At 39.4% G+C, this 220,191-nt stretch overlaps 5 protein-coding genes, 1 long non-coding RNA gene and 3 pseudogenes across 10 annotated transcripts; 2 read left to right on the top strand and 7 right to left on the bottom strand.

The window, feature by feature from the left end:
• Nucleotides 1-609: 609 nt before the first annotated feature.
• Nucleotides 610-7,321, bottom strand: MFSD4B (major facilitator superfamily domain containing 4B). Its single transcript, XM_033102885.1, is given in 6 exon segments — nucleotides 610-1,238; nucleotides 1,240-1,444; nucleotides 1,446-2,448; nucleotides 3,692-3,808; nucleotides 5,163-5,331; nucleotides 6,917-7,321. Coding segments are annotated over 6 exon segments (1,719 nt in total). The 5' UTR covers nucleotides 7,088-7,321; the 3' UTR covers nucleotides 610-1,184.
• A 114-nt stretch (nucleotides 7,322-7,435) lies between these two features.
• LOC117020420 (uncharacterized) lies at nucleotides 7,436-61,383 on the top strand. Of its 3 annotated transcripts, XR_004422696.1 has the most exons (6): nucleotides 7,436-7,571; nucleotides 20,291-20,368; nucleotides 54,398-54,487; nucleotides 55,084-55,211; nucleotides 58,494-58,669; nucleotides 61,261-61,383. It is a non-coding gene; the product is annotated as an uncharacterized LOC117020420 (long non-coding RNA). The 3 variants fall into 3 exon arrangements; XR_004422695.1 differs by lacking the exons at nucleotides 54,398-54,487; nucleotides 55,084-55,211; nucleotides 58,494-58,669; nucleotides 61,261-61,383 and adding exons at nucleotides 28,515-28,649; nucleotides 29,059-31,104; XR_004422697.1 differs by lacking the exons at nucleotides 54,398-54,487; nucleotides 55,084-55,211; nucleotides 58,494-58,669; nucleotides 61,261-61,383 and adding an exon at nucleotides 29,059-31,104.
• Nucleotides 20,662-126,324, bottom strand: SLC16A10 (solute carrier family 16 member 10). Of its 2 annotated transcripts, XR_004422694.1 has the most exons (7): nucleotides 125,704-126,040; nucleotides 65,634-65,778; nucleotides 61,596-62,058; nucleotides 39,894-40,037; nucleotides 31,111-31,339; nucleotides 28,355-28,844; nucleotides 20,662-28,198 (listed from the first exon to the last, which is right to left on the bottom strand). XR_004422694.1 is itself a non-coding variant. In XM_033102889.1 (6 exons), the coding sequence occupies exons 1-6, from the start codon at nucleotides 126,038-126,040 to the stop codon at nucleotides 28,567-28,569; spliced, it is 1,596 nt and encodes a 531-aa protein (XP_032958780.1). In that variant the 5' UTR covers nucleotides 126,041-126,324; the 3' UTR covers nucleotides 20,662-28,566. The 2 variants fall into 2 exon arrangements, 1 of the variants encoding a protein (XP_032958780.1); XM_033102889.1 differs by having other exon boundaries at nucleotides 20,662-28,844; nucleotides 125,704-126,324.
• Nucleotides 126,325-136,998: 10,674 nt separating this feature from the next.
• LOC117020367 (60S ribosomal protein L30-like) lies at nucleotides 136,999-138,561 on the top strand (annotated as a pseudogene).
• Nucleotides 138,562-160,570: 22,009 nt separating this feature from the next.
• On the bottom strand, nucleotides 160,571-195,377 carry RPF2 (ribosome production factor 2 homolog). Its single transcript, XM_033102541.1, has 10 exons — nucleotides 195,277-195,377; nucleotides 192,631-192,763; nucleotides 189,923-189,960; nucleotides 187,165-187,204; nucleotides 184,358-184,439; nucleotides 183,647-183,723; nucleotides 180,221-180,320; nucleotides 172,272-172,374; nucleotides 164,461-164,605; nucleotides 160,571-163,669 (listed from the first exon to the last, which is right to left on the bottom strand). Exons 1-10 carry the CDS (start codon nucleotides 195,297-195,299, stop codon nucleotides 163,490-163,492), a joined length of 921 nt encoding a protein of 306 aa, XP_032958432.1. The 5' UTR covers nucleotides 195,300-195,377; the 3' UTR covers nucleotides 160,571-163,489.
• Nucleotides 168,696-169,163, bottom strand: LOC117018263 (proteasome maturation protein-like; annotated as a pseudogene).
• Nucleotides 176,074-177,114, bottom strand: LOC117020217 (POU domain, class 5, transcription factor 1-like; annotated as a pseudogene).
• Nucleotides 195,378-206,810: 11,433 nt separating the features above from the next.
• On the bottom strand, nucleotides 206,811-215,898 carry GTF3C6 (general transcription factor IIIC subunit 6). Of its 2 annotated transcripts, none has more exons than XM_033103512.1 (6): nucleotides 215,665-215,898; nucleotides 215,218-215,298; nucleotides 213,391-213,454; nucleotides 213,249-213,293; nucleotides 211,105-211,218; nucleotides 206,811-207,177 (listed from the first exon to the last, which is right to left on the bottom strand). In XM_033103512.1, the coding sequence occupies exons 1-6, from the start codon at nucleotides 215,722-215,724 to the stop codon at nucleotides 206,876-206,878; spliced, it is 666 nt and encodes a 221-aa protein (XP_032959403.1). In that variant the 5' UTR covers nucleotides 215,725-215,898; the 3' UTR covers nucleotides 206,811-206,875. The 2 variants fall into 2 exon arrangements, with proteins under 2 accessions (XP_032959403.1, XP_032959402.1); XM_033103511.1 differs by having other exon boundaries at nucleotides 215,668-215,830.
• Nucleotides 215,899-217,941: 2,043 nt separating this feature from the next.
• LOC117015836 (monocarboxylate transporter 1-like) lies at nucleotides 217,942-219,791 on the bottom strand. Its single transcript, XM_033094619.1, is given in 2 exon segments — nucleotides 217,942-219,235; nucleotides 219,238-219,791. Coding segments are annotated over 2 exon segments (1,500 nt in total). The 5' UTR covers nucleotides 219,743-219,791; the 3' UTR covers nucleotides 217,942-218,240.
• Nucleotides 219,792-220,191: the final 400 nt, after the last annotated feature.

The raw sequence follows: 220,191 nt of genomic DNA, 5'->3' as shown, positions 1-220,191 counted from the left end.
TGTGCAGAATGCTAGATTTTCCAGTGTGGATTTCCAAATTTTGCCTTGTTCCTATTACCACCCTGACCTCCCTGAGCTGCATCTTCTACCCCTTAGAATCTCTGTTCTAGCAAGCTTCCCAGCTGCTAAATACTGCTACTGCCTAAATTCCAACAACCTGAGGAAACGTAATAAATGAAACAGAGGTAATCTCCAAGTTCTGGCTAAGAGAAAATACAGTATAAAAAGAGCAAGAAGAATAGGCTTTTTACTGTTAATTTCTCCAGTAGCCCTGTCCTAAACTGTTAGATAATTATTACGAACCAATATCGTGGCAGGTATATGGGGTGAATGGGCCGTGCTCAACAAAGGTACTGTATTTCACTTAAGAAAAAATACAGGCAAATTTCTGGATATTACATAAGAGAAAGCAGATCTACTGCAATCAGGTAGAAATTAGATGTTATTCAGCACAAAACCTGGTAAGGAAAAGTGGAGAAAATCTGTCATCAGTGCTAGTCATTTACCAAAGGCTAGTACACACCAGCTTTGCCATACTCAGAGGGCGCACCCTTTGTGATCCCTGACTCCTAGGCCACCAAGCCACTTTCTGATCATTACTTTGGCTTCCTAAATTCAGTGACTGAGTGCAGGGCCAGGGGGCTAGCAAGCGTCAGTCGAGGCATGAGCCAGGTCTCTAGGGCCCTGTTCTGTGCCCTCTTCACAGAAATCCGAAAACAAATGAGACATTAACATCCTTTGGACCAATGCCATAGACAGGGTAAAGCAATTTATAAAAATGTATCTATTTTCAAAAATGTTCTTTTATGAAATGACTCTCATCAACTTCCCTGGTAGAATACTGATGACTGATCATTGTTCAGCTAATGGAGTCAACTAGATGGTTTCATTCTATTAAGACAGTACCCAACTTCTCAAGAACAAACGCCTTCTTTGCATGCTGACACGGGGAGACCGTAAATTGTTACCTAATCTGCCACGTGCCAAACACGAGCATGACAACCAGATCCTGCTGTATGAGACTGCTGGTTCTTTATGAAAGACTCTGGGAATTACAGAACGTTTCAAAACTCTTTAGCATTTGCTATTCTCTGACCTAGAAATTTTGATCTCCAAAGCATGCTGAAAATCTGCTAATGCTCTCCTGACTGGCCTCTTTAGAACTGGCGATTATTTCAAGGAGGTCAGTGAATAATCCACCTTCTCTTGTTAGTCCCTTTTGTCCTGGTTTCTTGCAAGGTGATTCACAGGGGGCTTGCCAGTATTAACTGGAGAGGACTCAAACAGTAACGTATTTGAGTGGAATTGGTTGGAGACTTCTGCTGTGAGCTCCATCAAAATATTTCTAGATATCTCTATTACAGAATTCCTCATTGTATCATTCATTTCAATCACTTCAAAATCCATTTCATTCCATTTTTCTGCATCTTCTTCTTCATTCTCCCTCATAGTCATTTAGCCCAGAGCCAGAGAGCAAAGCTTTCTGGTCTTCACTTTTTCTGTGTTCTTTTTGCTGATGACCAAGAGGTGAGGTGGCTAATTTATACATCACAGGAAATAAAACAGCAGTGGCTACTGCTGCCCCCAAAGAGGTGTACAAAACCACAGGTAAGTCAGGATATTTTCCTTGAAGAATTCCAACGACTGCAGGAATAGCCATTTCTCCCAGGGCAGCACCGACTACAAAAAATGCTGCAGCTTTCCCATGGATGGTCGTGTACTGCTCAATCCAAGAAATGCCACTGGGAAACGTGGTTGCCATGGAGGCCCCGTACACTGACGTTGCTGCCCACAGACAAGTTGGGCTCTTATTGAAAAGCACCAGAAGTAAAGATGACGCCACGCTGGCAATGTTGCTCAACACAATCATGGTTCCAGGTTGTAAACATGTAGCAAAAAAGATTGCCAGGCCTCTGACGGCTGCAAAGGTCCCCCAGAAGATGGAGTTCAACCCAGCCGCTTCACTTTCGGTCATGCCGGCATGGGTGATTGCAAATGAGAAAATGTAAGAGCCGTATGTTACCTCAGCTCCAACATAAAAAAAAAAGAACAGAAAAAGGAGACAAAGAAGGGCATTGTGATATTTAGCTCTTCGAGACCTCCGAGCAGATGATTTTGCTTTTTCCCGCCTTGAGCCTTTCTTTAAGAACAGAGCCAAAAGAAAGATAGAAACTACAAACATATAAATACCGATAACAGCATAGGCCCACAGTAAATTCATATTGTCAGGGACTCCAAATAGAGATTCTGAGTCAGCTTCAGATGACTGGTTGAGGGCAGAATGGTTCAATTCAGCCTCTGTGTGGTTTTCAGCAGACACCGCTGTGCCCAATGCCAATTTAGCCAGCAGTGGAGCCAAAAAGGCGCCCAAGGCAAAACTGAAGTGTAAGGCCTGCATATGTGGGGCTCCTTTGTCCCCCCAAAGAGCCAAGATTAAGACGTTACCACCTACCAACGAAAGATGGGGAAAGTTATTTAATCATAGTAACTTAGAAAAAAAGTGTATTACTATCTGAAAGATGAGTCTGTTTTACATGGCACAAGGATGATAATATTCTAAATTATCAAATGTTGCAATTAAGTCAATTCTATGACTAAGGAACCCACCAGATAACTCTAAGCATTGTAACATCAAATACTCACAAATGGAATTCTACAAGCTAGTAAATCACTACCTCCTCAAGCCAGGAACATTCATGCAAGGTGTTTTATAATACAGTTCTAATACCAGGCTGGGGGTGAGGGGTATTTATATATTTATTTATAAATATTTTAAATATGTATTACCATCAGATAGTGGCCAAAGTACCAAATCTTTCTGTACTTGCAATTGGTAGCCACTTGAGGAAAATTATGTATGTATACAGCAGATGCAAAACACATGTTCAGGAATCTGCACACTACAAGATTCTGCTACACTCATTACAGGAACCAAGGATATGTCTAGCTCTACACTTATACTATCTATACACCTGCAAGGTGAAGGGCAAGAAGCATCAAGGCTTGGGTTTTCTTTCTTTCTTTTTAACACATTTGCAGATAAGCATACAATTTTACCTTGTAATTTCACAACCAAACTAAGCGTAAATTATAAAATATTTCCCCAACCTATCAAATAATAGTAGAGCAGGGAAGAGGGGAACAAGGCTGGATTTAGGGGTGAACAAATGTCATGTACGTTACTTAGAAGGTTTTAAAAGATATCAAGATACATGGACAGGATGCCCTACAGGAGGGCAGGAACTTTTGAAAGAAAAGGAAGATAACATACAGCACAGGTTTCTCTTAGCTCAAAAGGCAGAGTGCTTCTATGATTCCTCAGCCAAATAACGGTTCCAAACTTCGTTTAACCTATTAACTCATCAATTCTTCCCATACGATAAAGTTTTACCCTGAAACGAAAGCCCACTCACCTGCACCGTAATTACCCACATGGGGGGTGGGCCCTTCCCTGTTTGGATACTATAAATCAACAATCTCTCCTAGAACAAAATTCTTTAAATTCATTCTGTAGCTACTCAACAACAGGTACCCTACTTGACAAAGAGTAGTTGCCAGAAGGGTGGTTCTGACGGGGTGACCCCATAACCAACGCAGTAGGTCAGTGTCTGCGAGTGACAATATCACCTGCTCTACTTTTTTCTGGTAGAAAGTCCCTACTCCCAGAGATGACACTGAAAGGCTCACTAACCTGTGTCCATAATGCCAATTGAAACACCAAAGACAGCCATCATGACAGTTAATAACACTGCTGTCTTACAAAATGGAACAAGATGAAGACCAATCGTGGTAGCCAACAATGACACCCCTGAGAAGAAAGGTGAAAGTCAGCCGTAAGAAACAGTATTCCAACGTCATACAAACTCCCCCAAAATGCACAACAGGGCAAATTAAAACTGAGTAATAATCAGTAAATGAGAGATTCATCTTCTACAAATGGTTATTTCACTTAAAAGCTTTTATAATCTTTATGGACTATAAAAGTTATTCTAATATGAATACATTTATAGCACTGCTAAGAATCAAACTATAAATTATATCACAAGGCAAAGTTTTATAGCAAAACAGACAGCTCAAAAATTATTTATTTAAATGTTTCATATTTAAGAACCTGAAGAGATTTTAGATATGAGGTAAAAAGATAAAAATAAATAAAATGCAATTACTATAGTAGTTTGTAGTACAAATGTATTAAATAAGTTAGTTTGGGGAATAAGGAGGGAAATGAAAGGAATATATTCTTTCAACCCACTTTGGAAATCAGAGGATTGTTTATGCATTCATCAACAATAGTAAATTGTTCTCCTTACTTCCAAAGCAGTTTTATCACATTCATCCAAACTTTCTTTAAACATGTCAATTTACTTTACAATTTCAAGGGTGAGGTACAAAGGTCTGGGTCATCACTGACACGGGGCAGCAAGGACAAACATTTAGCCTACATCATTTTAACACCCCCACCCTTCATTTTCAGTTCAGGCTTTGGCTTAGGCGGGTTCGAGTTTATTTTGACCTATGGTGACCCCAGATCTGCCCTAAACTCTGACAAGCAGAGCTCTTTGGACAATTAGTATGTGATTCAGGGGTGGTGCCTAAGTTACAGTGACAGTCAGGAAGGCTAAGGATCGCTAGCACACTTTAGGGTTAATCTAAATTTCCAGAGCGCCCCAACACAGATTCCCTGTAACTGCCAAGATAAAAGCAGGCACTAGGGAAACCTGAGTTCCATTTAGGACACCCAACATTACCCAGCTAAGCTGTCAACCCTTCTGCTAGCTAGTACATTTCATATTTAAAAACAAATTATAGGGCCGGCCAGGTGGCTCAGGCGGTTAGAGCTCCATGCTCCTAACTCCGAAGGCTGCCGGTTGGATTCCCACATGGGCCAGTGGGCTCTCAAACACAAGGTTGCCAGTTGGATTCCTCAAGTCCCGCAAGGGATGGTGGGCTGTGCCCCCTGCAACTAGAAATGGCAACTGAACCTGGAGCTGAGCTGCGGCCTCCACAACTAAGACTGAAAGGACAACAACTTGACTTGGAAAAAAAGGCCTGGAAGTACACACTGTTCCCCAATAAAACTCCTGTTCCCCTTCCCCAATTAAAAACAAAACATTATAAATTCCTTAAAAGTCATAAAGAAGGTAAAAGTAGTGTTTACTTACCCAAAAGTAGAAAATGGTTCATATAGTCAAAAAGAACTCCACCAATCACAGAGCCACTCAAATATCCAAAGGAACGGCCCACGAAAATCAGAGAAAGACTGCTGATATTGCGGTTCACATTTGTTGCCAAATCTTGAAACGTGGGTCCCAGTATAGCGACACTCAATCCCTAAAATTTTAAAAGACAAAAGGTTTTATTTATTAATAGTCATTAAAATAATGTCTATCTATGTGGTAGCTTTTTTCACTATTACAAATAGGACTCCAATGTAACATAGGGATTACTTTAAGTTCCACAGTCAGGAAAAATTCACGATGACAATGTGTTCTGGTGTGCCACCTCCTACTGTTCTAGTTTTAACAACTCAATATTTTAAAAAGTTTTCTGTTGGTGTTTTGCTACAATTGTTTCCTTTTTGAACAATACTGTAAAAGATTATTTTCTATTAACAGTAACATGAAACATTAAAATAATTTTTGATTGTTTTGTGTATTTTGAAATACACCGCATTCACAAATAACACAAGAATTTAGATGTTAAACATTTTATCAAAAGTATTTCTGGATGCACGTGGGGTACTTCCTCTGAATTACACATATAAAACATACAAGAGATAAACAATGTAAAAGTTTCTAAATCTATGTTTTTCTTCAAAGACCCCAAGCCCTCAGGAGTACAGTATGTAAGGCTTTCTTAGAAAATATTACACACACGTATATGCAGTGACTTTAAAAATAAAATTCTACTCCAAGACAATGTAGCGTCAGCAAGAATTAAAGAGTTACAGCTGGTTTTCAGAGGAAATCCGTTGGACACTTAAAAAATATTTCTAATTGGTCTACATTTCAAGAGTAATTGATTCTAATTGCACTGCTTTGCTCTAAACGCTTGGGTGCGCCCCACGCCCAAGCTAGGGCACAGGTGCGGAGCAAGCACCGTGGAAGGAAGGCTGAGCCTGCCTTCAAAATACTTAACAGGACCTGGCACACACTGTCAGGGTTCACCAAGCATCTGCAATAATTTTTCTTTTTTCAAATAAAAAATATTCTAAGAATCAGTTGTAGCTCAGACAAATACTCCAAATGCCCGGCCGTGACTCTCCTCAGAGGACTCACTCCCTACTCCCCAGCTTCTCAATAGTCAAGTGACGAGGCAGAGGTTTCCAGACATAAGGGAATCGCAAGGAGGGCAAAGGTTTGGCAAAAGGAGCTTGGAGCCTTCCAGTTTGCTCTAAGAAAAACACTGAAGGATGTGAAGGTTTGTTTTACATAGGACTGTGGGCAGAATAAGAGATATATTATTCCTGGCTCTACAACCTAACCTGTGTCATCCAGAAAAGTCACTTTCCCTCTCTGGCTCTATTTCCCTATCTGCAAAAATACGGGGTTGGATGAATTTGGTGAGACGAGGACGAGGAAATCCCAGAAAAGCAACTTTGGGTAAATAATTTGGGGATAGGCAATGGCGGCTACAGATCTGACAACACCTTTTGCATCACCCCACTCACGGAGGAGAGGTAGGGAGGTTTGCTGGAGCTGGGAAATATATTAGGAAAATCAATTTCGCACGTGACAATAACCCTCCAAGATTCGAATTGTGCCCATTTCCCAGATTACGAAACTGAGGCTCAGTCGGATTAACGCGCCCCAGATCACACAGTTTGCAACTGGGGGAGGCGAGACTTGCACTGTTCTTTCTCTACAGGACGCCTGCTCACGCCCCGGCCTGGGAGGGCTCCAGCCCCGGTTCTCACCAGCCCCAGAAAGGATGCACACAGGATCACGGTGATGAAACTGCGCAGCCGATTCCCAGCCCCGCCGCGCCGCCCGCAGCCCGCCACCGCCTCCGGCTCATTCCCTGCCGGGGCATCGGCCTGGAGGAGCCGCTGTCCGGCAGCCGGAGCCCCGGCCCCACGGAGTTCCATTTCCAACTCCAGCTAGGCGGCTCGGGAGAAGCGGTCTTGCTGCCGCCCGGCTTCGCAACTGAGCCTCCGTAACTCCGAGCCGAGTCCCGGCTGCGCTACTCCTGCGGACCTGGCCGTCCCGGCTGGCGCCACCTCCCCGGGGGCGGCCCGTAGTGAAGGCCGGGAAGTCGAACTTTGGGAAACGCCAGGTTATTGCAGGTTGCGGACTCGCGGCCTCCTGCGCGCACGGCGCCTGCGCAGGTCACGTGGAGGAAATATGGTCTCTTGCCCACCAAGGCCTCGCCACAAACCGGAAGTTGATGTGGTTGCCTAGGAGACTGGCCGTCGCGCTCGGACCTCTGCTTCACACACAGCTGAGCCCTCGGAGGCCGGCGGGCTGGCGCCCCGTGGCGGAGCGAGCTGAAGCTGCAGCCTGGGATCCGACGAATCGCTAGGTGAGCTGCGGCCGAACCGTTAGGAGGAAATACGGGCCGAGAATTGCAAGGTATGGCTTCGCGTCCGCTCCCCGGGCCTTTGGGGAAGCAAAGGGAGTGCCTTCGACAACTTTCTGAAATTCCTTCCTTCACTCTTTCGAGATCTGTCGTCTGTCGATCTGTCGTTTATCTGTCACGTAACATTTGTTGAACCTCACATGTAAGCTCTCACGTGTATTATCTCATTTATTCGTCATAACAGCACTGTGAATTCTATGTTATCCTCGTTTTACAGATAAGAGGATTAAGTCATAGAGAATAAGTAGCAATTTGTCCAAGGTCAGGCAGCAGATCAGTGGCTGTACATGAACACTGTAACAGTAACTCACGGAAAAAAATCTGGAACCAAAGCTGCGGTTTCAAACACACTCGCTTCCTAACCCCTGCATTTAATTCCATTGTTGTAGGGAAGTGGAGCAGGGCATCGATTTGCAGAATTCCTGAGTCAAGTTACGCCAGCCGAGAAGGAAAGGCCTTCTTTATCCAACTCCAGCTTTTTGTTTCCTTTTTCTCTGGGACCAAACAGACCACAGCTTCAAAATGTATAAATAGTTGTCTTTATCGTCTATCTGAAATGTTCTTTTCCATCTGATTCTCTGTCGTCCATTGAGGCTTCCAGATTATAAGCCTGCGTCTCATTATCATTTCCTTTGCCCCATCTCTCTAGCCCCCTCCACAACCCTTTCACAATTTACCTGAGAAAGTAGGATGCTGTGATTTAAGGGACTCTGTTTTAGATTTCAGAGTCAGGAAAGGTCTCTTTGAGAAAAGTTCGATGTGGTTAAAACAAAAGGTACATAATATGAAAGGGAATGGAAGATGATATGGAAGAGGCAGGTTAGATCCAAATTGCACAGGTTAGATCCAAATTGCACAGGTTAGATCCAAATTGCACAGGTTAGATCCAAATTGCCATTACCATGGCGTTTGGACTTGAGCAACACATTTCCACTGGCACACGTAGATTTAATAAAGTCAGAAATGTTTTGTGGGAATTCAAGCTTCACAGTATTTCACCTTTACCACCTAACACTGAACTCATCTTTTTCCTCAATAAATCTGCTGTTACTCTGATATTCCGTGCTGGTACCACCATCCCCGCAGCCATCTCTGTAAGGAATCTGAGGTCCTGCCTTGATGTTCCCTTCTTTCTCTCTTCTTAGTTTATCACCAAGTCCTGCCAATCTTATTTCCATAGATACTTCTAAACTCAGGCCTCGAATCTATACTATTATCACAGCCTATTTTTTAAAACTTCCACCCTTAAGTGTCTAACCGAAATGCAAATCTACTGCATAAAACTTTTCAGCTCCTTGACAATAAAATCTGCTAACGTCATCTGCTGCTTCCCACCTCTCTAGCTTCATCTCTTGTTATCCCTATCTCATTATTTACATTGTAACATTAAAATTGCAATTAGATCTTTACACTCCACATGTTATTGCTCACTTCTTCACCTTTGATCATATTGTCGCCTGTTAAAAATGCCTCCTTTCTCTCTTACCTGCCGTGGCAGAGACTGCTAGCTACTCATCAAAATCCATTTTCTCTTTCTTCCTAAGTGATTGTTATAACCCCATGCATGACTGCCCCACTCCAAGCTGAATTTGCAATTAGGGCTGTCAACAGAATGTGAGCAGAAAGGCCTGGGACCTTATGACACTGGCAGTTCTTCCTCTGCCATCTTACAGCTTCCTCAGCTGGAACCTGGACATGGCTGTGACAGAATTTCAACCAAATGGATGATAACAAAGCACTAGGATGCTGCAGACCCATAATATGGAAGGAGCCGGGGTCTGTAAATAATGTGTGGAGTGGAGCTGCCCTACCTATCATCCTGGAATGCTCCCCTCTGAAAAAAATCTGTTTGGTAAAGCACTGAATGTTTGTTACAGTAGCTTCGTCTCCCCTGATCACCTGCCTGTCTTTCAAAAATCATACCTAATTTAAAGAATTGAAGACAATAATAGTCTTTTATGTGTCCTTAAGTCGTTACATTTTCTGTTGCTCTTCCTTCTTTCCTGAACATGTAGGTTTCCCTTTGGGATCCTTCCCCTTCGTCATAAAGAACTTTCTTCAGCATTTCTTTGTGGGCAGGTCTGCTGACCACCACTTTCCAAGTTTTCCTTCATTTGAGAAGGTCGTTATTTCACCTGAAAATATTTTCACTGGATAACACAGGCTTCTGAGTTCACAGTACTTTTGTTTCAGCACTTACAGATGTTGTTTCAGTGTCTTCTGGCTATCCGGGACCGCGGTCATTCAAGTCACGGCTCTTCTCTGTGTAATGTTTCATCTTTCTCTAGCTGCTTTCAGGGTTTTCTTCATCTTTGGCTTACAGCAGTTTAATTTTAAAGTTTCTGTATCTAGGCATGGTGTTCTTTGAATTTGCTGTTTTAAGTTCACCAAGCTTCTGGGATCCATAAATATTAATACATGTCTTTCACCAAATTTGGGAAGTTTTTGGCCTTTTCAAAATTACTTTTCAAATGATTCTTCTGCCTCAATGTCTTTCTCCTGTCTTTCCGGACTCTAAGGACATATATGTTAGACCTTTTGATATTGTTGCAGAAGTCCATGATGCTCATGGACTTCTATTTTTTTCCAATCTCTTCCCCCCTCTGCTCTTCAGTTTGGATAATTTGTTGCTTTATCTGTCTTCAACAAGTTCACTGGCTCTTTCAGTTGTCATGTCCATTTTGCTATTGCACCTATCCAGTGAATTTTTTTACTTCAGATATTGTACCTGTCAGTTTGAAATTTCTACTTGGTTCATTTTCAGTTTCTGTTTCTCTGCTGAAAAGGTCTACCTTTACATCTCAAATGTGTTTAACTTTACCTCCTGGAATATACAGTAACTAAAGTCTTCATCGGAAAAGTACAACATCAGCATTATCTCAGGGTTAGTATTTGTTGTCTTTTCCAATGGGATTTGGTCACATTTTCCTGGTTCGTTGTATGATAGGTAATTTTCTGTTCTATCTTGAACATTGTGACAGTTACGTTGTGCAGACCCCGGATCCTGTTAAAATCTTTCTCTGGAGAATGTATGTTTTTTAAAGCAGGCAATCAGCCTGGTTAAGCTCACACTGCAAGTTTTCTATCGCCTTCTGCGGGTGAGGGTTGCAATCTCAGTTCAGTTTTTAAAGCCTGTGTATGCTGCTCTGGGTCTGTCCTGAACATGTACCACTCACGGGTTAAGCTGAGACTTGGCCCACGGGTTGACTCTTAAACCTTTGCTAGGCTGCTTTGGGTCTGTTGCACACAAGTGCAACCCAGGAGTGAACCCAAGACTTGTGTGGTTCATATACAAAATTAGGGATCACCTTCTTTAACTCTCACCTCTTCCTCCTCCTGCCACATTCACTTTCCAACTCACAAAAGCTCCTTTTCTCAGTTCCTTGGATCAGAAAGATATAACCTTGCCACCAAACTGTTCCCAAAGGGGGCCTCTCCTCCGGACGAAACCATAACAATAAAAAAAGGAAAAAAGCCAGGAAACTTATCCCCTTGCAGCTTTCTTTTCTGAGTTTTTACCTCCCTTCCCAAGCTTTATTTACTTTTCAGAGTCCTCAGATAGTTGCTAATTGTATTTTGTCATGAATTTTAGTTGTAACCAGTAGGAGAGAAGGGCTAGTGTAGGCTTACCATGCAAAACTGAACCAGAATTATTCCTATTTTTTGAGAATCAGCTTAAGTGTTACTTCTCTAGGAAGCGTTTTCCAGCCCTTTTCTCATTCTTGGAGCTGTTTTAGTTTCCCTCCTTTGTGCATAATTCTAATAGTCCACTTACTACTTCATACAGAATTTTCTTATTTATGTGACATCTTCCCTACGATATTGAGAGTGCCGGATGGGAAGGTACTGTGTCTTATTTATCCTTTAGCACAGTCCCTGGCACACAATGTGTCTTCAGTAAATGTTTATTGAATGTAATAGACTTTCTCTGACCATCCTAACCTAAAAATCTGAATTCCTATGTAGTTATGTTACTCCTAAATTTTCTCACACATTCTAGTTTATATTATAATTATTTTTGCACTTATGTTTAGTTCCCTAGTAGATTGTAAGCTCAATGAGATGGAAATGATAGGTCTTATGTTTTTGTCATCCCTGTAGCATTATATTACTAAACTAATAAATATTATTTAACTGAATTTTGAGTTTCCATAAACATTTTAAAATTAAATGTTTTAATTCACACGATTAAACTTCAAAAAAATCTTTTCTAAATGGAAAGGTCAACTTTCTAATTCTCCCCACTTCACTCCTGAAAGCAGCAGGATATTTCTTCTAATTGCCTCCAGAGGTCACTCACCACCTTCTAAAAACGGGGGCCGGTTGATTAAAACAGGGCATTATTTCATGCAGGCTTCTCTTTAGGCCATTAGTGAGGATAATTTTTTTTCGTGAGGCAATCTAGGAGAAATAAAAATGTTGATGGGCCATTTTTTAAATTGAAAATAAATATAGCTTTATTGATTACTGTTACCCGTCCATGTGCCCAATGCTTCAAAAGGACAAAACGTCACAGCTTGAAGTAAGGCAAGGTTTATTGATTGAGAAAGCGCCAACCGAGAAGATGGGAACTCCAGTCATACCTCAAGTCCATCCTAAGAAAGAACAGAGTTCAGGCTTCTTTTATGTCAAGGGGAGGGGAAATAAAAGAGGCACAAGGTGACTGGCCACTGCAGACATCTGGGTGCCAGCAGGGGTCTGAGGAAGATGGTGCAGTTGATGTGAATCCAGGTAGCAGGTTCCTGCAAATCTTTGATAAACAATACATACTTCCCTTATCTTCTCAAGCCTCGGGCAGAATTCCTCTAATGATTAGCATGTCTGCAAGAATAAGCAGAAGCTATTAGCCTGAAGGCCATGGGAACAAAGATGGATTCAGAGAGGCTGAGCATTTCACTCTGTTACATTAGCTTGAAAAATGGATATTTTACAACCTATATGACAATCTCAAAAAGAAAGTATCTGGATCTTAGTCGCTTAAATGGTAATATCTTGGCATATTTGTGAAATGGCAACAAGGAAGCAGATTTTTCATCCTTTAATTTGAAATTTTACTTTGGGTGAGAGTGAGAAGTTAGATGGTCCATGCTTGGTGACTGCACGTCACTGTTAGGTAAGGAGGACGATCCCTCCAGAGAATAAAAATGAAATAGGTCCTATCAGATGATGTCGAATGCTTAAAGTACATCATGAAGAAACTATGTATCATAACTATTTTTATCAGTATATTAAACGGTCATTCTTTAACCTCATTGCTAAAAGCCCAGTCTGTTAAAACCAACTCACAAAGATTTGATTTCAGTAAGAATACTTTTATGTTTGTGCTACGTACTTTGAAAAGTTAGAACTAATATTGAAAGAATCTAACATCAGTGTCTGTTTGATGAAATTTTTTATCTTATTAAAAAAATTACTGATTTTTAAATAAAAGTTTCTTTTTAAAAACAGTAAAATTAGAATTTCCTTTAACTGTATTCATTGTAACATTGAAGACTACAGGACTCTGAATCTACCATCATACTGGTCTCCTATTGCTGTACTGATCAATAAAATCTTTGTTGTGCTGTGCCATTATTAGCCAAAATCAGCTTATCAAGAGCATAGAAACAAAGCCACCAAAAGTGAGAGCTTGGCTAGTGTCGGCCCTGCAGAGAACAAAAATAGACTAGCATTTCTTAAAGTACTAAGTGCTTCAGAAGCAATTAGAGTCATCTGCATAAAAAAGGAAACCACTTTAGGTGCTCTGTAAGCAAGATGATCTTCCTCCAGTTGTACTTAGATAGCCACTTATCCAGAGCTGGAGACTGCTTTGCCCTGGAACTACGGAAAAGCTGGAAGTTACAGATGGCTTTTAGCCATTCTTCCTTGATCACTGCCATCTATTACTACACTTAATACTATGTGCTTGGAGAATGTCCAAAACCTTTGCAGAAATCCCCATAACGACAAGCACTGTTGTGTTGCTAAACTAGGAACAAGCAGGAGTGGCAGTATTTCTTTTTAAGTAAGCCTACCTTGATTTAGTTTTTAGTTATTAAATACCTAGTATGTGCCAGGCATTGTTCTAATACTGAAAAAAAACCCTTCTCTCATGGACAAGACAAAGAACAAACTCATTTGTAGTATGTCAGATAATGAAATGTACAGAAATAGAGAGCAGAATAAAGGGAATCGAGTGATGGAAGGGGGTTGAGTTCAGGGAGTGTTGGGGAAAGCTCCTGTGACTGACATCTGAACAGGACCCTCACTGACGTGAGGGAACCATTCAGGCAGGAAGAGCATTCCAGAGAGAACAGCACGTGTAAGAATCTGATCAGGAGCGAGCTTGGTGTATTGGAGAAATAAAAAAGACGAGAGCAGCTGGAGCAGCATGAATGAAGGGAAAGTTGGTAGAAAATGAGGACCAGGAGCGAACAGGGTCCCTGATTGTGGAGGCCTTATGTTAAAGACTTTCTGGATATGTCAGAATAATACACTAGAGAGGGGGCAGGATTAGAGAGCAGAGAGAACAGAGATCTAATTAGGTTATTTGATTAGGCCAGATTTGTATAGGAGGTGAGAATGATCAGATTTGGGAAATATGGTGAAGATAAAAACAATACTATTTATTGATGGACTGAGTATATAAGAGAAAGAATATAAAAAATGACTTCAGGGATTTTGACCAATATCACAGAAAAACCAGAGCTGGACAGTAGTTAAAGCCGTCCACAGATTTTACTCAGGAACTATTGCAATAGGGGAAAAGAGACCTCCGTGGCCGGCAGCCAGCGTGAGTGGCCGGCAGCGTGCGAGAGCTGCTGTGAGCGCCTGTGAGTGGCTGACCCATGTCTGGTGACCGACTGCCTCAGCCGGGGAGCGCAAGGCTCATAGTAGCAGCATGGGCCAGGCAGCTGTGTCCTACACGGGAGGCGGAAGAAGAGGGTGGGGAACAGAGACCTCAGCATAGAATGGGCTCCATTTTGAATACAACAAGGAAAAGTGGGAATTTATAGCCAAGGGCAGGGGCAGGCAGTGGCTAGAAAATTATGTTTTTAAATTTTTTTTTCCCCTTCTTCTGTCTCGCCCCACCCCCAATTCCAGTTCAAGCCATTGTTTCTCAGTCTAGTTGTGTAGGACACAGCTCCCTGGCCCATGCTGGTATTCTGAGCCTTGCGCTCCCCCCCCCCCACCCTGGCTGAGGCAGTCGGGTGCCAGTCATGGGTCGGCTGCTCACAACCGCTCTCGCCGGCTGCCGGCCGCTCACGCTGGCCACTGGCCGCTCAGGGCAGCACACAGTAGCCCACGGCAGCCTGTGGCAGCTCATGCCAACCTCCGGCTGCTCACTGCAGCCCAGCTCCTAGGAGAGCTGTTGTTCACAATCTTAGTTGTAGAGGGCGCAGCTCACTGGCCCATGTGGGAATCGAACCAGAGACTTCGGTGTTAGAAGCATGGCGCTCCAACCACCTGAGCCACCCAGAAAATTAGTAAGAGGAGATATCAGAAATAAGGGGGGATTCTGGCTAAACCAACCTAACAGGATTCTTGCTGAAGGCAGACCAGGGTGATCAGACATTACCAGAGGGATAATGGAGGAGAGGAACCCAATCAGATTCAAGTGTGACCAGATATTGAGGGTGGGGAATTCTGGGTAAATCAACCTAGCGAGATTCTTGCTAAAATTGGGCAATACAAAGATGGACATGAAAGTCCAAAGGTCAAGGCCTTGTTGGGAAGAGGATTCAGAAGATCCTGACTAAAGTTTGGTCAGAGAGAGATTATTTGTCTCCTAAACAACTGGTTTAGTGGTCCTATTTATTTAGATGGAAAAGGAAGGAGCATGAATTCTCCAGGGAAATTAAAGGAAATCAAGAATTCAAGTTGAACGTGTTAAGATTATGATATTTTTAAATTCTTTTAAATTCTTTTCAAATACAGTTGACATTCAATATTATATAGTTTCAGGTGTACAGCATAGTGGTTAGATATTTATATAACTTATGAAGTGATCCCCCAACAAGTCTAGTATCCATCTGGCACCATATATAGTCATTAAAACATTATTGACCATACGAGGTCTGACAATTAAGTTTGAGAACTCATCCTAGAAAAAGTGCTACATACCTCATTGCTGAATATCACTATGGTCACCTTCGAAGTACTCCTCTTGGGAAACTATGCACTGATGCCAGCGCTTAGTCCACCCTTCAAAGCAATTTTGGAACTCTTTTTCTGGAGTGGGCATCAGAGCTGTCATTGTATTACCCTTGATGTCATCAAAACGTCTTCCTTTCAATATTTCCTTTATCTTCAGGTAAAGAAAGAAGTCATTGGGGGCCAGATCAGGTGAGTAGGGAGGATGTTCTAATACAGTTATTGGTTTACTGGCTAAAAACTCCCTCACGGACAGTGCCATGTGAGCTGGTGCACTGTTGTGCTGCAAGAGCCATGACTTCTTGGCAAAAAGTTCAGGTCGGTTTCGTCTAACTTTTTCACGCAGCCTTTTTAGCACTTCCAAATAGTAAACTTGGTTAGCTGTTTGTCCATTTGGTACAAATTCATAATGAATAATCCCTTTGATATCAAAAAAGGTTAGCAACATCGTTTTGACTCTTGATTTGGACTGATGGAACTTTTTTGGTCATGGAGAATTAGCTGACTTCCAAAGTGCACTTTGACACTTTGTTTCAGGGTCATATTGGTTTTCATCACCATGTTTCATCACCAGTGATAACACAGTCCAAAAGTTCTTGGCAAACTTAAACTCTCCTTTGCTTTTGTTCACTGGTGAGCTCCTTCAGGACCACTTTTGCACACACCTTTCTCATGCCAAGATTTTCAGTTAAGATTTTCCTAACTGTTTCTTTTCAATGTTTACTTGGTCTGCTATGCTTCTCACAGTCAGCCAACGATTCAACAAATTTTTGCAATGCTTTCTCCTTACTGGCCGCCCTGACCTCTCTTCATCTGAGGGGAGGCATTCTCTCCCCTCAGAAAAATGTTTAATCCATTTGTACACTGCCATTTTCTTCATGGCATTATCCCCATAAATTTTGACTAACATGCCCCTGATTTCACTTCCACTGTTGCCAAATTTAAGAAGAAATTTAATGTTTGTTTGTTGCTCTAATTCAAGCTCAGACATTCTCATGACAGCACACAAAAACACGCAACAACAATAATGAACGCCACTCAGTAAGACATCGCCACCTGTCGACACACACACAGCTGTGAGACACTGATATACCAAGGGGATGAAACCTTACCGAGCTGTTTGTACAGTGCTGCCAGTGCAAGGGCACGGGGGCACGTTCTAGTTTGCTTCATAATAAAAGTTCATATAGGATAAGAAATTCAGAGGTATTCCCTTTGTTCCCAAGCTTGAAAGCTTTTTACTACTAACAACAGTAAAAGTCACAATGAATACAATATGTGACGATATTTACAGGTATTAAGTGAAAAAGCATGTTGCAGAATAGTATGTGTAGCATTCCCTCACTTTTACAAAGATATAGTCTTAAGGGATACATTTGTAATGATAAAGGCAATTATCTCTGGATGATGGGATTATGGTTGCTTTTTATTTCTTTGTGGTTAATGTCTCAAGACAAGCTTTTCTATCTTTGTAAAATTAGAAGATGTAGGATTTCCAATAGTGTCCCCTGTAGCTTCATGATACTAGCATTATATTTTAGATTTAAAATACATACAGGGGCTTCTCTTTAGCCAAATATCTGTCATTTGATCCCCTGCTGTTACAAGGTTGAACGTGGAGGTGTATACTCATTGCTAGTGGAGTGTTGATGCTTCTAGGCCCTCAGTGGACAGAGCTAGGAAATATATGTATGAACACACCTACAAATATATGTATGTATATTCACACCACATTTTCCAATTCAGTCCATCACCATAGTGTTTATTTTAGCTTTACACCTTCCATATATGTACCTCCCTAATCCAATAGTGGAAACTTGTTTCCCATTATCTTCAGTATAGTTCTCTGTTCAAGCCCCATGTATGGAATCAATCTCCTGACTCTGTGACCCTCTCCTCAGCCCTGGAGCAGCCATGCGAGCCACGTGCACCCCAGTCCTGATCTTGCTACTGGACTCGCTCCAGCTGCACTGGCTAATTAAGTTCCCTAGAGAAGTGTTCCCCAGATAGAGAAAGTCCATATTGCTAATGCTGACAAGTTTGGAAACCATTCACTTAGTCAACAAATAATTATTGACCACCTACTCTATGTCAGGCACTTTTCTAAGTGTTGGAGATAAAACGATAGAAAAAAAGCTTACTCTTGTGAACTTATAGTTTGGTGAGGAAGCCAGACAGTAAACAAGATAAATGAAATATATCATATGCCAGTGATAACTGCTAGCTAAGGAGAAAAAAATTAAGGTGGGAAGGGGGATATGAAGCATTAACAGGATTAAATTTTAAACGGTTAGGGAAGGCGTCACAGAGAAAGCGGCTTTTGAGTAAAGCCCTAAAGGATGGACCAGAGCAATCCCGGTGGAGAGCTGGGGAAGAGTAGCCTGGGAAAGGACAGCCATGCCAGGATGACATGAAAGAAGGCAGAGTGGGTCAGGAAGAGAGTAGGCGGTACAGCCAGAGACGCAACAGGTGCCAGGACGTGTGAAGTTGGCTGGTCACAACAAGGACTTTTCTTTTGGGGGAGGCTGGCAGAGGGGGGCACAGGAAGATTCTGAGCAGAGGACTGATCTCATCTGACACATTTTGACAGGATCCTGCTGGCTGTTCTGTAGAGAATAGATGGAGGGGAAGAAGGGCAGAGAACAAAGAGCTCCGGATAGCTTGGCTAGGGGGTGGGGGGAGTGGGGAGAGATCCTGATATAATTTGGAAGCAGGGCCAGCAGGATTTGCGGGCAGACTGGAAGTGGCTGTGAGAGAAGAAGAGGAGTTAAGGGTAACTCCAAGGTTTGGGATCCGTACAGCCAGAAAGATGAAGTCGCCATTAACTGACATGAGGAGAGCTGCAAAAGATACCCATTTAGGAGGGACTGTCGGGAGGTCAGTTTTAGGTGTGTTAAGCTGAGAGATTGTTTTTAGTCATCCAGTTAGAGGTGTTAGATACAGGGGTCTGGCGTTTAAGGGAGAGGAACGTGCTCTGTCAGCATCTAGGATGTAATTCAAGTCATGAGATAGGATGAGATCACATAGGGAGTGAGTGCAGATGACTACAGAAGGGGTTCAAAAATTCAGCCATGATGTACCCCCAATAGTTAAAGGTTAGGAGATGGGCAGGACCTCAGCAAAGCAAACGGAGAGGCAGCGGCTTGAAAGACTGGAGGAAAATCAGGCCGGTGTGTGGGGAGCCGGACTCAGAAATCAGGAACTGACTCGCTGTCCCCAGTGCTGGTCATTCACCTGAGGACTGAAGGAGGACGGGCATTAGCAATGTGGGGTCAGTGGTGACCTGGAGAAGGACAGTCAGTGGAGCGGACTCGAGAGAGAATGGGAGCAGATAAAATGGGAGAGAGTAAGTAGAAATTGAAGATTTTTTTTTTTCTTTTTCAAATGGATGGAAGGAAATGAGGCAGTAGCTGCAAGGGACATGTGGTTTAAAAGAGGCCTTCCTCCCCCTCCTCGTCCCCCCCCCCCCACTGCCTCTCAAAATGGGAGAAGTGATAGCACGTGTAGATGCTGATAGGAATGATCCAATAGAGAGGGGGAGATTGATGACGCGAGAGAAGACAGTGAGGAAGCTGGAAGCGTTGAACTGGGGAGCGGGGAGGTGACGCAGGAGCAACTGGTGAGCGGAATAGTCAGAGAGCTGCTTCGAGTTTTGCAGATCACAGAGTTAAGGGTTAGGGAACAAAGTAAAGACTGAAGAGACCTGATCAATGAAGACAGACTGGGGATTGGGAGGGAATGGAGGCGTCAATGGGAGGTGATCGCCACGTTGCGGAGCAAACGCAGTGGAAGTGACGAGCAGGGAATAAAGCGATAGGAAGCTGTGCGGAGAGAGAGGGATGTTAGTATCTCAGATTTCAAAGATGAAGCCATTTCCAGAGATGACAAGGTTCCAAGTGTCGCTGTTCAGTGTGAGTGGAAAGAAAGTTGCTCCACATGGACCCAAAGCCATTTGCTGGAGTAACTAACTGATGCATATGTGGGAGTGACCAGGGAGGTAAAGGGTGGGAGAGCTGTAGGGGGGGGGGGGAGCGTGCGAGGCCGCGGGCCCAGCTGGGGAGGTAGTGAGCCTCCTGTCCCTGGGAGGAGTCAAGAGGGCACTGGCGACACTGGAGTTGAGGATCTAAAAGAAGAACTCTTGCATTTAAAGTTTTAGGTTCCTCTGTAGGACACTATAAAGAGAGAACTTTAAACCCTAAAAGTCTGATACTTATGATAATTGAGTTATGCCTCTAGAAAAATTAGGTTTTCTGATTAGAATTCTTCTAATTTTTTCCATAAAAATTACTTTTTCAGGAGAATGAATTTTGTCTTGCTCGTGATGAGTAACAATTTGTCAGATCCTTTCTTTCCTGGTTTTTTCAAAAGCCCTCCAGTGGCCTGTACATTCAGGCACCCACGTGCCGGCATGTAAATAATTATTGGATTAAACGATATGTGACGAATTCTTGAGTTTAATATAAAAAAAATCTCTTTAGCACCCTTTAACATCAATAATGATTTGCTCTGTAGTCGGGGCTCATCAAATAATAAACATCCTCCGACTGTAATAATAATGCATTGTTTTTTACAATTCCAGCCTGGTTCTTGATCATCTCCTGAAATTGTCAATGAGTAGGTCACCGAGTACCTGCTGAATTTAAGAAGTATAATCAGTGTAAGTAAAAGAAACAGTAATGTAAGTCAACTACAATAACAACAAAAAGAGTGTCAAATAGAAATAGATTTTGGACTATCCAGTGCTTGTGGATCATTTCTATCCCTGTTCTTTGTTTCAGAAAGATATTAATGCATAGCAGTACCCAAACACACTTGGAGTACATACATGCCGCTTAGAAAGCACACAGCTTATTTCTTTTACTCAACACAGACTGTTTTCCTTAACTTTAGTAACTTTTTCTTCCCTTCTTCTCCCCAGGAATTCTATAAATACAATCACAAAGCCATATAGAAATTTGCTAAAATGCTTTTATTGTATTTACTGAGAATATCACATTGTTTCACATAAAATGATCTTATCCTCCCAATGATTACAAAGCTCTTTTGGGTGTCTCTATTAAATTTCACATTATAAAAATCAATTATAAATTATACCCTTTAAAAAGAAACATAAAAATTTTTAAAGGCACATACTAAAATACTGCATACTGATCAAATCCAGCATAATCATTTCACATGGAGATCTAGATTTTAAACAACTCCTGTGCCAAAAATGGCATCCTGGGGAGGTAGAGAAGCAGCGTTACACGGCTGTGGGCAGCATGCTCTTGGAATAATTTGGTTTTCATGTCCAAGGTAAAGCATGTTTTTCTAACTTTGAAAATATGCAAAATAATTTAAATACTACTTTTCAGATAAACATTAAAATAAGTTGGCATGAAAAAGGTCATATTATACTAGGAGCTACTTAAAATACCCAAACTCTCTCTTAATAATACTGCAGGGTTCAGTCTGTGATAGTTGTAACGCTCAGGCTAAAATAAACGGTAGGAGAACAAACTGACAGAAGGCAAATTTATCAAGCATTGTGCAATGCCTGTCCAATCTTACATTTCTCAAACCACACTATAGTAACAGTTACGTCAGAAGTTATTCTTAAAGGGATATTTAATCTCACCCTACTGTAACTTCTGATTGACAAGCCCCCCATTCTCCTTCCCACGTTAACCATGTTAACAGTAGAAAAGAATTATCAATCAGTTAACAGAGAATCCAGGAGTAGATTCTGAATGTATGGTCTGATAGCGTGTATCATTTTCCTAACATATATTTACAAAATCATCAGAAAATAGAGTTAAGGCAAAGTCTATAAAGACAGCAGGGTTAAATAAAAGCGTGTGGTCCCCACTTCATCTGAATCCTACTTACAGGTACATGGGGACTCAGAAACCCACGTGGAATTTTGGGTGGAATTTCAGGTGAGTGTCATACAGCCACAACCACGAAGCTGGGAGCCCTCCATAAATCACAGGTCTGAGATTGGCCGAAACTGACCTAGACACAGTCCTTACTAATTTAAATCTTTCTGTTAAATCTGAAAGATAAATGATGATATTTTCAGTGTGAATTTTTTTTTTAAAGTACGTAACTGATTATCCAGGTTTTAAAATCGATGACTCCCAGAACTCCAATTTCAGCCTGAAAAATAGTTTACAATTTCTGCTTAAATAAACACAACAGAAAGTAATTTGTGCATGTATAACTATATAGTAAAATATATATAATTTTTTGTCACATACCCTCAGACTTACAGAATACTTGGAATAGCTAACTTCGTGCTAGAAACATTGACCAGGGACTTTTTCTTTACAGTTTACCTTAGGGGCTGTGTTTATCATGAAGTTTTCATTTGGTGATTATATTCTTGTGAGTTGTATACTCTAAAGCCTTATACATTAACAAAAATTACATACCTCTAAGTAATATTTGAACTCAATAATTGCTTTGTATGTGAGGTTTTCCCCCTTACATACATATACAAAATGCAACATACATAACACCCCTGGGTCTATACGTTTCCTATTGGGTTATATATACTTAAAAGAAAAAAATAATTTTGAAGGGAACATGAAATTTAGCACCAATCTTGATCTAATCTTTCTTTGGTAGGAAAAAAGGCACCAAATACACAGTCTGCTCGTTCAGAGCCTCGGGTCAAAATACAGCACCTTGATAACAAGCCCTCCATCCCTGAATTAATATTCCAGTATAGGCTGAATTATAAAAGACACATTTACCCATTACTTTCTAGCATATTAGAACATACTATAAAAGACTACATTTAGGGAAGATCACAGTAGAAAAGGTTTGTGTTTATACACATTTAAAATATTTTTAAAGTCCACTCTTCTGATAACTAAAAAGTATTATCTGGTAAAGAATAAAAGTCATACATATCAGAGTCTCCAAAATAATATCACGTATGAAATTTGATTTCTAAATGTTATTTTATATAGATAGTTCCTATCCCTTACATGCTTAGTGACATTCAACTCCAAAATACTCTTCTTACAGCACTCATATTGAAAGGCTAAAAATAGCTTTACAGATTGGACACTTGTGGGTTGACTCCTATACTGTTGCTACACTCAACAACAGCATTTTCAAAAACTCCAGGGAGACAGAAAACTCATTACCACTAGGAAAGGGGAGCCTCTTCCAGGACTTCCACGTGTAAGCTGTAAGGTTAGGGCACAAACATACCATCTCTTGTCAGTGGTCCTCCATCTTCTTGCCAAAGAAAACAAATGAAAACAAGACCTCATTGTCAAGCTGCCAGTATAATTTGAAAAGCCACTGGTAAAGCATTTTAGTAAGTGTTCATTTTTGTGCATGGATTATAAATTCAGTTTTTTTTTTCCTTTTTTGAGATTATCCACAGGGCACATTAGTTAATATTTCTCTTTTGTTCTTTTATATCCATTTACCAGAACAAAGCACTTAAGCACTTCTACTGATATTCTGACCCCTTAATAACTTGCCCTCCCTCGCCTTTTAATCCCCAAAGCGCCATTAGCTTCCTTCTGATTAGACAAGAGGTGATTAAGCAAGGCTTTTAGTTGGACACTGAAAGCTGAGGTAGGTGGACTGTTATGATCAAGTACTTAGAAAGGTTTCATTTCATTCCCAATGTCCTTCCAACATACCAGTAAAACATTGAAGTCTATTGTGTCCTAAATGAGGTAGCCTCCTATGTCATATCTGTCAAGAAAATAGTACCATGGGGGATTTCTGTGAATGTACAAAGGTCAAGATTATCCATGTTGACTATTTAAAAATTGATAATTTTTTAAAAGGACAAACTAAGTAATATATGTCCCAAATTGCAAGGTTTCCTTGAGTGATTCAAGATGTGGCAATGATTTGTTTCATGGTTCTTTATTGTTTCAGAAATCATCTGATAAAGTCCACGTTTAGGATAGTTCAACAATTGTGATTCTAAGTTAAATGCAGGTTTCATTTAACTAAATGTTACAGGCATTTGGCCCTTTATTCTTGAGAATTGTAACCTATCACTGTATCATATCGATAAAACAAAGCACTAGCCTCTGCCCACAAATAAAGGATAAACATGGCTGTGGCTGTGAGCTGATAATGAGCCCAGGAGCTGTCTGACGCTGCTCCCGCCTCGTGGTTCCCTGAACTGTTCTCAGACTTCTCTCTGGAGGGTCTTTTTATTTCCCTTACACTAAATCATCAACAAAAGTCAGCGAGTATAATCTGAGCAGCATTCATGACTGTCAGTAAAGTAGCACGCCTTCCTTCTGTAGTGTGTTCTCCTTCCACTTCACCATGATGAATGGCTAATTGGTTTGTGTTTTGATTATAAGGCAAAAAGTTTGTGTTTTTAAGAGTTAAACTCTTATCGATGATGCATTTTTCTATACGCCAAGACACCACATGTCTTTCAAATTAAAAAATAACATAGATGCAAGAAGAAAGTAATAAAGTTTAACTTCCTCCTACTTTTGACACATTGGAAAAAAGCAACACACAATACTGAAATTGCTCCTTATGGTTTATGCCAGCAACGATGACGTTTTCAGTGTTCAAAATTTCCTAAAGAGTTTAAATAAGTTTTACATATTTATTTAAATTGTTTCCATATATAAAAATTGGAGCTAATTAGCTTACCCTTTCCACTTGTACCTCTAGACCAGGGGTGTCTAAACTTTTTTCAACGGTTTTCACCCAGGGCCATATGCGGTAAAATACACAAACAGCCGGGCCACTCACTCGAGGTGAAGTACGTATCGCCTCACCTGGTTTATTTAAGTAAACTAAATATATTTTTGGAATTTGCTGTGGACCAATCAACAATGGATTGCGGGCCGCAGTTGGCCCGCGGGCCGCAGTTTGGACACCCCTGATCTAGACTCATCATGAAGTGTGACCCAGCCTAAGGACGGTTCTTAGGAGGTACATCCGAGAGGCGCACTACATTCCAGGCCATCCTCCATGACGTGCTCTCAGGACTAAAATTTGGCGAAACTTTAAAGGAATAGGAAAATCAAGGTAAAAAAATTATGCTCCGAAAATAATTATGCCAAGATCTTGACAGTTTTTTCTCTCAAAGCATTTACCTCAAAACATTTAAATAAAGTTTTATATGTTAGCACAAGAGATCCAATTACATGAAACTTAGGACTTCCCCTCCAAATTTTTAGCATATAATTAAAAGAACTTTTTCAATACAGACCATTAGAACTCTAAACTGAAGGCTGAGAACAAGCCATTCTCCAAGATACACAAAAGTGGATGGGGTTCCATCCTCTGAAACTATAGTGACCAGTACGCAGTGCAGCTGGACAGCCCTTAGAACTAAGCGAGGATGTTAATTGGACTCTCCAGCAGATTTTTGAAGGGTAGGGGTAATTAAAGAGAAAAAGAATGGTAAGGATAAAGATAATATGAAAAGAGTAAATATACATGTTTACTTTCCAACTAAGTGTACATTTACTTTAAAAGTATAAGAAGCAGTTGAAGCTAATAGCATTAAAGGTGTCTCCATACTTGGGCAGAGCCCATGTGATCATCTGCAAATATGTATAAACAGATCATGGATTATGAAACGTAAATGAGGTCGTTTCTATTTATGAATAGAATTGGAAATAATGCAATCACTATGCAATTTCCAGAGGAAATTACAAGTCTTGTAGTAGGGCTATAGACTAAGCATTGCAACTGTGATAAAAGAGATTTATACATTTTGAATAAAGCATCAGTAACCTGGGTGGTTTATTACTGAAATGGATGGATCCCAATAATAACCACTGCAGTGAAATGAACCAAAGTGTTTCTGGAAGCCCACTGAGCATCAGTTACAAGTGTATCTGATCCAGAGTTTCTAGAAGGAGGAATACTAATTATTCCCTTCTTATGTTATTCTTGGCCTCGGATGCCACAACCTTTTGAATGTGAGAATTTGCTGAGTTTTATCAGAATTAGGATAATGAAACAGAATACAGAGTTCCGACCCTATTCTTTTCCTCGCAATAAAGTATCCGGATTAAACAAACAAAATTTAGGCCCATCAGATCACTTTATGGCAAAGTAACACTCTGTTCAGAAATTGAAGAGGATTTACTTTGAGGAAAAGAAAATATTTTATTGGTCTGTAATATTTCTTGGTCTGCAACACATCTTGATGATGGATATTAGTATTTTTCATTTTCTTAGTTTGTAGACCTTTTAGAACTTTAGACTTATAGAACTTTTGTATCAAACATATTACTAAATATGCGTTTGTGGAACTTAACATTGTACCTTTTATAGTTTTTCTTTTTAATTTTATATTACAGCACAGTATTCTTCATAAGAGTCTCCTACAATGGAGCTTTTTTGATGTTATAGATCCTATTTGATTCATTCCATTGGACTGAAAACTACATATTTGCAATATATTGTGTAATATTATGAGATCTAAGTTTTATTATAAATACTTAAGTCATGTTGCTCTTTTAATATGGAAACTCACAAAGCAAGATCAAATCTTCGAGTTTCAGATTATTACCTTTTCCCCCCTAAAATCGACCAAATTTTGAAAGGGAAGACACTTTGGAGGTCTTTACAGAGTGAGCATTCTATTTCAGAATTATTCGTTCTGTAAAATTGGTGGTGGGGGTAGTCTTAGGAGTCTGCTAAAACTGTAAAAAAAAATGTTATAATGGCAGGTTTGATGATTAGTCTTAGTTGTATGTTTTTGCTGATCTCAAAAGCACTGATCATAACCAGGAAATAATGTTTTTTATAACTGGGCAAGAATAAATGAAGAACCTAATAATGTATTACATTATCATTTCTAAGTCATTTTCTAAAAGTTTAAAATAAGAACATGAAAGGGCAGTGTGGTCAAATGTAGGGGGTGTTTTGTTTTATTTTGTTTATTGACCCTTCCAAAAAAACAAATTACCTAAGTCTCCTCAGTATGAAATATGGAAGTATTGGAAGTAGTAAGTTGCAACTGTGTGTATGACATAGTAAATTGCTGAATGTCTTCACAATCAAAATTATTTAAATCCTATTAAAAATAGATTCCACATTTAGTGTTCCCACTTTGAACTTTCAAGGTTGCAGATAAGGAAGCTGATACTGAAAGGAAAAGTTACGGGGTTTTCTAGCTGTTTAACAGCCTCACTTCCCTCCAGTCCCCTGCGAGCCCCCTAGCAGCTATAAATACATATGCTTTCCAGGTATCTCCATCCTTAGCTAGAGACAAGGAATGGACGGACTTTGCCTTTCGGAAACAACAGAAGCTGAAAAGTAAAGTAGGGAGATAACACACTAACTTTCTCTCCTTACAGAGAATTTAGAAACAGATGGATCTTGGAGGTGCTTTAGAAAATGACATTTTCCCCAGGTGGACAAGATACATTTGAAATATTTAAGATTTAAATATACTTCCCATCCCTATTTAAGATTTAAATATATTTAAGATTTAAATATACTTCGCATGTTGTTAACTATTTAAGACCTAAATAAGAAACAAAAATGTACTAAAGTATAATTTCAGGGATGAGGAAAGTGTTCCTATGTTTTGTACACGAGTATGGGTCTTTGATTTTAATTTTAGGTATTTGAAACTCTAATGGTTTTCTTACAATTGTCTTTGTATACACAGAAAAAATACTGGGAATGTTATGGGGGCACACTAGTATAAAAACATATGAATGCAATTTTCTGCCAGAAGGTTTTGGAAATGTAGGAGTTGTTTCTCTTTGTAAATATTTTTAGCCTTTCTAGACCCAGTAATTTCATAAACCAATTCGAGCAACTGTTTCTATCAGAAATAGATATTATTATCACAAACAAAAATTTTTCCCCACCGTTTATGCCTGAAACTACAACTTGATACAAGCTCAATAAGACTAGTTTGAATACCAGGTCCCAGCGCTAACAAATTCAGTAGTTAGAAAAATTGTATGTTAAAATTGCTAGGATATCTTTCTTTCATTCTATTTTACTTTATTGTTAGAATTTGGCTACTTGAGCAAAATGCACTGCAAACCCAAAAGGAACACACGTAAATGGAAGAAATGCCTGATTTTTGAACTGCTCTGCTCTTACGAACAGGATCCTTCTCATCTCATGTATTCATGCTGAATACATTGTTATCGTCTGCTCCAAGAAGGGCCCTGACACTAGAGCAAGTGCCAACAACTGTATTTCATAGCTTATTTAACAGCAAGCAAGCAACTTGAACATAAACTTGAGGTTTAGCTGGATTTCACATTATCTAGAATCGAGACTTAAATTTTATAACAAGTTTCCAAATAGCAGAAGATATTAAAATAGAGATACCAGAATTAAAAACAAGCACGTGAGACAACAAACAATATTTCCAGTCCTAACCAAATTGCAAACCTTTCAGTACAGCTTGAGGTATTTTTAAATATTTGTAGAAGCTGAGTAGCATTCACAGTTTCCAAAGGTACTTTTTACTGAAATACCCTGTTTCCACGAAAATAAGACCTGGCTGGACAATCAGCTCTAATGCGTCTTTTGGAGAAAAAATTAATATAATACCTGGTCTTATTTTACTATAAGACCCGATCTTATATAAGATCGGGTCTTATACTAATTTTTGCTCCAAAAGACCCATTAGAGCTGATTGTCCAGCTAGGTTTTATTTTCTGGAAAACACGGTAGCTTCAAATTCTCACAATATTTGACTTTCAGACATGTTTTCATGTACCAGTTTCTGCCCTCAGACTCATGGAAATATCAGACAGCTATTAAGTGGCAGAAAATGGTTCTTGTGTAATAAGAGTTCTATTTCCCAATTATTGTGCTATTGTTTTTAGGATGTGATTAAAAAAATAAGAAATTTGTAATTCATATAAAAGGAAAATTTGCTTAAACTTCTGAAAGCAAGTCCAGTCTGGTGGAGGTGTGTTGGACATTAAAAGAAGACTCAGATTCTTTCTTAAAGATTTCAGGTGAGTTTGACAGCAAAGAGTTCTGGTTCTCCAGCATTTTCTCTGTTTTTTCTCCTCCAGTGGTTTTATTGACCTCTCTTTGCTTCTTACTATGGATCCATGGGATGAAACAAAGGACAGCACCTCCAATAAGGGGAGGGACTCCGGCGAGGTAGAATGACACATCGTAGGAGCCCAGCTTTTCACGAAGTAACCCTGGGAAGGGAAAGAACTGTCACCAAGAGAGAACAAGTGTGGCTCTTAGGGGTCTCAAATCAGTCACAGTGATGACCTAGTCCCAATCTGGTAACTTCATAGCGCTAGTTCAAACATCTCAGACTATAAGACATTTTTTAGGAAATGTGTCTAAAATACAAACCTTTTCTGATACGAGGAAGGAAAAGCTCTCATTTCTTTAATCTTGTCACAGACTACAGGCCGCTGGATTTTTATACCAAGATATTACCTGGAGAAAATACTTGCAGCCAAGCTCTGGCTTCCTCAAAACCCTTCAGGAGCCATCTGGGGTATCCCGACACATAGAGGTAGACAGACCACCAAGCTGAAGCTTCTCATGTCTACATTCAAAATGTCTACATTCTCAAAATGTCTACATTTCAAAGCTTTCTTGGGTATATTTTTAATAAAATAATGTGAAACTATTTAAAATCATAATTCAAAATCATGAAACATTGTAACTCTTAAATTAGGAAGAAAACGGTTGTTAAATACATTTTGGAAAGATACTAATGTTTGTCAGCACACGAGAGGAAAATACGAGCATCTGCGTGGCACCCTAATAGATCTCGGGCTCTGCTTCTGGACCCGTTATTTGGAGTACTCCTTATATCTAATTTCTCTAACAAAATCCAAATTTTCATAGTTACCGTAGTGTTTTTAAACTTTTGTAACTTTTCCTGTACAACCTCAGTGATCTGAGCTGTCCTGGGAGCAGGCCGTGCTGAACATGTGACTGTCGAGGATTTGTCCAGTTAAGTACCAGTACGTTAAAGAAGGGCACAGTTGTTCTGGATAGAAACCTGCAGTACACAGTGTACCTAAGGAGGTGGTTTTCCTTCCCGCTGGACCAGAATGTCCCACATTTCATTGTCATGAGCACTAATTACTGGGGTTTAGCTGCAGCGCCCTCAGACCTGCTGCCTCAGCAGGGGCCTTCTGCAGCCAGTGGCTGTGTGGTTCTCCCTGCTTTGCAAGTTTCCCGTTACCTCCTTTATTCTTAGTCTGTTATCAGGTACTTCTAGTGGCAAGTACCACTTCTACTAAAGTGCTGCTCATAATCTATTGTAGACTTGGAAACCCTTGAAACTACGCTTGTGAGGTGTAAAAATAGTGTGACTAGTGGGAGAGGGGAAGGGCTGGAGGGCTCTCCTACAAGGAGACTGTGACCTTCAGAACTGAAATTGTATTTGGTCTGTGCAGTAATGACTCTGCTTGCTTGATTCATGACTAGGTTCCCAACTGGCAGAGTTGCCAGATGTGTGTGGTTCTGGGTCTGAGAATGAATTAAGCTGAATGTTCACTGACACAGATAACAGTGCACACTTTTAAATTTTATCATAATTTTATCAAATCTTCTTATAATAAGGCACACTGGCACCCAAGTAATACTGAACATGAGACATCTTTCTACTATCGTTCAGAAGATTTCTAAGGGTGAAATTCACACAACATAGAATTAACCATTTTAGTGGCATTTAGTCCTCGTTATGCAACCACCACCTCTATCTAGTTCCAAAATATTTTCATCATACCAGAAGGAAACTCCATACCCATTAAGTAGGTACCCCTTAATCACCCTTCCCTCCAGCCCCTGGCAACCACCACTCTACTGCCCATCTCTATGGATTTACCTATTCTGGATATTTCACATAAATGGCGTCATGCAACATGTGACACTTTGTATTTCGCTTCTTAGTGTAATGTTCATCCACCTGGTAGCATGTCTCAGTAAGTACTGCATTCCTTTTTATGGCTGAATCATATTCCATTGTATGGATAGACCACATTTTGTTTATTCATCTGCTAATAGACATTTGGGTTGTTCCAATAAATGTTATTTTTCATTAATTATTTCTCAGGGGAATATGATCTCTTACACAAAGCACACATATTCTGAAATCTTTCAGAATCTTCATCTCTTTTTAAAAAGACACAGTGTTCCCATTCCTCACACTAAGTGAAATTGAGGAATTGTGAAAGCTTAAGGCCCAGAAGCTTACTGTTCCACATTTTATTAAGTGTTTTAGATATCAATAAGGATAAGAGAGACTCCTCAGCCAACTTTTTCAACATGGCCATCTACAGCTGGTCTTATCAACAGAAATATTACAGATAAGGTCCACTCAAAAACAAAAGTCCCGTCACCAATAAATTGTAACATATTTACACACAAGTAAGACTTAGGACCTGTAGTAGAAAATACTCTGACTTAATATAATTACTGGAGAATCACTACATTTACCTGCAATGGGTGGGCCCACAGTCATGGGTACAGACATGAGTCCGAGCAGAAATCCAATTGCTTGGGAGACATCCTGGGCACCGACTAACTCAAAGGCAATGGGGGCCATAATGGAAATGAAGCATCCATCGAAGAGGCCCATGATGAGACAGACGGCGATGAGGGCCCCAAAGACGCTGCACAGGGGAATCATCATGGACATCACACCGATGAAGATGAAGGAAAGCACCTAGGACAGACACCACCACGTCAGCGCTGCTGTCAGGAGTGAGCCGTGCGCTCCTGAGCAACTTTCGTCGGGCGTTTTAGTAGTTAATGGTTAGTCGCCTCCCAGGTCAGGTCAGCTTGATTTTATACACATAATCCGCTTCCATAATCATCTCCCCTGAGTTCCCCTAGCACTTTTTCAATATTTCCAGTAAGGGACAGGAAGAAAGTCACTACTTTTATATACTTACTTTCCCTTCCAGCCTGTAAGCTCTCTGAGGTCAGACTCTGTACGAGTCACCTTTGGACTAGATATTTATAAGGTTTAAGGATCTTGTACCTGGCCAGTGCTCAATAAATATGAGTTCTTTGAATATGAGCTCAAATTCATTCATCAAATATTTGATTTTTAAAATTTTACCTTTGAAATTAGACTTTATTGGTATGAGTCCTTTGCAACTTGAAAATACGCCAACAGGATCAGATCTTCACATGGTAGAGTTTCCAATTTGGGGAATGTGGTGAAGTTTTAGATATTTAAATAATCAATTTAGAATGTGATACCTGCTAATATTCCAGACTTGATGAGCATATTCAGACCAAGTGAGAGAGATTAAAATAAGTAACTATGATTTGATACGTGTTATATAAATATGTACTGAATTCTGGTTCTTCACATTCCAATTATATTTTGACTCTGTCATAGGAAATATATGATGCATAAAATATAATGAAAACAGTAAACATAGTCTATAATAACACCCTAAGAACTAATTTAGGTAATCCAATTTTATTCATAGTGTAAATCAGTGTGATTATTATCGTCAAGGAGTATTTTCAAACATTATGTCTTCTGGTGACACAGTGCAGATATGCCTGACTTAAGTACCCCAGAGTTAAGGCTGAGAAATATTCTGAGACACCGAACACTCTCCTTTTAGTGTTAGAGTAGTAGATAGGATCAAACGCCTGGTTTGCCTGCCATTTGGTAGCTACTGTGCTGCGTGAATAAGACCTGGTTCCCACTCGTGGGTTGTGGGGAGACGAACATGTGAACACGTATACATGAAGTGTTCTAGATGTTACCATAGTCGTATATTCAAAGTGTGGTGGGTACAAAAGAAGCAGCAGACAGTTCAACAACTTTTTTAGGCAAAGAAGTAATAAACACTGGACAATTCATTAATCAGCAGAATGTCTTAAAAAGCATCCGGTTTTTTTAAAAGTATAATGGCAACTTGCATTTCTTTTCCGTTTATTAAATGCCAGGCATTGTTCTAAGCTGTCGAAGTGATCCCCATGCCAACTTTCAGAGGTGGGTACTGATGGTACCCCCGTTGTACAGAGGATGGTGATACTGGGGAGGTTTGGTAACGTGCCCGAAGCACAGAGGGAGCAGCCTGGTCGGTGGGCTGTGTGCGCCGTCGCAGGGAGCTGACGGGACTGTTCCCAGAGGGACCTCCAGAGCCGGGCGATGGGCAGGAAGGGGGGGACCATGTCCAGCGGCCGTGCTGATCACCGTTCATGTGTCCTGTCTGCCCATGTCCCGCCAGGCACGGCTGTGGCCCACCGAGCTTGGTGACATGCGTCAGGGCAGCCCATCACCTTAACGTGCACCCGGTCCCCTGAGGAGCCCCTGAAGAGGCAGCGTGTGCGTGGAGATCCAGGAAGGGCCGTTTCACCGGCTCCCCAGCTGACTGGAACACAGTCATAGTCAAAAACATGCTCTTGAAAAAGGTTTCACACTCCAGGTTAGGTCTCTTTTTCACACCATCAGACCATATAGCTGAGTATATTTTCCTTCATTACTAACATATTGGTTTATGGTAGAAATGATAATTAGTTTAAGACTGAGTTGGCTATTTGAAAAATAAGGCTGGCACCTCACATCCTCTAAAGAACACAATCTCCCCATTCTCTTGATTTTAAAATTTTCTACTTAAATATCTTTTTCCCCAAGCCAACTCAACTTCCAAGAAAGCACAAGCGTAATTTCTTGGTGGTGGGTAATTATTGGGTTTGCAGCCTGGTAGTTTGGAAAGAACCTCAAAGGGACCAGGTTCTAGCTCTCTGTAACCCCGGGCAACTAACAAGACTTCCTGAGGCTTTCCATCCATGTCAAAAGAGATCTAAAGATAAAGCAAAATGTACAAAGTGGTTTGAAATTAACAAGTAAAGGTTTAAGGAGTTATGGTTTTTATTGAAAAACTAACCAGGAAAACACTAATATTCTCAATTATAGATACCTTTTTAACTCCACCTACAAACATAAAAGGAGGTAAATATGGAGAGTCATTTGACTCTTAGAAACATAACTATCACCACACACTCCAGAGAATCCAGAATAAGTTTTCAGGACACTATGGGGCCAGATTCAATGGGCTTAGTTAGGAAAGCCACAGACCAAACATTCCCAAACACATACTGTAATTACACTAGGTTAGCTTTCAGAAATAGATTTTCTTCTTTGAATGTGCGTCTTATTCTTTTACTATTTTGTTTTCTTCCAAGATAACAGAACCAGAATGAACTGTTGAAAGCCTAGCATACTATTTGGCACAAAGTAACTTTTGCTCAATGAAAAAATGGTTTTTTGGGCTAATTTACGTAGCATGATAACCAGGCACTTCACTTTTAGTAGTTATCCTCATTTTTCTGTCCACTTTTGGCCCCTTCAAATTTTTGTTCTTTGGTCAGTGTTGTACGAAATCATCCACTTAAGAGTTTCAAATGCATTACTATGTATTTTGAGCATATTTCCTCTCAATACTTAACCTGACTGCAAGTTCTCCTTTTCTCATTTCAAACTAGATTAATTTATATTTTCTCTCTTTTTCCATAATTTGACAATCATTGTTAGTTTTTCTTTATTAAATTTTAATAACAATTGTCAAATTTAAATTGTTATTTCAAAGTAAAATTTCTCAGTTTTTCTTTAAGAATTGAGTACATAGAAATTTACACATTTACTCTTTAGCATTTCTCAGCAAATAACTAGCTGTTTCGACCTTATTTGTAGCTACAGCTGTGAGAAACGATGCTCTTTCCCAGCAGGTGTCACTCCCCAAAACGGAGCTCCATTGGGGGGGGAGCAGGCCAGCTGGTGGACACACCTCGTCCTCACACTCAGCGAGACATGAGCCACAGGGAGCACATGCCGAGGTTTAGCAAACCCCTCGCTCGTAGGGGAGGTTCAGGACGTCATCACTTCCCAGGACAAATACTGATCCATACATCAAATATTGATTCATCTGTAGCTACTGGGCCCCAAAGTTTGAAAGGAAAATAAATGTAGTATTACATGCAATCTTTTTTTCTTTCTTCAAACCTAGTTAGATTTAAGTAAGGGATTCAAAGGTCTCTGATTCTCTTCTGGGCTCCGGCACTGACATTTAATAAGGCATTGACAGTTGAGATGGCTTTCTTGCTTTTGTTTTCTTAAACTCATGCAAGGAAATATCTTCTGTCATAATATTACAGGCTCTAGAATAACCCCCTGCTTCAGTTAGTTTATGTACCTAAGAACAAATTTTTTTTCTTTTGCTGTTACCTTTCCCATTTCAATCACAAAGAGAGCATTCTTGGAGAAATGTCCGTTTAACTTTTGCTCAGGAATCCAAGTATAGTTCAAAAGGAAAAATGAGCTGCACCTGAATAAGCAGAAGGCCTTTTCGGAGGCAGACACACAATTGCCTACAGTTAAGAGTCAAGTGTTCCTCCTGTAAATGTATTCAATATAAAGTTTCCAGACTTTCGAGTCTCTGGCTGGGAACCCAGGGCAGAAAGCAGTTGGCAGCAGAGCTCTGCCAGTCCGTCGCAAACTGAAGGGGAGTGTCCGGCCACAGCCAAGTGGCTGGCTGCTTCTGTTCCACTTTCTCAACAGCACATGAATACCGCCGTTTCTGCCTGAGGGAGGCACGGGCCCCAGTGCCCTGGCCGAGGTGACAACAGGGGCCCCATGGTCCTACTCCTTATGCATGGTGGGGAACTGCTCAGTGCTTGGATACTGTTTTGGAAATAGCTTACGTTGATAAAGCATAGACTCTTATCCCGAGGTGTCTTTAGGAAAATGTAAAATGGAACGGAAAACTGGGCAACACTGATCAGTTCATTCTACCTCAGTCAGAAGAGGAAGTTGACACAAGAAGATGGATATGAAAGCGGTGAACTTTGCTTCACTACTAAAGTAACTCATGAATACCTTCTTTACAAAGTTCGAACCTTTTAAAAGTACATACAGTGATATATAGAAATCTCCCTTCAACCCCTCCCGGCCCTCAACCCACGCCCACTTTCCATTGAGTGGAATAACCACTCAATGATTTGGTTTGTGTCCTCCTACACCCTTCCTATGCACACACACAGCTTGTTTGGGTCTGTCTGCTTTACACAGATGGATATGATGTCCATGCTTCAATATGCCCACGTCACACAGAAATAGGACATAATGGGAAAGTGATCTAAATCCAAAATTTTTGATTCTTTCATCACGGAGTTACAACTTCCAGACCTTTGAAACACTCACACTTCTGGAACAGTTACATATTAAACACACAATCTGTTGTAATGTAATTGTGAGTAGAAAGACAGGCCTGTGAAGAAAGATGGGAAGAAGATACCAGGACACAGACTTTCCTCTCCCACTAAAGTACATATTCTAGGAACCTGTGCAAAGATTTTCTTTACATTATTATTCTGTATAATGAAGTTCAGCCATCTCTTCCCTCAGCATTTAAAATTGTTGGGCTGAAAATACCTGGAACCCAGGACCTTTATGGGAGTTTAAATTCAGAACTCTTTAGCAAAAGTGGGAGATACACTCCTAAACTCTTTGTTACCTACGAGCAAAGTCTTTAGTTCAGGATAACCAAGGTCTCCTTTCTTGAGACCAGTTCCAAATCAGGATCTGCTTCAGTATTTAATAGAATATTAAAACATAATAAAGCAAGGACTTATCAATCATCTACTCTGGACCGACACTTGATGTAAGCTGTCATCATGAATTCTTATCATAGCCCTCTGCCAATTCTGCAGACAAATCGGTGGCAGGACTGGTGTGAACTCATGACTTACTTTTCAGAGCCTGTGCTTTTCCACTCTGCAGCCTCCCAAACCCAGGATGCCCATGACCAGAAATCAGACCGTGTGGGAGGTTGTGAAGTGTATTCTGTGCCCGGCTGCTGCTCAGAGCTGGCTGCAGGGGGACACAGAGGGAAGGAACTGTCATAGCCCCATAAGGCTGGGATATAACAGACGAAAGCGGAGAGCAGGTATGTCCCGGAACACACCCCAACGAAGGGCAGGGAAGGGAGGGAGGCAGCAGGAGCATCCAGCCCTTAGAGGCTGGGCCAGAGGCAGACAGCCAGGGACGGAGAGCCGGAGAGAGAAAGAGGAATGAGTGAACAGGCAGAGCTGGAGTTGGTCATGGCAGAGAATGAAAAACCACACCAGACATTTGGAGTTGGCATGGAGGCCAGGAAAAAGGAACAGAGCAGGGAGCTGTGCAAAGGGGCAGGTCCAGTAGCCTGCGTGGGCCAGCCGTGCACTGGCCCCGGTGCCACTGCGTGTTGACAAGCTGGAGCCCGTGGCTGGCTCAGGACACACTGAAGGCCTGCCTTCTCCTTCACGGGTCTCTCTGAGATGCAGTCATGTCACCTGTAACTCCGCATGTACTACTGGGTGTCACAGACACTGCACCACATGTGGATAAAGGAAAACAGACCTAAAAGATGACCTAAGAGGTTGTGACGAACCTTCCATCCAACATGAAATTACTTTTAACTCACTGCTGTGTAACTGCAGACCAAACATGGGACGAGTTAGGAAAGTCTGTCTTGTCTTTTGTAAATTACATGTACTATGTATTAAAATGTGCCACCCAAAATGTAAATGACCTGATTGCCCAATGTCGTGGGGAAATTTTCAAAAGCTGTTTTGGAGTAAAATGTTGATGAATGAAATATGCCATGACTTCATCCATTGTGGCACCTTCGTCTGGACCCCCAGCATGTCTCACCTGGACCGCTGTGCTAATCTGCTGACTGTTCTTCCTCCCCTCTTGCTTCCCTCCCAGTAATCCCTTGGCCACACACAGGGCAACCACAGTGACTTTAAAATGTAAAATCAGACCATGTTATTCTCCAACAAAGACCTACTACATTTAAAGTAAAATCTCTTCACCTTGGCCTGCCAGGCCCTGGATAGTCTGGCCCCTCCTAACTTTCCCACCTCTTTCCGTGCCACTCCCCCTGTCTTCTTGAGCTCCCAACAGGCCCAGCTTTTTCCAGCCTCGAGTCTTGCTCCGGGGACTCAGCGACCATGTCTGTCTGGTTTGTGTCACCCCACCAGGGTCTAGGCATGTACTTGGGTCTCAGTAAAAGCACTCAGAATTTTTTGAAGGAATGAAAGGAAGCTGGAAAGTCTGTAAGGCAACAAGTGTCCGTTAGAGGGCTCCCTTGACACTTGGGAAAAAGACCAAATGGTCTGCTAAATGTGTGACGATATCCACAGGCATTAATAAAAGGGGGGATGATCGTAGTACAATAAATGCTTTAAATTGAAGTAGCACGCTCCAGCTATGTGCACTCCTCCTAGCTGTACGCCCAGACTCCCTGTAGCTGTCTACCTGGACACACACACACACACACACACACACACACACACACAGAGGGAGCCTCTCCGTCCCTCAGCGTTTGCGTCTGTGTGGGGAAACAATGCCCTCAAAGTGCTGGCGCAAGCATTAAAGGAGACATGGCTCGTAGAGCACTATTCTCGGCATGTGGAAGAGCTCAGTGTACGGTGGTAGTTACTACTGCACATCAATCAACGGAAGTTACTTTGTGTGTTCTGTGCCGTTGAGTCAGCTCCGACCGCTGACAACCTGTGACTAGTGACGTCCGCAGTGTCCTGTCCTCGCAGCCCTGCTCAGCTCCCGTAGGCTCATACCCGTGGCTTCCTTTATGGAGTCAATCCACCTCATATTTAGTCTTCCTCTTTTCCTGCCACCTTCTGTTTTCCCCAGCATTGTCGTCTTTCCCAAAGAACCCTGCCTTCCCATGATGTCCCCGAAGTAGGACGGCTTCAGTTCTGTCGTTTTTGCCCCATCCAGCCCAGGAACGCCAGTCCCTCAGGTCTCTTTCCCAGGTCTCTCAGGAACTCCAAACTCAACCTGGCTTTCCCACAAGCACCACAAACTTAGTGTGGCAAAAATGAGCTCATCATCCTCCTCCAATTTACTGACTTACTGATCTTAATAAAACAGCAAAACCATCTGCTCTGTTATCCGAGCCGTAAATCTCACGCCCAGGTTGGGTCACTCCACCGACCTCCCATTCTGCGTATCCGTTTTACTCCTTGTCTGATGCCAGCATCTCTGCCTTGCTTCTTCCTGCCCAGAGTACTCTAACAGGCTCTGACGGGTCCCTCTGTCTCCACTTTTGTTTTTAAATAACAGTTTTATCGAGATGTAAATTCACATACCATACAACTCACCCATTTAAAATAGACAATTCAGTGGGTTTCAGGTCATTAACAGGGTTGTACAACTATCACTACTGTCTAATTTCAGAATATTTGTATCACCCCAAAAAGAAACCCCATACCCGTTCCCTCCCCCCTCCACTCCTGGAAACCACTAACCTACTTTCTGCCTCTGTGGAGGTTCCCAATCTGGACACCTCACAGAAATGGAACCTTCAATAGGTGGCCTTTTGGGGCTGTTACAACTCTTACCCCTTCTCCCCCTCATTCCACCCTTCATAGTTACTGGGTTAAACTTGATAAAATACAACCCATGTCAGAGTACTCCCTTACTTAAAATCCTGCAATGGCACCTAGTAGATTCCAGGATAGAGTTCCTCCTCTTTCGTGTTTATAAAGGCTCTTCCCAACCTGGATCCTGCCTATCCCCTCAGCCAATCAATCTGTTCTCTCTGTATTCCATTCAAACATTCAGTTTCCTGGACGTAACATACTATGTCACACCTCCACCCCTCTGCCCAGGTCTTCTCTGCTTGGAACACCTGCCTCTGTCTTCCGATCTATCTAACTACTACTCACTTCTTACCACTCTGCCAGCCCAGGTGGCCAGCTCAGATCCTCACTAGTGATTCAGATGCTTGGCGCCTATGTTGCCATGGCAACCATCTAACATACCCATTATGCCACTGTTTCCACACTTATCTCCCAGGAGACCATCAGCTACTGACTGTGGGTACAGACCATATTTCATCTGAGTTCCACAGATGTCGCAAAGGTACGTGACTATGAGAGCTATGTTTTGGCTGAAACCAAAACATTCTTCTTAGAAAAAGCAATAGGCAAAAAAACATTTCGGTTTGGTGGAGTTCCATGACGAAACAAAGAAGATTGTTGTTTGTAGCGCCAACTTTTCATGTTGGAAACCCAAAACTCACAACTGATCTTGCCCTTGAAAAACTGCGTGCAGAAGTTAGGTTCTAGAAAATACTTCTCACTTTCACAGAAGAATTTAAGCAAATACATACATACGCATATAAGGAGCCATTAGACCATAAGAATAACTTTGCTGGGGGCGGGGGGAAGGCTGAAAGACGTACCTGAAGGTAAACCTTCTTCACGCCAGGCACGTAGTCTGCAATCCGCCCAAAGAGCAGCCGTCCGACCCCTGAAGTGATGCCAATGCACATGAGAAGCACCTCTTTATTGTTTTCGTCTTGAAACCTCTCATTCACGTGTTTCATCTGGAGGCCAAAGAGAAAGGAGCCACACTGAATATGGTAGGAAAACTTGACAAGGTCTGAGGCTGTGGACGAATGCCTTTCGGTCTCTACAATGGTATGGGCTCCCATCCCCTTCCAAATGCAGCTGTTTATAAAATGTGCTCTGTGAGAACATATGAAGAAAAGTTAACAGGATTTAGCTTATATGAAAGAAAGAGGAAGTTTTACAAGACGTCCTCTTTTTTTTTTTTTTTAAATAAAGGGCTCCCCACACACACTTAATATGTTGACATCAAGCCATTAACTAACGAAAGAGCACAGAATGTGAACCCACCACACAACCACGCTCTCTCCAGGTAACCCAAGGGTCCAGCATGTTATCTCCTCCCCGGAGAGGCGGTTTAAGGAGCCACTCTGGAGTTCCTTCTAGAAGGGCCTGAACCAAACGGACACCCCTGAATTAAGTTGTACTGGGGCTTCCAGGATAAAAGCATAGTTTCTCTACCTGTGAATTTGCCTATTTGTATGATGTCAGAAGAGATAACGATACAAAGTCAGGTTAACATAGTAGTTAAAAGAAAAGCCTCTGAGGGACTGCTTGGGTTCAAGTCCTGGTTCCATCCCTTAGTGGCCTATGACCCTGGGGCAGTTCTGAACTTCTAGGGCCTCAGTTTCCTTGTTGGTAAACGGAGGTAGCAATAGTATTAGGTTGGTGCAGGTTTAAAAGGTTAAAAATAATTGCAAAAACCACAATTACTTTTGCAGCAAACTAATACTTCAAGAGGGTAGTTGTGAGGATTAAATATCTGTATACAGAACTTAGAAGAGAGTGCCCGACACACAGTTAATAATGGTCAGATACTAATTTTAGCCTATTAATCTTTAAGGGGCCTTTTCCTCCAGTTTACAGCCTACTTAGGACAATGACTGCAAACCCACAACCTGACAGTGTTTAAGAAGGCAGTGTGACCAGGCAGCGTGACCAGGCAGCTGTTATGCTGGGTGACACAGCACGCAGCTCAGCAGCCGTCGTCTAATACAAGCTTTGTTCCCACAGTCCGGGTTTCGGTTTGCCACCCTTTCTTAACACGTCCATGTTCTCAGTGATCGCCTCCCTGGGATCATTGATCGTCTCATGGCAAGAACTAGCACGTCTACTCTCCTCCTGCTTTCTCTGAAATCACTAAAATGTTCGAACAAACATAAAAGTTGTTTCAAGCAATCAGACCTCACTGTCCCCTGCACCAAACACTGGCCTGAATTCTGGAAGACTGCAAAGCAGATTTCCCAGTGAGCTCAAAGGCCCAGATGGTTCCCACGTAGCACGTTGCGGACGACACCTAATAAGACACATCCATTTTGCCTTTGAAACCCCACCTGGTTATGCCAGCACCATCACATCTGTCTCTCCCCTTTCAAAACTGGTTAACGGTTCTCCTTCACTTCTGTATTTTCACACTGGTCCAGAATAATCCTCCTAAATATGGCTTTAATCTCATCAATCCCTTATTCACCAGTTGCCCACTGCCTACATTTCCACCCCTTAGTTTGGTATTAAAAACCCTCCTCAATCTGTAACCAGTCTACCTTTGTACCTTTATTACCTGCTGATCCTTGACCCGGAAGTACAAAACTCAAATGCCTACAGGACTCAGGCAAATAGCATTACAGGAGGAAAACAGGCTATTGGAGAGGAGGAGCATACAGTTCAGTTGATTATCACCATATAGGACCACCAGTGTTGCCAAATCCACCTCCCGGCCCCCTTTTATTTTAAAGAGAAGTCAGAAATCTGGATTGTGTGAAGATGTTGGCACCTAACTTACATTTAGAGCACTGCATGATCCAGCCTCATCCATGCAAGCCAAACAATCCATGTCTGCACACTGCATTAGGGCCAGCTTTGAGCTCAGCCCTAATCCCGTCTGGCCCAGCACAATGGGTTCATCCAGTGTCTGAAACATTCTCACCTCTCCGCATTTCTGCTGCCTCTTCTACCTTCTTTGACTTTCTAAATCCTACCCATTCTTTAAGACTCTGCTTAAATCCCACCTTTTCTATAAAGCTGCCCTTGGTTACCTTAGCCTTACACCCCCTTGTTGTTACGGCCTAAAGTTTTCGTGGGCATCTTAAGCACTGAGTGCTCCCACGCAGCCTGTGCAGCTTCTAACTCTACACGTACTCGTGAGTAACTTCCATGTCAGACGGGACATGCCCCATGTGAACTTGTCTCCCTCCACACCTTGCCCTCCCTCCATGGCATTTAACACTACTACTGGCCCAACTAACCCCAGGTAGAAACCTGATAACCATCCTAGATCATTCCCTCCCTCTCTCCAGATCCAACAGTCACCACCCAATCCTGATGCTTCTTACCTCCTAATCTCTCTCGGACACGCTTCCCTTGGTCCACTTTCCCCACAGTGTTTTAGTTCAGGTCCTTACTGCTCCTCGCCTGGACCACCAGGACAGCCTTCTAACATGCTTCCTGCTTGAGCCCCCACTCCTAAATCTCTAACCCATATTCCCTGAGACTATCAGATTAAGTTCAAAATTAAAAATAACATTTCTCTGCCTAAGATCCTCTTGTGGCTGTCATAGACTTCCGGGTAAAGCTCGAACTCCTGGTTTGACAGATCAAGCCTTCCTGCTTTGTGCTGCAGCCTCACCTCCAACTGCCTCCTTATAGTCACCATGTTAACATTCTGTTGTCCAATATGGTAGCTACGAGCTACATGTGGGCTACTGAGCACGTAATAGGGCTACTGAGCACGTAACAGGGCTACTTCGAATTGAGATGTGTTATAAGTGTAAAACACACAGAAAATATAGAAAACTTAGTAAAAAAAAAACCCACAAAAGATCTCATTAATAATTTTTAAATACTGACACCATATTGGAACAACATTTTAAGCTACATTGGTTAAATAAAATATATTAGGAAGCAAATTTCATTTTGTTTATTTTTACTTTTTAAAATATGGCTATTAAAAACTTTTTAGTTCCATATGTGGTTTGCATTATATTTATTGAACAGTACTGGTCCAAGAAATATACTTGTGGCTGCAAAGATAAGCCAGCTGTCGATAAAGGTGACCTCAAAACTGGCTCCTACCTGCAGGCCCTTATCACTCTCCATCAAGTGAGATTAGATAAAGGAGGAGATGGATTCCAGATCAATTTTGAAGAAAATGAATAACCTGATCTAAGGCAGGTGGGATATAATTATGTGTACTCATGAGCTTTATTTCGAATTTGAATCCAGACTCTAATTTATTTAACCCACTCCAGGAAGCACCCAAAGGTCTATTAACACTTTAAGAAACCATCTTTAGTATTCAAAAAAGACTGAATTTATGAGTCATTCTTCTGATGAAACTAAGAACACCTGCCTGCCAAACAGCTGTTATCCTTTATTAGTGGGTTGTTGTTGGTTTTTTTTCCCCTGCTCTACTTTATAATCCTTAAAAAGAATACGGTGAAATGTTTTGAGTCTTTTGAAAAAAGGTACATTTGGTAAATTCAAATTATGCTTAAGTGGAAACTTAGTTCTTCAAATATAAGAAGCACTATTTCATTGACTTTTTTTTTCATTGACTTTTGTTATTGTTGTCATTGTTTAAATAAAGCAAGAGCTTCAGCTTCTAATACTCCAACCTCAACTTCAGCCAAAATCTGCAAAGTCTAAGTTTCTTTGGTCATTAAGTAAGGGAACCTGGAGATGCTGGATCTCTGGGTCCTAGAGGTCTTTCCTCCTGGAGGTCGTAGTACTTGGGAGATCACCAGGGCCTCCAATGGTTGCTGCCAACTATTTTACAAATCCCTGACCATCTCTCATCCTCTGGAGACTGGCATGTACTTTAGTTTAGCAAAAGCGTGAATATTGAGTAAATCTCGTATTTGGAAGAGGTTCCTCTCTCTTCACTAGAGCCCAGAGGTAGACCCCTTTTGAGAGTTTGGAGGCAGCAGCCTAAGAAAGCGAAAGCGATTGTCTCATTAAATTAGCCTCAGCCCTGGCTTCTCCAGTCTCCACCTCTCCCCTACAGGGGAGCCACAGTGCCAGCCATTTGGAGACATCGGATAATGTTCTTCCACTGAGAATCCAGGCAAAGTCTTCTAGCTCTCAGTCAACCATGAAGAAAGTTAAATGGGTGGCCATAGTAGAAAGCCAGCTCCAATAAAGCTGACATAAGTATGTCGGAAACTCAAGTTTCTTTTCTCCTTAGCAAATGGTTTCACAGTAGAAGAATGCCTAAGAGATGGGAACCCCAAATCACTTTATTTATAGAAGTCCTTGAAACCCAGTGGTGGTACACACCTGCAAAGCAAGGAGGTCACTGGTCAAAAAGCCCAATCATTCCCTACAACATTGTTTTCTAAGATAATGTTATTTGGTCATGCGTAATAGTTTTTTGCTTAATGTCCTTTATGTAATGCTTATGTAACTTATTACATTAAAAATGATTGTTTACAATCTTTGGTGCACACGAGTCAAACCACAGGCACACCTTGCGGATATTGTAGGCTCAGTCCCAGACCACTGCAATAAAGCAAGTGGAAATCTCTGCTGGTGGAGGGTCTTGCCTTTGGTTTGTAAAAAACGCAATTGTGAAGTGCCAGAAAGTGAGGTGTTCTTGCATATTTTTGTGGTAAACAGTAGTTCAAGAAGAAGGGGAACTATAGGAGACTTAAACCAAAGATAACTTTATTTCTGACAGTGCACTTGAAGTAACAGCCTGACTGACTCAAGCAGCAAGTGCCAACAAAGGCAGTATTTTAGGGACGCTAGGAAGGCAGGGCAAAAACAGGCCCAACAGAGCACTGCAGGCTATGGAGCTAATGGAACTACAATTGCATTTGCAGAACAGAGGGGAAAAAAGTCAGCCATATTTATCATCTATTGTTGTTGCAGTTACTATGCCCTCTGGGAGACAAACAGATTCCAGACGCACACACAGTCCTCAGCTGCTCTTGTCTATGGTGATTGTGATTCCCTGGTCCCATGCCCTTCTCTTCACATAGGTGTCATCAAACTGAAAAGAGGACAACAGGTAGCCCGTGCACTCTTTCAGTCACTAGGGGAATAAACTCCTATGGCCACAGCAGGGGACCTGTATCTTTTACGTTTGCATGGCACATCCAAAAACAGGGTAATAAATGGTACACAATATTTGCAGTGGTTTTGGAATTCAGAATGATTTCTGCAGCTTCTTACTTTCTCACAGGGATACTGGGTTCCGAGCACTTCAGAGATTAGCAGCTTCAGCTAGTTGCCTCTCATTTGTTTGCAGTTTAATTTCTAAGAATATATCCATTCAACATTTAAAATGCTATTCCATAACTCTAAAAGAGCATTCTGCCTAAATATGCTCTTTAAAAGGTAAACTCAAGGGAAAGGGCCTGGCCCCTTTAAAAATCAGATGTACATTTGAAAGGGAGTAGAAAGCCTGTTAGATTTGGTTAATGAATAATCGCAGGATTGGTTGCAAATCAAAACTTTACAGCACCCTTTGACTTCAAAGTAAGATGAACAAATCTTCTGAATGGAATGAAGGTTTGGTTTGTTTTCTTTCTTTTTTAAACAACTGTGTTTTCTCTATCTCTGTGGTTGCTAAGAAAAGGAAGTAAATTTTAAAAAGTGGGGAATTCCCTTACGAAGTTTTACATGAGCACCGTACACCAGCAAGCCCGGTGAGGTGATCAAAAGTAGAAGAAAACTACATCGATTTGGGTACAAACAATTAAGCCCTTTACATCAAATAATATTAAATGGGACCTTATGTCCATGAAGATGTTGATTAGGTCAGCCTTAAAATGTCGTTTTCGCTTGTCAAATTTGATCAACTGTGCTCTGAGAATAAAACAGCTATAAGATATGCTTGAAGTGCAAACAAAATTTTTTTGCCGGCCAGCATTTTTAAGGATGAACATCTTCAGGCAGCTCAATGTCTATTTACTAATAAGATATTTCCGTTGTGAGTAAATTCGTGGTACAAGTACCTACTGCTTCCTCAGCAGCTGACGAAATGGAGAGCAGACCTTTGGCCTAACAGGACTCTAGGAAAGGAAGTAGGGGTAGTTGGTTCTGTTTGTGTTTTTAAATGGCCAGTCTTTCCATTTCATTCAGATGGGTGTCCGTGGTGTGTAATCATACATGGCACTGGTGAGACACATACAAGTCAGGACTGAGAAAAAAGAGGAAAGTTTCCAGAGTAAAGATTATTTAACAGCCACCAAGGGGAAGAAAAAGAAGAGTTCAGAAGGAAGAAAGATGGCTGATGGTTCAAAGAATGTTCTAATTTTGAAAACATTTTCTAACTCTAAAAATTCCATAAAGCCTTTACTTTTCCTTTTTTAAAAAACAATTTTCCTTAGATTAAAACAAAACAAAATAGTCCATCCTTGACATAGCATTATTTAAATCAGGCCAAGATTTGGCAAAATGTTCTAGAGTCGTTATCAATGAAAACCAATTTGGATTTAGATGCCAGTTCAAATAATCCTGAATTTTAGAAGATAAGATGGACTTCATCTTAAAACAGAAAATAACTCACTAGGATTTATAGGTAACTTGAAATTATTTAGTGACCTTGACAATAATTTCTGTGTCACAAATTATGAAAAACTATACTAATCCTTCCTGAACAATGAAAGGTGTTTAATCTGTTGGTTTGTTTAAATTTTATTTTATTACACCTAAATCCAAATTTGATTCTGAAAAGTTTCTTTCTTGGAGTCTCATTTTTGGCACACCAGAGTCACCACTCTGTCCCCCTTGATTCCTGGCTAGTTTAGCTGAACACAATGGAATACGAATTCCTCAGGGTCTGTCTTGTCTGTGGAGTTAGACCGCGTCCGCTCTGGTCCAGACGGCTACCGTGGCCTCAGCCGTCGTCCACAGCCTGCCTGCATAACTGATTCAATCTTCAGCAGAGCATTTGCAGGATACACAGTGGTTGCCAAGGCTTTTGCAGATATGATCAACGCTCTTATGAGGCATCATGTGTTTCCATGTTTGCTTTTTTTTAAAGGATATGCTGTGTTAAACTTCCTCCTGGATTTATCTGGTGATAAAGTCACCTATTGGCTAAATGTGCATGCAAATAAATAGGTAGGCATGAGCTATAGCATCTCTAATCAATAGATAAATTGCATGAATTTAGAAAAGTAGTCCAAAATGACAAATGCACCCAACAACAGGCTAGTTCAACTAAGCTTAAATTTTAGAAATTTAAGATAAACTTCATCTTAAAATAGGAAGGGATAATCTCAGAAAGTATTATTTAAAGATTTGGTGTAACTCGATTTCTTTACTTATTTAATGGCTCTGGCTAGAATGTCACTATGCCAGATATTTTTTAAATGCTCAAAATTGGTTCTATTTCTTCTTGAACAATGAAAGATGTGTAGAGTGGTAGCTTATCGAAATTTTAATGTATTTACCTTAAGGTTGATCTGATTTCTGAAAGAAGCAGAGAAATGGAGCATTCGTTCTTATTCAGCTTCTTAATTTTGCCCTTAATTGTAAAGCGAAGAAAGACTGATCCTTTTATAAAAATTCTGTCTTCTAACCTCTCCTCACTAAGACCACTGGACCTGTGACGTTGACTAGAGAACTCCTTTACGGAAGTCTCCCACCCCTTCTCCTGCAGTCTTGGGAAGGCATACAGTGTTGAGTCTTTCTATTAATGTTGAGTTATCTAACTGCTGACTCTCCCTAGTGTCACATCAAATTCAAAACTATGTTTGTTGGATAGAAAACTACAGATTGTTAGGATTAGGCCTAGATATCAATTTTCCTTACACTATGGTCATTTCCGCACACTTCTGAGATTGTCTACCCCAATCTTTCACCCCTTCTCAAGAATAAGATTATTTTGGAGTCCAAGGGTGGGAGGATGTGATTAACATTATTTTAAACATGTTCAGTTCTGTCTTGTGATTTTCACAGTGTTTAGTAAGAAAAAGACTATTACCCCTATAGGAGGATTTAAAAAAAAAAAAAAAGTGGAGGTGCTGAGTGGTCTGAATGAAGGCAACTGCCACAGCACAGAACACTTTTGTAGACTGAGAGTTGGAAGGCCCAAGCATCGTAGGAGAAAAAATGTCTTTGGAGCCAAATTATGAGCTCTACTCCTTACTGATTCTAATATCTTGGCGATCAGTTTCCTGACCTTAGATACTGCACATTGGTTCACAATGTGGGCAGTACCATCCCCCTGGGGTGTTTCGGAAATTAGTGGAGGCTCTTTTTATCTTTCTTACATAGTTGTGGCCAAGAATTACCTTTAAAATTTTTTTATTTTAATAAAATTTATATCACATAACATTTACCATTTTAACCATTTTGAAGTGTACTGTTCAGCGACATAAGTACATTTACGTTCTTACGTGCAACCATCACCACCATCCATCTCCAGAACTTTTTCATTTTCTCAAACTTAACCTCTGCACCGATTAAACAATAACTCCCAGTTTTCTCCCTTCCCCAAGCCCCTGGCAACCCCCATTCTACTTTCTGTCTCTATGCGTCCGACTACTTTAGGTACCTCATCTAAGTGGAATCATACACTGTCTGGCTTAGTTCACTTAGCATCTCTTCAAGGTCCATCCACATTGTAGCATGTTTCCCAAGCATTACCTTTTAAAATACATATTTGATTCGAAAATCACTTCTTTTAATTCTCCTTTATGTTACAGGTGGGGCAATATTGTTTTTTCTTTTTCAAGAATTATGTGTATACGTAGGTTTTATGATCTAGGAATTTTATTTCAGGAGAGAAAAGGAGGCCCCTGGGTCTGCCACACTGCTCTCAATACATGACAGGGCTGCAGAGCTTAGAAAGCTCCTCACAAGAAAGAGGTGGGCCAGGGACACTAGGACTGGCCCATCTCAACCCCAGGATTCAGAGCAGCCCTGGAACCAAAGAGCAGGAGGAGCAAGGAGACACCTGGCAGACAATTATGACCAGTCGTTGATTAGCTCCTGAGGCATCAGAAACTTGTGAAAGAAAACCACGTGTCCACAGAAGCAGAGATATAGTTCATTAAGTAGGGACAGGAACACTTGGTTTACGTTGTGGCTATTATAATGTTTTATAAATTCAGTAACCAATATATGGCAGCATTTTAAATTCCACAGATGTGTATGTGGGTCAAGAGGGGCAGGGCATGTGTCAGCCTAGTTGCTAGGCTGTGGGTACCCTCACCCATCCCATTCTTCCGGAAGCAGCTGGGAGAAGGTACAAGGCAAAAGGCTGAGTATGTGCCAGTGTAGATCAGCATACTTTTATTTCTATTATTTAAGCTGCTTTAAACCACACCCTGTCACTAACTATGTGTGTGACCAGAGAAAGTCTCTACACCAACTCCTTTGCTGGTAAGATGGAGATAAAGCTGTTCTCGCTTTCAGAGGTTATACCGGGGGTGCCAAAAAAAGTATACAAGTGGACACTTAGGTCCACGTTGCTCAAGCAGTAGTTCGCCATAATCAGAAGTGTCTGGACGCTGATCGTAACCACTTTGAGCACCTCTTGTATTTGCAGAAGTCAAATGTTACTTATATTCATCTTTTGTTATCGGTATATATTGAGTATTACAATTTTAATACAGTTTTCCTTTCTTAAAATGTGTATACATTTCTTTGGCACCCTCTGTATATTAAAGATCAAAGAAAGAAAGACCTTAAAGAAGACAAAGTGCTATTAGAATGGAAAGTAGTCATCAGCAGGAAAATTAGTAGACCTCATACTTCAGCAATTCAACCAAGCTATAAGCTCAGCCTGAAAATGGTCAAAACTATCTGAGTGTCTGGCACATGCTAGAGGCTGGGGGTGGAGCGACGAGGAGGGGCTCTGTCCCTCCCCTCGCGAAGCATCCAGTCTGCCTTACCTGTTTCTTCTTTACCATTGCCTGAGGTGCTAAAACACTTCCAACATAAAACTCCCCAGTGTGTTTTGTAGGTAAATCCACAGTTTTCACCAGCCTTTCCCATACTTATATTATTATATTGAATACAGTGTAAGGGCCCAACAAAAACACACTACTGCTACTTTTCAAAGTAAGTTAAAATTAGATATTTTTAAATGTTGGTGGATTTCTTTCTCCCCTGCAAATTTTAAATCTTGTAGTGGTTTGGGGCCTACATTCTAGGGATCATTTTCATGCCTGAATAAACCATGCATCATTTTTTTAAAAACTGTTGAATTATCTATAAGTACTTATTTTCGGCTAATTAAATATAATTTGAAACACGTGACAAACTTACTCTGCCTTACGGAAAGCAGCAGCGCTGTTTTAGTTTAATTATTTGTAAATGATTAGTTTTCTAGATTTCTTATGCATTAATTATGTCCTGTCCTTCTATCAATTTCTATTATAGTATATTACAATTTGGAGGGGAAAAAAATCAGGGGGAAAAAAAACTAGCCGGTTTTTGATGAAAGTATTCTGTAGATATTTAATTTCACCATTAATGAGTCACAAGTGGCCAGAGAAGTTAAGATCCTTATTCGTGTAAAGTAGGAGAATGCTGGTGAATACTGCCTGCAGCACAAAACTGATAAATGGACAAATTTTCACTAACCTGAGTAGTCAAATTGCAGCAGATGTTGAGATCTGCAGGGAAATAAATGCAAGGTTAGAAAAGCAAGAAAAGCATGGGCACCACTGGAAAAAATCTGAAAACAGTGGGGCTAAAGCGAAGCAGAGAGGATGTCTAATCATTCACGTAATAACCACAGAGAACTGAGAGACAGCAGTGTTATTAGAACATCTAAGTAGCGAATAAAGTATCTGAAGAAAAAGCAATGCTTGGGGTCCTATGGAAGAATTTTTAATTTTCAACATGCAAATTTTAATACAATACAACAGGTGAAAAATAAATTGGATAAAAAATTCATCAACTGTTGGCTGGTCTTAAAGATAGAAACTAAAGACATTCTACATCATAGGCTTCCCAAGGGTGATAGGAAACTGTCTTCCAAATATCAAATACTGTTCTTCACCCATATAATGCATACAATGCTCTGTCACCCCCTCAAACAGGTTGTCCCTGAGTCCCCAAATTGAAGTTACCTCCCACCATCAACTCCTATCTCATTTATTTTCTTCAAAGAAAAGGTCACTATTTGAAAACTACCTTATTTATGTGTTTACTTATTTACTGAGCTCTGTGAAAACAGAGACTACATCTGTTCTCACCACTGTGTCCCCACACCAGGAATGCTAGTGAATATTTGTTGAGTGAATGCTTGAATCTGTTCAACTGAATTGTAATCAGAGGAAGTCACATGCAAGAAAAAACAGGGACAGAATGCAATAACCCACTCTAATTCTATTCTGATAACACCCTGCCACTTACTGTGCAACCCTGAACAAAATGACACCTCTCTGATCCTCTAGGTTCTTATCTATTAGTGGGAGAACAGTATGAATCAGTACTGCTTTCCTCAGAAAAGGCTGCTGTGAGAGTTGAATCAGAAAATGTGTATGTAAATGCCTTCATATCCTTTTTTGAAGTTAGTTGGGAAGAGAATGAATGGATGAAATGAATGAATGGACGAAACACTTCCAGACCACATAACAACAACAAAAAGAAATGTATGATGTAGGAGTTGTGCATGGGCATATTATCAGCACACAGTGAATCTCAATGGATAAATTCTGATTATCTAAATTAATACACTATACAAAGAAATACCCACGTGTCAAAGAAATTTTTATAAGCCTACTTTTGAAAGAAAAATAGAAAAACAACAGTTATTTTCCTAGGAAAACCTTGGTGAAAAAGCAATATGATTACTTTTTATTGTGTAAAGTACAGCAGGGCCCGCTGTCTGCGGTTTCACTTCCTGTGGTTTCAATTACCCGCCGTAAACCGTGGTCCAAAAATATTAAATAGAAAATTTCAGAAAAAAAGAATTCATAAGTTTTAACTTGCATGCCGTTCCCTGTAGTGTGATGAACTCTCACACCATCCTGCTTGGGATGTGAATCATCGCTTTGTCCAACGTATCTGTTAGGTAGAAGTTAAGAAAATGTAGAAGGAGGAAGGGCGGAAGGGGGTCCATGGTGCCTACAGAAAAAGCTCACAAATAGCTTTGATTAACTGCCTCCAGCCCCATATCTGTTTTTACAACAACAGATGACAAGAGGTGGTCTGGAGCAAGGTAAGGATACGAGTCCACAGATCTCCAACCTTCCTAGGAGGTCATGCCCTCCCATGGAAAAGCATGCACCACCTTTTCCTGCCAAATCAATATGTAACTTACTCACCCCAACCAGCAAACTATAAGTCCTGAGGACAAGGGGCCTAGGTCTCTCACTGTCTCTCTCTAGCTCTCTCTTTCTGCCTCCCTCCCTCCTTGGTTCACTAATACCAGAGGCCTATGCCTCTCTCTCTCCCCACCTTGGCTAGGCCCATTCTCTTCCGAGAATCACTGCGTGGGCAAGAAGAACAGAGATTCCCATAACATATCCACACGGTATATGGTACCCTCTGGATTAGTCACTCAGTAGCCATCTCAGTTATCAGATGAACGGTCATGGTATCACAGAGCTTGCGTTCAAGTAACCACTATTTTATCAATATTTAATAATGGCGCCAAAGTGCAAGAGTAGTGCTGCTGGCAATTTGAATATGCTAATGAGAAGTCACAAAGTGCTTCCTTATTTAAGTGAAATAGTGAAAGTTCTCAAGTTAGGAAAAGATATATTGTAGACAAAAAAAGGGGAGGGGGGATTCTACAGAAAGTAACCTCACAGAGTGATCTGATCATAAATTCCTAACTGGGCAGGTCAGGTGGATAGTCATGCCCCAGGCATATAACTTTAGTAAAAGGTCTATCTTTGTCTTAAGCCATTGTTTCTGTGCATCCAGGTTAACATACCTTTGAAATAAGCCCTAACCACGCTCAAGAAAGCACATAATCTCTTAATTATCCTGTACTAGTCTAATCCCTGCCTTGCTTTCTCCCACCTTCATTTAATCTTCCGCATGTTTCCTCCCTCATTTCAAATGCATAAAAGAAATTATAAAGCTGTCATCCTCACACCATTAAAGATCTTGCTTCCTGTCAATTTTTGTCAGTTTGGGCTCAAATAAACTCTTGTAAAAATTCTCTACAAGTTTGGGCATTTCTTACATAGATGATATGCTGAGGTTGCTAAGATCTGCTAAAACCAAATCTTCTCTGAAACAGTGAAGAAAAAAGAAATTCATGCTAGTCTGCTGAGAGAGAGACCACATTCCTATAACTTTTATTACAGCATATTGTTATAATTGTTCTATTTTATTATTAGTTATCATTAGCCTCTTACTGTGTCTAATGTACAAATTAAACTTTATCATAAGTATCTATGTATAGGAAAAAACATAGTATATATAGCGTTTGGTATTTTATCTGGTTTCATGCATCCACTGGGGGTTTCAGAATGCACCCCTACATTATAATGGGGGGACTACTGTACCAAAACATTATGTATAGCTAATAAATATCAAAGTAACAATCAACATAAACATAATTAGAATAATAAGACAAACCCAAGAATAAAAAATAAAAAGAAGGAAAGATGGGAGGGACAAAATGAAACTGTTAGTCCCTAGTATTTAGCCTCTAGTGGTTAGCCTCCAGGCTAAAAACTAAAAATTGTTAACTCTGCCTCTTTAATCTGGTTGTAGTGCTAAGAAGACTGAGGTAGGGCAGCTCTTCAGATGATTCAGCTCCACTATAAATCAGTTTTTAAATGTTTCCAACTCTGCACCCATCGTTCCTAAGGCTGGGGACATGTAACGGGTCCCAAGGCTTTTCTTCTGTCACAACCTTACAGTGAACAGAGAGATAAGCAGCGGGAGAGGTCATCTCAGTGGCTCAGTCCTGGCCCAATATACAACAACGTCTGGTTCACAGGGATTCCCTATGAGCCCTGCATTCTCAGGCCTCTGCCACATAACAACCTTGACCCTGAGCTCCAAATATATCCACAAAAGAAAAGACAACAAAGCCAGTACAACTGCTCCTGGCAACTTTGAAGAACTGGACTTTGTAAAAGTGACAGAGCAACCAAGCTCCCGATTGGAAAATAAACACTATGAGGGTTATGTTTATGAGGAAACAACTTCATTCCTCTAATACCTAATTCTGTTTCTACTATGTACACATTTGCATTTAGGGTACAACAAGCTTGCATTTATTTCCCATGGATATTCTTGGATTTTATACCCAGTTCTGCCACTTTTATAACTATGTGACTTTTGGCAAGCAACCTAAGCTTTCTGTGCCTTAGTTCCTTTACCAGTCTTTAAAAAAAAAAAGAAATGCAACCGAATGACCTGTACAATCCTTTTCAACTCCTAAAATACTGTTATACCTTTTTTTCAGGCATTTAAATATTTTATTCAAAAGTCACACTCTTAAGAAGACCCAGGCTCAAGCCCAGGCAGACACCAGTTACCAGTCTTGCAACTCCTAGTGGGTACTCTTACCTCCCAGTTAAAAAAAAAGAAACAACAGGCCAAAATGGAGTCACTTCTGCAAGCAAGTCACCAAACCAAAACTAACTGCCTCTCCCAATTTTAAACCTATCAGCCTGAAATCTCCTGATCAACACTAGTGAGGTAATCTGCCTGATAAGAACACTACCCCTGCCTTCCCCTAAGGGAGAGTGTCCTTGCCTGAAATTATTTATTTATTTATTTATTTATTTAAACTTTTATTGGGAAATACTGAGGAACAGTGTGTTTTTCCAGGACCCATCAGCTCCAAGTCAAATTGTCGTTTTCAATCTAGTTGTGGAGGGCGCAGCTCACTGGCCCATGTGGGAATCGAACTGGCAATCTTAGTGTTATGAGCAACACGCTCTAACCACAGAGCCAACTGACCGCCCCAAGAATCCACTCTTTTAACTTCTCAGTCCCACCCTCTTTCTGCCTATAAAAACTTTCCATTTTGTACAACTCATGGAGCACCCTTCTAGTTGCTGGATGGGATGCTGCACAATTCACAAACCACTTAATAAAGCCAAACTGACCTTCTAATTTAGTCAGTTGAAGTTTGTTCTTTACCAGGTTTGGTGACAGCATCTGAACCAAAGGGAACTTCTGACGGCAGAGAGACAATGAGAAACACAGGTGCCGCACCCGCCAACCCCATTTTGAGTGCGCTGTCTTTCTGGCTATTTCCGCTCAGGCTGTCGGTAAGTCCCTTTCATTTTCACTCTTCTCCACGTGAGTTAAGCTCCCAATCTAAATGGTCCTTTACAGGGCAGGTCAGATTGAGCTAGGAGACTATTCTACCTAGAGCCAACCGAGCTAGTTCTGCCTGGAGTCAGTTGTGTTGGCAGATGATTCTACCCAGAGCCAAGGCTCTAGCCTTCAGACGAAGGAAATTAGGATGTTTTAGTTACGAAGAGTTATGAGGAATGAAGATGCATTTTTGTTACGGGCCATGAGAATCAGTTTTTGTCTAAACTAGAATTTCCGGGTATGAAGGACAAACTAAATGTATACAAAGAGTTGAAGAGAAAAAGAGAATTTTACCTTACGTAATTAAGCTAGCTGAAAATTGAATTGTTCTAAGCATTTTTCAAATTAAGCTTTAATATCAATGGTGTACTTATGTAAAACCAAAACTTAATTTTCTTTCATCTGCTAAAGGTTTTTCTTTTTGATTAATCTGCCAAGAAAGCAAAATTCTGTGTTTTATCAAAAGAATTTTTGGTATTTTATACTGTCTAAATCAAGTGTTTGATTACTTAAGAAAACTGAATCTTCTCAATAGTAAGAGATAACCTTCAGTATTTGCCTTTAAAATCTTTTCGTCTCTTTGGTCAAATAAATAATTAAATATTGTTTCATACTAATCTGTGATCCTTACTTATTTAGTCAAGTGTCCCAATCTTTTGGTATTTTCGACAAACCTCCCAAAATCAAATTCTAAAAGAAGTCTTTTTGGACCTCAAACTAACTTTGAGATTTCCCAGAGGGCCCCTGAGAGAACAGAAGGGACACTTGAAAGGCAACATAAACTTTGCTCTAGGTCCACTGTGGCTTATAAGAGGCAGCAGCATTCTGTCACTGAGGTGAGCCGATGACGAACAGCAGACTCTTTCATAGAAAGAACATGAGACTTAGAATGAGGGACCTGAGTTCAAATCCCAGCTCTGGGCATAACTCATTGAGTGACCTTGAACAAGTGTAGCTTAGCTCTAAATATGTAGTTATTTATTATACTCATCCTTGTGATGGTTACGTAAGATTCTGTGAAAATGCTTGACACATAATAGCGTCTTGACAACTGTTACCTGAATCTCCCTCTGAGGAAGCCACAAAGATGAAAGCATATATGCTATTCCTATTTGCCCGTCTCAGGGTCCTGAGCTCCGGGCTTGAGGCAATATTCCTGCTTTGGCCACAACAGAGGTGCCCTGGCTGGTGAGGTCTAACAGCTATAGTCCATCACTGACCCATGAGATAATTTGACGTAATCAAAGCTATAAAATATCTCGAGGCCCTCCACGCCCCACTTACTGGCTTGTCTGCCTCAAAATTTCATTTCCAATTTAAAAATACAAGTAAGTTGTTCCCCGATTACAACTGGACTTATGTCCACTTAATTGCCCTGTCAGCAGGCAAATGATTGTCTTTAATCACAGCATCAGGCCAATCATATCCTCCGAGCAGGTCAAAGTTTCTTTTGAGAACAGGCAATTACTATCTGCCATAAAACTGATACCACACACTTACATCCTGTCATCTTATCATGAAGATTTTTAAAAACAAGCCAATAAACACTTATCCTGCAGATTTCAACACATGAGTCAGTCATCTTGTCTTTGAAGAACTACGTGGGTTTAAAGCTTAAACACTAAAACTGCCCAACTATCGTTATGGTATAGAGTCAAAGAATACAGGTACTAAATAGCTGTTTTCAAAGGTTAGTGGTGGAGAGATGTGAAGCAATTCAAGCTGAATCATCACCCTCTTTCAGGATGGTGCATTTCGTACCACTAAGAAAAGTGACATCACACTGTCACGGCCCTGTAGTCGGCGCTCTACCAAAGCCCCTTAGGCTGCGGCTCCTGCCTCCTCATCTTATTACACACACCACCAACGGCCCTTAAAGGTTTTCAGTTGCTACACAGTAGGGCAGACACCCATTGCTTAGCTGTCCTTATTAACAGGGATGGGCCCCAAGAATTATTTTTCTCTCCTTCCATATACTTATAATAATGACAGGCACACAAATTTCTTCTGTTTATCAGGTTATGATTTCAACGTATGCATATGAAGCTGTGGTTCAACGCAAAACACATCAATTCTTTCCTCCATCAACAGATAGGCATTCGTGTTATTTAATGATTCTGAGGTTTGCTGAATTGAAGCTTATTTTTTAAGTGTTTAATGACTGAATATCAATGTGTACTATAAGTACAAAATGTGAAAGAAAAATCATGGCATCAAAGCAGAGAATTTTTAAGATTCAGATGGTGAGAAAATAAATCACTTTTGTGAAACCACCAGTGGAATGAGTAGATAAAGAAGATCCAGGGGCAAGCCGTAGGAGAGACACACTGATATTCAGGGGTCAGGGTGAAAAAGAAGGAACCAGCAAAGAAAGAGTGAGGGAGAGAAGTAGGAGGAAAACTAAGAGAATGTTAAACTTTTGGAAGCGAACGAAGAAAAACTGGATAAAGAGGAGCCATAAAAAACCCAGAAAACAAAACAAAACTCTCAGGGAAAAGGGGCAACTCAAAAAACGGAAGCAGCTGCTACTAGAAATGGTTATTTAGAAAGTTAGGTCTCACCTACATTGATCTGTAAGGCCTATACCCTCACAGTAGAGAATATAAGTGAGTGGGCCTAAAAGGGATCATTTGGCAGCTTCCAAGAGGCACTGTGTTTCTTCATTTTTAGAAGTCAACTACTAAAAGATAACACCTCCAACCCTGCTTTGACAGCAAGACTGCCTGCCATAAAGTATCCAGATTCTCTCAAATCATCCTGTCTGGTCTGATAACCAAGGAAAGATCTTAGAATTTTTAACATAACCACAAGAGCACTTCGTTTCAAATCTTTAAAGACCTACATGGATAAATCAGTTCCCTAGTTGATTAAGAATCTGGTTTTAACACCAAATCTCATGTGAAGGCCCAATTCCAATCCTGTGAAGCTTTTACTACCCACTTTTCCAAATGGATATCATCTTCCTCCTTTGACACTATAGCACCCCTCCCGCCCCGCCACATACACACACACAACTGCTCAGTCAGCAATCACGTTGTCTTAAAAGACTCATATCTTTCTACCAGAACTGGATGGATGCTTTATATATGTTTTCTCTGAGCCTTACTACTTTACAAAACTGGGTTTATCCCTATTTTATGGATGAAGAAACCAATGCTCAGAGAGGTTACCCAAGGTGGTGTGACGAGTGAGGGACACAACCAGGATTGAAACCCAGATCTGTCTTGCTTCAGAGCCTCTCCCTCTGCCCACTGTGCAACACCGCCTGGGGCGCAGAAGTCCCACACTGCCAGGCACCGTCTCCGTGGGTCCCAGGCCAGGTACCAAGTCTCTCAGGGCCTCAGCGTCGTCATCCATGACATGGGGACAACACATCACAAGTACTGCACCATTGGGAAGATTAAAGAAGGTAATGTACATAAAAGTCCTTTATAAACCATAACAATTGTTATTTCATTACTACATTTTCTGCCCCTTCACGGCAGGTTCTTACACCTTACGTGGCCTTTGCCCTTCAACACCCAGTGAGGGGTCTAATGTGGACTGAACATCATCTACTCGTCTTTGGAAAGATCTGAGACACCGTTTCCCCCTCTACGGAGGGAAGTGGAGCCCCAGGCCATGAAACTTGGATTAGGTACCCCTAATCCAAGCCTTAAATTACAACCCAGGGACAACGTCAGTGCACCCATCACATACAAGATTTAAACAGCCTGCATGGCATTTAAATGGGTGTTTCCTCTCCAGTGTGGCTTTCAGCGCCGTAACAGCTCCACAGATTAAATCCCAAGTGAAAAATATCAACACCTTCTGTAAGAAGACATTCCTAGAAAGAGGGAGAGCAGCAAAAGGCCCAGGTGAGCCGAGTTAACAGAGACCTTGGTCTGTGTACGAGCTGATTTACAGCCTTCTGCTGACAACAGTGTAACCCTCACTCATCACTACTACGAACGTGGTGAAGACCCATAACATATTTATTACATTTCTTCAGGCATACTCATCTCCCTTCCCCCCACAAGATGGGCATATCTGATGGTATGTCCAGGGAAGAGGCCCGATATACCCCAGAATAAGGCTACTAGATTTGCTACCAGGCAAGCACAGTGGAAGGGAACCAACCCCTGCTCTGCCGTTACGTGATTCCTGGGAAGTCACTTAACATCTTCGTCTATGATGGGTCTGGTTTCCAGTCTGTAAAAACGTAGGCTAGCAGTACTGATTTTGCCTACTTCACAGATTTATTGTGAAGGTCAAATGAAATATGTTAAATTAATTTACAAATTATAAATATATTACCAGCAATAATTAGATAATTACCTACCACTTGTCCTCTGGTAAATGTCTGGTATTTGCAAAGCTGAGATACTGATTTCTCTGGGTGTGTTCACTTTATAGCACCAAAGAGAATTTTCCCCCCCTTCGTCCACCCCCCACCCCCACTCAGGTTCAGGCCGTTGTTTCTCAGTCTAGTCGTGTAGGACACAGCAGCTCCCTGATCCATGCTGGGATTATGAGCCTTGCGTTCCCCCTGGCTGAGGCAGTCGGTTGCCAGTCGTCGCTCACAGGAGCTCATGGTAGCTCTCGCTGGCTGGCGGCCACTCACGCTGACCACCGGCCGCTCCTGGCAGCACACGATAGCCCACCGCAGCACAGCAGCACACAGCAGCGCGCCGCAGCTCACGCCAACCTCCGGCTGCTCACGCAGCCCAGCTCCAGGGAGAGCTGTTGTTCACAATCTTAGCTGTAGAGGGCGCAGCTCACTGGCTCCTGTGGGAATCGAACCGGTGACCTCGGCGGCGTTTAGGAGCACGGCGCTCTTTCAACCACCTGAGCCATCGGGCCAGCCCACCAGAGAGAATTTTTTTAAAAATCTACTCTTTTTGAGAAGAACACAACAAATGTTATCTTAACTACCGAAGCTACGGAAGAGGTAGTTGGTAAAGGTGATCCTTCCTATAGTCCAACAAAAAATAGCTTCCAATATGCCTTCCTACAAAGTGTGAAAATGGACTATTAGATCAAGATGTAGCCACATACTGCATATGTGACGGGTCACACACTAGGTAATTTTACCTAGTACCTCATTCTCTGCAAAATGCCAAGTGGATCAGAGTGTTAAACCCCAGCCCTTCTCTCCTTATCTCCCCATTGATCATGCCAGATGTTTCCTCAACACCTCTGGCAAAAAGAGAATAAGGAGAATTGAGAAATCAAGATTATTCTTAGATCCAGGACATGCTTACCATCTCTCTTCTTGACCTAATTCCTTTCTGAACTGCGCACTGGAACCCACAGTGTTCATGCAGTTTACTAGCTGACTGCTTGAGCCCAGCAATTCTTTAAACTGCATTACGAAATTTCACCAAAACTTTTAACTAAAGAAAAATTGCCCAAACAGCCAAAAATAGACTAAAAGCTAGAAAAGGTCCAGGTTCAGACACATAGTACACATACAAAAGAAAAAGTTATCCTAGCATCATTTTTGTTTATCAACTATCTTGAACTATACATACATTTCCAGCCACAATAATAATAAAAAAGGAAGAAACATGATAAGCACTATTGAGCAAATTTTGCCAGGGGCAAATACTTTAGGCACTACTTATTCTTGATTCAGTATAAAGAGGCTGAAATTTGCCTTTGAAGCAAAGGTAAACAATATAAATTGCTTGAGCACTTGAAATCCTCTTTTCCTATAAAACCCTTACACTTTCCCCTCGTTTGGAACTTGCGAACATTTCTCTGAACAGAATTCCCATTTTCCCCGAAGTATCCCATAAGTGGACGCAATGCTTCTTTTGTGTCAAGGCCACTGACTTTTACTACTTACCTAACTTCTGCACCCTTTTGTTGAAAAAGAGTTTACTGATATTGGTAAAATCATTGAGCCATCTTTGTCCCTGAAGATTTATAAGTCACTTGAAGTAGCAGTAACCTATCAAGTCTCTTGTACTGATGCCATTTGTTCCTTTGATTAAAAGTTGCTTTCTGTTTGTTTAGGTTTGGTGATTTTTAAAACACAAAAGCACACCCGTGAAACATATCCTCTGTTTAAGGATCAGATGGATGTGCTGACCTTGTGCTAAGAGGCCGTGAACTTCAAGAGTCCTAAATGGCAACGAGCATAATGTGTTTTTTTTTTTTTTTGAGTTGTAAAAGAGAATAGTTTATTAAAAGTAAAGGATTACAGCTCCTGAGCAGGAGGGGGTTCCCGAATGGGATGCCCCGAGCATAATGTTTAAGGCCAACTTCAACCTCCTCTATTTTGCTCTTCTAAGTTTTCCTGTATGAAATAATAATATCTGTTAGCAGCAAAGAAAAGAAAGCACACTCACCAAGTGAACATAAGGCACAAAGTATCCAAATAGCGCAAGTGGTATTCCAACTGCCCACACTGCATAAGCTGTCACTTTGAAGATGGCAAAATTGAAAATTTTTTTTGGAGGACTGATTTTTCTCCTGGAAAAGAGGGAGAATTTGTCGCCTCCTTTGGTTCCACTCTCTTTATCTTTGGCCCCGGTAGCAAGAGGTCGGTAAGTAAAGCCGGCCAGGAAGAGAACAAACATGAAGATGCAGAGGACCCTCAGTGTGTAGAAAAGGCCCACGCTGTCAGTCAGAACCCTTAAAAGGAAAGGGAGCAGAATTGTGAACACGCTGCTGCCGGCGGTGACAATGCCATTCACCAGGCCGAGGCGCTTCTTGAAGTAGTGTCCCAAAATGACCAGCGAAGGCTGGTAGGCGAAGGAGCAGCCACAGGCGAATATGATCCCATAGGTGAGATACAGGGGTTCGATGGAACTGTGTGAAGATGAAAAAGAGGGAAAGAAATTTCATTATTTTTATCATGTGCTTGGCAGAATAAAACCTTGGCATAAAAGTGGGTTTTAGTGAATCAGTCTGTTTTCTACAAATGAAATTTAACCAAAAGCAGAGGTGAAAACCTTAATAAACCAAAAATGTAGCATTAAAAATAATTTAATCTGAATGGATAATAAAAATGCCTCAACTATGTGAAAAATGGCCGTTGCGGTCATCCGTGATTTTTTCCTCCTCGTCTTTCCGTGGATTTCATGAACCACGCGGCACTGGGTGAGAACTGGTGTGCGCCCCCCAGCTCACACAGGACAATGCGAGGAAGGGCCTCAGTAAAAGAGACAGTGATTAAACTAACAAACAAAAGACTTAGTCTCAAGAAAAGGTTTTTAAAAATGATAATTTTCTAAGAAAACTCATAATTTTATGGAGTTTCCCCAGGAATATACTAAGCAATCTACTCAAAGAAATGTCTGCATTTTATATTTTCTCCCCAAGGTTCTGTCAAGAATATTCACACAGAAGAGAGCTGTGTCTCATTTTGGCAGCTTGAGGGCTGCAGACCAACCCTTGCCCTGTACTGCCGTGTTCCCAGAGTTGGGCAAGATAACAAGAAATCATATTTCTGATTGCATAACAACTAAATGAAGTAGGTTCATCAGTGATCCCCGTTTGTACACTTTATGGCCATGTGTATCTCAATAATAAAGGATTAAGAATTTTATAGTTTAACCATATAATCACACATCTCTTATGAAAGTAAAGGATCATATCATTACATTCTTTAAAATAAGGTAAGGAGCAAAAGAAAACTGAAAGCTTTTTCTTTTGAAATGTGCAATTCAAGAGGCTATTTATCAAGGAGTAAAGTCAAATTATTTATTAGAAGCTAAGATAGACAAAGTTGGTTAATAATTAAATTTTGGACAATCACACTAGTCTAGCAATATGCTGAGGTAATCACAAGGAACTGTAGAATCTGATAAAATTAATGCATGTTTGCAACCCTCTCTCACGGGCCCTTCCTCCTCTATTACTCCCCTGCTACAGCTCGGTCTTTCAGTCAAGCTCAAGAGTCACTGCCAAGCTTTCCCAGATTAACTTTAGCTCACTCTGATTACCTTTTACTGAATCTCCACTCTATTCAATAAACATATTTAGCAGCTACGGTGTTCCAGGTACTTGGTGGAAAAAATATCAAAAATATTCTCATATCTGCTTAGTGAAACAAGACATAGACCCCACATGATATAGGACAATCTGTAAATAATACTTCATTTATTTGCATCAGTTTGTCCACATAAGTAGTGTTCCAGATAACTGCAGCTTACTTCTTAAGGTACTAATTTATTTTTATCTAACAGTTTTAAAGGCGAAATCTAAATCTATTATACATTTCTCTGCCTTCTTCAAAGTGTGTATTTAAAGTAGTATTGACACTGATTTCCATACAGTTACACCCCAGTACTGTTAAGCTGTCATTTGGAAAACCAGGGAGCCGCGGATATAAATTGGAAATGTTCTTCTGCATACCATTTTAAATGCCAAGTGCTGGGTAAGATTAAAGTACATAAGCTTCGTGACAGCATTTTCATTGCTGCTGAGCATTTTTCACTTCTGAAGTTTCACCTCAGTAACAGGTAGTTCACATTGTTGGAAGTTTGACAACAGAATTAAGTGCAGTGCAAATCAGCAAGTAAATCAATAACATACCAGTCACGTGTGCAGCAAGGACAGTGACGTGACCTGGGGCTGCCAGAGAAGGCTTTCCTACAGATGCAGAACTCGGCTTTAGGGAAAGTGGGTCCATTGTTTAACACTTGGAACTTACACTACCTTTCCCCCCTTGCTCCTATATATTGCTTTGAATGTTTGGTAGCTTTTGATCAATAAGTTAAATAGTGAAACTGAATAGAAAATATGAAAACATTAAAAGTAGTAAGGTAAATATGGCTTCAAGACATTTTGTTTCCGTTAAGGGAGAAGAGAGAGAGAGCTAGATCACAATGTAAAATATATTTCATAATTTTTATTTTTCAATGGTAAAAAAAAGTTTGAAAAACACTGTTTGCAATAAGTAGGTTTGTATATGTGTTTTGTCTACCAGACTTGGTAGTAAGTTCCATGGGTTTTCTACCTCTTGATCCTCCACCAAAGCCTGAGTGTTAATCCATTCAGCAAGTGCTGGGGCCACAGGTACTGACCATGGGTACCTGGAGGCTTCCAAGCCAAAGCAGGTGTCTAACGAGGCGGTAATAGCACAACGTTGTGTTACTGCTAAAAAAGAACTAAAAGTAAATGACCTAAGCAGAATCTTATTTCAAACAAAATTGTTTTTAGTTTCTTAAAAAAAAAAAAACAACTTTAAAAGAAAAACATCATAAAGACATTTTAAAGATGGCATATATATTTTCTATCAAGAAATAAAAATAATTGTTTAGAATCCAAGTAAAACGTCTAAGTCAGGTGAAACAAAGGCTCACTGTAGAATGGAGGAAGGGGTGTAGGTGGGAGGGGGTGGGGGTAAAATGAGTAAACCAAGAATCCTGTTGATTAAATCGCAAATATTTAAAAGTAATCAGGGCAGGAAGCGTAAATTTGGTTTTTTTCCCTAATGACTTCAATAATGCTTTTCAACTAGTGCATGAAGATAGGGAAGGAAAAGAGGCAGGAAATGAAGATAAACCACTAAAATAGAGACACAGGATGGAAATCGCTTAAGAGGTTTTCTTGTTAATCGCCTCCTGTTAACCAGAGATACATATTAAACCAGTGTTTCTCTAACGGGATTATTCTGACAATGCAAGGAGATTACTAGGAGAATTGGAGCTTCACACAGAAATGTGCCCATCAGCTCTTTGCAGTTAGTTCCTCGTCAATGCACTCCATCTTTTAACAGACACGGGGAAAGTGTATTGATATGAAGTTTTCTTTTAAGCTGCATTTGACCATTTTATTTTGCCACAATCTTTTAAAATTTTAGCATGTTCTTTAAAAAAAAATACACACAGGAACTCTCTACCTGAGTTGAAATAAATAGCAAAGTTTTGATCTCATTAATAAAAATATTTCATATGGAGCCTACGAACAACTGCTTCAGCCACTATTGTACTCTTTGGGTCTCAGACTGAGCTGACCTTAAACTCATGCCGTTGCTTTAGACAACTGACTTATAACTTGAGTTCTTTAAGGATGTTTATGTGAATAGAAAAAAACAAAAGGAGAAACATTTTTCTTGGCTCTGGGGAACATATATATCCTGCCTGATGTCTACCTCTTAGACTGCAGGTGAAAGCATTCGATTTCTCAAGTTCTGATAAACTGCTGTAGACAAAAATGTATGAGTCGGATGGCCTACAGCTTCAGCAATGAAAAGGAAGATTTTTTCCTTAAAGAATTAATTGGTTTTACTGAACAATTCATGAATCGGGCAGCATCCCATCTTGCAAATAGAGGGGAGTTCCCAAGGATTTTTTTCTTTTAAACAGCCATTTCTGAAAGAAAAACTTTCAGGCATCTAACAGTTCTTGAAAAACAACATAAAGAAACCAACTCCTTACCTCACAAAAGAACTGGACATGAGTCCAATGAATCCAACAGCAGCTCCCACAACAGCTGTTTTCCGACAACCAAATAGGTCCGTGAAGACGCTGACTATTGGGCAGCAAAAGAAAATCATCCCCATGGAGAGAGAACCTACCCATGCTGTAAAGAGAAAAAGGGGGACATTACGACATGGTAAATTATATTTGTACTGATTCCGTAAGACATAATACCTATTTAGGAAGATATTAATGCAGAAAGGGTATTACCGGACTGATGAATGGGGGAAAGTTGGAATAAATTAGTAACAAAACTGAATTATAGCTCAAAGGATTGGCCAATACTAATTATAATTAGTATAGCATTTATTGGTGTTTAATCGAGTTCTTGAAAAGTTTGTTCTTAAATAAATCAGACATTCTTCTATGCAAACACTATTAATGTCAAGCCTGATTTCTATGGTTTTAAGCAACTTCTAATCCATGGGGGAAAATTCATTTTAAAAAAATAATGAGATACAGTTAAGAATGCACGCCTAGCTGGTCAAACTGCAAAGAAATTATGACCACTGAAATCAGGATAGTAGTTAACCACTGCAGGGAGGAAAGAGAAGTATAACCGTTTGGACCCAGTGGTTAAGTACTAAACATTTGCCTGGAGTCTGGGCTTAGTTCTTTGGCTAAGGGAATCAAGCCATACACAGGTAGACTATTTGGTGACCTGGATAATAGTTAGTACCGGGTATTCACTTTATTTATAAAACCATACATACGTGTTACCTTCTTTTCTGAAAGTATCTTATCTTTGACAATAAAAAAATTAAGAATCATGTCATAATTTTCTGTCCTGATTCTGTAAAAACCAAAACAAAAGAAAGCCAAAAGAGACAGAAACAAATACTGAGTACAAATTATCACAATTTTGTGCCAAAGAAATGAGTGATCTCATAGGATATCAAGTCTATAAATTCTTCTTAAAAAGTATAAAATAATGGAGCCAAAGGGGACATGGGCTATAAAACAGATTTGGGTCCAAATCCCCCAACTCTGTAACTATAATACATTCATGGGCAAGTCACGTCCCCTGTTTTCTTATCTCAAAAGCAAGCCAAACACATACCTTTCCAGAATCATTACGGATTAGATAAAATGTATCTAAACCTCAGTATCTAGCACAGAAGCGCTTAATAATTTAGAATTTTAACAACAACAACAAATTGTCTTATAAAATGAAATAGGTGTTCTACAGAGCTCCATCAAACTCTGAAAGTCTAGTATGTTCCTCTATTTCCTCAGCAAAAGGAACTAAGTCCAGACCCTCTTCAATGATCACTTAACAACAAGGTCCAAAAGAAACTTGACCACACTGACAATTTCATTTATTTCTTTGCCTTCTTACATTTTGAGTTATTTTTTAAAACTATGTATATTTTAATCAGCCATATTTCTATTTCCTTGCTTCCCTTACCAGAAAGCAGGGAGACTGTTATCTTGAAACAAAACTCAACGAAGAGACTATACAACTAATGCAATCCTGACTCAGGTGTTAGTAAGGGGATTCAGAAGTGGGCAGTGGAGACGCATGGCCCAGGCAGGTTAGCACGGCCTCTGCCCCACAGGTGCAGAGCTGTTCAGTACGGCACTGCTTGAGAAGAACTTCTTAGTCTGCTATCCCATAGAAAGACAACACCAATTTATAATTTAATCTCATTCGAAAATGACTTTAGTCATCTCTCATGTTTCTGAAACAATCTAAACAACCTAGGCAGACTAGAAGAGTAACATCCTAACATCTATTTTGGACAAAATAGATGTTACTTTTGGATAAAATAGATGTTTACTTAATTGTACTTTTGCAATTAAGTAAAATGCCAACACTAAATCAGAGACCACATTAAGAAACCCAAGAGCATATACCTACAATATATTGCATGTAAAGATCATATAAGTCAAGGCACTTTGAAGAATAAAAGCAATTCTTTATGCGTTTAGAGTTTGATCTGCTATACCAAATATGAACATTTTTATAGATTTCTATGTGCACTGAACAAGCACAAACTGCAGGATATAACCAAACACACCTTTATTTTTGTCTCTACTATCCTCTTTCAATGTACGCGGGGGACGGAGATGCTCCCCTGCCACTGGGCGACCACTCAGCAGGCCCACATGATTTCCAGCCGGTGTTAAACAACAGGCCTACGGTAATGTCAGGTAACAAACCAACTTTCACCTGGCAATCAAAGCTTTTTTCCCCAACCCTAGCGGGGAGAAGATCAGCTTTGTCTCTTTTCCAGGAACTTCTCTTCCCCTCCCTAGCTGTCATTCTCTCCAAAGTGGGCATACAAGAGAGGTACGCTGGGAGAAGGAAGGCAAGGAGATTCTGACTAAAGTGGTCCTGCCAAAAAGACTGTCTGATGATATTTGAAGCTCTTTTTTCTCAGATGCACTTTTGTGGTTTCCTCAGAGTTCCTTCCAGCTGTAGCTCCACTGACATGGATCATTCATTCTCCTCCTGGCTTTCAGGCTATCACTTAAAAGACTTGCTGTTGGAGCCTCATTGCCCTTCTAGACGCTTTATTTGGGCAGGAGTCAAAGAGCTCCAGGCTGCCCCTCTTCCCCACTAGGCCTGCCGCCGACCTGCAGGAAACACTCATCTTTCCTTTGCTCTGACAAACACTGGAGTGGAGGCAAATTCCAACACAGCCACCTCTTGGATAGCTCTTGCCGTAGGAGCAGTTAGCCAGCCACAGTTCTCTCCTTGTTGGATTTCTCAGGGGATTCCGACCCCGATCCTCTGTACCCCCTAAATGAAGAAAAGTCTTTAAAGCTCCTCTTACTAGATAGCAAGTGAAAAAGTATGCATCCCCACTTCTCCCACAGGGTGTGAGGAAGTCACAGCATAATTTTCTGAAGGAACCCTCACAAAATATCCATCTTATGGGTTTTAGAGCTTCTAACTGGTTCTTGAAAATGAAATACCTCACTTTTGAATTTCACAGTATCGTACCTTACTGCCTTAGCTAAAATCCCAGTAGTGTATTCTGTTACAATAATAATTAACAATAGATGAAGTTAGGCCTATCTTCTGATCAAATTCAAGAAGAAATTAATTCCTGAATGAATAACTATTTGCCATTGTAAACTCATAAAACTTCTGGTTTTTATAAAGTTTTAACCTGGTATCTGAAAGAATCCAAGGCCTTATGGGTTATGATATATACCATAAAAATAAAATAGACTGTTGTTCTCTTCCAAGTATCACTGTGATTACTAACAATAAAAATTCAACATTGAATTTTTGAAATTCAGCTGTTGAAATGTTAATATATTTTTGTACACCAATGATCTCATTTAATCCTCAAAACTCTGTTAAGTAGTGCTTTTAGTTTTTTTTCTTGTTGTTTTTTGTTTTTTCAAGGGGAACAGTAGTGGGCAAGGAGAACAGGATTTTATTGGGGAACATAAAGTCCTGTGATTTCCCCAGGACCCATCAGCTCCAAGTCAAGTTGTTGTCCTTTCCATCTTAATTGTGCAGGCACAGCTCAGCTCCAAGTCCAGTCTCCATTTTCAAGCTAGTTGCAGAGGGCACAGGCCACCATCCCATGCGGGAATTGAACCGGCAGCCTTGTTGTTGAGAGCTCACGCTCTAACCAACTGAGCCATCCATCCGCCCCAGTAGTGCTTTTATTAAGTTCATTTAACAATTGAGAAATTAAAGTACATAGTCACTATAACCAGCAGGGTAAAATTTTTATTTAAAAAATACAAACTAGCCCTGGCCCCTCTATGTAATTCAACCAAATAGCTACACGGGGTTTCCTAAAATTGTTACAGAAACAAATATTTTTCAATGGAAGAGGTGCTATTTAAATTATGGAATAACATTCTCTCACTTCTTATTAAAAGTGCCAATTATGTTCTAAGCACTATCCTAGGCTATTGAGATTCTCTACCTTCCAAATTTTCACTCTAGTAACATATATGCAAATAGAAGTCCAACCAGAACACCATATAGAATGCGCCAAATACCTTAAGAGTTACCAATGTGAAAAAACATACAATAAAGAAAGGCTTTTAGGATGTGCTCGTCGACCCTACTTGAATATATGCATGGGTTGATGTTATACAGAGAGACATCCAGTAAAGCCAGGTTGGGAAATCTTTTTTTAAAAAATACCAGGAAGCATTCCAATTTCCCCATCCAGATCCTCTGTTTCCTGCTCCACACTGAGAACAAATCCTGACCTCTCAGCGTATGGACAAAGGAGAAGGCAAATCACTCTAAGGAAGTGGTTACACTTAATGTCTAAGTAGATTTTCCTACATATTAAGCAAAAATAAAAATGTTGTCATTATGTAGATGTAAATGAATGGAAGGGCAAAGTGTTTACCATTGAAAACATCCAAAAGGAAAATTTACTGTAGTGAGTTTAGGCTGATAAAAATTCTTTTGCTCTTTTTTGGTAGATCCAACCCCCATTTCCACTTGATCTTGGCCTCTTTCAAGACATCTTTGCTCTGTAATAACCTAACATTGGTCTAATAGCCTCAAATGAAATGAAACAACACTATACAAAACTGAGATTTTAGTGAAAAGTATTATTTAACAAAGACCCAATGACTCTTGGCATGGAACTGTCTGGCAACTACACAAAAAATTCAGGAATGAGTAGATTGTACTTGACCATTTTATTGCCATCCTAAAGATTATTTGGTAATATTTCACTTAGGAGTGGTTTTAAAATGATTTGCTATCAACTACTGTTAATGGTATCAAATGATATCAACTTCTCTTAATGGCCAAGCAAGCCCTCCTGCAGATAGCAATTATAACATGTGTGCAAGGCAGAAATTATTTAAACACACTGGAAAATGTCTAAAAACAGACAGAAGTTGGAGGAGAGTTTACTTTTGAAAAACTGAAACTGGAAGAAATAAAAATTGCAAGTTTGTGGGCTTTCTTGAGGATCAAAAACCTATGCACGTGCTGGGTAGACTAGACAGGGGCCAGATGAAAGAAAAGCAGCAGCTAAAGAAAAGCCACCGTCAGAAGCTGTAAGAACTGGGCAGAGAGATCAGCTGCTGTCCACCCCAGAGAGACAGAGTTTGCTATTTGAGCCCAGGCAAGCTAGCTGCCTATTAGGAACAAAAGATTAATAATCCTCAGAAGAACAAAACTGAATCAGAGTTACTTCAAAATATAATCTACAAAGTCCAAGTTTCAACCTAAAATTATTAGAATTGCAAAGAATAGGTAATCAATATTAATTCACTCTGAGTGGGCTCAGACGTTGAATTTAGCAACGACTTCAAAATGGCTATTATAAATATGTTGGAAGTATTAAAGGATAACATTTTCAAAGAATTAAATGTAAAATGTGGTCTTATTGAGTAAACAGATAGGGAATCTCAACAGTGAAATGGAAACTCTAGGGATGAAAAGAACAATAACTGAAAAATATATTTCATAGACTCACTAGCAGATTGGAGATAAATGATAAGAAAGAATCTGGGAACATGAAGACAGAAATGACCCAATGCAAAGAACAGAGAGAAACATAATATTAAACAAAAACGAACGGTCTCAGAGATCTGTGGGACAGAAATCAAGAGGCTCAACATAAGCATAGCTGAAGTCCTAGAAGAAGGGAGAAAGATAAAGGAGCAGAAAAAGCTATAGGAAGAAATAATCCCTTCGCCCGAATAACAAACTTTGTACAAAGCATTAACCTACAGATCTAAGAAGCTCAAAGAACCTCAGGAAGTATAAACCCTAAGCAAACTAGTCCTAAGCATATCATACTTAAACTTCTAAATGCCAAAGATAAAGAGAAACTTTGAAAGCATCCAGAGAAACCTGACATATTATATCCCGGGAGAACAATGATACCATTATCAGTCGGCCTCTCATAAGAAATTATGGAGAATATTGGAACTGTCAAAGTGCTGAAAGAGAGAAAACTGTCCTATATCTAGCTAACCTAGCCTGCAAAAAATGAGGGCAAAATAAAGATATTTTCAGATAATAAAAATGGAGAGAATTTGTCACTAGGAGATTTCCACTACAAGAAATGTTAAAGTTCTTAAGACTGAAGGGAAATGATACCAGCTGATAACTTGGGTCCAGAAGGACTGAAATACACACACACACACACACACACACACACACATGCTTTTTCCTCATTTCTTTACAAGATATATGACTGTTTAAAGCAAAAATTATACCATTGTATATAGATGTTTTATACATTCATACACGGGGGATGCCAAAAATAGTATACAAATGTATACAATGTTTACAAATGTCTACAACTGTACACAAAAATGTACACAAATGTATACAATGTTGATACATTGGTCAACATTGCTCAAGCAGTAGTTTGCCATAATCAGAAGCGTCTGGACGCTGATGGTAACCACTTTGAGCACCTCTTGTAATTGCAGAAGTCAAACGTGACTTGTATTCATCTTTTGTTATCGGTATATATTATTACAATTTTAATAGTTTTTTCCTTTCTTAAAATATGTATACATTTTGGGTGTACCACACACACACACGCACATGAATGAATAACAGCAGCACTGAGGATGGAGGCAAATGAAAATATACTGTCTTAGTGTTCCTACATTTTACCTGAAGCAATTCCATATTAACTTAAAATACATTGGGATAGCTTAACGATGCTTTTGTAATTCCAGGAAAGAACTAAAAAATAATGCAAAGAGATATAGCTAAAAAGCCAAAAAAGAAATGAAAATTGATTACTAAATATATTATTTGATTAATGCAAAAGAAGGCAGAAGAAAAGGAACAGAAAAACAAAAGTCAGGTGAGACAAATAGAAAATAGCAAATTGTCAGACCTAAATATGACCATATCAGTAATTAAATTAAACAAAAAAGACTAAAGACTCCAATCAAATGGCAGAGGTTGTATGACTGGACAAAAACTCAAGAAATAGATGCACTTTAAATACAAATACATAAATAAGTAGGGGAAAAAAAGGTAAAAATATATGCCATGTAAATAATAACCCTAGGGAGGCTGCAGTAGTTATACTAATATTAGACAAAATAGACTTCAAGACAAGAAGTATTACTAGAAACAAAGAGGAATGCTTCATAATGATAAAAGTATCAATGCATCAGAAAGATATAACAATGATAAATTTATATACATTTAATAAAAGAGCTTCAGAAACATAGGAAGCAACAAAATTTGATTCCTACCTTACCATATTAAAAAATTACCTCAAAAGGGATCATAAAACTTAAATGTGAAACAGAAAACTAGAAAACTTCTAGAGGAAAGTATTGGAGAAAATTTTTTGACGTTGGGTTAGGCAAAGATTTCTTAGATACAACATCAAAAACACAGTCCACACAAGAAAAAAAATGATAAGCTAAACTTCATCAAAACTAACAACTTCTCTTTGAAAGACACTGTTAAGAGAATGAAAAGACAATCCACAAATTGGGAGGAAAAATTGGCAAATTATATACCTAAAAAGAACTTTTATCCAGATTATGTAAAGAATTCTTGAAACTCAATAAAAACCAAGCAACCCAATTTAAAAAAAAAAGGGGGGGGGGCAAAAGTCACTCCACAAAAAAGATATACAAATGGAAAATATACATATGAAAAGATGTTCAACATCATTAGTCATAAAGGAAACATGAATTAAAATAACAATAAGGGCCAGCTCGGTGGCTCAGGCAGTTAGAGCTCCATGCTCCTAACTCCGAAGGCTGCTGGTTCGATTCCCACATGGGCCAGTGGGCTCTCAACCACAAGGTTGCCAGTTCAATTCCTCAAGTCCTGCAAGGGATGGTGGGCTGTGCCCCCTGCAACTAGAAAATGGCAACTAGACCTGGAAGCTGAGCTGCGCCCTCCACAACTAAGACTGAAAGGACAACAACTTGAAGCTGAACGGCACCCTCCACAACTAAGATTGAAAGGACAACAACTTGACTTGGAAAAACGGCCTGGAAGTACACACTGTTCCCCAATAAAGTCCTGTTCCCCTTACCCGATAAAAAAATCTAAAAAAAAACAAATAATAATAACAATAAAAAACCACCCATACCTATTAGAATGGCTAACATGAAAAGTACTTATCATGGGGCGGCCAGATGGCTCATATGGTTAGAGCGTGAGCTCTGAACAACAGCGTGGCTGGTTCGATTCCCACATGGGCCAGTGAGGTGTGCCCTCTACAACTAGAGTGAAACAACAACTTGACTTGGAGCTGATGGGTCCTGGAAAAACACACTGTTCCCCAATATTCCCCAATAAAAAATTTTAAAAAAAAGTACTTAATCATACCATACAGCGCTAATCATACCTAGCGCTGGTAAGAGGATGTAGAGAAACGGGATCTGTCATACACTCGCCCTGGGAATATAAAATTGTACAACAATGGGCCAGTGAGCTGCGCCCTCCACAACTAGATTGAAAAAAAACAACAACAACTTGACCTGGAGCTGAGCTGTGGCCCCACAACTAGATTGAAAACAACGACTTGACATGGAGCTGATCGTCCTGGAAAAACACACTGCTCCCCAATAAAAATTTAAAAAATAATAATAAAATAAAATAAAATACAATAAAATTGTACAACCACATTGGAAAACACTTCAGGAATTCTTTTAAAAATTCCTACCATACCTTTACCATATGACTCAGCCTAGGTATTTCCACTCCTAGGTATTTACCTAAGAAAAACAAGAGTATGTGTCCATACAAAATCTTTTATATAGCCATTTATAGCTGCTTTATTGCTAGTCAAAAACTGGAAAGAATCCAAACATCCAGAAGTAAGTGACTGCATAAACAAATTTTCATGTATTCATACCATGGAATACTACCCAGCAATAAACAGCAGTGAATTACTGATAAATACAACAAGGATAAAAACCAAAAAAAAAAAAAAAATCACGCTCAGTGAAAGAAGCCAGACCACAAAGGAGTACATAAAGTATGATTCCATTTATATAAAATTTTAAAAAATACGAATTAATCTATAGTGACAGAAAGCATATCAGTGTTTACCTGGGGATGGGGGAGGGAGTGTTGGTTGAGCTGGAAAAAGGGATTACCAAGGGGCACAAAGAAACTTTTGAAGGTGATGGATATGTTCATTATCTTAACTATAGTAGTGGTTTCATTGATGTATATACATATGACAAAACTCATCAAATCACATGCCTTAATCATACAGTTTATTATATGCCAATTACACCTCAATAATGCTGGTTAAAAAAAAAATGAACCTAGATGGAAGATTTCAACAACAAAAACAACAACAAAAATAGATGTCATTAGAAAAACAAACACACCAAACCAAACTGACAGAACTAATGGGAGAACTAGACAAATCCACAATCATAGTTATATATTTCAGCACATCTCTCTCAGTAATTAATAGAACCAGAAGACCAAAAAAAAATCAGTAAAATTTACAAGTCTGAATGACACTATCAACCATCTTAACCTAACTGACATATTAGAGAACTCTATATCCAACGATTGCAGAAAACTTTGCTCTGCCAGCGAAATCATTCATCACTGAGGAGGGTGGGATGGGGACAGATGGAAGAGAGAACATGTCTGCAATGCCTCCTAACCCACGGGAAGGACCCACACAGAACTGTCTTAGATCATCAAGCAACGCTGTGAGGTACACTATCTTCATTTTAAAGATGGCAGATAAAACATTAGAGATGTCAAGCAACTTGCCAAGGTTATGCAACTGTAGTGGGATTCAAACTAAACATTCCAGGTGCAAACAGGGATAAGAAGGCATGCCCGAGAGTCCTTTATTAACAGCCAGGCACCGCACTTGATGTTGAAACAAAGCCGTACCTCCCTGGAGAAGCTCACAATCCAGCTAAATTAAGACAAAATCCAGACCTCAAGATGACACAGTGAATTCAAACTTCCATGCATCATCCGCTGTTCCAAATACAAAGTAACAATACAGTTCAAGAATTTAAAAAAAAAAAAAAAACACAACAAAGACCTGGTCATCAGCTAAGAGTAGCTGCAAAAAGGGATGGGCTAGGCTGGGCCTACCTTCTAGGGTCCAGGGCTGGAAGCACGCACTGGCGATTGTAAAGAGGACTAAAAGTGCTGCCCATGGGCCAGAAAAGGAGATGAACCCATTCACCGAGGCCAGAGCTGGAACAGCTCCACACCTTGTGACAGGAGGCTGGAGGAGTGTGAGTTGGAGGGAACTCAATGATTTCTACACAGATTAAAGATTTAGAACGCTACAAGCGTCTAGGAGAGGAGGGAGACCCTCTGGCTGGGTCTGAGGTTTTCAGTGTTACTACAAGCACAGAACTTAAAAAGACCTGGTTCTAAATGGAGAATTCAAGGAGTCACGTGGAAGAAAGTGCAAACCTTTAGGTAGGGAGGGTGAGGAATCCTTCCAACAAACAAAGCAATATACCTCCCACTCAGACTGATCCTGTAAAGTCAAATTCTAAAAAACTGAAGCCAATCCAATGCTAAGAATGACAACCAACAAAAAAATTACCAATTAGCAAACAGTCACTCCAGAAGAAATTAATTCTATAGAGCAGTCTGACCACCACTCCAAAATCAGTATGCTTAGAACTTTCAAAGAAATAAAGATCAATTTTTATTTTAAAAAAAATTATGAAATAAGCAAAAATAAAACAAGGGCAAATACATAAAAAAAGAGTATTCATCAGAAAGTCTGGTTATGAAAAAATAGTCACTGAAATAAATAAATTCAATAGATGAAAAAAACTGTATTCTAGATTACAGATTACAAAGGTAAATACCAAAAAAAAAAGTCAGGATTTTAAAATAAAGGAGAATATCCTGACCTCATGATAGAAAGGTTTTTCAAGACATAAGCACAAACCATGAAGGAAAATATGGATGAGATGTGACCTCATTAAAATGTATAACTTCTATGCAACAGAAGACCCTAGAATCAAAGCAAAAATAGATGAGCCACAGAATGGAAGATCATTACAGCAGTGCATACAACTAGTAAATTAGCATCTAGCATTTATAAAGATAGCCTAAAAATCAATCAGGAAAAGACAACCCAAAAGTTCCAAGATGGCAGATAAGGGGGGAAAAATAAAAAAGATAACCCAACAGAAAAATGGGCGAAAGAGTTGAGAGAAAATATACAAAGAGAAAACCCCAACATGGATGGATCTTGAGATTATAATGCTAAGCGAAATAAGTCAGACTGAAAAAGCAGAGAACCATATGATTTCACTGATATGTGGGATATAAACCAAAAACAACAAAAGAACAAGACAAACAAATGAAGAAACAAAAACTCATAGAAACAAAAACAATAGTTTAGTGGTTACCAGAGGGTAAGGGGGGAGGGGATTGGGAGATGAGGGTAAGGGGGATCAAATATATGGTGATGGAAGGAGAACTGACTCTGGGTGGTGAGCACACAATGGGATTTATAGATGATGTGATACAGAATTGTACACCTGAAATCTATGTAACTTTACTAACAATTGTCACCCCAATAAACTTTAACTAAAAAAAAAAAAAACCCAATGGCCAATTGACTTTTACAAAGATGCTCATTAGTAATCAGAAAAATGCAAATTGAAAAGAATAAATTATCATAATTTGCCAAAAATTAAGAAATCTGACCATATCAACTTTCAGTAAAACTATGGGGAAATGGATACTCTTATGCATACCCACATACCCACATAAATGGAAATAATCATTGCAAACAGCAATTTGGTAACATCTAGCAAAGCCAAAGATGTGCATACCCCACATTCTAGCACTTCCACTTCCGGGTATGTGCTCCAGAAAAACGTCACACAAGGAGACAGAAATAAGAATGTTCACTGAAGCACTGTTTGTAACAGTAGAAAACTGGCAACACCGCAAATGCCTATCAGCACTAGAAGAAATAAACGCTGGTATTACACACAATGGGATACAGGTTCACACATATGTAGTGATAGTAGAAAACATGATGGGAATAATAAAAGCCATTCAGGATAGTTATTACCTCTGGGAAGGCATGAAGATTAGAAACGAGAAAGGTACAGCAAGACTACAACTGAGTTTGTAATGTTTTACACCTTTTAAAAAGGAGAAAATCTTAGAATCCGAGTAGAACCGAGTAGTGGGCATATAGAACATGCATTTGTTATATTATTGATAGGATCTCATGATGCTTGCCGATGAGAAAGGCAGCTGTTTTGGCTACAAGTTCCCAGGAGCTGGCAGGTAGGATCACAGTGCTGACACTCGATAGGGCAGAGGTCCGCCTTAAGCTACAGGTAGTGTGAGGTTCCATTCCGTGGTTTCACGGACACCGGCTGCCTGGCTAACTGGTATCTACAGTTCTCGGAAACCTCACTCTCAGATAAAAACACCCAAGTCTTATCTCAACAATCAGATCAAAACTGGAGACCCCTCGGCTTTGTTTTAGAATAGTGTTAGATTTACAGAAAAACTGTGATGACAATGCAGACTAGTACCCACGTGCTCCAATCCAGCTTCCCCTAACGTATTGGCATCTTACATCAGTGCCGTACATTGGTCATAACTAATGAACCTATATTGATACATTATTCAATCTATACTGAAGTCCATACTTGATTCAGATTTCATTAGTTTTTACCTAATGCCCTTTTTCTGTTCTAGAATCCCATCCAGGACACCACATTACATTTAGTCATTATGTCCCCTCAGGTTCCTCTTGACTGTGACAGTTTGTCCCTCTTAGCTGACAGAGCTAGGCAATACATACACGCACACAAAGCCATGTATATACACATATCTATCAATATTTTCTATATGTAAGCATCCATATCCATATTACACTAAACAGGAATTCATACTGATGTCTTCATCTCTAATCCATTATCACAAGAGTCATTCTAGCCTTCTCCCTTGCTCGTCTGTAACCTTCCATTCCTACAGTGAAAACTCTGAGAATCTCCTACTCTACACCTCAGAAAATCACACAAGTTAAAGGAGAAATGAACTTACGCTTTGAGAGGCAGTCACGTCTCCAAATAACCATATTTTTCTGTTTTGTTCATAATATCAAGACCTATAAAGAACTTCAAAGTGATGCTAAGATCACCCAGATACAAAGTGAATTAAAGCTTCACTCTCCAATACTTTCCAGGTCATAGCACACATAGAAAAGGATAACTCTGGAACAGCCCACTGATGTGAAATGGACAAGTTTGCTCATGGCCGGAGGCCATGACTCACTCAGACTTGAGCCTCAGGAGAGATGATGGGCTCAGCGCTGACGCTCAGCTGTCACCACTCACCTCACTTGGGAGGCACTGAGCTGAAGGAACGTGGCTCTAACGACTACAGAGATTTCTGGAATTGTGTATCCTATGCTACACCTAAAACATGAAAAGTAACATACTGTCTGAGATTAAAAACAATCCCAATACATTATACCCATATCAACTGCCAGGGTTCACCTTTCATGTACAGCTCTCAGGTATTCAAAGTAGTATACATTTGGTCTTGAGTTTGGGGGATTTTTTTTTTTTTTTTTTTTGACTCCTAACTTAGATTCACAGCTCTGGCCTGTAATGCAAAGCTCCTCACTCATTTATTAAAGCTCACATAAGAATAATGAATATTTTTTCTTTTTTTATTTTAAACTTTTATTTATTTAAGTGTATTTTTCCAGGACCCATCAGCTCCAAGTCAAGTAGTTGTTTCAATCTACCGTTTTTCCCCAAAAATAAGACCTAGCCGGACCATCAGCTTTAATGCGTCTTTTGGAGCAAAAATTAATATAAAACCGGGTCTTATTTTAATACAGGACCCGGTCTTATATAACATAATATAAATAATATATTATAATGTAATATAATATAATACCAGGTATAATATAACATAATATAATGCCAGGTATAATATAATATAATACCAGGTCTTATATTTATTTTGGTTCCAAAAGACGCATTAGAGCTGATGGCACGACTAGGTCTTCCTTTCAGGGCAACACGGTAGTTGTGGAGGGCACAACTCACAGCGGCCCATGTGGGGATCAAACCAGCAACCTTGTTGTTAAGAACACCGTGCTCCAACCAACTAACAGGCCGCCCCAACATTTTCTAACCTTACAACTGTTCAAAGTAGAAGATAAAATCCTCCAGTCCATGTCCATAAGGCAGTGTGTTGTGTGGCTAAATGTGAGTCCTGATTAGGCTTCTTAGTTTCCATGACAGGATGACAACCTGACAGTCTGCTAGCTTGATCTTGAAAAGAGGTGAATGCAGTGTAATTCAACAATAAAATACCCACAATACAGGTCCTAAGCACCTGGGCAGTTCTTACTGAAAGCCCTGTTGAAAGCAATGATATTTAAAGAAGACGGGGAAACGGTGCAGTACACGCTCCACGTTACCCTTGGAGGAGGCCTGACCTGGAACTGTGCACTTGGGCCAGATCTCATTGGCCCCTGGTAGAACTGCTTTCAGAGCTGGCTCTTGATGTCACAGCCTTAGCTTTCATCAGGAGACCTTTAGAAGAGGATGAAGAGGATCAAATATATGGTGACGAGAGGAGAATTGACTTTGGGTGGTGAACACACAATGCAACATGTAAATAATGTATTATAGAATTGTACGCTTGAAACTTATAATTCTACTAACCAATGTCACCCCAATACATTTAAAAAACAAAAAAGGAGACACTTAGAGAAACTCCCTGATAGAATTCCTTTTACTCAGAGCAAGCATCTTGTCTTTGTAAGGAGAGAGGAAAACTAACATTTATTGAACACCTACCATGTGGCAGACAATATGTGGGACACTTTATATAAACCACTTCATTCAATCTTCACAGCAACCCCAGGAGACAGACAATATCCCTACGTTATAGTAGCTGAAGTAGCCAAAGCGCAGCTACTAAGTAATTTGCCAGAGGGTACCCAGTTATTAAAGTGGAAGCCTTTAGATTTATACTCTGTACTTTCTGGTCCAAAGCTCTGCTCTGTCCATTCCTTCACCGCTTGTAAACAACAATACTGCCTTTATAACTTCTTGTCAGTGCACCTGAGCTGGGGAACCATTTAAAGCTCGGAGGACAAGTCAGTGACCCTTTCAATAGGATGATAAGGACCCAGTCAAGCTCTTAAAATGCCTTTTCTATGGAACAACATGTCAGAACCCAAGCTCTTCTAAAAATGTTCTACCATACTGGCCCTCAGAGTTCTCCCCCTCCTCTGAACTTCTGTAGTACTTATTGTTGATGCCACCTGTTGTCACTGACCCAAGGTTCTTTATCCTGTGTGTTGTCTTTACACACACACACACACACACACCCAAGTCTAAATTTCTAAAATGTCACCACCATATCTTATATCTGCTTTTTCCCCTTCTATCTTCATATCATAGTAAAAACTCAAAAAGTAGCAAGTAAATGAATGAATGGAAACATTCTATCCTTGGAAGAGAAATTACTGCTGGATACATAATATCAGGTCTTCTCCCTTCCTCAAAGAGGGCGGGATCCAAATCCACCTCCTGTGACCACAGTAAATGTTCCTCCCCTACTCTGGCAACATGCTTTCTGAGAAGCCAGAAAGGAGTTCCTGCACATAAAACCAAAACTACTTACAGCATGGTATTAACCATTTCTGTACTGCTTTACTTCTCCCACAATGAAAGAGCCCTGATTCATTAGGTTTTCCTTGAATTTCACAGTATAGCCTTGTTCTGCCCTAAGTTTCACAGAACTAAGTCCAATGTAACAATGAAGGAATTTTTTAAAAGTTAACTCTAATAAAAATGTTGAATAGAATATAGCTAACGAAGGTGAGGACCAAGATCTGAAAGAAAACATAAGTTCTGTTTATCAAATGTGTATGTGACACATTTTTGCATTCAACAAATATTTGTTAAATGCCTATACTGTATGTGCCGTTACTATTCTAAGTGCTGAGGAGACAGCAGCAAACAAAGACAGGAATTCCTGCCCTCGTGGAGCTGTCATCCTACTGGGGGAACAACAAAAAAAAAAATCTAGAAAAAACAGTTGATATGCCAGTTGGCAAAATCAGGACTCAAAAACCATATAAAGAGGGGCAGCTGGTTAGCTCAGTTGGTTAGAGTGTGAGCTCTTAACAACAAGATTGCTAGTTCGATCCCCACATGGGCCAGTGAGCTGCGCCCTCCACAGCTAGATTGGAATAACTACTTGACTTGGAGCTGATGGGTCCTGGAAAAACACACTTAAATAAATAAAAGTTAAAAAAAAGTCTTAAATATATATATATATATATATATATATATATATATATATATAGTTATATAGTTATATAGTTATATAGTTATATATAGTTATATATGTATAGTTTTATATATAGATATATATATATATATATATATATATATATATATATGAAGAGAAGACTGAAAGCAGCAAAATCAAATTTAATGGAGAAAAAATATGGCATCTTACACACAGAGTCCAGGAAATTAAACGGACAAATATAAATGGGAAGAGGACATACAGCTTTATTCATGCAATAACTACGTATTGAATCATAGACTCCTCTGGGCACTGGGGATCCCAAGAAGCTCAGAATCAAGAGAGACAAACCACCTGAAACTAATAAATAAAAATAAATTTTTAGAAAAGGAGAGGCAGACTTACAAGAACAGAACAGTGTACAGGGTGGTGACTGACCAAGGTGTGAACTGTGTACTATGGGACTGACCACTCGAGAGCGGTACCCACCTCAGACGTGGGAGGGAAGGAGCTGTCACTCTTCCCTCTGGGTCACTCCCAAACTGTCTTGAAGGACAAACAGTCCTTAATCAGGCAAGGACAGGGGAAAGGCAAGGCAGGAACATTCCATGTAGAGGACACCGCACGTATGAAATTAACGCCTGTAAGTGGCTGTCTAAAGGGTGTAGCCAGAATCACAACATAGCCTTCTCTGTCATTCTCAGCAATACAGACTTTAACCTTTAGACGGTAAAGAGTCATCATTGGGTTTTAGCCTGGGAAGTACATGATCAGATGGTATTTTAGAAATTTCAATCTGCCAACAGTTTGGAGAGTGGACTCTTCATGGGGGCGACTGCTAGGGAGGCAGTTGGAAGGCTTCGCTACAGCTGACAAATGACAATGATCTAAACTCAGAAGTAGTATAATACTCCTTTTTGTATTATGCTACAAAAGTAGTATAATACTCCTAATCTGTAACCCAAGAAACAGATTAGAGAGATACAAATAATGAAAGCAACACCATTTGTGATTCATTAGCTATGTAAAGATGAAGGGAAAGGAAATAAGGTTGACTCTCAAAAGATAGAAGCAGGTGACAAAGTGGAGGAGAGGCAGAGGCAGAGTCTAGGAATAAAGAAATGACTGGGTCTGGGGAGTGGGGAAAGGGAAAGACGATGAGTTTGTTTGAAAATACCAGCAACTTACTCAATATGCCTAAAAGTGAGGCAAGTTTATTTTTCCAAAATTATTCCTCAGGGAAGAAGGAGCTGCTTGATATTAATTTCTCTTTCAGAAGTTTCCATATCATGGGGTATTGTCTCAATGTCTATATTTTGAACAAATCATTTTGGGGAAAGACAAATAACTACCTTGACTATTGCTGGGTTTAGATGCTACTAGAGGTAACCAGATGGATGAAATTGGTTAAAAAGTAGCAAAGAAATTTAACACAATTTATAATTTTCCTGGGAGCACGCCTCACACAGGCATGGTTGGATGTTAGAAATTTCAAAAAACAGCACAGTGAGTAAGCAGTTGTTTTGTGGAGATCACAAATAGGCACCCACAGGACAAAAACATCTGTGCTAATACTGTGCGAGTAGAGACTTGTCACAGCGAAGCTTCCTCATTCCCTGGCCTCTTGTTTCCATTCAGGGACTTCCCAGTGGAGACAACTCAAGGCCTGTCAGTGACTGCTCCTGGGGGAAGATGACTATCTGCTTGGTGCCTCTGATAGAAGGAACTGAGCATGTCAGGCGGCCCCTTCTGGGCTTCTCTCCCCCTTAGTGGTGGCCTGTGCTCAGAAGGTCCAAATTCTGATCATCCATGTATACATATGCAAGGCAAAGCCTGCAGGAGAGATTACAGTAACCAGCTCACCTGTGACTGCCACACCAGCTCATCCTTTAAAATGCAGAGGGAGGCATTAGATGGCCATAGATCACAGTGACATTGTTAATGACAATAGCTGGAATTTATTTAAAACTCACTAAATGCCAGAAACTATAGATGCTTCATATATATTAAGTCATTTGATACCCACATAATTCTATGAGGTAGGTTATTCTGGAGGCAACTGAGGCACTGAGAGGAAAAACTTGCTCAAAATCACACAAATCTAGTGAGCGGGTGGTGAGGCTGGAATTTGAGCCCGGAGCCCTCTCTCTTCGCCGCTATGCTATATACTGCCTGGGAAGCGATTTAACCAAATATTGTAATACAGCCTATATTAAGAGGACGAGAAAAGGGGTAATATAAAAGAGTTCAATCTTCATCTTTCATTGAAGGAAGGCTGCAGGTAAGTTTAAAAATTCAAAATATAGCCATGTAAGCATTTTGTTTAGAAACTTAAAGATAACCAGCAGCAGCCGCTTTAAGAGTTGAAAGCAGCTGCGTTTGGAGCAGGGTGCCCAAGGTGGGAGGGGAGCGGGACAGGGGGAGGCTCCCTTTGGTTACAAGCCTTACAGAAATCTGACCTCTTACACTCAACACATACATAACTTGGATAATCATAAAAACTAATTATAGAAAGAAAATTGATACCCACTTTGTAAGAATGAATCAGGCATATGCCCGGTCCCTGCTTTTAAAAACCATATGACACCATAATGATAAAATAACTTACTGAAACTACGCAGCAAAGAGCCTAAGCTGCAAATGACACCACCGGAACAGGAGAGTCACGATGGTGGTGTGGCCGGGCTCAAGATCGGAGAAGTCTGACCCAAATTCCTAGGAATAGATTGAATCTGTGGGTCAGATAGCAAAGTTAGAGGTAAGATTCCCAAGCCCAGTCAAAACACAGCTTCTCCCGATTTCGGGCGATGGGGGAAACGGGATAATAAAAAACAGTCTTATGCTTCTAACTAGTTTTGTCTAAGCTGGAAACCAGCTCAATTACTAACCTGCCAGAACATTCAACCCTTGAAAGCATAGACAACTATCCTTCCTTTAACAATGAGAATACTTACACCGCGAAGGGGAAATGGAAGACTAAAGTAATTGGTGCAAAGCAAACTAGAGAAGAAGGGTAGGGCCGTGAGAGGTGGCTTTGCCACCTGCATCAGTTCTGCCAAGGAAGGTAAACATCAGGCCAGCACAGGCAGAGGAAGACAAGTACTTCAGAAACATCCTTTGTGAGATTTTGGAGAACTTAAAAGTGATTTAAATCATAAAGCTTTATCTTACTATTTCACACTTAAGAGCAGCACGTGTTGTTTTAAAAAGTAAAAAGGAGTATTATACTTCACGGAGCTCAGAGTACTAAAGATCATTCTAGACAGCTACAATATCCCCACTCCCTTCAAGAGGGAATAAAGAACTGTCTATTCCATTTAACTCCATTTGAAGGGGTATATATCTAGGTACAAGTAATTCAGGTAGGTCTCGGACAAACTCCAAGGGGAAAATTCCAGTTAATCTCAAACGGCCACCCTTCGGTAACCCAACACAGAACTTTGTTCTACATATTTCCTGTAGAGTTCTGTGCTAAGTAACATTAAGCGCTTGCTATGTGCCAGCCACTGTTTTGGTGCATTATATGCATTACTCGTTTAATCTTTAAACTACCCTGATTGAAATACTCTTACTAGCCTTCTACAGAGGAGCAAACTGAGGCACAGAACGGTAAAACAACATGCCCAAGGCCATAAGGCTACGGGGGGGGGAGGTGGGGGGGAGCCCAGACAGTCTGGAGGCCATGTTCTTCTCCACCACACGTACCAGGAGCAGCCCACCCCTGTGAACGGCCACAGCAAACCTCTGCAGACACTCTGGGCCTCCTCCTCCTAAAACAATCCCATACAAACAAGTCCTGATATTCTAAGGAAGCATCACAGATAAGTTTCAACCGAACAGGTAGATTCCTGTCTCCATGAATCAAATACCTCCTTGCCCCGTCCTAAGTACCAACTAAACAAAGATGCCCTCATCACAGCATTCCTAGCCACAAGTAATTGTGCCAGGGAGTTACTGACTATTGGATAGCAGAAAATTAAGAGACAACATTTAAACTGCCAAGATAAGTCATCAGTGGCACATACAGGCTGGGTTGCAAGCCAAGCGTCTCACATTTCTCCCCAACAGTGGATACTGGATCTAGATCAGCTTTTATGTAAGAGAACTTATTAAAATGAGTTGATGACGTTGAGAAGGAAAAAAAAAAACTAGCTTAAAAGAAAGGATACGAAACCAGCCATCTTTTGCTCTGTTCTACTATGTTCCAGAAATCTTGATCTTGTTGCCATGGCATGAAAGGAAAGATTTATCTTAGCCAAATCAAAATTATGTCTGCCATTCTGTTTGATCTCAAATAACAGGTATTTATTGAGAGTCTAACAGTAAAAAGACTGACGATCAGGGGGCGTCCTTTCCTAGAGGGGGGTGTGAGGTGCCAGCAGCGCCCCCTTAGAGCCCCACGGCGGGACCGCTGTAGATCACAGACGCACACTGTCATACACATCTTATAAAAGAACACACTGGATGCTTAGCGCAGACACAGACTGGTAACTCAGAACACTTGTTTTTGTTCAGGCCTCAGAGAAGTCCATCTCCACATCTGCTGTCCTACATCCTAAAAACAAAAGGGGATCTCATCTAAAGGCCAGGAAGCTATGGCTATGCCACTGCCCAAGTCAGAGACTGGCACCGAAGAGGACCTGACTGCGTGCAAAGGACACGAGCAGCGGAAGCACTTAGGAAAGAGAAAAACAAATGAACTCAGTAAGTCCTTCCTCTACGAGAGCATGGCTGCTATGGATTCTTGCGTAATGAAGTTTCACTTCAAGTAGTGCTGAGGATTCATCTTCTTGCTTTTCTTCCTGTTCCAATTCCTGGTGCTGGTGGCACTCACTAAGGGGCATTGTATCCCCAGCCACGGTACAGGGAGAGAAACATCTGGCAGTACTAAACGATTCATGTTACTCTTAAATACATACATATGTTGGTGGACCCAATATGAGTGAAACATGACACTGGTTGATTATATTGCAAATTAATAGACACTGAATGCTGGGATGGTTTTGATTTTATAAAGACTTTATTAAACCTCACAAATAAATTCAGCTATAAATACTTTGTATTTAAAAATTAAAATTCTTGATTTGTATTCTGTATTTTGCCTTTTGATATTTTTTCTCATGTAACTATTTTAATGACATCTAATCCATATACCATACCATTTCACCTTTAAAAAAAACAAGTCAGTGGTTTTCAGTATATTCACAAAGTTGTGCAGCCATCATCATTATCTAATTACAGAATATTTTCTTCACCCCAAAAAGAAACCCTGTACCCATTAGCAGTCACCCCTATTCCTTCCCTGCCCAACCCCCGTTACTGGCAACCACTAATCTACTTCTGTCTTTTGTACATTTTACATAATGCTTCCATTTTGTGTTCAGTTTCTTTCACTTAGTATAACGTTTTCAAAGTTCATCCAAGTTGTACCTTGGACATATGAGTAAGTCTTCCTTTTTGTGGCTGAGTAGTAGTCCCTTTATGGATATCCACATTTTGTTCATCCATTCATTCACTGATAGACATTTAGGTTGTTTTCATTTTTCAGTTATGAATAATGCTACTATAAATGTTTGTGTACAAGGCTCTGCGTGCACATCTCTTTTCAATTCTTTTGGGTAGAATTGCTGTGTCATATGGTAACTTTTTGAGGAACTACCAGACTGTTTTCCAAAGTGGCTACACCATTTAAAAATTCCCACCAGTAAAGTAGGAAGGTTCTAATTTTTCCACATCCTTGCCAATATTTGTTATTGTTCATCCTTTATTATAGCTATTCTAGTGGCAGTGAAATGGTATTTCATTGTGATATCTATTTGTATGTCCCTAATGACTCATGATTATTGAGCATTTTTTCAGATGCTCATTGGACATTTGTTTATCTTTTTTGGAGAAGAGTCTATTCAAATCCTTTGCCCATTTTTAAATTGTGTTACTTGTCTTTTTATTGTTGAGTTGCTTCTTTATATATTCTGGATACTAGTCCTTTAAGATATATGATTTGCATAAAATTTCCTCCCATTCTGTAGGTTCTCTTTCCATTTCTTTGATGGTGTCCTTTGAAACACAAACGTTTTTAATTTTGATGAAGCTCTTTTGTGCTTGTGCATCTGCTGTCGTATTTAAGAAACGAATGCCTAATCCAAGGTCATGAAGATTAATGCCCATGTTTTCTTCTGAAAGTTTTAGAGTTTTAGCTCTTATAGTTAAGTCTTTGATCCATTTTGAGTTAATTTTTGTATACGGTGTGAGACAAATGTCCGACTTCATTCTTCTTCATGTGGCTATCCAGTTGTCCCAACACCATTAGTTTAAAAGACTATTCTTTCCTCCATTGAATTGTCTTGGCTTGCTTTTCTATCTTAATAATTTTTAATATTTAGAAAAAAATAACGTTTAAAAAATAAAATTTTCATTCATTTTTTGCAGTTTTACAGACATAACTGTTATGCATAAACTGTACATAAAGTGCTCAAAGAGACACTTTGACAAGTGTATACATTTGTGCAACCATGGCCACAATCAAGATAATGAACACTTCTATCACTCCAAAAGTTTCCTCATTATAATTCCTCTCTCCTGTGCCTCCCATATAACTAACGATTCATTTTCTGTCACTACAGATTACTTTGCATTTGCTAGACTTTTATACAAATGAAATCATACAATATGCAGTTTTTTACTTTTACATTTAAATCTTTATTGACAATTATTCAAATATGGTAGTTCGAATACAATTACATCATTTTTAAATCCTTAAATCATTACTGTGACTAGCCCATGTTGCTAGTACACCAAAATATCTAGATTATAATAACAGAGTGGTTTTGCTGAAATAAAGGTAAATCATTTTATAGAATAATTACATAGTAATTTATGAATGTCTTTATTTCACTTTATTATTTATCCAAACATCACAGGCCTATCAAAAGAATACTAAGATATGTGAAATAGTAATTTAGTCATCTTTGATAGTTTGCTAATCTTTAATTATTTAAAACCATAACTTTACATATTTCCTTATTTTGTTGCTATGAAGGTTTATTTGTCCAAGTAGAGAGCATATTTTAACAGTTTTTAGACATAAGGTATGTAGGACTCCATTTGTATTAGGTTGGTGCAAAAGTAACCGCATTTTCTGCAATTTGTTTTAACCTTTTAAACCATAATGACTTTTGCACCAACCTAACACTTCAGAAGCAGGCTGGGTTGCAAGTGTTGTGTTTCTTCATAAGGGTATTCATAATAGCCCTTCAAAGGATACAGGCATGTTTTTGCACTTTTCTGTACATAGGTTACATTTCACAGTAAAAGAAGGAGGAAAGGAAAAGGAAAAAGCACCTAGCACCTCAGGTCACAATATGTAACCCTGATGGACACTAAAATTGGTATAAAGTATGGGTGAAGTAGAGTCAATATACTCACTTTGTTTATATATGAATTCAGCTTTTGGAGGGCTGGAATCGAGCCATGCAACTCTGAAGGATTCACCTCCCTGAGGCGATCAGGGCCCTTCTATAAATCTCAAAGCCAGTACTGTCAGAAGAGCTGGGAAGGAATCACGGGAAAAGAACATCCAAACAGCACCCCGGCAGACAGCTACACACAGGCGCAAGAGTTTTCCACATACAAATGTCATTTAATCCTTGCAGCTCTGCCAGAGAGGGAATACTGTAACTCCATTTCACTGGGAGGAAACCTGAAGCTCGCAAAGATTAAGTAACTCTCCAAAAGGCCACAGAGCTAGTTAGTAGAGAGCTGGCTCAAGGCCAGCTCACCGAAGATTCATTCACCAAATATACCAAATTCATCGATTTATCAACAGTGGAAGAAAGATCTAGGAATTGGAAAGACAAACGAACCATCACGATGCACAAGACCACCAGGCTAGGGGTTCAAAGACCAGACTCTAGCCCCAGCTCCCTGACCTTACACACCTCCCTGCCATCCTGAGGATCCCATTTATTTCTTCCTTCCAACTTGTACTAAGTAATACAACTTTTCTGAATTCTCCAAGTTTACCCTCTATAATGTTTACCACGTGCCAGACATAGTTCTGTTTTACAAACATGAACTCATTTAATCCTCATAACAACCTGTGAGGAGGGCATTACTAGTCTCCCCCTTTTTACTTAAGGAAACCAAGGCACGGAGAGATTAAGTAACTTGCCCAAGATGACACACCTATTAAGTAACCCAGCCAGACAGTTTAAATCGTGCTCTTCCCTACTATACACTGCTGCCTGTCTATTAAAAAACAGATTCTCCTCATGGGTAAAGGGTACTCCAGCATCCTGGTGTGTCCCATCAGCAGCAAAGTGGGCAGGTGGAAGCATGGATGACGACTGAACGGAATCCAAATCTGGGGCCCAGGGAGGGACGCAGGGAGGAGGTGCGCTCTCAGAAACAGGTACCTGGCAAACAGCAGCCGTACGTACCCGTGGCCTCTCTGCCGGGTGGGGCTGCAGCATCCCTGCGAGCAGATGTAACATTTGCACACACAACAGGATGTCCGGAGCTGAGAGCGTCACAATGGTCACTCAACTGGAGCACACCGAAATAGGTAGAGGCCACCAATAAAAATAACAGCTTGGGTAAAAATGCTCACTTCCATGTACTATTTATATGTAAACACAAAGGAAATGGCCACATGTCAGTGAACAGATTCACTGAAGACTGTCACGAAAACAAGTTTCCGTAGTAGAGAAGAAAGCTTTTATGTGAATTTAACAGGAAGACCTGCTCACCCGGAAATATCACTGTGCTGGTATTTTATTGAGAATACATTCCCCCGATGCGTGTGTGTGTGTGTGTGTGTGTGTGTGTGTGCGTGTATTGATTCATATTCCAGTACCAACAGCTGTCACATTTTTGTTATGATGAAAGTAAGGGGGCAAAGTCTTACAGCACACACAAAAAAGTGTTTTAGAGCAAACTACATATTTTGATATAATGATGTGTCTCATAATTAAATATTCCAGTTCACAATTCAAATGCAGGCTTTCTTAATTTAAAGTGTGATGGCCTGAACTTAACATAAAATCTGATTTTGGAATTCTAGTTTGTGTAAATTATTTTCCCAGGGATTTGCTGTGTAAGATGACCTCAATCAGATCAAATCCAATGTGCCAAAGCCAAAGCCCCGCCCCCCCAAAAAAAAGAATACATTGAATTTTGCTTATTTTATAAAGGAGAAAAGAAGAAGAAATTGTCTATCAACTGTTTTAGGCCTTCTCCAAACAGGTATAACAGGATTTCTACTTTGTCCCATTGCCTTTCACTCAAGTTACCTCTAGTCACACCCAGAGACACAAGAGGAAAAGAGCAATTGGGATGGGGGAGCTGTCAGTAAAGATCCTGAATGTGAGATTCCATCCTCAGGCTGTTTGAAGTTAAATCACAGAGGTCTTTCAGTGCCATGTGACTAGTCTATCCTTACACAAATTTGAAACTTAAAAACCACTTTGAATTAAACTCACCTTAAATACAGAATAACAAGTTTATCACTAAAATAGTATTTGTCAAGTACTTTGTTCTTCCACTCTGATAAAACTGGTTTTATAACCAGTAGGTAACTATTAAAATCACTGAAAAAAGCAAACTATTGATAATTCTGACAAACAATGACGTACTGCCGATTCACTAAAGCTTCCCCCTCAATTGAAGTACCATATCAGGTAGGGAATGTTTTTCCTCTTTTGCAATGCTGAACTCAAGCAGCTTGTTAGTTTCACATCAGTTCCAAATCACTATATTTTTCCATTTCCCTCCTGACTTTCTTGGAAGCCTGACAGAATGCATGGAAAGATGAAGGCTTTCCAAGGTTCAAACACACAGCTGCTCCTTCCAAGGTCAGATCCAAAACTGATGTGGCTGTCCTGGTAGACATCACCGCCAATCGATTATTAATGCCTTGTAGCCTTTTCATAGTCCAATATTTTCCATTTCACTGGAGACTTACCGTTTAAAACCTATTTTCACATAATGTTAAATGAAAAATTAATAAATACTCTAAAAGTATGCACAAATTGTACACAAATAAACACAAGAACTAGAAGTGAATGTGAAAAAATAAAACAGTTAATGTAGTGGGTAAAGTTTTTCTTGATTTATAAATAATAATAATTATTATTATTATTAATATTGTATTGTTCGTACAACAAAATACTACTAAAGAGGTAATAATCAATCTGTCATGAGTAAGCCTCTTTCTATAAGGGACAACACATCTTCATTCTTTCCTCAACAAATAGCCTCCCTTAATGTATTTCACTTAATGGTATACAAGTGGAACTCTCCAGAACGCAAAGGTTTATAGCATGGTGCTACGCAATTAACTTCCATGTTTCTCCTTAAAACCAACTGGTATTGTCTCAATCCGCTAGTCTACTTTCCCCAGTAAAAGAGTACTACAACTCCTCCCCCTTCTTATCAGACCATAAATAACAAAGAAGTAACTGTGAAATACATTAGTGTGAAAAAACAATTAAGAGCATAGTCTGGAGTCTAGAGTAAAGCATTGGTTTGAGCCCTGGCTTCTCTGACCAGCTCTGGGACCATAAGAAGATTGATTAACATCTGTGTGCCTCATTTTCCTCCTCAGTAAAATAGGAGGGATAGTAGCACCTACCTCAGAAGGCTTAAGGATTAGTAAAATAATGTAAAAGAGCTTGTAACCACCCTGTTCCCCGAAAATAGCAATCAGCTCTAATGAGTCTTTTGGAGCAAAAATTAATATAAGACCCGGTCTTATTTTACTATAATATAAGACCATGTCTTTAATATAACATAATATAATACAATATAATATAATACATAATACCGGGTATAATATAATATAAGACCCAGTCTTATATAATATTATATACTCTAAGACCGGGTCTTATATAATGTAATATAAAACTGGGTCTTATATTAATTTTTGCTCCAAAAGACGCATTAGAGCTGATTGTCCGGCTAGGTCTTATTTTCGGGGAAACACAGTAGGTCTCCGTAAGTACTCAATAAATGTTAGCTACTATAACAATTACATATAATTATTATAATGGTAATTGATTAACATTAAACTGACTGGATGATTCAAAGAAACGGACTTCCAAGGGACTGGAACCCTGTTCGGAGTTGAAAACACAAGGGTTTCACTGCCCCTTTTGTCCTCGGTGGAGAAGAGAAAAGCTGCTAATAAAGTCTCAGGTGACAGAGCCCAGGTGGCAGCATGTGGGGTTGCACTGCCTGGATTCACAGTGAGCCTGGGAGAGACAGGACCCAGCCCACGCAGGCTCCCTCACGCCACCTTAAGGAACCACAGCTTAAAGAGCATCCCTTATCTCTGCACTAAAGGACCTTGCTTTCTCCCTTCTCTCCTACTCACTAATCTCCATTTTGTGTACAGTGTTCAGAAATAGCCTCTTTATCCTTTCCCCCCACTCTGCCTCCACCCACCATGCCCTTTAGAATATTAGAGAAACAGATCGTCAACAGAACACAAGAACTGTAACGTGGCGGAGATGACTGCTGTGAGTGGACGTGACAAATGACATCCATTAGCAGGTTAGGAGTACACCAGCAGGAAGCCTGCAAAGCAGTAAGTGCTCGTCTGCCGTGCACTGGTTTTATGAGGCCGAAGCCTCTAAATGACAGGAAGAAAAGAATGTTTCACCTGTACCTTTGTTTCCTTCACTGCACCTGGCCTCGTGCATGCCCAGAGTGGGACCTATCCCTACCCTCCTCAACACCCCACACGTAGAAGAAACCCAAGCTCTTCACCCTGGCCTACAAACCCTAAACAATCTGGTCTCTCCACCTCTCCACACTGGACCGTGTCTTCCGGTTCTGAGGCACCCTTATGCTGCCTCTCAGCCTTGGTACTTCTGTTTTCCTCCTCCTGGAAAGGGATTCCCTCGGATCTTCATATTGGTCATGTCCACTCGAGTCTCAGATAAAATGCCACTTTTTCCAACAGGACTTCCCACACTAAGAATCCCCTTTGCAAGCACTGTCCCGTTTTACTTTCTTCCAAGTCCTGTCACTCCATGAGATTCTCATTGACTCATTTACCATTTCTACCACTAACATGTCAATTCTATTAGAGTAAGGACCCTGTCTGTCTAGTTCACCATCACGTCCATGGGCCAATTCCAGTGACTAGCACGTAGCAGGGGCTCTCCATTTTCCTTGAGTTAAATGAGTAGCAACCTCCGGAGATGGTAATGCTACCGCTATGTACTGATTGCCTACTATATGTCACCACTGTTCTAAACACTTTCTACTCATTATCTCATTTAAACCATCCAGCAATCTCACAAGGTACCCCATTTTACAGATTAGAATACCAAGGCTTAGACAGATTAACTTGCTGTAAGGTTCCTCAGGTAGTAACTGGCAGAGCCAGGATTCTGGTCTGATTCATACAAAAATATATAAGAATATAAACCACGGGGCTATACTATTTCCAACTCAGATTTCTTCATTTGTAATATGATAATAAGTGTGTCATTTTACTTGACGTTCAAGTTTCTTATGAAGACCAAATATATAAAAACAGATCAAAAACTATAAAGTGCTATGCAGATCTATTACAATATCCTAAGATAGTTGCGGACGGCCTAACATGAATCTAACTAGATCAAAAAGAAATGCAATAAGCAATAAAATTCTTTAATCTAACACTTCATTCCTGGCACAGCTGTCATTACTAGTGTAAATATGACACTCCTACACATATTTCAATGGAAGTCAATCCATATTTTACCCACTTACCCTTCAGTAGCAACTACATAAGTAAGAAGTATGGGAAGAAGGATAAGTGTCAAAAAGAGGACCTACAAAAACCAAGAAAATACTCCTGTGAAGTTAGCTTCAACTTCATAACTAAACATCAGTACACTGGCTGCTCACTCAACATGGAAAAAATGAGATAATAACCAATCTGCAACACTGTTTTGAATAGTCTTAACTACCTCTTATTCTAGGACTTTCAGATAATTCCCACTAAAATAGTAAGTGGTTTTCAACTATAAATCTAAAAATCAGGCATTATTGATGCTGACATGTATGACGAATATTACATACATATAAGCATACACAATAAAATATGCATCTGCCCGTGTCGGAATAAAGCCACTACCAATTTGAGGACTCATTGCCATGCCTGCTTCGCTAGGAATTTATATTGTAAATCAGAATACAACAGTATTCAGGGCAGAGCAGTGGACGTAACGTGGAGTTTGAAGTCCAAAGATCTAGGTTTGCGTCCTAGGTTCTCCCGGTACCTCCTGTTTGATCTAATTAATCTGAGCCTCAGCTTCCTCATCCGTACAGTGAGGAGAATAACAGTAATGATTATACCCATCCTACTGTTGGTTGAGTTAGGATTAAGGGTGCTATTTATGTAAAATACACCAAAAAGTATAAAGCAGTAAACAGACTTTACATTTTTCATACAGCAATTGACAGCAATTCTAACAATACATATATACACAAGTATACATATAAACTTTTACTGATATTCAGGGTTGAAGACAATTGTTAAGAAATACTATTGAACCATAGAGCTATCCAAGAAATTACACTCCCTTATTCAGACCATCTAGAAAAACTTAACAGAGGCAAAGGGATTTCAAGGGCAATTTGCTGAGACATGGAGAGAGTAGATTTTTGGTGAACTCACCAAGTCAAAATATTTTATTAAAATATTTTAAATTTTATTAGTAAGATTAATTTAAACCCTGAGTTAATCTTTATTTTTATTTCTAAATTCCTCAGCTAGATCTAAATAGATTGTGAAATCTGCAGAGACTTATTTTACTCCAGAGATCTTCCTGCTTGTTTTTCAACAGTTTTAATCTTAACATCTCACTGGAAATGTGTCCTGGCTTTCTTAAAGAGGCCTTTCCAGAAATTTCACAGGAGGTAAGTGATAACCTCTCCATGCCCATACACATCCTTTCTTAAAACACACTACCATTTCTACAAAGGTTGACCCCAAACTACTCCCATTAGCCCTGGAGTTGAACTAATAAATTTTCTGTAAGTTAATAACCCTGCTTTTAAGGGTGATAATGTGAGCTTTAGTGGGGTTAGTTCTACAAGCAGGAAGATCTCTGGAGTAAAATAAGTCTCTGCAGATTTCACAATCTATTTAGATCTAGCTGAGGAATTTAGAAATAAAAATAAAGATTAACTCAGGGTTTAAATTAATCTTACTAATAAAATTTAAAATATTTTAATAAAATATTTTCTAATTGTATTTTCTCTTCCCAGTATAGCAGAAGGCTGATGCCATTTAGCCATCAGCACAGCACGTGCGATTCAAAGTCCCACTAATTAACAGTGAGGAAAATTTGTGTAATGAACTGAACTTGAACTCTGACAGTTATTAATGGATAAAATTGCAGAGGTAGGAAAAACAAATAGTTGATAAACACTTCATAAATATTTGCTTTTCCTACAGAAAGTCCGTAAAGAACATTTTCTACTTCATATTTTCAGAGATTTATTTTTACATCACAACTAAAGATCATACTAAAAAATTATTACTCCCTACTATTCCTAATCAATAACCTAAGCCAGAATAAAGTTGTAGGGATTCAATGAAGGAAAAGCACTCTATTGGGGAAAATAAGAAACTTAAAAAAAAATTTTTTTTTCAAACTGTAAGTACAAAAGTCCATTTCTCAGCCATCAACCAACCCCAAATAATTAGGTTTGGAATACGCAGATTAAAGTGTCTAACTTAAGAAGACTTGAAAGCATAAGATCCTTTGTATTTCTACAGCCGATCCTGTCACCCTAAGTTCACTTACTTTGTGGCAACTAAAAAGCCCACTGCTAATCAATCAAGAACCCATCCCTCTTATGACATAGGATGAAATAAATCATCCTAGATTTAGAGCAGGGTTCTCTTACGACCTCCAAGTGTTTGTGTGGCTCTTACTGTGGCCTCCCAACATGGCCTGGAGTGGATCACTGGAGCCTGTGGCCCTTTCTCACCTCTGACTGGTTAACTTCCTTGCTTCTACTGACCCCCAGCTCTGGGACTTCATGGAGATTTAAAAAAGAAAAAAGGGCGGGGGGCAGGGTTCAAGCCAGTGTCTCCCTGATAACATAATGCAAACTCTACTGCTCTTTTTCTGATGAATATTGGCACCTGTTTCAAGACGGCATTTAGGTGAGAAAGGACCCCTTGAGCTGAGTGTCACAGAAGTTAGTAAGCAAGAGAACAGACTCAAATCTATCACCCCAGGGGAACCATCTCTGACAAAAGGCTCGGACTCAGACTCCTTTAGACCTAATTCAGAATATTTAGGAACTTTTCCTGGTTATTAATAAGTCTATTGGAACAAAACAGAAGCAAAGTCACCATCACCTCCTGGCTCTGGGGCTCAAACAGTGAACGAAATAACAGGAAGCAGGAAGTCTCTGCCAGAGGAAGGAGGCTAATGTCAGACACAGATCCTTCTCCAGAGAGAACCACAGTCTCAGAGCTACACTAACACCTACCTGAGCATGGACATGAATTGCACAAGTCAATACATAATTGATCCAGTAAGCAACAAGAGGCTGGAAGGGAAAGGCTTTGTTTACGCTGTCGTAATCTGCAGAGACTTCCTCACAAGCGTTACAACATCCTGGGCCTTTACTTTTGGGATTATCAGGCACAGTTGCTCATGAGAGAATTACATGTGACGGGAAACAAGAGGCGGTACGGAGAAGAAATAAAAATCGTAAAACAATGTTGCTGTGGAACCAGGACAGATTCGATGATGATAGGTGGGAGGAACGAGCTAGAGTCTGAAGAAGCACCTGATGATAAAAACCTACGTGGTGAGAGCTTCCGGCTCATACCAGGCTCCCGGAGCACACTCATCTTTTCAGAAGGAAAGTTAATATGCAACACGTGAGTGAAAGGCAAGTGTAAAAATAGTATACCATGAACAGGCGAGGCAGTGTTTGCTTTCCAAATGGAATGGGTCTCAGTAAGGATGAGCCAGTAACAAACAGCAGTGCCTAGTGACCACGCAGAGCACTCCTCTCCCAGGAGATGGATGACAGGCTCCACTCATGCAGAACAGCCTAAAACAGAGCCCAGCAGTTCTCTCTGGGGAAGCAGGAAGCAGGCACTATGCTGAGTGTGATAAGACCTTGATAAGAGCTGGGTAACAAGAGCCCTTACCTAACTAAACCAGGTGCTGAGTCTACATGGAAGAGCTGCAGCTGAAAGACTCTCAGTTGTACCCTGGAAACTTTAAAGAGCACAGTGAGATAAAAGGCCAAGGCCAAGTCTCTCTTGCCCGGAAAATCAGTGACCCCGTCCAGCCAGAATCTGTACTCCTTTCTGACAGTCAGCATACTGGGGTCCATCTTTACAATCCCAAAGCATCCCCTTCTTTGTCCACGCAGCTGAGGTGGGTTTCGAGGGAGTGCTGAGATCAGACTAGACCAAAGCCACGGGGCGGAGTCAGGTCCAGGTGCGGGATGCTGTGTCAGTGAGTGGAATGAATGAATGAAGGGCCCTATCTCTCTAAGCTGGGGACTCACAAGCAACAATAAGGGCAAGCCATGGTCAAAAGGTCAGACACCAGGAAGCTGACAGACACAGGGACAGAAAAGACACTCAGGTGGGAGCAAAAATCATTCCTGGCATTACATGCTCACATAAAAATCACATGCTTAGTGTAATAAAGATGTGTCCTGGCGAAGGTACCCTATACAGTGGGAATATAGTATATTCAGTGGGATTACTCTTCTAACCAAAACGCTTTAAAGGTCTACTTTCGCACACGTCAGATTTTATGCATGTTTGTTTGATCCAATTATGAAGAGAGATTTCTTTCTGTTTGAAATAAATCAGCAGAGGCCACTGACACTATGAGTCACAGTTAAAAAAGGTTTAATTATTAGCATGAACTTGACCGTTACCTTTATACTGTGCAATGCTAGTTTTAAATGCCAATATAAGAGCATTTAATTCCTATGCGGAATCACCTAAATTACCCAATTTGTACTTCATAGCTCATCCCCTGAGGTACCTGAAGCCAGCCAGAGGAGACAAATTCATGCCAGACCCAGGAAGGTTGGAAGGAGGAACAGAGGGCGTCCCCTGCAGGTAGCCGACCCAGTGGGGCACTCCTTTGGACACAGGACACTCCTGAGAAAAGCGCAGATTCTCAGGGGCGGGGTGGGGGTGGGGTTCTCCTGCACGTCTGTGTTCAGGCCTGATGGCTGCTGGGTTTTCCCTTCTCACCACCCACTAGGCCAAGCTTGTGGGGAAGCAGAGCCAGCCATCTCCATGCCCGCTGGCTGGCCATCGCACTCTATAGCAAACGAGGAACACTCTCAGGTCTTGAAACTTCTACACCTAGACACAGCAGGCCCCTGGATTGAGGGTGAGCTAGAGGCTGACCTACCGGACATGCCAGCATCGTGCTGCCCGACTGGAACGGCCTCGGCTGTCACGACTCCCCACAACACTGCAAGACTTAGACACCTGACCCCAACCCTCCCTCACTAAGCCTGCACCTACATCCCAACAGGAGTGAAGGGGGACAGCGACACTGGCCTCCTCCTCCCCAACATGACCCCATGGCCACCTCGGTGCTGGGCAGCAGTGGACGTGAGGCAGGGCCTGGGGAGGGACACAGGCAGCATTGCAGGTGAGCCGCGGCCCCAAACTCCAAGCACAGGCTCCAAGGTCCCATGGGACTTCACTTACACAAGATCAAATACCAAATCATTAAGGATTTCAAGATTCTGAAAGCAAGGAACTAAACCAAGCATGAGCTCCTTCTGAGCACAGAGCCCTGCGTGACTGCACAGGAGCTGGCCCTACCTGGTTCTCTGCTGCAACATGAAAATCAAAGGAAAAGGGTTAGTCTGTAGCTTTCCACAAAGTTTCCTTAAACTATGTTTACATGGAAATAGATGAATAACAGTTTCTCTGAAAACTACGCTCCTCCAAATATGGTGAAATCTTGATGATGCTGGTGCCGTAAACTAAATTAATCCAGGTCTACAGGGTAACCAGGGTGTCTCAACCCCCGACATGGGGGGGAAGGATGTGCGTCATATTTTACAGGTAATGTTATTTGACCCTGTGGCTCATTTAAACTGGACTTTTAAAAAGCCAATTGTATTATATACTCTAAGATCACTTGGCAATAAATATGCCAAATATACGCTGAATGAATGAATGAACAACAGAAAGATTTGATAAAACACTTTGTATTTTTTTTCCATTAGGGAAATAAAATTCCTACTTGTCTCATTTCCACATACACACACAATACACTTTATTTCAGACCTGTTCAGTTAATACCACAAGTTCTGAAGACTAAAAATAACCCCGACGCCCTAAAACAGATACTATCAAATCAATTCTTTTTAAAAAAATCTCACATTGATCACTCTATAGTGATTGGGACAACCCTAATATCTTGTTCAAATGCTAATAATCAGCACTGAGACATGGTGTTCATCCTCTTTTTTAAAAGGCTGTCAAATAATCCACAGTATCTATTGGCTCACAGCATAAAGTCATCGAGACCCACGCTTAAAGTGGTCCACGGACAGGGATCGGTCTGTGAACTATTTATTGCCAGTTCACACAATAACCAAAGAAACTGAGGGTTTCAAAATGTTTTATAGCGATTTCAAAGGGTAATTTTATGTCTGATAAATCTAACAATGTGTAATACAAATCCAAAATCATCATGTCTGGTTTTTCTTTTTTAGTAATTCTGGACTGGAGATATGCATACAACACTAGATTCCAACTAGCATTTTACTTCCATTTAAGGTATAAAATATATTGTGTAGAAACTCTTAACTACAGAAAAGCATATTTTGAAAATGCAAAGGCTGCCAAAGTTATTTCGCCCTAAATTAGTCCATAAACTAAATTAAATCTCTAAAAGAGTGACATGTAAGAAAACTGCCATTTATCAACTGTAACCTCTGATTCAGGGGCCCATTTTTGTGTACTTATGTATTATTTTAAAATAATATTGATAAACACTTTTCACCCTGGGTATATGCCTATGATTATACGTAGACTCAGAGGAAATGACTTGATTATTTTTCCGAGATTTTGAGAAAGTATTGCACAAAAAAAAAGGAGAAGGGGGGGGAAAAAAAGCTTGGTGAAACCCAAACTAGGGATGTTGGAAGAACAACGTCAGCATGCTTCTCTGAATACCAGTATGATTCAGCAATGTGAATATATGTATAAATCACCTTGTATTGAAATATATAGGCATTACAGTTATGAGCACAATTTTTTATACATCTAAGTATTTTAAGTTAATTTCTATGATGGATGTCCCCATTAATATTACTTAATGGCTTAAACTAACTTCATATTTAAAAACTGCAGCTGATCAGCTCTAAAAGGAATTCCCTTTTCATAGAAATTATGAGTTTGGATGCATGAAATATTGAAGGAACACATCCAAAATAATAAAAATAAAGACCATAAATCATACCAATACATGGTTTCCAAACCAATAAGGTTACAGTGTTCTCCTGCAGTGTTGTTGAGTTTCCAAACTTCCAAGTCCTAGGTAGGGCCTGGGTATGATCAAGTTTCAGACATTAAATGTATTCACTGTAACTGTTCTGTTTTGTTTGTTTTTCCTTTGAGAGCCAGAGATAACAGCCCTGGCACAGTGGAGATAGTAGCAATTATCTAAGTCCAAGATAAATGTGTCCTGTTTTATTTGGTTTATTCACCCTTTTATACCGAGAGGTGAAAACCTGCCTCTTCCTTCCTTATATTGCTCTGCTGATACCCTATACACATTTGTGGATTTGATTATGAAATCTAAATTATAACACAAAATATTCACAATTCATTCTGCCAGTACATCATGGTTTTAAAATGCCCCAAATGCAAACAAACACCATAAACAAGGACAAAAAGCAAATGACAAACTGGGGGAAATATTTGCAACTCATATCACTGACGAATGGTTGAGTTTCTCAATAAATTAGTAATTTCTACAAATCAATTTTTTAAAAGCTAACATTTCAGTACAAAAATAGACAAAGCATATAACAGATGGCTCACAAAAAGAAAATACAAACAAGTAACTCTTCAACCTTACCCATAATAAGAGAAATTCGAGTTATAATTAAATATCATTCTTCTTCTAACAGATATTGTCAAAAAGTGTTAACATACTGTGTTGGTGTAGTTGAGGGTAAATCGCACATTCTCGTATACTACTCTTAGGAATGTAAAGCAAACCACCTCTATGGAGAAAATATGGTAATTTTTAATTAAAATTAGAAACATAGACCAAAAAGGACACTTTGGGGTCAAATAACAAAGTTGGAATATGGATAGTATATATTAGAGAAATGTATCCATGTTCAATTCATTGAAGTTGATAACTTAACTGCGGTTATATAAGAGAATATCCTTATTTTCAAGAAATACACATTGAAGCATTTGGGGGAAAGAGCCGTAAAACATGTATACTCAATTTATTCTTAAATGGTTCAGAAAATTTTTTTTCTCAAATATATATGTGTATATGCATACACACAAACACAACACAAGAGCAAGCATGTATAACAAAGCAAATGGAGTAAAATGTTAACAAGTGGTGGTAAAGAATTTACAGGTGTTCTTTATCCTATTCTTATTCTTGCAACTTTATTTCTAAACAAAAAGTTTTTGAAATTGAAAAAATGCACGTGCCCTTTGACTCAGAATTTTCACTTGCAGGGAACGTAGCTACAAATTTACCAACATATGTTAATAAGTTCTATGTATAAAAATTCATTATAACATTGTTTGTAAAAACACACCATTTTTGCCAAGGACAGATAACCCGCTCAGTCCCCTTTATCTCAGCTTCACTGAACCACATGTGGCTTCAGAGTCTAGGCCAAGTCCCACCCCTGTTTTTTTTCAGCATGATGCCCTCCAGTAACTGCCTGCTGTTGGTCCCATCCTGTTTGGATTATTCTCATTCCTTGACTTTGTCTTCCTGGGACCCTGCAGTAGCTTCCGAACAGGGATGAGGACATTTCCTTAGTCAGATCTAAACCAGCTGCTCTGGTTGTGTGGGTGAGGAGAGGAAAGTAAAATTGGGCGCTGATCTCACAGCTTCCTTCGTAGTGGCTCCTTGTCAGCAAACACTGTCTGAGATCCATCATTCATCAGTGGGTGCCAGATAGGACTGAATGAATGAACAGAAAGAGGTTTGTTTAAAGCTACCACAACTTTCATGAAATTTATTGACCAGGTTGTACTTTGTCTTTTACCATTTGCATCAGTTTTTTCCCATTGTAAGTACATTTTCTAAAATTAAAGTTTATTGTCAATAAGAAGCCCTATTGGGCCAATGTAAACAACAAAGTTTGTATTTAAATATTTTACTTGGAGGTAGCAATATGCATTTATTTTATTATTTACATTTCTTCAATTACATTGCATATTTTTCATGTTTATTAAATTTCTGTTTTGAATTGTCTGTTCATGTCTTTTACCTATTTCTGTTGTAGGAAGGTAGTCTTTATAAAAACTATAATTTAGGATGATAATGACATCAAGTCCAACATTCTGTCCTTCTTGAAAAAGTAGCCCCTAAAATGTCAATAATTTGGCTCGGCTCTCCTTTTCCTTCCTTCTCTCCTTTCAGTACAATAGAAAGGGCTAGATTTGGAGTACTAAGTCACAGATTCATTACCTGAGTCTCTACCATGTTTCCCCGAAAATAAGACCTAGCCAGACCATCAGCTCTAATTCGGCTTTTGGAGCAAAAATTAATATAAGACCCGGTCTTACATTATATAAGACCTGATATAATATATTATAATATGTTATATTATATTATATTATATTATACCCAGTCTTATCGGGTCTTATATTAATTTTTGCTCCAAAAGATGCATTAGAGCTGATGGTCCGGCTAGGTCTTATTTTCGGGGAAACACGGTAGGACTTACCCATACGTGAAGTGAAGGAGCTGGATTAATTGGTCAGCAAGGGCCTAGAGGTCTAAAATTCTTTCAGTTTACTAGTCTTTTTCTATTTTCTTCCCAACCATCACCAGGCCCATTCTACCTATGACAGCAAGATGATTTAACTATGAGTTAATTATGGGACTTTTTATTTGATAGCTATAAATCAGTGGTGATGTGAAAATCAAAAAGAAATATGGAGAAATGACTGATCCCATGTCCTCAAAAGATCTGGTTTCTATATACAGTAGTCCCCCTATCCGCAGAGGATACACTCCAAGACCTCCAGTGGATGCCTGAAATCACAGATAATACTGAACCCTACATATACTATGTTTTTTCCCTATATATACATAATTCAGGTAGTTTAATTTATGAATTAGGCACCATAAGAGATTAACAATAACTAATAAAACAGAATAATTATAACAATATGCTGTAATAAGTTATGTGAACATGGTCTCTCTCAGAACATCTTATTGTGCTCAGCCTGTACTGTACTCACCCTTCTTATGATGATGTGAGATGATACCATGCCTGCATGATGAGATGAAGTCAGTGAAAGACGTAAGCATTGTAATGTAGTGTTAAGCTACTATATGGGTTACTTGAACACAGTACTGCAATACCCCGACAGTCATCTGATAACCAAGATGGCTAAGTGACCAACGGGCGGGTAGCATATCCAGCAAGGCTATGCTGGACAAAGGGATGATTCAGGTCCCAGGCGGGACAGAACGAGGTGGCATGAGATGTCATCCTGCTAATCAAAACAGTGCACAATTTAAAACCTATGTGTTGTTTATTTCCAGAGTTTTTCTTCAATATTTTTCGACCATAGTTGACTGGAGGTAACTAAAACCATAAAAAGAGAAATCAACGATGGGGGGGACATCTGAAATAATAAAACTAGTTAAGATTCTACCGTCTCAGGGTCAGACTTTGGCTCCATTGAGGATGTTAATGACATTATTGCAAAAAAATAGCTTCAAAGCAAATAACCAAATATTGAGTAAAGCAGATACAGTCCAAAAATTTGGTTTATTTGGTAGTGCAAAAGAATAAGCCAGTCACGGTGGCTTTGATCCTCCCACTTTTTTTTTACCAATCCTCTTCAATATTTTGATTTCCACACAACTGCATGAGGCCAACTTTCCTCTAAAACATAAAATTACATAATCAATATGTGCATTGCTAAAGCAATCCTCTTTTGAAATGTTTTAGTTTTATCTTCAAAAGGGCCACTACTTTTAGTTTTCTAATATCCCCCATCCTACCATCTGCCATTTTCTTAATGAGGAATTCCAGTTTTTCTTTAAAGGATCTGGCTCCCAAAAAAAGTAAATACAAAATTTTTTTACAAATGGTGAGGGAAGAAATTCACTCAAAATTCTACCATTCCAATATAACTTTTTTTGTTGTTTTTCCATATTTCCTTCATCTTTATTTACACTCATGACTCTTTCTTTACTCATAGTCATGTGGTACGTCCTGCTCTTTTCACCATCAAACATTTTCCACGGTGCTACATAGGAATAGTTACCATTTACAGTTGTAATATAATCCCTATGTTCCCATTCTGTATTGGAAGGCATTTAAATTCCCTCCAAAGCTTTACTTTCTTATAGTAATGGTACAGTGAGGATCTTCATGCATATAATTTTGTTGTTGTTATGAGTCATTAGGCAAGATCCTAGGGAGTGATACGCTAGGTCAAATGGCGTGGCTATATTTGGCATTTTTACATACATTTTGCCAACTTATTTTTTAATCTTACCTTACGTACTATAAAACACCAAGTGTGATACTAAAATAATATTATGGGATACGAAAAATATTCCTTTTTCATGGATACAGAAATTGAAAGGTCTCTAAAAGTAGTGCGATAAAACAAATACCCCTTTCAGTCTCTCGATTCCTCATTGCTTGAGGCAATAACAAGCAAACATTCTACTACAGTACTTTTATCTGGTGGTACGAGGGCCAAGCTGAAACACTCTTGAGGTTTCAGTGAAAGGGTGGGAAAAAAAAGAGTTTGTAAGATTCATGACCCTACTTTAAAAGTGTCTATCAGCTTTCTAGGCATGATAGTACTTATTTTTGTTCAACTTGCACAATAATTATTTTTCTCAAGATCTGGCTCCTCTCTAGACACCATATGACTCTTAGTCATGAATGAATGAATGAATGAGTCAAGAATGAATAAGGGAGCAGCCAGAAAAATGGCTTCAAAGAAACATAATAGAAACATTTTCTTACTACTTAGTTACTTACTTCTTACTATTAACAGCAAGAAATAATGCCAGCCAATCCTATTCATTCTGTGACCATCTTGATCTCAAATACTTTCTCCTCTTATCATTACTAATACATAATACATCTTTTATTTCATACACAAAAATGGAGACTTAGAAAGCACCCCGCCTTCCAACAACAAAAAACCACTCCTATGGTATGATGGGCATAAGAAAAAGTCTGAAAGAACACAAAATCAAATACTACTAGAAAATAAAATAGGCTTTTGCAACTTACTTTTTATGTAGCTTTTAAACATATACTTTTCATTATGAAATATTTACAGCATATAGAAAATTATAGGAACTCACCAACGAGCTTTCTCTAATCTTAAGCTTTTGCAATAGTTGCTTCAAATTTTTAAAAGTAAATTATAGGGCCGGCCCGGTGGCTCAGGCGGTTGGAGCTCCATGCTCCTAACTCCGAAGGCTGCTGGTTCGATTCCCACATGGGCCAGTGGGCTCTCAACCACAAGGTTGCCTGTTCAACTCCTCGACTCCCACAAGGGATGGTGGGCTCCGCCCCCTGCAACTAAGATTGAACACGGCACCTTGAGCTGAGCTGCCGCTGAGCTCCCGGATGGCTCAGTTGGTTGGAGCGCGTCCTCTCAACCACAAGGTTGCTGGTTCAACTCCACTAACAACGGGACCTGGAGCTGAGCTGCGCCCTCCACAACTAAGACTGAAAGGACAACAACTTGACTTGGAAAAAAGTCCTGGAAGTACACTGTTCCCCAATAAAGTCCGCCCCCTGCAACTAAGATTGAACACGGCACCTTGAGCTGAGCTGCCGCTGAGCTCCCGGATGGCTCAGTTGGTTGGAGCGCGTCCTCTCAACCACAAGGTTGCTGGTTCAACTCCACTAACAACGGGACCTGGAGCTGAGCTGCGCCCTCCACAACTAAGACTGAAAGGACAACAACTTGACTTGGAAAAAAGTCCTGGAAGTACACTGTTCCCCAATAAAGTCCTGTACCCCTTCCCCAATAAAATCTTAAAAAAAAAAAAAAAAAAGTAAATTATAGAGTTGAGGCCCTTGCATGGCCCTGTCCTCTATTTCCCTCTCTCCTTTCATAGAGATAAACCACATTTCTATCATGTTTTTATATTTTTGTTATATAAGTGTGTTTCAATACAATATATTTACCTTATGTTTTCAATTCTAGATCATATTTTCTTCACACGGTAACATCTCTAAAATTGGGATGCACCTTACAATCCATAATAAAGCATTATATCACAATTTAATCAGCAGGTTTTCCCCCTTTCTCAGTGTATATTAACATAATGGTGTATCTCAGCATCATAGTATTTTAGATTCCATGAAATGTGGTAGTACTGTTTTACACAGTTTTTTTCAATGAAATGCACATTGTATCATATTAGACATTCAACTTTGTATTTTCACTCCATACTAGCTTTCTTGAGATTTACCGATATTGTTACCTAGATGCAACATCTTTAAAAGTCTTCACCACCATTACACACCACAGGATGAGTAGTCACGTAGGTAAGGAGGAAGTCCTATGCTTACTAGTGGGAATGGTAACCGTTATGTTCAAATGTGTGCACGTGGCTAAAATAAAGAGAAGGAGTAACAAGCAAAATGGAAAAAAAGGAAGGAAAGCAGAGAAACGAAAGATGCCGCTAGCTTGATTTGTGAGTAGCTGGGGACAGCAGACATCTGAATAACTAGACCTGATAACGCAGGGATACAAACGATGGCTGGAGGAACTGTTTCCTGGAAATCCGTGCTGTTGCTACTCCAGAGCCCAGCCAGAGACGCAGCACAACGTGCTTATGTCAGCCAAGGAGGCACGCGGACCCCAGATCCTGCCTTTACGCAGCCAACTCCTCTCACTCACTCAAAGTGGGCCAAAGCCCAGCATCACGATAGGGCAGACCACAGTGTGAGAGAGCCTCTCTCTCAGTGTGAGAGAGCCAAAGCAACCGCATTCCCACAACCAAGACTGCAGCCGCGGTCTGTTTCCTCTGATTCAGCTTCTCCCTGCCGCTCCACCTCACCTCGTCTCTCCACTCCCGTCTCCCTGCTCATTTCTATTCCTCTTTCTATTACTTTAGTTGAGGAAGTCATTCCAAAGACCTAGGTCCACCATCTGTTCTCTCTCCTACACACACACACACACACACACACACACACACACACACTCACCATACGTAGTAGCCTCCCCCACTATTAGATTTTGCTGATGGTACATAAGAAAATTTCCATTACTGGTTCCTAAAACCAAACTCCAGTTTCAGCTAAGGAGAGTTAAAAAGGGCAAGAAAATGATATAACTATACAGCTCCTGATTGCATTTTCTTTTTTCTTTCTATACGATCCAAAAATACCTTGCTGGAAGCAGATTTTTTTTTTTAAAGGGCCTCAATAGATTTTTCTACAAATGTACACACATAGCCCTTACCTTTCAGAATCAGAGGACATATTGTGATTATTCTTATAAGGATATATTCATTATTTGCTAATTAATCTTCACATGCATAATTTCCCCGTTTGCCTTATTTAACCATAAGCCAGTTGGGAAAAAAATGATACTGCTTTATTTACCTAATACCAGTTAACAGAGAAAGGTCTACATTTAAGCGTGTTTTTAAATAAATAAAACTACTACTGAATTCATTCATAAATGTTACTTGAAAAGAAAAATAGAATTCCTAAATTAATTTATTAATAGACTGTACCTTTTTATCTTTAACAAAGGTAATATTTCAAACTTTCAGATATTTTATTTAATGTAGGGTAATACAACGAAACAGCCCCAAACCATTTTATTGTTTTTCCTTCTCCAACACATTACTGTAAACCATCAAGTCCGCCAGTGTGCTAGTGTTTCGGAGCATTCTGCAGCTAACGTTCCTGTTTCCTGCTGATATATTTGAAGTGTGTTTGAACATGAATTATTGGAACATTCTTTCAACTCTCAAATTTGATTAACTCACTTTCTGTCAAGTTATACTAATTAACCTCTAGCTTTCAAGCTTCAGGATTACTGCTGCCAATTCTGTACACCATTTGTTTAATGCACAGTCTGTTCTAATACCGGCCAAAATGAAATTGCAAATATAAACCCTTTTTGATTTCTACTAATTAACTAGACATCGGAATGTGCCATGCCCTACAATCTGTAGTAATGTGTAAATACAGGTTTTGCCTACCTCATATGAAGCATTCAGAAAGAACTTACTCAACAAATAAATTTCTTCAGTGAAGGACTTTCATTTGTTCAAAAGCTTCACTGAATGCCTACCACGTGCCAAGCGCCGTGCTGAACAGTACAGATATAATTGGAAACAAGACAGACATAGAGAGCCCCTGCAGTCAGGGCTTTTATGTCTAGTAAGGAAGAGATGTTGGTAAATAATTACAACTAAATAGTGAGAAAGCTAATGCCACTACTTGTGCCTGGCACAGCATCTGCCAAAGTTAAAGCTCAGCACAGACTGTTATCAATACCACAATTTCAAAACTACAAATACTGTAGCCAGTAAAGGACTATGACGAATTTATAGATCAGGAGTGATACAAAGGGAGGAAAAGAGATGACGAAGTCAGGCTTTCGATTAAAATTGTAGCCTAGTGGTGATGGGCGTCCAACACGATGAATGTACTTAATGCCACTGAAAAGGGCACTTATAATGGTTAAAATTGTAGATTTTATGTTATCCATACTTTACCACAATTTTTAAAATAGAGTGAAAAATTGCATTCAGTTGTTAAATGTTTAATCAGTTTCACCAAAGACCTAAAACACATGAGTCCTTCCAAGTCTCAGAATGGTGTACACAACGTGGAGAGAAGAGGAAGCTATAAAGCACAGGGCCGAAAACAGCCAGAAACCACGCAATTAGTTTGCTTCGATGCTCGTCTAGCTTTATGACAATCATTCAGTTCACCGTCCCCCTTCCTCGCTCACATATCAGGCTGTAGAACAGGTGGGGGTGGGACGGGGGAGCCACAGCCTTAGAAACTGGTTTCACAGAAATTCATGGTTTCCAATCTGATTGAGTTCTCAGAATTGTTATCAATCCATTTCCTTTTCACTCATCAGCTCCCAAACCTCTGCCACTCTTCACATCTGCTGCTCAACCCCACGTGCCACACTTACAGAAATTCTCCTCAGAGCAAAGAGAGAGGGCCCGTCAGTGTCCTGATCCTCACCCTCCCTACTCCACCTGCCCCAGTTCTGTCTTCTCTCTGGGCCGGTGCTGAATAGGTGGCACCTCTGGCGAAGCCCCCCCCCACCAGTGCTCTAGGCTCCCCTCATCTCCGACCTGCTCACATACCTCATCCCCTCAATGAGCCACTGGGTGACTTCACCTCCTCCCTCTCCACAAGCTCCCTCTGCTCAAATGACTTCCACCTTTAACAAATTAAGTTATTACTCTCCTTTGACCCTAGTCTTCCTCTACTGTGTTTCCCGGAAAATGAGACCTAACCAGAAAATAAGCCCTAGCATGAGTTTTCAGGATGACATCCTGGAACATACGCCCTAATGTATCTTCTGGAGCACAACTTAATATAAGACCCGGTCTTATTTTCGGGGACACACGGTAGCTACCACCGTATTTGTCCCCTTGACATCACGTCCTCACTTCTTAGCCTGCACCTCCATCTCCACCAGCCATTCACTGCTCCACAGACCACAGACAGGCCCCACTCCCTGCACACCCAGGCCAATGAGTGTACACTGGCCGAAGTCATCAGTCATTTCCCACTGACTCATTTCAATGCACCCTCTTCAGTCTTTTTTAAAAACAGGAAATCTCAGCTATATCTGACTACTGAATGGCAGTGCCACTATTCACCCAGCCACCCAAGTTAAAAACCTGTCTTTCCAGAGTCCTCCCACTTCCACTATTTCACCTTCTCAGCCAGTCACAATTTCTTTTAACAAAAACAAAAACAAAAACAAAACAAAACAAAAAAAACATATATATATATATATATATATATATATATATATATATATATATATATATACATACACACACCGTGTTTCCCCAAAAATAAGACCTAGCCGGACCATCAACTCTAATGTGTCTGTTGGAGCAAAAATTAACATAAGACCAGGTCTTACATTATATTATATAAGACCCAGTCTTATATTATATTATATAAGATCCAGTATTATTAATATTTTATTATATTATACTCGATTTTATACTAAAATAAGACTGGGTTTTATATTAATTTTTGCTCCAAAAGATGCATTAGAGCCGATGGTCCAGCTAGGTCTTATTTTCGGGGAAACACGGTAGCATTATCCTCTTGTGAAATTTAAAAATACAGATAAGCACACAGAATTAAAATAATAATAAAGTGCACAAGAGAAATGAAAACACATGTCCACACAAAGACTTGCACACAAATGTCCACAGTGGTACTATATAAACAAGAGAAAAACTGGAAACAAGCCAAATATCCACCAACACGTGAAAGGATAAAAAATTGTGGTACAGGCACACAGTGGAATACTACTCAGCGATAAAAAGGAATGAACTACCAATACGTGCAAAAACGTGGGTGAATCTCAAAAGCATCATGCTGAGTGAAAGCCAGACACAAAAGAAAACATACTGTATAATTCCCTTTACAAAAAATCTTAGAAAAAGCAAAACTGTAACAACAGAAAGCAGATGAATGATGACCAGGGGCTGAGGTATAGGAGACTGACGCAAACGGCCACAGGGAACTTCTGGGGGTGACAGAAGGACTCTGTATTGTGACCGTGGTGGTGGTTATGTGACTGTACACATTTGTCAGGACACACCAAATGGCAGGCTTAAAACTGGTGAATTTTATCGTATGTAATTATCCCTCAAGAAAGCTGACTTTTAAAAATTAAAGTCTTTTAAAATATGTCCTAGCTAAGATTTCTAAATCTGCATTTGTTTTCTGAAGTCCTAATTTATATTTTCGTCCTACAGTAATTCAATCCCATATATAATATGGTGTTGTTCATAAGGATACAAATCCTTCTCTACTGATTGGTAACAATGCATAGCAGAAGTCTGTTTTATTTCCAGAAACCGTATCAAGGCAACAGTTGACAACATAAGCATGTGAATTGCTATTATCAAAATGGCAGGGTTTGTTTTTTTTTAAGATTTTTATTAAAATATAGCTAACATACAACATTATATTAGTTTCAGGTATATATCATAGTTATTCAACAGAATCCACCTGGCACTATACAGAGTTATTAGTACATTATTGATTATATTCCCTATGCTAAAAATGGCAGTATTTTGATTGTGATAAATAAGTAGTATGTCTCTGATTCCACCTGCATAGTAATCTCATTTACTCTCAAATACACAGATTCTTTGGGGGCCTCCTGAATGAAGACCTCAAACTCCAAAAGATGAACGTTAGTCTGTCTTTGAGACTCTGTACCTATGAGGTCACTACAAGGCAAGGTTGTCCTCCTTTTTTATTTCTTTGGGATTGAAATGTGTATTTTTCTTTAGTACCATGCCCAATCTAATAAACACAGTACTTAAACAATGTTGGCGCCTTCAAAATATTTATTTAATGTATAAATAAATAGAATTGCGGTCATATCCTAAACAATCTATATTCAAACCAATTTTATAACGTTATTAACTTACTAATTTTAATAACCAAAAACACATACACAGGTCACAAGCCTATACCTGTGAAGGCAGCTTTGTTAATCCTCAGCTGGGGTAAGGGTATGAACACCTACCTGAAAACCACAAGACAGTGTATTAATGTATTTTCCCTGTTGTTCCATATACAGTTTCCAGGGTTATAGAATGACCATGCTACACTACAGGGGAGGGAAGGCTGCAGGCAACTAGTTTCCATTCGCTTATTATTAGACTTAGAAAAGCTGATCAATTTTGACAGTTCTAACTCACTGACTTGCTTTCCAAAAACCTCAGGATATTTACACCTAAATAGAGTAATTATCCAAAGATTAGTGACCGATGATTAATTTATCCTCTTAAGTGACCATAAATAATAGGGATTACATTGCCCTGACATTTTTCCATAACCCATTCTCAGTTGCCACTAGACTCCTGAAGTCGTCATAATGGATTAGAGGAAGAAGACAGAATAATTGGATTAGGCATTACTCTTACCCAATTTTTTTCCCAAAGAGAATAATAGTCTGCCTCTTAAGTAGCTCAATATTTGTTTCCTAATCAAAGTTACAGAAAACAAGCACCACATATATGAAACTAATTACCATAGCATACACATAACAAATGAACACTAACTTATGGAAAACAGTGTGTTTTGAAGTGAATACCAAAAAACACACATTGCTGTTTTGTGATTCCTGACCTTTGGTATTATTAGCAAGTCTCTTTCTGTCTCGTGTGTTGGCATGGAATTTAAAAAAAAAACTACATGGCTACTGTTTCTCAAACTTTGAGGAAAAATGCTTTAGTTAAACTTCCCTTTTCCTCCTCTCCCCATAATTATTAGACATCAAATGTACATATTAGCAAGCCAGGCCCAGCCAGCACGACAACAGACAAACAGGGTCGAAATACTGCATTAAATCGTGACATCTGCTTTAATACAGACCTTGTAAATGAAGCCATATGATATTAAAAGATGAAACAGTTACTGGAAGAGTAAGGGAGTCTTGGCTTACACAACAAGGCAGACACCCTCTTTCACAACTATCAATTCCCTTTCATCCACCCCCTGCTTTGACTGGTTCTTCCACCAGGGTCACCGTACTTCTACGAAGCCCTTTCGGCTGGGCTTCAATCACAAGAGAGCAAGCAACTCGGGACCTGAGTTCTGAGAGATAACAGCACTGCACGTGAGTCAACACACACGCCTACGTAGGCACTGCCAGCTTGCTCAATCACAATAGTGTTTGACTTATCTGTTGTGCTTTACGCATCCAAAGCACATTAACATTCTGTTTTCTTCCTTTAGTCTCACTTCTACACGGTGTGACAGGGAACTAAGGCAAAATACACCGCGAGTGTGGCCAGGCGGTCATTACTATCCGAGTTAGAACTGACTGCATTCCCCAGGCAGCAGGCACCACAAGGAAATCTCCCCTCCATCAAACCCCCGCCGTCTTCTAGTGTGAGTGTGCAACAGCCAGCCATGGCTCTTACCGAAGTGAACCATACATAGTCCACCCGAGTCCTCGTCCAAAGAGAACTTAATTTCATTTATTTTTGTTTTCTAGTAGTTTTCCTAGACAATTTTAAGAGTGAGCCTACACTTAGGACTTCGCTGTTTTCATTACGAGCGGTGAATGAAGGCGCTGACTCGGTTACTAAGCTCTGAAGGCTGGTCTATGAGATAACATCACCCGCCTGTCGAACAAGTTTTCTACCCCTGTCACTACGTTTAAATTAGAAATACGTAAATTAACTGAAATGATTCTAAGCTATTCTCACGGTCTCTCAGTCCAGAACATCTTGAAAATAAGATTTACGGACTGGATTAATTACCTCATGCATGAAAGAAACAATAAACGCCAATAGTCTCAGAGGTTGTGTTAAATTAAACAGGAAAAAATGACTAAGTCTTAGGACTAAGTGTTGGAAATACTTAAGACAGTAATAGGAAAAATACAATCCCACCTTTGGAAAGTTGCAAATCTGAATTAGAGAAATCTAAATGCTGGAAAGACTTCTTAAGGAATGAAGTTTTGTTACTTTTAGATAAGATGACTGCAGTGGAAACGAAACTCCCAGGTCTGCTTGAGACAGTACCTCGATTTCTTTTATCACATCACGTTCCTTTCAGGGACATTCGCTCTTTCCAAAGCCCCACCCGTGACCTCTGCCTCCCTCTGAAGCTCCAGGTTTTAGTTTCCAGGGATCCAGCTGACATCATGCCCTGATGTTCTGCTGGCATTTAACACTCACTTGTCTAACATCTGCGTCAGCCTTTCCCTATCACCTCGTCCTCATGACTCTGGGTCCCAGCAGTGGCACCATCCAGCTCTGTCCACATAATCTGCAGGGCCCAGTGCAGAATGAAAATGTGGCCTCCCAGTCCCGAAACTATTTAGACGCAGCCTCCAGACGGAGGCATCCTGTCTGTTTCTGGGTCACTGTCCACCACCATCGTTTGCCAGAATCCCCTCAGTTTAGCCTCGGAAATGCTCACACTTGTCCCTTCCTTCCCATCCCACTGCTGCACCTCAAATCTCACCTGGCTCTCAGCCAAGGACTTCATAATTGATGTTCCTCCTATTTCTTTCCTTGTGCCACCCACTCACATCTTTCTAAGACGCACTTCAGAAACCCTCATTATCTCCCTATTGCCTGTCTATTAAATAATGTCCAAACTGCTTAACTCAGCATTGAAAGCTTCCCATTCCCCAGCCCCCCCACCCTCTCCCAGACTTCTCTTCCATGACTTTCCTCTACATATCCTGGGCGCTCGCCAAACCAAACTCCTTATCATTCACTTAATAAGCCCAGTGTGTAGTCAAGTATAAAGAACCTGGGTCCTGATGCCAGAGACTTACGTTCAAGTCCAGCCCCACCACTTACTGGAATCAGTTGCCCATCTAATTAACAGGAGGATCACGATACCAGTTATGTCATAGGAGCATTAAACAGATAAAAGAAGATAATACTAAATACACAGTCATGCACAGCAAAACATTCCTTTTCAGACTGCCTCCTAGCCTTTGTCCAGGCCTTGGACCCTCACCTTTTTCTGCTAAATCTGAGGAAAATCCACCGATTCTTTAAAACCTAACTCAAAAGCTACCTCCATGAACCTGGTCAGCTCCATGAACCCTGGTCAGCTCAGTCAGAAATCACGCTGCCTTCCTCTAAAATCCTGTCTCTTGTTCACACTGCATTTAACACGTGTGTGCAGCAAACTGCCTTAGAGTTATATACGTGCATAGCATTTTGTCTCCCCCATAACCTCTCAAGAGTGTAGAATAAATCAAATTCATTTATGTTTCTTGCATGGCCCCTAGTACGTAGTTTGTGCTCAATACATTAAATGATCTCTGTATCTCTTTTAAAAATCAATAAAAGCAAAAACTAATTTTAAACACACACACACACACACACAGATTAATTAACTGAAGCTATTTTCAACAGAATTAGCCAGGTTCAGAGGAGGGTGATGCAAGGTGAGACGACAGAGAGAGAATGCGACAGGGTTGCTCTTGCAGACGTGAGCTCTGAAGGAGGAGACGTCACTTGGAAGAGTCACGAAGTCCTCATGGCTAAGTCTCCAGAAGGTTCATTTCCATCCCCGCTCCTAACCCCAAGAAAGGCCTTGAGCAACACCTGGGCAGGAAAGGGAGCAAGGGTGTGCCCCACCTGCCAAGGTGTGTCAGGTGAGAATCCAAAGACTAAGGTAATCTCAGGCCTTCCTAGTATTCTCACCTGTGGTAACAAACATTTACTGTAATATATTCACTAGTATGTGTCCTCTTGTCTTTCTAGATATCACATATAATTGCCAAGGCATTTGCTGCTTCTAAAGGGCTCAAAAACTGGGAAAACACACAGCCCTGAAATCCTGAAAGATGATTTAAAACTAATTTTTAAAAATACCATTGGCACTTATCAAATGAGTCACTATTGATAAAGTAAACCTAACCTAACTTGGTAGGGTTTTCAGGAAGCCAGTATGCTGCTGATGCTCACTACACTGGTTCACATTTTCTAAAGAACGATCTGGCAATGTGTAACAAATGTTATAAAGTCATTCATACCCTTTGAACCGGTAATCTAACTTTTACTCATATACCCAAAGGAAGCAATCCAAAAGGGGGAAAAACAATTGGCTCAAAGACGTATACATATATGGTACTTACATTGCATCACACTGCCTGAGGTTCAAACACCCAGCAAAGAGCACCACGCCTACCGAAAACATCAAGCACACTACATGATATAGAAAAATGTCCCTTACAAAGAACGTTCACTGAGAAACAGAAAACAAAAGTAATCTTTACTTTTACATCTACGAGCCCGTATTTACGATTCTGAAATCCCAAACCCAAAGTTTTTTGTACGACTGTATCAATACTCACTTGGAAACCAAACATGATGTGAACTCACAGGAGGCTATTGATGATCTCTTTGTCTCACTTACTCTGCATATCCATACATTTTGTTGCAGAAATATCAACGTATTTGATAAGAGGGTGCTGCTTCACATTCCCCTGGGGGATGTTCAAGATACAGGTGTATGTACCAAATTCCTTTTTTAAAATCCAAAAAAAATGTCTGAATCCCAAAACATGTATGGTCCCAAGAGTTTCAAATGGATTGTGGCTCTGTAGTGATGACGTCTATACGTATGTAACACCATATGTATTTATGTGCATCAGTTGTATTAATGAATTTAAAGTACGAGAGTTAAAGTTTGGTATTCCTAGGTGTTGTAGAAAAAGGTTGAAAAGAGTGTATTCTTTCGGGAAGACTCCTTAATGGCTATATCTGTAGGAGTGTGTGAAAAAGACAATTAACTGAAGATAAACCAAATCCCTCTCCAAATAGTTACAAATTCCAAACCAATAAAACTAAACTTGTTACGATTTATTTTTACTAAGATTCAAGTAGATTTCTATTAAACATTTCACAGCATTTCTGGAAAAGGGTCATTCAGAAAAGTCAGTAAGTATCTCCATTTAACGAGTAGTGGTTTTCTGATTTTATAAAACGCATCTCAGAATTGGTTTTCGGATCCAGTCTAAGTTTGTCATGAATAAATTTTGACTGTCTGAACACACACAGAACACTGTTGATACAATTTACTTTCTAGCAAAAAGTGGGTAATAGCTGAACTGCAGAGCAATGCACCTTTCCCTTTTATCCATTAATTGAGCCAATGATTTCTTTTCACTGAGATTTAACTAACTAATGATAGAAAAACATACCTTGAATTGAATTTAAAACTCTAGTCAATGATTCTCAAGTGAGGGGAGTGGAAGAGGAAGGCAGCACTTGCTCCTCACTGAGACGTATATCAGAAGCTCCAGAGAGGCACATTTAGTCTTAAAAACATATTCAACATTATAATTTTGTATTTAAAAAACAAAAATAGAGTCCTCCTTACCTGCAAAATACACTATAAAAGTGACAGAATCTTGGCCGGTGGGTAAATACTTGGCTTAACCCACTGAACATGACAGCTGCTTCCTCAAAAGGTACAACTACCTTTCGGGATGTGTGTCCATTTCAAGGACCATGAGATTTTTTAAGTTTATTAAGAAGGAACACAGGAGGTTAGAAACACTGCTTTGATCCATATACGTTATTTAAATACGATATTTTGTATGTATCCTATAATTAAAAATTAGGGAAATTACAAAAGACAACTTGAGAATAAGTCAGTCAGTCTCTGAGCTCTGTAGCTCTAGTACCTATACGCATAGTGGGGATTTACTTTTGTTGTTAATGAAGACAGTTTAGCAAAGAAAGCATGGTGGATGCATAGCTGGTGCACGAACGTTTGAAAGTTCTGCTTTCCTCCATCACTCCAGTCTCAGAAGGGCTGGCTCTGGATGGTGGGTGTGCCCCGTTCTCTGGGAATGCTGAAGTTGCTCATTTTGAATCACTGCCAATAAAAACACCCACAGTTCCTGCGTGCTCAGAGCTCTGGTGAGCTGACAGTGCAGTAGTGTTTGGGATACAGTTTGTTTTGTTAAGGTTTGTTTGTTTAATTTGGATATGAGATCAGATCTTCAGTCAGGTCGTTATAACACTAACTGGTATTCTATAGCAAAAGCAACTTCACAGGATTTCTAGTAATGTTGGTAGGAAACACTACTCAGGTTCTAGAGAATGTACAGGTAAATATGCAGAAAATAGTTTCAAGGGGGGAAAAAGGCAGGGTTCCACATTTCAGGACTTTAAGTACATATTTTTACCCAGCTAAAAAGACACTCTTAAATTCAATTTAATGTGTGTAAACACTTGATATCATGTGGTCCAACACTAAACTGTGCAAGTTACAACTTTCTTATCTATAAATGGAGGTAATGACACAGTACAAGGCTACTCTAAAAAATAATGTATATGAAAGCCCTTTCTTTCTGGTAAAGGCTATGTCAATTATCACACAAATGTATATGTATTATCTTAAAAATGCCTTTTACAGAATGCTAGATTAGAATAGATTGAAATTAGGTTCTCTGTCTTTCACTTTAAGCTTAATCAATAACTCATTTGAATGAATGCTATCCCAAAACATTCCAGGTGGATCAAAAATGTAACAAAACACCCCAAGTTGCATAAAATCATTGTTGTGTCCCACAGTTGTCACAAAAGGAATAAAATGCCCATTCATTTCATAAGAATCTTACAAGGACTGACAACCACACTGAAGTGAGGAGTGGCACAGATAAAGGCAGAGAGGCAGAAGACAGCTGGACAAACTCGGGCAAGTACAAGACCTTCAGCTTGGCTGGAGCATAAAAAGCAAGAAAGGAGAGGGGTGAGAGTCAAGGCTAGAGGGCAGACAGGAGCAGAGCTTGAAGGCCTTTGTGTAAAGAGTTCGATGTTTTCCTGGAATTAAGGGGTATCACGGATGGCTTTTAAACAGAAAAATTATATGGTCCAATGTTTTAGAAAACCACTCAGGTGTATAACTAAGGGTAGGTAAACCAGTGAAAGGGTCATGACAATAATTGAGGCCAAAAGTAATGAAGTAAGGCATAGCACTGAAGGAAAAGACATTGATTTATAAGGCATTAAGGAGACCGGCACAAAAGGACTTGGTCTGATTGAACAAAATAGGTAAGGAAAGAGAAATAAGAAATTGAAATGAATTCCAGGTTTCTGACTTAAGCAACCAGAGGTGTCATGCACTGAGAGAATTCAGAAGAAATGTTTTGTCTATTTGCAGGTAGGCTGAGGTTTTGGTAGTAGGTGAAGATTACATGGCGTAGCTAAAAAATGAGTTCATTTTAGTTGAGTATGATGTACCTGTGCATCCAAATGGAACTGCCCAAAGATACTAAATATGGGTCTTGAACACAGAGGAAAGATTTGGAAATAACCCTAAGATAGTGGCTAGAGCTATTTGGCGTGAGACACCCAAGGGAAGCAGGAAAAATGAAGCAAGTCCATGGCAGAGTACCATTTGTGCTACAAGACACCGCAAAAGCACTCCTGAAATTATTTTATTATGCTTTTGTTTTTTGCTTGATTTGGTTCTTTTGGTGGTTAATTTTATTGATAAAATTCCCATGATAAAAATACCCCAGCAATACTCGTATTATTGTATTTAGCTATAATTCACCGTACACCATTCACATTATTCAGTCTTGCCCTGAGTTCAGGAACATTCTGAAAATGGAGTATGAAATACTCACACCATACTCATTTCTTTATTATTCCAAAATCCTGGAATCATTTTTGTGGTCTAATGACTTCTTTTAGCAGACAGTTTAGATGAATTTACACGGAAAATAAGACTGAATGTTTTAAGATGGGGAAGAATGAAGGAAATCCAAACACAACATCTGCCACAAGCGAGTTCTCCTAGCTTTTCCACCTCTCTTCCAGTACAAATAACAGTCAGGTATTTTACTTATTACTTATAATGACAGACGCACAGGACCAAGAAGCAGATCATTCATTCACTGTAACCAGCTCAACAAAGCACCATCACTAAAAACTTGCCTAAGACACAGAAATGGTGAATTATACAGGTAGCGTTCCCCACCAAAAAAAAAAAAAAGCTGTTAGCATAAAGCCTACACCAGGCAGTTCAGCTCTGAACTATAGCCAAAACCTGCTATAATCAGTTTAGGTGCAGCACATAGCACAGTGTGTAGATGTCAGATTAACTGTAAATATGAAAAATTTTTTTAAACCTTCAGGAAGCACTAACTGACTTCAAGTTTCAAAGGTGCTAGTAAGACTATATTGAGGCGTCGCAAGATGCATTCACCCCTAAGTGCTACTGCAAAGTCCTACTTTGTGATTATAACCATCTAAAGGCCAGTCTACCTCCACACAGGGAAGGGGGAGTTCCACTGAAGATTGTAGCCGGAGAGCCTCCTTTGGGGGCCCTTTCTGATAGTCCACTTTTCTTGAAAACTACTGAATTTTTTAAAACCTTGATTTAAATATCCAAGAGAAGATAATGTGCCTGTTTCCCAAACTTATTTAACCACAGACCTTTACTTTAAAGAAAGGCTATTAAAGAACACATTTGGGGAATTACTGAAAGTTGAAGGGGTCTTCTTGGCCAAACCTCTGGACCACAAAGACATAAGTTCTTCAAAAGGATGTCATTAACTACCCTAAAACCTGACTCTGAACACATACTTGTTTTAAATAGATACTTTTTAAAAGTCCATATACCATTAAAGTATCGTTCTTCCTCCAGGAAGAAAGCAGACAAGTAAACTAGATGAATACCCTCATTAGATCCCAGCGACCTCCGTGGCACTACATTAGGAAAAGAAAAAGAGAACCCTAGACTCCTTATCGCTTCCATGAAGGAACGAAAAATGGGTTTTCCAATATCCAGCAAAGTTATAGCAAAGTTGCAGTGTCTAAGGGAAAACACCATTCTAGTTCATTGTAGTATGTTTTAGTTTTCCCAAAAGTGTCTGATTTCCCTCTGCCCAGGCAAGAAGCAGGCACAGGTGAGTAGGTAAAAACAACTGAAAAGAGACAACTCAAGCGCAGCTTGCTTCCTCTGAGGGACATAACTGACAGAGCAGTATGTGCAAGTGCCATCTCATCAGCACCAGCTGGGTGCCAGCCATTTCATCAGCACCACCACACATAAAGGGACTGCAATACGCTCAACATTTGTTCATTAGTTCTACTGCCTAACTTGGAGTTCAGCTTGCTTTCCCTTTTCAAAGTCTTAAATTCACAAAGTGAGTTTTACTACCACAGAGAAAGAGGCCATCAAATGCCTTTCCCAGCCCCCACCACTCACTGGAATTTCCTTAGAATTTCAGTCTTTTAAAATAAGATTGAGTCCTGGTATATTGCAAATGCCTCAGGGAAGTTATTTTATCTGTCTTTTTATTTATTCGCATCCTACAGCAGATCAAAAGCTCCTTGGGAACAGCTATCTCTCAGTTACCATCTCCAGTGCCCAGATACTTGGTAAATATTTGTAGAATGAATAAGGAGTAACATTAAGATGTGTAAATTCACTTTTATCTTAATGTGAATGAATTTCTTCAGGCCGAAGACTTATGAGAGCCCTGAAAAGGAGAAGTGATCCTGGAAAAGGTTCTCTTCAGTTTTGCCTGGAAACATTGTCCTGCTGTGGATCAAAGGAAACCCCAGACTTCTGCTTGAATGCCACATGAAATTATCTTGTTTCTCCATGGAAGTCTCTCAACACTTCAAAAATCTGTTTCTGGGAGATATTAACAATTGGCAATTGCTTATACAGCAAAGTAAGATCAAGAAACAGGGACCCTGATCTTTCAGACTTTTTTTCTAACCCCAGGATTTCTGGTCCAGTACTCAATCAATTGCTAATGTTTGAATTAATCAACAACATAAAGAACAGTGGATTAGCAGAATGTTATCTAGCCAATGCAATATGATCAATCGTTAAAAACCCAGCTTCTAGAATCAGATAAACCTGAGGTTGAATTCTGGCTCCACTGCTTGCTAAACTCTGTAAACCTGAGTTTCCATATCTGCAAAAAACAATAGTAAATAAAGCCTATCCCATGGGGCTTCAGTAAGATTAAACAGAAACGTATGTAAGGTGCTTAGCACTGGGCACATAGGAAGTTCTCAAGAAATGTGAACCATCACTTAGAAACCTCAATTTCCATTTCACCACCACCTCCCTGTGTATCTTTGGGCTGGTTGCTATGAAGAAGTTAATGAAAACATGGAGACAATTAACTGCCCTGGAATGATGGGACTATCAATCATAAATAAGGTAATAGAAAATGAACCAAAACTTTGAAAAATTAAAGCCTTAAACACTTCCAGATATGTTTCTGTGTTGTACTTGAAGCTTGTTTATGTTTGACCACAGATAACTCAGCATTAGCGGAAAAGCCTGAGCACTCAACCTTCAAAGCAAGTATTCTCAAATACTTCAGTGCCTATCATAGATGATGGATGCTATGAAACATCTGTTTGGGAGGGGGGAGAAGGTATCTCAACATTAACTGGCCCAATAACTATCTTGTCACCTTTTTTTCACAGATGAAGGTAAAGCTGTTTTCTTAAAATTGATCTGCTGTACATGTATTACACAGCATCCAAGTAAAGGCCAATGTTCAATCAAGCTGCTGTGTTATACATAGTTATTACAAGTGCACAGGGCCCCTTTGTAGGAATTAGATAAAGGGCACCAGTGCACAGGCTGGGGGCACAGGTTTTCATTCTCCGCTTCCCCTGATTTAGGCACCTGTGTGCAAGGGCACAACCAAATATTGAAGTCATGCAGATAAGCACAAAGACCTTCAGCATTTAACCAGCATACCTGTATAACTGTTTATATGATAAACACACACACATACTCAAACATGACTGAAAGTTGTCAAGGATTTAATTGAGTAAATGGAGAAAGATATGCATCAAAACTGAAAATACTGAGTTTCAAAAAGTTCAGGAGAGCAGGTTCCCTTCCCTTACTTTGTGCTGCATAGTATTGGGGTATTGTAGCCAATAGGAACTTGGTAGGTAGAGGCTTCGGCACTGCAAATCTCTGGTCCCTGGCAAAGCTGTGATCTTTCTCCAGCAGTTGCTCACTATCTCAAAAGAAGGAAGGAAGGAGGGGGAAAAAACCCCACAGACACCAATGGATCTACTTACCTGAGGGTGCAAAAACAGTGGTAAATGAAAGACTGTTGTCTTACTGTTTTGACTGCATTAAAACTCTGTAATCCTAGGCAGCATTCCTAAATGCTGAAGGAACTAGTCTTGAAATGGTAACTCTGTCCATTCAGCCTCTTTGAGCTTTCCCTCCCAGATACCTGATACTCATATAGAATAGACACAAAATTATTTTTGTTACATATGCATATCTATCCTGCTAAACTTTATAATGGTTGCCTTCTTTAAGAAGTAAATATATAATATTACATTTTTAACACTTTGTATCTAGCCCTATGACCTGCATAACACAGCAGCTTCAAGAGCTATTTATGGAACAGAAATTCCAGGGTAAATATGGTACCTTATTTAATACATGCATAAAGAGACAATATATAAGAATATTCATTACAACATAATTTATAGTAAGTTTGGAGGTAATCTAAATGTCTACTAATGGGAGAATGCATAAATATAGTATAATATAGTCATACATTGGAAAGCCGTAAGTTAAAACAAAGAATTTAAGCTACCAGATCAAATTGAGGCACTATACAGATAAATCAGACACAACACAAGTAAAAGAAAAGCAAACTGCAGAATGATACATATAGTATAATACCATTTATATACTATTTATATTAGGTTTTAAAACTCTCAATATGACTTCTGCCTTAGAATTTGTTATAACAGTCTTGCATATTCATTATATGTACACTAAAGACTTAAGGAATATTCACTCTAAAAATAACAGAAAATTAAGGTTAAAAAAAGACTATTAATCATATAAAGTTCCCCAAATTGCAGGGAGGGAGTCTGACTTAGTAATGGAAATCACTTAGCTCTTTCAGTCCTCAGATGCATGTTCTATATCCATTCTGCTACTCACCAAGACACTATTTCACCAAGCTTCAGTTTGCTCACCTACATGGGGTTGACAATACCCGCTTGCAGGATGAAGTGAAATAATGTATGTAAAAGAGCTATACAGAAGGCCTTGGACTTGTTTTTTGCCTAATCAGTGAAGAGATCATGTAATAACACTGTACAGGGGGAAAAATGTTGAGTCTGCATCTTTTTCATCTAGTTTGGTAAATTGTTAAATACAAAGAACACAACAGGAAGGGGCAACCCTTCACCTTCCTCTTCCCAGTCCTTAATTTGGCTGCCTCCTATGTTTTTTATATTTAGCACAGAATGCCCCCCTCCAGTCCATTTCCCCCCCAAAACATGAAACCGTTGCTCTTGGAGGGCTCCCTTCGGAACTCCCCTGTACCTTAGAATAAATGTTTCATCTCGCCAACCCTGCCTTCCCCCAACACACACACACACACACACACACACACGCACGCACACACACACACAGCCCTCTGCAGCGCCAGAGGCAAATGAACAAAACCCCAACTTGTGGTCATGAAACAGACCGTAAACATGACAGTGCGGTGTTGTTGGGTTTGGAAGGTTTGTTTTCAAAAATTATGAGGACCGTCTACCTTAGACTCTTAGCCACTGCCCTGCTGAGAGGAAAGCAGGAAGATCTGGGCAAATAAGTTCTGCGACTTGTTTCCAAACACACATCTGGATTCACTACAAGGACAGGCTCACGAGGCCGCGGGAGCGGAAGGCTGCGTTTGCAATTGGACAGAGCCCCCATCTCACACCCTCCGGCACACAGGGGCCCCCCTATTAGCACACGCGGGCGCGGACACCCACTCCGCACGCGGGATGCGCTCAGGGGGCCCGCGCCTGTCCCCCGGGGCTGGCCGCGGCGGGCGCTCCGCCTCACCTGTCTTGAAGACCATCTGGTCATCGTCCTGGGACCCGAAGGTGTCCAGCATAGCCACGAAAAGCACCCCGCAGGCGTTCTGGATGCCGAACACCGACCCGTTGCACCACATGGCCGCCAGCATCACCAGCCAGCCCCAGCCACCCTCGGGAGGCTGAGGGGGCTCGGCACCCGTGGGCTCCACCAACTCGACCTCCAGCTTCTCGGCGGCCGCCTCGGGGCCGTCTGAGGGGCCCAGGCCGGGCAGCGGGTTGGCCCCCATGGGTGCGGGGTCGAGCGACTCTGTCTCGCCCGTCTCCCGCTCGGCAGCGTTTCGCTTAGCCGGGGAGGGCACCATGCCCTAGGCGGCCCCGTCGAGCACCGGGGGAACGCGAGGGGCACCAGTTCTCGGAGGGCTCCCGGAGGAGCTGCCTAGAGCCGGGCGGACCGGCTAGTGAGGCCGAGGCGAGAGCTGTGGAGCCCCCGTTGGGCGGGCGGCGCAGGGCGCGGAGGCTGCTGCGAGGAAAGCGGGAGCGCGCAGGAGTCTCAGGGTTCAGCACTCGGGCCTCCCAGTCCACAGCCCCGCACCCCTACGGACCCGCGGCCCGCGGCCGGCTCCTAAAGGCGCCCCCCGCCCCACCGGCTAGGGGCGTGGCCGGCAGCGGGACGTGCCCAGAGTCTCCAGATGATTGGACTTCGGGAGAACGGAGGCGGGGCCCACCTCCCCACCCCCAGCGGAGAGGGGACCCAGGTGCCCGCGAGTAGCTGTATCTGCGCGCGCGCCTCCTGTGGGGCCTCCTGTTACCCACTGGGGGGTCACAGATGTGTAGGTCACCCCGCCTCAAAGTGTTAACGGAAGGGGTGCGTCGCCTCCTAGGTGCAGGCAGGGTGGGTCAGCAGGACAACAGTAGGGGATCTTCAGTCTCAGCTCACTAACAGCCTCACAACCAAATAAACATTGTCTCTCTTTTGTTTTTGTTTTATTTTTTGGCATTCACTTGTAATTACTAATTATAACATGTAAGACACATTTATGCCACCTGCTTACTTAAAAAGGAAGTCGGAAGTCTCAGAGGCCTTATTTAATTACTTCATTTCTCCTGCATTCATATACAATTTTCTATGCATACTTAGCACATTGTAGATGCTCATTTTGGAAGACAGACTGTAATACCAAAGTCTTCTAATAAACCTTTTTGACAGACATCTAGAAGACATTACTTTTAAAATACAGCACAGCCACTATATGCAACTCCTGTCTCCCTGAAGCATGGAATAACAATGTATGTAAAAGAAAGGAAGAGTTAACTAGCTGTGCAATATTGAGGACATTTAATTTTCTCAGTTACTCATTCATCACCTGAAAGACAAAATATGCTAGTTATTTTATGTACCCACCGTTGTGATGCAGTACACAGTTGAGTGTGATCGATCATATTTCTGCCAGTTCATAAACTAGTAGGAAAAAGTCCTGGGATGAATAGAAGGTTCAGATGATAAGTGTTATATGTTCAACAAAGAGAAGTGGGATGGAAACATTAAATTATCTTCGAAACAGTACAACAGAGCTTCTCCGCAAGTAGTCTTTGAGCTGAGCCCCGAATCAAACGGGGAATTTCAGTGGGCAAATTCTAGGTAGAGAAAATAGTGTAAGCTTAAGAAAAGTAACGTGTGGTTTAGTGGTTACCAGAGGGTAAGTGGGGTAGGAGATGAAGGTAAGGGGGATCAAATATATGGTGATGGAAGGAGAACTGACTCTGGGTGGTGAACACAATGGGATTTATAGATGATGTAATACAGAATTGTACACCTGAAATCTATGTAATTTTACTGACAATTGTCACCCCAATAAATTTTTTTTAAAAAAGTAGGGTGTGCTTGAGGAGCTGGGAATATAACTTAAGTATAATGTGTCTTAGGGATGGGATTAAGATAATAAACTAAGAATAGTCACACGTTTACAAAATGAATGTACAAGGATATTATTCCATCATTGTTGGAAGTAAGGAAAAAGGGGAAGCAAAAATGTGCATCAGTAGATTGGTTAAATACATACTATATAATCTCTAAAAGTTATGATATTCACCTCTAGACTTTAAAAGTTGTCCACAACATTTTACTTGGCAAAATAAAGCACATCAAAAAAAAAGTATGGACTCTAAGCCAAAATATAAAATAAATATCCATGAGTCAATACTGATATAAGCAAATGATTGAGTACATAAAGGCAGGGGGAGTAGACAAATCCCTCCTGCAGAAAAATTCCCAATAATTTACGTACAGACTCCAAATCAAGGAGGTGAAATACCACACCTCACTCCTTAAGTGTGGGTTGTGCATACTTCCCGTCAAAGAGAACAGTACGGAAAAAGGGAGGATGGGGGCAGGCCTTTATAGTGCACAGACTGACAAATACTATTTCAGGCAGATAATCACGTATATATCCCTGATATGTGATGAAAATGGCACTTTACCTCTGTGGTAAACGCATAACCCAAAACCCATAACCCCAGTCTAATAATGAAAAAAAAAAAATCAGACAAATCCCAATTGAGGGACATTCCACAAAATAACTGACCAGCACTCCTCAAAACAGTCAAGGACATACAAAACAAGCAAAATCACAGCCAAGAGGGACTGGTGACATGACTAAATATAATGTTGGGATGGGATCCTGGAACAGAATAAAGACATTAGCTAAATACTAAGGAAAGCTAAGTAAAATAAGGACTTTAGTTCATTATTAATATTGGCTAATTGCAACAAATGTGACATACTAATTAAGATGGGAATAACAGGAGACACTAGATGAATGGGTATGAAATCTCTCTGTTCTATCTTTACAATTTTTCTATAAATCTAAAACTATTCTCAAGTTTATATTTTAAAAGAGTATATGTATCACAATCCCACTGTTTAAAAATGCATGTGTGTGTGTGTGTGTGTGTGCAAAATAATGTGTTAAACATGATATAGTGGGGTTTTTTTGGGGGGGGATACTGGGGAACAGTGTGTTTCTCCAGGGCCCATCAGCTTCAAGTCGTTGTCCTTCAATCTAGTTGTGGAGGGCGCAGATCAGCTCCAAGTCCAGTCACCGTTTCCAATCTTAGTTGCAGGAGGTGCAGGTCACCATCCCATGCAACCTTGAACTGGCAGTCTTGTTTGAGAGCTTGCGCTCTCACCAACTGAGTCATCCAGCCGCCCTTCTGGAAGCTCAGCGGCAGCTCGTTCTTCAGTCTAGTTGTGGAGGTCGCAGCTCACTGGCCCATGTGGGATTCGAACCAGCTACCTTGGTGTTGTGAACACCACGCTTTAACTACTGAACCAACTGGCCTCCCCTCATTGCATATTCTTGCCTCCTTTGTCATAGATTAATTGACCGTATGTCACGCAAGGAACTCTGCTCGCTGCGCCATTTGTCATGCAGGGTGTCATGCAGGGTCTCTGGTCCCGCTCCCCACATAAGAACGCAGGACATGGTGAGGCCAAAAAGGAACACCCACGGAGCCATAGACAGGGGAGTCACACCACTGCAGTCTCGCTGGCAGCTGGGTTGGAGACATAGGAAGCAGGAGCCACACTATCTGCAACCTGCTGTCCACTTCTCTGCAATCTGCAACCCGCACTCCGCCGTGCTAACTGCAGTCCACACTTGCCAGCCACCATCTTCTTCCTAGCCCCCATTTTCCTACTAGCATAGCCACAGCAGTTATATTAGTGGCCAATGGCTCACTGGTTACAGCTAACAGCCAACTAGCCACAGCTGATTGCCATCCAATCACAGTTGATGGCCATTTACTACCTGAGCCAGCACCTTTCCATGTGAGGCCGAGAGCCTGGAAACTGCACTCCTGGCTCTGTCCCCACACTATATAAGCAAGAATTTATTTCTGAGTTCCTGATTCTATCCCATTGATCTATACAACTGTTTTTGTGCCAATACAATACTGTTTTGATTACTGTACTTTTGTAGTATATGTAGTTTGAAATCAGGGAGTATGATACCACCCACTTTGTTCTTTCTCAGGATTGCTTTGTTCTGTGAACGAAGTGCTTATGAAAATCTCAAAAACTGAAATTAAGTTCTATATTTTAAAAAAGAAAAAAAATTGCTTTGGCTATTCAGGGTCTTTATGGTACCATATAAATTTTAGGATTAATTGTTCTAATTCTGAGAAGAATGCCATTGGTATTTTAATAGGGATTGCACTGAACCTGTATTTTGCTTTGGGTAATAAAGACATTTTAACAATGTTAAATCTTCCAATCCATGAGCACGGTATATCCTTCCATTTATTTGTGTCCTCTTCAATGTCTCTCTGCAATGTCTCAGAGTTTTCAGAGTACAGGTTTTACCTCCTTGGTTAAATTCATTCCTAGATATTTATGCTTTTTGATGTAAAAGGGATTGGTTTTGTTAATTTCTCCTTATGATTGTTCATCATTAGTGTATAGAACTGCAACAGATTTCTATATATTAATTTCATATCCTGCAACTTTACTGAATTCATTTATTAGTTTAATAGTTTTTTGGTGGAGTCTTTAGGGTTTTCTATATATATGTTAATAGTATCACGCCATCTGCAAATACTGACAGTTGTACTTTTTTCCTTTCCAATTCGGATACCTTTTATTTCTTTCTCTTGTCTGACTTTTGTGGCTAGGACATCCAATACTATATTGAATAATAAATAGTGAGAGTAGGCATCGTCATCTTATTCTTGATCTTAGAAGAAAAGCTTTCAACTTTTCACCATTGAGTATGATGTTAGCTGGGGGTTTGCCATATATAGCCTTTATTATGTTGAGGCAAGTTTGCTCTATACCCACTTTGTTGAGAATTTTTATAAATGGGTCAAAAAGAATTTTGTCAAATGCCTAATCTGCATGTATTTGGATGATTATATGATTTTTATCCTTGGTTTTATTGATGTTTCACATTGATTGATTTACAGAAGTTGAACAAACCTTGTATCCCTGGAATAAATCCCACTTGATACTGGTGTCTAATTCTTTTAATCTACTGTTGAATTCAATTTGCTAATATTTTGTTGAGAAGTTTTGCATCTTTGTTGATCAGGTATGTAGGCCTATAATTTTCCTTGTTTTTTTTTTTTTTTTTTTTTTTTTGGTAATGTCTTTGGTTTTGGCATCAGGGTAATGCTGGCCTCATAGAATGAGTTTGGAAGCATTTCTTCCTCTTCAATTTTTTGGAATAGTTTGAAAAGGATAGGCATTAATTCTTCTTTAAATGTTTGATAGAATTCACTTGTGAAGCCATCTGGTCCTGGACTTTTGTTTCTTGGGAGTTTTTTGATTACTACTTCAATTTCATTGCTAGTAATCATTCTGTTCAGATTTTCTGTTTCTTCCTGGTTCAGCCTTGGAAGATTGTATGTTTCTAGAGATTATCCATTTTTTTCTTAGGTTTTCCAATTTATTAGTATACAATTGTTCATAGGATTTTTTAATGATCCTTTGTATTTGTGGTGTCAGTTGTAACTTCTCCTCTTTCATTTCTGATTTTTATTTGGGCTCTTCCTTCCTTCCTCCCTCTATCCCTCCCTCCCTTCCATCGAGTCTGGCTAAAGTTTTGTCAAGTTTGTTTATCCTTTAAAAGAAGTGGCTCTTAGTTTCATTGATCTTTTCTATTTTTTTCAGTCTCTATTTTTTTTATTTCCACTCTGATCTTTATTTTTTTCCCTCTTTCTACTTACTTAGGGTTTTGTTTGTTCTTCTTTTTCTAGTTTCTGGAGGTGTAACGTTAAGCTGTTTATTTGGGATTTTTCTTTTTTTCTTGAGGTAGGCCTGGACAGCTATGAAGTTCCCTCTTAGAACAGTTTTCTATATACCATAAATTTCAGAAAGTTGTGTTTTTATTTTCATTTGTCTCAAAGTATTTTTTTATTTCCTATTTAATTTCCTCTTTGATCCATTGGTTGTTAAGTAGCATATTGTTTAGTCTCCATGTGTTTGTGTTTTTTTCCAGTTTTCTTCCTGTAGTTGATTTCTAGTTCCATGCCATTGTAGTTGGGAGAGATGATTGATATGATTTCAATATTCTTCAAATTACTGAGACTTGTTTTGTGGCCTAATATATGATCAATCTTGGAGAATGTTCCAGGTACACTTGAAAAGAATGTGTATTCTGCAGCTTTTGTACAAAATGTTCTGTAGATATCTATTAAGTCAGTCTGGTTAAATATGACATTTAAGGCCACTGCTTCCTTATTGATTTTCTGTCTAGATGATCTATCCATTGATGTCAGTAGGGTATTAAACTTGTGTTTAGTATTTTTATTTTGCAAATATCAAAGGGAAAAACTTAAATCAGATTTTTTTGTTTGAATGTTTTATAAAAAAAATATATATATTTACTTCCAAGTGCCATAAAATTACTGAATAAAGTTTTGGGTGTCAAGAGAAACTACATTTTATTCTAATGTCAATACCTGCAACTAACTTACATTGTGATACTGGATTGACCTCTTGCCTCACCTTCTCCATCTGAAAACATAAAACTGTTTATATATAACTACTTCATAGTCATGGTATGTTCTTTAATGAGTTCCTTATTTATTAAGCACTTTGAGATAATGAAATAAAAGGATTTATAAAATATAAAAATATACAATTTTTCTTTAAGTCTAAATGCCAACAGTAACTTTACATCTATATAGGCCTTTTCATCTGTAGTTTATATTATTTAAACTTACTATTTATTAACTAAAATATCCTTATGTGACTCCTTACACTATTCAGAAAGGCCAGTCTTTCCTACTTAGGACAATCTCATTGTTTAGCTAAATATTACCGCTTTTCTACTAAGAAATTTTCTCCATCTAGTCCAATTCAGCATAGATGCTCATTAAACAACTGAATTAAACTGAGTATACCAAATACTAAAGTGATAAATTATGTGGTCTAGATTCCAGTTATGCTACATGTAATGCAATATATGATACCGGCTATGTTGCCATTTTAATTAACATTCTAAATAGCTTTTTATTACTTTAGTGGTTACGGAAAAATTCTAAAGCATAATTCTGTGTCTCTATTCTCCAAATCATTAAATAGGAATAGTACTGTAATGGTGATTACTTGGTAGAAAGCTGTAGTAGTACTGAATTGCTACAACAGAAATAAAATTTAAACACACACCCATACACACACAACACTCACAAGTTAAGATGGGCCCAAGCTCTTACTAGATATTATCAAAAGCAGGTATCATCGGTTAGATTGCAAATTGGTGCAGCCACTATGGAAAACAGTATGGAGGTTCCTCAAAAAATTAAAAATAGAACTACCTTATAACCCAGTAATTCCTCTTCTGGGTATTTATCTGGCACTAATTCAAAAAGATGCATCCCTATGTTCACTGCAGCATTATTTACAATAGCCAAGATATCGAAACAACTTCAATGCCTATCAACAGACGATTAGATGAAGAAGATATGCTACATATATATAATGGAATATTACTGAACCATAAAAAACAATGAAATCTTACCATTTGTGACAACATGAATGGATCTGGAAGGTATTATGCTAAGTGCAATCAGTGAAATAGAAAAAGACAAATGATCTCATTTATATGTGGAATCTAAAAAACAAAATACAAGAACAAACGAAACAGAAACAGACTCCTAGATACAGGAAACAAACTGATGGTTGCTGGATGGGAGTGGGGCTGGGGGCAGGGTGAAAAAGGTAAAGGGATTAAGAAGTACAAAGTGGCAGTTACAAAATAGTGATGGAGATGCAAAGTACAGTATTGGGAATATAGTCAATAATACTATATAACTATGTATGGTGCGAGGTGGTACTAGATTAATAAGGGGTTATTATTTTGTAAATTATATAAATGTCTAACCACTATGCTGTACACCTGAAACTAATATAAAATAATATTGAATGTCAACTGTAATTGAAAATAAAAAAGTAAAGAAAAATAAAGTAGGAGACCAAAAAAACTACATGCACAGAGGTTCTTCAAGATTGACTTGTACAAATGATACATGAAGAATTTGTTGCAAAAATCGGCTCTGTAGAAATAAGACTCAATTAACTCTTTAGCTTTCACTTCCTCATTGCTTTCAGAAATCCCCTCAACCTGCTCCTTCCCTAGTATTCTCCCTAATCCTCCAGAGTCCAGGCAAATAAGCTGGGGCTTCTCCTTGATATACCTTTTTGCTAGTTCCCCCAAATACAATGAATGCTGCCAACTCTCGCTGCAGATGGTCTTCTGAGCCCCTCTACTCTGTCTAGCTGCTAGTTCCCTAATGATTTTTTATCAGTTTTCATGGACCATCACAATGACATCCTAACTAGTCTCACTGCCAAAAACTCTGCCTCCACCAATTCATTCTCCACTGAATCTCTGCCCAAACACGATTCTCCAGGCTTTAGGCCTGCTCCTCATTTCAGGAACAGGTATCAACACCTTCATGCCTGCTTCCCTGCAGACCCCACTTTTGAAATGACATTCTTTCCCTTTTTTTGAATGGTGAAATCTTACTCTATCTTCAAGGTTTAACTTTAAAATGGAAGTCAACTCTGTGAAGCCTTTATTGACTCTTCTTCTAGGCTTCCATATTTCACTCATAGCAATTTTCACAGTCAGCAGGGTAGTTTTCAGTCTCCTTAACTAGAGAATTTTCAGGCAGGTCAGATGATGTCTTATGAAACTTTGAACCATAGCACCAAACATAGTGTAGCTGCACAACGAATATTTGTTGAACCAAATTGAATAGGATTCAAAAAAAATTTAAAGAATCACAAACCATGAAATTGAACACATCAATTTTGGGCCTATATTTTCAGATGGAAATTTTTCAAACAACAAAAACTTGTTTCCCAGTTATAAAAGTCATACATGCTCATTATAGCAAATACCACAAAAAAATTAAATTAAAACTTATCACACCACTCAAATAACCCTCTTCGCCTTTAATATTTTTTTATTATTTATGTACTTATGGGAGACAGAGCATCAGTTTTGTAAATACTTTTGCAGCATACTTCCCCTATAAATTACGATATACTATCACCATAAAAATTCTGTGACTCTTTTAACCCTTAATGAAAATTGCTGCACCCAAGGTGAAAAGTGAAACATAAGGAAGCCCAATGAGATGAGGATGTCCAGTGGGTATTGCCACAGGCCATCTTCACTAGGCCATATGATTCAGATTGTACATCAGCAAAGTTAGTTTTTTGGGGTTTATTTTTTTCCCCCTTCTTCCACCTCCCCCACCCCATTCCGGTTCAAGCTGTTGTTTCTCAGTCTAGTTGTGTAGGACACAGCTCACTGGCCCCTGCTGGTATTATGAGCCTTGCGCTCCCGCTGGCTGAAGCAGTCGGTCGGTCGCCGGTCATCAGTCGGCCGCTCACGGCAGCTCACCGCAACTCTCGCCGGCTGCCGGCCACTCACGCTGGCCGCCGGCGACTCATGGCAGCAGACGGTAGCCCACGGCAGCACACAGCAGCCCACGCCAACCTCTGGCTGCTCATGGCAGCCCAGCTCCAGGGAGAGCTGTTGTTCACAGTCTTAGCTATAGAGGGTGCAGCTCACTGGCCCATGTGGGAATCGAACCGGAGACCTCGGCATTCGGAGCACGATGCTCCAACCACCTGAGCCACTGGGCCGGCCCCAACAAAGTTTTTTTTTTTTTTTTTTATACCAATTACCTCATATTATGTATCTTCAGAATTGCTCACAAATCTACTACATTTCCTTACAGTCTTTTCTTTTTTTTAATGTGTACTTTTAAATAAAATCAGAATCATAGTGTTATGGGCTAAACTGTGTGCCCGCCTTTCCCAAGAAAATTCCTACATTGAAGCCCAGGATCTTAGAGTGTGACTATATTTGGAGATACGCCTATAAAAAGGTAATTAAGTTAGAATGAGGCCATTAAAGTGGGCTCTAATCCAATCTGACTCATGTCCTTATAAAAAGAGATGAGGACAGAGAGAAAGGAAGAGGGGGAGGAGGAGGAAAAGAGAGGAGGAGGAGGAAGAGGAAGAAGAGGAGAAAGGGAAGGGGAAGGGGAAGGGGAAGAGAAGAGAAGAGAAGAGAAGAGAAAAGAGAAGACCAGGGAAAGGCCATGTGAGGACACAGGAGGAAGGCGGCCATTTGTAAACCAAGGAGAGAGGCTTCATAAGAAACCAAACCTGCTGACACCTTGATCTTGGACTTCTAGCCTCCAGAACTGTGAGAAAATTAATTCCTGTTGTTTGAGCCACCCAATCTGTGATATTTTGTTACAGCAGCCCTGGCAAACTAACGCCCATACTAGTAAAGTCCTATTAAAAAGGAACAACAGACCCAAAATGAAGTCACTTTTGCTAAGCCAAGTAACCAAACCAAAACTTAATAACTAACTTAATTGCAATCCCAGCCTCTCTCAGGAGTACAATTTTAAACCAGTCTGCAATTTCCTATGAATGAACTCTCCATTCTGGGGGTGTTCAAACAAAGGCTGAGTATGTGCCTGTTATACAGGTTTTAAAACAAAACCAAAAAAAACTTGCGGAAAGAAAGAAGTTATTTGTTGAGTATATCAGGGAGGAGGAATGAATTCAAACATGAATGGGTAATTGGACTAAATGATCTTTGAAACCCCTTCAAACTGAGAATCTCTGACTCCTCTGATTGGTTTTCAGCCATTGGGTGAGAGCCAGTGGGTGAAGTAGAGAAAGTGTCTGGACTATTTTGAGCAAGATCAGATGGAGACTCAAGAAATAACAGGGTGAGAAAGCGCTCCACAGAAAAAGAGAGAAAGTGGATGATTAAGCAATTTAACTGGAATTAAATTACAGCAGAAGGACAGAAAAGAAGGTGCAGGAGGAAAGGTATATCTTGAGAAAAAGACAAATTAAAGAAAGTATTGGGATGGGGAGAAAGAATGAGACATGTGTGGGGTGGTTTGTGATAAAAGACACCCACACAAAAAGCTTCCCTGACTCAGTAAGTGACCTACTAAGAGCTTATAAAACAGTTTGCTTAAATAGGAGTTGAAAATATATGAATGGAATATGTAAACACAGAGCTTGATAAGGAGAGACAAAAACAGATATAAATGATAAATACATAACATTACAAAGCTTTTGAAACACAAAGTGGAAAATATTTGACCACCCACAAAGCAAACAGGATTTCCTCTACCAACTCTCCAGCCCTTCAATAGTCTAATAAGAAATAAGACTAGAACTATTTTAAAATGAAGATTGTATTAGTTTCCTATTATTGCTATAGCAAATTACTACAAATTTAGTAGCTTAAAACAACACAGATTGATTCTCTTAGGTTTTTGAAAGTCAGAAATCTGAAATGAGTTACTGGGCTAAAATCAAGGTGTCGTCAAAGGCTGGTTCTTTTGGAGGCTCCAAGGCAAAATCTGTTCCTTGCCTCTTCCAATACCTAGAGGCTGCCAGCATTGCTTGTGAGATGTCTACATCACTCCAATCTTTGGTTCCTTTCCTGACTCTGACATTCCTCACTCTTCTTATAAGGACCCTGGTGATTACTTTTGGCTCATCCAGGACAATCCAGGATATTCTCTGTATCTTAGAATGTTTAATGTAATCAACTTTTACCATGTAAGGTAGAAGATTCACAGCTCCTGAGGCTTATTAGAATGTGGACTTCTTTGGGAGGCCATTATTCTACCATAAGGATGGTAAGCATTTGCTTTTCATAGTTAGAATTATGGTATGAAACTATTCAAAATTGAAGCCAGTGACCCAGCATTTGTAGACATACGCTATTAGGGAGCATGGTGATAGAAAAGCAACGAATCAGGATTCGGGGATCTGGGTTGTAGTCCTATCACTGTAGTTAGCTCGCTGTATGACCTTGGGCAAGTCATTCCCTCTTCTGTGGAATTCTTCTTGCCTATGATATAAACTCTATCATTTTCTGACGGGGAATTGTTACACCAGAACTCTTGACCTATTCTTTCTTCCTTGTGATAAAGGGCAGAAATCTTTCCTAAAAGTTTGCGGTTCACTCATTGTTGTTATGAAGAAAGTTTTTCTCTTGGTAGCCAAATGGTCCAGGCTTCCAGACAAACTCTGGGACACTGTATGCAGCATGCCGTTTTGTCTCTGTAATGATGTCAGTCTGCACTTTCTGCATGTCAATCAAGTCTGTTAAGAGAATAATGTTCTGAAGATTAAGTCCTGTGAACTCATGTGAGTACAACATCCTAGGCTTGTTCTCTCAAATAATATTAGAAACTATGGTTTAAATATTGTACGTATATTTACTTATTCAACAAACACTCATTGAGTACCTCCTGGGTACAAAGCACTGAGCCAGGCTGATTCCTAGCAAGCTTGGTATTTGAAGGTAATGAACACTACAATACTTAATAGATTAAGTGGAACACTTGAACATTACGGTCAGCAAACAATTCAATAAACAATTATGCGTTTTCTCGTTTCCCAGCCATCTTGGTGGCTGCTCTTGGTTTGGGGGCTGTTCTACACCTAAGGCAGGAAAATGGTGGCCGCAAAGAAGATGAAAAAGTTGCTGGAGTCGATCAACTCTAGGCTCCAACTTGTTATGAAAAGTGGAAAGTACTTGCTGGGGTACAAGCAGCTTCTGCAAATGATTAGACAAGGCAAAGCGAAACTGGTCATCCTTGCCAACAACTGCCCAGCCTTGAAGAAATCTGCAATAGAGTACTAGGCTATGTTGGCCAAGACAGGGTCCATCGCTACAGTGGCAATAATACCGAATTGCACAGCATGTGGAAAATACAACAAAGCATGCACACTGGCTATCATTGATTCAGGCAATTCTGATATCATTAGAAGCATGCCAGAACAGACTGGTGAAAAGTAAATCATGCAAAATTTTTCTTTAATAAAACTAACCAGAACTTGGTTTAAATATATGTATACTTATGAGGAATAAGCAGAGAAAATAAGGAACTCAAGTTCTCTAACCTAAAGTAATACATAAAAATATAACATAAGGCAACATATGAAAATTTCTTCAACATCAAGTTTTTTTTCAAAGATTTCATTTTCCTTTGTGTTTATAATTTATTAAACAAGTGTCAGCCTCCACCTTTACCACTTTTTAGGAGCTGCTGCTTCTAGTACAGGAACATGAAAGCAGACGTTTTGATCTTAAGTTCTGAGTATTTTTCCTCTAACAAATAGTATAATTCCATTTTTTAATTTTTAAAAGTATGTGTGTAGTTTTTCCCAAAGGATGGGATTTTGAGTGTTTTTCCTCTTTTTCATTTATCTACATTTTCTAATTTTTCAATAATGAACATTTATTTATCATACATGAAATATATAAAAGTTTTAATGAAAAATAGTTACTACTCACAATGAATTTACCTTCAAAGTAATCTCTCTGTTGAAAAACATACACACTTCTCAATTTCCACAATAGTAGTGCATGTGTATACCACCTGAACTTCTAAGTAATAATTATAGTCATAAAGCATTTATGAGATTGTAAGATTAAATTTTGACTCCTCTCCAACTCATTATGGAACTTGGGGAACTGTTCAACTTCTCTGCACTGTGGTTTCTGGCCACATTTCACTATGGGATTTCTTCCCAGACCTGGTACAAATTAAGAGTGATATGGGCTTTGATGGTCAAATAGCATTTGAAAACTTTCTATTTATTATATTTATACACATTAATGGTCAGTTTATGATATAAAAAATAGAGGGAGTTAACTTGGCACAATTATTGTAAATTATTGTTGTTTCATCCCGCTTCTTATTCATTCACTCAACAACCATTTTTCAGCACCTGTTCCATGCCAGCCACTGTAATAAATGTTGGAAGAATAACCAACACATTGTAGTGTGGTGCCATTCACAAGCCATTTTTATAAACACTGTATCATTTGGCCATGTCATTTGAGTGATTTAAACTCAAGAACCGAGACTCATTCATCCTTGCAGTGTCATCTGGGAATTAGTTTGGTGCACCAAATGTTTGTTGAATAGATGCATAAATGCAGGAGAGAATAAAGGAGTGAGTGAATATATAAAGCCTCATATGAGGTGTGATCAGAAAATATGGTAAATGTTTAAATTTTAAAAAAAATATTGCAGTAAAAGACACATTGACATTAATCCCCCTCAAAATACTCTCCTTCACTTCAAACACATTTATCCCATCATTCTTGCCACTTTCTGAAGCAGTTCTGGAAGTCCTCTTTCCTAAGTGTCTTTAGTTGTGCTGTCGTGGCTGCCTCGATGTCCTGAATTGATTCAAAACATTTTCCTTTCATGGTCATTTTGACTTTGGGGAAGAGCCAGAAGTTACACGGTGCCAGATGGAGTGAATAAGGTGGATGAGGACACACCGTGATGTTTTTATTTGACAGAAATTGCTGTACCAGAAGCAATGTGTGACATGAAGTGTTGTCATGATGGAGGATGAAGTAAGACACTCACAAAAGAGGACTTTTGAAAGAAAGTGGCAAGAATGAAGGGCTACGTGTGTTTGAAGTGAGGGGGGAGTATTTTGAGGGGGATTAATGGCAACGTGTCTTTTACTGTAATAAATTTTTTTATTTAAACATTCACTATATTTTTCAATCACACCTCAGATCCCTGGTCTATGCTAGTTTTTGTTTTCATAGAATTGTCAAACATTCACTTTTATCCTTAACTCTTTTTTCCCTTGGAAAAGTTTTCTGGTCCTTACTTACTTCTTTCTCCCCAGGAGAACACCTCCTAATGACGCTCACAGGCAATACCCTGGCTCCCCAGAAGTCCACAACCTGCCGCCTCCGTCCCTTGGCTGGGACCCTGCTAACAGTCTCTGGGTGAGGGGACCCTCTGGCCTCTTTTTGAAACTGACCAACTCTTAATGAAGAATTGGGCAATTGGTAACGATACAAATTTTGTCATTCTTCTTACTACTATTGTAGAATAACTTTAATTGGGATAAAAAGCTGTGAAACTAGGTTTTCCTTGTTAGATTAGAAACCAAGAAAGCAACATATCAAGAAATCTAGAAAACAGAGGTGGAAACAATAAACTTCACTGATGTGCTTTTAGTCCTCAGGGTAAGGGTAGCAGGCAGAATCAAGAAACGGGTGGTGTCCAGGAATTGCTGAAAATACTTCAAGTAATTATCTACTCGTCTCACAAACAGAATTTTTTTCCCTATTTTTTAAAAATACCTTCAGATCAACCAAAATGTTTAAAACCTTTCAGAGCATCACCTTGAAAGAGCCCCACAGACAGATAAGACTCCAAGAAAACAAGACCCACCTAAAAGAGCAATGGTCCTCTTCCTTCATTCAACTGAGTCGACTATTTATTCGACATCTATTTGTCAAGCATTCTTGGGGATATAGTGGTTTAAAAACAAAAGAAGGACAGACAAGGACATTGCAGGGTAGTTAGTGAAGGAGATGGCACTTCCACTCAGCCCTGAAGGATGAGAGGGAACAGCACAGGCAGAGCTTCTAAAGAAAAAGGTTCTGGGCTGCCCCCTTAGCCAAGAGACCAGAGAGGGAGGATGTGTAAGGTGAGATCCGAAACAGAGTCAGGAGCCAGATGGAGGAGGGCCTGACGTTAGAGGAGGCAGTTGGGTTTTATTCAGAGTATGATGGAGAGCCCTAAGACAAGGGGAAGCCTAAGAGAAACAGATTATGATGTGTTTTTACCCGTACCACACACAGTGGCAAGAACAACACGAAGGTAAAATGGCTGGTTAATGTGGCACGGAAGCGACCACCCCCTTTGCCTCATTCATTTGGGTACTACTTTAGAGGATTAGCTACAGCAATGTATGGTTTGTACTTGACTAAACACTTTCCTTTGAATGAAGATTGTGCCAGGTTTTACCTAAATTATCACATTAAATCTTTGTGAAAACTTTATGTCCAAACCATCTGCAAGTCTCTGACAACAGACGTCAAAGGCCTCCCTGTGCCAGCTCATCTCAGCAGGGCTGTTCAGATGACATTCTGATAATGCAGCAGGAAGAGTCAAGATGAGAATCTGCTTCTGCAACATTTTCACACCAAGGCAAAAAAATGTGCTTGTAGATTTTTATCAGGAGTAAAATTGTTTTCCTTCACTCAGTACGTATTTTAGGGCACTAGAGATACGAAAACGGATAGAACGCAACCCCAATCTTTGTCCTTAGTAGAGTACGATGGAATCTAGTAGGAGCTCCTATCTGTTGCTCCTTTTCAATCACTCCCTCTCCACCTATCTCCCTCATGTATTTCTATGATAAAGAATGGAAGAGAAAGTTAGTGGGCGAGCCACAGGGGAGGAGGGAGTATTGTATCACTCGGGCAGCTCACTTCTTGTGAACGCATCCCAGAACCATTATCCATGAGATCAGGAGAAACTTGAGAGCAAGGTTGACCTTTGGAGAAGAGAAGGGAGGCTGGGGTAGTGGCCACATGCGTGTGCTTTGGCATCACCCAAACCAGGGCTTAGGGAAGTGTCTGTTACTGACTATCAGCATGACTCTGGGCAAGTTATTTAACCTAAGTCTTAATTTGTCACCTCCAAAATGGGAAAAATCATACCTGCCTCGCTAGGTTGCTGTAAGAGGAAAGCACCTAGCTGTAAAGCACCTAGTTCAGAGGCTGACATATTGTAAGTGTTTAATAACCGGTAGCTATTATTGCCCTCAGAGAATAACAGAGAAGACCTGTACATGGAGGGGAGGACAGGTTCTCCCGTGGCTTACCGTGGAAGTGCAGGAGAGGGGACGAGCTGGCCAAGACTGGGCCCACAAAGCCACACATGAAGTGAATTCATGTTTCCTATGCCATCTTGTGCACCTGGAGGCTTCAGGTGAGAAGGGAGGTAAGCAGGTCAGAAGGGTGGCACCATTGGGAGAGCCACCCTCTCAGTGCCCTTCCCGCATTTGCCTGCCCAAATTGCCACTAGTTGCTGCTCACTGAAGGCAGTGGCAGCGGGGACATCCACAGGGGGGAGCCCCTCGGAGACAGGGTCTACTTCCTTGTTCCGGTAAGTTGCTGTCTCTCCAGCCTATGTGGCCCACTCCATTCATGCAGCCACATTAAGGAAAATGGACACTCTAATGGGGCTTAGGAGAACACAGTGTGGCCAGACTGGCTGACTTTATAGTCTTTACACATATAATGTGCAAGGTCATTCTGCTCCGAATCTGGAAGATGCGAGAACACCAACAGGACAGTTCTGTATCACTGGGATTTAGAGGAAGGAGGGAGGAGATGCTCCATGCAGCAGGTGGCTTCTGAGTGAATGGGGAGGGAGACTATGTAAACCACAGAGATAAGTTTTCAAGCGGCTTAGTTAATGAGAGAGAGAGAAAGAGAAAGTGGGGGGAGGAGGGAAAGAGGGAAGGAGAGAGCGAGCGAGGGAGGCATTAGCTAGAAGGAAACAGAGGATCAGAAGTGGGCATGTTTTAACACTAAAGTGACTTGAGCATGGGTGCAGGTTGAGAGAGAGAGCAGAGATGGTTGAGGCTCTGCTCCCAGAGGGGTCCGCTCACCCTGTGACATGGGGAGAAGAGGTGAGGTAGTTACATATGTAGGTAAAATGGAGGGGGAGCAGGTTGTTCAGGTCCTTGAAGCTTTGTGGCTCAATTTTCTCGATGAAGTAGGGAGTCCATTCCTGAGACTACAGGAGGCTTGGCCAGGTGGGGCTCAGAAAGGGAGGTGAAGAATTGCCAGAGTCACTGAAAACTGTGGACTGCCACGGAGGGCCCGGCTTTGATTGGAGACAGAGGTTTTGTTATGGCTCTAGTCCTCACAGGTAGGCAGTACCCTTTAGCAAGTGACAGAAGCCTGATGTCCCGTGGACTGGGCGACAGAATGTCAGAGGAAAGGGTGGTAAGGTTCAGGTCATCAACTTTACGGTCAAGGCTGGATGGAAATGCCGGTGGTCAACAGAGGGCTGACACTTGGAGAAAGGGAGACAGTGCGACTGGAGGTCCCCATGGGGGGAAAGAGGAAGTTTGGGAGTGAGAGTGTGAGCTGGAAAAACCGTACTGGGTCTAACAGTGCCCTCCAAAAGTCCACGTCCATCCGGAACCTAGAGTGTGACCTTATTTGGAAATAGGCTTTTGACAGGTGTAATTAGTTAAAATGAAGTCATGCTGCAATAGGGAGAGCCCTACGTCCAATGACTGGTGTCCTTATAAGAAAACGGAGACGAGGACACACAGAGAGAGCAGAAACGGAGAGGGGCAGAGACTGGAGTGATGCGTGCAAGAACCGAGCAGTACAAAGCATTGCTGGCAACCGGCAGAAGCGAGGAGACAGGCATGAAACAGATGCTCCTTAAAGGCCTAACGCAGGAACCCACCCTGCCGACACCGTGATTCGGGACTTCCAGCCTCCAGAACTGAGAGAGAATACATTCCTGTTGTTTTAAGGCATCTCGTTTGTGATACTTGTTACAACAACCCTGGAAAACTAATACAGACAGGAAAAGGTCATGGTTAGAGAGTTGGGGTTGACAGTGGCAGTATCCCTTCTCCCGTTTTCGTACTCTGCCATGGCCGTGAGGATGCAGAGGGTTGGGAGGTGCTAGAGAGAGCCTGTGAGCTGGACTTGGCAGATTTAGCAACTGACTGGATGACAGGTGGCGAGGGAGAGGGAAGGTGCATAAAAGGGGCGAAAGTGACCTCATGGTTTCACAGCCAGTAAGTGAGAGACCCACCTACTCCAGATCTCCTCGTTCTGTGAATGGAATGACCATTCTCCTGGAGAAGAAGAGGATGCTGTCTGAGAAGATTCAGGAGTCTTGGTGTCTTCTTTGTTCCCACTCTGACCAGGCGGTGACCTCTATGGATGAGTGGTGATAACAGCTGCCTTCAGGAAGTTGTGGGCCTGAGTGTCCTCTGGTCAGCAGTGGTGGCAGCTCCAGAGGAAGCTGGTTAACTGTAGCCAGGGATTACCTCTGCTCCTGTTTCTATATCATAGCCAAGGCCGGTCCTGCTCCTTGTCTCTGCTTGACCAGGACTGAGGAATAGAGGGAAGAAATAAAATGGAGTCACCACGGTCAAGCTGCTAAAGGATTAAAATCAAGTGGGCTGAGGTTTGAGGAAGCAATTCTCGTCTTGCCTTAATTAGCCTGAACTTACACATCTGAGCTTTCCAATCCTGAGTCAATGACTGAATATACATCAGACCCTCAGAGGACCATCTGAATTGACCTCAAGAAGATATTGTTCCATCATTTAGACCACCAGACAGCTGAAGATGACCATCTTAGAACAATTCAGAGGCTATGAATGCAGGACCCTACGCCCCTTTAATAAATCTTTGTCACTTTTTTCTAGCCCAAGCCACTTGACTCTTTTTGAGTATGTTCAAAAGGACCCATCTGCTAATGTTGCATCTGATTTCGGAATCAGCATTTTATTGGTGTTATTCTTTTTGGTTTCTAAGTACAACCCTTGGTCTACATTCCTGGCATGGAAACAAAGAGCTGGTCAAAGATAATACCTTGTTCTAATGGAGCCCTGGAGATCAAAGCCAAAGGATCAGAGTGAGCAACTCTCTTCCAAGAGCCTGAAAGCCATTTTCTTTCCAGCACTGTTTTGATGCTCCCCTTTCTCTGTTTGCCCAGAGGATTCTTCGCTGTAACAGAATCTGCTTGCTTCACTTGTAGCCTAATGGCAAGAGAGAATTTATGCTTATCGATGAAAGCTTTGGAAAGAACAGAGTTGAGTAGGGTGAAAATTAAGGCCAGAATCAAAGGCTGAGGTATTTTATTATGCATACCACCACCCACACAGACCAGGTCTGCTGATTGAGAGATAAGGGGGAAAGGGCTGCAGGGGAAGAATCAGAAAAATAGGTGAAAGGGACGTTTTCTTTACTAAAGACTCTGCTGGTCCACAGTTCTGTCATCCAGTTATTTAACAACATTTACGGGCCAATATAACATAGAAGGAGTACAGAAGACATGCAAACCTTTCATTATTAATGCAGTGTTTGAGCACCTTCTGTGTGCGGGGCATTCTGCAAGGAAGCCTCTGGGAATATAGAGAAGAATGATATACAATCCCTGTTCTTGTGTAATGGCAAGGATTAGAGATTAAGGCCTGGTACAAAGCACACAGAGGGGGGAATTGCAGCTACTGCCTGGGGAAGTTGGGAAAGCTTCAGGGATTCAGGTAATTCTACCGGGAGAGTAGGAAATAAGTATTAGAAACAGCATGTTTTAAAGTACAGAGTTGTAAAGAACATATTCTGTTCAAGGAACATTAAGAAACTGAAGGTTGGTGTAAATTAGGCAGTGGTAGGGGATGCCGCCAGAGAAACAGGCTGGGAATACACTAAGAAGAACTTTTTCTACCATGCTAGATATTTAGATTTTATCATGTGAATGGAGCTCTGCTGGGAGTATTTCAGTAGGAGGGCTGCTTGGTGAGATCTTAATTTTAAAACAGATTGGACTAACGACTGGGAGGTTAAGAATGAACAAGGACAGGCAAGGGTATGGAGAGAAGAGAACAACTGGCAGAAGAGAGGAGGAGGAGAGAGTCAAGGGGAACTCGGAGATTCTGCTTGGCCCCTGTGAGTGGCACTGCTGTTAACAGAGATGAGGAGTCCAACGTAGGCAGCAGGTCTGGCAGAGGAACCAGACATTCCAGAGGAACCTAGGTGCCTTCGAGAAGATACCCAAGAGGCAGTTGACAATATAAGAGAGTAGAGCAGGAGGTAGGGACTTTTAGGACAGACAGGGACAAACCCACAGGTGGATCTGCACCCACAGGTAGAGAAGCAAATGGATATGACTTGACAGTACAGGAGTTAAGTAGGAAATTAGGAGCTACAAACTAGAAAGAACTTAGAAAAGTTGGTGATCCCAGAGGTGGGAACATAGTAGATGAAGAAAGCTTTAAGGTATATCCAGCCAGGAACACCTGACTTTCCGACGCTGGACAAATATCTGTGGTGAAAGTAAAGAAAATCCCTCAGGAGGAGGGCATCTGAAATTCTTTCTGTGTTTTTCTTTCTTTGACTCTGTCCACTGCCTTTCAGCCTCACCTCTACTCCAAATCTAACACTTTAAGCCACAGGGGAATCAAGACCATGTGGACAGAATAGTCCTCCTGTGGACAGCTCAGCAGCTGCAACCTAGGAAGGAAAACAATTTATTCATATTTTCTTTGTTATAAGGTTTGTTTATTTTTCACCATTATGGAAAAAAAAAGATATAATAAAAAAACAAAATTTGGAAATAATGAAAAAAAAGGAGAGAATGCCTATCGTTTCAGAAACCACCATTAAACTTGTGTGTATCTCCTTCCATTCTTCTAATACACTGGGGTTTTGCTTAGTGTTACTTTTGCTTGTCTTATATATACATATAATGGTTCATTTAAAATGATATGTTATTATACATGTTTTATAAATATAACTTTTGGGAGCTGCATAAATTGCTTTGATTGGAAATAATAATGTTTGAATAGGTTATAACATGTACAGATAAAAAATTCAAAATCAAAAAGGGTATACATGAAAAACAAGTCTCTCCCATTCCTATCTCCCAGCCACCCAGTTCACCTCAAACATAATACCAGTTCCAGAGATGGTTTACATATATGCAAACATGTATTTACAAATAAATATGCTTCCTTCCTCTCCCCTGATGGTAGCATATTAAATGCAGTGTCCGCACTTTCTTTTTCTCACTCATCAGTGTATCTTAGAGCTTGTTCCAGATTGCCAAATTAAAACCACCTTGGTCTATTTATTAGAAAAGCAATTTCTTAGGAGGCAACAAACAGTGGCTCTCTCAGGAGCAGCTGGGCCCTCCCTTGAGCCAAAGTGACAGAAAGCAAATGGCCAGGTCTGCCCCGTGAACCAAGAATGTGAAGTCTGAGATTTCCATCTCCCGCCCACAGAATGGGAGCCCTCAGAAACCCAAAAAGCAGGAATGTACCTTGTTAATAAATGGAGGCAGAAAATACAGAGAAGACAAGACTGGAAGAGTGAACTTTGCTCCAGAAATAAGGTTGTTTTCCATCTCACATTTCCATCTCATATGGCAAATCCACATACTCCAGGAAACCTTCCCAGCCTTTAGTTTCTCCAATGCCTAAAACACAGGTGGGTTCAATGGCCCTGAATAGGTGAAGAGAAATTCTTGCTATCCATGTGGGGGCTGCTCAGGCAATGTATCTTGTGTCTTTGCTCCAAGTCCATTGCTGCCATTCTAATCCCGACTCTGGCAAACGCTTCCAAACTATATTCCTTCTTCTGCTCCAGCCTTCTGTATCAGTCTGTTCAGCTGCAACAGGAATCCCTACCTCAGTAGTTTAAACAAGTAGGGATTTACTATTCCCATGTAACAAAAAATGTGAGTGTAGGCTGATCCAAGTTTATGCAAGGGTGTCATCTGAAAACCAGTCTCCTTCTATCTGCCCACTCTACATCCTTGGCATGAAACCTTCCTCATGGTTGCAAGATGGCTGCTGCACCTCCAAGTATTATAGCCTTCTCCCAAATAGGAAAAAAAAAAAAAAAGAGTATAAGGCAAAGGGGCGTACCCTTTTATCAGTTAAACAATACCCTTCCCTGAGACTACTTAAGTCTACTCAATAGACTTCCAAAATATATCTCCTTAGTCACTTATGTTGTCACATGGCCACCCTTCATGCCAAGGGAACCAGTCAATTTGCATTTTTGGCTGAACACCTTAAACAAATCGATGCCTTAAACAAAAAATAGGCTTTTGTTAGTAAAGAATTAATATCTAGAAGCATCTGCTACATCCCCTTCAACATAGCCTCTGCTTCAAACCCTTCAATGGTTTTCTCCTGCTCTTAAGAGCAAATCTAAAATCCTTCAAGTTGCTGGTATGCACTGAATTGTGGTTCCCTCACCAAGTTCATATGTTGAAGCCCTAACCCCGATAGAAGATAAACTGAGGCATATTAAAAATTTTAAGGGTTTATGCAAAAATTGATTCAAATAGGGCAGCATCCAATCAAGCAGATAGAAAGGAGCTCCGAGAAGCTGTACAAAAGGAAAGACTTTTAAAGGCAGAAGGGAGCAGGAACAAGGAAGTTATATTAGGCAAAAAAGCAGGTTGGCTATTGGATCGTTATTTTCTTTAGTGGATGGCAATGGCCTATTAGGCAGATTATTTAACTAGTGCCGATCAGGCAATTCCTGACTAACTGGTTTAAGATTCCATTTCTGGGAGAGCTGAAACTAATTAAGTCTCAGGTTGGTGACTTGGGACGTAGCCTAAGTGACCCCATTTTGGGCCTGTTGTTGTTTGTCAACATCCTAGTACCTCAGAATGTAACCACATTTGGAGGTAAGGCCTTTAAAGAGGTAATTAAATTAAAAGCATGCCTTTAGGGTGAGTCCTCTTCAAATCTGACTACTATCCTTATAAATAGAGGAGATTAGCACCTACAGAGAGACACCAGGGACCCATAGGCAGAGGAAATGCCCATCAGTGAAAAGGCAGAGGTCCGCAAACCAAGGAGAGAGGCCTCAGGAGAAACCAAACCTGCTGATACCTCGATCTTGGTCTTCCAGCCTCCGTTTCTCCTCTGTGGGAAGATAAATTTCTGTTATTTAAGCCACCTAGTCTGTGTTATTTTGTTATGGTAGCCTGTGATATTGTGATTTATAATAAGAAAATTTGGTCTTCTATACCTAGCACAAAGCTCCTAAAAACCCTTGTCATTTTCAAAGTGATGAGAGCTGAGAAAGGTGTCTTTTGTTATGCTAATGAGAGTTTTGGAAGCCCCTAGGTAACCTAAGGGTGGGAGGTGGTTGCCAGGGGAACCAACAATGTGATTAGAGGGTTGGAAATTTCAGTCCCACCTGCCAACCTTCATCCCTGGGGAGGGGTAAGGGGCTAGAGATTGAGTTAATTCACTGACAGCCAATGATTTGATCAATTGTGCCTATAGAATGACGCCTCCATACAAACTCAAAAGGACGGAGTTCAGAGTGCTTCCAGATTGGTGAACACCTGGAGATTTGGGGGAAATGGTGTGCCTAGAGGGCACAGAAGCTCTGTACCCCCTTCCCACATACATTGTCCTATGCATCTCTTCCATCTGGCTATTCCTAAATTGTATCTTTTATAATAAACCAGTGATCCAGTAAGTAAAATGTTTCTGAGTTCTGTGAGCCACTCTAGCAAATTAATCAAACCCAAGGAGGAGGTTGTTGGAACTTCCAATCTATAGCTGGGTTGGTCAGAAGCACAGGTGATGATGTGGACTTGGGATTGGCATCTGAAGGGGGGTGGGGGGTGGGAAGCAGTCTTGTAAGACTGAACCTGTGGGATCTGATGCTATCTCAAGGTAGATAATGTCAGAATTGAGTTACTTGTTTGGCAGTGTTGGGGCGCGGCGGGGGGCGGGGAACCACATATCTCAAAGTCCTAGCTAACTAATATAGTTGCTTAGAAGACTTGGGCATGACCTGGATCCCCCCTAACCTTGGGCGCCCTCTGATGCCATTCTCCTTTGCTCACTGCCTTCTAGGACTGAAATAGCCCCGTGTCAGTCTCTGGGCCTTTGCATGTGCCGTTCCTTCTCCCTAGAGCTCTGTTCTCTGATGCTTTTGAAATACTCAACTCCTTGTCCCACACATCTCAGCTCACACATCACTTCCTCAGATGCCTCCTTGACCATTCCATAGAATGGAGTGGCTCCCTGATAGTCACTACCCCAGGCCTTGGTAAGTTTCTTTCATAGATCTAATGAAAGATTATTATGACTTCTAATAATTTTGCTTACTTCTGTCATGTTTTTTGTTTGTCTTTTCCAGTGAAGACCTCAACCTCCACAAGCACAGAAGCATATTTATATCCCTATGGCCTACCACATCCTGTATTTTCAATAAATAATTTCTGAAAGAGTGAATGGGATGTATATTGTCTGGTATTTTCCATTGGTTAAATTTATTTTTAACTCTATGTTGAATAAGAGGAGGAAGACCAAGACTGGCCTTCATGGATGGTAGGTGGTAACAGTTGGTACAATCACCATGCACAAATATGTCCGGTGCTTGGGGGGTGACACTCTCCTGCTCCCTTTAAGCCACTTAATGCCTTTTACTGACCTCACTGTCATGGAGTAAATGATAATCTTCCAACCAATTTGCTTGTTAGTAGTTCTAGTAACAACGTGGTGAGGGAAGAGGTTGGAAGTAATTGTGTGACTTAAAACCGGTCAGAATTTCATCAACTGCAGTGCGTTCTTTTCTAACTCTGCTCCAAACCTCACCTAGTTCATTAATGCAGACATCCAAATGTCTAACCTCTAGTTTTCTTTGTAACAACCCAACAACAAAAATCAAAACCCAAGGTATTTAAAAAGTTTTGTACAGGGGAAGATTATTCCAACCTTCACATATCACAAAGGCTGAACTGTTCAACAAAGGACTACCAAATGGAAATTGGAATCTGCTCTAAGTCTCTATCATAGAGTCAGGAGTAAAAAGAGTCCGTTATAATCTCTACATCTAAGGTAAAACCGAGATTCAAGGCACTGAATGCCCTACCTCAGCTGCCCCTAAATATCTCCTAGTCAAAAAAAATCCATGCCTGCCAGATTGCTGGAATAATGCAATATTATTTCAAAACATCTAAGTTTATGCAAAAGCAGAGAGACAAACTAATCAAAAATAAGGATATAGTGAATTACTTGAGTTCCATTAATAAAATCTATTTCAAAAGGTATTTTTAGTTTCTATCCCAAAGGTTTCTGGGGTTATGAACATGTTTAAGGGGAGCAAAATTTTATGTTTGTACATTTCTGCTAAATGAATAAAATATGGACAGAACTGGCTAATCACCCCTAATAATTAGATCAGGACTCTACCTCTAAAAGAAATCTAAGTATTAGCTTTCCCATTTTTCTCATTTTATAACCATAAGCGTGCCTTATATTAAAAGACTATTGTGGGCGGCCGGATGGCTCAGTTGGTTAGAGCGCAAGCTCTCATCACAAGGTTGCCAGTTCAATTCCCGCATGGGTTGATGGGCTGTGACCCCTGCAACTAAAGATTGAAAACGGTGACTGGACTTGGAGCTGAGCTGCGCCCTCCACAACTAGATTGAAGGACAACTATTTGGAGCTGATGGGTCCTGGAGAAACACACTGTTCCCCAATATTCCCCAATAAAAAAAGACTATTGTATTTCTGAAAGATTGTGTGTAAATAATATTTTTGGGAATGGAATTATCTAATATCTAAAGATGCCAACTATCTTAGGGATCCTTATACTGAATTTTATTTGCAATATTAATAAATATGTTCATAATGAAAATATTCACTTTCTAATTCTTCCACCTTTGTAAAAATAGATTTTTGAGGCTCATAGTTGTTTCTATTATAGAGTTTAAAAAGGATTACATACCATGACCAAGTAGGATTTATCCCCAAGATTGGCTTGGATTCCTCGACTCCCACAAGAGATGGTGGGCTCCACCCCCTGCAACTAAGATTGAACACAGCACATTGAGCTGAGCTGCCGCTGAGCTCCCGGATGGCTCGGTTGGTTGGAGCGCATCCACAAGGTTGCCGGTTTGACTCCTGCAAGGGATGGTGGGCTGTGCTCCCTGCAACTAACAACAGCAACTGGACCTGGAGCTGAGCTGTGCCCACCACAACTAACATTGAAAGAACAACTTGACTTGGAAAAAGTCCTGGAAGTACACACTGTTCCCCAATAAAGTCCTGTTCCCCTTCCCCAATAAAATCTTTAAAAAAAAAAAAAAAAGAAGTAAAACTATCCTATTAGCTGATGATGTGACCTTGCATATAGAAAATCCTAAGGTATCCACTAAAAAACTATTAGAACTAATAAACAAGTTTAGCAAGGTTGCAGAATACATGAGCAACATACAAATATAAATTGTATTTCTACACGAGTTACAATGAGCAACTAAAAATAAAATAAAGAATTCTGTTTACAATAGCATAAAAAAAATACTTAGGACTAACTTTAACAAAAGAAGCATAAAATTTGTACACTAAAAACTACAAAATATCCCTGAAAGAAAATAAGGAAGACCTATATAAATGGAAAGACATCCCATGTTCAGGGACTGGAAAACTTAACATTGTTAAAATGGAAATTATTTTATTATTTAAATTATTTATTTTATATTCCTCAAATTAATCTACAGATTCAACATAAAGAAGCCAATATCTTTGTAGAAATTGGCAAGTTGTTCCTAAAATTCACGTGGAAATTCAAGAGCCCCAGAATAAACAGAACAATCTCAAAAAAGAACACAGTTGGAGGACTCACATTTCTTCATTTCAGAACTCACTACAAATCTACAGTAACCAAGACAGTGTGGTACTGGCATAAAGATAAACATATAGATCAAAGGAATAGAATTGAGAGTACAGAAATAAACGCTCATATTCGCTCTGAATTTATTCTTGACCATTTGTAAAAGGATAGTCTTTTCAATAAATCTTGCTGGGACACTGGATATCCATATGTAAAAGAATAAAGTTAGACACCCTACTTCACACCATATACAAAAATTAACTCAAAATGGATCAAAGATCTAATTGTAAGAGCTAAAACTCTAAAAATCTTCAAAGAAAACATAGGAGTAAGTCTTTGTGACACTGGAATAGGCAGTGGTTTCTTACATATAATGCCTAAACACAATATACAAAAGAAAAAAAAATTGACAAATTGGATATCATCAAAATTTGAAACTTTAGTGCTTCAAAGGACATCAAGAAAGTAAAAAGTAGCTCACAGAAAAGGAGAAAATATTTGTCATATATGTAACAAGGGACTTGTATCTAGAAAATATAAAGAACACTTACAACAATAATAAAAAGACAAATAACCCAATTAAAAATGAAGAAATGATCTAAATAGACATTTCTCCAAGGAAGATAATACAAATAGCTACTAAGCACATGAAAAGATGCTTAACATAACTGGTCATCAGAGAAATGCAAATGCAAAACAAATCTGACTGAAAACAGCTTATGACATCCTGTTATTTACTGACAAAGAAGTATCTCTTTTTTGGTCAGGAGAAATAAATTAAATAGCATTAAAAAAACACATACGATGCTATTTCACATCCATTATGATGGCTATAATAAAAAGTATTGGTGACAGAAATTAGAACCCTCATACATTGCTGGTGGGAATGTAAAATAGTACAGCTGTTGTGGAAAGTACTTTTTGTCTTTCCTCAAAAAGTTAAACAGAATTACCATATGATCTGCATTCATTTATTCTGCTCACAGGTATATGCCAAAAAGAATTAAAAACAAGTATTCAAACAAACACAGGTACATGAATGTTCATAGCAGCACTATTCGTAATAGCCAAATGGTGAAAACAACCCAAATGTCTATCAATAGATGAATGGATGAAAGATGGCATATGTATAACATGGAATATTATTCAGGCATAAAAAGCAGTAAAACACTGACACGTGCTACAACATAGATGAACCTTGAGAACATTATGCTAAGTGAAAGAGGTCAATCACAAAAGACCACATATTGTATCATTCCACTCTACGAAATTTCCAGAATAGGTCAATCCATAGAGACAGAAGTGAATCCGTCAGAGGAGGGATGATAAAAATGTTCTAAAATTAGATAATGATGATGGTTGCACAACTATGAAAATACTAAAACCACTGAATGGTACACTTTAAAAGGGTGAATTTTGATATATGAATTATAGCTCAGCAAAGAGTAAAAACAAGATTATATTCCTTGACAAGTTCGTGGACAAACAGCTATTTGCTGTCACTGGTAAATGAGCTGTCTTCTTGTGCAAACTGAGGACGCTGAGGATGACATGGGCTGCAAAAGTAGGCCATACCACACTCCCTGGAGACAACTAGGACCTGCGTGGTGAGCCCTGCTTGGGGGGTTGTATGTTACTTCTATCTACTCTGTACTTTTCCCACGGCAAAGATGCCAATAAAGTTCCTCCTGCTGATGACCCTAAATTTATTGCTTTTACATAAGAAATTGAGAATTAACAATATGCTTTATTGAATTAACATGCGACAAAGTTATATAATGCTAACAATACACCTGCACTCTTACCTCATGATTACAGAAGCATATAATCAAGGACTGAAGGAGATCATGGAAGGATGAAAACAGCAGAGTTCTTACAACAGTGGAATGACTTCCTCCTCTCCTTCTCTCCTCTCCCCATTCCTCCTCCTCCTTCTTTTGATCCTTTATTGTTCATAAGTTTGCACATTAATTATTATAAGTAATAATATAGTCTCTAATACATCTTCAATTGTGTAATTGCATCTTTTGTCTGGGCTAATACTTTGGTAGGTATTAATTTCAAATCACTATTATTTTTAAATGGACAGATGTACACAAATTTTAAAGGATCATCCCCATTGCTATTCTATTCTCGCACTTCCTTGTACACTTCTTTGTACATTAACTATAGAAGATATTATTCGAAAGAAAGAAGACAACCCTTCCTTTCCAGCCTTGCTAAGTGCCTATGGTTAAACCTAGGCTTAGTAGGATAAGGAAATATTTCTCTATGAATCGCCTTAAAAATTAGTGCAGATTACTGCAGTTGGTCAGAGGTTTGGTTCCAGGTCCATCTAGTTGTAGTTGTTATCCATTATTAGTAGGAAACACCTTAACAAATAAACAAAAAAAAAAAGGGGGGGATAGGAGAAAGAAAACAAAACCTCAACAACAGAAAATAACTTAAAACTTGGTCATTTTTCCTATCCCTAATTGTCCCACTGCTAAAAGGTTAGATTGAACCAAAATGTTTCTCCATTTAACTTCCCCTCGTTGGTCATATTGACGCCTCTGAAATTGCATAGAATAAATGTAATCTCTTTTCTTCCTGATTGTGTTCCAAATATCTGAAGACAACTATTAGGTCCTTCTTAAGTCAAACTCTTTCTCAAAGACTGCAGTGGCAGTTCCCAGTGCTCCCCCAAATCTTCACACACTGCCTCCTCAAAATTCAGGACTCAGTTCCATCAGGTCAGCTTTACAGAGAGATCTTCCCTTGTCATTCTGTTTAAATAGAGCCTTCTTAGTCACTCTCCATCTACTCTGTTCTATTGTCCTTTTATCATTTATCCCTTTGGAGACTTATGCTTTTTGTTTGCATGGTTTACTGCCCCTTTCCCTCCACTGGAATTAGAGCTTCCTGGCATCTGGGAACCTCTCTCTCTTGTTCATTCAGTTCCCAGTAAAATTGCATGTTCGATATGACCCAGCCATTCCACTCCTAGGTATCTACCCAAAAGAAATAAAAATATTTGTCCACACAAAAACTTGTAACATGAATGTTCACAGCAGCTTTCTTTCATAAAAGCCCAAATCTAGAAACAACCCCAATGTCCACAAACAGTTGAATAAACAAAGTGTGGTATATCCATGATGGAATACTACTCAGCAATAAACTGGTAAGATGCAGCAAGATGTATGAACCTCAAAATCTTCATGCTGAATGAAAGACTCCAGTCCCAAGAGTCTTCCTCTTCTATTTATATAAAATTGTAGAAAATGTCAATTAATCTATAGTGACAGAATGCAGATCAGTGATTGCTTGGGGTTTGGGGTAGAGGAAGAATGCACTGCAAAGAGGTATAAGGAATTTTTCTGGGGTAATTAAAATGTTCCCATCTTTATTGTGCCAGTATTTTCATGGGCATATGTAAATGTTAAAACTCACCAAATCATATATTTTAAATGGATGTACTTTACTGTACATAAATTATATTCCACTTAAGCTGGTAAAAACAAATTTTCATGCCTTTCCCCTGTCCCCCTCCCCCATAAATTATTTCTGCCTTGAAGGGGTTCGGAACCCACTTCTCACAAGATGTGCCAATATATAACAAGAAACTTTTAGCTCTCCCTTAAAGAATTTAAATCAGGGGACTTACCCATAATAAGAGTTATCACTAGAAGTAACTTTTTATGACCTATCTATAGGGCAATCTTCTAAATTACTATTTGCTTTTCTTACCCTGCAAATGACCTTCCTTCCCCAAGATATCCTACCTCATCCTTAGCTCTGAATGTCATTTTTACCCCATTTTCCGTCTCTGAACCTTTCGCGCACACGGGGTCTCTGACTCTCTCCGGTATATGGTTTCCCATATGGATATATGTAATTAAATTTGGTCATTTCCTCTTCTTAGTCTGTCTCATGTCGATTTAATTATTAGACCAGATAGAAGAACCTAGGAGGGTAGAAGGAAGTTTCTTTTTCTGGCAAGGTTTGGAGAGGTTCATCACCTTTATCACCATCTTCTGAACACACTCCAGGTAGCTCAAGCGTGGTTCCCAGAACTGGAACAAATACTGTAGATGTGATTTGAGCACATCTGAGTACACTGGGGCTCTGTCACCTCCACTTTTTTATTACCATATATTCCTAACAGGCTTTGCTATTTTTAGACTTTCTTGTCTATCTCATGTATACTATATCAGTCAACCTGAATATTCTACTTCTGCCAGTGCAGCTTAAATTTCTGTAGACCTTTCTGGAAGTCTGCTCACACGGATGACCGATACTGGATTAGTTTCCCAACTGTAGAACCACAACTCTCTTATCCTATGTTCATAGTATCCCTTCCAGGTACTGAAATTTTCATTTGTCTTTCCCCTTTTGGCTTTAGTTCACCTTCCAGCCTGCCAAGATATTTTATATACCAAGATATTTTATATTTATGACATCTAATATTCTTATTGCTTTGTGTAATACACAAATTTAATGTTTTCTTTGTCTTAAGTAGAAAATAAAATTATTTAAGGAGACAAAGGTCAAAGACTGAGTACTGAGGATGGCCAATAAGGATTTCCTTTGTAGTTGTCATAGATTTATTCATTCTTCACCAAAACTCTTTGGGTGCAGTAGTCCTTCAAATTGCTTTGAATTGGCCTACGTGCTTTTTCAGTTATATCACATTTCTCCATTTGATTCACAAGAATACCTTGAAAGACTTAGATGTCTTGAGAATTCACTAGACTAGAAATTAGAAGACAGGTTCTAGGCCCGGCTTTATTTCTTTTAGCTGTGTAACTTCTGACAAGTTACTTACTCTCTCTGAGCCTCTGTTTCATCAACCAGAAATTACATATAATACCACCTATACTGTAACTCCTACAAGATATTTTAAATATCAAATAAGCATGTGAAAATGCTTTCTAAAAATATTTCTGTGCAAATATAGATCACATTATTTGTAACAATGCCAAAAGGAAACAACATTAATGTCCAACAGAATAATTAAATAAAATCTAACACATCCATATAATGAAATACATAGCTATCAAAAATGGTATTTTCAAAATTATAATTGATGACAGAAAAATTCTTATAACACTGATTTTTTTTTTTTTTTAAACAGGACTTTATTGGGTAACAGTGTGTACTTCCAGGACTTTTTTCCAAGTCAAGTTGTTGTCCTTTCAATCTTAGTTGTGGAGGGCACAGTTCAGCTCCAGGTCCAGTTGCCATTGCTAGTTGCAGGGGGCGCAGTCCACCATCCCTTGCAGGAGTCAAACCAGCAACCTTGTGGTTGAGAGGATGCGCTCCAACCGAGCCATCCGGGAGGCAGCTCAGCTCAAGGTGCCATGTTCAATCTTAGCTGCAGGGGGCAGAGACCACCATCCCTTGAGGGACTCAAGGAATCGAGCAGGCAACCTTGTGGTTGAGAGCCCACTGGCCCATGTGGGAATCAAACCGGCAGTCTTCGGAGTTAGGAGCACGGAGCTCTAACTGCCTGAGCCACTGGGCTGGCCCCCATAACACTGATTTTTAAAGAGCAGGGCTCCCAGTAGTTAACCTTACTAATGGGCTAATGAGTGAAGGGGTGCAAAAGGCTTCTGTGGGTCTTAATATTTCTATTTTTTGATCTTGGTAATGGTTAGACAATGTGTTGCTCACTTTGTAAAACATCATCGCATTTACTCACTGAGTACTTCCCTGTTTGTGGGAATTCATTTAAGAAATATTTACTTTAAAAAATTTATTCTTTTTAAAGAAGATCTCTGAATAACATAGTAAGATATTCTCAAGAACCTGTGTTTTTAAGAAATGTCAAGAAATACAGCAAAATGTTAATAGGTTGTTATCTCTGGATGATGAGATTATAGATGATTTTTATTTTTTCCCCTGCAACTTTCTCTTCAATAATTAGAAAAATTATGGTTTTTTATAATTAGGGAAAAATCAAACTTGTATTTTAAATGTTTTCTAAATTGTAAACATGTACAGTGTAAAGCATTATTCTAGCACAATGCCTGAAACATAATAATGCTTGAGAAATGTGGAGTGAACAATTACTCCCCTATGTACCAAGCAAGTACTCCTTTCAAACAAGGGAATCAGGTGACTCTTCGCTCCCAGAGAACTCACACGGGGAGTGAGGACTACCACCATTTCTAAGAGCTCACAAGCCACCTACCTAATGATTCTTCCCAAAATGTTGCCAGAGCCAAATCTAGACGATAACTACCTCTGCCTCATTCTACTTCCCCACAATTTCTTCACCATTACCTGACTGTCCTTGTCTGGGATTGAGGTTCCAAGTCATTTCAATCAGCCAGGTGCTTTCCATACACCTCTCAGCCACCTTGAGGTTAGGACAGGCATCCTCTCTGGAGCCCCACTTCTCAACCATGATGGCTCTGCTCCTCTCATTTTCTAAGCATGGCAATCACATAACAATTCTGCCACCTAGGATTACACCACCTGCCTTATCGGGACCTTTAAAAAATTCTTTGTCATAGTACCACCACCACCACAAAACAAAACAAAGCTTCGTTTTTTTTCCTTTGCATTTCTGGAAGAAATGTTGGGAAGTACCACTTCAACCACTACTCATACCACTAACTGGTCTTGCCCATGGCTTTGTGCCATCTTTAATTGGGCCCTTGTCCTTTTAAATCTTAGCTGAGCTCTCAAGAGAGCATTAGGAGATGTCAGTTTAATGCCACAACTTCCCACCCAACCCACTGCCTGCTGCCCCTCCCTCCCACATATTCCACTTCTGAGGAGCTCCCATGCCACTTGAGCTTTGTTTATGATTTTTTCAAGATTCTGTCTGACCCTTCTCCAAGGTCCCCCTGTATGGCAGACGGTGCTGGGAGGAAAACTCCGACACATCTGTGATATAGGCTAGCTTTAAGTGGTGAGCCAAATGAATGGAAATGAGGTCCAACGGGGACAGGAATGAATTCTCATGCTCCTTCCCCCAATGCCATAAATCCCAAGCTGCCTCTGAGAGCCTGGGCCAGAGATGCTGTTGCAGGTTGTCAGCTCAAGTGACGTCTCAGTCAGGTCACCTTGCTGTTTTTTGACTCTGGGGAACTAGATAAAGTATTGGGAAAATAAACCTCTCAAGTTGATGTATGTGCCGCAGATGCACCAGTTCAATAGGCTCTGCTTTGCCCTCCAGGCACCTCTTTCTGAGCTCATTTGCAGTGTTTGAGGACAGAGCCATGACCTGAACACAGCCTCAACTCGAACGCTAGCTGCTGGTCCCTTCCCAATCTGGTGTTCAGGGGAAGTGCCTCTGCGGCCCTGGGTTCCAGCTAAGTGGGAGGGCACGCCTCCCAGAGCCAGCAACTGCCACTCTGCTTCTAGCTGAGCCCTCAGACACCCAGCGTTGAGCTGGAGGATCAATCTCAATCCAGTAAAGTACCTAAAGCTCAGGGGCTTTGCTCGTAGCTTGGCAAAAGCCCTAACTGCTAAATACTAAAAGCTGTGCCATTTCCTCTTTATCTGCCTCCTTTCATGTGGGCCCCATCCCGCTTAGTAGCCCTTTCTCCCAGTGTTTGGAACACGCCCAGAGTGTCTGTGAAGGGTGGGGTATGGATGAGAAGGGTTGGGGAAAGGAGAAGGGAAGTTGTTTAAAGGAAGCAGCAGAACAAAAACAATTAAAATGCATGTTGGTTATCTACAAAGAAACGCCTATCTTACATTTATGCCATATTCTAAAATTTTTTCCCAAAGGGCTTTAAAATGGAACAAGTGCTAAATGGCTCCAATTCAACCAAGGCAGTTAAAATTCCTAACATGGCCCACTCTGGGTGGTACAGGAAACACAGTGACATCTTTGCTGTTTTTAAACTTGAACTCAAATTCTTGGTATGAGAGGAAAACAACATACATTGAAAAGCAAGTTTACTTTCTTCTCACAGCTAGCATAAACCTCAAGCCAGCAAGCCCATTTTATCTTGTTCACAGTAGCTTATTTCCAGGGATATGAATAATATTCTATACAATTTTATAATGTATATATGCTAGGATATATTTGCCTTCAATGCAGCTATGAGATGTTTTGACCACTTCTGTGATCTACTAAAAGTGCATTAGGACATAATGAAGACCATGTATTTTTGCAAGCTCTTAATTTTATGATGGACAAAGCATCAATAACTGAAATTTCATTATTAAAAAATAAACCAACCTTCCCTCGTTGGTCAAATTTTAGCAGTGGTTTTAACTTCTTCCATTTTTAAGCTTCTTTGAATCCTTTCCTGGCCGTACCCACTGGGGGAAGGGAGGCAAAATGGCTAAAAATATAAATAAGAGATCAGAAGCAGCTAGATAATCAGGTGAATGAAAACCGACTTGGGGTTAGTTCTTTCTTTTCTCCCTTCCTTTCTTGACTTGGGTAATAACGTCTCTACTTTGGATTATGTTCAATACCAAGAAAAGAAGTATCAGCACTTAAGTTATAAAAAGGAACCAAATTTCATGAAATCATATACAGCTTGGTATTAATACTAACACCCTAGAAACAATACAAAGAGTTTGGTATAAAGAAACCCTAACCTGCTTTCCTCGTCTACCAAAATCCAAAGTTATATAAACCTGAAGACAGACAATTTATCACTTCTATTGAAATGAATACATATTCTCTAATTTATATATGTTGTATTCTAAAGTTCAAGGACAAGCGCACTTAAAATGCACTTCCCATAAAAAGAGTGACATAAATGGTAGATCAAGGGTTCCAGATGGTTTGACAACTATAACAAAAAGACTTTTCAACAATGCCATTTACTTAGATTTCAGTAACATTACGTAATACTTGTCTTAGTGAAGAGGATTCAAATACTTACTAGACACTCTATCATCAGAGATAAAAATTATATAGGAGGCAAAGGATCCATTACCAAATCTCAAACAAGAGGGTTAGTGATTACAACAACAAAAAACACCCACATATAGAAAATGTGGCTATTTTTACATTAAGATTGCATTGCTGGGGTGGGTTCTTCCTGGTGGAGGGTCAAGGTGTAGCAGGGTCCTTCCTTTAAGTGCCTGGAGAGACTCGTTGCCTTGCCTCCTGAATCACTGCCTCCATTAGCTTCAGCTGGACCAGTCAAGGGTCCGGCACTGGGAAACGACTATGCAGCATCCATCATTTTTGATGCCCCTGTCACAGGTCACCTATTGCCTTCTCCTCGCCTATTGCCCATCTACTTGCAGATGGCACAATATGAATCATTTCAGCCTTCTCTTCATTTAGACATAAAATGTAAATTGCCTGCTTTAGGTCTACAACTGTGTGGGTTTTGGTCAAATGCATAAGCAAGCAACAAGTGTAAACAAGTGATACCAGCTCCCTCGTTTTTATGGAGGAGAATATTAGCCACTTGGAAAGGAATGGGGAGAGGGAAGACTAAGGGTTTACAAGAGAAAGAAAAGGATATGGAAGGTAAAACTGAGGCTCGAGTTTTTGCTTAGTGCCAGCAAACTCCCATAAACACATGCACATCTAGGCATGGAGGGGCTCCTTGGTAGGAAACTGAAAAGAAGGCATTTCTACCTCATGTAACAAATTATGATTTATGTATGTTTGAGCTTTTACAACAGAATTGGCATGCACTTGTATAAAGGAGCTTCTTTGTAAGGGACTCAATCCAGGAACCTACATTTTACATGTAGGGGAATCAAGTATACACCACCAGGAGGAGAAAGTAGAAAGCTTCTTCCCACTTTCCCAGGCACAGGGCCAGTCTTCCAAGAAAATTTCAAAACAAGTTTGTTTAGCTTTTGCTTACTCCTACTCGGTATGCAAACACCCAGGGCCTTTGTGCAACCTTTACCTACCTAGTAACCTAAAGTGCCCTGTCTTAAAACCTACTCATTCTCTACCTTTCTTACTTCTACCCCTATTAAAATTTTCTTTCTCTCAGAGAAGGGGGTAGGGCTCCATTTACTAGTAGAATCCCTTAAAATAATCAATAGTAAAGTAGTATGTCAATGATCAAGTAGTGAAGATCTCTCTTAGAGACCTACGTTTTATGACAAAAAGCTTAAAATATCAAATGAATCTCTAACTGGTAAAATTTCAGGCAAAATAACTGAAAAGTAAAAAATAAATCCAGGCTGTAGGTTTACGTTAGAAGATGGGTTAACTTTCCAGGTAGGTCATACTGAGTATACACACAGTTCCTTTGGGCCATTTATTTCTACTTTCCATGGCTTCCTCATTGTATCTAAAGTGTAACTGAGAAATTCCGAGATACCACTGGTAGTTCTGGACATCCCTCCTCACTCACCCACCCAATGAGACAGGGGATTTTGCAAAAGGGTGGACAGAGGGAAATTTATCATGGAGAGAAAATGGCAGACCAGGGTGTAATGTCTCAAGTAAGAGGCTTAACTTCTACCTAATAATAGTATATTACTGTTCATTGTATAACATACAGGTTAGGTAAATTATGTTATAAAAATATACAAAAAAATCTTGTAAAAAAACTCAGATATGACTGATGCTTTGATAATTCTCTTAAGTTAACAGACTACAATAAAACTGTAGTTATTGGCTAAGTTCCATCAATTTTTTTTAATTCTCTTTGGTTTTTTTTCCTGGTCTTCTGTTATCCTTTCTGCAGGTCGTTTCTTCAACCCCTTCATTTTTCTGGTTTGTAGTTTGCTTAGGTCTTGCTTCTGCATATGAATCCTTCCATAAGTTGTACCAAAAGTATCATGGGAGATATTTTTCTTCTTCTTTGGCTGTGAAACAAGAATATATATATATATATATATATATATATATATATATATATATACACATGTATATATGTATTTAATGGTCTCTACTGTCATGAACTGGAAATCTAGTGCACAACTACCTTACTAACAATTTCCATTAGTGAGCACCCCTTCAATGAAGGAGTACATAGCCCTTATAGACCTTTCTTCTCAAACTCAAGTGTACATACAAGTCACTTATGGATCTTGTTAAAATGCAGATTCTAATTCAGTAGGTCTAGGGTGGGACCTGAGATGCAGCATTTCTAACAATTCCCAGGTAAACTGTCAGAGCACACTTTGAGACACAGTATAGACCACACTAACCTTTGACATGCACTGAGAGAATTTCCTGTGTTTAGATTAAGGAATTGTGACTGTCATTTCCATCTTTATTGGCATTCCAGAGATGCCATCTCTACTTGTTTTTGAAAACCATTCAGAAGTCAAAATACAGTTTATGCTAGTATGAGTTACATATCCTGTGTTCTAAATTCCCAGTCTTCACAAAGCCCAAAACAATTCTCCTTTTTTGCTGAAAACTAGCAGTCATGGCTGCCAGGAAGCTCTCAGCCACACATGATGCCTGGTTTCTGCAACTCTTTTATTACCCTTTATGGTTAGCTAATTTGTTTCTTCCTTTTCTTGGCTCTGAGAGCCAAATTTTATCTATTTTATTGATCTCTTTACGTCCTTTAAATGTATGCTGCAAATCCTTTTTGGAAAGAACGGAATATACAAATAAATATGGCACCGATCTACAAGTCATGTACCTTGAGGGCTTTTGGCATTTTCATGGATAACTTATAAAGGTCATCTGATGCCAGATGTGTCCTCCTCAGAACCAGATCCAATGAGGGTCCCATCTCTTCCAATTCAATCCGTGGTGTTCTGCAACCAGACTTCTTCAACAGCAACCTTCATGAAATAGGAAAAAAGAAATGTTGCTCTGACTTTGGTCAAAATCGTACCCCCACCAAAAAATTGTGTTCAAGAAAATTAGTTTCATAAAATGGCAAAAATCTTTAGAAAGACGAAGCTTCTTAAATACTTTATACATGTAGGCCAGATGTGTTTTTCGGTTTGCTTAGTTTTAAAAATCAAAGTATACAGTATTGTTGAGAAACAGCAAGTGAGATAGACAATTCTTCTAAGAAACAGAATCTTTTGATCTGACTTCTTCATCTTACATTAAGATTTACATAAGCATAAAAACAATTTTAATTGGGTCTTTGAGGCATTATGTTTACATGATTAAGAAATTCTTGTTTCTCTAAGACCCATTCAAGATCAACTTTTATCCACAGCACAGACATTTACTAATCTCTACAGACTGGAATAAAATTTAAAACCTTAATATAACAAAAACCACAACTTTCTGGATACCACATAAACAAATAGCTCTGGATCTGAAAATATGAGGGATAGCATGGGAAGAGGGGAAACTGGCAAATTCTTTTTGTGAGTGATAGGTACCACAAAAATAGCTGAAAGATCTGAAGACTGTCTAAGATGACTCAATTTGTGACAGTGGCCAGATCTCCACATGGAAAAAAATAACTGACTGAATAGCAATGTTTATAAAAGATCAGCCTTTTCACACAAAAGCTGGAGTGTGAGAGGCAATAGATGACATGAGAGAAGAATAAAAAGAGGGAAGCACAGTAAGGAATACCCAAGAGAGCAGCAAACAGCAGGAAGAAGTGCGTGTGCAAAAGCTCATTGCCAGCCCATTAGTCCCTAAGTGCTGTGCATCACTGCATGACACACAGATGGCCGACCAATGCAGCCCACCCACAGGAGCTGCATTCATTTACTTGGTTCAGGAAGAGTTACAGTGATAAATATGCTGTATCACACACAGTAATTTATACACAATTGAGCAAGGCAAAAAAAAGAAAAAGAAAAAAACACCAGTCTAGCATATGTAAAGAGCAGAAGTGTTAAACTAACAAACAAAAAACTTTTAAAAGATAAAACAAGGGGTAACCGGTTAGCTCAGTTGGTTAGAGCGTGTTGCTGATAACACCAAGGTTGCCGGTTCGATCCCTGCATGGGCAACTGTGAGCTGTGCCCTCCTTTAAAAAATTAATTAATTAAATAAAATGAGTTAAATGGAAAAAAAAGATAAAACAAATATTAGTATGGGACTTGAAGGGAGCAAGCCCAGGGAAAAAGAACCTAAAAGAGAGTCCTAAGGCCACTCTCTTCACATGGTTCCAGGAGAAGAGACCTGAGAGAGAATGCCTGCCTCAGACTCACTGAGGGGGAAAATAGTTTTAGAAGCTAAAGTTGACTGGTTCAGGGTATCTTCCCGAAGAGCTATTCAAAACATATGGGGGCAATGACCATTTATTTGACTATGTCATATCGCACATACTTCTGTATTTGCATCCACTTTTTCAATGCCTCCAAATAAATGATATTTATAACGCTGAACTCATAGCAAAATTCCTTTCTTGATGATCACATCAATAAAAAGTGTGTTCAGTTGACTACTTACGAAATCAGGGAAATTATATATAAAATTTCAATCAAAAAATTTTCTACTGCTTAAAATGTTCATTTTCAACTAAATGAAAACTGGTTAATCCAGGACCGATCACAGCATGCCTGATGGATTCAGATCACCCAACACCACTACATATGGCAAAACTCCTTTAAAGCACCTTTTTAGTTACAGAAGTGTCCTCCTAACAAAGTAATTTTTTAGTAGCATATATAATTAAGCTTATTTTCGAATAACAACATATGTTGCTATTATTCATCGAAGAACTAAGTTATGGTGCCATACTGTCTATGTAAATAGCCTAGTTTTAATTACTTCACTGAGTATGTTTACTGACATCAAAATGATAGAAATAGAACAAAACGTTCTCTAGTTTTCAGTTCTCTGCACATGGTTTCTGGTGATGGGCCTATCATCCTCTTTATTAAGCTTTTAATAGTGATATTTAGAACCTAAAATTATCACTTGTTAATCCTTTAAATATCGACCTCTTTACTCTTTCTCAGAGGAACTATATTAATAGAGAATTTATAAATGATATTTATGATCATGCTAAGCAAAAGGAAGAGATTATTAAACATCAAACTCATTAGAAACAAACAAATTAAAACCATTCCTTTCATTTTTATCCCATTATACACACTGCAACTTTTCTTTTTAAAGATGCAATTGCTTTCCACAGTTTCAGTTACCTGTGGTCCACAATGGTCCAAAAATATTAAATGGAAAATTCTAGAAATAAACAATTCATAAATTTTAAATTGAATGTTGTTCTGAGTAGCATGATGAAAGCTCACGCTGTCCCACTCTGTCCTGCCCAGGATATGAATGATCCCTTTGCCCAGCGTCTCCATGCTGTACACACTCCCCACCCATTAGTCACACAGTAGCTGTCTCAGTTATCAGGTCGACTGTCAAGGTATTACAGTGTGTGTGTTCAAGTAACCCTCATTTTACTTAATAATGGCCCCAAAGTGCAAGAGTAATGATGCTGGAAACTCAGATATGCCAAAGAGAAACCATCAAGTGCTTCCTTTAAGTGAAAAGGTGAAAAGTTCTCAACTAAAAATCATATGCTGAGGTTGCTAAGATCTACGGTAAGAACAAATCTTCTATCCGTGAAATTATAAAGAAGAAAAAAGATCTGTGCTAGTTTTGCTGTCTTATCTAACACATTTACAGCCACAGTGCATGGTAAGTGCTTAGTTAAGATGGAAAAAGATAGTAATTTGTGTGTGGAAGACATGAACAGAAAATGTGTTCTGATTGCCAGCAAAGTGTTACACAAGAAAGCATTGAGCCTATAATGAAGACTTCAGTAAGAGATCTACTAAAACAAGTGACACCACGCCATTTACCGTAAGTAAAGGATGGTTATAGATTCAAGAAATGGCTTGGGCTGAAAACACAAAAATTACTGGAGAGGCTACATCTGCCGATGAAGAAACTGACAAGTCGAAGAACTTGATTAGGGTTTGGTACTATTCTCAGTTATAGGCACCCACTGGGGGTCTTGGAACATATGCCCCACGGAAAAGGGGGGACTACTGTACACATTTAATTCCAGGATTTCCTAGCTCCAACCAAATATCTACTGCCCAGAACTTTTACATCATATTCCTAATCTCTATCTCAAATCCTAACTTCAAATTCATTTTGTTTGGGTTTTTTTTTTAAGTTTTTTTTTTTTTTTTACAGGACTTTAGTGGGGAACAGTGTGTACTTCCAGGGCTTTTTCCAAGTCAAGTTGTTGTCCTTTCAATCTTAGTTGTGGAGGGTGCAGCTCAGCTCCAGGTCCAGTTGCCGTTGTTAGTTGCAGGGAGCGCAGACCATCATCCCTTGCGGGAGTCAAACCGGCAACCTCGTGAATGAAAGGATGCGTTCCAACCGAGCCATCCGGGGAGCTCAGCGGCATCTCAGCTCAAGGTACCTGTTCAATCTTAGCTGCAGGGGGCGGAGCCCACCATCCCTTGAGGGAGTCGAGGTATGAACCGGCAACCTTGTGGTTGAGAGCCCACTCGTCCATGTGGGAATTGAAACCCGCAGTCTTTGGCGTTAGGAGCACGGAGCTCCAACCGCCTGAGCCCCACCGGGCCAGTTTTGTTTGTTTTGTTTATTCTGTTTTCCCTATAAGCTCTGTATCAAAAGTAACACTCCTTTCTGCAAGAGAACATGGCACCAGATGCAGGGACACAAAGACAAACAGAACCCAGTTCCTTCCCTCTCAAATGGACTCAGGCTATTAGATATATTAATTGGTAATTTCTATAGACTTTTTTTTTTAAAAAAACATAGGCTATTGTTTTAATATAAACCAGGAGTTTTAAAATCATCTCTAGTGTTTTCAACTGTCGCATGGCCATAAACCAAAGACCCAAATACTTTCAAATAATCAGATATTATTTAGGCAACAATCCTGTGTTATGTACATAAAATTATAGTAAAAAGACGACTATAAACAAGATGTAGCCCCTCTGTTTTCACGGACAGCACACTGCATTACAGTAAACCGAGTTTATATTACACCATCAAGTGTGGTTCTCCCATTAGTTCACTTTGTGACGGGTCATTAAGAATATCTTCAAATCCAATAGTCTCATCATTACCCCTCAAAATATCCAGTGAAAGGTTTGAGCTTGGAAAAAATGGAAGACGCTGAACCTGCTGCACCACCTTGAATTCCATTTGCAACTTGAGTGGAGCAAACAGACCCTGGATGTTTCTCAGTGTGGAAAAATTCATTTTATCTTGGTTGAGCTGGAAATTTTTTTCTGATAATTCAAGAGGATGACTGGGCAAGAGTTCATTTTTCACACAAGAAAAACCTTTTCGAAGAAGATCATGACTTTCAAAAGGTCCACTTGCTGAAAGTTCAGTAACAGGAATACTGCCCTTTAGCTGAGATCCAAGTCCTTTGGCATTTATCTTCAACCCGCTCTGCGAACAGCCTCTCAGCCCAGTTACCATCAGTCGGCCCAGCAACTCTCTATATACTTTTTAAATATTATTTGCATATTTCTTGAGAAAGACTGGCATTACCACTCTTGTTCAAATTGTAATTTCCTTACTTTTCTCCCTTCCTTATTCCTTTCTTCTGCTGACATTCTATTCTCATTATTTAAACTCCTTTCCTAGTAGGTTGTGTTTGCTTTTAAAAGAGTGCTAACACTTTGTTTTGCATATTTCTGCCCCTAAAACTTAACCAATGCCATTGCAAAGACATACAGTTATTAAAGATTTTGTTTCCTATTAAAGGCTCTAGACCTGTAGTGAATAAAGTTCTCCAAAGAATGCAAATTGTCATTCATATATAAGGAATTAATTACTATAAATTATACAGAAAGAAATCAGTAACACTGGTTTCCCCTAGAAGGTCAGGTCAAAGGTTGTATTAATATAATTTCATGTACAAAATTCCTTTCATCCAACCTCAAAACCATTTTATAAGCCTTACTAACCTTCATAAATAATGTGTGTGAATATTACCTGTTACCTTTTACCAACTGCTTAAGGGCTGATTCACAGTAAAAGAAAGAGGGCAAGACATGATAGTGCAGGCTGCACAAATGTCTGAGGAGCTACGCTAAGTCAAACGCTGTCATTTATACCCAGTTAAACGAGGCAAAAAAATCCAATTCTAAGTTTGTCATATTCCCACCTCTAGCGGCACCCTTCTCCCTCTTACGAAGGATCAATCTCAGAGGGACCTCAGAATTACCTAAATGGTATTTACACTTTGCAAATGAAAAACGGACACCCTCAGTGAACTGTCCCTATCATGTGGCAAACCCCAGCCAGAGACAGCTCACTGGGCTCAGAGATGAAGCTCACTCCTGGGACTACCTCTTTCTTCCCCTACCAAGCCCGGCAAAGTCCCTGGAGGCTAAGCTGATCCACGTGTTTAGTGGCTTGTTCCTAGGAGCAGTTTGTTTTCAACAGCTAACAGGCATTATAAGGCATATATGAAACATCTTTAAAACTCTACACTAGGGTCTCTAATTTTAAAAATTCCAACTTTTTTTTTCATTATAGGAACTGCCAAGCTAACCTAATGGTGACTCTAGCAATTATACAAGATGTGATCAAGAAATACAGTGAATGTTTCAATTTAAAAAAAAAGACTACAGTAAAAGACACACTGCCATTAATCCCCCTCACTCCAAATACACTTATCCCATCATTCATGCCACTTTCTGAAGCAGTTCTGGAAGTCCTCTTTCGTGAGTGTCTTTAGTAGTGCTGTGGTGGCTGCCTCGATGTCCTGAATCAATTTAAAATGTTTTTTCCTTTCATGGTCATTTAGACTTTGGGGAAGGGCCAGAAGTCACATGGTGCCAGATCCGGTGAATAAGGTGGATGAGGACACACTGTAATGTTTTTACTTGACAGAAATTGCCATATAACAGAAGCAAGGTGTGACATGGAGCGTTGTCATGATGGAGGATGAAATAGACACTCATGAAAGAGAACTCCCAGAACTGCTTCAGAAAGCAGCAAGAATGATGAGGTAAGTGTGTTCAAAGTGAGAGGGAGTATTTTGAGGGGGATTAATGGCAATGCGTCTTTTACTGTAACAATTTTTAAATTTAAACATTCACCATATTTTTTGATCATACCTCGTATTCTTAAAGTTAAGTGGATGGATGTGTATAGTTATACTGCTAATTTATCTATGAAGTCTGATTTGCTAATTTTCTGTCCATTTTGTTTTGTTTTCTCTGTGCTTCTTTTTTTTTTTCCTCAAATTAAACTTTCTTAACTCTCACTACAAGTTCTGATACTTTCTTTGAAATTGTTCACCATAAAAGTTTTAGGTTATTGTTATTATCCATTTCATTTGTATCCCCAGGGTCTCCCTGTTTAAAACAAGTTTTCAAAAAAAAAAATTTATGTTAGCAATTATTCATCTTTTGTTTCTTGTTCTCTAAATAGGAGTTACCAACTTTAGAATAAAATATATTTTTGAAAGCCCCAAAATCAAGTTGGGAAATTCAAACAACAGACTTAAGGGTGTTTAAATCTCAAAGAGCTAAAAATGATTATAAAATCCCTAATTACATCTTATAGTCATGTGACTTTTTTATTGCGTTTTGATTTCTATTATTATTAAACGAGGAAAATAGAAAACCATAGCGGTGGTATTAGCATATAGTAAAAAGAACTGAGTATGTCTGACTCAATACAGTTGAGACAAAGATGCAAATTATTCACAAAGGAGGTGAATATTTAGTTTCATTTGGATGCTCACTGGACATAAGCTGGTCAACCAAGTATTATTCCATTATGAAGAAAAAAAATTAAAAACCACAGAAGAAATGAAGTCCACAAATGGTTGCAGAAGCAGCACTATTACACAGAAGACGCTTTCCACACTGAGCTGTCTGGCTCTCAGGCGGTGCCACAGCTCAAAGTAAACATCAGCCTGAATTCAAGGTTCAAAGGAAGGCAGTTTGTCCAAGTCAATGTGTTCTCTAGGAAAGTGTGGGCTGTATCAACCAGTGCCAAAACCTTACTTTAGGTAAGAAAAGTCATGCTTACCTCAAAGGCACAATTGTAGCATGTCATTACGCTTTTTAACACAAAACAATAGCCTGTTAGGATTTATATTGTGGTGCAGGTAGGGGCAGAAGGCATAGGCTGAAGATGGTAAAATGACTCTATCTACTGAATCTTCTTATTCCTCTCGGGTTCTATTTTTTACACTCAGGATTTTGAGATTTGCTTTGGCTAGCCGAAGTCTTGTGGCGTGGTGCTCTAAATCCAGTCAAGAAAACTAAGAAGATACAGCATAAATGTGGGGGGGAGTCAAGACTGAATTAGTGTTCTAAGCTCACTAAGAGGGGGTGCACATTACATGCTCGGGGGCCCTGGAAAAGTAGGGTTTCAGACGCAGACGGTAGCAGGGGAATGAGAGACAGACTTGAGAGCAGCACAGAGCTGCTGTATCACTGCTATTCTGCAAACTCCATACAAACTTTTGGCCAGACATCAATTCTAAGTTTGAGCTCTAGAGAACAGTCGCACTAAAATGCCAACCACATGGATTAACAAGAACATGCTAAGAAATGCACTTACTTATAGCTTCGAAAGTAAATCTTCCCATTCAGGGCAGTGAAGTGCAGAACGTACTCTAAACCAGCCAGGCGGATATTTGATACCGTGGGGCCTCTGAAGAAATCTAAAAGCATATGTTAGATTGTTAAAAAAAAATACAAGCATGCTTTTAAAGTTCAGTTACGAAGAGCTACATTCTAAATGTCCCCTTTTGAACCAATACTTATCTAAAGGATAAGGCAGGCAGCACCAAACTAATCCCCGAAAAATGTCTGACTGTCCCATCCAATCCCCTGCTAATCTCATGACTCTATTTTCTGTGTTTAGTTCACTGAGACATTTTAATTTTTCACTTTTGAAGTTCTCCCTCTAAGCCAATGCTCACCATAGAACTGTACCATATTTACCATGGATATCAACTTTTTCAAAAATGTAAATCAAGGCATAAAATTTTAATCTATTAGGACAGGTAGGTTAAGATGGTAAATTTCTATAAAAGTGGCTGTTCAACCTTTGACTATTAAACCAAATTAGCCTTTGCTTTATGGCAGAGGCCACAGACAAGAAAATTCTAACAAGAAATCACAATTACATGAGCAAAGGATAACAAACTAAATTGTTAAAACCAGAAGAGAACCATCAAGATGATTCAGTGAACAGGTTGTTTTCCCACAGTGTAATAATCATACCACATGAGATGATTTTAAATTATATACAGGCAGATATAATTTGCTATGTATTATTTATTTTATCAAATACCAGTTTTCACTCACAGTAGGGACATAAAGTTTCCTTTTACTTTTTTCTGTTTTTTAATTTTATTACTAGTTTCAGGTGTACAAAACAACGTAACAATTAGACATTCACAATCCCCACAAAATAACCCCAAGTCTACTACCCATCTGACACCATACATAGCTATTACAATACCATTGACTATATTCCCTATGCTGTACTTTACATCCTGTGACCACATATGTATATATATGTATATATAATTATAGTTGACATTCAATATTATTTTATATTAGTTTCAGGTGTACAGAACAGTGGTTAGGCATTTACATATCTATGAAGTAATCCCCCCGATAAGTGTAGTACCCATCTGACACCCTACATAGTAAAGTTTCCTTTTAAAAAGGGAAGTTAGTTTAAAGTAAAATCCCCAGTGTACAACACTGAATACTATACGAACTTGGCTAGTTATGAAGGTAGCACATGAATGAAGTTTAGAACACAATGATCAAGTTTGGTCCCTTCATTTTACAGTTAAGAGGACTGAACTCCAAGAAGGATAAATGGAAACACGAATAACACTTAGCCAAGAAAAATTTATACATAAGTTTATCCAACTTAAATATTTAAGAAGAGCTGCCCTAAGGCAGAAGGTGGAGTAAACAGGCAATCTCATCCTGTCTCAATCTGTAGTCACCCAGCATTTTTCTTCCCTCTTCCCATTAGCTCATAAGATGGGAATTATCTCTACGTGCATGGACATACACATCTTTTGTTGTTTGCTTTTTCTTTCTTGTGGTTAACTAAAAGAAAATCACAGCACTAACACCCATAAAACAGACACAAGTGTGCACGCACATGTATATACCACCCTTCCCTACTCCACCAAACAAAAATGCCTCAGGAATATTTTTATAAACCAAATATGTACTTCTTCAAGGCATTCTGATTTAAATTTTGATCATAATTAATGACAAGCTTTCCTATGATTTTGCTAAAACCTGACTCTCCTTCAGTGGTCAAGTTAATAAAGCCCCACTAATTGTTGTGGGGGCATTACTGAAGTCAGGGTCGTTCTCGGGAACAAGATACGTACATTCCAGTCTCCCCTGAAATAGTTTCTGTAGTGCACACCTTATAGGCATATGTGCTTTCTCCATAAGCTTTGAAGAATGAAAAGGAAAATAGAAACGAAGGTAGAAAGTTTTAAGAACATCGATACTTACACACCACACACAAAAATTAACTCAAAAGATATCATAAACCTAAATGGAAAACCTAAAACTATTAAGACCTCAAGAAGGAAATATAAGAATCTTTGTGATGTTGGGATAAGCAAAGGTTTCTTAAACAAAACACAGTAAGAACATACCATTAGAGAAAAAATGGATGAAAGAGACTTCACAAAAATGAAATACTTCTGCTCTTTGAAAGATATCATTAAAACAGAAAGGCAAGTCAAAGAGTGGGAGGAAACATTCAAAGACTATATATCAGACAAAGAGACAAGGACTTCTCACACACACACACACACATACACCCCTTATTCTTCAATAGTAAGAAGACAAATGACCAAATAAAAAAATCAGGCAAAGATTTGAATAGATACTTCACCAAAGATGTATGAATGGCCAATAAGCACATGAAAAGATATTCAACATCATTAGTCATTAGAAAATGCAAATTAAAACTGCGAGGATACAACTATTTTACTCTGTAATTCTGACTTTAGAAACACACTACTATCAATATACAATACCCATAAAAATAACTAGAATTAAAAGGAATGGTCTACCGAATATTGGCAAGGGGGTGGAGCAACTGGCGCTCTCATACACTGTTGGCGGGAACATAAAATGGGACAACCACGTTGGAGAGAAGTCTGGTAGCTTCTTAAAAGGTTAAACATACTCATACACTCGTCAAATGACTCTACTATTCCATTCCTAGATATTTACCCACTAGAAATGAAAACAATGCCCTCTCAAAAATTTGTATACAAATGTTCATAGCAGCTCTATTTCTAACAGCCAAAAGCTGAAATCAACCTAAATGTCCATAACAGATGAAGGGATAAACAAATTGTGGAATAACTATAAATGGAATACTGCTCGGCAATAAAAAGAAATGATCACTGATACACACAACAGCATGGCTGAATCTCAAAATAAATTGGGTGAAAGATGCCGGGCCAACAAAAGTACACACTGTATGATTCTAGTTATCTAAAATTCTAGAAAACACAAACTAATCTATAACGACAGAACGTAGATCAATGTTTGTTTAGAACAGATAAAAAGGATGGACTGTAAAGCGGCACAGGGAAATTTGGGGAGGTGATGGAAAGGATCTGTATCTTGATTGCAGTGAAGTTTTCACGGATGTATACATATGTCAAAATCCATCAAATTTTAAAACTTTAAATATCTGTTCTTAATTGTATGTAAATTATACCTCAAAAGTTGTTTTAAAAACAATTTAAGATAAAAAATTTTAAGTAACCGATAAAAACTGACAACAAAATGAACCTGTGTATTGAGTTGCAGGCATAATCATATAGAAAAGAACTATTTCAAGTGACTTCAAAACACTGTAATTTCACCACGTCTTCCCAATAGGATGTATCTTATAGACAAACATAACTGTAAAAAAAAAACCAAAAAGCGAAAAACCTTCAACTGCACTCAATATTCATATCATCAGTGTAATACTGGTATTTCATTCGAAGACTCTTGTATGCATAGTACAGTATAAATTAAATGCATAATTATGTTGCAGTCATTGAGAACCTCGATTTTTGTAATTGATGAAAGAGGTCAATGACAATCCATAACACCTAGACTACGATTTCTCTTTTTTTTTCTGTGTCCCAGGTTTCTTTAAGATCAAAGTAATGTGTGATGTAGGGATTAAAACCAAGAGCATCACTGAACTTCACTTTCCCTCCAACCAGTTTCCCCAAACTCCCTGCCCCCACACCCTTTGTGTTGCCAATTCCTTAGAGAATGAAGAACTTGACCTCCAAGCCCTAGTACAATCCTCAGGGTTCTCTCCCTGGCTCTCCCCTTTCCAGGAAAGGGCAAGCACCTCAATTTGAATGCATGGGAGAGCCCAGAGTGGTGACAGACACAGAGGGAAAGGCTTCACCCTCAGGGAAAGGACCGAGGAGTACAACGTAGTGAAGTGAGGGCCCACATAGCCTCCAGTACCAAAATGGGGCTCTCCACCAGAGGAAGGACACTGGTTCCCCTGAGAAAGGAGGTCCAGAAGCCTCAAAATCCTGTTGTTAAGAACAGTCACTGCCTGATCGTTTGCCCTTCTGGGAATGGTTACAGAACTACACTTGGACCACGTCCTTCTTAAGCCCAAGCTGCTAGGCAATATGGCTGATCTGCTGCAGGGTGGGCGTCTGGCACTGCAGGAACATGCTCTCCAGGTTGCCCCTCACTCAGCTCTTGATGCTCGTCCGCTTTCTCTTTCGGGCCTACACCAGGGTCCCTTCTTTGCATATCTCCTGCAGATTCTCGTCGTCAGCTTCCTCCACCCACTTCTGCAGCAAGGGCCGCAGCTTACACATGTTCTTCAAGCTGAGCTGCAGAGCCTGGAGGCGGCAGATGGTCATTTGGCTGAACACCTTCCCAAAGAGAACCCCCAGGGTGAGCCCCACATCGGCCTGGGTGTACCCCAAGGTGAGTTTCTTCTGCATCAGGAACTTGGTAAACTGCTCGAGGCCTTTCTGCAGAGCTTTCATGTCTTCCTCCTTGCGGTTCTGCTCCAGCTTCTCCTGGACCAGCTTCACTGTCCCAGGAGGGGCAGTGCAGGGCTCAGAGGAGGTCCTTTAGGAACTGCTCTCCACTCCAGCTCCCGCACTGCCCTCAGGCTGAGGGGTCTCCAGGCTAACTTGGGCCATCCCCTGGCAGAACTCATACGGGGGCGGAGGGCACGAGGGAATCCCCCACACCTCAGTGCCAGGACCAAGCCCCAGCCCAATTCCTGAGCTGCCCGGAGGGCCCTGGAAGCTCAACCAGGTTCGAGGGCCAAGCCAGCCCAGCTCGAGCCCTCCTGGCCCATCACCTCCACCACTTGGTGGGGACAAGAAGGAGAAGTCGGAAGCCAGGTGTCCCGCCATGGGTAAGGACAGTGCCCCAGGCCTGGTAAAAGGCTAGACTGCGATTTCTAAAATAATTTCTCACTTAAAAAAAACCATAGGGCTCCTTAGAGAAATAGCTGATTGAAGGATTGGAGCAATAGTAAGTATAAGAGGAGTCTGAAACATCAAAGGGGTGATGGATTAAAGTGTATCAGACCTCAGAACAATGAGGAAAAGGTTGACCCTACAATGGGCAGAGGTAAAATGGGACATACTATGAATATGGGAATAAGGATAAAAATCCGGTTACACAGAACTAAAGAGGTGGAAGAGGTAGAGGACAAATTCGTTATAGTCAAGGAAAGCCCCAGTTTGGACATTTTTGCAATGGATCAATTTCAAGCAAAAATAAGAGCTCAAATGTGGCTGTGCCCATGAGTAAATACACTGGCAACAGACACAGGAGACTGACCAAGGTGTTGAAGGGAAAGACCGGGGGTTCTGGAGTCAGACACTAGATCAGATCCTGATTCTACCACTTTTAGCTCTTCACGCTGGACAGTAAGTTAACTGGTCTGAATTTCTTCATCCACAACATAGGAATCATATTACTGTAATGACCTGAATGTTTGTGTCCCTCCAAAATTTATAGGTTAAAGCCCTAACCCCTAGTGTGGCTACATTTGGAGATGGGGCCTCTAAGAAGTATTAAGGTTAAATGAGGTTATAAGGGTGGGGCCCTGATCCCACAGGATTGGTGTCCTTATAAGAGACACCAGAAAGCTGGCACACTCCTCTGTCTCTCTCCCTCTCGCCCTTCCTCCCCCGCACACACAAAGGAAAAGCTATGTGAGTATATAGGAAGAAGCCGAAAAGAGAGTCCACACCAGAAACTTTGATCTTGAACTTCTAGCCATTAAAACTGGGAGAAAATAAATTTCTGTTGTTTAAGCCTCCCAGTCTATGGTATTTTGTTATGGAAGCTTCAGTAGACTGATACAATGACCTTTGTAGAGCTGTAGAAAGGATTAAATTTAATAAATTACCTGACCTAATCTATGAGTGATTTCTATTATTATGTATTTTTCAAGTAGAATAAGAATTAGGAAACGACAAAGGTTAAAAAAAATTAAAACAATGACCACTGATGTAGGTAAAGGCAAAGAAGTAACCTAGTTAAATTTAAGGTAAGCCTTAAAGGAACATTTAATAAAAGTGACCTATTACTTGATTTATCATCATCTTTATATGCAAAGAATAGTATATAAAAAAGTAACCATAAAAATTAGGGTGGACTAAACCTAAACATAGGTATTTACTGGTTTCCTTCTTCTTCCCCCAGATTCCTTTATGGTTTTCACTCCCTCCCCCTCATCACTGCATTATGTGGTTGTTCTGCCATCTAGTGGAAGCACAAATAAGAGAGTTCTTATAAAAACCATTTAAACAAAAGCAAACAAAAGCCCTCTCTGTTATAACAAATTACAGTACTACCCTCACGGACAATTAAGAATCGATTAGAAAAACTGAGGGTTAAAAGGCAGGAAATCTAGGCCAAGGGAGTAGAAATAATAGGAAAAACACCTTTGATATTTTGGAATGTGTATATTGAAACAAAGAAATGTTGGTCACTCTTTCACATGATTTTTGTTTTTTTGATTCATGAAAAATACAGGTAAGAACATGTAGCAAAGACTCTGCAAGGGAACTGTTCACCACAGGCACGATGGGGAGTAGAGGCAGAAAAGCTCAGGCTCTGGATTTCGATTCTGGCTCACCAAACTCAAGAGCTTTAGAAAAGACTAAACAGGTTATAATGGTACTTAGTTGTTGTTTTGTTGTTTTTTAAATAGCCATTATTAATAAGAGAAATGAGAAGTTTTGAAGATTGTAATCCCAATGATAAGAACATAAATAATCCTAGAAGGAAAAATGAAACCAATGTGTCTGTCCACAAACCTTTTTTGGTTGACTCAGATTTCTAGAGAGCATGTATACAATTTATTTATAACATATACCCCACCAACTTTTCAAAAGTGATCTAGAGCAAAGCATATAAAAATTCGAAAGGAGGACAATCAAAAAAGTGTGTGGCCTAGCTTGTAAGAATGGTGCATGAAAAGCTCAAATGGAATAAATTATCTAAACTTCAGATAATGCTGCTGAGTATCAGAAGTGTTCACATCTCTAGAGACTAACCAAATTTCTATTCAGACAGAAAAGAGCTGGCAGATATGATTAAAGATTAAGTATTAATAACACTTAAGAAATCATAGAGAACAATAATGCCAGCCTTTCAAAAACGAGGAGAAAAAGTGGTTTAAAATTGGTAAAATTAATGTCAATCCCAGATAATGACAACTGTATATTGGATTTTATGGTGACTTGTAAATACATAGAAAAGGATGTAGTCATTACATAAATCATTAGGAACTAGTGTAGTTTACTAAGAATAAGTCATCTATAAAACAACCTTACAAGGTTACTGAGAATTAAGCAATATATATAAAGAACCTAGTACATGCCTGGCACTTAGGATGAGGATAATGAATAAAATACAAGGAGCTAGGGAGGTCACTGAGGCTTTCCTGGGAAAGAAACAAAATTTACAAGAATGAAAAAAGACAGATGAATAAGAATGAAATCAGAAAAGACAATAATAGGAATAGGCATAATATATATTTTCAATAAGCCACTTCTAATGGAAAAGGGAAGAAAGAAATTGGGGGAGATCAAAAAAGCAAGTTATAGTGTAAAAAACCTTGAGTATCAGACTAAGAAAATCTAGTACATAGAGGTTTTTGAGTTCGAAGTGAATGATGTATTAACAATCTTAAAAATTTAACTTTTCAATTTTTTAAATTTAATTTAATGATGTCGGTAATGGCAGAAGAGAGCAAGCATTTTATAAAGTGTAAAATGCTATATAAGTTGATACCAAAGTTATTATAGCATCAAAACACAATAATCATCTACAGAGAATAACATCCTTTTAATTCACCCCTGCTAGTGAGGAACAATGAAAAGGAAAAAAGAGATCAAAAAGAAAAAGCTGTATACCTAGAGTGAAGTGGCCAAGTGCCACTAATGACAGTCTTAGATTGCCTACCTGAGCTACCTTGCAGATAAGCATTAAAATACTTACCGATGAGAAGACTTTTTAGCCTCCTGTAGTCTTCTGTTACATCAAAATCATCACCAGCAAATATTAACATGGGTTTTGTTCCCTCAGGACATTTACTATTCTATGAAATGAAAAATATATGTAATTATATAATTAATCAAGTCTACACTGTTTACATGCTGATTTTAAAGTACTCAGTATTTATGTAACAATTCATTTTAAGATTTTCTTAAGCGTCCTAAAACTATGACTAACAAATACTGAGTTTAGACTTAAAACCAGAGTTGTCATGTTTAAATTTACAGATTTTTATACTAAAAATAATTTTCTGCTCCTCTCCCTCACATTGTCAAATAAGTAAGTGGTCAAAGAAGGACGTCATCTACTTTTTAATATTATTCTATGCAAAGAGTAAAATTATAAGCTAAACTTGCTACAATATAAACATAGCCCTTCAATAGCCAGCATCCCAGAGTCAAAATTAAGTTCTTTGAATTATTTATACCACTGTGCCTTTCCTACTGTATCACATAAACAGTATTTTTAAGTGAAAGCTAAATTAAACTAGACATTCACATGAGAAGCAATATAACTTTATACAAGCTATATGAAAGTATGGGCTAATAGAAAGTATGGGCTAATCCTCACTCAGCAGGGTTGAAGCTCTTATTATAAAAAGTATTTTGTCCAGTCTAGATTTTCTATACCAACAAGAATGTGATGTAGTAAGAGGATTTAAATTCAAAAGCCACCAAAATGAAAGAAAATAAAATGAAAAACAATTCTTTAACTGAAGAATTAATTTATGGAGAAAGGTAAATGAAGTTGTTGGTCTGAACTTCCCATTGAACCTAGTACCTCTGATCTGACATCAATCAAGGATTGTCCAAATCTAATGGAAGGAAGGAAGGAAGGAAGGGAGGAAGGGAGGAAGGGAGAAAGGGAGGGAGGGAGGGAGGGAGGGAGGGAGGAAGGAAGGAAGGAAGGAAGGAAGGAAGGAAGGAAGGAAGGAAGGAAGGAAAAAACAAACCCCCTTGCTCTAGGACCAGAGGTCACCTGTTGCTTCCCTGTTGACCATGACCACTTTCCTGTTGACATTCTCTGCTTCCAGACCCTGAACCTTAACTGTCTATACTTAGAAGACGTGCCTAAGATCTGTCTGATCAAGGGCCTAAATAGACTTGCCAGACCCAATGTGTTCCATCTGTCCTACGTGACCCTCCTACTGCTACCCCTAGGTCTATGGGGGTTATTTTAAGTATTAGGTTCGTGCAAAAGTAATTGCGGATTTTGCAATTATTTTTAACCTTTTAAACTGCAATTACTTTTGTACCAACCTAATACATACCGTAGGTAAGATAAAGAAGGTAACATCAACTATAACTTTGGCTTTTAAACCATCCTAACTACAATGTATAGTAATAAAAAATATTATTTTAAGTCATGGCTCCGTAAAAATATCATAAAAATATAAACAATTTATGTGAAATAGTGCTTAACATGTAGATCACTGATATTTTTCATAACATGAAAACCCTAAACTAAAAGAAACTACAGCAGATAAGTTTTATTCCAATAGTCTGGAAGGCATTAAAAATTTATAATACCATACAAATACTATAATATACTAAAAATATTACATTGGCAGATGGGTGGCTCAGTTGGTTAGAGCGTGAGCAAAGTTGGTTAGAGCACGGCTCCGTTGGTTAGAGCTCAGTTGCCGGTTAGATTCCAACATGGGCCAGCCGGCTGCGCCCTCTGCAACAGGAATGAAGACAACAAGCTGCTGCTGAGCTGCCACTGAGCTCCTGGGTGGCCAGATGGCTGTTGGTTGGAGCACGTGCTCTCAACCACAAGGTTGCCAGTTCAACTCCTGCAAGGGATGGTGGGCTGCGCCCCCTGCAACTAAGATCAAACAACAGCAAGTGGACTTGGAGCTGAGCTGAGCCCTCCACAGCTAAGATTGAAAGGATAACAACTTGACTTGGAGCTGATGGGTCCTGGTAAAAACACACTGTTCCCCAATAAAGTCCTGGAAATACACACTGTTCCCCAATAACCCAATAAAAGGTCCTGTTCCCCTTCCCCAATAAAATCTTTAACAAAAAAATAAAAATATTATAATTATGAAGTCCTTGAGCTAACCTTATGAATAAAGAAAAAAAGGACAGGAATTCTTATAAATGATATGCAAACTTTTCAAATAAAATATCCCAGCCATTGCAATATATTTTATACTATCTAAAATAAATCAACTAGCCTTAATTATCTCATTCATTAAGGTTTATTTTATACAAAAAAACGATCTCTACATATTTGGCTATCTTAAAAAATAGGTTTCTGGAATAATCACTCAATGTCCTGGTAGAGTCTAAACTAATGTTGCTTAAGAGTTAACAGATGAATGAGATTTGGCAATAAAAGTAGGCAAGTGAGAAAAGAAGTACCTCGTGGAGATGTCTTAAAAATGAGGAGGCAGAGTAAAGAGGAAATAAATATGAAGAAAAAGTGTAACAAAACATGTAACTCCAAAACAAATTAAAAATACAAGCTCATAACCAAATAATGGGGTAAAAAGTGAAGGGCTGACTAATAGTCTATGCAGGGATAGCCAATGTAAGCGTATTTATCAATTAATGAATTTTATAGTTATGGTTATGCTCCATGAATGAAAATTTAGTATTCAGTTTAAATGATTCTTGGACAGAATGAAATCTGACAAACAATAATGGTTTTGTCATCCGGCTTACCAGCTGCACCGTGACAGAAGCATTTCTTTGCTTTGGAAGTGAAGTATTATAGAAAGAGTAGAGGACATGGGATGCCTGTATCAGCTAGTTATCAGCTAGTGCTCACACCCACTAACTGGTGACCCAGCTAGCAACAGTGGTAAAGGTGAAATGGGGGTATGCTACTACCCTAGGGATGTGTGCACAGCCGCAAAGAGAAACTAATAACATGATGGCTTCCACCATAATAAAGAATCACAGTTTACACACTTTACAAAACACCTTCCAATACATTATTCATTGATAAGCATTTTCACATATATTATCTCATTTGATGTTGTTATACCTATTTAATACTTGATTGCAATTGAGAGTCAGGGAAGTAACTGACTTTTCAGGTCACAAATCTCATCTAAACGGCCATACAGGCCTCAAAACCAAATGCTTTGTGTCTAAATCCAATCTCAGGCTATTTTTCTACACTGTATCTGAGAAAACTGGTGTAGCTAAGTGGGGATCTGATAGGAGCCTTTTTTCAAACCCACAGGAAACCTGAAAGTGACGTCCCTTTTTTTAGGAGGCTGAGAAAAGGAGTAATTCCGCATTTGCTGTAATTCTTGTAGCTACAAAACTGTATCACCACTCTGTACCACAAGATGTCACTATAACCCAAGAGTACATTACAAAATGCTTTTTATTTTTAGGATCAGTATCTTACCTTAATATCTTTTAGAGAGACAAACTTCTCGATACCTAATTCAATCATATCCAGCACATGGTAGTCATACATACGACCTAGAAGAAAAATACATTTTCTTTTAAGCATTTATTTTTCCCAAAATAGCCGCCTTATATGTACCCATGTTCAAAATGTCCTATTATTTGCCTCTTTTCTTTTTCCTTATGCCCCTCAAATGTTTCCTCTTAAATTTTCAACTCTACCTAGAATAAATGGTTGTGATATTGGTCCTGGAAAGGATTTTAGAGATCATTTAGCCAAACTCCCTTATTTTAGAGAAAAGTAAATAAAGGCCCATCGAGGGTAAAGGGCTTCTTACCTAAGTCCGTGAGCATGCCAGACCAAGTCTCAACGCACCCAGGCAAGGGCTGCCAAATGTATTCATTATACAGGTATTTATTAGGGAAGGGTTAATTTATGCAGGTAGGAATGCTACTTTGTTATTTTCTAACTCTAATGATGATTTAGGATATATGTTTTATATTAGAAAAATATCTACAACTTGAGGTAATAGTTACATGCTCATTCTTTACCTGAAGACTGATAAAAAATTTTATTCAAACTCACAAGGGAAATAAAAATACTAGTTTAGAACTTACTAGTTATTCCCGAATCCTCAACACCATAAATTAATCTGAGTCACAAAAGTGACTCTATAAGTAAAAATATTAAAAAGTAAATGATACTTACCTATTACTAGATTATTTGGCCGCTTCTTATTGTGGGAGCCAAACATGAATAAAGAACAATCTGACTTCTTTGAAAAGAATTCCTGTAAAACCAAAGAAATCCCATTCAATCAATGAATAAATATAAGAAATTTAAGAACTGTACCTCTGAACTAAAAAAGTTTTATTTTTTTTTCCCCAGTGGAATGAAGACTTAATGAACTATGTAGGAATAAACAGAGGAAAAGAAATTTTTTTCTACCTTTTTACTTTAAATTTTCTGATTCAGGCTTCATAGGGAAAAGATGTAAGTTCAAGACTAAAAATATGTAAAAACTATTGGGTTAATGAAGTGAGACCAATTTTCAGCTATGTATGCAGTTATTTTGGAATAGCACAGCAAGTATTTCATTTGCTAAACAAATGCCTTTACTCATGAAACATTGCTATCATCAATGGTACATCTTGGCATACATTTAATATATATAGGGCACCTACACGAATTAATCAATACAGTGTTTTGAGATGTTTAAATTGAACTCATGAGTTTACAATGCACATATCTACTTTGCATTACAAACTTCCGCCACACATAAATCTCGCCCTAGAATCTCCATGCCACTCAGCTGTGACTAGTTCCACTTTGTACAGCCAGCAAGGGCTGACTGACAGATCAATGTTGTTCCTACCAATAAGAAATATCTCCCCATTTGGCTTTCCAAGTTACTGCCTTCCTTCCATTACAGATTTGAGAGGAGTGGAAACAGCTCCTTCTATACTGATGTGCATGCTCTCTACCTCCTATAGGTTGATTCAGTTTACTGAGATTCCCGATTTCAGCTCAAAAATTAGATTCAGTGTGTTCTAGTCTAGTTGGAAAAGTTTCTTAAGTTAATGACAAACATTAAAGAATAGATGAATCAACTATAATCCTCAACTTTTCTTTATTGGTTTCAAGACTCCCTGAGGTACAGGCCATGGTTTGGTTATCATTCATTCCGGTGTTTCAATAGAAGCAAGTGGGGAAACAACTACCTACTTGCCTATCCATTCCCCATGTGGAGGATGCACCAGAAAGACCACGAATTCCAGCAGAGCTATGGGGTCTGGTCAACCTTTCTGAGAATCTTCTATCATGTGTAAATCAGGGACAGTAACACCTCCTGCAAAAATCTGCAAGGGCCACATGACTTGTCATATGTGAAAGTACCAAAGGTACTTTCGAAAATGTTTTTTAAATGTCTAAATAAGTGAAAATGATTTCTTAAATTTTTTTTTATATTCTCATGTTATAATTAACACTCCAAAGCTTTCCATAAACTACCTTTCACATATATATAGTACTCATCTCTGCTGTTCTTCTCCATAAAGTCCAGTTTTTACTTGTTAAAATTCTAGAGCAAGGGTTGTCAAATTATCTGCAAAAGGCCAGACAGTAAATATTTTAGGCTTTTTATATGCTTTCTTAAAAAAAAAAAAAAACTTTTAAAAATACAAAAACCATTCTTAGCTCGTGGGCCTCCCACAAACAGGGATTTGGCCCACAGAAGGTATATTTGCCAACCCTTATTCTAAATCACAGTTCCAAGATTATAGTGTAAGAAATGGTGGAGGGGGTCAAGAGGAGGAATTTAACCACCTTTGCAACATGACCACTGTTTCCATAGCCATTTTGAGCTTTAGAGGTCTGAGATTCATCATGGCCAATGAAATATCACCTCCAGATATGGGAGATCAAAGACAAGAAATGTCACAATTTCAAGTGTAAGAAAAGCTGTCATATCAACACTGGATTGACAAAGTACAGAATGTTACAGATTCTATAACATTGCTACAGAGTGGTCACTCAACTAAAAGCATCATGGTGCCACAAACTAATACAAGCCCTCGATAAGTAGTGCATGGAAGAGATAGAATCTTAGGTTAAATAAACCCTGTATTTTTATTTTCATGATCCCCTCAACAAATGACTGTAAAAAAAAACCCCAAGCCTACAATGAAAGCAATTTTGTAAATAACCTGAATATTTATTTGCCAGTATTTTTTCATAATATAACATTTATTGCAGTTAGCTGCCACATTAGGATAAGATGTTCAATTTTAGTCTTCCAATTTATTATTGAAATTTTATTCAAAAGCACTTCTTTTAAATTCTAACTAAAAGAAAAAAACAAGTAATAGTGTTCCTATCAAGAGAACATAATCATATTCTGATTCTTCTTATAAAATCAATTTAAATAATTTAAACCACTTACTCCTTTAAGATTTTCTTTAGAAAGAAACCAATATCATCACATACTCAAAGTCCATTCACCATTTACTATATACCATCTTTTGCCTTCCGAATTCAATCATTTAGGCTTTTTCATTTAGTTTTGGTTGCCGATATATTTAAGCAGGAATTTGATTAACTTAAGTAAAGCAACTGACAACTGTTAGCAATAAATCAATTCAGGTAGAGTTCTTTGTTGTAAAAATATCCAAAGAAAGAAAAGTCAGATTTTTAAAAATCAAACTTGCTTTACAAAAAGACCCATAACAAGCTTCCTTTTGACAGTCCATTAATTACACACTTAAAACCCAATTCAAGTTTTAAAAAGTCTACCAATAGACTTATAAGCAGTGAGTAATACACACTAGTCATAGTGAAATGTAAGATCTATAGTCATATTTTGAAAGTGTAAATCTTACTTCCCCTCCATTGTACATCAAAAGTCCCTCACATACGATGATGTCTCATTTTAAAAAATCATAAATTACGAGTACTAAATAAATTAGTATGAATAATCACTTAATGCTCTCTTAAATCAGAAAGATTTTCATACTCACCAGTGATGTCTGATCCTCAAATGGTCTTGTAATATTTTTCCTAAAAATATTGAAAAATGTAGAAAAACAAGAAGGAAAGAAGAAAAAAAGAATACTGAAAAATGTGAGCTTGACTTTAATAATCTTAATAATTTACCCGTAACAATTAAGCAGCATAGTAAGTAAATACAATTCAGATGATCAAAAAAAGAAGCTGGAAAGATAATCTTTATTCAAATATTTATTTAGTGACTATTATGTGCCAGGCACTGTTCTAGGAGCTAGGGATACTATAATACCATGTCAAGCAACAGCCTTGCTTTCTTGGAGATTACATTTTAGTGGAAAAATAAACAATTTCACAAAGTAGTAACTGTTGTGACAAAAATAATATCGGGTGTTGTGTCAATGTGAAGTGTGAAAATTGCCTATTTGAGCTGAGACCTGATAAAAAGAGTTAGCCATAGAAAAGTTTTGAAGTTAAGAGTACTGTAGGAAGAAGGAATAGAATAAGCAAAGATTCTGAGATGGAAAAAAGCTTAGACTATTCAAGAAACAGAAAGAAGGCAAGTGTCACTGGGGCTTAGTGAGCAAAGGAGTAATGGTGGGGTATTAGGTCAAAGATGTGGATATGGCCAGATATGTAGGACCTTGTTGGGCAAGGTTAAGGAATGTAAATATTAAAAGAGTAATGGGAAGCACTAAAGAATTTTAGGCCATAGAGTGATATGATCAGATTCTAGTTTTCCTTTTAAAAGATTCCTCTGTCTGCTATGTGAAAATGGAATGTAGTACGCCAACAACAAGGATTCAGTAAGGAGCCACAGCAGTAATACAGGAAAGAAAAAAAAAAAAAATGGTGGATTGGACCAGGAAGAGTAATAATGGAGATGGAGAATTAGTAGGCAGAGAAATGTAGAACATGTTATCATTCATGAAGAGAGAGAAATAAGAACGTATTTTTTTATTTGCTTAAATATGCATAAAGAAATTCTGGTTAAGATATATAAGAAACTAACGGTGGTGGTTTTTCTGGGGAAAGTGTGTAATTTCAGTGAACATGATTTTTAATCACGTATATATAGTATCTATAAAACAGTTCATCATTTTTATGAATTTAAAGAGAAAAACATCACATATACAATATGATCTCAATTTTGTTTAAAGAATAAAATAGATATATAGTTATAAAATGCACAAGGAGAAATTATGTTAAAATGTACATTGCTTATCTATGGGTGATTATTCCATTATCCTAATAATCGAATAATATATATTACTTATATATATATTTATAATCAGTAAAAAAAAATATTTAAAAAATGATGCAAGGCAAACAAACCAGGAAAAAAATTATTGTAGCATTTATGATTAACAGCTAATAGCAATTCACAAATAAGCAAATATGATCTGTTAGAAACATATGGAAAATGCCAAGTTATAAGAGGGAGGGCTATAAGAGAGTACTGCACACAGGAATTTTCAGGATAATGGAACTGTTTTTATATCACGATTGTCAAAACCCACAAAAATGTATACCACAGAAAGTAAATTTTAAATATATAAATTAAAACAATAACTAGGATTCAGTGGAAGACCCAAAATGGAATATAAACTGTAATAAGTGACCCTGAGTGTAATATAAACAAATAACAATCATATTGAAGGGGCAAAACAAACCTAATCTAAGTTACACTGGAAAATGGTATTTTGACCAGGTAATGTAAGGCTAAAGACAAAAAGTACTATACACAAATTCTATACTCTAGTTACTTAGTACATTTGTTTCTTACAGGGTTAGAAATTCTGAAACTATGTATATAATAAATTATACAAATAACTCATAGAGTTTTAAAATATATAAATGTAAATAAATATAGATGTGCATGTATGCAGAGGTTAACACATATAATATGTATTTTCAAGCTCGGTCTGCTGAGCAGACCTATAGAGACAATGACTATTCCAGGAGCAACTGAGCACACTTAGTGCCCAGATCTGTGTTTCTCCAAGGTTCCATGGAGAAGGGCTTGACTGAAAAATAGTAACTTTATAGTGGAGAAACCCAGCCAACACCACTTTAACCAACGTCAATGCCACCAGTATAAGACATCATATACTCTATGGTATGATTTACTGAGAAAAGCACATCATTTTTGTAGTATTCTTGCCAAAAATGCACAACCTCAATCTATAACATTCAAGAGACATTTAAGACAAATCCAAAATGAGGGATGTTTTACAAAATAACTGGCAAGTACTTATCAAAAGTATCAAGGTCATGAAAGACAAGGAAAGACTGAGGAACTGTCACAAACTGGAGGAAACTAAGGAGACATGACAACTAAATGCAATGTGGGACCCTGGAAGAGAAAAAGGATATTAATGGAAAAACTGATCGAAATCAAGTCTGTAATTTAGTTAACACTATTGTACCAATGCTAATTTCTTACTTTTGATAATTACATTATGCTCATGCAAGATGTAACATTAAGAGAAGCTGGGTGAAAGATACATGGGAACTCTATTATTTTTGCAACTTTTCTGTAAGTCTATAATTATTTCAAAATATCATATATGCTATGATTAAAACTAGGTAAGAATATGCAATACAAGTGAAAACAGTCTAGAAAGAGAAACTTGAAAATACAAACACCTATGTAAGGAACTGTAGTCTTTTTTTAAAAAATATATTTTTCTAAATGTTTCATAAAGTGGTTGTTTGTTACTTTTATGTAATGGAACAATATAATTTAAAGTAAAGGAAATTATGACTTACTTTTTATACAGAACGCCATACGGTTTTTTCAGTGCATACTGTAAAACATAATTTATAGCTTTCAAAATAAAATACATTCTGAAAAGCAGAGGGAAAAACAAAGCATTATAACAGCCAATATATAAGATTACTCTGATCCCCAAATCCTATTCCGATGTCTTCTGCTTGGCTTCCTTTTGATCACTTATAACAACTTGCAGCATAAACTTAATATTCTAACTTAGACTGCACTTTACTAATTACAATTTTCTATGCCTTTTCAATAGTCTATCCAACTTAAATGCTTCCCTTCATTACTTCAAATTCTACCTATTTCGTTCCTTCCAGTTAAACAGTTTGAGAGTAGAAAAAAGAGAAAACAGAAAAAATAAATCCTATCAGAGAAGGCTGATGGAATTGAAATAATGTTGTCTGGAAATAAGAGAAGTGAGAAAGTCACAATGATGACAATCATAATACTAGCCAGTGTAAATACTGCCCTTTTAAAAATTCCTGTTATTCAACCTTCTTTTCATTTTTTTTCTACTTCTTTTCACCCATCCACTAATAATCACATATTAATTATATGGTCAGTACTGCTCTACCATAGGGAATAACAAAGATCTAAGGCACTACTTTGCATTAGAGAAAGGAGTAAGTGAAGGAAAACAATGAAAAATAAGATGAAATGATCATTCATTAACTATCAGAGCTGGTAAACAAAAGAAATTAACCAGTAAAATCCATCTTTTTAAGTACTAAAATTTACCATGATTCTTGACCAAATATTTCCCTACCTCACTGGAACAGACATTACCACCTTTTCTTGACAACTCAAGAGTTATCAATATGAGTGTTAACTATTGTAATAATCTATAATATTATGCTGCTGTTAGAGCTTACTTAAATATGTAGAGTCACTGTGTTGGTGGAATATTGGGAGGACTGGGGTAGCATCCCATCAACACAATGACACGCAAACAAAAAAAATGAACATATATTAAACATTCAGATGTCTGAATTGACTATTGTACTTAACAAGCACAAGGAGTTTAGTCAAATTTAAAAATCTAGGGCCTGCTTGGTGGATCAGATGATTGGAGCGCCGTGCTCCTAACACCGAGGTCGCCGGTTCAATTCCCACGTGGGCCAGTAAGCTGCGCTGCGCCCTCTACAGCTAAGATTGTGAACAACAGCTCTCCCAGGAGCTAGGCTGCTGGGAGCAGCCAGAGCTTGGCATAAGCTGCGATGGGCTGCAGTTGCCACAGGCTGCTGAGTGCTACCACGGACTACCATGTGCTGCCATGAGCCGCGGCCAGTGAGAGCGGCCATGAGCTGGTGTGAACAACCGACGACTGGAGACGACTAGCTCATCCGGAGGGAGCGCAAGGCTCATAAATACCAGCATGAGTCAGGGAGCTGTGTCCTACACAACTAGACTGAGAAACAACGGCTTAAACCAGGGTGGGGGTTGGGGGGAGGTGGAAAAAGGGGGTAAAAAAAATCACTAACAAAAAATAGTTTAAAAATCTTTTCAAATACTTAGTTGATTTAACTCTATCTGCTGTACTCAGGGCTTAAATACGCAACTACCTATTAGATATCCCTACAGACTATGCCTTTCATTCACTGATTAAACATTTATTGAGTACCTACTGTGTGCCAGACATTGAGCTAGATAGCAGGCCACAGAGGTAGAAAGAAACATAGAGCTTTCATCTTCATCACTTAAATTGTATGCCCTAAACTGACTGTACCACTTTTCCCGCCAAACGTGCTCCGCATGATACATTCTTTAATTGGCATTACTGCTCATCAGTCATCTAGGCCAGAAACCTAGTAAGTCATACTTCTTACTTATGCCCAAACTCTTCTGCCCTCACCATCCATTCTCTCTGATCACTTCTCATTTTCATTGCCACCACCGGACTCCAGATGCTCGTTACCTGGCTGACAGCAAAGGCTTAAATAGTTTCCTACATTTGCTTCAACCTTCTCTAGTCAAGCTGCTCACTTAAAATCTTTCAATGGTTCCACCAAGCTTTCAGAATAAAGCTCAGACTCTATGTTACTATCTGATCTCTGCCTGTTCTTCTAGTTTCATCTAGCCCACTCCCCTTTAGCCATCCCCAGTTATCTGTAGTTCCCGAAATGCATCATGCTCCTTCACACTTCCTTTAGAACAAGCTTTTTCCTCAGCATGAAAACCCTTCTCTTCCTCTCCTGGATCTTACTCCAACTCTGCCTCCTATCCCACCCTGCGCATGCCTCCAGGACAGCACTTAATACACAAGGCTGTCATTTTTTACTTGTCTATCTCCCTAAGCGCCCTGTCTCGCTAAGCTCACTGAGGGGAGAGACTTTCTCATCTAACTATTAATCATCAGCACCTAGCACACTAATTAGTGTTAATGAAGGAATAAACATACAGCCATGTACAGTTATTTCACTTTACAAATTAGGTATTTCCTTAAATGTGAGTAAACCAAATTCTAGTAATTGAAACCGGAGGAAATCTACTAAGAAAACCAGTTGCTTTAAGGAAAACTGGTAGTGTTTTGACAAAGCAAATAAATGCCAACCTCAGCTTTTCTCTAAGGCTAGCAGTTCTTAACGCAAAGAAAATTTATCTACTCATATGTATTTATTTCTCCAGCAGCCCAAACTCGTATGTAGAAAATTTCCTTAAATGATTTCAATACCATTTTAAAAACAGTATATATACATACCACATCTCTGAGAACTTGTGTCACTGTTGAATTTGCATTTCCCCCTTTAATAAGCATGGCATTTTTAATATTTTCACTGAGTTTCGGTTCTCTCTTCTCAAGGAATCTCTTGGCCCTTTTTGTTTTGGGCTTTCTGTTCAGAAAAATCATAATTTATAACAACTTAAAACATTTTCCTCATACTACAAAATTATAACTTGACTAATGTGCAAAATCTTAATAATCAACAGAAACATTACATAACATTTATCAGTTAGGATTCCACCATTAAACAAAATCTCACTTTTTAGGGAGATAATTAGTAACATATTCAATTATTACTGTTAAATAAGTGTTAATTTTATTAGTTGTTGGGTTTTAAAAAGGCTTCCATTTTAATATTCTCATTCTTTTATTACTGCTTTCTAAATCATTTTTATTAAACCAACCAACAAACAAAAGGACTCAAGTGAATACTGTTGCTATTTTCACCCAGTTTCCTTCAACCTTAAAGCAGTCAAACTGTACTCTGTAACCTAACACAAAGAATTGCACACTAACTGCTGATCAACCTATGGGCAGTTACTGAACACAGAGAGGCTAATTACTGCTTATCTTTCCTCCAGGTTTAAGACTACAATGCCTGTCAGGAAGTATACACTATCCCACTCCAACAGCACTGTTGAGAAAGTCAAACATTACTGTCACCAAAGGGAATAATAACGAATGACACTTTTATAGAGTCACTCTATTAAGACAATCTTCACCAAGACCCTAGGAGACAAGTACAATTATTATCTTCATTTTATAGATGAGGCAACTGAGGCCAGAGAGGTAGTTTGCCTACACAACTTGTAAGTAGGCAAGTTTTCAAAATGAGCTAGATTTAAAAATTCATCTAGACAAGGGGTGTCCAAACTGCGGCCCGCGGGCCACCTGCGGCCCGCAATCCATTTTTAATTGGCCCGCAGCAAATTCCAAAAATATATTTAGTTTACTTAAATAAACCAGGTGAGGCGATACGTACTTCACCTCGAGTGAGTGGCCCGGCTGTTTGTGTATTTTACCGCATACGGCCCTTGGTGAAAAACATTGAAAAAAGTTTGCACACCCCTGATCTAGACCAATCACCCTGCAATATAGAAAGGGAAAACAAATCCATTATTCTGATTTTATGACATGACAGCAGGAGTAGAATGTTTTTATACATTTCACAAAAAATGGGCTTCACCTCTGCTTCCACTACAGTGAGCATCTTGCTTTCCAAACAGTTCTCTGCCACCTACTGAAAGAATTCCTCCTCTCTTAAGTAACTATGACCTTCCCTCCTTGTTCCAATCCTATGGGCATTTCCCTCCCCCCCAAAAAAAAAGAAAGAAAGAAAAGAATATACACACACTTTAGTTTACCATGCATATTTTAAAAATTTTCCTCCACACAGAATGTGAAGTACAGCATAAGAAATAGAGTCAGTGGAACTGTAACAGCGGATGTCACAGAGGTAGTAGACTGGGGGAGGCGGGTATCACTTTGTGAGGGGTATTAACGTCTAGTACATTGTTTTGTACACCTGAAACTAATTTTTTAAAAAAATTTTCCTCCAGATAAAATGTCAAGCACACACAGAGCTTCTAACCATTTATTGGTTGATAAAGATACACATACTTTAGTTTACCTTGCATATTTTTCCTCCAAATAACATATCAAGCACACACAGAGCTTCTAACTATTTACTGGTTGATAAAGATACACACATTATTTATTAAATCAAATCAATAGATATTCAGTGTGCATATACAGCAATGTAAATGCTATATGCTCTGTATTCCATGTGGTTTGTTACTTCTCACTAACCAGCCACGGATACCAGTAACACCTTACATGTTTTATTAGCTATTTGTCCTCCAATTAGACTGTGAGCTAGTCTTGTTTATCTTTGCAGTCCCCACATCTAGAGGAATATATAACAAATGCGCAAAAATCTCTAAATTAATTACTAAAATAATTTGTTCACATTTTAACCAGTTAAATCTAAGAAAACCACAAATAACCGCAGGAATATTTAGAAGATCAACAAATATTTTTCGAGTGAATTTAAAACAGACATCACTCAAGGATAACTCAGAGAAGTGTACAAGATTGGGAGGGAAAGAAAAATTGTAGCAAAGGCTTTACATAGGTACATTCTTGTAAATAATCCTCATAATTTCATGAGGTTCGATTATGAACGCTATTTTACAGAGTCAAGTGAGACTTGGAGAAATTAAATGGCCCAATGTCACATAGCTTTCGGTGGACGCGCCCGGATTGTGACCTAGATCTGTCAGACTCCTAGGCCTGTGCTCGTAAGACCCCGCTCTCCAACCTCCCTCACACTTTTTCGGAAACCAGGACGTTTCTAATTGGCTAGGACAAAAAGCGACCAATACCTCTGCCACCTCCACCCCGCGGTTACCACTGTAAGCTTCCCCGCTAGCCGTCTCTGGGCAGGCGGCACCAACCCAGGGACCTAGGCCAGTGGGTCGACCAGCTCCCACCCGGCTCCAACAGGCAAAGGCTGTGGAGAATGGCTACCAGGAGGAGTGAGAAGCAGAGGCTACATCACTCCATTCCTCCACCGGGGTCCCTCTCTTAACGCTTTCCCGGGCAGGGAGACCGCGAACTTACATAACCCGATCCAAAGCGTCCATCGCTACCGCAACCCGAACCGAGCGAGCACACGTGCGGCGCGCAGTAACGCGACAAGCTTGTGCCCCAGCGCAGGACGAACCGGAACTTGCGCGTGACGCCACTTCCGGGAGCTGCCGCGCTGTGGACGCCTAGAGGCGCTAGTGGGCATATTGGGTGGAGTCGCGTTCTGTTCCCTTGGTTACGGCGTTTTGCCGCGGCTCTGAACCGGAAATTGACACTCTAATTAACATCGCCTCTAGCCCTGTAACGTATACCCGAGTTAGGTATTCGGGGGCCAGGTGTTATTCTTCAGGGAAACTCCAGGATGCTAGAAGGGTTGATAGGTACCCATGTAGTCACTAAAAATATCAATGGGAAATGTGCATTACTGACTGAACTGTGAGATCAGTGAGAGAGTTTATAACTACCATAGTGCCGGGCACATAAAAGGTGTGCAGAAAACCACACTGCTGATTGTGACTTTTTCTATTTTAAAATTTCCATATGTTTAACATACCATTAAATTTACCCCATAAAGTGTACAATTCATTGGTTTTTAGTAAATTCACAAGGATGTGCAACCATCACCACTATTCAATTCCAGAACATTTTCTCTCACCAAAAGAAAATACCCACTTTCCAATACAGTAGTAGTCACTCTACATTTTCCCCTCCTGCCATCCTCTGGCAACCATTAATCTATATCTGCCTGGATTTGCCTAATCTGAAGGTTATCTATACATGGACTCATACAATAAAATACATGGCCTTTTGGGTCTGGCTTGTTTCATTTGCTTTGACCATTTGTGCTCATGTTTAAGGTTTAAACATATTGTAGTGGGTATCAATAATTTATTTCTTTTTTGAGGACTGAATAATATTCCATTCTATGGATCTATCACATTTGTTCACCCATTTAAAAGTTTATGGACATTTGAGTTGTTTCCACTTTTTGACTATTATGAATTATGCTGCTTTGAACATTCTATACAACTTTTGTGTAGACTTTTATTTTCAATTCTGTAAGAGTTGAATTGCTCGATCATATGGTAACTATGCTTAACATTCTGAGGAACTGTCAAACTATTTTTTGCCTGCACCATTTTATATTCCCATTAGCAATGTAAGAGTGTTTGGTGTTGGTTTTTCTATTGCTGCTAACAAATTACCATAAATTTACTGGCTTAAAATAACACAAATTTAACATGTTACAGTTCTGGAAGTCAAAAGTCTGAAATTAGTTTTACAGGTCAAAAATTAAGATGTCATTAGGGCTGCATTGCCCCCTGGAAGGATATAATGTTTCTTTGCCTTTTCCAGATTCTAGAAGCTGTCTGAATTCCTTGGTGGTCTTCCATCTTCAAAGGGCATCAATTGAAACTGTTTTCATTGTGACATCTTTTTTCTGACTTTGACACTACTGACTCCCTCTTAATAAGACTATCGTGATACTATATGGGGCCCACCTGAATAATCCATGACAATCACCTCATCTCAAGATCCTTCACTTAATCATACAGCAAATTTTCTTTGGCCGTTATGGTAACATATTTACAGATTGCTGAGTTTAGGATCTGGACATCTTTGGGCGGAGCTTTAATCCATCAACCACAGATTCCAATTTCTCTACTCCTCACCAAAACTTGCTATTGTCCTTTTCTTTCTTTCTTTTTTTTTTTTAATCCACCATCGTGAGTGTGAAGTAGTATATCGTTGTGGTTTTCATTTGCATTTCCCTGCTGGCAAATGATGTTGAGCATCTTTTCAGGACTGATTGGCCATTTTTGTGTACCTTTGGGAAAATGTCTATTCAAATCTTTGCCCATTTTTAATTGGGTTATCTTTTTATTGGTGATTTGTAATAGTTTCTATACATTCTAGATACATGTCCTTTATCTGATACATAATTTGCAAATATTTTCTCCCATTGAGTAGGTGGTGTCTTTTCATTTTCTAGTGGCCTTTGAAGCAAAAAAGTTTTCCATTCTGATAAAGTCAAATTTATCCATTTTTGTTGCTTTTACTTTTGATGTCGTATCTAAGAGGTCATTCCCTGATCCAAGATGATAAAGATTTACACCCATATTTTCTTCAGTTTTATAATTTTAGCTCTTACATTTAGACTGTTGGTTCATTTGGAATTAATCTTTATATGTGTTGTGAGATAGGGGTTCACTTCATTTTTTTGCATATGGATATCCAGTTGTCCCAGCACCATTTGTTGAAAAGATTATATTTGCTCCATTGTATTGCCTTTGTTCCTTGGTCTAAGATCAATTGACTATATTTATATGGGTCTATTTCTGGACTCTCTATTCTAACCTATTTACCTATTCCTTCACCTGTTCAACACTGTCTCTATTACTGTAGTTTTATAGTAAGTCTTAAAGTCGGATGGTGATAGTCCTCCTAGTTCATTCTTATTCAACATTGTGTTGGCTATTCTGGGTGCCCCTCTTCTGCTCCTCCGTATAAAATTTAGAATCAGTTTGTCAATATCCACAAAGTAACTTGCTAGGATTTTAATTAGGATTGCACTGAATCTATAACTCAAGCTGGGAAGAACTGTCATCTAGACAATATTGTCTTCCTATCCATGAATATGGAATCTCTCTCCATTTCATTAGCTTTTCTTTGTTTCATCAGTTCTGTAGTTTTCCTCACATAGTTCTTGTACAATTTTGCTACGTTATACATTAACTATTTCATTTTTGGGGTGCTAATGTAAATGGTATTGTTTTAGATTTAAAATTTTGTTTGTTCATTGCTGGTATATAGAAAAGCAATTGACTTTTGTGTATTAACTGTATCCTGCATCCCTGCTATAATTGCTTTATAGTTCCAGATTTTTTGGTCGATGCTTTCAAATTTTCTACATAGGCGATCATGTCATCTGAGAACAATGACAGTTTTATTTCTTCCTTCCCAATCTGTATATTTTTTATTTCCTTTTCTTGTTTTGTTGACTTAACTAAAACTTCCAGTATGATTTTGAAAAGAAGTGGTGAAAAGGGATATCCTTGCCTTGTTCCTGATCTTAGCAGGAAAGCTTCAAGTTTCTTACCATTAAGTATGATGCTGGCTGTAGGTTTCTTTTGCAGATAATCTTTATCAAGTTGATAAAGTTCCCCTCTATCCCTAGTTTGCTAAGAGTTTTTATCATGAATGGGTGTTGGATTTTTGTCAAATGCTTTTTCTGCTTCTATTGATATGATCATGTGATTTTTTTCTTCTTTAGCTTGTCGATGTGACAAATTACATTAATTTTTTAATATTGTACAAACTGCATATTTGGGATAAATCCCACTTATTTGTGGTGTGTAATTCTTTTTACACATTGTTGAATTCAATTTGCTAATATTTTTATGAGGATTTTTGCATCTATGTTCACAAGAGATATTGGTCTGTAGTTTTCTTTGTGAAGTTCTAGCCAGCATTTGGTAGTGCTGTCTTCTTGAATATAATGGATATTATGCAAATATTGAATCATTATATCACACACCTGAAACTAATATAATGGTGGATTCATCTATTTCTCCTTGCAGTTCTATCAGATTTTGCCTCACGTATTTTGACACTCTGTTGTTAGGCACACACACATTAAGGATCATTTTGTCTCCTTGGAGAATTGATCCTTATCAATATGTAATGCCCTTCTTTATCCCTGGTAACTTTCCTTGGTCTGAAGTCTGTTCTGTCTAAAATTAATATAATTACTTCCACTTTACATAGCATATCTTTGTTCATCCATTTATTTTTAAACTATATGTGTCTTTATATATAAAGAGGGTTTCCTGTAGACAAGAGTTGGGTCTTGTTCACTCTGACAATCTCTGTGTTTTAATTGGTGCAATTACACCATTGACATTCAAAGTGATTTTTTATATCGTTGGATTAATATCTATGATGTTATTTTCTGTGTGTTGCCCTTGTTCTTTGTTCTTATTTTTGTCTTCCATCTTTTGTCTGTCCTTTGTGGTTTAATTGAACATTTTATATGATTCCACTTTCTCTTTTTAGCATATTTGCTTATATTTTTAAAAAAATTTTATTTTTCAATTTAGCGATACTTTTTAAACTTTTTTTTTTTTTTTTTTTTTTAGTGGTTGCATTTTATGGTATGCAGGCCCAGAGAAAGGCTCCAAGCTCTGAGGCTGTAAATCTACCTCCATAAGTGGAGGGCAGTAAAAGACCAAAGAAAAGAGGCTGGTCACTCCAGTATGATAATTAGTAGTTTATCAAGGTAAACTTACAAACGAGGCGCATCTCCGGCAGCTACAAGATTAAATGGATTCCTGTGCTACTTGGCAGGTGCCAAAGTATTATTTAGGGTAAACGGGTTGGGGAGACAGTCGTGGCTACTAGTACGCGAATGCTACCAGATATGAGAAATTACATGCTTGACCAGGTCAGGACAATGGCCTGTTCCAGGAACCAGCACGTAACAGGAGGTAGGGGAGGGGGGCTGATTTAACTCAGAATGAACAACAATTACGATCAGTCTCTAAGGGAGGTTTGTGTTAAGCAATCTCCATTCTGGCCTGGGTTCAGCTCACAGGTCAGACAGCAGTCACGGCATTGCAAAGTCTCCCCTTCACATCGCCCTAGAGTGTGCAATATACATTTACAACTAATCCAAGTCCACCTCCAAATAACATACCACTTCATGAGTTGTGGGAACACCTTATAACAAAATAATCCTAATTCCTCCTTCCCGTCCCTAGGATCATTGCTGTCATTCATTTCACTTGTACATAAGCATACATGTCTTATTCCATTTGGGCTCCTATAGCAGAATACCATACTTGCTGGCTTATAAACAATAGAAATGTACTTCTTACAGTTCTGCAACCTAGAAGTCTAAAATTAAGGCACCAAAAGATATGGTGTCTGGTGAGGGCCCGTTTCCTGGTTCATAGAAAACCATCTTTTCATTGTGTCCGCACATGAAACAAGGGACAAGGAAGCTCTTTGTGGTCTCGTATATACGCGCATTAATCGCATCGCATTCATGAGGGCTCCGCCCTCATGACCGAATCACTTCCCAAGGCCCCACTTCCTAATACCATCACGTTGAGGGTTAAAATTTCAACATACTAATTGGAGAGGAGACCCAGACATTCAGTCTCTAGCCATCCATATATACAGAAGCTTATATAATCAAATATATTGTTGCTATTATTATGTGAACAAACTGTTATCTGTTAGATCAATTAAGAAAAATAAGTTATTTTACCTTCACTCATTTCTTCTCTGATGCTCTTCCTTTCTTTTTATAGATCCAAGTTTCTGCCCATATCATTTCCCTTCTCTCAAAGAACTTTTTAAAACATTTCTTCCAAAGCAAGTCTACTGGCAACAAATTCCCTCAGTTTTTATTTGCCTGAGAATGCCTTTATTTCTCCTTCACTTTTAAAGGATAATTCGTGGGGTACAGAATTCTAGGTGGTTTTTTTCTCTCAACACTTTAGATATTTCATTCCGACTCTCGTCTTGCCTGCATGATTACCCAGAAGTCAGATGTAATTCTTATCTTTACTCCTCTTTAGTTAAGTGTTTTTTCCCTCTAGTCTTTCAGAATTTTATTCTTTATCTCCAGCTTTCTGCAGTTTGAAAATAATATGCCTGGGTGTAGGATTTGGGCATTTTTCCTCTTGGTGTTTTCTGAGTTTCCTGGATCTATGGCTTGGTGTCTGACATTAATTTGGGGAAATTCTGTCATTATGATTTCAAGTATTTCTTCTATTTCTTTTTTTCTTTCTGGAATTCCCATTACACATGTTAGATTTTTTATAGTTGTGCCTCATTTCTTGATATTCTTGTTTTGATTCCCACCACCCCTCTCCCCCATCTTTTTTTCTCTTTGCTTTTCAGTTTTGGTGGTTTTTACTGAGATATCCTCAAGTTCAGAGATTCTTTCCTCAGCCATGTCCAGTATACTAATAAGCTTACCAAAGGTATTCTTCATTTCTATTAGTGTTTTTGATCTCTAACATTTTTTTGGTTCTTTTTTAGAATCTCTTCTTATATTGCCCATCTGTTCTTGCATGCTGTGTATTAATACTTTATCCATTAGATCCATCAGCATTTTAATCATAGTTCTAAATACCCAGTCTGATAATTCCAACATCCCTGCCATATCTGAGTCCGGTTCTGATGCTTGCTCTCTCTGAATTGTGTTTTTTGCCTTTTATATGCCTAGTAATTTTTTTTTGATAGTTGGATATGATGTATTAGGTAGAAGGAACTGTTGTTCATAATGTGGTGGCGAGGTGTGGAGAGGGGAAATGTTCCCTAGTCCCATGAGTAGGTCTCAGTCTTTCAGTGAGCCTGTGGACTTCTGGACTGACTTCATACGTACTTCTCTGTTGTTTTCCTTCTCTTTGGTGGGACAGGATGGCTAGAGTGGCCTATAATTAGTTATTTCCCTTTCCCCAGGTCAGCTAGGCTCTGGTTAAATAACTTCTCCTGAGGGCAGACCTTGTTAAGAATAGAACGCTCTGACATATTTCAAAATTATTCCTTTTCCCCTCCTAATGCTGGAAGCATGAGGGGATTTTTCTCCAATATTCACTAAGAACCTGGTCTAGCTGCACAAAGGTGTGGCAGTCCCTGATCACTGAAGTTTTTAAATTCTCAGAGTTGTCCACATTGAGTCTCCAGCAATTCAATTACAGTTCAAGTTCTCCTATCCTAGCATTGGTTCTTGCAGAGGTTTGTGCTCGTTGGATTCTGCTCTGGTAGGTTGATACTCTTTACTTACCTGTCTGCCTCTTCAATTTTGGGGACAGCTGATTGCCTTTTGACCTCATTTCTCTGATGGATCTAAGAAGAGTTGTTGATTTTTCAGTTCTGCTTTTTACATGTTGTTAGGATATAGTGACAACTTCCAGCTTGTTACATACCAAACCAGAAGCCAGGAGTCTCTCTGATAATATTTTATAGAATGCTACACATCGTGAATTTTACTTTGTTGGATGCTGGGTATTTTTAAAATATTCTTAAGTCTTGTTCTGGGTTGCAGTTAGTTGGAAACAGTTTGATTTGGGGGGTCTTGCTTTTAATCTTTGTTAAGTGGGGCAATAGCCTTATTTAGGTTAATTTTTCTTCACTACTGAGGCAAAACCCTTCTAAATACTCTATCCTTGCCCCACGATTATGAGATTGTCTACTCTGGCTGGGAACTGTAAGCTCCAGGGATTGTTCAGGTGGTTCTTTTCACTGCCTCCAGTGTTTTTTCTGATACACGTGATCAATATCCTGCTGAAGAATCTAGGAAGACTCTGCAAATCTCTGGAGCTTTCTCTGTACACACTCCCCTTTCTGATACTCTGCTCTGCGAACTCCAGCCCCCTTGGTCTCCCGGGACTACCAGTTCTATCTTAACTCAGAGAGTCTGCAGGACTCCATCTGGATTCCCCCTCCGTACACTGTGATCTGGAAACTCTGTGCAGGCGGTATGCTAGGGCAATCATAGGGCTTACCTCATTGTTTCCTGGGACAATTTACGCAGCAAAGTATATGACAGGGTGGCAGACAGAACAATGGCTCCCTAAAATGGCCATGTCCTAAGCCCCAGAACCTGTGAATATTACTTTACATGTAAAAGGGGTTTTGTGGATATGATTAAGTTAAGGATCTTTAGCTAGGAAGATTATCTTGGATTTTCTGGATGAGCCCACAATAATTACAAGGGACATTTTAAGAGGAAGGCAGGCATATAAGAGTCAGAGGAGAAATGATGACAGAAATAGAGGTGTGTGTGCATGAGAGAGAGAAGAGAAGAGAAGAGAAGAGAAGAGAAGAGAAGAGAAGAGAAGAGAAGAGAAGAGAAGAGAAGAGAGAAGAGAGAGAAGAAAGAGAAACATTGAAGATATTGGGATATTGGTTTCTGGCTTTGAATATGGAAGATGGGACCTCAAGCCAAGGAATGCAGGAAGCCTCTAGAAGCTGGAAGAGACAAGGAAATGGATTTTCCCTTGGGGCCTCCAGAAGGAATGTAGCCCTACCAACAACTTGATTTTATCCCCATAAGATCAAATCTTGGAATTTGACCTCCAGAACTATAAGATAATAAATTTATGTTGTTTTAAGCCACTAAGGTTGTGGTAATTTGTTACAGCAGCAGGACACTAACACAATCACAAATTTGGGAGCATGAAATATGAGTAGGAAATAAGACCTTGCTAAGACATGAGTGTGAAAGAAACGTTATTTTGGATCTGAGAAAACTAGAACTTCTGCTACCTTGACATCCTTATTAATGATATGCAAGTATGGCTACATTAAACCCAGATACAAAATGTCATAACCCCACCCCCACCAAATATAAAAAAAAACAAATTAGAAAAAAAATTTAAAGAAAAATGCAAAATACCAGTACCTAGAAACTATAAATTATCATTAAAAAGATATATTCACTCTGTATTAATAAAGTGCACTTCTAGACAATTTTATAAACAGTATTTTCTTATTCCACAAGAAAATAATGGTGGAAGCCATAAAAGATAGACAACAAATCCATTTCCAGAATCAAAAACATTTTTCTATGCAAGAAGATTACTCTATGCAAGCTTGCTATATTAAGAGGCTTGTTCAGTTTCACATGAGCTGTTGAAACAAAAGGAAATGAAAAGGGTAGATTGTAGAAAATGATGAACTGCTGCTACAGGAATTGAAAAGCACATATCAAGTTTCACTAAACTGGCATATCATAAATTTGTTATGATCAGCTATGTATTATGTAATAAACAAATGGGTGGATATTCGAGCATTTCTATAATGGCCTTAAGAAATAATTTTCCATGAGGCACCTTAACAATATGGTCCTTTTGAGTAGAATATAATTTTTAAGCAAAATCCACCTATTGCATTCAGTATAAAAGTAGTATTTGGTGTGACAGCTGCATAGACACTGGCTCCAAGATTAGCTTGTAAGTAATCCTAGTAAGTCAGTAAGACAGATCAATGGTGGAGCAATTCTAGTTTTACAAAACATTTCATAGTTGAAAAATCGTATTTTATTTTACTAAATTTCAAACATTTAATCTTATTTAACAAGGAGCTAAAACACATGTTCTCTTCAGAATTTATGAATATTTTTCTCTTCAATTTAATGTATAACTTACCTCACGGTCTAGATCAGTTTCTTTTGCAAGATTACAAATCTCAAGAATCTTCCACTCAACTTCTTGATACTTTTCTAAATTTTACAAGTTTGCTGAAATGTGTAATGTATCAATTAGGATTAAGTGTGGCTATTACAGAGTGACTTAAATAAGTTATTTCAATAAGCAGCAGCAGTAGTCACAGGTTTGGAATGAAATTCACACTCACAGGACCCAACTGCCTTGTGGGACTCAGCCTGGCACTAGGCTCACTTAACTTTATAGGAAATGGCACAAGCATGAGGCCTGATTCAGCAGGAGTCTTTATTCCAGCTGCCAGCTCAGGTGTAAGGGAACAAGATCATTTAGGTGGTTGCAGAAGCCACAGTCTTAGAAGCTTCATGCTGCCTAAAAACCAGTATCTCTTGAAACAGCCCATCAGTGTAGCTTCCAGGGATCTTTGTAACAAGAAATATAGCACTTAAGAAAGTCCAAAGCCCATGTTTTCCAATAGCGATTTATAGCTCTTGTCACAGTCTCCCTGATCCAGATAGTTTACCAGTAAGGGATCATTTTTAATCACAAACAACATTGCCTGGCATCTCAGCTGATGTTCTATTACTATCTTGTCTAATAGGTTTCCAAAGAAAGCAGTGCCGAAAGGTAAACTCAGGTCATTAACTAGGGACAAAGAGAAAGGGTTTTATTCCTTTGTTCGTAGCAGTCCAGGACAGCATCATAAAATCAGGACCCAATCTTCTGACTTGTTGCTCTGCCACTCGTGGTTTCTATGTCCAAGGTTACTTTGTAGTCCAAGAAGCCTGCTGGAGCTCTAGCTACCACCTCCATGTTCCAGAGGGAAGAAAAGGAAAATAAGCTGGCTCATTTCCTTTTACACCTTAAAGTTGTAAGGAAATGTCCCAGAATCATCCATCACGCAACACTTCTAATTCCATGTCACTGGCCAGAACTTAGTGATATGGGAAGTTATATGCACGTACTCACATATATGCAAGGAAAGCTGGGCACACTGATAACCTGAATAAATTCTGGGCTTCTATTACAAAGAAAGAAAAGGAAGAACAGATACTGGGTCAGGTAATTAGCAGTCTCTCCTACACATACACATGGTGGGAAAAATACACTTTTCATTAAACAAAAGCTGAGATTAAAGAAGTCATGTAAAAATTGGGAAGATATACATGCTTATGATTTGGAAACGTTTTTAATCAAGGTAAATTTTTTTTTGTAAAAGTTACAAAAACTTATTGAAGAAAAAAAAATCCTCACCCTAGCATTACATACAGTTATACTTCCAACAGTTATGACACATAGTTAATGTGAGGTGTGTTTTAACTTGACTACCAAGTTAAACCATTTAAAATTGCCTGTTTTTCTGTAGTCAGAAACAATCAAATATTGGCAATTTCATATATAGCTCAACCCATAACAAGGTATCAAAGTCTGTGAATAATTTACATTAAAAAATACAAATTAGAGCAGATCTAGGTTATCGCTATAACAGAATGACTGCTACTCACAGCTGAATTCCAATAATCTTTCTCAAGTGGGAAAGGAATGGAATTACAGCTAGAATATCACCAATTTTACCATTGTCCTGAACTATTTTTCTGTTCCCAGATATGTAACGCGCACAGTGATAGACTGGATAATGGCCTCCCAAAGATTCTCATGCCCTACTCCTCAGTTTTATACCTGTTTAAGTTACACGGCAAAAGGGACTCTGCAGATGGAATTAAGGTTATAGACCTTAAAATAGTGAGGTCATCCAGGTGGGCCCAATGTAATCAAATGGACCTTTAAAGGTGGAAGGCAAGAAAGGTTGGTTAGAGATAGGATAATGGAAGAAGCAGAATAGACTTTAAGCAGGAGAGGAATTTGACCCACCTTTGCTGGCCTTGAAGAGAAGGGGACCATGAGCCAAGGAGTGCAGGCAGCCTCTAGAAGCTGGAAATGGCCCTTAGCTGACAGAAAGGAAATGGGACCGTGATACTTCAATTTCAACGAATTGAATTCTGCCAACAACTGACTGAGCAAGGAAATGCCATCTCTACTCCCCAGTCGCCCCACTCAGAAAGGAACAAAGTCCTGCTAATACTTTGATTTTAGCCCAGGTGAGACCCATGTCAAATTGCGGACCTACAAAACTGTAATACGTTTGTGTTGATTTAAGCCACTAAGTTTGTGGTAATTTGTGATGGCTGCAATAGAAAACTTACACACTTACCTTAGTAAAACCTCCAATTTAAAGGACTCATCAGAGAAGGGTCCCTATAGTCATTTTAACAATATTTTTTAAAAATTCCATTTATAACTGGTCCTTTAATGATGCTGGTATATTAAGTTGTAGCAATAATTGGAAAAGTGTGTATAGCCAATAAAAATAATAAAAGAGTGAACTGAAAGCTACACAATTATTCTACATAAAAACTCTTAAAAGTTCCTGACTAATTATTACAAAAAACATTTCATCTAGGAGTGATTTCTAAGGCAGCATCTTGAGCTTCCATAAAAACAGAACTTTCTGTTTCAGAAGAAGGAATATCAATAAGAGGTCCAGAATCCTCTATTTCTACATGTGGTGGTTTCTCCTGTTCGTAACTCAGGTCTGAATTATCTTTCATTTGAATCTCTTGCTCTTCTAACTCCGAAGGTTTATCAGGAGCTGGAGCTACAACTTCTTCATCTTCGTTTTCTTGTAGAAAGCTACAAATCATGTTGGGTCTATAGGAGAAATCATTATCCTGGATTTGCAGCCACTCCACACCACCTAATGGCGAGTGGAGGGGGGAAGGAGGGGGAGGACAGACCAAGAAAGAAACATGAAAAAGAAGTTTTAGTTATTTATGCACACTGTCTTTAAGTTTTCATCCTGTGAATATATGTCACAGTACAACCCCAACATAAACCAAGGAACATGATGCCTGTAACTACTGATAAATAATCACATAATTTCCATCTTACATGGAGCCCTTGTTATGCCTATAGGGTATGCATCATCAAAATCACTACAAGGAATCTACTTCAGTGACTATTCCAGTGTTTTTCCCAGAGTTCAATTCCCAACTCATCCTGAGATAATCTGAGCTCTCACTGCCATCTTATGCCATAAAGAAAACTTTGTCACTTCTCTACAATTTTTCTCCTTTCCTATTTAGTTTTCATAATGTCATGGACGGTGGTACTACTGTATCGTCTCAAATCAACACTCACATGACATTTTGAGTTGGAAGATCCAATTGTGAAATAAATAAAAAGGGAAACTTGGAAAAAAATGTTTGGTCCATTCCGTACTCATAGTCAAAGCCCTAACCCCTCAATGAACTCCTATAATTAAGAATTGCTCCAATAATGCTAGTGACTCTTTCTTCTATTCTTATTACCCTTTCAGCCAATTATTTCCAATGGATCCTCATTAATTTCTATAGCAAGCCCAGGCTGTTTGTCTCCATTAGATTTTTAAGATACCCCAGCCTATTTGGCCCTGTTCACATTTCCATCTGTTCCTTTCCCCACCATAAACTAATTCTATACAGCTGTTTGTTAAAACTTCTAACTGTTGACCCCATGTCCTTTCATACGTTATTCCTATAAAGTCTCCATCAGAAATTGATTAGTTCTTTTCTCTCCAGTTCTTTCATGTTTTTCTTACAACAGCACTGCCCTCCTAGTCACCCAGGTTCAAAATCGTGAAGCCATCCTTTACTATCATATAGCATAATATTGCCACACAAGAGATACTTAAAATAAGTTGAATGAAGTGGCTGTTGTGACATTCAGCCATGTGCTTCAATGTGATTTACTTTAGAGTGCAAGTTCCTCGAAGGTAAGGGCCACAGTTCCTTTCTATTCTGTTCTGGCTCCAGCATATTGCCCTACTTGGCAGCCAGCCTCCAGATGGTCCCCAACTGTCACCTTCCTGGTATTAGGCCCCTCAGCAGTCCCCTCCCACACTCAATAGAATATTGCAGAAATGACAGAATGACTTCTAAGGCTAGTTCATAAAAGACATCGTAGTTTCTACCTTGATCTCAGGGATCATCTGATCTGGGTGAAGCCAGCTGCCATGTCAGGAGGGCACTCACACAGTAGTATGGGGAGGCAAGGAACTGAGGCCTCATGCCAACAACCAGCACAAACAGGCCAGCCATGTGAGTGGGCCATCTTACATGACACATTCCAGCCTTACTCAAGCCTTCAGATGATTGCAGCCCAGCCAACAAACTGACCCCAAGCCAGAAACACCTAGCTAAGCTGCTCCCAAATTCTGGATTCACAGAAACGGTGTAAGATAGTGTTTTTATGGTTGTTGTTTTAAGCCGTTAGCTTTACAGCAGGAGTGTCCAAACTGCAGCCCGCAATCCATTTTTTATTGGCCCGCAGCAAAATCCAAACATATAGTTTACTTAAATAAGCCAGGTGAGGCAATACGTACTTCACCTCGAGTGAGTGGCCCGGCTGTTTGTGTATTTTACCGCATATGGCCCTTGGTGAAAACCGTTGAAAAAGTTTGAACACCCCTGCTTTAGATGTAATTTTTTAATGCAGCAACAGATAACTAATACAGGCTTGAATAATTGGTTACTAATTTATTTGATTAACCAAAACTCCCAAATGTTCCCAAGATCTATCAGATTATTAAAGACTACAGGAGAGGAAACTTTACAATTTCCTTTAATAGAGTATATATATGATAGCTAAGCTTCTCTGACATGTATCTGCCTGTCAAGTTCACTCTATAACTTCAAGTATCTCCTTGTTCCTGTTATTTTCACAGAATGCCTAAAAAAGGGGATAGTTTGGGAATATACATGCCGTGTTTCCCCGAAAATAAGACCTAGCCAGACCATCAGTTCTAATGCGTCTTTTGGAGCAAAAATTAGTATAAGACCCGGTCTTATTTTAATATAATATAACTTTTGCTCCAAAAGACGCATTAGAGCTGATGGTCCAGCCAGGTCTTATTTTCAGGAAAACACAGTGGTAAAAACAAAGATTTGTTATGTAGTTATGTGTAGTTGATGTAATTAATTTCAACATAATTAATGTCCCTTCAAATGTTTATTTCTTAAAATACAATAAATCTATCAAGCCATGAATATTCATTCTAGAGTCATATTTTTAAGAGTTTCAAATATGACTTTGAGTAATGACCTTTTAAACCAGCAAGTGATTATTTGTTCATCTCCACAATTATGTGCCCTGCTATGGGTGCAAATCTCTAGTCTGAGACAATCAGCAACTAGAGAAGGCTAAATGAAAGCTAATTAAGAACTGGACTCAGCGGGTGGCCGGTTAGCTCAGTTGGTTAGAGCTCGATGCTCTTAACAACAAGGTTACCAGTTCCATCCCCACATAGGCCACTGTGAGTTGCGCCCTCCACAACTACCATGTTTCCCCAAAAATAAGACGTAGCTGGACCATCAGCTCTAATGCGTCTTTTGGAGCAAAAATTAATGTAAGACCCAGTATTATATTTTATTATATTATATTATATTATATTATACCCGGTCTTATATTAAAATAAGACCCTGTATATATCATATCATATCATATCAAAGACCCAGTCCGGGTATTATATTAAAATAAGACTGGGTATTATATTATACTTTATAAGATCAGTCTTATAGGATATTAAAATAAGACCAGGTCTTATATTAATTTTTACTCCAAAAGTCTCATTAGAGCTGATGATCCGGCTAAGTCTTCTTTTCAGAGAAACATGGTAGATTGAAACAACTACTAGGTCCGGCTAGGTCTTATTTTCAGGGAAAACTGGTAGATTGAAATAATTACTTGACTTGGAGCTGATTGGTCCTGGAAAAAACACACTTAAAATAAATAAAAAGTTAAAAAAAAAAAAAGTACATTTAAAAAAAAGGAAAAAAAAAAAGAACTGGACTCAGGACTAACAACTGTGGTCCTAGAGTCCCTCCCTCACATATAAAGCCAGCTTCTTCCAGCTGTGAACTTCTTGGGGAAGGGTGCCACAACCGCCAAAAGTTTCCAGGAGATCCTCTGGGGTTACACCTTGGGAATCCAAAACTGTTATCATCATATCTTCTCCACTTACAAAGAATTTTAATTTTAAAAAAGACAGAAACTGCTGAAATCCTTCAGGGTTGGAAATCATGTCAAGTTTCTTGACAAACTCCTCACAACTGTTCCCAGTGCAAAGCAGATAGAGATTTCTTATATGTCCCCAGTGCCCTCTGCTATATTAGAGTTCAACTGAATTTTTTTTTTAAGTAACTGCGGTTTTTGCAATTAGTTTTAACCTTTTAAACCATAATTACTTCTGCAACAACCTAATACAAGGAAGGAAATGACATATTGAGTTCTATGTTTTATTTATTTTTTACTTTTATTTTTAAGGAGGGCATTTATTTATTTATTTACTTACTTATTTACTTATTTTTAAGGAGGGGGCAGCTCACAGTGGCCCACGTGGGGATTGAACCTGCAACCTTGGTGTTATTAGCACCAAGCTCTAACCAACTGAGCTAACCAGCCACCCCTAGAGTTCAACTGAATTTTAAATCTATGTTTGGTACCTTTCATGGAGCACCCTCAATAATATAATTAACATATTACATATAGCTATTACTACAAAGTACAAAAAACTGTCCTGGCAGCAATGTATCACTGTCAAAGCCAATATTAAATCACCTATTTTCAGAGAACTAAGTGAACTAACCTATGTTTTCTTCTCCTTCCTTCTTTTCTGTTAGAAGAGTTCTTGTCATGCTGAGTTTCTTCATCGTATGGCATTTATATTTTAGCACTGTTTTATTGTTGCCTTCTGTATCCACTAGAACAGAAAATGAACTCAATTATTATATTGCTTGATGCAGTATAATAAAATATAATGCAAATAAAATAATGTTAAGCTTCAATGCCAGTTTAGGGAATTAGACTAAACTACTTCCTGTCTAGATAGTGGAATAAGTTCAAGATGTAACTCCTGCTCCAAGCACAGAGAAATGACAGATAAAATGCATAATAACTGAAGGCACAACGAGACTCAAAAATGATAAACATCTCCTGGGGACAGCGACACAAAACCAGGAGTGAGACTGAAGCTATGGGCCTGCTAGGCTCCAACCCTGAAGCAGGAAAGTGGGGCCAGGGATTTGGCCTTATAGGGTAAGAAGGTCTAAAATTCTACCACACAAAATGAAGGACCAAAGTCAGATTTACTACTTGAAGCCAGAGACTGGAGTAAGGACATTCATAATCATGAAAAAAGGCTGAGGAAAAAAACTGCTGCCAAGCTGCTTCCTGGGGATTACAGCTTTATAGAAAACTGCGGGCAAAGTCAGGAGGGAAGGATGAGGCTCTGAGCTACAGATGGAAGCACACTGAAAACTTCCATACATTGCTACTGTGAATATAACTGATACTGCACATAAGAAAACAACATACCCTGTTTCCCCGAAAATAAGACCTAGCCGGACCATCAGCTCTAATGCGTCTTTTGGAGCAAAAATTAATGTAAGAATCGGTCTTATTTTAATATCATATAAAACCCAGTAAGACTGGGTCTTATATAAGACCGGGTATAATATAATATAATATAATATAATATAATATAATATAATATAATATAATATAATATAATATAATATAATAACCGGGTCTTATATTAATTTTTGTTCCAAAAGACCCATTAGAGCTGATGGTCCGGCTAGGTCATATTTTCGGGAAACACGGTAGTAATTTAAACTATATGAAATTGTCAATATTCAGCCCAAATACGTCATTTCATATTGTTGAACCTAACACACACATCATCAATCTAGCAATTCCATTTCTAAGGGGATTCCTTAGACATTTTTACATATATGCATAAGAAGACAAAAATATTCATGGCAGTATTTCTGTGGTGAGTTAATAAGCATAATTAAGAACATGGGTTCTGGAGCAGGCCACCGGGGTTTAAATCCTGACTCTGCCTCTTACTTTGTGTAGGACCTTGGGAATGTTGTTTACCTCTCTGTGCCTCAGTTTCTTCGAATATAAAATGAAGATAACAATGGTATCTACCTCAAAGATTTGTGGTGAGGATTAAATGAGTTAATACATACAGACTCTAGAATAGTGCCTGACATATAGAAGGTATCAATAAGTTTTAGTAGTTATTAATAATTGCTGGTTACAAAAATGGTTACAAAAAAATGGAAGCACCAACATGTCCATTAACTGGAGAATAAATTGTGGTGGAGTCACAAATGGAATAGCAAGAATCAGGGAAAATAGAGTTATATGTATCAACATATATAGATCTCAAAATATATCTCTAATTCAAAACAAAGACTATAGAATGATATGGAAAATATGCTATATTTTATATCAAGTTTGAAAATATACCAAAAATGCTATTTTTTGTGTATACAAACATATGTAATATAAAATCAGTTTTAGGAAAGACAAACACCAATTCAGGTAAATGATTACCTCTGAAGATAGAAGAAAGGGAATAAGCTTGGAGGGGGTATACGAGGGGCTTCAAATGCATCTAGAATTTTTTTTAACTATCTGGCAAAATGGTAGGATTTGATACAGCTAGACAATGGGTACATTAATTTTAATATTCAGTGTGTATATATATGTGTGTGTGTGTATGTGTATATATATATACACACATATATATATATATATATATATATATATATATATATATATACACATCCCATCTGCTCTCACAGCCTCTCTGTACTTCTATGATTATCCTTAGAGTCCACTCACTGCTTTGTAACATGGAATTAATATATATACATACACACACACATATGATTGAAATATTTCACAATAAAAAGAGTTAGCATGGCAATCACTTACCATGTTCGATATTTTCTTCAAATATAACACAGGTCCCAAGAGTGTCTGCAGAAAAATTTAAAGACGAGTTGTTGAGAAATAACAGAGCTACTTTCTCTGAAAAGCATATAAAAAAAGTCTCATCTATCTGACACTCTCCTACCTTCATACTCTCCAGCAAAGACATAGCTGTCCACTTGCAGAATGGGCCTCTCGGTGTCAATTCCCTACATCAGAATATAGGATCATAAAAAATCATCATTAGAAAAAGCCTTCGGGGTGAGGGGTGGGTGAAATAGGTGAAAGTGGTCAAAAGGTACAAACTCCCTGCACAGCATGATGACTGTAGTTAATAATACTGCACTGTATATTTGAAAGTTGCTAAGAAAATAAATTTTAAAAGTTCTCATCACAAGACAGCTAAAATTTATAACTGTGTGGTGACAGATGGTAACTAGACTTATTGGGGTGATCATTTTACAATTACACACAAATATTTAATCATTATGTTGTACACCTGAAACTAATATATCAATTATACCTCAATTAAAAAAAGAAAGAAAAAGCCTTCCACATGTAACCTTGCTACCAAGGTGACAGATCTCCAAAACTGGAGAACCTCTAGAGCTTCTTGTCCTGGCAAGACCCAGATAAGCTAAAACTGCTCTGATCACTGCAGCTACAACCTGAAGACTACTTAATTCATACCCAAGTAGCAAGGTCTATTTCAGTCAACATCCTCTTCAAGTTAAGAACAGAGGAAATTTTGTCAAAGGTAGCTCAGATTTTAAAGAAGAGAGCTAAAACAGATGGTAACTTGGGATACCATAGCTCAACTCAACAGCAGGGTGTGAGGTCTTCGAAGTCTTTTCTTAGGTATCTTCTCTCCCTTCTCCAGTTTAATCTGTGTGTGCATATCTGATTATCTTCCCTTCCCTCCATGTTTCCCTCTCCCACCTCACTACCTAAATGTATTTTTTGAAAATACATTGTTCTACAACAGAAATGCCCATCGGTTAGATGACTGGATTAAGAAATTGTGGTACATTTATACAACGGTATATTATTTGGCCATAAAGAAGAATGGAATATCATTTGCAACGATATGGATGGACCTAGAGAACATTATGCTAAGTGAAATAAGTCAGACGGAGAAAGACAAATAACATACGATCTCAGTGATATGTGGAATCTAAAGAATAGAATAAATGAACAAACTAATCAGAAACAGTCTCAAAAATATAGAGAAAAAACTGAGGGTTGCTAGATGGGAGGGGGTGGGGATGAGGTAAAAAGTTAGGGGATTAGAAAGCACAATTTTTAACCATAAGATTGCCACGGGGATATGAAAGATAGTTTGGGGAACATAATCAATAATGTGAAGATTTTGTAGGGCATCCGATGGACACTTGTCTTATTAGGGAGACCACTTCAGGGACGGTGTAGATGCCTGAGAACTGCACTGTACACCTGAAGCTAAAGTTGAATAGAATGTCAATTATAATTTTATATATATGTGTATATATATATATAGTCACAGGATGTGGAGTACAGTATAGGGAATAGAGTCAGCGGAATAGTAACAGCTATAAACGATGTCAGAGGGGTAGAAGATTGGGGGATGAGGGTTATCACTTTGTGAGGGGTATGTCTATTACATTGTTTTGTACACCTAAAACTAATATATATATGTGTGTATATTTTATATATATATATATATATATATATATATATATATATATATATGTATTTCCATATCAAAACGCTACCTCCCCCAAATCTTTAACTCTCTCCAGCCATACATTCATTAGGCATTTTCTCCCATCTGCTCTCACAGCCTCTCTGTACTTCTACGATTATCCTTAGAGTCCACTCACTGCTTTGTAACATGGAATTAATATATCAGTGTTTGGGGACAGGTATTTCTCCATTCATTCTTGTTCCAAATTTAAGAAAATCTACAACCATCCCACAATTCTAGAAGACTCACCAAAATCTTGCATTTATTTTCACATTTTAAGAGCAAGTCTGAATCAATAATTCCTGACAATTCCACCAAAACCAACTGCTCCTGGTGGAAGAAAGAGGGGTTAACATACTAGCACGGGAGTGTGCAGGAAGAGGCAGTCAACAAGAGAAGCCAAAACTCCCCATTACGACCATCCCACCTCAGTGAAAACCAGGTCCTGCTTTCAACAAGAGGAAGCAAGCGACGTTGCCTAAAGCAACTTCCTCTACTGCCCCCATTCTGACCACCGAGTGGCAAATAGGACTGAGGCCAGCCTCCCCCCGGCTCCGCGCGTCCCGGGGCAAGAAGTGGGCGCTGCGCCCGTGAGGCCTCCGTGCCCCTGGCCGCATCCCGACTCCCTTCCCACACACAGCCGGCGCGGCCATCACCGCCCCCGCCCATTGCGCAGGCTTCCGCCGTAGCACTTACTACCTCCTCTTCCTCTTCTTCTTCCCGGTCCTCTGGACTCCGCTCCTCGGCCGCTGCCATGATCCCGCTCCTCCTCGCGGCCCCCGGGTCACGAGCTACCCCCGCCCACGGCCGCCATCTTGAGTACTGGCAACCTGCGTCTCGCCGCTGCTCCGACGCGCAAACTGCTCCTGCCAGGATGTGAGATGGCCGACCCCGTTTACACGAGGAGGCCCGCTGTCTGTTCCTTTCCTGAGAGCAGGAGCCAGCGCCCCGGCGACGTCCTGTCACTTAAAGATCCCTCAGGCTCCGTGCCCTGAAAGGACAGGACGGGCGAGGGAGAAGGGATAAAGAAGGTGCAAGCAAGGAAACCACCTTATGCGACAGAAATGGAGAGGCCTTGTGGTGACGCAAGCCTACGTTTCTTGGGAAAAATTCTTAATCTCGTGTGGGTACTAACCCTCCATTCAGGTTTTCCCCAAGCCAAAGTAAGGGCACATTTCAGATTAACTAGCGCCCACAACCAAACATCCCTGCGCTAGAAAGTGGGTTTGTATTTCAGGCCTGCAGGAGCACGGGATCTAGGAGAGGAAGATAAAAGGACACAACCAATTATGAGCTAATCAGATGGCCCTAGGTGCTGCAAGAGATACAAATTCAAAGAGATCCAGGGAAGTGCAGTTTTGGACAGAATTTTTCTCAAAGTACCCTCATGGATTTTTCTAATTATAAAGTACATGATCTTTGTAGGTGAGACAGGATGATCTAACTCCAAAGAGCATGAGCTTTGGGGTCTAATACTTCTTGGGTTCTGCTGCACTATTAGCAGCAAGGTCTTAGGCAAGTTGGGTTTTGTAAGGATTAAATTAGTACATATAAAACAGCCCAGTATTTGGCACATATTAAGCATAGTTCGTGTGTATTAGTAGTAATATACAAAATTTGAGCGTATTATGACTTCAAAAAAACGTTCATACACACACACACACACACACACACACACACATTTATATCTTTCCAGGCTCTTTCTATATACATACTTTTTTTTTTTTCAAAAAAAAAAATTTATTTGGAAAAGCCAGCCTCTTACAAGGTTTTTAATCTATACTTTCACTCTGTCAATTACAATAATATTTTAAAATACATTGAATATATAATTCATTGAATGTCTATCATTATTCTGCCTCAATTTAAAAGATAGTAGGTAAAAAAATATTAGTTTTCATTCTGGTCCATCTTCCCTCCTATCCTTATACTAAATGCATTTCTCTACTTTTCAGGTTAAGTTAAAGGGGTCACAAAGTTTTTAGGTTTGTCTGGAGAGTAAGAATGTGTCCAATAATTCTAATTTTCTTCAACACCTTCTGGAGGAAAAAGAAAAGCAGTTTATTGAACTAAAAATACTTAGCAACTTCCCTCCCAATCTTATCTTTACAGGTTTGCCTGGGGCCAAATCTCTCTGGCTCTCTGTAATTAGCAAACATTAGAACAAAAACAAAAAGAAAACAAACAAAAAAAACGAAACACACAAAGATTGAATATCTCACACAGCTCTAAACTACACACAGATATAAATGGAACTTCTATGAATCAAAGGGGAAAAAAATTCCAGGAAAAACAACAACAAAACAATTCCAAGTCTCACAGTTTAACTGAGGTTTTAGTAAAACCTAAGCTGAATTCAGCTGCTGTTTGAAATATGTCTGCATTTAATTAGATATGTTATCTTTACCAAGGAGGCACAAATATATAGTTTTGTATATTTTAATACTAACTTTTACACTGAAAAAAATAATACTAAGTGATCTCAAAAGGGGCAACAATCTATAACCACTCAAAATGTGTCTGTAAAAAGGGGTGCAAAAAATAGTAATTTAATGAAATCAACTCTCAAGAACTTAGCTTCTAATAACCATCCTAAGAAAAGATACCCGAGGGGTGTTGATGACTACAACATGTCTGGAACAACCAAGAGTTTCCAAAATTTTATGCCTTAAGTTTCCTAAATATATAGCAAGCAGGCACATATGCCAGGCAACCATCGATGCAAGGGAAATATTTTAGTCAAGATTTTATAAAATCCCCAACTTTCAACCAATATTTCTATCCATAAATCGTTCAGTGATCATGTCTGATATTGTATTACAAATAACAGGGAAGCAAGATTAATATTAAATTTTAGATTTGCATCAAACAAGTTATTTCTCCTTGTAACAAAACACTTAAAATAGATGAATTCAGCAGAATGGTTTAAAAAGTTAAGGCTCCCTAAAGATTCTAAAGACAAACTTAAGGCACATATTGCAATCTTCATGACACTGTTAAAAGCTAAGATTAAAAAAAAAAAAAAAAAAAATACCCGACTTCCTTTCCTCACTCTTTGCCAACCATTCCATCTCCAAAGGATATGGTATTTTTAATTCAGGCTACTGGTAAGGAGTGAAACAAAAATTCCATGAAGGAACACCTGGGAGGATTTCCACACAAATGTCCACTATTCGCATTGAGCACCACTGGGAGACAGATCACAGGCCAGTAGAACATTTTCAGATATCATGGGTCGCAAGCTGCTCCATTTACCCTTCGGCCCGACGTGTTCAGACTGGACTCTCCTCCTCTTTGGGGCCTCCTGCTAAGCCTTTCTGCTCTGGAGCGTCTGCTGCGTAGGTAACTTCTTTTGGCTTCTCAAAATCTACACTGGTCTCCTCCTCTTTACTTTCTTTTTTCTGCTGCCTCTCTGCTTTCTGTTCTTATTCCACAAGTCGGTAATTGATGCCCATGCCAATGAAGAGATAGATGCCCGCGACAATCAGAACCCCGCCACAGGCCCAGTATGTGTACTTGTAGTCTCCGTACATGTCATTGAGACGACCTAAAAGTGGTGGCCCCAGGAGGACAGGACAGCATTCCACAATGGTCACCAATCCCACAGCACTGGAGAACTTCTGGGGTCCAACGAGGTCCATCAGTGTTTCAAACAATACCGAGCTGAGCCACCCAAATGCAAACCCGAAGAATCCCGCATAAATACAGAACTCAGTATAGCTGGACGACAAAGGTGCTAGCAGGTGACACACTCCATTTGCAGTAACAGCGGCAGCAAAGAAATACTGAACTCGAGGTGTTAACCACTTTGTGTTGGCTACAAGTCCCATAGAAGTTCTGGCTACCATGTCAACAAAAGCCAGAATGGAAAGAAGGAAGGCAGACTTCTCACTAGAGTAATGCCCACTCTTGCCATAACTACTAAGAAAGACCAAAGGAGCAAATAATCCAAAAAACATGATCACGTTTCCAGAGAGGTACAGCAAAAAGCCTCTGTGAGTGAACAGGGACAAGTCCAGAAATTTATTAATTGTTTGGAAGACTGATGGTTTCTCCTTTATGGGGTTTCCTCCGATAAGATCTGTATTTGCATCACCTGCCACTATTTTTGCATCAGATTTTCCAACTTCATGAAAGGTCTGTTTAGACCTGTCTTTCTCTGCATTGGTTGCTGAGGGCCCTATCGATCGCATCAGGGCTCCGGCCACGCAACAGTTTAGTAGGAACGCCCCGAGAATTAGGAAGCTTCCTCTCCAGCCATAGATACGAAGAAAGCCTGATTGAGGGGGGCTAGGGTAGAGAGGAACACAGGGCTGCCTGCCATGGCCAATCCATTTGACAACGGCTGTTTCTTGTAGAAGTACTTGCCAATCATGGTCAGAGCTGGATTCAAGTTGAAGGCAAGACCAAGACCTCCAATGACTCCAATACAAAAGTAAAGTTGTTGTACACTCTTACAGAAAGAAGCTGCAACCAAGCCACTGCCTGACAAGAGGCCACCAACAATCATGACTGGACGACTGCCGCATTTATTCACCAGGACACTGCTGATAGGACCTCCAACATACATGACAGCCAACATAATGGAGGATATCCATGACACTTCACTGGTGGTGGCATGGAATATACCTTCAATTTCTTTGAAGAACACTGTAATAGACTTGGGAAATGCGTAAGAGAAGCCGATGGAAATGAAAGCGCCAACGACCACGGCCCACCCCCAGCCTCCATCTGGGGGTGTGTATCCAACTGGACCTCCCACTGCTGGTGGCATTTTAGGTGTAGATGAATTCCAAAGCGCAATTCAAAGCCAATTATCGTTATGCGCGGCTCCGGCGCCGAGCATGTGCGTGAGCGGCGGCGCGCTGCGGCTGCAGTTGCGCGGGGCCCAGGGCCCAGGCTGCATCCTTTGCCGGCTGCCTCGTTCGCTTCTTGGGGCACCCACTATATACATACTTTTTTAAACAAAAATATGTTCAAATTGTACATCTGTTTTTAAGTCGCTTTTCTCATGATGATACACAGTATCATAGATGTTCTTCCATATTTTCCATAATATAGATCTACATCATAATTTGTAGTAACTGCATACATAGTATTTATTGTATAATATTGATACTACACAATACTTCAGTAAACATCTTTGTACATTTTTACCCAGTTGCCCCATTAAATGAATAGGATTTCACAGCTTTAAAAAAAGTAGAAAGAGCCCTCGACCTG

The sequence above is a fragment of the Rhinolophus ferrumequinum genome, chromosome 3 (genome assembly GCF_004115265.2).
Source record: "Rhinolophus ferrumequinum isolate MPI-CBG mRhiFer1 chromosome 3, mRhiFer1_v1.p, whole genome shotgun sequence".
In the NCBI taxonomy this organism is placed as follows: Eukaryota; Metazoa; Chordata; class Mammalia; order Chiroptera; family Rhinolophidae; genus Rhinolophus; species Rhinolophus ferrumequinum.
The sequence above is the reverse complement of the archived record's forward strand: the minus strand, read 5'-3'. Positions and strand labels throughout refer to the sequence as shown.

Coding starts and splice junctions, on each gene's coding strand:
- SLC16A10 (XM_033102889.1), bottom strand. CDS start 126,040: ATGGTGCCCTCCCCGGCTAAGCGAAACGCTGCCGAGCGGGAGACGGGC. Junction 62,059..65,633: donor ATGTCCAGTTCTTTTGTGAG/GTAAGGAGTTGG, acceptor ATCTTCACACAG/TTCCATCGAACCCCTGTATC. Junction 40,038..61,595: donor TTGTGCCTTATGTTCACTTG/GTGAGTGTGCTT, acceptor TTTGGCCTCCAG/ATGAAACACGTGAATGAGAG.
- RPF2 (XM_033102541.1), bottom strand. CDS start 195,299: ATGGACGCTTTGGATCGGGTTAT. Junction 184,440..187,164: donor TTGAGGATCAGACATCACTG/GTGAGTATGAAA, acceptor TTGGTTTTACAG/GAATTCTTTTCAAAGAAGTC. Junction 180,321..183,646: donor TCTCTCTAAAAGATATTAAG/GTAAGATACTGA, acceptor TTCATTTCATAG/AATAGTAAATGTCCTGAGGG.
- GTF3C6 (XM_033103512.1), bottom strand. CDS start 215,724: ATGGCAGCGGCCGAGGAGCGGAGTCCAGAGGACCGGGAAGAAGAAGAG. Junction 215,299..215,664: donor AAGAAGAGGAAGAGGAGGTA/GTAAGTGCTACG, acceptor TTCTTCCACCAG/GAGCAGTTGGTTTTGGTGGA. Junction 213,294..213,390: donor CTTTGCTGGAGAGTATGAAG/GTAGGAGAGTGT, acceptor ATTTTTCTGCAG/ACACTCTTGGGACCTGTGTT.